The 282,657-nt window shown below is 33.8% G+C and overlaps 3 protein-coding genes and 2 long non-coding RNA genes across 14 annotated transcripts; 3 read left to right on the top strand and 2 right to left on the bottom strand.

Moving 5' to 3' along the window:
* Window positions 1-47,929: 47,929 nt before the first annotated feature.
* LOC146996942 (uncharacterized) lies at window positions 47,930-67,531 on the bottom strand. The gene is made up of 3 exons (XR_015041814.1): window positions 67,296-67,531; window positions 51,060-51,149; window positions 47,930-48,074 (listed from the first exon to the last, which is right to left on the bottom strand). It is a non-coding gene; the product is annotated as an uncharacterized LOC146996942 (long non-coding RNA).
* LOC118200682 (uncharacterized) lies at window positions 53,711-59,384 on the top strand. The gene is made up of 2 exons (XR_015041813.1): window positions 53,711-54,823; window positions 57,980-59,384. It is a non-coding gene; the product is annotated as an uncharacterized LOC118200682 (long non-coding RNA).
* Window positions 65,838-122,098, top strand: Blos4 (biogenesis of lysosome-related organelles complex 1 subunit 4). 3 transcript variants are annotated; one of them, XM_085819366.1, is made up of 6 exons: window positions 65,838-65,895; window positions 66,451-66,513; window positions 90,941-91,012; window positions 97,172-97,273; window positions 106,234-106,359; window positions 121,961-122,098. In XM_085819366.1, the coding sequence occupies exons 2-6, from the start codon at window positions 66,481-66,483 to the stop codon at window positions 122,069-122,071; spliced, it is 444 nt and encodes a 147-aa protein (XP_085675492.1). In that variant the 5' UTR covers window positions 65,838-65,895; window positions 66,451-66,480; the 3' UTR covers window positions 122,072-122,098. The 3 variants fall into 3 exon arrangements, with proteins under 3 accessions (XP_085675492.1, XP_085675491.1, XP_035219272.2); XM_085819365.1 differs by lacking the exons at window positions 65,838-65,895; window positions 66,451-66,513; window positions 121,961-122,098 and adding exons at window positions 90,019-90,484; window positions 119,107-119,297; XM_035363381.2 differs by lacking the exons at window positions 65,838-65,895; window positions 66,451-66,513 and adding an exon at window positions 90,050-90,484.
* Window positions 122,099-125,581: 3,483 nt separating this feature from the next.
* On the bottom strand, window positions 125,582-162,501 carry LOC118192413 (SAGA-associated factor 29-like). 3 transcript variants are annotated; one of them, XM_035363378.2, is made up of 5 exons: window positions 162,223-162,501; window positions 152,690-152,783; window positions 144,435-144,660; window positions 139,115-139,263; window positions 125,582-126,188 (listed from the first exon to the last, which is right to left on the bottom strand). In XM_035363378.2, exons 2-5 carry the CDS (start codon window positions 152,774-152,776, stop codon window positions 125,640-125,642), a joined length of 1,011 nt encoding a protein of 336 aa, XP_035219269.2. In that variant the 5' UTR covers window positions 152,777-152,783; window positions 162,223-162,501; the 3' UTR covers window positions 125,582-125,639. The 3 variants fall into 3 exon arrangements, with proteins under 3 accessions (XP_035219269.2, XP_035219264.2, XP_035219267.2); XM_035363373.2 differs by lacking the exon at window positions 162,223-162,501 and adding an exon at window positions 161,651-161,885; XM_035363376.2 differs by lacking the exon at window positions 162,223-162,501 and adding an exon at window positions 161,487-161,626.
* Window positions 162,174-192,047, top strand: LOC118192414 (uncharacterized). Of its 6 annotated transcripts, none has more exons than XM_085819363.1 (6): window positions 162,174-162,288; window positions 168,648-173,568; window positions 173,844-173,995; window positions 179,048-183,373; window positions 185,066-191,056; window positions 191,163-192,047. In XM_085819363.1, the coding sequence occupies exons 5-6, from the start codon at window positions 190,928-190,930 to the stop codon at window positions 191,754-191,756; spliced, it is 723 nt and encodes a 240-aa protein (XP_085675489.1). In that variant the 5' UTR covers window positions 162,174-162,288; window positions 168,648-173,568; window positions 173,844-173,995; window positions 179,048-183,373; window positions 185,066-190,927; the 3' UTR covers window positions 191,757-192,047. The 6 variants fall into 6 exon arrangements, with proteins under 6 accessions (XP_085675489.1, XP_085675490.1, XP_085675485.1 ...); XM_085819359.1 differs by lacking the exon at window positions 162,174-162,288 and adding an exon at window positions 162,383-162,521; XM_085819360.1 differs by lacking the exon at window positions 162,174-162,288 and adding an exon at window positions 162,383-162,521 and having other exon boundaries at window positions 173,844-177,622.
* The last annotated feature ends 90,610 nt before the right edge of the window (window positions 192,048-282,657 follow it).

The raw sequence follows: 282,657 nt of genomic DNA, 5'->3' as shown, positions 1-282,657 counted from the left end.
GTATGCGCAAAAGCGCCAAATGTAGCAAACGCGCCCATTTCTACAGCGCGCCAAATGTAGCGTTCGCGCTGATTTCAGATTGCGTAAGTTTATATAATTCTACATTTCTTAAGACGCCATTCAAATACTAGTTTAATTTTTAAATCCTTTTTTGATATCCTATGGATTTAACAATTTGGGAATTGCCAATGGCGAAAAGTCTGCAATAGAATTTTGAGTAAGGTGCAGAATTATTCACTGTTTGACGCGTTTTTAAGAATTGCACATACTCGGTATCCATGTGCACATCGATCTATTTTCACTTAAAAAAAAACATTCCAGAATTGCACAAAAAATGGCACTGCGCACACCCTTGACTTTATCTATGTACACATCGACCTATTTTCACTTAAAAAGTAATTAAAAAAAATTGACAAAAATCCAATTGTGTTTACCCTTTTAAAAAGCGCCAAACAAATAAGTGGGCGATTATGCACTTTACCGAGAATTTTTTCAAAAAAAAAAAAAAAAAAAAAAAAAAAGGCTATTCATTATAAAAAAATTATATTTGAACAACCAACAAGATGAAATTATGCTTTAGCGATAACTCGGTAGCGAAATAGCGATGCAGGCATCCATTCAGTTATGTTTAGCAGTTTTGATATATAAATTCTAATAACGATCTGAAATAGTTATTTACTCTTGCAGTCATGTTTAGCCCTTTTTATATAAATTATAATAATAAAAAAGTATTATATGAAATTAACCTTTCACCTAAATTAAAATATCAATCTTTAGATAGTTATTTACTATTATACTTCTTTTCTTGCGATAGGGTTGTCGCAATTATTTTTGGCAGCACTGGCATCAACGATAGTTTGGCGATTTTTAACTGCCCTCAAAACCGAATAGTACCAAGAAAATTAGTTATCTTTCGAAAGAGGGGGGAAGGAGGAAGATCATTTTTACCAGAAATTACTTTGATGTTGTATACAATTAATAAATTACCCAAAATGCGCAGCTAGCTTTAACGTTGTTTATTTTACAAATTATCAAAGCGTTCTTGTTTGTTTTTTACAGTTAGGGCATTCAGCAATATTTACATCCTCGTTTGCAGAAGCGTAGCTAGAGTTTCTAGCGCGCGGGGACAACTGAAGATATTGCGCCCCCTTCTGTGAGCCAAGAATGGGAAACATTTCATTCTAAAATTTCTTCATTACAATTTGGCTCCCTCTCGGGGATAGATGTCCTCCCTTGCACCACCCTAGCTACGCCACTGCTCTTTTGTAAGTTCTATTTCAAAATCATTCGTGTCTGATTTATTATTCCTACCATCATCTTCGTAATCGGCCTCAAGATGAATTTTCTTCAAACTTATTTCGTATAGTCTTTAAAAAGCACTCTTACTTTTCTTAGCACAGTATTGGGTTTTAACAGTTTCCTTTGCAGCAATCCAAGCAAGCGATTTTTTATGTCATCTTCACAGTCATTGCATGCAAAAATGTTCGCTGCAAATTGTTGCGTTTTTTCACATTAATAGAATCTTGTCTAAACATATGTATCCCTTTTTTTTTTCGCCAAAAGGGTATTGTCTTTTGCAAAGATATGAAATATAATATCCCTATCTTTCTTATTTCTATGAATTATATGGCACGTTGCTACAACGCAAGAGGGCATATTACATAAACAATACTTAGCAACAGTGGTCTCAAATTTACATTTCTCACGGGCCACTGCACAATTTGAAAGAAGCTGATGGGCAGCAATTACATTTTTTTAACAAACCAAAATTTGTTAATAAAAATAAGAACATTTTGCTAGATATTGATAAAAACATATGAATAAAAATAACGCAAAGAAAAATATCAAATTTATACTTATATTTTTCGGAAATCTGAAAGTTGGTATCCGCAAGAAATTTCTATTGGTCACAATTTGGAATTCAGACAAACAGCTAAAATTAAAATTTGACAGCTAAATATTTAAAGGTTTCAGACTGGCATTTATTCAAGTAATTGTAATATATTGAACTGCTAAGTAACTTACTTTTAATTTAAGCTAAAAAGATGTATAAGAAAGCTACCCCAAAAGAACAAAACTTGAGAATAAATGATGATAACCTCTTCTCTTTCTTTTATTTATTAGATTTTTCTATGACGCAAAACAGAAAAATTAATGTTTATATGTAATTTATTGTAAATATCTTTACTGCACCTGCCAGCTACACCCCCTCCTGACGTTTCGATTTTCATGAAGTTTGTAATCTTGGAGGGAAATTACCAAAAAATAGCATCTCAGATTGCAAATACTAATCGGCAGTCTGGTTCTTTTCGTAGACTGATTAATTTTCAACTACGGGGGAAAACTGTTCTCATGTAAATGTGCTCAAAAACAAAGAGAGTATTCTTATTGCAAAAATTCGTAACTTAAGATATTTATCTTTTGACAAGTACTAATAAAAGTTAATCAAATTTGTATCTTAAAATAATTGAGTACAATTTATATCACAGCGCAAATTAATTAGCTCTATTTCTAGATTTTCCGAAGAGTTACGTTCGTTTTTAGGTAATGAATATAACGTAAAACTGGACTCCAAACTATTAAAATCTTAAATATTTTAAATCAGTTTAGATAGCACTTAGGAAAAAGTAATTTTATTAAAAAAAAAAAAAAAAAACCGTTATTCAAATTTCAGTGTTGTGTGAATTATAAGTGTCATTTTGTGGCAGCTATGTCATTCTTTTTATTTTACCATCTGGGCACAGTCTGACGAAATCCTCTGGTAATCGGCGTGCTCCGTTTTCTAAAAATTTCTGTACTCCTTGTAAGGATTATGTTAATTTTATTAACAGTTAATTTTGAGTTAAACTTTCTTTCCTATCGCTACTTAATTTCAACTTACCACTTTCGGCCTGAACGTAGTTTTAGAATCACGTCTGAATGCTAATGAGGAAGAGCGGTATTTAACCGCGAAGTTCTACTGTCTTAGAGTGAGAGATACCAGATATTCTGGCTGCACGCGTCCGCCCTTTTAGGCTACTTTCTCGTAAGCTATGATTACGCTCGGCCGTACTTTAGGCCCTGGATAGCTTCGCAGTGAATTAGCGTTAAGGGGCCAACTCTGTTAGAATCTTAATAGCTTCAGCTATATCTCTTTAGTTAAGATTAGTTTAGTTTAATTCTTAGTTAAGTTCAAGCCCGAGTGTCGGCTTTATTGTACAACTCCAAGACGGAGTTCTCTTAAACCTTATTTGAATGATAAAGGGTCTTTTAACCCTTTCCAAGTTTACTTATTGTCTCACGAACTCAAGCGATTATTCGCTTACTAGTTCTTAAAATTCTTCACTTTTAACTGTAACTTAGAATTACACAGTAGGGAATCCTACATCCTTTATAATAATTGTATTGGTAGTTCTGGATATAGGTAACTATTGCTAGTAGGTCCTGAATGTTTCTAGCAATTCTCGCTATGTCGTATAAATATTATATGGCAGAATGATTCATTTTGACTTTCGTGAGAAGGAAGAGAGAGGAGAACGTGAAACGTTCTTCCTATTATCCGTACTATTAACGACTTTCTAAAGAAGTGGAAATTAGACGGATTCCGAATTTCTTGAAGCAAAAATTTATTAGAAATGGAAAGAGGTCCAAGTTGCAGCCAAACAGTGACATCCCAACAAGCAGAAATAAACAGAATGGTTGTTGTGTTCAGTGAAAACTCCAGACGTTGTATCAAGACCATTCTAAAGAAGAGGAAGACCACTTTAGATAACTTCTAAAAAATCTCCCCCTCCAAAAAAAAAAAAAAGAGGAGACTATGTAATATTGTAAATGTTTTTAATTAATGATTTTGAACTTTAGCCTTTTTTATTCTGAAAAGCGTTTAATATTCTCTGTCTCTCCTTTTTTTATTTTTAAACCAGTTTTTAGGATTCTGGAACATGCACGTAAACGAATTATTCTTGTAGTAATCTGTGGGAAACAGCAGAACCGGCGCTAGGTTTTTGACGCCGGTCTGTGAACTTCAAAATGACTTCAGTAATTTTTCTTTTCCTTTGTGTGCTTTAAAGGCGGGAAACAGGCAACACCCGTGTAGACGGATTGGTGAAGAGCTGTACATATATCGTTTTTAAATAGTTTAGTTTTTTAGTTAGTAATAGACAGATTACATATCTTACGTTTTTCCGAATGGGTTTTTCCGAATGGCAACAAACTCGAATGAAAAAGTGAAACAAAGCAAAATTGTGTGCCCTTTCAGGATAGTAAGTATTGTTATTATAAAAAGAAGTAAATATATACACATACATAAATAAAAAAATCTGATGTGTACACCACATGACTTCCTTGTACGGAATATTAAATTATATACCCTTTTTCCTGCATTTCATTTAAACTTATTTCCTCTAGTTTCATTAGAGATCTATTTCTCATATAATTAATTCAGTTCTCATTTCTCGGCAAGGCAAAAATACATAAAATCTCAAAATATCTTTATTAAAAATTGAAAAGCATAAAACATCAAATACAGTTAAAATAAAAAATAATAAAAACATAATTTTTACAATTAAAATTACAGTTTCCACGCAAAAACATGCATTTCGGCCAGAAGGCAATAAGGCAGATTTTTCGGTGCACAAAGCTAAAAGTTCCCTTTCGGTTCTACTTAACAAAAAGACACTGAAGATGCAGAAAGACTCAATTCGCTATTCTGCTAAGGAGACAGACTTATCAAGGGGAAGTTGCCCCCATACCTAACTCTTCAATTACCTAATTCGTGTTTCATCATCCATATAAGCAAAAGTAAAAGTAAAATTCAAAATCAAAAGTAAAACCAAATGTTGTGGATTAGAGTTAAAATTAATTAAATTAATAAAAAGTCAATCAAGAGTGGAAAACCAAATTTTGTTGAAACCAAAGTAAAAACTCTTTAGAAAAACAAAGTAATTTAGAAACTCTTGCCTACAGGAAACTTCCCCTACACAACCTTAGGAAACTTCCCTACACAAATTATGCATGTAAACCTAATATAAACTATATAAAACATTTAAAATAAAAATAATAAAAAGGCAAGTAAATAGCAAGTTTTAATTTAACTTACCTAGTTACATATTTGAATTTCTGAGCTGTACCAGCATTTGCTAAACAAGTTGAGTTGAGTAATTTGAACTGCTAACTGTAAAAATAGAGGTCTGGAATACAATGTAAAGCTGCTTGCTACCTGTGAGAGCTATTGTAAAAATCATGTGTAAATCCCAATAATGTAAAAAGTAAAATGCTTGTTAGTGTGCAAAAATGTTGCAAAGTATAAGTCATTGTTAAAAGTGTAAAAGCAAAAAAATGTAAAAAATTGCGCTGCTACTGTTTTTTTTTTTTTTTTTTTTTGTGTGTGTGTGTGTGTGTGTAAAAAAAAAAATTTGAAAAAAATTTAATTTAATTCGGATAAAGAATTTAATTGAATTGAATTAATTTAACTTGAATTAGAATGGAAAAAAAATTACGAATTGAAAAAGAGAATTATTGTAAGGAATTTTTTTGTACTAGACTGCATTACTTAAAACTGAAGTTACAAATTCAATCAAAACTTAACTAAATACTAGCCAAAAGTAAGGAAATTAGATAAAAATCTTCACTCAATTCGGGCTATAATTGAGACTTTTGAAAAGAGTTGGCCCTTCATTAGTAAAAGGAAAGAATCCAGTATTGATAAAATATGCAAATATTTACATACTTTTGGTGTGGCTTATTGAAACCAAAATAGGAAGTGCACAACTACATGTTATAGCAGCCCCACATACAAAATTTCAACGTTCTCAGACTAATTGTTTTTGTGGTATGCGAGATGTACGTACGTACAGACGCCAAGAAAAAAAAATCTCTTTTGAATCCATTTTAAATAAGTTTTATAATTCGTTTGGGGAAAAAAGGGTTCTTTATTAAGTCCTTACGTACAGAGGTCACGCAAAAAATCTTTAAATTGCATTCGCTATTGGTCAAAATAGATATTTTCGTTGAAATATGATACCCGGAATTTTTCGTGATTACAAATATTTCTTTACTTCGTACTTCCTTTACTTCGTACAAGGAGGTAAAAAGCAAATAAAAAATCTGACAGCTTTCAGATTTTTTATTCGTAATATACCTTCAATGGTATAAATATCTAAAAAAAAAGTAAAGCTATTTCTTAATGACTTGAAGATTTGTTTTCTTTCTTGGGGAATGAGTAAACACATGTTTACAGCAAACTAACTTGTTTTGAGAAACATCTTTCCTTCCTCCTAAACATCCTTTTGTTACTATGAAATTTTTGAAAGACGTCTTTGTTAACTTTCTTTTTAGCCCAAAGGGGCAATTTGCTAAGAAGGGCTATTAATTTCGTTTTGGCATTTTGCGTTGATTCACTATAAACGGGGAATCACTTTTTAAATCGTTGCCACCAAATATTAAAAAGAATTAAATAAGGAAGAATCTGCATAAGTGTATGTATGTTTCTCGTATTGTGATAAAATAACGGAACCTAGAGCCATCAAATTTTGTATAACACGTCTCTACCCGGAATTGGGCATCTGGCAGCCTAAATTAGGAATTTGGAATTTGTTTTGTTATCCATTTCATATTTATAAAGCATTTATGAATTTTTGATTAAGAAACTCAACGATTTCAAAGCGAGCAATGGCAACACTGTACGAAAAGAAAAAAAAAAAAAAAAAGAAAGAAAGAAAAAAGAAAAACACTTTTATCTCCAGCGCGCGAGACTGTGTATCAGAAATTTTAAACATATGCTCTTTTAAGTATTTTCTGATATTGCTGTTGAATTGAATTTTATGGTTAAGTGCCAAGGACATGATATTTAATAAACAAAAATAATACACAAAACGTTAAAAAAACGCCCCTATGGTAGCAATATGAAATCTGAAAGCATTCAAATTTTTTTTTAAAATAGTAATGAAGGTTTTAATAGAAATCTTCATTGTGAAATAACACTTGTCATTGTGCCTTATATGCTTGTAGGAAATGGTTATGCTTTTTAGTAATACTTCTTTATGTTTCTTGTTTTCTTGGTTACAGTTTAAAACTTATTGATCTCATCGATATACATTTCTTTAAAAAATACCAAAACGAAAAATTCTCATTTGCTTTCAATCATTAAAAAGGAGATTGTTCTTTATGGTTGAATTTCTTAAAACTGCTGCATTTGCTACGAATTTTCAAATAAAATAATAGCATATTATTAAAGAAGTGCAATAATAAATTTAAGTAGACTTGTGATTTTTACTTTCATTTGTTTCAGAATTCAACTGGACGTGTTAATAAATGATTTCAGTTACAGTAAGACCCCGCTTAACACGGGGGATACGTTCCATCAAAGTAGAGCGTAATGCGAAACAGCGCTAAACGAGGCTATCTTTACATGTAAATATTGGGGTTAGGGGAAGATGGCTAGGAAATTGGTTAGGTATTAAATTTAAAAAGTATGTTTTTTTAATAAAAATAAAACCAAACATTTATTTCTTAAAGCCCAAATTAATACCACATTATTATTTCTTACAAAAATAAAAACAAAATATAAATAACAAAGCGAATATTCTTAAAAAAAACAAATAAAATTCTCAGTCATATTTAGTTAGCCTTCCGCGTTTTCAGTATTCTGCCTTTTTGTGACAAAAGCATCTAATGTTGTTTGCCTTTTTCTTTTGCGTTGTTCTCTTAAAAGTTCTTCATAAACGGATAGAGCATCTCTAACACCACGCCTTACTTTTAAGCTCCTGTCAAAATTCGGATCATTTTCAATGAATTGATCCATTATTTCAGTTATGGTAGACAAACTCCTTTTTACAAACGTCATCGAAAGTTCTTTTTGCTCTTCTTCTGAATCACTGCTGTCAACATTTTTGTTTTCTTCTTGTTTAGTTAATTCCTTGAGCTCATCATTAGAAAGACTAGCCGCTGCTTCTTGAATTATTTCTTCGACATCTTCCACATTTACCCCTTCAAAATATGTCTGTACAATACCGCACCAAACAAGAAATACAAGTACACTCTTTCGGATATGTATTTGAAACCTATCGCTGCATAAAATTTCGGGGAATCCCCGTATGCTGCGAGCGATTTCGTGGAATCCCCGGGTTGAAATAAAAGAGCGCTAAACCAAAACAGCGTTAAGCGGGGTCTTACTGTACTAATTTAAAATCTTTCTGCCATTTGCAATTCAAAAATAGAAATATTTATTTTCGTGTGCAACTATCTTCGAAGATTTTTCGAAAGAAATCTGTCAATTTACGTTAGTCTGATTAAAGTTTTCTCTTATCAGCCACATTGTTTCAATAATTTTCTTCTGATAGTTGCAGCAGTTGCCACATATAGAAAAATATTAAAGATTATGTAAATAAAAGATTTCTTTGCGTCAATTGATGATTGATTATTATCCAGTTGTTTTGTATTTTCTAGAACAGCAGTGAATCTACACAGAATATGAATATTTATGAAGAGAAAAACAATTTTTTTCAAGTTTTGAAATATTTTTTAATACAAATATATGAATAAAAGGTGGCAAATGATATATGAGTTCTTTTCAATATTGCACTATTTAAAAAATATGCAGATTTAGGTGCATCTTTCTTCATTTTTGAACATTTATAGATAGGCAGTCATGTAATAGATGTGCGGATTTATTTATATAGCGTTCATATAAGAGAAATAAGTATCTACGACTTCGAATTTGAATTTTCGATTTGGGTGGAGCTTAGCAAATAAGATAAGTATTGCTGCAGAAGCTTTCAAATATCACTGCTGAAGGATTTATCAATATAGTGCAGGATATTTTATGGAAGTAATTTCATAACACGTAAAAATCACAGGATAATATTTTATGCTTCAGTGATAATGCATGAAGTATAGGAAAAGAAATTGTATTAATGCAATTCCAATTGCATATAAATTTCAATTTCATATTTTTTAAGGTATTTATAAATCAAATGCACCGAAATTTAAGTATCTAGATATCCAAAGTTGTTGAATGTTCTCAGATACTGTAGCTTTATTCTGTGATAACATTTACTGAATGCTTATTTATTTTCTGTGGGAAAAAATCATATTACTATTATGAAACCAAAATTTACAATTGTTTTTCTAATGATATATATTCAATCCTTAAATGAGGTGTTATAGAGCAGCTGTGCTTATCAAAAACATAATTTACAACTGTTTTTCAAGTGCTATATATTCAGTTTTTAGGAAAAGTGTTATAAAGCTGTTATGTATATCAAAGACTGAATTTAGAGTTGCTCTTCTGTTGATACTCGTATATTCGGTTCTTAGAAAAGATGTTATAGAGTAGTGGTATTTATTAAAACACAATTTACAGTTGTTCTTTTAGTGATATACATTCAGTCCTTTGTAAAGTTGTTATAAAGCAGTTCTTGCTGTTTACCAAAAACACAATTCCTAATTGGTTTTCTGGCGATGTATGTACATTCACTCCTTAGATAAGGTGTTATAGATTATCAAAAATGTGGTATACTTGTACGTTTGAAAATGTAGGAGGGATGCTTTTTAAAAAGGATGTTACAGGAGTGATTTAGAATACGTGTTACAGGAACAGTGATGTAATTATTAGTCTTTTGGTAGGAAAAATAAAGGTACACGATTCTGTTACTGAAGTCTATAAAAAGATATTTTAAATTACTGCTTGGAAAATTTGTAGACTAATTTTTTTCGATTTGCTTTAATCTTTCAATGAAGGACCTTTACTTTAGTTATGTACAAAATTTATTTAAAAAATATTAATAAGCAACGTGCATTATTACGACACAAATATGACTCAATTTCTTGGATATGGAATTATTTGGAATTTATTATCAGGTATGGATATAAATATCGACAGAGATACGCAGCATTCTGCTTCTGTTCGATTTTTAATAAGAGTTTTCTTTTTGTGCTTGTCACTCGCATACTTGCTCGCATTTATATATAGCATGTTAATTTTAACACTGCGTATCTTTCAAGTGAAATTTCACATGGTTTACGTGAGTTCCATTTTTTCAAGTTTATTATCATCAGTTTTATGGGTTTGTATGTACAAGCGGAAACAATTAATCTACAGTTGGTTAAAAGAAATTAATCATTTTAATTCAAGACTGTTTGCATCGAATTTTAATGAATCATCTGTTATTAATATTATTGTTATACTACTATGGATTTTTTGTTGTTATTTTTTACAGTAGGTGTTCTTGTATCCAACACTATAACCCAACAGCCAATCTGAAGAGAAGATGCTTCTTCAGATTGGCTGTTGGGTTATAGTGTCGGATTTGACACTTCAGGTTGCCTCATTCGTTTTGTATTCTGCAAGCTGTATTTTTTACAAATGCTGATTTATCCTTCTTTTACAAATTTAGTTCTTTGTTGTTTATATAAACATTGTGTCCATTTGTTATCCAAGTACGAAAAAAAGCTTAACTACATTTGAAAAGACTTATTGATTGATATTCAAACTTACTCCAAGCTAATAATAATAATCGAAAATTAAAACTCAGTATTTTCATACCCAGTACTTTTCATTTCTGTTATTTTCTTATTACAAATGTTTACCTTTCTTGCCTTTTTTATTGTTATTAACCCAAATTCAATGTCTGTTGTAATATTAGCTGAAAGTACATACGTCACAATTCTCTCTTCCGTTGGAATTATTTCAGTGATTGTTATTGCCTCTCAGATACCACTAAAGATGAAAGAAATAAGAATTCTTGAACTTAAATATGAGAAAGCTTTTAATAGTTCCAATCTAATATGTCGGAGTGACTTAGATATCATTAGCATTAATCTGAAAAAAGAACCAATTGTAATAACAGCTTGCGATGTAATGTATTTTACAAGAAGTTGCGTTGTTTCTGTACTTGGTGCGCTGTTTATCTATGGCTTGCAGTTTTTAAATTTGCAAAATTAAAAATTTCATACTATTCTGTAGTAATTAATTGTTATTAGCCAAAATGGGTGTTAGCCCAGACGGGCTGTTAGTCTCGAAACGCGCATTTTGCTTTGAATCACTGACTTTTCAGATTGCTGCCACCAAATATTATCGCCCTGTAATATATTTAAAGAAATTAAATAATGAAGAATCTGCATAAATTTATATATATATGTTTCCCCGCACTGTGTAAAAACAACGGTACCTACAGCAGCCATCAAATTTTGAATCGCGTAGTAACCCGAATATGAGCACCTGGTAGCCCGAATTTGGAATTTGTTTTATTGTCTATTTCATATTTTGTAAAACTGTACGGAATTTTTGATTAAAAACTCAAAGAAAACAGTGGCAACACTGTAAGGAATAAAACATTTTTATTCCATGCGCCCGAGACTGTCTATCGGGAATTCTAAACATATGCTGTTTAAAAATATTCAGATATTTTAAAACAGCATATCTTTAGGGCCGATGCTATTCGCACCACCGGTGCGATTATCCGCTTAAGCTATTCGCACCAACATTAACCACGCATGCGCATTGAGTTGTCAGATCCGTCAATAGAACCCAATCGAAAGGAACGGATTCTACGTACGCGAACTGTTCTAGTGAACCTTTTTTTAAAAAAAAGGCGGATTTCTACCTTGGCGTAGTTTATCATTTTTTAAACGTTGGCGACTTTCAAAAGTTTACAAAGGAAAATGGGTTCCTTTTTTTTATAAAAAGAAGGAGCACATTTCCTTTTATTAAAGTATATATAAAAAAGGGCAGATTTTTATGTTCGCAATGTTTATCCTTTTCCTGAACGGTTTGAATAGTTTAAATGACTGATTTGGTGGGGGGACAAAATCTTCTTTACAATTTTGTACTTCTTAGAATACATTTAGCTTTAAAGATATGTTTCGCAATCAAGACTTTAATTCATTCCTTTTTGAAAAATTTTGTCCGATAAAAGATACTAAGCCAGAGGATTTCTGTGTAGAAAATTTAGGCATGAAAAATTCATTATTCTGTGTGCCTGCTTATTTTTCTTTTATGGAAATACTTGGCATTTTCAGGACAAGAAAAGTGCTTCAAAGAACTTTGAAATATTACAAACACATTAATCAATTAAATTGAAATAAATAATGGGATGTAATTTAAAAGACAGAAATAATTTACTGTAAGAGATTTTGCTTTAAAAATTTGCACACACAAACGATTTATCTTATTTTGTATGGTTTTATTTCTTAAATAACTTTGATTTTGAAATATGGCATTTGAACGTATAAACCTGTGTGGATACTGAAAAAGTGATGAATATATAAGAATATTATCATTTTCAGAAAGTTTTCTTATTGAATAATAAATTCTGATAGTCCTATGCTATAAGAATAGAGTCTAAGTTTGCATAAAAATTCCTCTGTTAAACAAAAGAATTTAAGTAATCTCTGTACCCTTTTTGTCAATACACTAAAAATTTTTTTAACTAATTACTCGTCCTCGCTTGCAATTAGAACCATCATTAAATCCCTATTTTATCTAATCATTTCCTGAACATTCTCATGTATATAGATTGACCTCGTCTTTGTAACTGATAATTATTACTAGCAAATTATTCTCTTGCAGGTGAACTATTAACAACCCTTTCTATTGCTGAGTTAGGGTTAACAACCTTCGCTCTCACTACCGTCTGCCTTACGGAAATCGGCGTAAAACGGCTGGTACCTGGGCTGATTGTGCGCATGCGTGAACTTAGGTGGTGTGAATCAGGACTTAGAAGAGAAGGGCTAGCTCATAGCAGCTGAAGCAGAAAGTGAGAAGTGATGACGTAGTCATGATGACACTGAGCGCGCAGATGCAATTCACAGCTTGAAAATTAGGCGATTTTGAACCAGCGTTTGAAATGAGCTGTGTGTGAAAGATAGCTATAATTTGAAAGAGACAATGTTACTGCTTTATGCATTTTAGACTGAACCATTAAAAAATTTAATAATACTTACTCAATTTTAAAATAATAGATAAAATGTGCTACTCTTTTAACATAAAGTTCCGTGGGTTTTTTTCAATTTTTATTTGCAGGTTTTTTATTTAATGAGCGTTTATTTCTAATCATTTCTTTATCTGCATGTGAACTGAGAGAATTTTTATACTGCTTCTAAGATAACTATAATAGCAGCTATTTAAATTTACTCAAAAAACAATTTTACATTGGCATAGTTTTAAACATATATGACATATATGGCAACATTTCTGCTAACCTACGTTTGATTTTTTGCCTAATTGTAAATTTTACATTGTTATAATTCTATTCCGATTCAATATAATAACTTTTTAAAATAATTTTGTAATTTATACTTATATCTATATTACAATTAAATAAATGTATGTAAGATTGTTACCTTAATTTTGACAAAATAGCTTTACTCAGAGTACCTAAAACAGTTATTTAATTTTTCAAAAGTGTGAGTAAAGGAAGCAAGTCTTTTTATGCCAATTACTTTAATGTTTTATACTATTATATTTTATCTAGAATGCTAATTTAGCACAAAATCTAATCAATAATTAGTTACAAAGGATACAATAAGAATAACTTTAACAACTACTTAACAAAATTAGTTTGTTAAATACTTGTTATTCTTGTTGGTACTATTCATAATACCGAAGATATTATCGATTAACTCATAGAAGTCAGATGCTTTTTGATTTCCTGTGGGGTGGAGTATACCTTTTGCGGTACTTTTTGAAAATAATGTTTTCTCTGGAGCGACTTTTTGTCTCTCGTTTCCCTTGACCATTAAATAATTCGGTTTTAGTTTGTGACATAATTTGATTTCTTCTCAATCGCTATTTAAAACCTCTTTAATAATAACAAAATTTAAAACAGTTCCATCTTCTAAAACAAATCCTTTATCTAAAACGTGGTTTCTCAGTAATTTGAGGCAGAGCGCGAAATGAGACCTCTGATTAAAACAAACTGCACATTTTGAAAAGAACCGAGAACTTGGTCCAGTTTAGAGTCATAGCAGAGTTTTCAATCTATATGCATTTTGTCGAAACTGAGAACGCATATTTTTTCTACAGAATACAAATATTCGCCTCTTTCCTTCTTTAGAGTAAGAACATCACTTTGAATTCTTGAACTACACTAAAATTTAGCGCACCATTTCTTTAATTTGCTAATACTAGGTAAAGATATTCCAGTTTTTTCTTAATTTTTTTTTTCTTTCCAAAAATCATAGCTTTAAGATGACAGAGCTCTTATGACAATGCAACGTGAAATATCTTCACTAGTCCACCTGATTTTTTCCTTCTTTTTCAGTAATACATTAATCTGCGTCTTGATAAAAATAGGCTTTAGACATTTTTTCAAATTCTCCGATTTGTGCTTCCCCCCCCCCAAAAAAAATATTTCGCTATTTGAGATTTTAATTTCTGATACCAATTTCTGTCTAGATGTCGTCCACCTTCTTTGCCGCTGAACAAACATTATAAAATTTTTCTTTTCTCTATTTTTCAATACTTTAATACAATTTTCTAAGGATATTATTTTGTTCTTCAAATTATCAATGCATTCATGTTTATTCTTAAACTTAGGGCATTCAGGAATATCTATATTTTCATTTGTGAGTTTTATTTCAAAATCATTAAAATTTGATTTACGATTGTCATCATCAATTTCGATTTATTATTGTCATCATAATTTACTTTCGGCACAGCATTCCATTTCAACAGTTTCTTTTTGTGGCTATCCAAACAAGCGATTTTTCATATCATCTTCATAAACACTCCATAGAAAATGTTCGCTGCAGATTTTTCCGCTCTTCGCATTAATAGAATCTTGTCTTTGACATTTGTGTATCCATTCTTTCATCAAAAGCAAAACCTCATTTGGATCCTTTGGTCCCATGAAATAAAATATCTTATCCTTTCGTACTTCTGTAAGTGCTACGGCAAGTTACTACAGCGCAAAAAGCCATATTACGTAAATGGTACTTTACAATATAGAATTTAAAATAAAAACTGACTAAAATTACATATATATAAATTATTTTAAATAGATACATTATTAGAAAACAGATATATATATATGATTAAAATTAATTTGGGATATGTAACCTCTAGAAAATCGTCTCACAGCTGAATGAAACTACAGTTTTAAACGCGGGAAATCAGAACAGGTGGCATCACAGTGACGTCAGATTACTGCCTGTTAATTTTCCCCATTAGGCTCGCGTCGGCGAGGAATCGAACAAAGAAATGAGCTAGCCCTTTCTATTTATCCCTGGGTTTGAATAGCCTGTTAGCTATTCGCACAGTCGGTGCGATTAGCCACTGCGTATCTTTAGCTGTTTGCTTGTATACGGGTTCGTAATAGATTGAATGCACAAGTCTGATGAAAAGTTAATAAAATTTATTCTTATCACAGGAAATAAAACAAAATTCTGAAAATTTTCCTCACAGATATTCGTACAGTATCACAATAACCCACAGTAGTTATTTTAAACTACTAAAACGTGAAATGGAACATAATTCAAAGCGCAGAGAAAGCTAATCCGATCTCAAAATTAAAGCAGCTAAGTGAACAACAACTTAGTAAACAATTAAACTGAGATGTTTCTGTTCAACTATTTACAGCAAGCTTCGGTAATTTCTCTCTTCATCTCGATATTTATAGAAAGCAAAAGAGTAGAATTACGAGATATCTATTTATTAAATGTTAAATACGCATGCTCCTGTATTTTTACTTTTCCGGCGTAGTTTTCTCTTAAACTAAGCCTCGTGCAGCATTGCACGGGGATATAAAACAATTTTAATTATCATTCTACTAAAAATATGCAACTATACAAAATCCATAACAATATTTTTAGTACAATGTGGCGTTAACCTAAATGCTCTTGAAAAGTGTGTGTGTGTGTCTATAAATGAAAAAAATGTCCGTTAGGGCGTAATATAAAATCTGAAAGCTTTCAGGTGTTTTATATATATATGCGCAAAAAAATTTGAAAATATTCTACATTTCGGTGTTTCGAAATCTTACGAAAAGAAGATTACTTTTTGTACTCTATGAGAAATAAATTCGATGTCTGGTTACCGAGCAATACTTTGCTTACTATAAGAAACATAGAAAAGAAGAATATTTTAATTTTTCTCAACTGCATTTTTATATCTTTTTACTTCATTTTAATAATCTTCATTAAATTTCAGATTATTTTTATTATTGTTAGATCTAAATTTAGCCAAATAGTAATCGTTTGATATCTTTAAAATAATCGACAATTGATATTATTGTAACTAATACGAAAAAAGAGTTAATTGTGTTTGATTATTTGTTGTATCAAAAATACAGTTTATGAGTTAGCTTTGAATAAGTGGCAACGCCGGAGCTTTCTAAAGATAATTATAATTTTTTTTTGATTGCCCCTCGTGGATTTTCCAATTAAGTCCATCGCTGCATAATAAGTAAAACATCATTTTCCTTACACTTGGAGGTAAGTCAAAGGGTAACTCAACTGTGGTGTAATGTTTTTGATGTGGCGAGAAACTCGTTTAACATCGCAAAAGTGATAAATTCGTCCCCCTCTCAACAAGATCTTTATCCAACAATTCAGATGAACTTTATATGCTGACTCGCAGATAAGCTTTAAGGATTTAATCCTAGTATACGGTACACACAAGATTTGGCGACTTTTGGCGACATTATAATGAGCAATAAGCGCGTCATTTTGGTTTTAGAGAAAATTTTCATAATCGCGCCTAGGCCGTAAGTATACTATGATTTGATTATGGCATTATGATTTATGATTCTTATAAATAAATTCAAACATATATATGAATCGCAAGTACTGATTCAATATGTATATTAAAAAATCTTTAAAAACTGGTTATTTTGTATTAGATATGTATATTTATGCGCATCTTTTTTCGCACCCGCTGATGAGTATATTTACTCATTTGATGTGATATGTTAGTATTTGAATGGTCAATTCTACACAGAGTCGTAGCTAGGGTTTTCAGCGCCCAGGGACAACTGAAGATTTCTCGCTCCCTACTGCTTGCCAAGGATGGAAAACATTTAATTCTAAAATGTCGTAACATCAGTTTGGCGCCCCTTGGATTCTGCGCCTGGGGACAGATGCCCCCCTTGCCCCCCTCTAGCTACGCCCCTGATTCTACATTCATGCGTAGTTTTGGTCAATTCCTACTCTGGAGTTACCTTTCCGTCTTCTCTTAAAAAAGCATTCATGCCGAATTAAAGGAAGTGCTTTTAACTTCGTGAATTCTGCACATAAAAGTATAGAGTTTTTTAATTAATTAATATAAAGTAAATATAATACTTTATTAATTGTAAATTTAGCTGCATCTCTTCCAAGACTTTTCCTAAAGGCCAGTTGATTCTTTTAAGATTTTCTGATCCCACAAGTACAATATCTCCGACTTATCAGGATTTCCTACTAATCCTGAAAGGTACTCTTTTTGGAATCGCTTCCTGAAATGCTCTCTTACCCTTTGAACATAACGTAATCTTTTCCATCAATTATATCCAAATCAATTGTTTTGAGGTTGAAGGGTTTCGTACATCCTATACGAAGTGAGCAGGTGTTAATGGCAATTTCTCGTTTAGATCTTCATATACATATGTTAATGGTGTCTTCACAGTCACATAAGACTGTCTGCGTCTCTTCGAAATTTAAACAGGCTTTCTCAGGATTTCTTTTTAACAGAGCTTTCATTATGCGAACCATTCGCCCCAACCGTCCACTACACTACGGTATACTTGGAGGATTGCAGTTCAACTTGATTTTCCTCATTCCACATTCAGTTTGAATTGTTTCCCAATTCTAATTCGCTAAATGTTTTGAAGCTTCTACAAAATTAGTTTCGTTGTCGGTATACATGGTGGAAATTCTTCCTCATCGAGCAAAAATTCGACATAAGGCTTGCATAAATGCTTCAGTTGATAAGGAGCCGACAGACAAAGACAGACAAAGTAAACAGATGTCTTTTGTTGCACCCGCTAAGTCTTTCTGCACGGATGGGCGAAAAATCAAGCATAGGTGCGAAGGAAAGGTATATAGAAAGGGGGGCAATTTCGTATTTCAGAGGAGAGTAAAAAGGAACTTCGTATATTTTATACGAGTTCGAAAGGCCAGGAAGAAAAGATGGGACAAAATAAAGTAAAAAATAAATGGCCCAAAAGTAATGGAGAGGAAAAAAAAATTATTTATAATTAAAAAAGAAAAAGAAAAAAAAAGGGCCTATAGAAAGAAAAGGAAAGGAAGTAAGAGAATTTTGTTTGAAAAAAAAAAAACCCACGATTGTGTTCATGAGTGTAGTCAAAGTTGTTATCATTTACATTAAATAGAGTCTTCCAGGTGTGTGTAATGAGTGTGTTTTGTAAAGCTGAATAGATGTAAAGATGGGGGAAAATTAATAATAAAATAATAAAAATTGGGGGCCCAGTCACATAACAGTATAAGTCAAGTTTAGAAGCTAACTTTTGCTATAACAGGGAAACTAAAATTTAAAAATTTTTAAATTTAAACTTTTATTTTTTAACATGGAAACCAATATTAGCCTCTACCTTGAGACACAGTAACAGAAGACACATAAGATCAAGATACATATAATATCATGCAAAGTTATACATTAAACTAAGTAACATCATCTATTGCGGTTTCCAACATATTTATATACTCAGAAAACACCATCAGATAAAATCATAAATCCAAAACAAGGCGAGGACATATCAGCAAAAATAAATAAGTAAATAAATTACGGAGTTTTTTTTTTAATATTAATTAATTTTTTTTTAAAGTAAGCATTTTATTTATTTATTAAGTTAATGGTCATAATTTATTATATGTGTACTATTTTATCAATTTGAGGCACACTGTATTAATATATGCTTTTAATTTAAATAGATAGGAAATATGCAAAACTACAACTCTATACATTCATTGAGGCCCGAGATCGTGTTTTTCCCTCTCGCGAAATTCCTCAAAGGGGCCCCAATGGGTAGGGCTAACACTACTGATAAGGGCTACTGATAAGGATAGCGTCCCTACGAGATGGTTACCAAAAAAGAACCACATGATTTAGAGCAATTACTAAGTATTTAATGCCAGAACATAATAAAATGAGCATAATAATAATAATGATCATAACAAATAAATGAATTTAAAGGTACTTTAGTGACAGATATTTGATTTAGCTTAGAGAAAAGAAGTTCTACTTATCTGAACGCTCCGTCTTAGTGCTGCCAAAGATTGCAAGGAAGATAAGACCCCCAGGTACAGGAGAACTCCCGGCCTTGAGAACGAGACAATGCAGAGGATATTCGCGAAAATTTTCTTAAATAAATGAAGATTTTCCGGAAAACACCTTTGAAAATTCAGGAACTCTTCCAAGATCCTGCCTCCATCGTCACAGAACCGTTTTCTTCAAGACAGACAGACAGACAGACAAAGTAAACAGATGTCTTGTTTTGCACCCGCTAAGTCTTTCTGCACCGATGGGCGAAAAATCAAGCATAGGTGCGAAGGAAAGGTATATAGAAAGAGGGGCAATTTCGTATTTGAGGAGAGTAAAAAGGAACTTCGTACATTTTGTACGAGTTCAAAAGGCCAGAAAGAAAAGATGGGACAAAATAAAATTTAAATTAAATGGCCCAAAAATAATAGAGGGAAAAAAAAGGGCCTATAGAAAGAAAAGGAAAAGAAGTAGAAAATACCCTAAAATACGATTGTGTCCATGAGTGTAGTTAAGGAGTTCATCTTCAAAAATTTTCGTGTCTTTAAGAAGCAAACTTTAGCTAAGTTAAAAAAAAATAAATGAATGAATGAATGAATTCCTACATGGTAATGTGTATGCCGTTATCTTGAGACCTAACAAGAAAAGACATATATCATCACAGAGATGTACATAATATTTTAACTAAAGTAACATTAAATATTACCGTTCCCAAAAAATTCATGTATATTTCATAAAAACAGTAATTGACAAAATCATAAATCCATACACAGTGTGAGAGCATTTCAGCAAAAATAAATTACACAGTTTATTTTTCTTAAATATTAGTTAAATATAAAATTAATTTATTAATTTAACCGTTGTAATTTATTATAGTACAACTTTAACAAATTCCGTCACACTGTATTTTTATTTGTTCATAATTCTAAGTTTGAGACCTGAAAAAAAAAAAAAAAAAAAAAAGTCGGGGATCTTAGTTACAAAAATCACAATCTATACTCATCGATGGTCAAGAGATCCCCATTTTTTCCCTCTCAAGAAATTCCTAAGCACGAAGAGGGGGGCCTCCAAAGGGTGTGAATTGCTGATAAGAACGGATAAGGAATGTGGCGTCTCTACGGAATAGTTACGAAGAAAAGAACCACATGGCTACTATTACTAACTATTGTATAATGCTAGAATCTTATGAAAAATAATAAATAAAAAAATTTAATTGCACTCTAGTGATAGAGAAACATATATTGTATAGAGAACAGAATGTTACTTATCTGAATATTCCGTGTCAGGGCCTCTTTTAGATTTCTCGTGTTGATAGTAAACAGCTAACAAAACACCTGAAGTTTCGATGAAGCGAAGTTTCCTTTTCAATTTGATGAAAGAGACATTGCATAGGAAAGGTGCATTAAACTTTTTTAGAGAGTTGAAAATATTTACTGAAACAGTTATTTAAAAAATTTCGGAGCTATGTTTAGACACTGCCTCCAGCTTTCGTGATCGCAGCGCCTGTAAACAAACGCCGCCGAAAAACATTTTCTTCAATGCATCGTCTTCAAAGACGCAGACGTTACAGTCGGAGTTTTCGAGTAGACGGTGTTGTAAAGTACGGTAGAGTTTTCGAATTATTAAGTAGCGGTTCTCAACTTGTTTTGTATCATACATCCCTTTCAACACTGCCAGAAAATCATACCCTTTCTTGTTGCCCAAACTAAAAAAATACATACATACTTATTTAGATTTAGGTAATTTTTTAACGTGTTTTATCAAAGTAAGACACCCAAAATACAGAAAATGTTATTAAATGCCGAAACTTGAATAAAAGAGTTTCGTAACATTCATAAAGTAAAACTAAGTACTCAATAGCTAAATAAAAGTCTGACTGCATCCCCCCTCTCTGAAACTATGGAATTCTCTCCCTGGTTGAGAACCTCTATTATACAGAAATCGCAGTCCTATTAAGTTTAAAAGTGTTATCCACAACCTGATTGTACAAGAGCAAATGGGGCATATGGCTTCGCCTCTGCTTGTAGGGCGGCCTCAAAATTTTTATGTAATATTTAAATTCTGTAAGCTTGTATATTCAAATATACTTTTCAAAAATACGAAATTAGAAACTGGCACAAAATTTAAAATTTTGTATTTTAGTTTTTTATGTCTTTCAAAAATCGGACACAGGATTGTTGTTTTGCCCTTCCACTAGCGCCTGATATCGTTTAGCAAAGCCTTAATTTCAGACTAACTCTAACTAAACTTTGCAGCTAAATTCTGCTACTGTGTCACCACTAATATATTTAAAATTCATGACATCACGTAAAACTACTGTAGGCGAGTGATTATTAAACCGTGAGTGTTATTAAACTGTGTTATTAAACTGCGAGTGATTATGTAATAACATCATTTTAGTCTTGTCTTTTTTATTTAGTTAAATTAAAAAGATAAGACTAAAATAATAATTGAAGTTTGTAAAAAGAAACGGTAACAATTATTTAGGTTCTTCTCTTAACCCTAAGTCCTTTTTTTTTTCGAGAGGGGGGAAGAACACCTTGGTTTAAAATATAAACATTTATATTTTATAAAACAACTACGCCGCTACGCGGTCAGCCTTCGTCTGGCTTTTAAATGTACCGGAAAAGTGCCTAAAGGAAGCACCAAACATTAAATTTAAAAACTGCTCAGAATTTTACTCTGCAGAACAACTTTTATCTTAAAAATATATATATATAATTATCCTAATAAATAAATTAACCAACTTCCCGTTGCCTTCTCTCGACAGACGTCCGGTATCCAAGAAAGATATTAAATTAAAATACTGTACAGAATTATCGCCCTCATTTTTCCGAGTGGCAACAGTGCTGATATCAGCAACAATGGCAACAGTGATATATCTGCAACAATGACTGCATGCCATTGTTGCTGACATAATGAGAGATTATTATCAATTTCATCAAAAAAACATAAAGTTTAAAAAAAATCATTCGAATTTTGAAAACATTCGCTTCGAGGTGCACTGGATCTTGTCTAGATACACCATATGTACCAAATTTCGTAGCCCTGGGTCTATTAGCTTACGCGAAAGCACGGACGAAAGACACACAGACTCTTTCTTTTATTATATGTAGAGATTTGCAGAAAACTTTATATAACTCTTACTGATGACACTGATTACTTTGAAATGAATCGGAGGAAGAGGAGCCTCCATAAGAGGTAAACACTCTGTCACTAGTTTAATAAATCTGATTCTAATGTTGTACTGATCCTAACTACCTTAAATATTAATGTCTGGATCCGCGAAGACCATCAGTCGATTTACCGCACTGCCTTAATCTTTCAGTAAAGTAATTCCAGCACAGAAGATTTAAAATATTTTTTGTATTAGTTTGTCAGCCAAATCCGTGAAATAACAGGCGGAGAATTCCGCAGTTTGGAGGAATAACAGAAGTTAAGCTTAATATAAAACTTTAAGTATTAATAGGAAATTTACAAGACAAAACGTGCCTAAGAGCTTTGGCTTAGGTCCATACACACACACACACACACACACACACACATATATATATATATACACGTTGGTTTTCAAAAACTAAGGGAAAATTATAAAAATAACGATAACTCGTTCAAAAATAAGCCAATACGTATAAAATTTGAATATATTACTAAATAAGAATTGCTGAATAAAACTGCTGAATGCAAATTAGTGGCACTGAAGAGTTACAAGTGTATCTAGATGTTCCGACAATATATTTGCTATTTTTAAGAGATCTATTGAACTTGTACCATTATTGTTATTTACCCTAATACAGTACAAAGTCCGTAATCTATACTCGTGAGGACTTAGGCGATTCCGGATTAGGGGTTTTTCCGGATTATAGATCATGAATTTAAATCTGGTGAGATGGCATGCAGAAATTATACAATTAAAATATGAAACTGTAATTTATGAAATGAAGAGCAATTATGATGTAAAGGGTATCAAAATTTACAAAAAAAAAAGTTTAATATTTATTTATTTACTTTATTAAACATTTTTTTCAATGTAAGTTGTTTAAGTTGCTTTGTTTTATGTGCTAATACTTTCTCTTTAATTCTATAAACAGACATAATTTCTTGTTCAGTTACACTGTTCAAGTCCCGTAATTGCTGTGTCGAGAATACCGACTAACTTGTCAATCGAAATTTTTTCCTTTTCATTAACCTCTTTGTCACTTTCTTCACTATCAGAAGCGGTATATCTGAAGCGATATCGGAAGTGGTACATCGAAACATACTTCGCTTTGTAGATCCTTTGACAGCTTCAGAATTGGAAACTCTTTTTGACATAATGGAAAGTTCAAGCTTAATTTTTATAAAATTGCTCTAACAGTCTTCAAAAAAAAATAATAGGCCGGATTAAGAAGATAAAGGAACAGCGCAATCTGTAACATTAACTGAAATGCCTTCTCCACGAGGTGGCGTGAGTAGTGGTTGACAAGTTGTACATTTCTGTTTAAGTTCTGATTTAATAAAAAGGTTATTTTAATCTTCTCAAGTCTCCGTAATTAATTTCAGACCAAGTCATAATTCACTTTAAGTCTATTAGAAGTTTGGATATTAGTTTATGCTTCCACAGCAAGTCAAGCTCTATGAAGTATAAGAAGGTACTATTTACAAGGAAACTTGAAAATGTCATTGACTTCATACTCGAGTAAAATGTCAGTTAGAACTTTTTGTTTTTCGATTTATAATAATAATTTTCCCATGATTTTGCGATAAAAATACTTAACACGTTTTTTGGACAGGATCCGGTTAATCGGGAGTTAATTGTAATTTAAATTTGTATTATGTTAGGGGTTTTGCATAGAACAAAAATGCGTTATTATATTTTATTTCTAAAAGTCAGACTTATTTGTCAAATAGTACGGCTCTATCAGTGGCCAACCAGATAAGAACGTTAAACATAGCAAACAAAGTATTCTGCCATATTTGTAGAAAGGAAGCTAGATAAACGTGTATTTCCCATCTATAATGCAAATAAGAGTTACGTATCTGTACAAAAGGATAACGGAATGTTAGTAAATTGTAGAAAAGAATACGAGGTTATAAGGTACTTCCCCCGCCTTCTTAGCATGCCTTCGTGGTGTAATGGTCAGCACACTCAGCGCGTATTCGAGAGGTCCCAGGTTCGAGTTCAGGAGAGGGCATTGCTCATTTTTCACTTCTCCTATTTCAAAAATCCTAATGACTCGGCAAGGTCTTTTTTTGAAGAGTACTGCCAAAGAAACAGGCTATTTTGAAGCATGCTGTCTTCCGGCTGTCAGAACTTCGTGTGCCATAGAAGGGCGCTTCAAGTAGAATGAGTGTAGAACAGTGGGTTTAGAAGGACAAAAGAATAAAAGATGGCGATACTAAGAGCAGATGCTGTCTTCTGGTCTTATATAGTTTTCACCCGGGCGCCGAGAAACATCTAGTAAATTCAATTTCTCGAAATGACTGGAAGGCATATACGGTTAAAGTTACATCTAATGGCCGGGTACGGTTGCAGTTGCATACATATAACAGTTATTCAATTGCAGTACCCTTTACAGTTGTACAGGGACTGGACCGCCAAATGGTAGACCAGTTTGACGATTTCTCTCCAAATTTGGAGACAAAAATTAGTCGCCCAAACCATTACCCGCTAGCGGATATCTCGCCAGATAGCAAGATAGCCATTTACTCCATGTTAAATGGTTACAGCCGAAAACATCGCAGACGAAAACGTCGCGGAGAAAACAACACAAGGCGAAAACGCCGCGCCACAAAACATCGCGGGAGAATACATCGCAAAGAGAAAGCATCGCAGTTCTAAAGCATCGTGGTACAGTCGGTCACAAAAGTATTCGAACACCGGTACCCATTCAGAAAATTTACTTTTCCGTTGAGAAACAAAATTGTCTCCAGAGTCCATCTTGGTTCGATAGAAAAAAAAAACAAAAGGATGGCTCATGTCCAAAATTGGCTAGGTGCATGAAACAAAATACAACATGACCTATCTGGGTGAGATGGGAAACAAAATGGCTGCTTACGTGATCCATTATTGCGCTCATAGAAAACTCAAAGTGTGGCTGCGGCTCGTCTTGGTTCGCGAAGAGTGAAAACCCAAAACGGTCTGTAGTGTCTATCTTTGTTGGATGAGAAAACAAAAGGATGGCTCATGTCCAATTTATTTAGGTGTGGGAAAAAATATAACGTGACCTATCTGGATGAGATGTCTCCAGCGATCCAGTATAGACTTTTTCCCCATCTGCAATAGGTGACATCTATAAACAATTTTATTGAAATCTCCTCGAAATATAAGAAACAGCTAGCTCGTGAAATTGTAAGGTATTCCCAAAAAATTCCATTTCTTGAAGAAGGAAAAACATCCTAGATGCAGATGAGGTAGAGAGAGAAAAAGCATGTTGCACCATGGAGAGCCCGCACGCTTCTGAACAGAAAACGTGGAATGCTTTTATAGAAAAGAGTTGAAAGTGAAAGTAAAAGCCGATTGGAAATTTTTCACTTGGTTGCCGACTGGGAAAAAATTTTCAGAGCTCAGAAAAAAAATTCTGAGATGTAAAAAAAAAAAAGAAAAAAAAAAACTTTTTGTTAATTTTTATCATGTCTTCTAGACATGATAAAAATTAACCCTACCCCCTTTTTGTGTGGGAATGTTGTCTCACTGTTTCTAAAAATAGACCATGACACTCATTCTAGGAATTATATGTTTTAGAAAGGATGAATCATGGTCTTTGGGTTTCTCCATTCCAAAGTAAACAAAGTGAAGACATCAAATTAATAGAAAAAAGGAAGAGTTTTTTTTTTTTTTTTTTTTCTTTCAGTTCTGGAAATATTTTTCCCATTCAACAGCCAAGAAATATTTCAAGCCAATACAATTTCATTTTTACTTTCACTTTCAATTCATTTCTTATATCTATAAGAACATTTCATGTTTCTGTTCAGATCAGTGTGGGTTGTTCAAGACGCAGCAACTCTACTCCATCATACAACCAGGAAAAAAACAGCCCACTCAATCGCTGAAATGGATTAAAAATAAATTCTTTCATACATTTTTAAACCTCAAGAGTGTTAGCTGTCATGGAAAGAGCCTTTTTTTCCTCTGAGCTCTAAGAAAATGTTTCCCAGCAGACTCAATCGCTGAAATGGATTAAAAATAAATTCTTTCATACATTTTTAAACCTCAAGAGTGTTAGCTGTCATGGAAAGAGCCTTTTTTTCCCCTGAGCTCTAAGAGAATGTTTCCCAGCAGACTCAATCGCTGAAATGGATTAAAAATAAATTCTTTCATACATTTTTAAACCTCAAGAGTGTTAGCTGTCATGGAAAGAGCCTTTTTTTCCCTTGAGCTCTAAGAAAATGTTTCCCAGCAGACTCAATTGCTGAAATGGATTAAAAGTAAATTCTTTCATACATTTTTAAAGCTTAAGCGTGTTAGCTGTCATGGAAAGAGCCTTTTTTTCCCCTGAGCTCTAAGAAAATGTTTCCCAGCAGACTCAATCGCTGAAATGGATTAAAAATAAATTCTTTCATACATTTTTAAAGCTTAAGCGTGTTAGCTGTCATGGAAAGAGCCTTTTTTCCCCTGAGCTCTGAGAAAATGTTTCCCAGCAGACTCAATCGCTGAAATGGATTAAAAATAAATTCTTTCATACATTTTTAAACCTCAAGAGTGTTAGTTCTCATGGAAAGAGCCTTTTTTTCCCCTGAGCTCTAAGAAAATGTTTCCCAGTCCACTCAATCGCTGAAATGGATTAAAAACAAATTCTTTCATATATTTTTAAAGCTCAAGCGTGTTAGCTGTCATGGAAAGGGCCTTTTTTTTCCCCAGCCCACTCAATCGCTGAAATGGATTAAAAATAACTTTTTTCATACATTTTTAAAGCTCAAGCGTGTTAGCTGTCATAGAGCTGCAGATGAGGTAGAGAGAGAAAAAGCATGTTGCACCATGGAGAGCCCGCACGGTTCTGAACAGAAAACGTGGAATGCTTTTATAGAAAAGAGTTGAAAGTGAAAGTAAAAGCCGATTGGAAATTTTTCACTTGGTTGCCGAATGGGAAAAAATTTTCAGAGCTCAGAAAAAAAATTCTGAGATGTAAAAAAAAAAAAAAAAAAAACTTTTTGTTAATTTTTATCATGTCTTCTAGACATGATAAAAATTAACCCTACCCCCCTTTTGTGTGGGAATGTTGTCTCACTGTTTCTAAAAATAGACCATGACTCATTCTAGGAATTATATGTTTTAGAAAGGATGAGTCATGGTCTTTGGGTTTCTCCATTCCAAAGTAAACAAAGTGAAGACATCAAATTAATAGAAAAAAGGAAGAGTTTTTTTTTTTTTTTTTTTTTTTTTTTTTTTTTCAGCTCTGGAAATATTTTTCCCATTCAACAGCCAAGAAATATTTCCAGCCAATACAATTTCATTTTTACTTTCACTTTCAATTCATTTCTTATATCTATGAGAACATTTCATGTTTCTGTTCAGATCAGTGTGGGTTGTTCAAGATGCAGCAACTCTACTCCATCCCACAACCAGGAAAAAAAAAGATGTTCTTTCATGATGAATTCTTTTGGCTTTCCAAAACAATGATGACATGATGATTGTAATACATTTCTGTTCTCATGTCCCATGATTGAACTCAGAATTATTTCCAGAACTCTGAGAATTTTTCCTAGTCAGCTCGATGAACCAAATTTCGTATATTTATTTTTTAAGCCACTCGAGTTTCGACTTCCCATCCGTGTGTGCTGTGCATTCAACCTAGACACACATTCCCTGAGCTCTAAGAAAATGTTTCCCAGCCCACTCAATCGCTGAAATCAATTAAAAACAAATTCTTTCATACATTTTTAAAGCTCAAGCGTGTTAGCTGTCATGGAAAGAACCTTTTTATCCCTGAGCTCTAAGAAAATGTTTCCCAGCCCACTCAATCGCTGAAATGGATTAAAAATAAATTCGTTCCTATATTTTTAAAGCTCAAGCATGTTAGCTCTCATGAAAAGGGCCTTTTTTTCCCCAGCCCACTCAATAGCTGAAATGAATTAAAAACAAATTCTTTCATACATTTTTAAACCTCAAGAGTGTTAGTTCTCATGGAAAGAGCCTTTTTTTCCCCTGAGCTCTAAGAAAATGTTTCCCAGTCCACTCAATCGCTGAAATGGATTAAAAACAAATTCTTTCATATATTTTTAAAGCTCAAGCGTGTTAGCTGTCATGGAAAGGGCCTTTTTTTTACCCCACCCCACTCAATCGCTGAAATGGATTAAAAATAACTTCTTTCATACATTTTTAAAGCTCAAGAGTGTTAGCTGTCATAGAAACTGAAATTTATGTCATGGTTTGTGTCTCACACGTCGTCAACGGTATGGTTTGAAGTGAAAATTGAAAACCCGGTATGAAAAATCTCTTTAAGTTCACTTTAGAAGAAGCTGTGGGATAGAGAGATTTCGTCATGGAAAAATGTCTTTCAATGTGTTTCAATGTCCGTCATGGAAAAATGTCTTTCAATATCATGACATCTCCTTTCAAATAGGATTGAAGGATTTTTCTTAAACTATGTTGAAATCTTTTTGCATCCAAACCACGGATGGGAAATTCTGATTCATGGATGGATCATCCAATTTCGCTAGAACCTGATAAACGGTTGCTGATGAAATCCAAACGAGGGGTCCTAGCTTTTCAAATGGGAAACATTTTCCCCTAAACAGGAGAATGATTTCTATCCTGTGAGACATTAAAAAGTGGAAAGAAACTTGTGTTCACAGAAGCTCTTTCTAGAAGAATGTTCCTGGGTCCAGATGAGATAGAGAAAGAGAAAAAAAGCATGTTGCACCTTGGATAGCCCGCACGGTTCTGAACAGAAAACGTGGAATACTTTTATAGAAAAGCGATGAAAGTGAAAGTAAAAGCCAAATCGTCTTGGCTGGAAAATTTTCACTTGGTTGCCGAATGGGAAAAAATTTTCAGAGCTCAGAAAAAAAATTCTGAGATGTAAAAAAAAAAAAAAAAAAAAAACTTTTTGTTAATTTTTATCATGTCTTCTAGACATGATAAAAATTAACCCTACCTCCCTTTTGTGTGGGAATGTTGTCTCACAGTTTCTAAAAATAGACCATAACTCATTCTAGGAATTATATGTTTTAGAAAGGATGAGTCATAGTCTTTGGGTTTCTCCATTCCAAAGTAAACAAAGTGAAGACATCAAATTAATAGAAAAAAAGGAAGAGTTTTTTTTTTTCAGCTCTGGAAATATTTTTCCCATTCGACAGCCAAGAAATATTTCCAGCCAATACAATTTCATTTTTACTTTCACTTTCAGTTCATTTCTTATATCTATAAAACCATTTCATATTTCTGTTCAGATCAGTGTGGGTTGTTCAAGATGCAGTTCAAGAACTCTACTCCATCCCACAACCAGGAAAAAAAGATGTTCTTTCATGAGGAATTCTTTTGGCTTTCGAAAACAACGATGACATGATGATTGTAATATATTTCTGTTCTCATGTCCGATGCTTGAAATCAGAATTATTTCCAGAGATCTGAGAATTTTTTCTAGTCACTCGATGACCCAAATTTCGTATATTTATTTAAGCCACTCGAGTTTCGACTTCCCATCTGTGCGTGCTGTGCATTCAACCTGCAGACACATTCCCTGAGCTCTAAGAAAATTTTCCGAGCCCACTCAATCGCTGAAATGGATTAAAAATAAATTGTTTCATACATTTTTAAAGCTCAAGCGAGTTAGGTGTCATGGAAAGAGCCTTTTTTCCCCTGAGCTCTAAGAAAATTTTTCCCAGCCCCCTCAATCGCTGAAATGGATTAAAAATAAATTCGTTCATACATTTTTAAAGCTCAAAAGTGTTAGGTATCATGGAAAGAGCTTTTTTTTTCACATCCCACTCAATCGCTGAAATGGATTAAAAATAAATTGTTTCATACATTTTTAAAGCTCAAGCGTGTTAGGTGTCATGGAAAGAGCCTTGTTTCCCCAGAGCTCTAAGAAAATGTTTCCCAGCCCACTCAATCGCTGAAATGGATTAAAAATAAATTCGTTCCTATATTTTTAAAGCTCAAGAGTGTTAGGTGTAATGGAAAGAGCTTTTTCTTTTCACAGCCCACTCAATCACTGAAATCGATTAAAAACAAATTCTTTCATACATTTTTAAAGCTCAAGAGTGTTAGGTGTAATGGAAAGAGCTTTTTCTTTTCACAGCCCACTCAATCGCTGAAATCGATTAAAAACAAATTCTTTCATACATTTTTAAAGCTCAAGCGTGTTAGCTGTTATGGAAAGAGCCTTTTTTTCCCAAGCCCACTCAATCGTGTTAGCTGTTATGGAAAGAGCCTTTTTCCCCCCCAGCCCACTCAATCGCTGAAATGGATTAAAAATAAATTCTTTCATACATGTTTAAAGCTCAAGCGTGTTAGCTGTCATGGAAAGAGCCTTTTTTTCCCAGCCCACTCAATCGCTGAAACGGATCAAAAATAAATTCTTTCATACATTTGTTTAAACCTCAAGACTCTTAGCTGTCATGGAAACTGAAATTTATGTCACGGTTTGTGTGTCACACGTCGTCAACGGTATGATTTGAGGTGAAAATTGAAAACCCGGTATGAAAAATCTCTTTAACTTCACTTTAGAAGAAGGTGTGGGATAGAGAGATTTCGTCATGGGAAAATATCTTTCATGTCCGTCGATGAAATCCAAACGAGGGGTCCTAGCTTTTCAAATGGGAAACATTTTCCCCTAAACGGAGGAATGATTTCTATTCTGTGAGACGTCAAAAATTGGAAAAAAGCTTGTGTTCACAGAAGCTCTTTCTAGAAGAGTGGTCCTGGGTCCAGATGAGGTAGAGAGAGAAAAAGCATGCTGCACCTTGGAGAGCCCGCAGAGTTCTGAACAGAAAACGTAGAATACTTTTATAGAAAAGTGTTGAAAGTGAAAGTAAAAGGCCAATCGTCTTGGCTGGAGAATTTTCACTTGGTTGCCGGCTGGGAAAAATTTTGCAGAGCTCAGAAAAAAAAATTGAGATGTAAAAAAAAAAAAAAAAAAAAAAAAAACTTTTTGTTAATTTTTATCATGTCTTCTAGACATGATAAAAATTAACCCTACCCCATTTTGTGTGGGAATGTTGTCTCACTGTTTCTAAAAATAGACCATGACTCATTCTAGGAATTATATGTGTAAGAAAGGATGAGTCATGGTCTTTGGGTTTCTCCATTCCAAAGTAAACAAAGTGAAGACATCAAATTAATAGAAAAAAGGAAGGCTTTTTTTTTTTTTTTTTTTTTTTTTTTTTAGCTCTGGAAAATTTTTTCCCATTCGACAGCCAAGAAATATTTCCAGCCAATATGATTTCATTTTTACTTTCACTTTCAGTTAATTTCTTATATCTATAAAAACATTCCACATTTCTGTTCAGATCAGTGTCGGTTGTTGACGATGCAACATCTCTACCTCATCTCACAACCAGGAAGAAAAGATGTTGTTTCATGAGGAATTGTTTTGTCTTTCGAAAACCACGATGGCGTGATGATTGTAATATATTTCTGTTCTAATCCGTGGGGTTTGTGGAAAATACATTCTCGGTACGCAATCCCCCACCCAGGAAGAACAGAAAATGTTTTAAAAGGAATACTTTGGCCTGACTTTTGAAAAAAACAATGATCACAGGGCTGTTGGGATAAGATTGAGAACCCATGATGATGTTGTGCGATGGGGCTAATCTTTTTTACTTAAACGGATCTTCTTCTAAACATCCAAGGTATGATTGTTTCCCTAGATGAAAGAAAACAATACTTTTTTTCTTTTTTACAAGAAAAGTATCCTCAATAATGTTACTGAAAAGATTAAAGCGATATTTTGTCATAGAACTATTGGACCGCTCGTCTATAGTCATGTTGCACCTTGGACAGCCCGCACGGTTCTGAACAGAAAACGTGGAATACTTATATAGAAAAGAGTTGAAAGTGAAAGTAAATCGCGTTGGCTGGAAACATTTCTGTTGGCTGTCGACTGGGAAAAAAATTCTCAGAGCTCAGAAAAAAATTCTGAGATGAAAAAAAAAAATCTTTTTGTTAATTTTTATTATGTCTTCTAGACATGATAAAAATTAACTCTACCCCCTTTTGTCTGGGAATGTTGTCTCACCCTTTCTAAAAATAGACCATGTATACCAATATACTACAAACGGACTTGAACGCGTGTTCTCAGTATGTAGCTATACAAATTTGAAGGTAAAATTAAAAAAAAAGACATCTTTTTGGGGAAAAGGGAGTAAATTTGTATAGGAATATACTACAAACGGAATTTAAGGCCTGTTTTCAGTATATAGCTATACAAATTGGAAGGTAAAAAAAAATAAAAAAAAGACATCTTTTTTTTTCGGAGGAGGGAAGGCAGTGAATTTGTATAGGACTATACTACAAACGGACTTTAAAGCCTGTTTTCAGCATAGAGCTATACAAATTGGAAGGTAAAAAAAATAAAAAAAAAAAAAGACATCTTTTTTTTTTCGGGGCGGAAGGCAGTGAATTTGTATAGGAATTTACTACAAACGGACTTTAAAGCCTGTTTTCAGCATATAGCTATACAAATTGGAAGGTAAAAAAAATAAAAAAAAGACATCTTTTTTTTTTTCGGGGGGGAAGGCAGTGAATTTGTATAGGAATATACTACAAACGGACTTTAAAGCCTGTTTTCAGCATATAGCTATACAAATTGGAAGGTAAAAAAAATGAAAAAAAAACATCTTTTTTTTTTCGGGAAATTAAGTGAATTTGTATAGGAATATACTACAAACTGACTTTAATGCCTGTTTTCAGTATATAGCTATACAAATTGGAAGGTAAAAAAAATAAAAAAAAGATATCTTTTTTGAGGAAAAGGAGTGAATTTGTATAGAAATATACTACAAGAACATCAATAAAAGAACATCATGGGTCCAAGAATTGAAACTGAATGTCCAAAAACGAAATGTTAACGACTGGGAAGAAAATTTTCAAAGCTGAAAAAAGATTAAAAAAAAAAAAAAAAAAAAAAAACTTCCTTTTTCTTTCTTAATTTGATGTCTTCATTCTTTTGACCTTGTAGAAATAAAAAAAGTGAAGACATCAAATTAAGAAAAAAAAAGGAAGTTTTTTTTTTTTTTTTTTTTTTTTTTTTTTTTTTTTTTAAATGTGTTAAAATTTTTCCAGAGCTCTGAGAATTTTTCCCAGTCGGTTTCTAGAAGCAACTCGTTAATGTATTTAAACCACTTGCGTTTCAGTTTCAGATCAGTCTGTGCTGTGCACTCAACGTGGATACACGCTTCTCACTCTCCTGAGAAGAGCTTCTGTGAAGGTATGTGAACATTTTTTTCTTACTCTTTTGTATTTCATAGACTACAAATATTTATTGAGTCACCCATTTTATAGAAATGTATTCTTATTTCCTTTCAATACTTTGAGGTAGGGTAATATTTTCCCCCGTGCTACTGTTTTTGCTTTTCAAGGCTAGAAATGTTTTACTCAATAGCTGTTTTTATAGAATACATGCTATTATTTCGTATACTGATATATTTTGTGAAACTTTAACAAATCCTTTTCAACAAAGCAAGATCATGTGATCCACAGCTGGCTAGACCCGTCAGTGTAATCGGATCACGATTGTTCCATCCTATACTGATATATTTTGTGAAACTTTAACAAATTCCTTTCAAGAAGCCAAGATCTCGTGATCCACAGCTGGCTAGACACGTCAGTGTAATTGGATCACGATTGTTCCATCCTATACTGATATATTTTGTGAAACTTTAACAAATTCCTTTCAAGAAGCCAAGATCTCGTGATCCACAGCTGGCTAGACTCGTCAGTGTAATTGGATCACGATTGTTCCATCATATACTGATATATTTTGTGAAACTTTAACAAATTCCTTTCAAGAAGCCAAGATCTCGTGATCCACAGCTGGCTCCATTAGTCAGGAAAAACGGATCACGATTTTATCAATCGTATACTGATATATTTTGTGAAACTTTAACAAATCCCTTTCAACAGGGCAAGATCACGTGATCCATAGCTGGCTAGAGCAGTCAGGATCAATGGATCACGATGGTTCCCTCGTATACTGATATACTTTGTGAAACTTTAACAAGGCAAGATCTCGTGATCCACAGCTGGCTAGACTAGTCAGGATTAACGGATCACGATTTTATCAATCGTATACTGATATATTTTGTGAAACTTCTTTAACAAATCCTTTTCAAGAAGGCAAGATCTCGTGATCCACAGCTGGCTAGAGCAGTCAGTATAATCGGATCACGACTGTTCCCTCGTATACTGATATATTTTGTGAAATTTTAACAAATGACTTTCAAGAAGGCAAGATCTCGTGATCCAGAACTGACTCAATCAGTCAGGATTAACGGATCACGATTGTTCTATTGTATACTGATATATTTTGTGAAACTTCTTTAACAAATGATTTTCAAGAAGGCAAGATCTCGTGATCCACAGCTGACTAGACTTGTCAGAATTAACGGATCACGATTGTTCCATTGTATACTGATATATTTTGTGAAACTTCTTTAACAAATGACTTTCAAGAAGGCAAGATCTCGTGATCCACAGCTGACTAGACCCGTCAGAATTAACGGATCACGATAGTTCCATTGTATACTAATATATTTTGTGAAACTTTAACAAATCCTTTTCAAAAAAGGCAAGGTCTTGTGATCCACAGCTGACTCCATCAGTCAGGATAACGGATCACGATGGTTCCATCTTATACTGATATATATTTTGTGAAACGTTAACAAATGACTTTCAAGAAGGAAAGATCATGTGATTCAATAGAATTGTTCAATCGTATACTGGTATATTCTGATAAAACAACAGAATGATCCAATTTTGAATACGATCCCAATATGTTTTTATAAAATCCATTTCATATTTTGTTAAACGTGAACGACTGACTTTCAAGCTGGCCGTATGGGTGTTTTTTTTCGTGGTTTTTCCCCATGTGTAACGTGAATACGAGCCAGTTTCCCTTCCAAAGTCCTCCACGAAGGCATTTCTTAAGGCAAATAGCCCTCAAATGCTTTACCGTCCTCCGAATCGACTTGACCTCTCTCCAACTTCCACGGTGTCATTTGAACGATCGAGTCGGCTGTTGGAAAAAAATGTCTGACAGCTGAAAACAATATCTCCACACACCTTCACAAAACCTATTTCCAGGAGGAAGAAGCGTGTATTCAGCTCCAGTGCACAGCACAGACTGATTTAAAGCTGAAACGCGAGTGGTTTAAATAGATGAGAACCCTCTATAGAAATAATTTGAATATATCTGGTTTTGTGAATCAAGCCGACTGGGAAAAAAATTCTCATAGCTCAGAAAAAAAATTCTGAGATGTTAAAAAAAAAAAAAAAAAAAAAAAAAAACTTTTTGTTAATTTTTATCATGTCTTCTAGACATGATAAAAATTAACTCCCTTCTCTTTTTGTCTGGGAAAGTTGTCTCACTCTTTCTAAAAATAGACAATGACTCATTCTTTCTAAAGAATAGAATTCCAAGAAAAGATTGGATAAGTCATGGTCTATTTTTAGAAAGTGGGAGACAACATTCCCATACAAAAGGGGGGTGAGTTAATTTTTTATCATGTCTAGAAGACATGATAAAAATTAACAAAAAGTTTTTTTTTTTTTTTTTTTTTACATCTCATAATTTTTTTTCTGAGCTCTGAAAATATTTTCCCAGCCGAACTTATTTCGTTTTTCGACTTTCACTTTCAACTTTCTCTTTTCTATAAAAGTATTTCGAGTTTCTATTCAGAACACTGTGGGCTGTTGAAAAGGCAACACGTCTCCCTCTCTACATTAATTGGGAATCCAAGATGTTCTAAAGAAGAATTCTTTGAGAATCTCTTAACCTTTCTGAACTTTAGACGAGCTAGCTGGATGTTTCTTCATTTCTTTTTCAAGTATGGGTTCAAAGGATTCTTTTAAATAGTTGCAAGTAAGACGTTGTATTATTTTCTGTTGATCATGAATCTATTAAAAAATTTCAATGCCTAATTTTAGGGCTACCTATACCCGGCATGATTCATATGTTTTACTCTACGTTTTAGATAAGACCCTCTCTTAAAAACATGATTTTCCTATTCAAAGTTGAAATGAGTTTCCAAAAGCATGATCCTTTTAAAAAAACATGTATGTTTGTGTAGGTGTGGTGGGATGGTTAGCTTTCTTTCTTACGAGATAGTCATCTCCACGAGATGTGTTTTGGATATCATCTCCAGTCTGTCTCTTTACCCAATCTCATGATATTCTTTAAGAATTTCTTAGCCATTTGTCAAAGAAGGGGACTATAATTGAAGAATTTATGAATTTGGGAACATGTCACCATGGCAAATCTAAAATCTTGGCACTGGATACTGGAAAGCCCCGCTCTGATTATAATTCTGAGTTCTAGCATGGAACGTTTTTTAGATCAATAAGCTAAACTATTTTTCTAGTCTCATATTCTCTCGTGACTAGGGTTCTAGATTTGGGTAGAGAGAGACATGTTGCCTCATCAACAGCCCGCACTGTTCTGAACAGAAACGCGGAATGCTTTTATAGAAAAGTGAAGACTTGAAAGTGAAAGTCGAAAAACGAAATGGGATCGGCTAGGAAAAATTTCTCAGAGCTCAGAAAAAAAAATTTTGAGATGTAAAAAAAAAAAAAAAAAAAATCTTTTTGTTAATTTTTATCATGTCTTCTAGACATGATAAAAATTAACTCCCTTCTCTTTTTGTCTGGGAATGTTGTCTCCCACTTTCTAAAAATAGACCATGACTCATCCTTTCTAAATAATAGAATTCCAAGAAAAGATTGGGTTCTGGTCTATTTTTAGAAACGGTAAGACAACATTCCCAGATAAAAGGGGGATGAGTTAATTTTTATCATGTCTAGAAGACATGATAAAAATTAACAAAAAGTTTTTTTTTTTTTTTTTTTTTACATCTCAGAATTTTTTTCTGAGCTCTGAAAATATTTTCCCAGCCGATCTCATTTCGCTTTTCGACTTTCACTTTCAACTCTTCTCTTTTCTATAAAAGTATTTCGAGTTTCTGTTCAGAACACTGTGGGCTGTTGAAAAGGCAACACATCTCCCTCTCTACATTAATCGGGAATCCAAGATGTTCTAAAGAAGAATTCTTTGAGAATCTCTTAACCTTTCTGAACTTTAGACGAGCTAGCTGGATATTTCTTCATTTCTTTTTCAAGTATGGGTTCAAAGGATTCTTTTAAATAGTTGCAAGTAAGACGTTGTATTATTTTCTGTTGATCATGAATCTATTAAAAAATTTCAATGCCTAATTTTAGGGCTACCTATACCCGGCATGATTCATATGTTTTACTCTACGTTTTAGATAAGATCCTCTCTTAAAAACATGATTTTCCTATTCAAAGTTGAAATGAGTTTCCAAAAGCATGATCCTTTTAAAAAAACATGTGTGTTTGTGTGGGTGTGGTGGGATGGTTAGCTTTCTTTCTTACGAGATAGTCATCTCCACGAGATGTGTTTTGGATATCTTCTCCAGTCTGTCTCTTTACCCAATCTCATGATATTCTTTAAGAATTTCTTAGCCATTTGTCAAAGAAGGGGACTATAATTGAAGAATTTATGAATTTGGGAACATGTCACCATGGCAAATCTAAAATCTTGGCACTGGATACTGGAAAGCCCCGCTCTGACTATAATTCTGAGTTCTAGCATGGGACATTTTTTAGATCAATAAGCTAAACTATTTTTCTAGTCTCATATTCTCTCGTGACTAGGGTTCTAGATTTGGGTAGAGAGAGACATGTTGCCTCATCAACAGCCCGCACTGTTCTGAACAGAAACGCGGAATGCTTTTATAGAAAAGTGAAGACTTGAAAGTGAAAGTCGAAAAACGAAATGGGATCGGCTAGGAAAAATTTCTCAGAGCTCAGAAAAAAAAAATTTTGAGATGTAAAAAAAAAAAAAAAAAAAAAAAAAGAACAATCTTTTTGTTAAATTTTATCATGTCTTCTAGACATGATAAAAATTAACTCCCTTCTCTTTTTGTCTGGGAATGTTGTCTCCCACTTTCTAAAAATAGACCATGACTCATCCTTTCTAAATAATAGAATTCCAAGAAAAGATTGGGTTCTGGTCTATTTTTAGAAACGGTAAGACAACATTCCCAGATAAAAGGGGGATGAGTTAATTTTTATCATGTCTAGAAGACATGATAAAAATTAACAAAAAGTTTTTTTTTTTTTTTTTTTTTTTTTTACATCTCAGAATTTTTTTCTGAGCTCTGAAAATATTTTCCCAGCCGATCTCATTTCGCTTTTCGACTTTCACTTTCAACTCTTCTCTTTTCTATAAAAGTATTTCGAGTTTCTGTTCAGAACACTGTGGGCTGTTGAAAAGGCAACACATCTCCCTCTCTACATTAATCGGGAATCCAAGATGTTCTTAAGAAGAATTCTTTGAGAATCTCTTAACCTTTCTGAACTTTAGACGAGCTAGCTGGATGTTTCTTCATTTCTTTTTCAAGTATAGGTTCAAAGGATTCTTTTAAATAGTTGCAAGTAAGACGTTGTATTATTTTCTGTTGATCATGAATCTATTAAAAAATTTCAATGCCTAGTTTTAGGGCTATCTATACCCGGCATGATTCATATGTTTTACTCTACGTCTTAGATGAGACCCTCTCTTAAAAACATGATTTTCCTATTCAAAGTTGAAATGAGTTTCTAAAAGCATGATTCTTTTAAAAAAACATGTGTGTTTGTGTAGGTGTGGTGGGACGGTTAGATTTCTTCTCTTAGGAGATAGTCATCTCCACCCTCTCGTGGTCGCTGAAATCTCGTGATGGCTCAAGTGAAAAGGGTTCGTTTATTTTGACTCACAACCACGTTATATTTTTTTGGATATCTCCTCCAACGACTCGTGGAACTCTTTTCCCTGAAATCAGGTATGTTTAGCAGTGCACGCCCTCTGAAGTGAAGCTCGGAATACTTTGACAAATCCTGTCGAGTGGATTCTGAAACCATTTTTAAAGGATCTCAGAGACACACCCATGAAGACTATACCAACGTGTCGTTTTTCAGAAAGCATGAAGGTGGTTCATGGTGAGAGATTTGATGGTAAAATAGTTTTTTTCTTAGAAAGTTGAAAAAATGGATAGTAGTAAGACACAGTCTCTTTTTTCGAAATTGAGTAGGAGGGTCATTTTGAGATGAGCTGGAAAATATTTTCTGAGAGATTTGAAAAAAAATTTTTAAAAATAAAAAAATATATATATTATATAATATATATATTATATAATATATATTATAAATACTTTTTGTTCATTTTTATCATGTCTGAAGACATGATAAAAATGAACGACATCTCTCTTTTTTCTTTGAAACCTCTCTCAACCTATCTCGTCCTGTTTCTCAAGTAACATTCCTTTCCTGAAAAGCTAATTTCTTTAGAAACCTGAGACAACTCCTTTCCTGAAAAGTTAATTTCTTTAGACACGTAAGACAGCAGGTAGAGACATACTTCGAACCAAAAAGAGAGTAGAGATCCTTTTGAATAATGTCGAATAGACAAAAGACAGCTAGCCATTTCCGTTCTATGCTTTTTTTCCTAGGGACGATCCACGAAAGGGTCCTCTTTTGTTCACGACCCGTGGTTAACCCATGAATTAAACACGTAGGCTCGAAACTTTCTAACATCTCTACCTCCACGGTGCAGTTTGAAAGGAAGGTGACCCACCCATCACCCCAGCTATGAAATGAAACGTCAAAACAGTGCACACGTTCTAGAATAAGAACCCTTGTAGACATTTAGGGGCTCTACAGCACAGACTCAACAGAAACAAAACGATAAAAACTTTCATACATCCCAGAGAGTGGATGCTTAAAAATAAGGTGATGTCTCGTCGATCAAATCAGCTGTAAATAAATGTCTAAGAGCTGTGAAGAATGGATGGTCTACCTTCACAAAAGCTCTTTCTAGGAGGGAAAAGTGTGTATCCAAGCAGAATACAGAGCACAGACTGATGTTAAGTCGAAACTGGAGTGATTTCAATACACAAGTATGAATTCGTTCTAATAACCCTTTAGATAGGTCTCGTTTGACTCATCGAGTCGAGGGGGAAATCATTGACGTGTTGCCTTTCCAACAGCCCACGCCAGGGGGGGCCCAAGAGCGATGCGCAGTGCAGGGAGAAAGTTATGCCACATGCGCATGACGTCATGTGGGTGACAGCGTTAGTTCTTGGCGTTTGTTTACTTTCGTTGCATCAACAGTTTGATTTGATTTGTGTTGTTAATTTGCTATTATACCTAGGCGGAAGTGGCAAATTGTGCTATAGCGTTGTGTTAGAATTATACACGTTAATACGTTTTTTGGCGGAAAACACTCTTTTCAACCAGATAAAATAACTATTTTTTTAATGAATTTATGTAATTTTCATACATAAATGTGATGTAATTTTACATTTACTTTTCATTTTACTGCTATTTTACATTTAAATTGAAAAATTTCTCATTTTAAATCATTTTTTATCATAATCTTCATTTTGTGTATGAGACTTACATCGTAGTGAGATATTTAAACTCAGTGTCATGTTTACCAATACTGAGTACCTGAATGATTAGTTAATAAATTCGCGTATCCAACTTCATTCACATGTTTTGGTTACTTTCTTTACATCCCAAACGTAATTCTATGTATTGAAGCAGCGTCTGGGTTAAGCATTGCGAACTAAGTAAACTGATACATGCCTCACCGGTGAGGAAAGAACAATTTCTCGACCACACTATGATGCAAACATCGAATGAGTGAGTGACATATTTCCTTCAGTGTTATTTAACTGATGCATACAGGCATGTGTGATGTAATTTAATTGATATAACTTACACATGCTTGAACCTGAAGGAAAACAAATCTGTGTATAATGCCAGAATACAAATAGCGAAAGAGTAAGTAAGATATTCGGTTCAGTTTTATTTAACTGCTGCATATGTTTTAATTTTGATTCCATATAACTTGTTTTTAATTATAAGAGAAAAAAAAATAATTCAATATTGAACACATATTTCGAGTATAACAAAAGTATTTTAAGAAATAACCTGATAAAAATACATTAGTAATTAAAAATATTTAATTTGTGTACAGGCTGAATTGAAATTAAGATGTGGTGGTGTATTTAATTATGGCAAAGCACACTTGGGCTATCTGCATAATAGGTGTGATGCCTTCGTGGAGGACTTTCTCAGGGAAACTGGCTCGTATACACGTTACGCATGAGGAAAACCACGAAAACACCCATGCAGCCAGCCCGTTCGCGGGATTCGGACCGAACTACCAGTGTTCAGCGACTTTACCGCTCGGCCGCTGGTGGGCCGAAACTAAGATGTAGGGCAAGTTTATTATTATTATAATTGTGCGTATATGTGTAAGAAAATGTATTTTAATTGTTCCATTTTTAATGTATGGAAGGAAGAATAGGATGCCAATATCGAAGATTATTTACTATAGCAAATAATCACGTCAGGATAAATGTTATATAGAAATCTTGTTGAGTGTAAGGGATTATAAGAGTACTTTTAGATTATACTGAAAATATACGCACTTCTGCTAAAATCTGAAGTGAATCAGTATGAAGTGACTTTTCACTTTAAAAAGAATGAGATAAGTATACTATTTAAAAGTATAATGACGGATATTAAGAAATTTGTAGAATTTTATAGTATTTAAATATGAATTTGTTAAGTCAAATCTTTTTATATATATTTTTGCTTGAGATATGAAATTTAAACTGAAATCACGATCATATATTTCTCATGGAATGTAAAGTTCATTTGTATTAAACAAAAGTGCATGAGCAATGAAAATAAATAGAATAATACTTTTTGATTATGTTTTTTGTATTAAACAAAAGTGCATGAGCAATGAAAATAAATAGAATAATACTTTTTGATTATGTTTTTACCATGGTCTTAGCAGTTATGCCATCATGTGTTCTGTTCAACAAGATTTATTTAGTGCAAACAATACTACGAAAAAATATTGAAAAATACCTTGTTTTACAATATTTATTTTCCTTAATTAACTTAAATATCGTTTTTCATTTTCTAATGCTTTCCTTTACGAAAAGAATTTAATGTTTACAATTATTTTCAGCATTCGTACGAATTCTGTGCATAAAATAAACATTTTCTTTAACAAAATACTTAATCGGAAAGTATATACCCGGTATTTCCGGTGTATCTACCACATATAAAATGATCATTTTGCTTTAGTTTACATTTTTTCCATTACCAAAATCATGTAGCAGACGCGTCGGCCGATGCGTCTTGTCTCCCGGGTGACGTCACTACCAGCAACCAATGGCACGCTTTTTCCGTTCCTGGCCTAACCTTAGTATATTAAAGAACCTTGAGCCCACACTGTTCTGAACAGAAACGTAGAATGCTTTTATAGATAAGAATTGAAAGTGAAAGTAAAAAAACGAAATCAGATCGGCTGGGAAAATTTCTGAGCCGAGAAAAAATTCTGAGTCAGGAAAAAAAAAAAAAAAAAAAAAAAAAAACTCTTCCTTTTTCTTTATTAATTTGATGTCTTCACTTTTTGACTTTCTACAAGGTCAAAAGAGTGAAGACATCAAATTAATAAAGAAAAAGGAAAAGTTTTTTTTTTTTTTTTTTTTTTTTTTTTTCAATCTCATAATTTTTCCTGAGCTCTGAAAAATTTTTTCCCAGCCGATCCCATTTCGTTTTTTGACTTTCACTTTCAATTCTTCTCTTTTCTATAAAAGTATTCCGCGTTTTTGTTCATAACAGTGTGGGCTGTTGAAAAGGTAACACGTCTCCCTCTCTCTTTACCCAAATCTGGAACCCATGATGATCTTAAGAAGAATTCTTTAAGAATTTCTTACGATTCCTGAACCTTAGACAAGCTGAATGTTTCTTTTTCGTATTTCGAAGCTATTGATGGATCAAAGAAGAAGATTTCAATGGAATGACTTCATCGTTCTAGGATAGAATATTTTTTCGAAATCTCTTCCTACTTTCGTCTACACAGAAATGCTTTTCACGAAAGTTTGGTCCTCTTTTACATTTACTTTTTAAATAGTTGTTCAAAGGGATTTTCGTTCTGCTGATTCAGGTTTCCCGCGCTTCACGCTACCCATCCTCACCCATTTCTAAAGGAAGAGAAAATTAAAAGGGAAAGAAATAGCCTCCAGTGAACACAACTCCAACAACGACAGTTCATAGTTTTTTTTTCTGTCCTTCCAGAGATATCACCGGTGACCGATAGGTTGTTCAGCCACACGGGTGTCGTGAAAAAGCACACCATGCCTGTTTCCCTCCCAAAAATGTTTCTTCGGAAAAGGGAAAGTTTTTTTCCCACCCCTTTGGAGATTCCTTTTCCGCATCGATACCCAAACACATCGGCCAGAAAAATAAATTTTTTTAAGAACATTTCCATTCTTTAAACTCAATATAAGATACGTATTCAGTCTAATATTTTTAATAAATCACGCATACATGTATTTTACGAGCTTATCTATTATTTCTTACAATGCTTCGTTAATCTTACGTAAAGTAGCTTGGAAGAACCTTATTATTATTTCTTTCTTCTAACCTCTTACAACTATATTGTTTAAAGTTTCTAAGGAATTTCTAATACATTGTATATACAATTTAGCTAAAACCTGTGACAAGATGAATTTAATTCCCCCCCCCCCTCAAAACAATTTATATACAGTCAGTTTGAGTTAGCTGGATCCGTGTAAATAGTTAGATAATATTTATGTCACGTAAATTATTTGCTAACATAACATATTTTTCCTTCTTATCATGCTATTTCAACCATTTTGTTTAGCAATCAAATAAAAAGGATTTGACGAGACACAATATACTTAAAAGATTGATGAAATAACACTAAAATCTCATGTTGTTGGAATCATTTAAGAAATTTAGAGTTTACAGACTATTTCATCCAATGAAGGTAAAATATTAAAATGAATACGTATGTTTGTAATATATTTCAGAAACCTCATGTTCTTAAAAAAAAATTTATTTTTCTGGCCGATGGGTTTGGGTATCGATGCGGAAAAGGAATCTCCAAAGGGGTGGGAAAAAAACTTTCCCTTTTCCGAAGAAACATTTTTGGGAGGGAAACAGGCATGGTGTGCTTTTTCACGACACCCGTGTGGCTGAACAACCTATCGGTCACCGGTGATATCTCTGGAAGGACAGAAAAAAAAACTATGAACTGTCGTTGTTGGAGTTGTGTTCACTGGAGGCTATTTCTTTCCCTTTTAATTTTCTCTTCCTTTAGAAATGGGTGAGGATGGGTAGCGTGAAGCGCGGGAAACCTGAATCAGCAGAACGAAAATCCCTTTGAACAACTATTTAAAAAGTAAATGTAAAAGAGGACCAAACTTTCGTGAAAAGCATTTCTGTGTAGACGAAAGTAGGAAGAGATTTCGAAAAAATATTCTATCCTAGAACGATGAAGTCATTCCATTGAAATCTTCTTCTTTGATCCATCAATAGCTTCGAAATACGAAAAAGAAACATTCAGCTTGTCTAAGGTTCAGGAATCGTAAGAAATTCTTAAAGAATTCTTCTTAAGATCATCATGGGTTCCAGATTTGGGTAAAGAGAGAGGGAGACGTGTTACCTTTTCAACAGCCCACACTGTTATGAACAAAAACGCGGAATACTTTTATAGAAAAGAGAAGAATTGAAAGTGAAAGTCAAAAAACGAAATGGGATCGGCTGGGAAAAAATTTTTCAGAGCTCAGGAAAAATTATGAGATTGAAAAAAAAAAAAAAAAAAAAAAAAAAAAACTTTTCCTTTTTCTTTATTAATTTGATGTCTTCACTCTTTTGACCTTGTAGAAAGTCAAAAAGTGAAGACATCAAATTAATAAAGAAAAAGGAAGAGTTTTTTTTTTTTTTTGTGACTCAGAATTTTTTCTCGGCTCAGAAATTTTCCCAGCCGATCTGATTTCGTTTTTTTACTTTCACTTTCAATTCTTCTCTTATCTATAAAAGCATTCTACGTTTCTGTTCAGAACAGTCCCACATAGCACAGAAACATCCTTGGGATATCCCAAGGATGTTGCTCGCGGGATATGCGCACATCCTCAGGACATCCCGCGAACCTCCTAAACACCTCCTCCCGAGTGCTTAATGTCACATCCCGGGATATCCTTAGGACATCCTAACCAAGTCCCATCGACAGCGTGCGGGATGTTATTAGGATATGAACTCCTACTTACTACATCCTCAGGACATCCCACAAACCTCCTAAGCACTTCCCATTATATCCTAAAAACATCCTATCTATGTCCCATCGACAGCGTATGGGATGTTATTAGGATTTAAAGTCCTACTTACTACATCCTCAGGACATCCCGTAATATCCCAATTTCCTCCTAAACTCATCCTCCTGAGCGCTTAATGTCACATCCCAGTACATCCTATCTACGTCCCACCGACAGCGTATGGGATGTTATCAGGATTTGAAACACTAGTTACAATATCCCTTTAACCTCTTAAATACATACTCTCAACTACTTAGTGTCACATCCCAGTATATATACAGAGGAAAATTCCAGTGAAAGTATGTGAAGGTGTGATGATCTAAAACCTACTTTTTTTACAAAGATAGTCTCAAATTCTTCTCCTATGGTTACTATGGAAAAATCAGAAATGTTGAAAATATTTATACAACTTATTTTGTTTTTAAATCTGAATTTGTGAATATATTAAAACTGAGCAAGGAAATTAAAGTGAATTATTAATACAAAATATTAAAACTGAAAATTTTGCTTTTATTTTTAAGATATTAAAAATCTTTTGATCATTTTTAAACATCCAATAGCCCACAAATTGAATTATTCATAATTAAATTATTTTACAAAATCAGTTTCTAATTTCAGTTAATTTGTATTAAAAATTGAATAATAAAATTAGCCATTTAATAATCTTTATATAAATGAATCATCTTTCTTTAAAACATGTAAGGAATTTATAGTGTTTTGATGACATTGTTGGGAAATTGTTAAAAGGAATAAATTGTATTTTTAAAACTAAATCAATTCCTAGCCTCAGAATAAATAAATATGTTTTTGTAACATGAGAATGCTGCAGGCTTTTTTATATATTTAATATTTAGTTGTAAAAATTTGACATTATGTTAACAATTCTTTATATCATTCAAAAGGTAACTCAAGAAGCTCTTCTAAAATTCTATCTTTTGGCTCACACAATTAAAAAAAAAATCTGAAAGGCCTCAGATTTTAGCAGTCACTCAAAGAGGCTAAAAGTTTATGAATGCATAGATTATCAATACAGATGGGGCAGTGGAAATAGCAAAACATTTTATAAGATACTGACACCAGAAAGTTATATATCTTCTATATATTTGAAAAATGAAGAAATATATCATGTAATTATGTAGAAATATTAAAATGTTTTCAATTAGATATATCATGAATTAAATGCATTTTAAATCAATCAGATTAAAAATTAAAAAAAACATTGTTAAGAACTGTGTGTAATGCTTTTAAATAGCTTGGCTTGTTAGTCAATAATAGATTTTAAAGGTAAATATGTTAAATTTTGCCAAATGGCAAGACTTGAATGAAAAGCGAAACAAGTTTACGACTGACGATATGAAGTCACATTTCAAAACTAATAGCCCTTTTAGATTAAAAAAAAAAGTTCTGAATATAATTTGCAATGGTTCATTGGTATTATTTTACACAAAATTCAGTAAAATGAAATTTACCCATTGAAATCAGCACCAAATTAAACTTTGTAAATTCTAGCGCATGTTAAAGCTTGTCCCATCCAGAATTTTATTACTAACCATTCATTTCAGAGCAAAATAAAACAGTAATTGCCATTTATATGACAATCAATATCAAAAATTTAAATCTGCATTTTATGCAACATAGAAAAACTTCAAAAGATCTACTGTTTACCATGCAATTAAGGCATTTTATTCTGCAATAAACTCTACCAATTATTAATTCCATTAAGTATATTCAGTTTACTCTTTCTGCTCAATATATGCTATGTAAAATTTTTCATAAATTTATTAATTCATTTTATTTTGAGGTGAGCTTTTATTCAACTCTCAATGTCAACAAGAATGTTTAGTTCATTTTTTATTCGGTCTCAAAAGAGAAATCAAAATACGTGGATTTATGTACGTGTATTTATGAATCAAAATACATGAGAAATCACAGTGAGAAAAGCACTGCTACCTTAAACTGTGATTATATATAACAAATGCAGTGAATTATAGTTAAAAAATAGTGAAAATATTTATATTTCTGAACTATTTCATATCTAACATTTTCAGTTTCGCATATGTGGCAATTTAAGAACTTTTTTTACGTATACCAATTTTTTGAAATATCTGCAAATTTTTGTATCTTCAAGGAAAGCTTATTCTTTCACCTTTAGTATATAAGTAATGGTAATTTATTAGATAAAATTACTTAATGGGGAATACAGAAAAATATCTAACCACTTACCTTTGTGACTTCATCTGCAGAGAGACTAAAAACGTAGTTCAGCTAAATCTGCTATAATAAATGTTTATAATAATGCTAAATTATACAATATCTATTAATATGACAAATTTTTGTAAAGCTATTTATTTGGATGAAAAATAAACACATTCAGAAATTTATGGCACTATATTATGATTAACAGAGGAAAAACACTTTTCAAAATTCAAAATAGTTTTTATTAATCAAATTTATCACATTTTATTTGAATTCATGAAAAACAATCTTATATCCATGTATTCTTATGTAGTATATAAGAACTCTTGATAAATTGGATCTCTGTCATTGCTTTTCACAGCACCTAAAATAAAAAAACACTCACAATTACTATATGTGAATATAATTCATAATTAAATTTAAACAAATGACTATTAGAATGCAAATTAAAGGAAGCATTTAAAATATTTTAACATTTAGTACCTATAAACAGAGTAGCAATTATTTGATTTTTCGATTATAGTAAAATAAACATGGGGGATGCCTTTTAAAATTTTTTATGTCAGAAAATAAACTCAAACCACCAGCTGAACATATGAGCAGTTTTATCAATCAGCCACTGGTAGGTAACCTGGATACTGAATCAACATATAAAGTTGCCAAGATAAAGAGAGAAACAAAATTATGATAATCACATCTTACCTATTCATAAAACTATTTTAAATTTAATGTGTAGGCAAGTCCAAAAATAGTGAGAATGAATTTATTTTGCAACACAAAGTAAAGTCTTGCAGGAGCAAAAAAAACTTGTCTCATGAGATTGGCAAGTAAAACATAATTAAATGCATCTGGTAATATTTATCTGACAACACATAAGTAATTGTTAGCTACGTGCAGAAAATAAAATCTGATCAGGGGCGTAGCTAGAGGGGGGCAAGGGGGGGCATCTGTCCCCAGGCACAGAATCCAAGGGGTGCCAAACTGATGTTAGAACATTTTAGAATTAAATGTTTTCCATCCTTGGCAAGCAGTAGGGGGCACAAAATCTTCAGTTGTCCCTGAGCGCTGAAAACCCTAGCTATGACTCTGAATCTGATCATGTTAATGCAATTTTAAACTTTTGAACTTAACCGCAGAAATTTACCAAAGAAGTACTTGTAACAGTAGTAAATAAAGATGTGGCTAATCTTTACTGTATGGTACACCTTGGTTTCTGTCTGAAAAAAAATCGCAAAGTGGTATTGGTTGTTTGTGAAATGTGGAAGCCCATTGCGTCAAATAAGTTTTTCGGTAACCCTAATGTTGATAATGTTGGCGAAAGTAGCCTCTGTGAAAAAAAAAAAAAAAAAACTTTTTTTTTTGTCAATAAAAAGAAGTTATTTCTGCAAATATTGCCAATGTGTTGTGATAAATTTAGTTTTGGGCTACTTTTTTTAATAGTAAACATTTTTTACGCTCCCCGGTTTTTGGTTCTTACCATTCTTTTCAATTGCTGTGTTTGGTTGCACGGAAGTGGTATGGTCTTGTATTTTGAACATGCTATTTATTATTTTGGTGTGGGTACCATCGTTTGAGTATGTCTGAGGTGACTAAGAGATGAAAAATTTGCATAACATAAGCCTAAACATATGCATGTGAAAAAAAGGTATGTTAAAAAAATGACGTTTCATTTATTTTTTCGTCTCTGTGTTTTAATTTTTGTTAGAAGATTTGTTGTTTAATGTTTTTATGTTAGGAAATATGCATTTTTGGTAACTTATTCCTCTCTGTTTGTGTATTTTTGATTGTCTGTGTGTTAAGACAGTGGCAAATTTTTTCTGGTAACTATGATATTTTTAACTTTCTGATTTTCTTAAAGTGAAAATAGATCAATGTGTACGTGGACAAAGTTAAGGCAGTGCACAATGCCCAGTTTGTGCAGTTCTCTGTTTTAATAGGTCAATGTGTACATGGACACAGAGTTTGTGTATGTCTTTGACTTCTTATTTTGGTTTTGTGTAGCGGCCACCTTGAAATTGGTGCCGATCCTTTCAGGTGACGATCTTGATATAAAAAAAAGAAATGATTCGCCAAGGGTTACAGTAGAGTAAATTTTTACCAAAGATGTTCTACCATAATGACCATTTCAGTGGTTTAAACACTAGTGGGGCAGTATGCAGAGATGAAGATTTAAGTTTTGTTTACACAGCATGGTGGTTTAGGCACTCCAGCCATTACAGTGAACAAAATTATAATAAACACAGCCACAATAATTGTCTATAAATATTGATGTATAACACTGCATTAACTAATATATTTCTTATGCTAGTATATACAGAATCCTAAATCGAAGGGAAAATCAGAAGACTGTGAATGCATTTTCCTTTAACTGAAACATGGATTTGACCATACAAATCTCAGTCTTACGGGACATGCCACACTATGCAGATAGACAGTAAAAAGTGCTTGTGTTGTTTTTATTTGTTAGAGGTATGAAATAAATATACTTCTAGATTTTAATTTTTTCTTTTCTTATTTTACATTTGGATTACCTATCAAAAAGTACGGAATTTTGATATTATTACAATATCGGAGTTAAAATAACCATTATTGGACATGTTAAAGCAATGAAAATTTTAAATTAGGTTAAAAAGTAACCCTTAATGTGGCATATTTTTGAATTAAACTCTATTGACATTAAAAACAACAAAACGTCCCTCTTTATTAAGGACTTTAATTAACTAATTTTAAATACGGAGCTATGAATGAATTTTTTCCCTTGCATGTTATAATAACTGAAACAAAATTACTCTGATACAGTCAAAATTCCTAAATGCAAGTACATAAAATTTACTTTAGCAATTTAAAGAGATGAGACACACTGAACACATGAATAAATTTCTATCAAAGAATAATTTATTAAATTTGGCCCGTTCCATAGTAAACTTTAACCATTAGATTACATTATTACACCGTGTTATCAGTTTGAAAAGCAAGTCATATGCCAGATCTTGGATGTAAAAGAAATGCACAAAATAATATACAGGTTATTGAAAAATGATGTATACCAATGTTTATAGATATGATTAAATGTAACAGAAAAATTACTGTCACAACCACATTTTTAAATGAAATGTATTATTTTAACATTTTACAATATTTAAGGTATGGCATTAAATGCAACATTATGTGCCTGGACATAGGTTAGTAAATTTAAAAAAAAAATAAATAATCAAAGAATGAATGTCACGAAAAATTTCAAAAACAAGCAGAATTTAATTTAGAAGACCTTTAGACACTTATGATAAATAAATTTGAGAATTCTTCACCCAAAATTAAATTATAATTAACTAAAACCAGTTTGACTGACCTTCTACAAAATCCTTCAGCTGCAATTTTTTCTAGCTTGAAAACCAAATTCTTCTCCACATGGTAATAACATCTTAACCAGTTGAAATTCCTGCAGAAAGTTTGATAACACAGTAATAGAATTAATAGAATAGAAAAATTAACACAAAAGTATAGAACATCATTTAAACTTAACATTATTACAAATTTTGGTGCTTTCTGACTATCTGCAAAGCTGTGAAAATTGGCAAAATGGTTAGTTTATGGTTCATATCTACTGCTCTGTTCACAAGTAGTAATTCAAATAAGCACTTTATAAGAAACAAGAAATTTTAGGATGCACACACACAAAAATATATATATATTGGGTCAATATTCACATATTTTTCATCCAATGGAATACTATTCAGAAATAAAGATTAAATATAAAGCATGTAAATAGATGTGTGTGGTATGCATATTCATAGTTTGCTATTATCGTGTGCATACTCTTGCTATTTTAGCATAAGTTGAAGCTGTGAGGGCAGATGATAAGAAAATATCAGAATTTTTCATGTATAAGAAAAGATTGCCCTGACAATAGTATCTCAATTGTTTAGCACTGACATTTACATAGCGCATTAGAAATATATAGTAATATATGTATAATAAAAAGATAATTGCATATTATTAATTTATTTTTTTAAATGCCAAACTTTAACAATTCTTTCACATACAATTAAACAGAATTCTTTCACATGAACATCTAAAATCCATTCTTAACTAAAGAATAAATAATAAAACCATGTAAATTTCTTATCAAGCCCATCATTTCCGAAATGTCTACTTCTGAAAGTTCCCAGCATTTCTCAATATATTATTAAATTACTAAACTAAGCATCAATGATCGTCATGTTCGCTAATGTGGCAATATCTTTTACACTTCTTTGTTACCACAAGTAACAAGTAGGCTTCAATAAATCTTTAACTGTTACATGCTACTTTTGTCTAAAATTTGTACAAATAATAAAATTAAATGAGCTCTTTATAATATGCTCAAAGAAATAATTTTGTATGAAAATTTGTATGTTATATATTGGCTTGATTAATGATTCAGGAAATAATTCGGGTTTTCAAAGTGCTTCCAATGATTCAAATTTCAGCTTGTGTCAAAATAAAATCTATAACACAAAGATAAGCAAATTTTCTTATGAACAATGCATTTTAACATTATTCAATCACTGGCAATCACACAGTACTGATTGCTTCAATAAACATTACTGTAACTGTGTTATTTAAAAGACTGTAATGTTTTAATTATTTCCTTAATTAAAACATTAGTCTCTTCCTCCTTCTAACACCAAAAGAAAACCCAGATAAGAAATATAAAAATATCAGTAAAAATAAATTATATTATTGAATGACACTTTACATTAATTACACTTATGCATATATTATTTTATTATAAATTATTTCAAAATCAAAGAAGAGAAGGGGAAGAAACTTTAATATTGACATTTCTAAAATGATATAAACATTAATCATTTAGTACAGTTTGTTATTTCAGGCAAAAAGAATTCACTTTTCTGGATAGCATTTATGTTTCCATCTCACTTTCAATGAAACATCAAGAGAATTGCATATAATTTAAACACCAGTTTATTTTATTTATCAGACAGATTATGTCAACTCGAAAAAACCTATCAGTAAAATTCGGTAGTATTAATTCTGAATGTTAGGCAACTTGCAAGATTCAACAAAAATTATCAATACTTTTATTATAATGACAATACTACAGTAACATGAACATAAAATAAGCCAGCATATAATAATGGTGCATTGGTTTCTAAAACAATGGGCTCGATAAAAAAATACATGTATTATGGTAGCTATTCATATTCTTCAGCTTTCCTAATATTCTCATCTTCACTTTACATAACTAAAGTATCTAAAATACAATAAAAATGCAAACAATATTTATGAGAAAATGTTAAAAGCAATCATAAGCATTTGATTGAATGACCATATTTTGTCTTCCTGCAAGTCGAATTTTAGGGGATGTTTCCATAACCGGCACTTGGCGAAATTGCGGATTTGTTTACATCGGAAGTGAGCGTACGTGCGCCAGAATATGGTAACCCTGATAATTGTTGCAACCCACACAGGGAATTTTCCTGAAGGAGGAAAAGGGAAATTTTCTGTTTACTTTTCGAACATTACGGTAAGAGAAAATAAAGTTTGAAAGTCGCAAATCATTATTAGTTCATATTTTCGCAAAACGTTTATGGGGTTTGGGGAGTTAAAAAATGCAGCAAATTATTATTATTAACATAACAAAATGTTCCTTTTTTAGGTATTATATATGTTATAAATATTGCTATTGCCATGAAGACAAACTGGGCAAAGTTAAAATGATACCAACAACAACAGCATTTAATTTATTATAGCTTTTTTCTTACTTTTACTAGAATTCTAATGATAAAATGATTAGTGCATTTAAATACATATTAAATGAAAATATTAAAATAGATATGGAGATGCATTAAATATGATTTGGACTAATTTAATTATGTATTCTTACATATATAGCTATGCACATTTAATTTTTCTCAATAAAAATAATTAAGCTATCCTTATTATTTTTATATGTCTATACATTTTTTCACTCTGCACATAGCTACTTAGAAAGAAAGATATATGGGTAGGATATAAGAAGATAAAAATTATTAATCTTCCCTTCAAAGTCAAATGGATATAGCTGTAGTATATGATTTCAAAAAAAGTAAATCATTAGAATATTAAGCTGAAAATATAAGTCTGAAAGAAAGAGATTTTTCTTAAATTCAAACTGTGCACAAAACATTTCAGATGCATTCAAACTCTGAACTGGAACATGTTAATTTACTGTTGTGGAACTAATATGAAAACAATATTGTTGACAGTATAGTAGTGTACCACCAAAGAATTTATGCTGGGAGAAGAAGCAAAGCTTCGATGACACCACAAAGCCAAATGATAACTGGCTTAATTTTTACTCTTTTTATGCATAAAATGTCATAGTTGTTAGTATCTCATTAAAATGTATTTTCTAATAATATAATGATTTGCAAATGATGGAAATTTACTTGTCATTAAAACATTTTGTTCTAAACATGCTTCAGCTTATCAAAGAAGTTAAAGCTATTCCAACCTATCCCCCATATTAAAGTTTTTTTGATTAAATCAGGTTCATGTCTAATGCATCAAAAATATAAATAAACTTTCTTTAGTATTTGTCAAACATCAGTTCTCATGGCCTTAAATTGGATGCAAGATTTATTTCACAAAGTTATGTTTTCACTTATGGGGCAAAACTTTTGAATCTGTTACATTAGTCTTATTTTAAAGAATATATTGTATGTCATATGGCCATGAAGGCAACCTGGTTAAAGTAGAAATGAAATCAAACTTTCTAATTAATGTGATTTGAAGCCATTGTGTTATACTTCAAGGAATGTGTTATATGGTAAATATGTGTGCTCATGTTTTTCCTGGAAAGGGCATAACATTTTTTTACAGAAATAAGTTACCAACCTAAATCTATTGTCATGGCAATTAAATTTTTCTGAAAGAGCAGGATTATTTATAAGCCAAGTGCTAAACCTTTGTATTGTTACCCTGATCATGAAATTTTAAATGGTGATTTAATTTCTTTTTTCAGGTTGAACTGCCCTTCAATGAAAGCTTTTGCTCGATGTGTGGCCTGTAATAGCAATAAATGGGACTTTTGTGAACTGAAATCTGTTAGGCTTTCCAAAATCCAGAAAGGTAAAGTTTAACTTTTTATTTAAGCCTAATGTTCTTAAAATATATTAGAATATCCATAGTTGACATTTGATTATTGTTTAATAAAGACACCATAACAAAATAAGCTGATTGAATCACCAAATTTGTAACTTGTAACTTTTAAATATATCCAGACTGTCTGCTTTAATAAGGAAGTAACATACAGTGCATATATAATAGTGTTTTGATTTTCATTTATCATTTTATTCTGTTTTAAGTATGAGTTCAGCAATGCTCCAACATAAGGTATTCCAATTTATATGAGCTTTAAGTCGTACAGCTCCTTATTTTATTTTGCATATTTATACTTGTTGTTTTGAAATTGTCAATAATTCATAAAATGCTGATGAACAAAACATTACTATGCCTATATATAAGAATTAGCTTTAATGAAATAAGAAGCATCAAAGTATATGCTAATTGCCATAAAACGCCTCCTATGAAGGGACAGATAATTTACATCCATGCCTTGTTCGTTATTCGAACCCGGGTCCCTCAGTATTGTACTCAGGCTTCCCTAATCACTATACCATCCGGGCAGCTACGACTTTATTTTAATATGCTATTTTGTATTGATATGTAATATGAAAAATACATTTTTATTATGTATTTTTTAAAACAAGTGCTTTTTAGTCATTGGTTCTATTTAACTAGAATTCACATGTATTGTTTTATATGCAAAATAAATACGACCTAGACTGATTGGAATCTGACTTCAGAGCTTTCGCTCGTCGCATCTGTCACATAGCTTCAGAGCTATAACTGTGTTATATTTAATTTTTAGTACTTAAATATTAATTTGTTAAAGTTAAAAAGTAATAAAGCTGAAGAATGTCAATGTGATATATTTCTTAACAATAATGTGCAGTAGTCCCTCTTTAAAAATGGTTTTGATTATCTGCAGACAATAAAAATTGAGAAAGTTATGAAAATTAGATTATTTTGTTGAATTCAAATTGGCCAAATGATAAAGGTATACAGTCAAAAGTCGTTAATTCGGACACCCATAATCCGGAATGATCTATAATCCGGACCTCAAAGCTACAAACTTTCTGCGCATGCGTTGCGTTCATGCATGCGCACAGGCGTTTAAGAGTGCGCGTAAGACCTTTACGGCTGCGAATATGTTTGTGCACATGCGCGTTTAATGCGTAACGGAGGTATAAGCTAAGCTAAAATTATCTGATTCAGTTAATGTTGCACATTGCGTTGCTCCTTAATCTTTGAATTGGATCCTGCTTATTATTTTTTGCAGACTTTTAGAACAATTTCATAAAAGTACGCTTGAACTTTCGATTATGTCAAATAGAATTTCCGATATATATTTACTAATATGTAATTTATATCTACAAAGCGAAAGTATGTTCTGAAATTCGAAATCTGTTTATCAATTTCACGCCGCGGATTGGAAGTTGATCTGTCAGCACTATCCTTATCTTCAGGGCAGATGTTTTTATTTTATTTGGCTTATAATTCCTTACTAAGTATAGTATTTCATGTCTATGTACTCCGTCTTTGATATGATTTAAATCAAGTTCCTCGTCATTATAATTCGCTTTCGATAATGAAGAAAGTGACCCAGAGGTTATTGAAAACGAAAACATTTCCATTGACAAATTAGTCGGTATTCTCAACACAGCAATTATAGGACTTGAACAGCGGAACTTTGTAACTAAACGAGAAATTATGTCTGTTTAATAGAATTAAAGAGAAAGTGTTATCACATGAAACGAAGCAACTTACATTGAAATAAATGTTTAATAAAGTAAACAAATAAATATTAAGCTTTTTCTTTTTGTAAATTTTGATACCCTTTAGATCATAATTGTTCTTTATTTCATAAATTATGGTTTCATATTTTTAATTTTGTAATTTCTGCATGCCATCTTACCAGATTTAAACTGATGATCTATAATCCGGAATCGCCGAAGTCCCGACGAGTCCGGATTAACGACTTTTGACTGTACTTGCATATAAATCACTTCTGCATATGATTGAAGCTTTACAATATGTGCTTGTTAACTTCAGTTGTCTATAGTATTATTATTATGACAGTTTAACACTTGATATTTGCAGCACATTACCTCAGATTAGAACTATAGGATAAAATGTAGTTGAAAACTTTGGGAGGTTATAAATGAAATAAACACAGAAGAAATTAACTCAAGCCATTACTATTGTGAATGAATAACAGAGCAGTTAGAAAATTTATTATAATTCAGAATTAATGTTTAGTACTGGCAAAGAGAAAGTGAATAATGTATTAAGTTAGATAGTTTTCACAATAGAAATATTAACTTAAATAAAAAGAACAAAAGTATAAATTTTCCCTCATTAATTATTAATATTTTTATTATGTTTCATTATTAAACATGTTTATTACTTGTGTATCCTGCCAAATAGACTGGCTGCATGGAAGTTTTCATAATTTTCTCTATGTGTGACATGAATTTATGCATCCAAAATGCTAACCTTTGTATGCAACACTCACTCATTTCTAATGCTTTAAAGTCCCAATACTCGTTTAATTTAGCATTTGCAGTATCAGCGTTGTTACACTATGAGTATTACTAATATTTTAATTCAGTGCTGCTTTCTAATTACTTTCACATTTATTTTATTCAATAAATAAATTAACTAAAATATAAGGTACTTTTCCGTTTTGCCGGCGCAAACGATAAAGTCGCCAATAAGGGTACAACTGATGCCAAACGAAATATCTTCGCTGGTAACCTTTTAGGCTTCATTTTCAAAACATGTCGCATCCTTTTCTTATCAAATTGATTGTTTCGTTCAATACTGGCATACAATTACACAGAATTTTACAAGATAGTTAAATTTTATGCCCTAAGACCATTCGCGGTAATTAAATCAATTAGGATGCAATCACACCGCTCAACCGAGGGCGAAAATATAGAAAAGGCAAAATTAAGGGTTAAATTCATCAATTTTCCTTAAAGTGTGAAAATAATTCATTCTAAAATTTTTTTTAATATTTTTTATGTGTATTCTGTATGTTGTAGCCAATAAAGTCTGCTTGGCGAGATTTGCGCCGGCGAAACGGAAAAGTACCAAACATAAAATTTATTGTGAATCGATTTTGTAATTATTTATGTTTATAATTTTTATCCCTTCCAGCTGATTAGGTGTGCAGAAGCAGCAGACTTGTAAATGTGAAGGAGCTATTTGCTTAGTTATGCAGTAGAATTCACCACCCTGCGGCAAGCTTCATTAAAGCTGTGAACAGCCAAGCTAACCATCTTCAGGGCAAGTGGCTGCATCAAGCAAACCCAGTGACATTCCAAAGAGGAATGTCAGTCAAAATAAAAACTTAATACCTAAATCTCGGAAAATCAGACAATTAAGCCACAAATCTTGTGACCAATTTTTCAGTTGCTGTGCTTAGTGCGATAAAGTTATATGGCAATAAACTGAAAAGCTATGGCAGGTATTCTATTGTATCCTTTAATGAAATCAATTTAAAGCAAGCTTATCATATGATAAGCAAAATGATTGTATCATTGGATGGTAATGATTGCATTGCTGGGTATGCAGGCTATGGTTCTACAATGAGCCAAATGTAATATCTCAGTATGCTGTGACTATTAAAATTATAAATTATGTATTATTACTTCATATTGGTCATTATGTTCCAAAATAAATGCTCTTTTTATATAGAACTATATAAATGTAGAAAATCTGAGAAGTTAATTTTATATGGAAAGCCTTCGTGCAAAATTAATAGCATCTTGTTAATTTCATATATGTTTTGTGAAAGTAATTGCTGCTGAATCTAGAATTAATGCATTATCTGAGATTTGAGACAAAATTTGTCAAATTAGAAGATAGTGAAATAGATAAATAGGAAATGAAACATGAAATTTATATATTTAATATTGAAATAAATATCTCAGTAAAGTGGCTGTATGTAAAGTATAATGATGCAATTTTTATAATTTTTTACTAAAATGCTAAAATTATGTGCTATGAAAATTTTATTTTCATTAATATTTATAATTTTTTCCTCGCAAATTTTTATCCAAGGTGTATATGTTTTAGCTATTTTAGATTTTTCTGTTTTAATGTTAAAAATATCTTCTTTATCAGCATTACATTAAAATCCATCTCATAATCATTTGAAAATGAAGGAAATTTCATTCTTTTCAATAGTTTAAGAATATTTTCATAAAACATAATTATAGAAAAAAATGAACTGATACATTTTTAGTTATATATATGTAAAGAAAATTTTTTAGAAGGATCCTTTTTTCCATACCAGAAACATTTCATGAGCTGTAATATGTAATATTAGTTGGCCTAATATGTAAAAGGAATGTTTAATCAAATTATTTTTATTATGCTTTTATAAATATCACTATAATTTTAAGAGTTATTGAATTTAAAAGTGAAAGAAAAAGCTACAGTTATTTCAAGACTCTTTAATAAAACAATTCTTTATTCTTGTATTCTCGTATGAAAATTTTCTGTATATTTAACATAAAATTGTATGCATGTAAATAAATTTTTTAATTTATTATTATCATTCTGTTAGCTTCAATTTTTATTCTCAATAAATTTGATACATATATTTAATATTCAGCTAAGTTTTATTAACCATGACTGATAAGCTTCATCCTGTCAAAAAATTTAAAATTCCCTTTTTTTCTTGTAATTTTTTCATACACCTCTCATTTTCTGTTTAATTGTAAATATTGCATACTTATAATTTTATAAAGCATAACTTCCCTTCCCTGAAAAAGCACACAGATTCATTCTTAATTTAAAATTCAATTACAAGTCCAATGTGAAAATGAATTAGCCAATGGAACAAAATAACACATATGTCTTTAATAGAGGACAACATATCAATAATTCCCTTAGTTTCATTTATCCCATTAACTTCTTTACCTATTAAAAAAATTCTGATCCCCCCTCATGGGGGAATCAGAATTTCAGTGTAAAGTCATAAATACCACTAATGCACACATTTACATATATACATTTGCTTCCCCTTAATGTAGTATAAGTAATGTTACTCTTCATTGATAATGTTTATTTTTATTTTAACTTTGCCTGTATTATTCACTTTTAAAATAAGCACAAATTTCTATTCTGTTTTTTTGGTAGATTCACACATCTGCAATTTCCAGCTTCATTTATTAAAATATATTATGCATTTTACTCATTATTTACATTATTTATACATTATTACTGGTATTAATCTTATTATCTTTTATGGATTGTAAACTGACTCTGGATGAAGGAAATTTCCATTATTAAATATTTTCTATTAGCTTAAATAAAACATAAATACACACACGCAGAATGTTTGAAATAGGTTTTATGCTTAGTATATTGACTGATCTAAGGATGGAAAAGTTGTAGAAATAGAACATGTAATTTTGTAAAATCATTACATTTGTCAAAGTAAGAAATAGGGCAAATATGCAAAATTCTATCTGCAGTGCCAGACTTAATTATCGATGCTCAGGATGGAAATCTCACTTGGTCACCCTATATCGGAATGATCACCATACAAAATGTCAACACAAATATAAAATTAACATTTATTTAATTAAAATTAAATATTTGAATTGATTTGAAAAGCAAGTCTTAAGATTAAGGGGAAAAATTACATTTAGAAAACAAATTTATATTTAAAAATGCTTATTAATCAGCTATTTTTGATGATTTAAAAAATATTGTTAACTTTTCTAAAAATAAAAAAGCTATAACTGTTTTTAGTGAATTTTGACTTACGAAAGTTTGTTTATAGTTTTGTCAAAAATTCATTAACATATTTAGCTACCGTATGTTCAATGCAAAAAGACTGACAAGCCATTAAATCTTGGCACCTTGTTGATCGAAGATAGCTTTTAATCCACTTCAACTTCAAAAAGCTTCTCTAGCATGGAGCAACTGAAACATACACTGTCCCAAAGATATCTTTAGTGCCAATTATGAGTTAGGGATTGATTCTCCCAATACAGACCACATTTTAGCTTCATTTTTTTTTAAATATATACTTAAAAACTTAAGGTTCTTCGGAGGCCTCTCCTCTTAATCAGTGGCCTGGCTGTTCTGCTCCCCCTGGTACTCTTCTGCCTAGCCAGAATATGAAAAAGGTGCAATACCCTAGCCAAATTTTCCATTGCGGTAATAAAGGAGAAAATTCCTTGCATTCTCCCCCACTTCTAGTGCGACAAGGAGGGTAAGGATCAGTTGCTAAATCCTGACAGTGACATATTATAGGCTACCACATTTTACTTCAATCGCCAATAGGCAGGGAAATATACGTTGCCCTCGCCGAGTTTCGAACTCCTAACCTCGTGATTTCTAGGCGGGCGGGCTTCCGATTATACCATTAAAGACCGCTTTAAAGAGGAAAAAATACCTATAACTCTTCCTATTAATAATGATTAGTTTTTCTCAGACTTCGTTTGGCTTATTAAATTACGGCAAAGCACTCGAGGGCTATCTGCATTAAGGGAGGGATGCCTTCGTGGAGGACTTTTTAAGGGAAACTGGCTCGTATACACGTCACACATGGGGAAAACCACGAAAACACCCATGCAGCCAGCCCGTTTGCGGGATTCGAACCTCGGACCGAACTACCAGTGTTCAGCAACGTTACCGCTCGGCCGCTGGTGGGCCCCTTGTTTTCCAGTTAATTAATTTAATGTGGCTTCATGTTTTATAGTTTTACTAGCTTTTACCCACGGCTTCGCTCGCGTTAATGTCCTTAAATAAGTTTCAACTTCGCGTGAATTTTAAAAATACACTCTGCGTAAAATTTCAGTAAATACTGCCCTTCTTCTATACCTATAGACCGCGGATATTTTGTATTTACGTGGAGTGTATCGCCATGAAATCTAGTAAAACTGCTACGTATATTTTCTTAATGACTGAAAAATTTTTGTGAAAGATGACCCGAAACCCGTAAATCCTGAAGGATTTCAAATAATAAAATTAAACAAGGAAAAATTTATAAATGTTACGCTTTCACGCCTTAATTACTTAACGGATCATCATGAAATTTTCAAGAAATATTTTTGATATATTAGCAGTGGCGTAGCTAGGGTGAGGCTATCTGTCTCTGGGCCCAGCATCCAAGGGGCGCCTTATTGATGCTACGAAATTTTTGAATGAAATGTTTTCCATTTTTGGCACATAGAATGGGGCGCAAATGCTTCAGTTGTCCCCAGGCGCTGGAAACTCTAGCTATGCCCCTGTATATTAGAAAAGGTTATAAATAAAATGTTATTGTCTATAAAATGTTTGCGTAGCTTACCACGCAAACATTTTATAGACAAGCCAAGCACCTGTGCGCGCAGACAAACTTTTATATTGTTTAACATTTAATGTTTATACAACGGCAATCATTTTAACTATAAAACTTATTGTATAGTTTAAGTTTCAACTGATAAGTTACATTATATAGCCTATAACCTTTTCTCATTTTTCTTGAAAATTTCATGGTGATCGGTTAAGTAATTAAAAAGTGAAAGGGTAATAAACAAACGCACAAACAAACTCGCATTCGCATTTATAATATTAGTTAGGATTATATAATATTAAAAACAATTTTTTTTCGTTATGACATAATTACGAATAACCTTGCTTTGTTAAGTTCCCCCACTTTAAAGATAACCTCTCATATGCATCGCAAAATACAATTCATCTTTCTGTTATATATACAGGCTGACTCATCTTTAATAAAAATCAAACGAAATAAATCATATTTATATGGAGCAACAAGGCCAGAAATGGAAAAACAGATAAATCTGTATTTAGTACCAGTGCTCCTGGTAGGCACTTGGAGAGCTTTCTGATTCCAACCACAGAGTATATACCGTTTTACGAATTCAGAGTTTGCAGACATTCACTTCGTGTATCAAACAGCTGACGGCAATGGAGGAGCCACTGTAAGAATGTATGGGAAAAGGTGCCCAACCACATGTGTATCATAATATTAATGTTTGCACATTTGCATCAGAACCTGTTTCAATGAACATGGTCTCTTCAGGGTAAGAATATAGAATGTCAAATGGCAAAGATCAATCGAAACACCTGGTATATAGGAGGATGGGTCGCATGTTATGGAAGCTGTGTATATGCTTATACCAAAATTAAAATGCACAAACATATATGCAATTGTGGCTCCAACAGGAGTATCTAGAATCAATGGATATTATGCAGCTCACCTTGCCTTTCTTTAATTTTATCTGCAATGTGCCCAGTTATTGCGATGACAATCTGCGATGTATGGTATTTTTTTTGCGGTGGTTCTTAGAGACACCTTCATAATAGCACCCAGATATAATGGTGAATACACCTTTATAAAGATCGATCGCTGTTCGAAAAAATAGAATTCTTTGTAAGGGTGCCTTGGCATAAAGGCATGTGAACCTTACAAAAAATCAGTCTGTAATTTTGAAAAATGCAACCTCTGTAAGGATACGGACAATTTAAGGCAGGTCTCTTTATGCGAATGGGGTTTTCATTTGCATTGCAGATTAATTAATTAATGATGCAGTGGATGGAATTAATTTTCGGCACTTTTGTGAAAAACAAGGTATTTCTACGGAAACGCTTGTCACACATTTCTCAAAGGGTACATTTATACAAAGTCCAGTGAAGTGAATTTGCATAAAGGTGCCGAAGATTTATTTGATCCTTCGCTTAATTAATTAGTCAGAAGAGGCGTAGCTAGGGTTTTCGGCGCCCGGGGACAACCGAAGATTTTGCGCCCCTTTCTCTGTGTCAAGAACGGAAAACATTTCATTCTAAAATTTCGTAACATCAATTTCGCGCCCCCTGAATTCTGCGCCCGGGGATAGATGTCCTCCCTTGCCCCACCCTAGCTACTCCACTGCTAGTCAGTAATGAAAACAAAAATTGAACTTACATAAGTATGCACTTTTATGAAGAGTGCTTTTCTGAAGTTAGAAAATGATACTCATCAGGGACGCTCGTCTTCAAGGCAGGCGCATTTCTAACAATTTCTTTAGGTAACAAGGATTATCAAACAACAACGATTTGCACAGGTGTGCAAGTATCTTTATGATGCAGGGCCGTTCCAAGTGAAGGTGGAGAGCGTAAAAGTAAGCGGGCTTTGAAAATCAGGGGCGGCCGGACTTCCGCGATACCTAAATATTTCAAATTCATTGTAAATACTTGTCATATTATGTCAGTACTTGTTATACAATGTGTCATATGTAAGTACTTAGTGAGTATGAAATATAAATTTTATTAATCATTGAGCATTTTGTTTTAAATTTGGGGGCGGCAATCTCGAATGTACTCGGGCATCTAATGGCCTAGGAACGGCCCAGTTATGATGTACTCCTTATCAAACCATCTTGATTCAAGGCAAACTAGATATCTAGTTGGCTTGCTTGATTCTTTTAACAGAGCCCTTGTGATCTAGAATTTAGAAGCTGTATTTATAGATGATAAAGTCCAGTAAAGTGAATTTGCATAAAGGTGCCGAAGATTTATTTGATCCTTTGCTTAATTAATTAGTCAGTAATGAAAACAAAAATTGAACTTACATAAGGATGCACTTATGTAAGTTCACTTTTCCTCCTTTCTTATAAAGAGGTCTTCTAGATCTCAGCGCAGACTGTGGATTCAAATGAACTCACTGCTACTCAGTCCCATGTTGCGTGACACCGCTTCGCCATTTTTAATATGTAAGTGGATGACTGTTTACTGAGCCTATACCTACTACTACCCAAGATGGGAGAGTAAGATTTTTGTAGGCGAGATTTCACATGATTTCTGAAGATAATCCCATGACTCTGAGCCACTGTTTATGATTCCAACCCGAGTGGCTCCAGCCCATTACGTCATTCATGCATGTGAGTATTAAGTGAAATTTTGTAAAGCAATGGGTTGGGGCATGATGAACCTCTGTCGAAGCTCCCATATTCACATGAATTATTTAGCACGAATTCCTTTCTGAGGAAGACACAAAGCTAGATTTAGACTTGATAAGGCTCTAGGCTGTTTGAAATATAGGGCCCTTTATAAATCTGTTATACTATATTTTAATTTTAGGGGGGCGAAGAAAGTGGGGGCCCTAAGCTATATATAATAGTAGCTTATATGTGTAGCTTATACGTAAATCCTGCACTGGAAAGACACTTGAGACCAATGGGCATTAAATGGCTGTTGTTTCTGATCTAGGGCTTGCTGGAATAACTGCAAAAGTAGCTACTATTAAGCTACGAAATTGAAGGTGCCTTTGTAAATATTTGGCAATCCATGTGGAGTTAATGACGGGGATGCATTACAGAAATTAGCTGAAATTTCAAACATCGTTTTTAAAACCCTATTATGCGGCTACAAGTTTTGTTAGCTGGTCTTCTTACGTTTATTCAATCGGGCCAAAGCTCTATTTATACTGTTATTAATGTTTGATAAGCCAGTAATAATATTTGATTCACTGTGATAATACAGATAAGTAAACTGGAATCATTCTAGCTAATAAATGAAGCTTTTAAAAAAGTTACATTTTCATTAAAAAAAAGTTTTTTTAATCTTGAATTTAAATTTTCTTTCCGAAAATGTAATTTAGAATTGTAAATAGGCAGACAGAAGAGCATCATGGATGATTAATAACTGCTCGGCGCTAAATTCTCAAATGTACATAAATAAGTATATTTAGTATAATTGTTTGCAGCGAAATAACCTATACCATTCTGTTTGAAATAATTTACTGTATTTTATTTTAATCAAATTAGAAAGCAGTATTATTAATTATACATTCTGAACTGTAAAAACAAGACCTTAAATATAATCAAATGTAGATTGTGAATAAACATAAGAGTAGGAATATAAGAAAAATTATACTATATAACAATTTTATATTTGTTTATTGGCAATAAATAGCAGTTCTAATTTCAATAATTCTATTTACAAGACCTTGCAGAACTTCTTAATAAATTTTGCCAAAATTATTAACTTAACGATCCGAGTTCATCGTTCACTGCAACCGTAACTTTGGGCGCCAAATCGATCGCGCGCGGAAAGGATGTCTCGTGTACAAAGTAAGTGCTAATTTGTTATTAATGCAATTTAATATTATTATTTATATATATTATGATATAAATTAAATTAAATTTCATATATTGTCAGAGGATGCTAACGAGAATAAAGTAAATTCGTAGTTTAAAACGATTACTTAACTTATCCCTTACGATACTGAGAATTTTTTTTTGCTTTTACTGTATGTTTTAAGCGTTTTTAAGTATTTCTAGATTTATAAAAATAGTTTATGTATTTATAAAAGAGTAGGTTTCTTGATTGATTTTATGATAGATATTTCTTTTAGTTTTAAAGCATGAAACTATTTTGTAAAGCTGATTTCTGCAAATCGTATATTTGAAAACATTAAGTAGTTGTATTTAATGTAATTTAAGCAATTTCGTTTATTATTTCTTAAACTTTTGCCCAGCAAAAAAATATTATATATATATATATTTTATAATTTGCATTTCTGCTAAGCAGTTGTATTTAATGTAATTTAAACAATTTCATTTAATATTTCTTAAACTTGTGCTCAGCAAAAAAATATTATATTTTGTTTTTCTTATTATTTGCAGGTATCCTGATAGATATCTGAAGGAACAGCGATGAGTAGCCTTCAGGATGGCACCATAAATTCGGTAAGTTCGTTTTTTCTTGTTCTTTCCAGGTTTGGTAGGTCAGAGTTGTTTTCCCTGTCCGAGGGAAATCGGACAGGGAAAACAATTTTGGCCGCCATCTTGGATTTCAAAAACGCGCCTTAAGATGGCGGCCAAAAATAGCCAAGGGCCGGTTACGGAAAATTTCCCGAATCTTAAAATGATATGCAGTTTGAAAAGTGCTTAATCCTTTTATAAAATATTCAAAAAAGATTTTAAAAAGGTACCGTTCTGTTATCAGGACCGGGTTCAGAAATGTATTTATGTATGCTTGTATATTTGTGTGTCTACATGTACACATCTATGCACATACTTACGAACACAGGTTCATACATTTCCGATTCTGGTCCCAATAACAGAACAGTACCCCCCAAAAAACTTGAATTACAAACTAGATTCAGATAATGTTTCAACCATACATATTTTGGACAAAACAATGCAAACTCTTATTTTTATACAATTGTTCAAACTATTTAACATAAATTTATTGCTGCAATAAAATAATAAGCAATCTGATCACACATATTATTTTGAAACTGAATGCATAAACTAGACTAAAAAAAATTCAATCATAAACATTTGGACAGCAGGGCAAATTAGATATTTGAAAAGACAGCCAGCCATTGAGATACACGTAATTCACGACAGAATGGTAACAATTGAATTCATAAAGCTGTGAAACATTTAACTGTCAAAATAACATAAATAACATAAATTCGAAAAGCAAAAAAAAGTAAACATACAAGTATTGCAACTGAACTTACCTTTCATGCAACAAAAAATATCCATACAAGTTAACCTCATGGCGCAGCCATTTTGGATTTCGTTTCAAATCAGTAGAGCTGGAGCAAACCGCATGTATTCGTTACTGAGTAACGGGTACATCGGTTGACTCGAAGTACCGATTCGGTACTCACAAATTCATTTCGTTACTCGCATCTGTTCGTTACTCGCATCTGTCGTACGATGCGGTTTGTTCGAGTACGAATGATGCGGTTTCTATGCGAATACGAATGATACGGTTGCATCACAATGCGCTCATATTTTTCATAGATAATTTTGAATTTTTTTGGGCATCGGGCAAACTCTTGTTTACATTATGTGTTTTAGTTGAAATACTATTTAGTTGTTGATATTTAAGAAAATGAGCATTTTGATAGCGTGAAGCGTTATTTTGTATTTGCTTTTTACTATTGCTATTTATGTTTGTAATTTGAAAATTTAGATAATTCATCTTTTTTTTTTTTTTCCCCCTTGAGCGTGCCATAGTCAGATTTTATTGATTTGAAATATTTATATACTGCACTTAGGTATTGTTTATATAAGAATATGTAGCTTAATATAGGTTCTTTACTTCCTTGTATCAAATAAAATGGTAGTAATTATTGTAATCGAGAAAACGTTTGGGTATCATATTTTAACGGAAATATCCATTTTTGACGATTACGGAATCCATGTGAATTATTTTTTGGGCTGACGCCTGTACGTACGAACACAATGAAAGACTCTCTCTCTCTCTCTCTCTCTCTCTTTTTTTTTTTTTTTCAAAAAAACTTATTGTTAAATGTAATCCCATTTATTCTAAGCTGATACTTATGACTAATGATTCTGACTTTAAGTTGATACTTGAAAGGGATTTTTTTCGTGATGTGTAAGTACGTATATATGCATTTTGCATAACTCAAAAACGGTTAGTTATAGAACGTTGAAATTTTGTATATGGGTCCGTGATAACATCTAGATGTGCACCTCCCTTTTTATTGCAATCGGTAATACTACCAAACGTAAATATGTATATATATATCAAATAAATTATAATTAAATGTAAATTACACACACACACATACTTTGCTTGATATATATATATATATATATATATATATATAATAAAAGCCAAGTAAGGCGAAAATAAAAGCTTTGGCTTTTATTTTATTTAATTATTACTAAATAAGTTACTTGACTTTTATTTTCGCAATCATTGGTTGTAGTCAGGACTTAATTTTTAAAATTAGAAGTGCTGGAGCTCTATGGAAGGCAATCAGGAAAGATGAATAAATAAATAAATAAATAAAAATAAATAAAATAAGTATTACAATAATAAAATAATTAGCAACTAGAATATTAAATTATTATTATAATTCAATAAAAATTTAAAGACAAATGAAAATTTAATTAATGAATAACTAAGTAATGAAATAAAATACCAAACATCGTCTTGTTTGGGGGCTGTGGCTAAAATTGCAATTTAAGAACTAAGCCGAGCATAAGCTAAATTTAGGCTTTTGATGAGCAAATAATATACTGTTTACCAGAGTATAGATAGAAATTTGGTTATGTGACCCATTCTTCTAAAACGACGTTTCGTAGCTGCCTTCCATCACCAATTCCTTTTTTTTTTTTTTTTTTTTTTTTTTCGGTTTCGGTTTATTCGGTTACAGCAAAGCACACTACGGCTATTGCCTACGGGGAGGGAAGCCTTCGTGTAGGATTTTTTAAAGGGAACTGACTCATATGCAAGTTACACACGGGAATAACAATGAAAACGCCCGTGCAGCTAGCCGTTAGCCGGGAATTGAACCCCGGACCGAACTATTAGTGCTCAGCGAGTTTACCGCTCGAGCTCTGGTGGGCTCTTTTTTTCTTTTCATTCGCTGTTTAAAAAACGGGTGTTCACGATAAAGTAAGCACATGTTTACTTGAATTAAAATGGGTTAGACGATGTGACTCTTCCTACTTTAATCTCACTTAGCTTTTGATTTCTAATATTGATTCAATGTTTTCTGTAGACAAAGTATTCTGATTAGAATAATAGATTTCAAACATGTTTAAAAGGTGTGTATCTAAATATAATTAGGTTTTTATAACATAGGGCCCATTTTATTAGTTTCACATAGTTCTAAAGCAATTGAACCACAGCATCGTTGTTTTGAAAGAAAGTAAAAATGTGAGAAATGTATAATGAACATTAATATACAAGCTTTATTAAAAGTAGTCAGCCTTTGAAACGTGACCGTCTATGCTTTTAGAGGATTTTTGGAGCTCTGTGCATTTGCTCTGGCATCTTAAAAAAGTGATGTTCAATATCAACGTATGTTTATGCTCTCAAAAATACAGGTTTCTTTCAGAAAGCGACCTCTTAGAAGTCGTCAATAAATGATTCAGTATAAATATTTTCTAATAGACCATAGAATAAATTTATTTTAACGTCAATTTAAAAATGGCTGCTTGTACTAAGAGTTAAGAGCAATAAGACTCTAATTTTTCTTTCGCAATTAGCTATCATGCCAGCTGAATTGTTTTCTGCATAACCTTTATTGTGTATAATTGAAATATTTAGCTATGCATTCAACAAATATACAACAAATGTAAGACAAATCATTAAAAAAATTAAAATTTGGAACATTAATGATAATTTTTTTGTTATACATAAAATATTATTAATGAATGATGAATTTATATCATATTATATATAAATCAAAATTTAAACTCCTATTCATTTATAATAAATTGAAGAAAAGCTATAAAGTGAATTAATTTTTAAAAACAAAACGAAAATTAAAAAAAAAAAAAAAAAAATTTGTCATATACCTAGAATCTAAAAATGACGAACACTGAATTTTACGACTCATGTGTGTATGGGTGCACTTAATTACGGCAAGGCACACTATGGCTATCTGTCTAAGGGGGGATGCCTTCGTGGAGGACTTTCTAAGGGAAACTGTCTCGTATACACGTTACACATGGGGAAAACCACGAAAACACCCATGTAGTAGGACCGTTCGTGGGATTCGAACCTCAGACCGAACTAACAGTGTTCAGCGACTTTACCACTCGGCCGCTGGTGGGCCGTTTTACGACTCATATAATAATAAATGCATGTTCATATTGTAACAGAAATTTTGTTAGAAGTCTAGCATATGTATAGTTATTTGTGATCTTTTAAAACTGTCGTAACATAATGCATATTTATCATTATCGTGAATCAAAACAGTATGCTTTACATCCTTACAAATATACGTGATAGATTTTAATATTTATTTCTGAATATACTTACGTTTCCCAAAGACACGAAAGCAAGTCAAGCAGATTTTTGTTGTATTAAGCAGACTTAAGTTCTCTGTTAGCTAGTGTAACATAATTTCGGATGTTAGTGTAACATAATTTTGGATTCTATGAGCCTTCCAGAATTATTAGCAAAATAGTGGAAACGTCTTTACAAAGTGTTTTTATAAGGAAACAACAGATGTATACTGAGCAGTGATCAACTGATATATTTCTTAAATGATTTGGTTTAGTTGATTATGACAAAACACACTGGGGCTATGTGCCTAAAAGGAAAAATGCCTTCGTAGAGCACTTTCTTAGGAAAGCTGGCTCGTATGGTACGTGGTAAGCTGGCTTGTAAGCTGGTACGGGGAAAAAAACCACGAAACGCTTATGAAGCCAACCCGTTTGCCTGAGATCGAACTCAATACAAATCCCAAATAGATGAGAACCAATGAAAATAAATGAGATCGAACCAATACTTTCCCAAATACAAATATACTTTCTGTATTTGTATTTGGGAAAGTTTTATGGTCATTATGAAAAAGTGAAAATTTGATATGGATTCCGCATGACTTCCTTCTACGACTATTTAAATTATGCTTATTTTTTCTGCACTTCATTTAAACTTATTTCCTCGAATTATTCTAACTAAATTAAGCGATACCCAAAGGCAAGTTACAAATGGCATCAAACATTGCAAATTTTGAAACTAAATTTCCTGGTCAATCTTTGTCCTACAGGACTCAAACTTCTTGTATTTTTCTTTTTCATAACGAGTATAAAGGTTTTCCAAATATAAATATAGAAACCAGAAGACGACATTAAAAGTTAGATTTCATAATTTGCCCAAAACTAATTCTTTTTTAAATTTGACATTGACAAAATATGAATATTTTCGTCATTTAAAATACTTCTGTATTTTTGTTGCACCGTATTTAAACTTGCTTCCTCGAGTTATTGACATTAAATTACATTAATTCCATTATCTATCGGAAAATAATTATAGCAAATCATCTATTTACGACATCTCTAAGAGGTCACCTTTTAAGAGATCTCTATTTTTGGGAACATAAACAAACATTGGTAGTGAACATCATCTTTTTAAGACCACCACATGTAAAATCCTCTAAAAGCATGAATGGTTGCATTTAATAAGGACCCATTACTTTTAATAAGGAATGTAACATTAATCTTAATTATACATGTTTTTGATGTGTGTGCCAAAATAGTGATAACGTACTTCTGTTGCTTTAGAAATGTGTGAAATTAAAAAAATGGATACTATACAACAAAAATGTTATTATATTCAGATACACACCTTTTGAACACGTCTGAAATTCATTATTCTGCTCAACATAATTTGTCTGCATAAAATATTAAATAATATTAAAAAATCAAAAGCTAAGTCGAAGTAGAAACAGTCATCTCTTCTAAAACATTTTAATTGAAGTAAACAGACGTTCGAATTATCGTAAAGTAAACACCTATTTTTCAAACAGCGGATGAAACGGGAAAGAGGGAATTGGTGGGGGAAGGCAGCGAACGAAATAGCACTTTTTCGAGCTGGGGATTAAATGAGAAAGGACGAAACGATACTAAGCCAATAAGACAAGATCTGGTATTTTACTTTATTATTTAATTAGTCATCATAAATTTAAAAATTATTTTAATTTTTATTTGTTTTTACATTTTTATTAAATTGTACTTATAAGTATTTTATATTTCAGTTGCTAATTATTATGTTACTTTAATTATTCATTATTTAATCACTATTTTTTGTTATTTTAATTATTAAGTTTTTTAATAAGTAATTTTTTTGTTATTTTAATTACTAATTAATGTTATTATTGTAATATTTATTTCCTTTCTTTCTTTATTTTTATTTTATTTTTTCCTGACGGCCTTTCGTAGGCCCTTCTGACTTTAGAAACTAAGCCCTGACAGCAATAGAAAATTTAATAATGAATCATATCCAGTGCACCAAAAAATAATAGCCAAAATAAAGTGAATTATTTCTACCCAAAAAAAGGCGACGGAAAACTAGAATAGCTCACGTTATTCAATACAATGCGACGTTTCAAAGCCCTTTTTAGGGCCGTAGACCGATAAAATAGGCTCAGTATACGGATACCGATCGATTTTAGCGAAAGTAACGAGTAACGATACGATAGTAACGAGTACTGGTTCACCGAGTAACGAATACATACGGGTACACAATTTCTCGTTACTTCTACAGCACTACAAATCAGACAGATGTTTACGGATTTGCGGAAGAATACGAGGAACTAGTAGTTTGCCGGATACAATGTGCAATGACGCGAAAGAATATAGTTCTGTAGAACTTCCTACATTATTCCGTAATAAACAGTACTATTTCCTAATTTTTTCTTTATCTAATTAATTAATTAATAGGGAAATAGTTAAATAATGCCGAATTCATTTTTAATGAAATGTAAAATTTTGCATGTATGGGAAGACCACCTTCCATCCAATATTTCTGAGAATATAAGCAAATTTTGGAATCTGAGAGTATCAGTAAATAAATATATAGAATATCGCCTCTCAAACGACCACTTCTGAAAGTGACCAATAGTTCTGAGATTATAAATAAATATTGATATTAAGCATTATTTCTATAAGACGACCATTTCTATATAAGACCAAAGTTTCTAGAATCTTGGATAGTCATCAGAGATGTATCTTTACTGCGAAATTATCGCACGACTGTAATTCAATATCAATAACAGATCGCGCGATTGAAAAACATTTTCTGTCCTGTAATTAGAGGAAAAAAATTTTCCTTATGAGGTATTTCTCCCGCTCTCCTAGCGTGCCTTCGTGGTGTAATAGTTCTGCACGCTGGGCCGGTATTTCAGAGGTCCGTGGTTCGATTCACGGCGAAGGCGGTTGCTAATTTTTCATCTCTACGGCTTCCCAAAAAATCCTAATGTCTCTACAGTGGCGCCCGAACTAAAAAGGTGTGGGATGAGGTATATCCACACCCAGGATTTATTTATTGGATCCCCTTAAAAAAATGTCGGCCTTTAAAAAGAGAAGTAATATAAGGTATTTCTCCCGCTTTCCTAGCGTGTCTTCGGCCCACCAGCGGCCGAGCGGTAAAGTCGCTGAACCCTGGTAGTGCGATCCGAGGTTCGAATCCCGCGAACGGGCTGGCTGCATGGGTGTTTTCGTGGTTTTCCCCACGTGTAACGTGTATACGAGCCAGTTTCCCTTAGAAAGTCCTCCACGAAGACATCCCTCCCCATAGGCAGATAGCCCTAGTGTGCTTTGGCATAATTAAATACACCACCACCACACCTAGCGCGTCTTCGTGGTGTAGTGGTTCTGCACACTGGGCCGGTATTCCAGAGGTCCGTCCTTCGATTCCCGGCGAAGGCAGTTGCTAATTTTTCATGTTTCCTGCTTCCAAAAAAATACCTAATGTCTCTATACCCAAATTTAAAAAAAAATTCGTTTCCGTAATTAAATATATCTATATCTAATTTTACCTATATTTGTAGTAGGGTTTGTAATCTGTAAGTAATTATACATGTAATTTATACATTTTTTATAAAAAAAAATATATGTTATCTAGAATTTTGCAAATATTCTAGAAAATGCTAATCCATTAAAAAAAATCTTTTCCATGACTAAATAAATTTTTAAAAACGTCAGAAAAAATAGCAGTTAAAATTAATAACAAAATAACAAGAATAAATCATCAATCATATCAATATTTTTAATGTACAGCATTTAGAAACAACTTCGTAAAATACATATGAAAAATAAAATAATGTGCAAGTTTCAGATGTGCAATGTCAAAAAATTAAAACTGGTAAATTCGAGAACAAATATCCTCAAAATGTTTGACAACGAAAGTCCTCCGGACAATGCAGAATGAATGTCCTCAGGATGTGAAATTGATGAACTCCTCAGGACATCTGAGAATCAACATCTTCAGGACATCCTGTCATATCCCGGGACATAGGGACTTAAATAAGACATCCTCAGGATGTTAAATTACGATCTCCTCAGGACATCTGAGAATCAACATCCTTAGGACATCCTAAGTATGTCCCGGGATATTGCGACTTAAATAGGACATCCTGAGGATGTTTTGTGCTATGGGGGGTGTGGGCTGTTGGAAAGGCAACACGTCAATGTTTTCCCCCCTCGACTCGATGAGTCAAACGAGACATATCTAAAGGGTTATTAGAACGAATTCATACTTGTGTATTGAAATCACTCCAGTTTCGACTTAACATCAGTCTGTGCTGTGTATTCTGATTGGATACACATTTTTCCCTCCTAGAAAGAGCTTTTGTGAAGGTAGACCATCCATTCTTCACAGCTCTTAGACATTTATTTACAGCTGATTTGATCGACGAGACATCACCTTATTTTTAAGCATCCACTCTCTGGGATGTATGAAAGTTTTTATCGTTTTGTTTCTGTTGAGTCTGTGCTGTAGAGCCCCCAAATGTCTACAAGGGTTCTTATTCTAGAACGTGTGCACTGTTTTGACGTTTCATTTCATAGCTGGGGTGATGGGTGGGTCACCTTCCTTTCAAACTGCACCGTGGAGGTAGAGATGTTAGAAAGTTTCGAGCCTACGTGTTTAATTCATGGGTTAACCACGGGTCGTGAACAAAAGAGGACCCTTTCGTGGATCGTCCCTAGGAAAAAAAGCATAGAACGGAAATGGCTAGCCGTCTTTTGTCTATTCGACATTATTCAAAAGGATCTCTACTCTCTTTTTGGTTCGAAGTATGTCTCTACCTGCTGTCTTACGTGTCTAAAGAAATTAACTTTTCAGGAAAGGAGTCTCAGGTTTCTAAAGAAATTAGCTTTTCAGGAAAGGAATGTTACTTGAGAAACAGGACGAGATAGGTTGAGAGAGGTTTCAAAGAAAAAAGAGCGATGTCGTTCATTTTTATCATGTCTTCAGACATGATAAAAATGAACAAAAGTATTTATAATATATATTATATAATATATATATTATATAATATATATATTTTTTTATTTTTAAAATTTTTTTTTCAAATCTCTCAGAAAATATTTTCCAGCTCATCTCAAAATGACCCTCCTACTCAATTTCGAAAAAAGAGACTGTGTCTTACTACTCTCCATTTTTTCAACTTTCTAAGAAAAAAAACTATTTTACCATCTCATCTCTCACCATGAACCACCTTCATGCTTTCTGAAAAACGACACGTTGGTATAGTCTTCATGGGTGTTTCTCTGAGATCCTTTAAAAATGGTTTCAGAATCCACTCGACAGGATTTGTCAAAGTATTCCGAGCTTCACTTCAGAGGGCGTGCACTGCTAAACATACCTGATTTCAGGGAAAAGAGTTCCACGAGTCGTTGGAGGAGATATCCAAAAAAATATAACGTGGTTGTGAGTCAAAATAAACGAACCCTTTTCACTTGAGCCATCACGAGATTTCAGCGACCACGAGAGGGTGGAGATGACTATCTCGTAAGAGAAGAAATCTAACCGTCCCACCACACCTACACAAACACACATGTTTTTTTTTAAAGAATCATGCTTTTAGAAACTCATTTCAACTTTGAATAGGAAAATCGTGTTTTTAAGAGAGGGTCTTATCTAAAACGTAGAGTAAAACATATGAATCATGCCGGGTATAGATAGCCCTAAAACTAGGCATTGAAATTTTTTAATAGATTCATGATCAACAGAAAATAATACAAGGTCTTACTTGCAACTATTTAAAAGAATCCTTTGAACCTATACTTGAAAAAGAAATGAAGAAACATCCAGCTAGCTCGTCTAAAGTTCAGAAAGGTTAAGAGATTCTCAAAGAATTCTTCTTAAGAACATCTTGGATTCCCGATTAATGTAGAGAGGGAGATGTGTTGCCTTTTCAACAGCCCACAGTGTTCTGAACAGAAACTCGAAATACTTTTATAGAAAAGAGAAGAGTTGAAAGTGAAAGTCGAAAAGCGAAATGAGATCGGCTGGGAAAATATTTTCAGAGCTCAGAAAAAAATTCTGAGATGTAAAAAAAAAAAAAAAAAAAAAAAAAAAAAAAAAAAAAAAAAAAAAAAACTTTTTGTTAATTTTTATCATGTCTTCTAGACATGATAAAAATTAACTCATCCCCCTTTTATCTGGGAATGTTGTCTTACCGTTTCTAAAAATAGACCAGAACCCAATCTTTTCTTGGAATTCTATTATTTAGAAAGGATGAGTCATGGTCTATTTTTAGAAAGTGGGAGACAACATTCCCAGACAAAAAGAGAAGGGAGTTAATTTTTATCATGTCTAGAAGACATGATAAAAATTAACAAAAAGATTGTTTTTTTTTTTTTTTTTTTTTTTTTTAACATCTCAAAATTTTTTTTTTCTGAGCTCTGAGAAATTTTTCCTAGCCGATCCCATTTCGTTTTTCGACTTTCACTTTCAAGTCTTCACTTTTCTATAAAAGCATTCCGCGTTTCTGTTCAGAACAGTGCGGGCTGTTGATGAGGCAACATGTCTCTCTCTACCCAAATCTAGAACCCTAGTCACGAGAGAATATGAGACTAGAAAAATAGTTTAGCTTATTGATCTAAAAAATGTCCCATGCTAGAACTCAGAATTATAATCAGAGCGGGGCTTTCCAGTATCCAGTGCCAAGATTTTAGATTTGCCATGGTGACATGTTCCCAAATTCATAAATTCTTCAATTATAGTCCCCTTCTTTGACAAATGGCTAAGAAATTCTTAAAGAATATCATGAGATTGGGTAAAGAGACAGACTGGAGAAGATATCCAAAACACATCTCGTGGAGATGACTATCTCGTAAGAAAGAAAGCTAACCATCCCACCACACCTACACAAACACACATGTTTTTTTTAAAAGGATCATGCTTTTGGAAACTCATTTCAACTTTGAATAGGAAAATCATGTTTTTAAGAGAGGGTCTTATCTAAAACGTAGAGTAAAACATATGAATCATGCCGGGTATAGGTAGCCCTAAAATTAGGCATTGAAATTTTTTAATAGATTCATGATCAACAGAAAATAATACAACGTCTTACTTGCAACTATTTAAAAGAATCCTTTGAACCCATACTTGAAAAAGAAATGAAGAAATATCCAGCTAGCTCGTCTAAAGTTCAGAAAGGTTAAGAGATTCTCAAAGAATTCTTCTTTAGAACATCTTGGATTCCCAATTAATGTAGAGAGGGAGACGTGTTGCCTTTTCAACAGCCCACAGTGTTCTGAACAGAAACTCGAAATACTTTTATAGAAAAGAGAAGAGTTGAAAGTGAAAGTCGAAAAACGAAATGAGATCGGCTGGGAAAATATTTTCAGACCTCAGAAAAAAAATTATGAGATGTAAAAAAAAAATAAAAAAAAAAACTTTTTGTTAATTTTTATCATGTCTTCTAGACATGATAAAAAATTAACTCACCCCCCTTTTGTATGGGAATGTTGTCTCCCACTTTCTAAAAATAGACCATGACTCATCCAATCTTTTCTTGGAATTCTATTCTTTAGAAAGAATGAGTCATGGTCTATTTTTAGAAAGAGTGAGACAACATTCCCGGACAAAAAGAGAAGGGATTTAATTTTTATCATGTCTTCGACATGATAAAAATTAACAAAAAGATTTTTTTTTTTTTTTTTACATCTCAAAATTTTTTTTTCCTGAGCTCTGAGAAATTTTTCCTAGCCGATCCCATTTCGTTTTTCGACTTTCACTTTCAACTCTTCACTTTTCTATAAAAGCATTCCACGTTTCTGTTCAGAACAGTGCGCGCTGTTGATGAGGCAACATGTCTCTCTCTACCCAAATCTGGAACCCTAGTCACGAGAGAATATGAGACTAGAAAAATAGTTTAGCTTATTGATTTAAAAAATGTCCCATGCTAGAACTCAGAATTATAATCAGAGCGGGGTTTTCCAGTAGCCACTTCCAAGATTTTAGATTTGCCATGGGTGACATGTTACCAAATTCATAAATTCTTCAATTATAGTCCCCTTCTTTGACAAATGGCTAAGAAATTCTTAAAGAATATCATGAGATTGGGTAAAGAGAGAGACGTGTTGCCTCCTCCACAGCCCACACGGATCTGAAGTGAAACGCGGAATGCTTTTATAGATAACTGGGGAATTGAAACAAAGTCAAAAGCCAATCGAAAGTAAAATCCCAACAGAATTCCACAAGAATGAGTCATAGTCTATTTTTAGAAAGTGAGACAACATTCCCAGACAAAAAGAGAAGGGAGTTAATTTTTATCATGTCTAGAAGACATGATAAAAATTAACAAAAAGTTTTTTTTTTTTTTTTTTTTTTTTTTTTTTTTTTTTTTTTTACATCTCAGAAATTTTTTTCTGAGCTCTGAGAATTTTTTTCCCAGTCGGCTTTATTCACAAAACCAGATATATTCAAATTATTTCTATAGAGGGTTCTCATCTATTTAAACCACTCGCGTTTCAGCTTTAAATCAGTCTGTGCTGTGCACTGGAGCTGAATACACGCTTCTTCCTCCTGGAAATAGGTTTTGTGAAGGTGTGTGGAGATATTGTTTTCAGCTGTCAGACATTTTTTTCCAACAGCCGACTCGATCGTTCAAATGACACCGTGGAAGTTGGAGAGAGGTCAAGTCGATTCGGAGGACGGTAAAGCATTTGAGGGCTATTTGCCTTAAGAAATGCCTTCGTGGAGGACTTTGGAAGGGAAACTGGCTCGTATTCACGTTACACATGGGGAAAAACCACGAAAAAAAAACACCCATGCAGCCAGCTTGAAAGTCAGTCGTTCACGTTTAACAAAATATGAAATGGATTTTATAAAAACATATTGGGATCGTATTCAAAATTGGATCATTCTGTTGTTTTATCAGAATATACCAGTATACGATTGAACAATTCTATTGAATCACATGATCTTGCCTTCTTGAAAGTCATTTGTTAACGTTTCACAAAATATATATCAGTATAAGATGGAACCATCGTGATCCGTTATCCTGACTGATGGAGTCAGCTGTGGATCACAAGACCTTGCCTTTTTTGAAAAGGATTTGTTAAAGTTTCACAAAATATATTAGTATACAATGGAACTATCGTGATCCGTTAATTCTGACGGGTCTAGTCAGCTGTGGATCACGAGATCTTGCCTTTTTGAAAGTCATTTGTTAAAGAAGTTTCACAAAATATATCAGTATACAATGGAACAATCGTGATCCGTTAATTCTGACAAGTCTAGTCAGCTGTGGATCACGAGATCTTGCCTTCTTGAAAATCATTTGTTAAAGAAGTTTCACAAAATATATCAGTATACAATAGAACAATCGTGATCCGTTAATCCTGACTGATTGAGTCATTTCTGGATCACGAGATCTTGCCTTCTTGAAAGTCATTTGTTAAAATTTCACAAAATATATCAGTATACGAGGGAACAGTCGTGATCCGATTATACTGACTGCTCTAGCCAGCTGTGGATCACGAGATCTTGCCTTCTTGAAAAGGATTTGTTAAAGAAGTTTCACAAAATATATCAGTATACGATTGATAAAATCGTGATCCGTTAATCCTGACTAGTCTAGCCAGCTGTGGATCACGAGATCTTGCCTTGTTAAAGTTTCACAAAATATATCAGTATACGAGGGAACCATCGTGATCCATTGATCCTGACTGCTCTAGCCAGCTATGGATCACGTGATCTTGCCCTGTTGAAAGGGATTTGTTAAAGTTTCACAAAATATATCAGTATACGATTGATAAAATCGTGATCCGTTTTTCCTGACTAATGGAGTCAGCTGTGGATCATGAGATCTTGGCTTCTTGAAAGGAATTTGTTAAAGTTTCACAAAATATATCAGTATATGATGGAACAATCGTGATCCAATTACACTGACGAGTCTAGCCAGCTGTGGATCACGAGATCTTGGCTTCTTGAAAGGAATTTGTTAAAGTTTCACAAAATATATCAGTATAGGATGGAACAATCGTGATCCAATTACACTGACGTGTCTAGCCAGCTGTGGATCACGAGATCTTGGCTTCTTGAAAGGAATTTGTTAAAGTTTCACAAAATATATCAGTATATGATGGAACAATCGTGATCCGATTACACTGACGGGTCTAGCCAGCTGTGGATCACATGATCTTGCTTTGTTGAAAAGGATTTGTTAAAGTTTCACAAAATATATCAGTATACGAAATAATAGCATGTATTCTATAAAAACAGCTATTGAGTAAAACATTTCTAGCCTTGAAAAGCAAAAACAGTAGCACGGGGAAAAATATTACCCTACCTCAAAGTATTGAAAGGAAATAAGAATACATTTCTATAAAATGGGTGACTCAATAAATATTTGTAGTCTATGAAATACAAAAGAGTAAGAAAAAAATGTTCACATACCTTCACAGAAGCTCTTCCCAGGAGAGTGAGAAGCGTGTATCCACGTTGAGTGCACAGCACAGACTGATCTGAAACTGAAACGCAAGTGGTTTAAATACATTAACGAGTTGCTTCTAGAAACCGACTGGGAAAAATTCTCAGAGCTCTGGAAAAATTTTAACACATTAAAAAAAAAAAAAAAAAAAAAAAAAAAACCTTTTTTCTTTCTTAATTTGATGTCTTCACTTTTTTTATTTCTACAAGGTCAAAAGAATGAAGACATCAAATTAAGAAAGAAAAAGGAAGTATTCTTTTTTTTTTTTAATCTTTTTTCAGCTTTGAAAATTTTCTTCCCAGTCGTTAACATTTCGTTTTTGGACTTTCAGTTTCAATTCTTGGACCCATGATGTTCTTTTATTGATGTTCTTGTAGTATATTTCTATACAAATTTACTCCTTTTCCCCAAAAAAGATATCTTTTTTTTATTTTTTTACCTTCCAATTTGTATAGCTATATACTGAAAACAGGCATTAAAGTCAGTTTGTAGTATATTCCTATACAAATTCACTTAATTTCCCGAAAAAAAAAAGATGTCTTTTTTATTATTTTTTTTACCTTCCAATTTGTATAGCTATATGCTGAAAACAAGCTTTAAAGTCCGTTTGTAGTATATTCCTATAAAAATTCACTGCCTTCCCCCCCGAAAAAAAAAGATGTCTTTTTTTTTATTTTTTTTACCTTCCAATTTGTATAGCTATATGCTGAAAACAGGCTTTAAAGTCCGTTTGTAGTATATTCCTATAAAAATTCACTGCCTTCCCCCCCGAAAAAAAAAGATGTCTTTTTTTTTATTTTTTTTTACCTTCCAATTTGTATAGCTATATGCTGAAAACAGGCTTTAAAGTCCGTTTGTAGTATATTCCTATACAAATTCACTGCCTTCCCTCCTCCGAAAAAAAAAGATGTCTTTTTTTTATTTTTTTTTACCTTCCAATTTGTATAGCTATATACTGAAAACAGGCCTTAAATTCCGTTTGTAGTATATTCCTATACAAATTTACTCCCTTTTCCCCAAAAAGATGTCTTTTTTTTTAATTTTACCTTCAAATTTGTATAGCTACATACTGAGAACACGCGTTCAAGTCCGTTTGTAGTATATTGGTATACATGGTCTATTTTTAGAAAGGGTGAGACAACATTCCCAGACAAAAGGGGGTAGAGTTAATTTTTATCATGTCTAGAAGACATGATAAAAATTAACAAAAAGATTTTTTTTTTTTTTTCATCTCAGAATTTTTTTCTGAGCTCTGAGAATTTTTTCCCCAGTCGACAGCCAACAGAAATGTTTCCAGCCAACGCGATTTACTTTCACTTTCAACTCTTTTCTATATAAGTATTCCACGTTTTCTGTTCAGAACCGTGCGGGCTGTCCAAGGTGCAACATGACTATAGACGAGCGGTCCAATAGTTCTATGACAAAATATCGCTTTAATCTTTTCAGTAACATTATTGAGGATACTTTTCTTGTAAAAAAGAAAAAAAGTATTGTTTTCTTTCATCTAGGGCAACAATCATACCTTGGATGTTTAGAAGAAGATCCGTTTAAGTAAAAAAGATTAGCCCCATCGCACAACATCATCATGGGTTCTCAATCTTATCCCAACAGCCCTGTGATCATTGTTTTTTTCAAAAGTCAGGCAAAAAGTATTCCTTTTAAAACATTTTCTGTTCTTCCTGGGTGGGGGATTGCGTACCGAGAATGTATTTTCTACAAACCCCACGGATTAGAACAGAAATATATTACAATCATCACGCCATCGTGGTTTTCGAAAGACAAAACAATTCCTCATGGAACAACATATTTTCTTCCTGGTTGTGAGATGAGGTAGAGATGTTGCATCGTCAACAACCCACACTGATCTGAACAGAAATGTGGAATGTTTTTATAGATATAAGAAATTAAGTGAAAGTAAAAATGAAATCATATTGGCTGGAAATATTTCTTGGCTGTCGAATGGGAAAAATATTTCCAGAGCTGAAAAAAAAAAAAAAAAAAAACTCTTCCATTTTTCTATTAATTTGATGTCTTCACTTTGTTTACTTTGGAATGGAGAAACCCAAAGACTATGATTCATCCTTTCTAAAACATATAATTCCTAGAATGAGTTATGGTCTATTTTTAGAAACAGTGAGACAACATTCCCACACAAAAGGGAGGTAGGGTTAATTTTTATCATGTCTAGAAGACATGATAAAAATTAACAAAAATTTTTTTTTTTTTTTTTTTTTTTTTTTTTTTTTTTTTTTTTTTTACATCTCAGATTTTTTTTCAGAGCTCTGAAAATTTTTTCCCAGTCGGCAACCAAGTGAAAATTTTCCAGCCAAGACGATTTGGCTTTTACTTTCACTTTCATCGCTTTTCTATAAAAGTATTCCACGTTTTCTGTTCAGAACCGTGCGGGCTATCCAAGGTGCAACATGCTTTTTCTCTTTCTCTATCTCATCTGGACCCAGGAACATTCTTCTAGAAAGAGCTTCTGTGAACACAAGCTTTTTTCCAATTTTTGACGTCTCACAGAATAGAAATCATTCCTCCGTTTAGGGGAAAATGTTTCCCATTTGAAAAGCTAGGACCCCTCGTTTGGATTTCATCGACGGACATGAAAGATATTTTCCCATGACGAAATCTCTCTATCCCACACCTTCTTCTAAAGTGAGGTTAAAGAGATTTTTCATACCGGGTTTTCAATTTTCACCTCAAATCATACCGTTGACGACGTGTGACACACAAACCGTGACATAAATTTCAGTTTCCATGACAGCTAAGAGTCTTGAGGTTTAAAGAAATGTATGAAAGAATTTATTTTTGATCCGTTTCAGCGATTGAGTGGGCTGGGAAAAAGAGGCTCTTTCCATGACAGCTAACACGCTTGAGCTTTAAACATGTATGAAAGAATTTATTTTTAATCCATTTCAGCGATTGGGTGGGCTGTGAAAAGAAAAAGCTCTTTCCATGATACCTAACACTCTTGAGCTTTAAAAATGTATGAACGAATTTATTTTTAATCCATTTCAGCGATTGAGGGGGCTGGGAAACATTTTCTTAGAGCTCAGGGGAAAAAAGGCTCTTTCCATGACACCTAACACGCTTGAGCTTTAAAAATGTATGAAACAATTTATTTTTAATCCATTTCAGCGATTGAGTGGGCTCGGAAAATTTTCTTAGAGCTCAGGGAATGTGTCTGCAGGTTGAATGCACAGCACACACAGATGGGAAGTCGAAACTCGAGTGGCTTAAATAAATATACGAAATTTGGGTCATCGAGTGACTAGAAAAAATTCTCAGATCTCTGGAAATAATTCTGATTTCAAGCATCGGACATGAGAACAGAAATATATTACAATCATCATGTCATCGTTGTTTTCGAAAGCCAAAAGAATTCCTCATGAAAGAACATCTTTTTTTCCTGGTTGTGGGATGGAGTAGAGTTGCTGCATCTTGAACAACCCACACTGATCTGAACAGAAATATGAAATGGTTTTATAGATATAAGAAATGAACTGAAGGTGAAAGTAAAAATGAAATTGTATTGACTGGAAATATTTCTTGGCTGTCGAATGGGAAAAATATTTCCAGAGCTGAAAAAAAAAAAAAAACCTCTTCCTTTTTTTCTATTAATTTGATGTCTTCACTTTGTTTACTTTGGAATGGAGAAACCCAAAGACTATGACTCATCCTTTCTAAAACATATAATTCCTAGAATGAGTTATGGTCTATTTTTAGAAACAGTGAGACAACATTCCCACACAAAAGGGAGGTAGGGTTAGTTTTTATCATGTCTAGAAGACATGATAAAAATTAACAAAAAGTTTTTTTTTTTTTTTTTTACATCTCAGATTTTTTTTCTGAGCTCTGAAAATTTTTTCCCAGTCGGCAACCAAGTGAAAATTTTCCAGCCAAGACGATTTGGCTTTTACTTTCACTTTCATCGCTTTTCTATGAAAGTATTCCACGTTTTCTGTTCAGAACCGTGCGGGCTATCCAAGGTGCAACATGCTTTTTCTCTTTCTCTATCTCATCTGGACCCAGGAACATTCTTCTAGAAAGAGCTTCTGTGAACACAAGTTTCTTTCCACTTTTTAATGTCTCACAGAATAGAAATCATTCTTCTGTTTAGGGAAAAATGTTTCCCGTTTGAAAAGCTAGGACCCCTCGTTTGGATTTCATCAGCAACCGTTTATCAGGTTCTAGCGAAATTGGATGATCCATCCATGAATCAGAATTTCCCATCCGTGGTTTGGATGCAAAAAGATTTCAACATAGTTCAACATAGTTTTCAACATAGTTAAGAAAAATCCTTCAATCCTATTTGAAAGGAGATGTCATGATATTGAAAGACATTTTTGAATGACGGACATTGAAAGACATTGAAAGACATTTTTCCATGACGAAATCTCTCTATCCCACAGCTTCTTCTAAAGTGAACTTAAAGAGATTTTTCATACCGGGTTTTCAATTTTCACTTCAAACCATACCGTTGACGACGTGTGAGACACAAACCATGACATAAATTTCAGTTTCTATGACAGCTAACACTCTTGAGCTTTAAAAATGTATGAAAGAAGTTATTTTTAATCCATTTCAGCGATTGAGTGGGCTGGGGTAAAAAAAAAGGCCCTTTCCATGACAGCTAACACGCTTGAGCTTTAAAAATATATGAAAGAATTTGTTTTTAATCCATTTCAGCGATTGAGTGGACTGGGAAACATTTTCTTAGAGCTCAGGGGAAAAAAAGGCTCTTTCCATGAGAACTAACACTCTTGAGGTTTAAAAATGTATGAAAGAATTTGTTTTTAATTCATTTCAGCTATTGAGTGGGCTGGGGAAAAAAAGGCCCTTTTCATGAGAGCTAACATGCTTGAGCTTTAAAAATATAGGAACGAATTTATTTTTAATCCATTTCAGCGATTGAGTGGGCTGGGAAACATTTTCTTAGAGCTCAGGGATAAAAAGGTTCTTTCCATGACAGCTAACACGCTTGAGCTTTAAAAATGTATGAAAGAATTTGTTTTTAATTGATTTCAGCGATTGAGTGGGCTGGGAAACATTTTCTTAGAGCTCAGGGAATGTGTGTCTAGGTTGAATGCACAGCACACACGGATGGGAAGTCGAAACTCGAGTGGCTTAAAAAATAAATATACGAAATTTGGTTCATCGAGCTGACTAGGAAAAATTCTCAGAGTTCTGGAAATAATTCTGAGTTCAATCATGGGACATGAGAACAGAAATGTATTACAATCATCATGTCATCATTGTTTTGGAAAGCCAAAAGAATTCATCATGAAAGAACATCTTTTTTTTTCCTGGTTGTGGGATGGAGTAGAGTTGCTGCATCTTGAACAACCCACACTGATCTGAACAGAAACATGAAATGTTCTTATAGATATAAGAAATGAATTGAAAGTGAAAGTAAAAATGAAATCATATTGGCTGGAAATATTTCTTGGCTGTCGAATGGGAAAAATATTTCCAGAGCTGAAAAAAAAAAAAAAAAAAAATCTTCCTTTTTTCTATTAATTTGATGTCTTCACTTTGTTTACTTTGGAATGGAGAAACCGAAAGACCATGACTCATCCTTTCTAAAACATATAATTCCTAGAATGAGTCATGGTCTATTTTTAGAAACAGTGAGACAACATTCCCACACAAAAGGGGGGTAGGGTTAATTTTTATCATGTCTAGAAGACATGATAAAAATTAACAAAAAGTTTTTTTTTTTTTTTTTTTACATCTCAGAATTTTTTTTCTGAGCTCTGAAAATTTTTTCTCAGTCGGCAACCAAGTGAAAAATTTCCAATCGGCTTTTACTTTCACTTTCAACTCTTTTCTATAAAAGCATTCCACGTTTTCTGTTCAGAACCGTGCGGGCTCTCCATGGTGCAACATGCTTTTTCTCTCTCTACCTCAGCTGCATCTAGGATGTTTTTCCTTCTTCAAGAAGTGGAATTTTTTGGGAATACCTTACAATTTCACGAGCTAGCTGTTTCTTATATTTCGAGGAGATTTCAATAAAATTGTTTATAGATGTCACCTATTGCAGATGGGGAAAAAGTCTATACTGGATCGCTGGAGACATCTCATCCAGATAGGTCACGTTATATTTTTTCCCACACCTAAATAAATTGGACATGAGCCATCCTTTTATTTTCTCATCCAACAAAGATAGACACTACAGACCGTTTTGGGTTTTCACTCTTCGCGAACCAAGACGAGCCGCAGCCACACTTTGAGTTTTCTATGAGCGCAATAATGGATCAGGTGAGCAGCCATTTTGTTTCCCATCTCACCCAGATAGGTCATGTTGTATTTTGTTTCATGCACCTAGCCAATTTCGGACATTAGCCATCCTTTTGTTTTCTTTTTCTATCGAACCAAGATGGACTCTGGAGACAATTTTGTTTCTCAACGGAAAAGTAAATTTTCTGAATGGGTACCGGTGTTCGAATACTTTTGTGACCGACTGTACAAAACATCGTCGTCGAAAACAAAGCGGCTGAAAAACATCGCGGTTCAAAAACGTCGTCGAAAACATCGTGGCAAAAAACAAAGTATCCACAAACCATCGCACGACGACAACATCGCAAACATGCCCCCTTCAGACTTCAACAACTATACATGGACATTCGCGCAACGACCCGCGAGCACAAAGATGGAAAGAAGGACAATCCTTACTTTCACATTTTTTATTAATCAACAAATCCTTGCTGAGAAAACAAAAAAGAAACTTAAGCATAGAAAACTAACGCAACTTATAGCACTTAATAGAATTTTAAACCGACATAGTTAACTAACAAAGGCTATTAATAAATCATTTTTTGTAAAGTTTTCACTGGTAATTTTTCATGAAAAGTATAATCTATAAGTTGCATTTAGTTTTCTATGCTTAAGTCTCCTTCCCACCTTTTCAGCAAAAACCTATTAGTTAATAATAAAAAAAAAATGTGAAAGTAAAAACCATCCCCCTTCACATCCTGCGCCCACAAATCACTACGGGAACATCCACTTACAATCACCAAAACCTGAAAAAAGCACATCCGCGACGCAATCGCCACGCGACGATTTGCAGATATTCCACCCTTCACCACGACACCCTCGACGACGACGCCCCCAAACCGCGAAGCCCCTGGACCGCCCCACTTTCGACGACGATACTTTGTACCGCGATGCTTTCTCTTTGCGATGCCCCCCCACGATGCCCCGCAGCACGACGCCCCCGCCCTGCGCTGCCCCCCCCGCGACGCCCCCGTCCGCGATGCCCCTGCCGCGATGTTATCGACGGACACCATGTTAAATAGACTTGTTTCTGTTTTTTATTTTCCCGGCAAAGCATCATCTCTTTAGATTTTCATGTTACATTAACAGAATAAATACAATAATTTCATTAAAATTTTATATATGTACAAAATTCGTAACAATATTTTACTTAGCTGTATATTCTTTTCGCAAAGCATCTTTCTTTCCGTTACTTAGCTTTGCAATCTTTTAAAGCAAAGTGTAGTTCCTAATAGCAATTTAATACTTTTCGAAGCATTTGTGTACTTAATTTAATTAAGAGAACATTTATAACGCCAGTGTAATTATAATTTATAACGCCAATATAATAACAGATGTAGCATATTTATTTAACTTTTCTCCAATTTGCTCACTTGTACGTAGTCATTTGCGATAGCTATAGAATTTAAGAATAAAATTCTGTGAGAGCACATAGAAAACAAAATTGTATACCTTTTATCTTTTTATTAATATTTTAGAGAGAAAACTTTGATTTCACTAAATGCAGCATTATGGTGTTATTTTTATAAAAAAAAAAAAAAAAAAAAAAAAAAAAGAGTCTGATGCGGGCATCGCATGACTTTCTTGCACGGCCTATTAAATTATGCAAATTTTTTTGCTGCACTTCGTTTAAATTTATTTCCTCGAATTATTCTAATTTAATTAGCCGATCCCTGAAAGCAAGTTGAAAATGACATAAAAAATCGCAAATTTTGGAAATTAAATATCCTGGTCAAATTTTGTCTCAACGGGAATCAAACTTCCTAAATTTTTAATTTTTCATAACGAGTGTAAAACTTTCCCAAATATAAGTATAAAGAATGCGAGACCGCTTTTAAAGCTAGAATTCGCTATTTATCGAAAAATTATTTTTTTTAAAATTTGATACTATCAAAATAAGAATATTTTTTGTTGATTCGTTGTTTGAACGGACATGACGTAAAGAGAAAACACTAAAAACATTGTCGAAAGAAAGAGGAAAAATCTGCACTCGCTTAATAAGAGAGTTTATTTTAAACTTTTTCTTTTCTTCTTCTTTTTTTTTTTTTAAGTTTTTCTTTTTCTTATATTCAAAAGATAGCGAGACAATCGTGGCTTTACCAGACTTCTTAAAAAACAAACAAAAAAAAAAAAAAAAAAAAGTTTACTAAAGAAGACGTATCTGTGCTAATCTGTGGAAAGAGTACAGTGTACTCTCGATTATCCGGGTGCGGATTACCCGGTTTTCGGATTAACTATGCGTGGCTGCGCTCACGCACGCACACTTAAAGCTAAACGTGAGAGTGTGTAAAAAGCACGAACGTGTAAGCCCAAGTACATATAAATTGCGTCTTAGTTTCAACTATTCGTGTAGTTCGAAGCTCTGTAAAAGTAAAGAATGTTATGAAATTTTAGAAAAAGTTGATTGTATTGGATGCAGAGTAACAAAATTTTGGTCGAAAGTAAAACCAATAACACTGATTTGACATAGAAAGATTCTTCCTAATATAGAAATTGCAGATTTGTCTAGCTGTGAAGAAGTTGAGGCAATAACTGAAGTTGTATGCCAAAAATTGAAAATGTAAAATTCTTCGAAAATGTTGATCAGGAAAACATAGAGGAATAATTCTACAGGACCGGGCTTTTAATACTTAAGAAATGCGGATATCGTTTTAAATGTCACAAAAACATAATCAATAGTTTGGATTATTCGTGTTTTTCATTTATCCGTAACATGTTTTCGCGGCGTTAGCCCGGATAATCGAGAGCACACTCGTTGATAAGGAGCACGAAATGCAGAATTTTTATCACGATTTCGGTTCTGGTGACTTTCATTAGACGACTATTCATGCCTGTCTTCTGCATATCATGATACACTTTAAAGAAACAGGAAACCACTAACCGATTGCTGTATTAAGTTTTATAAAATTGTGTTAATCTTAGAAATACAATATTCGGAAGTCTATGGAACTCTCGACATTACGAAAAGACTTCTTTCCAAACGTGTGATGATATATAAGTAATTTGTTATAAGAAGAAGATGAGTCTCTTCACTCCGTTTTTTAATTTCAGTCTGCTTCGTTGTAAGTATGGCGGATGATGAACTTTCGCCGACAGAAGAGAGGCCAATCGTAGATGAGAAATCTCCAGATAAAGCTAAGCTTGATAATTTAATAACAAATTTGGCGCATGATTATTCTAAGTACTTAAAAGTTGACGTAACGGCTGAGGTAAATATATTGTTATGGTTAATGCATGCTTAAATTTAGTTATTTTCTGACAAATTCACCGTGATTAAATTGTAACATAATAAATGTTTATAATGCTAGTTATTTGATTCTGTTGTACTTTTCCATTATGCACTTGCCAGCCATTTTGGCGGCACTATTGCAATAATATGTACTTTTATTCTTGTTTACACCAGTAGACATACACACTTGGTCCTGAGATAATGCTATTGTTGGCTCTCGGCATATGTTTAGCTCCTCTTTCACAGGAACCAAAAAGCGTGGCAGGCGCATTACGGAAAAATACCGATTTTATTAATGGTAATACAGGCTGTAACACTATAATAGAAAGAGATGATTCCTCATTTTAATTTTTAATTCAACATGTCTGAATATTTCGTTCTGTGCTTTATTTAATTTGAGACCTCGAGTAGGTCCTAAAATTGCATTTTATTCTAGAAAGCTGTGTTAGAAGACGCAATAGAAGATGTCTTAACTCGTTTAGATGAATTTACATCTCTTGTTGATATGGTAAGTTTCTACTTTTCTGTGGTTGCATTTTTGTATATAATATTTGCAAGTGCAAAACCTAAAATTCCCTTTTTTTGTAAAAAAACACTCTTTTTTGTAAAAAATCATCGATTTTGTTATATTATAGAAAAGAACCAAATCTCGATTGTAAGAATTATTTTATGGGAACTGAATGCAAATAGTTTTAATAGTGAACAAGTTATGTCAGCAGTTGTAAAGATGCCAAAGCTCCACTAGAAAAGAATGTTCTTTCAGTGGGGAAAGGGCAGAATCACCCACTGCTTCGCGCGTTTTTAAAAATTGCACATACTCGGTATCCATATACCCATCGACCTATTTTCACTTAAAAAAAAATCCAAAAATTGCACAAACTTGCATTGCGCACTCTCTTCACTTTGTCCATGTACACATTGATATATTTTCATTTAAAAAGTCAAAGGAACACCCAATTCTACAATACAGGCAAACAAAAAATACATAATCTCAATAAACTGCATTTTAAACCAAACAATAAAATAAGATAAAAAAAGAAAAACATGTTATACATTTAAGCACTACAAAAAGCAAATATCGACTTACCCTATTTAAAAGTTCCTTCGTCTTTAGTCTGTGGTACACAAAATTCCTTAACAGCATCCAAAAACTTCCTAAAATTATCTGAACTCGAAACCGTATATTGGCATTGCCACATCTGAACCTTTCTTCCTACAAACCCGTGAAAATCCATCTAAATGGTTTTTACGTTCGACTAGATGCATATCCTTCCTACATACAGGACACTTATAATAGTAAACCTTCATTTACACACCAGTCAATTAACGCTCTTTCCCCCTTTCGTTCCAAATCGTACAGAAACTTCAAATTAATCTTACTACATTCAGCCATTCTACCGTCTAAACAATAAAACCAACACGCACCACAAAAGTGCTTACAAACATCCTTCGAGTCAAAATTTCCCAAAATCATGTACCTGATTATGTCACAATAGGGTTTCCATAACATTCAACTACTCAAGCTACCATAATTGAAACAACAACTTGGTGATAAATGAAACAACCACTTCAGCATAATACAAGAGGTACCTTAAAGTCTACTCTAACCAAATTTTGCTTTCCACCACATAGCAGTGTATGTGACATCCCATAGTTGAATGAGCAGCAGTGAGATATTCAAATTGCTCTAGCGTACAGCAGAGGGCTTGTATTTCTGTGTTACATGCACCTCAGATGTTTTCAGTTCTCTCTGTTATATTGATCAATTTAATTTATTAAAAAAAAGTTAATATTTGAAATTGCAAAGTATTTGTAGTCATTATTAATACTGTATTTCCTTGTGTATTTTCCCTCCTAGCTTTTTAGTGCCATGCTCTGAAAATTTTAAAAATATTCATGCTGTTTTCTTCTACCTCACTGCATTTTGAGAACAAATTCTGCTAAATTTAAAAATAGATTCATTCACGTAATGATTGTTTTCATCTTACTGAGAAGACAGACCCTCACGAATTAACTTCAGAGGTAATGCTGAAACATTGCCTTCTTACGGCTGAATTTTGTGCGAACCTGAATTAGAACTGGCCCATCACAGCAAAGTGAATATGAACCGACATTTATTCTTTAGTTTCCCTGAGTCAGCTGCATATTCACCTTCCCTAATTAGATATGCATGATTTGAGGCCTACAGAGTAGAAAAGATAACAATAAGAATGGGTGAGATTCAAGCTACAAGGAATTAGAAGTAAATACAGTACAAAGTCCGAAATCCGAGCTGGTCGGGACTTCGGCAATTCTGGATTTGGGACTTTTCCAGATGTTAGATCATCAGTTTAAATCTAGTAAGATGGCACGTAGAAATTGTAAAATTAAAAATATGAAATCATGATTTTTGAAATAATGAATTTATGATCTAATGGTATCAAAATTTCCCCTCTACAAAAAGCTTAATACACTTGTTATCATAAATTAAGGAAAAATCACGATTACTGAAAAAGTTACATGTAGAATTTTATGAAACTTACCCACAGTATACAACACATAGTAAGGTATCAAATAACATAAAAATAAATTATCAGACAATTATGGTAGTATAGAAATTAGCACATGTATAAAATGAACAAATCGATGGTGTCAGTTTGCTATAGGAAAAGTACCTTCAATAGGGAATATAGTCACCTCTATAAGCAATACAGCACATACAGTGATGCGTGATGCTTTCAATTATCCAGTCTATCAGTTCCATAGGAAGCAAGAGCCATTGCTCTTGCAAATGTTGTTGTTGCAAGCACGGCAAGAGTCTGAGGGGGCAGACTGAGAGCAGCTAGACGTCTCTCTAAATCATCTCAAATGTGCTCGATAAGATTCAAGTCCGGGGATTGAGCTGGCCATTCCATGCGCATAATTGTTTCCTGTTGAAGATAATCATATACAATGCAAGCCCTGTGTGGTCTTGCATTGTCGTCCTGTAACATGAAAGCATCACCTATTGCCCCGGCATATGGGCACACATAAGCATCAAGGATGTTATATAAATCTCTATAAATCTGAGCATTCATGGTTCCCCTTGGAAAAGCATGGAAGTCTGTGCGCCCACCCAAAGAGATGCCACCCCAAACACAGACACTGCCACTTCCGTGCCTATTATAGCTTTCTAGACTAAACCTGGACTCATCCGTAAAGAGAATAGCCTTCCACTGCTCAGGACATGTTGTCGTGGCCACTGCAAACGGTCCCTCCTATGGCGTGACGTGAGCGGCACACAAATGGTTGTTCGCCTCGTATACAGACCACTTTCGTGAAGTCAACTGCACAGTTGACGCTGACACCAACCTCCCGGTGGCTGCAGCAAGGGAGGATCTAAGAAAAGTTGGAGTAGCGGTTCTATTCCTGAATGCACATAATGTCAAATATCGGTCATCGGCGCTCATCGTAGCTGTTGGCCGTTCTTGGCTTAACCTCCTAGGTGCCGAATCTGTGATTTGAAATTGCCTCCAAAGTCTATGAACCACAGAAGGACTAACATTTAGCCATCTGGACACTTCTGTTTGACTTTATCCTGCCTCTAGTCTCCCAATGGCTCTCTATCGTAGTTCTACAGGCAAATGATGCCTGGAGGCCATTGTGACGAATTGGCTGTCTCAGATTCCTGATGTCACTATCACAGTGAAATATGTGGGCTTGGTCTCAAACATGGACTTTTATGCTCCTTGCAGATAACGTATTCCGAGTGTAGCGCCACTAATTTGCATATTGGAATTTTACTCAACTACTCTTGGCAACATATTCAAATTTTACATGGTTTGGCTTATTTTTTATGGAGTCATCGCTATTTCTGTGATTTTTCCTTAATTTATGATAACCAGTGTTTTTATTTGTTTACCTTATTAAACATTTCTTTTAATCTAAGTTGTTTAAGTTGCTTCATTTTTTGTGCTAACACTTTCTCTTTAATTCAGACAGACTGTTTTTTAGTTACATTGTTGAAGTCCTGTAACTGCTGTTTCGAGAAGTCTGACTAACTTGTCAATCGAAATTTTCTCGTTTTCAGTAACTTCTCTGTCATTTTATTCATTATCAGTAGCGGTATTTTCTGGATCTAGAACCATGCTACAGATTTTGCCATTCATTAATCGATTGATGATTGAGAAGCATTGTCATCACAATGAAAAACTTCTTTTATATCATCTTTATTTATTATTTCTTCTCCACATTTCTTTACAAAATCCGTTCATTGGAAAATTTCACCTTTGTTTTGCGATATCTAAAAACCTTTAAAATTAGTGGCTATCATCATAAAATTTAGCTATACTTCACTATACATATTTGGCTATGCATCGTGAGCTTGGCGACTAATAACAAATTGTTCCGTTGAATTTTATCGTGCATCTGTCTCGCACTGAGACAATTAAGCCTAAATTGTATTAGTTTAGTTACTTATTATGCTTATGTCTATTTCTTGCACATACTTAAGGCTTATCAGAATTTTGAATAAATAAATTCTCACATATACTTAAGTGACTTACATTATTGAAGGCCGGCGATAAATATATTGCCGCCTATTGGTCCTAAATTATGCGACTCAGTGCGGCCGTACGAGCCCCGGCGCTGGTTCTGGGTTTATGTGACTAGCAAATCAGTTATTCTTAATTCAAATAGCCCTAAATGTAATCTTTGGATCTATGAATATCATCAACAAAATCTATTTTTAGCATATGGAAAGAAATTTTTGGTAAATTTTTCCTCGTCAACATTTTTTAACGCATTTAACTTAAATCTGTAATCATCGCTAAATGTAATGTCAACATCAAAGGTTACCATACTCCTTTGTTATTCAACTACTAACATAAAAAAATTGTTTAGGCATCGCTACGCGAGTCATTACTCAAGTTGTCATGTTTGGATAAACATGCAGTGGTGAAAGGAAAGTATAATAACGATTCGCCAGGTTGACGTAAGATCAACGATGTATCTATGTGGAATGTTTCGGTTTGAGATATGTGCCAAGCAGATATGCAGCAACAGAATCAAATTACTGATCATACAAATTTATGCCAAAATAATTGTTTCTACAATAACAAGGTACTTTATTTACTGTCGAAGTGAAATTAAAAATCGGGACTCTCCAGATGTTTTGTTATGCATGGAGGGGGGTTAAATGTGCAGTGGCATAGTGAGGGGGGCAAGGGGGTGTATGATGCCCCGGGCGCCTCTCGCAGAGGTGCGGTCTGCAAACAAGATTTTCATTATATCACTGTGTGTTTTTTCGGGAAAAGGCGCCAAAAAGGTATTTTGCCCCGGGAGCCAGTTATGCTCTCTACGCCACTGTAAATGTGCATTTGTAAAGCCTAAGAGAAAGACGATGGTTTTGACGTCTGGATTTTATATCATTCTGGATAATGGACATCTGGATTTCGGACTTTGTACTGTATATCTTGTTAGATATTGGAATGTTAATATTACTACGTATTCTTATTGAATGCAGGTTTCTTTTAAAGAAATAATATTGTGATAATTAGCTGTAGTTTATCCATAACTGCTTTTAATTTGTTATGTTCTCTCTGTCACCTTTGAAAATTAAATGAATTACATAATTTTCCCCTTTTGAGTTTTGGATCATAAAATTAATTTAAAAAATTTTAAAAAAATTCTGAAAGGATTCAGATTTTAAATTATGTCCAAAGAAACCTTTTTTTTTTTAACATTTTGTGTGTTATCTTTATTTATTAAATATCATGTTCTACATACTCAAATCATAAAATTCAGTTCAACAGCAGTATCACAAAATGATTTTAAAATGAGCATATCTTTAGAATTTCCGATACACAGTCTCATGTACTAGAAATAAAAATGTTTTTTTTTATTCCCGTACAGTGTTGCCATTGCTCACTTTGAAATCATTGATTTTCTTAATCAAAAACTCATAAATGCTTTACAAAATATGAAGTAGATAATAAAACAAATTCCAAATTTGGGCTTCCAGATGCCCATATGTGGGTGGAGACACACATTATTCAAAATTTGATGGCTCTAGGCACCGTTGTTTTATCATAATGCGAGAAACATGCATACATTCATGCAGATTCTTCATTATTTAATTTCTTTAAATATAATACAGGGTGATAATATTTGGTGGCAACAATCTGAAAACTGATTCATTAAATATAGTTTTCAACACAAAATGACAGAATGAAATTAATAGCCCTTCAAGGCAAATTGCCCCTTTGGAATAAAAAGGGGGTATGTACTAAGAAATAGTGTAGTAGAAGAAATTAAAAGCTTACAAGAAATATTAGCATGTATAAATTTCTGAAAATATGCTTTATCATTGTGTAATTTTCAAAAGTCATGTCCTGATAACTTTACGTTTCAGACAGGAAACGGTGAAAGTTCGAGTGACCTTGTCTGGATTTGAACCACAGATCTTCTGGTTATTAGCTAGCTGTACATGCTACACTTACATTGAAGAGCATGCGTGAAGGAATCCAATAAATCCTTACAAGAATATAAATAATTTGATTCATGGCTATATAATGATAACATTAAATTAGACACATTATTTGTGGAAGCTTGTTTTACTTTCATAGGTTTGAAAAATTTAGTTGTAAAGTATTAATTTGTAAAATAAATTCATCTGGTTGCAAATTTATATTTTTATATATTTTTTCAGGTTCGAGATGATAGTACTTTGTGTTTAAATAGTACGCTTCCTGCAATTCATAAAAAGTATGAAGAGATGGAGAAAATATTTCAAAGAATTGATCGATTAGAGGTAATTTATATTTTTTCATTATATGCTTTTATCCATGGATGTAAGCAATATCAGTAAATTAAAATTATCAGTTCATGCTGCAGAATAAATATAAAATTTCTTTCATCATTAAATGGCAGTATTTCTGTGTTCATATTAATTCTTAGGAGCCCTGTTCACATGCAACGCTCCTTCGTATAGCTGCTGTTAACAGCAAGAGAAAACAATGACACAAAGGCATTTCATCTTTAGGACCTATTCAGAAGTCTGCCATCTTCCTTTCCTTTACCTGTAAGCCACTGTGAATAATCACATCACAAATGTGAATCAAATTGGCTGATTTCTAATACTGTTTACACTTTTTTAATGCTACAGCAAACAACATTAAATAGTATTATATTACTATTAATAGTATTATATTATTATATTACTATTAATAGTATTATTAAATAGTATTATATTATCATTAAATAGTAATTAGTATCGGTACATTGCTGTACCGATACTTCCCGTAAGGGTTCCAGTAAAGTTACGCTTTATTATAAATTTTTATTTAGCTCTTTCATGGTATTTATCACCGTAGTTAAAAGTTTGTCAACAATTTTTAAATTGCTTCCTGACAAAGTATCGAGTTCAAATTACCACATACGCTACTTGTTAATGACAATACAGTGCGGGGCTACTATATTTTCAAATTAATGTTGAAACAGTTTTTAAATTTTTAATGTTGAAACAATTATTTTTGTTTAACCCTTTCGGTCCTAATGGGCACATACCCTATTGGGTAAATAAAATCCACTTTTAAATGGGTTTTTTACATTGGCAGTGTTTTTAAGGAATTAGGGAATAAATACAGTCAAAAGTCGTTAATTCGGACACCCATAATCCGTAATGATCTATAATCCGGACCTCAAAGCTACAAACTTTCTGCGCATGCATCGCATTCACGCATGCGCACAGACTTTTAAGAGTGCACATAAGACTTTTATGGCTGCGAATATGTTTGTGTGCATGCACGTTTAATGTGTAACGGAGGTATAAGCTAAGCTAAAATTATCTAATTCAGTTAATGTTGCAGATTGCATTGTTCCTTAATCTTCGAATTGGATCTGGCTTATTATTTTTTGCAGACTGTTAGAGCAATTTCATAAAAGTAAGCTTGAACTTTCGATTATGTCAAATGGAATTTCCGATATATATTTACTAATATGTAATTTGTATCTACAAAGCGAAAGTATGTTTTGAAATCCGAAATCTGTTTATCAATTTTACGCTGCGGATTGGAAGTTGATCTGTCAGCCCTATACTTATCTTCAGGGCAGACGTTTTTATTTTATTTGGCTTATAATTCCTTACTAAGTGTAGTATTTCATTTCGATGTACTCCGTCTTTGATATGATTTAAATCAAGTTCCTCGTCATTATAATTTGCTTCCAATAGTGAAGAAAGTGACCCAAAGGTTATTGAAAACGAAAAAATTTTGATTGACAAATTAGTCGGTATTCTCAATACAGCAATTATAGGACTTCATCAGCAGAACTTTAGAACTAAACAAGAAATTATGTCTGTTTAATAGAATTAAAGAGAAAGTATTATCACATGAAACGAAGCAACTTAAACAACTTACATTGAAAGAAATGTTTAATAAAGTAAACAAATAAATATTAAGCTTTTTCTTTTTGTAAATTTTGATATCCTTTAGATCATAATTGTTCTTTATTTCATAAATTAAGGTTTCATATTTTTAATTTTGTAATTTCTGCATGCCATCTTACCAGATTTAAACTGATGATCTATAATCCGGAAAAATCGATAATCCGGAATCGCCGAAGTCCCGACGAGTCCAGATTAACGACTTTTGACTGTATATGACTAAAGAAACTTGGCAGAACTTTTAGATTGCAGATAGCACACTTATGTTTTTGAATACACCGATTACTCAAGTTTCCATTTGTCTATTTTTTTAAAATTTTACAGTAAGTACAATTATATTTAAGGCATACCTGGTATAAAATAGGATTTATTGTTCTTATTAAGTATTAATTTAACATTTTTAATGTGAAATTTAAGAAATTTTGAATAAATTCTTTTTGCGATATATATTGTCCCAAACGTATTTAACAGTGGGTTAATATATCCCACCAGTGATCAAATTACTACATGCTGATATACAGTTAAAAGTCGTTAATTCGGACACCCATAATCCGGATCTCAAAGCTGCAAACTTTCTGTGCATGCATCGCGTTGACTGTTCTGTTTATCAATTTCACGCTGCTCAGCAGTGGGCAGGGGGGACGCCGCGGCGTGCTATGAATTGGAAGTTGATCTGTCAGCACTATCCTTATCTTCAGGGCAGATTTTTTTATTTTATTTGGCATATAATTCCTTACTAAATGTAGTATTTCATCTTGATGTACTCCGTCTTTGATATGATTTAAATCAAATTCCTCATCATTATAATTCGCTTCTGATAGTGAAGAAAGTGACACAGAGGTTATTGAAAACGAAAAAATTTCGATTGACAAATTAGTCGGTATTTTCGATACAGCAATTATAGGACTTGAACAGCGGAACTTTGTAACTGAACAAGAAATTATATCTGTTTATAGAATTAAAGAGAAAGTATTATCACATAAAACGAAGCAAGTTAAACAACTTACATTGAAAGAAATGTTTAATAAAGTAAACAAATAAATATTAAGGTTTTTTTTTTTTTTTTTGTAAATTTTGATACCCTTTAGATCATAATCTTTTTTAGATCATAATTGTTTTTTATTTCATAAATTACGGTTTCATATTTTTAATTTTATAATTTCTACATGCCATCTTACCAGATTTAAACTGATGATCTATAATCCGGAAAAATCGATAATCCGGAATCGCCGAAGTCCCAACGAGTCCGGATAAACGACTTTTGATTGTATTATGTTTCTGTTTATAAAACGTATATGAAAATTTCTGTTGTATATGAAACATATATGAAAATTTCTGTTGTATATGAGCTAGTGCATGTGACAGAGTTTATGTTATGTAAGTATTCACATTATATATTGCCATAAATTTTAGTTTTGTTTTCTGAGAAAAGGTAAACACCCTAGACAATTGGAACAAATAGTCCCAGTTGACAATACGATTAGGACATATTGTCCCAGGAGATTTCGAGGAAACAGGAAAAGTTAAAAACTTTAAACTCATATTACACTTCTTTTAGTATGTCAACATTAAATTAAACTACTTTTCGTAGTTAAATTTTAATCATGCAAAAGTCTGGTTGAAAGGGTTAATAAGCAATTTGAAAAATCTCAGAATTTTATTGTATGCATCATTGGATAGAGTGGAAAAAAAAATCTGTAACTTGATTTCTTTAATTATCGTTGAAAATCACTTAAATTTTAAGACTTTTTGATGTTTATTATTCTAAAATTTTGCAACCAAAAACGTATCGGTTACAGAGTTTTGAAATTTTCAAAGATTATAAAACAAACTCTTCAAGCCGAATTTTTACATTTTAAATAAAGTATATAATAAAAAAAAGGGAACGAAGTATCGGTTCTTCTTGGACATAATTTGGAAACATTAGTTTTAAAGTTATGATCTGATTACATCACACTTTTTTATGTTACAATTAATTTTGTTTACTTATTTATTAATCTCAGTCCCTTAGCTGCAAAGAAATGTTTGCAAAGAAGTTTACTATAAACATTTTCTGTCATTTTTTAAATATTATTTCTATTCCCCCTTTTTTTATCTATAGATTTTGCATTTTACAATTCATTTAATTTTATTAATCCCCCCCCCAAAAAAGAAGTTTCAGTTTAAAATTATTTGCTATGAAATCTGTTGTGTCAGTTTTAAATGTTTCTTTTTCATAAATTTAAATACATGTTTTAAGCATATCATTTTAAAGACTTTTTTTTAAATTGAGATATATATAATATTTTATTCTTTTATGAGCTTTAAAATTCTAACATTCAAAAATGTATCTATTATAAAGATTTGAAATTTTTAGATATTATAGAACAAACTCGTCACCCCTCATTCAAATCAAGAATGATAAAAAGAAATATTAGTTACACAACTTTGTAGAGTTTATTTTAAAAGTAGAGGTGTTTTATAAGCTTTTATTTAACATGCTCGCTGTGTTTGTCACTATGTTAAAAAGTTCTGTATCAACTTCTTTTAAGTCTATTTTCTTTTATAAGTTATGGAGCTCAAATTTTTTGTACACTGTTATTGTGGATGAAAATGAAGCGATTTTCTGAAGTTTGTGTTAATTTTTAAAACTCAAGCGATTTTTCGCATATATCTTCATTTGAGGAATCAGCTAAAAAGTCATTACCTTTTTCTTAATTGCTGGATTCTTTTCAATTTAAACTAAATTATAAGTTATTTTCTTCCATTTATTTCATTAATTATTTTACAAGTTTTAAATAAAAGCTTGCGTGAAAAAACATTTTTAATTTTAAATTTCTCTCCTAGAATTATTTTTGCTCGTGCATGTAGTATGTGCTGCTTAGAGAAAGACCGTTTTTTTTTATCAGAGATGGCAGATTCACTGAAAGGAATTCATGTATTCCTTTATAAATGCAACATTAATATTACTAAAATTGGCGTACTTAGAGCAGTGATGTCATGTGCATTGTAGGTGATATTTTTGTCTCAGCATTTTGATTTGGAAAATATTTCTTATATAACCAGAAGCAGTTAAAACTTGTACATATTTCTTTATACACTTCTCTATCACGTTACAGTTCTATCTAATTCTTTTCTGAACACCTGCTACATCAGTGTGATAGTTTTGCTGACATACCAGCGAGTGGTTAACTGCACATCAACTATGTTGTTTATTAGAATTAAGTGAATCACGTAATGCAGTATGAGAAATTTCCCTAATTGCCCTCCTCCAGAGGGGTAAGAGCATTCTATGTCCAGTTCAACAGGAAATTAATGCTTGTTTGCCATGTGAATGGGACACGCTGGAAGAACAGGTTTTTGCCACCAGTTGATTCTGCTGTTGTGAACAACACTTGAATGGCATGCCATTTTGAATCTGTTCAAGGTTTCTATTAGCTAAACTTTTATAATTACTCATTTTAGTCCCATTTTTCATAAACTTCCATTTACTAAACTAAGATGATATTTACATTATTAAAGAAAGAAACCAAATATTTTTTAAACTATAATCTAATATATATCAAATGACAAAAAAATCTTATAATCAGATAAAGGCAGTCATGCTGCTCAAGGGCGTTAAACCAATTGTGATTGTATATTTTAAAAAGCTTTAATAACAGTTACTTGTGAGAGGGAAATTGGTGACATTTTTCAAAAAGATCATCAAACCATTGATATTTATTGTAACTTGGGAAACATTATCAACAAATCAAAAAATTAATATTAAGAGATAATATAATCAATATTTCTTTAGTAAGTAAATTATTATTATCTTACTTTGCAGCTAATGTGCAAGTATTAGAATAACTTGATTTCGAACTAAATGAATTTAAAATCATACTTTAAACATTATATATACTATATATGATACATTATCATTTTTGTTTCATGTACATTACAATCTGTTTCACTTAAAAAAAAAAAAAAAAAAAAAAAAAAAAAAAAAATTGCATAAATTTGGCATTGCACATCTGCTATGATCACTTTTAAAGTATTAAGTAAAGAATTTACATGATACTCACATATATATAATGCCATTTTCAAGAAATTAATTGATTCGATTAAACCTTATTTTATTCATTTAACACTTGCTTATGTCTTCTGTACATGAAAAAACTCTTCTTGCAGATTATTTTTACGTATCTTGCTCCTCATGTACTTGGCAAGATAAAAATCAAATTGATCATTACATTTGTGAGTTCCATGCACAGATCTTTTAGTTGAATTTGTATGAGTACCAGAGACAGTTGTCGCAATCAAACCCTAAATCATGCCTTTCAGCCATGATACAGACCAATGACATGCAAGTCAAATGGGGATTCTGTTTCCACCGCTTATACAAATAATATTAAAAAGCAGACAATGTATGACAGGAGAGAAATATCCCACAACTACAATAACTCATAAAGTCATAAATCTAGTCATAAAGAAAGATAAAGTTGCCAAAATAAAATCGGCATGAAACAGCAACCAAAAAAAAAAAAAAAAAAAAAAGTAAGTCTACTAAATTCAAATCATTACCTAACAATGAAACCACCAAATTTGGCTAGCTCCTATACTTCAATTTAGTGAAATCATTATAAATATTAACTGAATGTGTATAATGATTTCACTAAACAAGTAGAAAGTATGTTCATAAAATATATGTGTTCGAATAAAATATATTTAATCAGTGTTTTAATCAGAAAAAGAAAGCTTTGGCTGAATCTTGCACATTTTTGAAACCTATGTGTGTCATGTAGTATTAAACTCAAAAGAAATAATAATTTGAAGAATATATTTATTGAAATTAAAATTAATATATAGGCTCAGAGTTTTGAATTCTGTTGTTTGCATAGTAAGCAATAAATGTTGTATGAAAACAGTAGATATGTGCAAGTTTTCTCAATGTTATTGTACATGGAAGGATATAATAATGACTTGCTTAACCTTTGAAGCAGTCAATCTGTATATATATACGTTCAAAAGAATTTGTCATGGTAGTTTTAAATATACAGATGTGCATCATTGAAAGGAAGATAATCAAGGTGCAAGGATTATTTTAGAATTATAATAAAGAAAATATAATTTATTCATGATCTTCTGGAGGTTTAGGTTTATTAGGTTATGGCAAAACCTTTAATCTCATTAAGGTGGTTGTTAATATTTCCATATATCAAATTTATCCGAGTTACATTGGCATTAACACATTCGTTACCAGTGAAAATAGTTCCGCCCTTAGAAAACAGATTATAAAGTAGTGTTTTAATGATAAAAAATGTTACTTATATTTTATTAGAAAACCTAGGGGGGGGAGAGAAAATTTTCATGTTTAGTGTGGTATTTTTTCTGACACTGTAAAGTATCAGCAGTACATCAAATTCAATGTATCATCTGTGTGCCATCGATATTCTACAGCTTCTGACCATTACCCTAAGAAATTATTGACAAATTGCATAAAGCCATAGTTTAATAGAAATAAAATATATAATTTGAGCAATATGAAGTCACATTTATGAAAAAATATAGAAAATCTTTTCTAATAACAATACAGATATTGGCATTGTTGAATTATTCCTATTAATTCAAGCTGTTGAAGCAAAATAAAAATTATAACAAATATGCATGTATCTAACACATCAAATGCTCAACTGTGAAAATTTGTAATATAGAAAATTATATTTAATACTTGAACAATATAGTCGGAAAGCATGGAAAAATACACAAATTATAAACTTATTGAAAATGAAATCTCATTTGTGTAGGAAACAGTACTGCATCATTACACTATCATTTATGGTTTATTTTAAAGCAGTTTAAGCAATATCCTGCATTGTTTAGACAGTCACGGCACTCATACATGGTGTCTATGCATGCATAACCACTGGTAATTGTTGAGGTGCATTCTTGTTTTCTGTTTCAGAATTCGACATTTCTATAGTGTTCACCGCATTATCACTATTTCCTTCCGATTCACTTCCTTCAGAATCACACCCATAGCCTTTTCATCGTCTGTGCTTTTATAATTGGAAAGGTCACTCTTTTCTAATAATTCTAATATTTTGGCATCAGTCAATTTTTTTATTTACTTTTCTATTAAGGTTCTACCACACTTGTACCACTGCCATTTTTAAAAACATGCATAAAAGAATTGAGACACAAAATTTGAAAACCATGCATGTAAAAATGAAAAATAATGCTTCACTAATGGGCCTAAATAACCTCTTCAGTCAGCTTTTAGTGTCATCCTAAAAGTAAAGCATATAACTTATGAAAGTCAACTGACGTCTCAGAGTGGTGCCATTCTGATGCACCAGCATGTCAGCAGAAGTGAACATGTTAACCCTTTGCAAACAACAAAGGAAGCTCTGCTAATGTAACTACATGGACAGTACATTGTGTCCACAGTGGCATAAGAATTGTAAATTGCAATATCTGGACTTATCCACAGAAATAGTCTTTTTAAAAGCTCTTTTCATTATATGGGATTCCATAGCCACATGTTTTACTTTCTACTGGTAGAGCTCAATCATACTGCCATAGCATATTTTGATTTTTTTTTATGGGAAGTGGCACCTGAAGATATAGATAACAATAGTGAGCTGTAGTTAATTGTAATAAAAATTAATCCGATTAGATTGTAAGCATATAATAATAATAATAGTCAAACAGCACTTGATAGGGAAATATGAGAAGATGTATTAATATGTATATCTATTGAAAGAACAACTGTGCTGCTGCAGCACAAAAAAGAAGTAATAATAATAATAATAAAAAAAAAAAAAAAAACCTTCCTAGTATTCTGCGACTGTTGTCATAAAAGCATCAATTAAGTTTTCTCATTTTCAAACTGCTAAGTTCTTAAATTGGGAATTCTTAAATTGGGAAGAATATGAAGATCTTAAAATGTATTAGTATGTTGATATTTTATCTTATCATTTGTAAAGTTTCCTAAGATTTTAATGCATTTTTCTCATACAACATTTCATTGTTATAGCTTTGTATCAGTTCTTAATTTTAGTTCCCTTTTTTAAAAGTGTAAATGCTGTGTTCATTGCGATAGTTTGGTATTTAGTCCGATGAAATTGCATGCATATCTTTTAGATAGTTTGTCAGAATTCAGACATATCCTCAGCAGTGAGTTATTTGTCAATTACTGATGAAAGTCTTAACTCTTAAAAGAGTAAAGGTTCAATATATCTGTTTGTCATGCAGTTATTAAGTATCTAGTACTTATAATTAAGTTTAAGTATTTCAGTACTGAAAATTTTTTAAAAATAAAATGCAATTTTTTACATATGAAATATAATTGTGAATTATAATTACAGGAAATGGTGAATGCAATAAAACATAATTTGGATGTTATGGAAGAAAAGGTAACTGAAGCAGAAGAACAGTTAGATACTAGTTCAGTGAAAAAGCTTTTCAATAGTCTTCAGAAGCCTTTGTTTTCAGTAAGTAAATATAGCTGTATAGCAGATTTTTAACATGCTCTTTTGAAGAAATATATTATTTGATACTGATACCAAGTTGCTGTATGTTTCAATAAAATAATGAGGCATTTTGACAATCTAAAATATTTTGTAGTAGAAAGGCATTAACAAATTTTAAAATAAGGTGGTACTTATGTATTGGTGCAAACTATGTGCAGATTGGTAGAAGTTACTTATTGGTGCAAGTTGGCATTTAAAAAAGTTTTTTTTTTTTTTTTTTATTTCTAAAGATTATCAAACTATTGATATTTATTGTAATTGGCAAACATTATCAGGATGTGAAAAGAAAACCACTTCAACAATTTAAAGTATGAATTTTGATTATTAAATAAGTATTATATGATACATTAAAAAATCAAACACTTGTTAATGATTATTATTAAATAAAGTTTATAATTTATTGGATCACCTGAAAAGTTCTGCAATTTTTTTGATGATAAACACAGATTGAAGCAGTACAAAAACACAAAAAATTTCCATGCAACCACATAAGCACCATTTTGTTGTACAGTCAAAAGTCTTTAATCCGGACTCATCGGGATTTCGGCGATTCCGGATTGTAGATCATCGGTTTAAATCTGGTAAGATGGCATGCAGAAATTATAAAATTAAAAATATGAAACTGTAATTTATGAAATAAAGAGCAATTATGATCTAAAGGGTATCAAAATTTACAAAAAAAAGCTTAATATTTATTTTACTTTATTAAACATTTCTTTCAACGCGTATGCGTAAAGCGTGCATTACGCATAGTCAAAATTAGAAAATTCCATGCAACCACATAAGCACCATTTTGTTGTACAGTCAAAAATCTTTAATCCGGACTCATCGGGATTTCGGCGATTCCGGATTGTAGATCATCGGTTTAAATCTGGTAAGATGGCATGCAGAAATTATAAAATTAAAAATATGAAACTGTAATTTATGAAATAAAGAGCAATTATGATCTAAAGGGTATCAAAATTTACAAAAAAAAGCTTAATATTTATTTTACTTTATTAAACATTTCTTTCAACGCGTATGCGTTAGTCAAAATTAGTCAAAATTAGAAAATTGCAACCAGAAAACTATTTGATGTGTATTCGTGATATTTATAATGACGAGGAATTTGATTTAAATCATATCAGAGTACATTGAGATGAAATACTACATTTCCTAAGGAATTATAAGCTGAACAAAATAAAACCATCTGCCCTGAAGATAAGGATAGTGCTGACAGATCAACTTCCAGTACATTGCGCACCACGCTGTTCCCCCCCTCTGCAGAGCAGCGTGAAATTGATAAACATATTTCGGAATGGTTAGAGAATCAAAGGATATGCCTTTATCCATTTTTTTGCAGCAATTCCACTTTTTGTTTGATGGGCATCGAAACATGCTTTCGCTTTGTAGATCCTTTGGTAGCTCTAGAATCGGAAATTCTTTTTGACATAATCGAAAGTTCAAGCTTACTTTTATAAAATTGCTCTAACAGTCTGCAAAAAATAATAAGCCGGATTCAATTAGAAGATTAAGGAACAATGCAATCTGCAAAATTAACTAAAATAGATAATTAGATAATTTTATCTTAGCTTATACATTAAATGCGCATGCGTAAACATATTTTGCGCATACATAAAGGTATTATGCGCATGCGTTAACACATTATCCGTTGACGCATGCGCAGAAAGTTTGTAGCTTTGAGGTCCGTATTATAGATCATTCCAGATTAAAGACTTTTGACTGTATGACTTTTTTCAATCTCTCCATCAGCTGAAAAGTTTCTTTTTTAAAAAAGTCATTAGATTTATTCATGAAGAAGTTATTTAGGCTTTATTTGATACTCTGCAAAGAAATGAACTCTAGCCATTCAAAGAATTTTTAAATGACCTGAAGAGATTAAAATCTAAGGGGGCAAAATTTAGTGAATATAGGGGATGATACAAAACACCCTGCCATATTCAAGAAGTCTTTTACTGACATTCATTGAAATGGGGAGGGGGGCTCAAGCATCAGCATGATGAAAGACAACATCCCAACAATGGGACAGATTGCTTTACTTCAACTTCTGCTTTAACCGTCAAGTTATTTTGATGATTTGGGTACACAAATTGTCAAATTTTTTTATTGGAAAAATCAAATGTTTAGTACAAAATAAAATATACTTAAGTAGTTAAAAATTGATATTTTGAAGTACATGGGTAAAATTTTTAAAGTTTTGTAGCCACTGCATATTTGCTTGAGGCAGCTGCCACTCAACATGGCAGTTGTAAAATTCGCTTCTAGTGGAGCATTATTTTCTAAAAATGAAAAAAATTAATATTTTCTAAAAAATAAATAAATGAAAAAATAAATAAAAGTGAATACCTATTAGTAGTTCAGTAATTCAGTCTTGTGTGGTACAACTGGAAACACTTTTCCAAGCACAAACCAACTCCACAATCACTACACCAGAATCGTGTTTCCTTTCTTATGTTTTTCCCATTTTTATCCTATTTCGAACAACACACTTTGCACTGTCTTGTAGGCTCACATTTTACAGGAGTAGGAGGAATATGGGAAATAAAATGTCGTTCAGTAAGACGGGCAGGGTTATCTATTGTAGGTGGTCTGCCAACATTCTTTTGTCCAGAAGCTGCATCATCATATTTATGTGAAAGCTCTTCTACAACTTGGATTCGAAATTTTAAAAATGTAATACGTTTCTCAACTACATTTTTATAGAGCAAATATGAGTTCCAAAGTACCTTGTCTAGTAAATGTAAAAATATCTTTTTATAATATTTTTTCTGACGTTTTCGGATTGTTGGATGAAAGGATATTTCCTGATTACAGCGATCTACACCACTTATAGTTAGACTGTAGTCAGAAACAATCTTCGGCTTGAGTATATCTTCATTTTTTTTATTTTTGAGGCTGACCATGGAAGTATCATAAATACTGCTCACCAAACACATATCCTTCATCTTCGGTTGAAGAATCTAAATCATCTATATAACGTTTCAAAGAACTGGACGCCATTTTACAACAAAAAGATCCCGTGCACTTTGAACCAAAGAACTTATAACCTCTAACCTTTGAAATCTTCAGTCATCTATTGAATTATCTATTGAATTGAGCGCACATTAACTTTTCCCGAGATACAGTCGGGTTTGACAAAGAGATGAAGCCCAAATGAACGTCTCCCGATATATATTCGGGTATAACAATACGATGCACTCAAAAAAAAAAAAAAAAAAAAATTTACCCCGAGAAATACTCGGGCATGACATTTAAAAGGTTAAACCTAGCATATGTTGGTAAATAATGCATTTTTTACTTTAAAAGTGATTTAATTATGTTTTTCTTACGTTCTGGTTAAGGTTTTTATGCCTTTAGTTAATCTGTATGCAATAGTTGTAGAGCTATCAACAGTTTAAAAGTTGTTTAAGTGCTACTAAGCCTAATGGAACTGCTATCTGTTTACATTTGGAAATTCTTAATAGAGTAGTGAATTAAGTCGGTCTCTGCACCTTCAGTATCTTTTTGCCAAGTGGGACCAAATGTAAACTTTCAGTTTTATGCACCAAAGAATCTGTCTACTTGTCGGCTTGTAAAGTTGTTTGTTTTTGCGTAGAAACTCTAATTTTAATTCTAAAAAAAATTTTTTTTTCTAAAAAGTTAACTGTGTTTTGTGTATATTTTGTAATTGTATTTGCTGTGCTTTTTCTGTATTTTACAATTTTAAATGAAGATGTTTTGAGATTTATGTATTTTTGATTTGCTGCAAAATGAGAACTGAATTTATTGAATGAGAAATATATCTATAATGAAATTCGGGGAAATAAATTTACATGAAATGCAGTAAAAATATATATATATATATATATATATATATATATATATATATAATTTAATAGGCCGTACTAGGAAGTCATGGTGTCCACATAAGATTTTTTTGTAATGCTCTTAATTCAGTTGTTTCTGAATCAATATTGATCTTCATATCTATGAATAAAGATATTTATCCTAAATAATTTTTCTAGCTAAATGCAAAAACTAATAGTTAAATCTTTTAAATATTTTTTAAATTTTATCTTTGAACATTAAATTTCATCCAAAAAACTTTCCCAAGTTTAAATTTTTAGTAACAGCCATTAAATTCGTGCACAATTATTTCCAAACCTTGCACCTCAAATTATTGAGCGAAGATATACTGAAGATAACATATATAGATACATAATTTAATAATGAGATCATATAACATAAAAAAGGTGCATATGTTTAAAGAAAAGAGACAAATTTAGATTGTTTCTAACTTTTGATTAAAAGAAAGGGGATATATATATGTATCTTCTCACCAGGTTTAGCAAAAACATATCTCGAATTGTTTCTAACTTTTCATTAAAAGAAAGGGGAGATATATATCTTCTCACCAGGTTTAGTAAAAACATATCTCGGGTAGTTTGGAATTTAAGTTTTGTTGACTTCATTTTCACGATTATTAACTTAGTTCTTAATATTTAGAGTACTAAAGTTCAGTTTTTCACATTACTTAAAAAGTTTAAAATATGTAGAATTAAGATAATGATAAAATTTTATACTCAATGTGAATTTTAATGCTAATGCACTGCACTAGTTTCTTAGCTGTTACAAATTGAGCAAAAGTAATTCCACTTGCATTTAATTGTGAATACCAGAAAAATGATATATATCGAAATGTAATAAAAATACTTATGACCACACGGGAAAAAACATGGACATTTTAAAAACATAAAAATTCAAGCTTTCTGGGTAAATTGATTCCAAATTTGTTAAACTCAATTGTTAACAAGTTTTAAATTATTGAAGTTCAGTTTAATCAATAAATATGCAATTCAATGGTACTTATTTTTAGGGTAAAAGAATTTTTTAAAATTCAATCCATCATTTGTATGCAAATATGGAAAATATATGCAATACTTTTTCCAGAAAAGCAACTCAAATTTCGAATTTATACGTATCTTTGATAGAACAGTTCTTATATTAAGCCATATAGGAAAATTAATTAAATTGATCTTTTTCGAATAAATCAAAGGAAGGTTAAATGATATAAATATGTATAACTGTTGAGACAAAAAAGCATAAATGACATTTTTGAACTATATTAAGTATTTAATCAAAGAATGAAAAATTATACTAATTAAAACACAGAATTATAAAAGGTATTTGATTTACATAATGTGAATTTACAAATTTGATATACATAATGTGAATACCAATATTAATGTAGTATACTTCTTTCAAACACATTGTAAATTAAGCAGTTTTTCCCTAAGCTGTTAATAATAAATGCTAGAAATATGAAATATAAACAAATAAAATGCAGACAGAGTTATTTCATATCAGTTAACAATGGATAATATGATAAATATAAATTTTTTGTACAGTCAAAATTTAGATTTTTAGATAAATCACTGAAGTTTTGTTAAACTGAGCTGTTAATAAATTTTTTCTAATACTATTAATCAATAACTTTCCTATTAACCATTTATGGAGAAAGTCATTGAAATATTTTCCATAATGCAGTTAAATTCTGATCTATTTACTCTTTTCTCTGTTTTGACTGACTCTCCGCAGCTGTATGATGACCTTTGCAAAATACAAACATATAATTTTCTGGTTGAACTTTTTTAATATAGAACTGATGAGTCTAATGAATATTAAATTAGAGAGTTTTAACATGAAGAGATGCACTTTGCGGATTGCAAATTGAGTTTATTGTTGAAAACTCTCTCTTGTTTTCACCACTGAAAACAGTCATACAGTTTATTGATCGCAAAAGATTCCATAATGCAGAATTTATTTCCTTTCTGTAAGTGTCTTTGAAAACTCTAAATTCTCTTAAAGTTTCTTATTCATTTACATGGAACCCTTTGGAAAAATTTTCTGTTTCTTCTTCACAATATATTACATTGGGGTGAAAAAGGCTAAAATTTTAGGTTGAGTGCTGTAGTTTCTTTTATAATTTCCTCATATTCAGTGTCAGTATTTTGAGCATGAACAGACAGTAGTGTGCTTTTCATCCAAGGACCTTTTCATCCAGGATCATCTGTTTACTTCACAACACTGAATTTAGGAGATAGATTTCCTGCTTTTGCTTAGGCTCACATCTTTGAACTTCATGTTTTTTAACGCACTCTTTTGCTTCGGAGGCGTACTTTCCAGATTTCAATATTATTGATGCAAATAATTGCATATGCAGACAGATTAGACGAGCATATTAAGACGTCTGCTTCTGTTTTGCAACTCTAAAGATAGTTCCAATAATTCCTGTAGAGCATCATGTGTTAAGTCCAAGATTTAAAACAAATACATCCATCTCTAGAATTTTTGTTAAGCCTGAAAGTTTAAATCTTTTGTTTGAATCTCTTTTTACGTCTTTTGAATAACTAGAAAAATGCTCGTAAAATGCTAAATAATCATAGCATAAACTTGGAAGGTACCCAAAGAGTATTTAGAACTCAACCAATTAGTATGCGCAGCATACTTTTTGATCAATAATGATAAATATTTCATAATTTGTCCAAAAACATTTTTAAATAATTTATTCCACAACCAAGATTAGCAGCATCTCCAACATTAAATTCGAGTCTGTGGTTTAAAAAATGCCAAACAATAATATCTGAAAATATTATCCAATAATAACTTGCATAGACCAGGTTTCTTTTTTTCCAACCAGCATTACAAATATGCTATCACAAGTAACAGCCACCAAATTTTTCTAAAAAACATAGCGTTTATTTTTTGTCAGTTTAACTCGCTCAACAAACAATTCAAAATATTATTTGCAGTCGAGTTATTTAAACACTTTAAACATAAAAAATATGTTGACTGGATTTTCATACTAAAAAGTTGCCTGCAAATGCATGTTTTCTGAGCTAAGGATTCTTGCAGTTTTTCTAAAATACAGTCAAAAGTCGTTAATCCAGACTCGTCGGGACTTCTGCGATTCCGGATTATCGATTTTTCCGGATTATAGATCATCAGTTTAAATCTGGTAAGATGGCATGCAGAAATTACAAAATTAAAAATATGAAACCTTAATTTATGAAATAAAGAACAATTATGATCTAAAGGATATCAAAATTTACAAAAAGAAAAAGCTTAATATTTATTTGTTTACTTTATTAAACATTTCTTTCAATGTAAGTTGTTTAAGTTGCTTCGTTTCATGTGATAATACTTTCTCTTTAATTCTATTAAACAGACATAATTTCTTGTTTAGTTCTAAAGTTCCGCTGATGAAGTCCTACAATTGCTGCATTGAGAATACCGACTAATTTGTCAATCAAAATTTTTTCGTTTTCAATAACCTCTGGGTCACTTTCTTCACTATTGGAAGCGAATTATAATGACGAGGAACTTGATTTAAATCATATCAAAGATGGAGTACAACGAGATGAAATACTACATTTAGTAAGGAATTATAAGCCAAATAAAATAAAAACATCTGCCCTGAAGATAAGGATAGTGCTGACAGATCAACTTCCAATTCATTGTGCGCCGCCGCGTGAAATTGATAAACAGATTTCGTATTTCAAAACATACTTTCACTTTGTAGATCCTTTACATATTAGTAAATATATATCGAAAATTCCATTTGACATAATCGAAAGTTCAAGCTTACTTTTATAAAATTGCTCTAACAGTCTGCAAAAAATAATAAGCCGGATCCAATTTGAAGATTAAGGAACAATGCAATCTGCAACATTAACTGAATTATATAATTTTAGCTTAGCTTATACCGTCTGTTACACATTAAACGCGCATGTGCACACACATATTCGCAGCTGTAAAGGTCTTACGTGCACTCGTAAACGCCTATGCGCATGCGTGAACGCGACGCATGCGCAGAAAGTTTGTAGCTTTGAGGTCCGGATTATGGGTGTCCGAATTAACAACTTTTGACTGTATAATTAATTGTATTCATAATTAAGACACTTGAATGCAAAATCCTTTCCATTTTTAATCCATTCAATATTTGGATATCAAGTTTCTTATCAAATTAATAGAAAGGTTTGTTTGGTACTTACGTATTAACACAACCAGGCCAAAATTCGCATAAATCGCCAAATTTAGCGACCCTACTTACGGCAACCCTACGTTTTATACGTAGTTTTTCGTAAAGAAATTATTTTTCTTACTGGTTAGATTGAATGCCCTGAACTACTTTAATTACTTTTTTGGTTACTGTACCTAACAGAAGCGCCGTTACCCTCATGGAAAAAATTTGCAAAAATATCAAGGAAGGAAGCATCATTTATTCAGATTGCTGGAAAGGATACAATACAAGTGAGTTCGAAAATGCTGGATTTCTGCATGGAACTGTTAATCACAAATATAACTTTGTGGATCCCAACACGGGCGTTCACACACAACATATAGAGCGCATGTGGGGCTCAGCCAAATGGCGCAACAAAAAACAGAGAGGAACAGCCCGTCATCATCTTGACTCATACCTTATCAAATTTATATGGTGCCAAGCTCAAGCTGTTAATGGCGAAGACGGTTTTCAATCAGTGCTAAAAGCAATAGCCAAAAGATTTCCGCCAAAAAAATAATTCTGCAACTTATTCAAATTCGAAACCGGAAGGGTTTAATTGCTATTTTATATTTTAAAACAAAATAATATAAAAAACTGTATTAAAATTATCTGTATTTAATAAATGTACATTTTCTTTCTATTCATACTTTTTTACTCAAACTTACAAATCGCGCCAACCTGGTTGCGATAATACGTAAGTACCGTTTGTTTTTTCTTCTTTGTTATTTTTTACTTTTTCTGCTACTTTATAAGTTATATGCTCTTTAATCACAATTTTTTTCTTTGGTGATTTCTGCTGTTTAAATTTCGAATCACTATTTGGTCTAACACTAACACTGGTCCAGTTGTCAGCCAGAGAGTTCAAACCTTCAATAGCTTATAGTGGCACTTATTGACCCAATCAACATCCTATTTTTTATTTATTTTTTTTTTTTTCATCTTTGAACATTAACCGTTCTTTTTTTTTTTTTTTTCTCCTGTGAAAATTTAGTACCTTGTTGAATGGGCCGGCAGTTTGGCAAAATTTCTGCATTACCAATAATCTTTAATCATCATCATTTGCAATAGCTAAATTCGCGTTAATAATGTTTCGTACTCTAGCTTTCCGACTACATTCGGAAAAATTATTTATTTTATGTTTGGGTGTTATTTTATTATTTTCAATAACAAATATTTATGAAAATCCATTTCACATACATTATGTATCTCTTGAGAGAATTGTGCTAAAGTAAGTGCAAGTGAAACAAACAAAAAAGGTCTTCAGCAAAAATGTTTTTTGTTGCTCTTCTGAGAATTAAAGTGCTTCAGAAATAACAGTAAAAGAATCAGTCCACATTTCAATACAACTGTTTTATTAAGCAATGAAACCCACCTACATCATAAGATTTTGTGTAGTGTCTTCTTCAGTGAGCATAAGACAAAAATGTATTGAACTCTCCTCATGCCTTTACTTGAATAGTTTTGCATGTCTTTCGACTTTTCTTCCAAAATGCTTTTCCAAACATTTACAGTGTTAAGTGTCAAGTGCTGTGTCCTGACATGCATTAAGATTTTGTTTTGTTTTGCACTCTGAGCCACTTTAAATATGCTTCAAATAAGCTTGTTCAGCAAAGGTCATGCCATAATAATTTTATGAGATTTCTTTCACAATTTAAGGATTAACTATTAAAAAAAAAATCTAGAGGCTTTCAGATTTTATGTTATGCCTAAAGAGGTGTTTTTTAAGCGTTTTGTGTGTTACCTTTATTTATTAAATATCATGTTTTTCACACTTAAAACACATAAAATACAATTCAACAGCGATATCACAAAATATTTAAAAACAGCATATCTTTAGAATTTCTGATGGAGAGTCTCGTACACGCGCTAGAGATAGAAAAAAATTTTTTTTCCTGTACAATGTTCCGATTACTCGCTTTGAAATCGTTGAGTTTCTTAATCCAAAAACTCATAAATGCTTTACAAAATATGAAATATATAATAAAAGAAATTCCAAATTTCAAATTTGGGCTTTCAGATGCCCATATTTGGACAGAGACGTACATTATTTAAAATTAGATGGCTCTATATACCGTTGTTTTATCACAATGCAAGAAATATACATACATTCACGCAGATTCTTCATTATTTAATTTCTTTAAATATAATATAGGATAATAATATTTGGTGGCAACAATTTGAAAAGTGATTCCAACTTGTAAAGTTTTCGATGCGAAATGCTGAAATGAAATTAATAGCCCTTTGGGCTAATATGTAGAAACAATTTTTCTTGTTTCACACCTAAAAAGTTTTGAATATAATTGTATAATATGAAATAAAATTAATATAACATTTAAATTATTTTTGACTTAAGGATTAAGACCAAATATGCTTCAGATAAGGCTTGTTCGGCAAAAGTCGTCAATAATTTTAAGAGATTTTTTTTACAACTTAAGGATTAATTAATTAGTAAGTAGAAAAATTTTTTATTGTTCAACACCTAAGTTTTGAATATAATCATATGATACAAAACAAAATCAATATAAAATTTTAATTATTTATAACATGGGGATTCATTTAAATTTATTAAATATTAATTACAGAACAAAACAGTTCTATTTCAAAATCCAAGTTTCCAGTAATTTTTAGTAAATTAAGTATAATAATATTGACATTTATAGATAAGTATTAACACATAATTGCACAGGTTTGAACAGATTTAAATGATAGGAAAAGCACAAAATCTTAAGTTTATGTAAAACAATTTTTTTCACGTACTAAATGGATTAAAAATAATTTTTTTTTTTAAAGTGAAAATATTTTTTGAATAATATAGATTATATTTACAATCTAATAATAACATAACTTCTGATTTAAATTTTAATAAAACCATAAATGCAATATGAGTGCATTTGTATATGTGTTGCAGTGAAACACCGAAATTTGGAGAATGTCGACTTTCACTGGTGAATGTCAACATTCACATAGTCGCTTGGTGTATGTCCGAAATATTTTCCATATACTTTTATTTTTGACTTCCACTGGTAAATGTCGACATTCACCATGTGCTAATGGTGAATGTTGAACATATAAGAATATTATATTTTCTTCTCCGTAATTCAGTCGCAAAAAAATGCACTTGAGACTTAAAATAAGAACTTAAGAACATAAGAATTTAAAACACACAGTACATTCAAAATGAGAAAGGAAAATGAAGTTAAAAACTTACTAAATTATGTGTTTCAAATCTTATTTATTGCAACAACTTAAACTATTATAACACTTTTGAATTGCACAAGAGGCCCTTGCTTTTACAACTGCATTTATTTGTGAAACACTTCCTTTTGCAATGACAAGCGTGTACATATACTCCTCTCTTTTCGACCTACACCAGAGCATATCTGTGATTGTTGACATACACCGGTGAGGGTCCGAATGTTCAAGAATGTAATGCAATACTCGATCTTTCACCGACGTATTTGGTGAATGTTGACATTCTCCAATTTCGGTCTTTCACGGTAACATATGTAGCAAGTCTTTAAAATATTTTGTTTTCTTTCTTTTTTGGACTTTAAATCCTACTGTATTACTATATAAAACAGTTCTTCAGAAAAAGGATAATTTTGAAACAGTATAATATATGAACATTGGCTTCAGTTACTTGATATTGACATTTTACTCTGTCATGTGATTAAAAAGAAAGTTGTGTATACATAGCGCCTCCATATTTGCAAGTTCTGTGTTCTAAGGTTTATCACAGATATGTGAAACTACGAATAATAGTAAATATTATGCATAATACAAGATAATCATGCAAAATATATATAAATATGATCATGTTTAATTGATAAATTATACAATGAAGTATACTGTAGACTGCATTATGTTACATACTGTTTCCAAAATCTGATTTACATAAAGTAATATAAAATAAGCTACATATTTGTTTGTATGAATAGAAAGTAAAGGATTTTTGACAATTAATGTAATACTCCAAAAGTCCAGTGAGAAAAGGAAAAATAAATTTCCCGTAATGCACTTTCTTTACAATATAATACACCATTTCAAAGGGATCATAAAAAAAAAAAAAGCTTTACAGTGCAAAAATTAACTATAATCAAAGTACCGCTGAAATAAACACAGAGAATGCCAGACACAGTATGAGGGTGTGAAGGAAATTTTCAATGGGAATGTGTAGGTACTACAAAGAAGAGTTGCAGGGAATCATGGTTCGAGAGAGCTTTCTCTTTGACCATGACTCCCTACTGGTTTAATTACAGCCATCAAGCAAAATATGTATCGGGGTTAAAAACAGTCCTGAATCTGATTCCTGAGAAAATGAATGTAAACTTCTGTGTAAGTGATACTTTTCATCCTCTGTACTTGTTTACATTAGTGGAATTAAAACATTAAGATGATGGTATAGAACAAGCATGTGCAGTTTATCTCAGTATTTGACTCTTAAACTCACTATCACTTGATTAAGAACATTCTACTCGTGATTTTGTATTGTAGGGAAAAAATGTTTCTCAAGGTATTATTAAAATAAAACAATTTAAAATCAAAAGTTTTTTTTTTTATTATTATTTCTGAAATTGTAGTTCAGTTTTATAAAAAGAAACTGCCTGTTATTAGCATCTTGTTATGAATTTTAGAATATTTTAAATGTGCAGATTCTTTTTTAGATTCTAGCAGCATATTAGAGATGTCATTCAACAGATTTGCAACACTCTTCTTAGGGTAGGCAGTTAGCTTTGCATTCACATGTTAATGATATTTGGCATCTTGTAACATGTACCACTCTGTTGGACACTTTTAGCTAACTTCAGCCATAGAATGTATTTGCTGACTTTATTGTGGGGCACTTTGTATACATTAAAGTAGCTTTTGCATCCATTTATTTATGTTCATTGTCTCTTGTTTAGTTATGCACTTCCTGTTATATGTTCATAAGACTTTTTATTATTATTATTTCACCGGAGAATGCTTGTTATTTGGCAACCATATTATAGGACTTTAATATACACAGAAAAGCTTTTAAAGTCACCTTATTATTATTTTTAAGAAATGAAGTTTTTGCAGAATGAAGCCTTTTTTGTAAAGGAGATGATTTAATTATTATAATTAATAAAATATTGGCAAAAATATATACAGTCAAAAGTCGTTAATCCGGACTCGTCGGGACTTCGATTCCGGATTGTAGATCATCAGTTTAAATCTGGTAAGATGGCATGCAGAAATTACAAAATTAAAAATATGAAACCTTAATTTATGAAATAAAGAACAATTATGATCTAAAAGGTCTCAAAATTTACAAAAAGAAAAAGCTTAATATTTATTTGTTTACTTTATTAAACATTTCTTTCAATGTAAGTTGTTTAAGTTGCTTCATTTCATGTGACAATACTTTTTCTTTAATTCTATTAAACAGACATAATTTCTTGTTTAGTTACAAAGTTCCTCTGTTCAAGTCCTATAATTGCTAACTTGATTTAAATCATATCAAAGACGGAGTACATCAAAATGAAGTCCTACATTTAGTAAGGAATTATAAGCCAAATAAAATAAAAACATCTGCCCTGAAGATAAGGATAGTGCTGACAGATCAACTTCCAATTCATTGCGCGCCGCGGCGTTTCTCCCCCCCCTGCCGCAGAGCAGCGTGAAATTGATACGGATTTCAAAACATACTTTCGCTTTGTAGATCCTTTACATATTAGTAAATATGTATCGGAAATTCTATTTGACATAATTGAAAGTTCAAGCTTACTTTTATAAAATTGCTCTAACAGTCTGCGAAAAATAATAAGCCGCATCTAATTCGAAGATTAAGGAACAACGCAATCTGCAACATTAACTGAATTAGATAATTTTAGCGTAGCTTATACCGCCCGTTATACATTAAACGTGCATGCGTAAACGTATTATGCACATGCGCACATGCATATTCTCAGCCGTAAAGGTCTTACGCGCACGCGTAAACGCCTATGCGCATGCGTCAATGCGACGCATGCACAGAAAGTTTGTAGCTTTGAGGTCCGGATTATAGATCATTCCGTATTATGGGTGTCCGAATTAACGACTTTTTACTGTATATATATATGTTTCAAATTTTTATGGTGCTATTATTTTAGAATTTAACATAATAATAAGTCTTTTATGAACATTTCTTAAATAAATGCGCAGAATAATTTTAATCTTATTCCAGGAAAGATTAAGTAATATTTTAATTATGGGAAAATAAATTAAGTTTATAGTGGACTCATTTCTCCCATCTTTATGTATTGATATGTCTTTCCCACAGATGTTTACTTCTGGAATGCTGTTTTCATTAATAACGTTGCCACTGACTTCACAATGAATGGAAATAATATATATTCTAATGTAAACAATCAGAAATTTTAAGTCTGATCTGAATGAAAATTTATTAGAAAATAATTCTGTAGCAGAAATGTGAATGTATATGCCAGGAAATGCCCATGTTCACAATATATGATATGAGAATGTAACTGCCATGTCCATTGCTGTGAACTTGGACATTTTCTGGCAGTTATATAAAGTTTATTATTCAAGGTGAACTGTCATCATTTACATCAAAAATGTCTTTGTAATTCTCTGCCTAATTATATGTGATTAGAGAGAGGTCACTACTTCATGGGTTAGCTGTCCTGTAATCTGAGAGATTACACTACTGCTATTAGCAGAAGAATCATCTGAAAATAGACATGTATATTCTGAAGGCTGTGGTTAGTCCAGAACAACAACCAAGAGAGAGAAGATACACTGACAATGATAAATTACTATAAATATAAATAAAGTTAAAACTAACTGAGCCTTTTCATTATCAACTGTTAAGTGATGCATGTTGTCAGTTCTGTAATATCATATTCACGAATCATTTGCAAGTGGTTGAGGGTATGCCCCTGATTAAAGTGGCTATCATTGACTCCCAAAATTTCTTGGTTATACCTGAATTATGCCATGCCTGAAAATCATGGGCAGGCATGGAATGGTAGTATATCATTTATGTTGATTCCCCATTCCTGCCAAATTTTTGTTTAAAGTGTATTCTGAAAAATTAATCATTATTCAGCATATTTAAGTAATTTCATAAGTAACAGTCACAATAAATATGAAAAAAAGTAATTTTGTATTATAGAAGATTTTGGGTGATAGGAAACATATGATTTTATTTTTAAGAAATGATAATTTAATAAAATACACTTCCACAAAAAATCCAGCAAAAATTTTTGCTAAAAACAACATATACATGTTGAAAACTGTATTATAAATTATGTACAAAGACTACCTAAATAAATACAAGTGAGAAATAATTTATGTGCAAGTTATTTTGAATCTTGGCTTTTTTTATATAAACACATTAAACATGTTTCCCTCACATTTTTTAGGAAAGAACTCAAGAGTTAATAATAAAAAATTAATTTAAATACATTTGCTCATTGATCAATAATGTATATGCAATGAAGGCAGCTTATTATTTTTTGATGTGTAATGTTAACCTTTTTTTTTTTTTTTCAGAAGAAATCCGGTGAAACTAAAAAACAAATAAAGTATGAACCACCAGAAATTTTTAAAACTGAAGAGTTTTTTCCCAATTCATCTGCAGCTGAAGACATTTTAGAGACTTAGGGGCCAATCAATGAGGATTTTCTAAGAACGAATATGTGATACGTAATATATGTAAATTTCATTACATGTATTTATTCCAGATTTTTTTTAAGCTTGTAGGAAAAGGCTTCTTATATTTTCCAAATATTTTTATATTTAAGCATCACATGAAATTTTTCTTTTATGATTTTTAATTTAAATACTTGCAGTTTATTACTGATACTGAAGATTTGGAGGATCTAGTTTCACGATCAATCTTAAAGAACAGTACTTTTTTTTTTAGTTTGCACATGTCAGATAACACAGCACAACTACAAAAGTTTTAGGACTGAGTTCGTAAAAGTTAAGATGGGGGGGAAAACATTTACACTATTAACCTTCTATGCATTCTTTCTGATGCAACACATTTCTTGGTAATGGCAGAGCATTTGGATTGTTTAAAAAATCAAAGAATCGTTAAAAATTTCAGAATACCTGAAAAAAATCTTTACTTCGTCTGACACTTTTTTTTTTACAGTAGAAGTCCGATAATCCGGCACGTTCGGGACCGGCTCGGTGCCGGACTACCGAAAATTCCGGTATATTGGGCGGTAATTATAAGAACAATTAGGTTAATAATTAAACTAAAAATACAGTATGCAAATACATACAACAAAGTTTATTTTACATTTCATATAATGTATGTACACGTACTGTAAAACATATTTCACTTAGATTTTAAAAAGTCACGAATGTCTTTTTGTTTTCTTGACTTTTGGCGTTTAGTATAAAATTTATTTCTAATGATATGGAAATCAATAATTTCTGAAGCACTGTAGCTAGTACTAGCCTCGGCAAAAGAGATAAACTTATTTGGTGATTCTGCAGCTTCTGCCCAGCTGATTTTTTCCTTTTCTTCCGTTTCGGCATCTGAGTCATTTTCTTTAAGATTTTGAGTAGGCTGAGGGTTTACTACAATGTTGATAATGTCCTCATCGGTTAGTTCTTGTTTAACAGGCTCATTCTCGTCGATTAAATGCCACTCCTCTACCTCATCTTCAGGCAGGTTTTTCAAGGGATTGTCAGTACTTCTAACGTCAGTAACTCCAAAACTTCGGTCAGAGCGTCTTGATGGTTTTTCTTTCTCATCAGTCTGTAGAGTTAGGTCAGATGCAGGGTTTGCAGCTGGCCAAAGGTTTCTCCAGCATTTTTGGAGTGTTGTATTTTTTACCTGGTTCCAAGACTGTGCAATAGCATAGATGGCATCTTTTACTGTAAACTTTTTTTGAAAATCAGTCACGTCACAGTCGGCATTTAACAGGCCTTAAAATTTTGAATAATTTAAAATTTTGAATTTGAATTTTGAATTCAGGCATTTAAAATTTTGAATAACCCCTTGGTCCATGGGTTGAATCAAAGATGTTACGTTAGGTGGGAGCAGAGTAGCAACAATATTTCCAGAAACTAACTCATCTACTGGCAGATGGGCTTTGCAATTGTCCAAAAGAAGGATGGCTTTAGTATCTTCTGGTAGACCAAGGCTTTTGAAGGATTCCTTGACCTCAGGCACAAAGTGGTGAAAAAACCAGTCTTTAAAGAGGGCGGCAGTTATCCACGCATTTGATTGAGCATCGTATTGGACAGGCAAGTGTGTAACATTCTTAAAAGCCCTGGGTTTTGCAGATTTACCTATCACAAAAGGGGTCACTCGGTGGTTTCCAGACGCATTAGCACATAGCAAAACGGTTAATCTGTCTTTGTTTCTTTTTAAAACCCTTGGCTGCTTTTTCTCCTCCCCCAGCTAGTGTAGATAGATGTTGGTAAACATCGCCACAATAGCCCTGTTTCATCAGCATTGTAAATCTGTTCAGGTGTTAAATCATTATCAGTTGCGATTTTCTCAAACTCGTCTTTGTATTTTTCTGCAAAGTTTTGGTTTGCTGAAAGGGTTTCTCCAGTTACATCAAGTCTTCGAATTCCATGCCGAAACTTAAAGTTTCTGAGCCAACCATCAGAATAATTACATTCACTTTCAGCAACTCCTAAATCTTGGCCGAATTTCTTTGCCTTTTCAACAATCATTGGCCCTGTTACCGGCTTTCCTTCAGAACGTACTGCACTAAACCATTTGAACAATACACTATCTAGCTGTTCCAGTTTTGGTTTTTTTAATGTTTGTCTAGAAGCCAATTTTTCAGTTGTTACCGATTGAGAAGCAAACTTCATTAGTTCATCTTTTTGTTTTTTAATGTCATAAATAGTTGATGAGCCAATATTAAACTCATTCATTAAAACATTTCTATTCTCGCCTTTTTCTAGCCGTTTGATGATTTCTAGTTTCTGATTGAGAGTCAGTGTTACGTGTTTTCGTTTCTCTCCTTTTGAACTCGAAGGCTTAGGTTTTGAAAACATGGTCACTGTACAGTTAGAACAAAAATCACTTTTTTTATAAACAGTTTCAAAAGTTACGTTTACTGCGATGTGAAAGGACACAAAACAACAACGCACAAAAAAATGGCGAAGATGCTTCGTGATTGATTAACAGAGCTGCACTGCACCTGAATTTGTTGTGACAGCTGAGACTAGCCGGCCGCTAATTGTTTCTGAACAATACCGAGCGCTTCCGGATGATCTCGAACTACCCCGAAAACTTTCGAATAGCTCTCGAGCGGTTTTATTTGCTTTAAAGACACACTTTTGGAGAAAACCAAAATTTTTACAATTTTCCGGAGCGATGCCGGACTATCGGGCATTCCGGACTGTTGGATGCCGGACTAATGGACTTCTACTGTACTTCTTTTATGTTCATTTCTTTTGCTGCTTGCTTTTTTAGTAATTATGATATGGAGCTTGTTGGTTTGTTAACTAAAGGCATTTCAGAATGTTTAATTCTTGGTCTGAATTACTTTTAGAAATCAGATATTGAAACACTTTTTCATCCAGTGTTTGTTAATTTTCTGAAGTGCTTTCAAAATAAAATCTTTAAAGTTAAATCTGATTTTGGAGGGGGAAAAATAATCTGCAGGCATCAGATCTGATAAATGAGGGGGATAATTAAAACAGTTATATTTATTCACAGTGAGCTACTTGATGACAGTTATATGAAGCAAAGATTCAGTTACTGGATTTGACTAAAGTTGAACAAAAAATTTCACTCAAATTTCTTGCTATGAGCTACGGATATTTTAGTAAGCAAATTTAAGATGTGTTAGTAACTATTCCAAATATCATGTGGCAGGATCACTGCGACATGTTGAAAAAAATTCAGTCCTAAAATGCTGTAGATGTGCACAAAGCAAAATTTATGCTTTCATTTAATTTTCAATATTTAATTTCTGTTCATTTATAGTAATCTCGACATCTTTCAAGATATTATAAATGCTAAAATTAAATTATTTTAATGACTTCTATATTTATGTAAATTTTGAATGAAGGTATATTATCTTGTAAATATTGTACATTCAAATATATTTATTTTAATAATCATGATTGTATTTTATATAAAAAATTTAAGTCCATTAAGCTTTCTGTAAATAAATTACTAAATTGATGTAAAAGAGTTCAAGTTTTTAATCAAATAGTACAGATTAAAATATATATACATAATGGATTATTCAGATTCATCCATGTCATCATCTATATCATCATCATCATCATCATCATCATCATCATCCATGTCGTTATCTGTGTCACTGTATGAATCATCATCAGTACCATGATCTATGTTATCATCCATATCATTTTCTATATAATTTATCACATAATGCTGATGTATTTTTTTGGGTGGAGAATAACCACTTTTACAAGAGGTGTCTTCAAACAGAAGACTGTATGGTTCATGTGCTTTTTGGGGTGGTTCATGCACAACAGCTTTGTAGAAGCAGGTAGTCTGTGGATATAGAGCTAGCACAAGAGCTCCTGCTGGAAAAATAGCTTCAGGGTTTGTTTCAGGATTGGCCCTCATTAAAGGAAGAGGAATAACCCCAGTCCGATGGACAACATGCTCAGCTCTTGCCACTTTGTCAATATCATCGACTTTATATTCTTGTTTGATTTCATCATATCCAGTAACTTCAGCTAAAATCCAGTTATTTTCATTTTCTTCATTTTCTGAATTTTCAGGCGACACTGTCGCTAAAGCTGCAACCATATCACCAACCTGTAATATTAGAAGCAAGAATTATTATAATTTTTTTCACTAAGCAAATGACTCATTTTTACACCTTTAAAAAAATTTTTTTTTTTAAGATGTAGATTTTATATTAAAACACAGTTAACTTAAAGTTGTTAAAAGAAATGAAAGTACTTGGGGCATAAAACTTTTTTTTTTTTTTCCTTTTCTGTGCGTGCCCAATTAGTGAAACAAACAAACATTTGTAGTTTAATTCTGTTAAGTCATTGAGAAATTTTAATGGTTTTTCAAACTTATTTTAAAATGGGAAAAATGCTAGCAAGACTGCTTGTGAAATTTATGCTGTATATGGACAAAGTACTATTTCTGAAATACAATTTGAAGGTGGTTTTTAAGGTTGCAGAAATTTCAGCATCGAAGATGATGTCCAAATCCTTATTATACATTTCAGGAACCATCAGACAGACTAGACATTCTAAAAAGTACCATACATCATCATTTGAAGAAGACTGGGGTGTAAGCTGTTATGATATATGGGTAGTCAGTACTGTAAGGAGCAGAATATACTGTCTTGAATTTCGGCATGTGATTCTTTGCCGAAATGAAATAGAGATTTCTTCTTTGAGATGGCAGGTCACCGAGACCAGAAGTGTATACTATACCATTACTATACAATTATTGGGTATGAGAAGTGGATGCTCATGGGATGATCAAAATGAACCTCCTAGTAACATCGAGAATGTGGCTACATCCTAGAAAGTAATGCTTTGTTTGGTGGTGGGGCAATACAGGAATTGTGTGTTATGAATTGCCACCAAAATCGGACAATAAATTCAGAAAAATATTGTTGACTGGGTGTTGCTTTCCATCATGACAATGTTTGGCCTTAGGAGTATCATCTTAGGGCATGCACCACATGGCTGCTTGAATTTCCATGTTCATGAAAATTCCATGTTGTGTCTTCTTCAGTTCTGCCTTTGCATGCTATACAAATACCAGCATCATTAATGGAATAATGTATGACATGAGGGCAAAAGGAAAACTTTATTCCTCCTTTTCTCCTACAATGTGATGTAGTTGGCCAATTTTCCCTGTCTGTGTGCTGTCTCCACATCACATTTAAGTTGGAAGAAATCGGAATTCATTGTTTACCACTAAATTTATTGTAATCTATCATTACGTTTTAGGCATTACTATTATGCAGAGGTGAGTTTTCTGCTTTGAAGTTTACATTTAAGTTTACAGTTGTTTAGTTTTGTTTAAAGTTGGCTTATTTTAAATAAGTTTATTATTTCTGGGCTTCCTTCAAAATTCTGTACAATAATATATTAAGTTTTTTTTTTTTTTTTTTTTTTTTTTTTTTTAAGAAATTTGAACCATAACTGAAAAATTTCAATCTTGATTGTCTCTGAAAAATAAAAATTACTTTAAAATGGTACAATTTAATGTGCATGTGCAATAAATATAAAGGTAAAAATATAAGACATAATTAAACTACATAATGCAAGAAAGCTAGCTAGTTAATAGTTTATGATGTTAAAGGAACATTTTCTTTTCCCATAATCAGTTGTAAGCTAAAAATTAACAAGTTTAGTGTGTTGTTAGTATCTATTTTAACACACAAAAAATTTGCTGAGATTAAGTCTATAATTCAGTCAATGTGCGGTTGTGGTATCACTGGAGTTTCAAATCAGACAAACACTCCATACACTTGAATTGCAGTATTAACAAGAAATATTGTTAACAGAAAATATTCATGCCATATTTTATTTAGCATTTAGCAAAATTGATACTGGCACTAGAAACAGAATGAATAACATAATTTCCATGAAAGAGCAAAATGCATGGTAAACATCAGCAGCTGAGGAAGCTGAAAATCCTTATCAAAATGTGAACACCAAAAAAAATTTTATGGGCCATATTCATTTATTTGGTCAAGATATCTTTAAAAGGATTAGAAGTTTGAGGTTTAGTTGATTGCGGCAAAGCATACTGTGGTTATTTGCCTAAGGGAAGAAATGCCTTTATGGAGGACTTTCTAAGGGAAACTGGCTCATGTTACACAAGTGGAAAACCATGAAAACATCCATGCAGCGAGCCCATTTGCTTGGTATTGAACCCAGTTTGGAACTACCAACGTAAAGCAATTTTACCGCTCTGCTGCTGGTGGGTTTAAATGGAAATAAAAATGCACATATTTTAAAATTCAGATATAAAAATGCACATTGCACTTAAGTGCAAAGAAAAATATTTTTCTCTTCAATGAAACAAAATGCATTTTTACTTTCCTGATCGAAAATTTTTTTGTTTTGTCATCGCCTTGGACTGTATAGTAGATAGCGGAAGCTGATTATGAGTCTTAATGGCAGGATGAGGGTTTGAATCTTCTCTAAAGCCTTGTTATTTATGTATTATGTCTTCTCAAAAACATAATATCAGACCATCCCTAGTGGTGTACCTTGTACAATATTCTTGCTGATGAGATGGTTGTATGACCGACTGGTTCAGCTATTCTCAACAAATGGATGAAAAGTAAGTGTTCAGCCATTTGAAAAGAAGAGGAAAAGGAAACTTACCATTTATTTTGTCCATCATGTTTCATTATAATGAACTTATCTTTCTACTTTTCATTTCTTTAATTACTTCACTTGGCGTTTTCAATTTTGTTAATTTGTTATTTATTTATATCTTTTCATTTAATTTTTATGATATTTTAAATCATTATTCACTTATTATTACCTAAATTTATTAATATTTTTCTTTTTATATATAAATTATTTATTGCTCTTTTTTTATCCTATTTCTGATGGCAGTAGCACTAAGTTTTTATCTAAAAATCTTGCTATAGTATTAAAACATATTCAGATCTTTTTACATACAAGTGATAAAAGAAACAGATCTTTTTACATACAAGTGATAAAAGAAAAGACACTTAGTAAAAGAAGCAAATGGAAAATATCTAAAATTTTATAAGGCTAGACGATAAAAGGAATAAAATATAAAATTGATTAATAAATTACATACTTGTCTTTATAAAACGAATTAATTATATACTTGTCTTTATAAAACGAGCTGCCTCAGCAAAAGGCAGTGAAGTCGGCAACAAATGATGTGGGTCTACTTGAACATCCAGTGAAACTTCCAGTCTCCCAAATTAAAAGAGTCACACATCAGCACGTCATTGCACAGTGGCAACAGAGGTGGGAAACAGCAACCACGGGCAGACGAACATAAGAATTTTTTCCGAAAGTGGGGAAAGCACTCTGAGTCAACATTGGTTAATTATCCCACTACTTCACAGGCCATGGCCCTTTTGAATCTTATCTACATCGCTTCCACCTAAGTGAATCGGACACCTGTGGCTGTGGAGAAGTAGGTGACCCAGATCACTATCTCTTCTCTTGCTCCGACACTGCTCATCTTCATCAAAAGAAACCGAGCCAGCAATTTTGGTCCCAATGGGCAGAAAATTTGATTAAGAACAATATTGCCAGAGTAAAGCTGAAAAAACTTATTATGTACTGTGCAACAAAGAATTTGGCTGTAAGTGGGCACAACAGGGTAACCTAGCACTTGGCACCTTGCTCGATCAGAAATTAACCAATACCTATGCCTACCTTTTTCTCAGAGCATCATAAGTCTCTATGATTAGTAAAATTATGTAATGACACTCTGAAAAGCAGAAGCACAACAGTAAGCCTCATTACACAAAGTTTCATTAGTAGTATAAACACCTCCTTTAATGGTACCTGCATACATGCTGTTTTTTGTGTGTGTTCCAATTGTAACTGCTTTATAAACACAGTGCATCTATGTATAATCCTTGTTTCTTTTTGCTGTTTATTGTAACAACGGAATTCAATCTTTGCTTCAATTGTATTATGTTTATTACCTTGTTCAATTCTGATATCAAATCATAATTGCTTCATTCAACAGAGCAAGTAATTTTAATAGCACTTTCAATGCATTGTTCAATTGTGTTCTGTTAAGTTAGCCTGAAAGTGGTATAATATGTGATAAGTATTCTAAATGTCAAGTCATATATTTGTAATGCAGCCTCATGTATCTTAGATTGTAACTGTGCTTGTCAAGTCCTAAATTTAATCTCTATCTGAACACAGGACCATCAGTAATATCGCTTAGTCGGTGATTAGGACAAGACCCTGTAGCCTGTGAGGATTTTTGCATTGCTGTAAATAACCTTGTGAACTTCTTATTCTCCATATGTTTGTAGCAGTTTGTTCTGCTGGCTTTCCTGTGGAGGGGGCGCAGCAGCATTAGATCGCTTCTGCAAGGAGGACAATAATGCTGTGAGACAAATTCTTTAGCCGTAGGGTCAGCAGACCTCTTCTGCAGTGTAAAAGTAAAAGTACCATGGTTATAATGTCCCCCCCCCAAAAAAAATGTGTTCTGAAAAATGTGAAGTCAGTTACCTATGTAACAAAGTAACTTGAAGTAATGGATTCTAAGTGAACAATGTGTTTTTATAAGCTGATGACAACAATTTAATGATTTGGAGAATATTTTAGTAGATTGAACTCAAAATTCTTGTATTTCTAGATTGATTGTTGAGATATACTGTAAATAGATGGGAGACCATGTGCACTCTAGGATGATGAGACAAATGTTATAATGCCTTGTGTACTCCAGGATGATGAGACAAATGTGATATCGAGAAAATATTATATTGCTTATGGAAACCTAGTAGTACGATATACATATAGTACGTGCTTAAACTTTGCATATCTTTACCTAATCAACCATTCATAATATACTCTGGACTGCTATCTGTAATAACCTACCCCTCTCCACCAATTACTGAGAGACTGCAAACAGACTGTCACTTATTATTTGCATTTACTTATTTCCTGGAAGATTAAAAGGTGCAGATCTCTGTATTGATTTTAGCACCATTATTAATGTCACATCATCAGGGCAAAAGGTGACTATGTAAAAACTGTTTTACTGAAATGTATAAGCTGCTGTGTAATATTAACATAAACCAACATCTATGGAAATCATTTAAATGTATTATTCTGTAGGAAGGAAGCAAACTAAATTTTTTCAATATGATTTTGGAATAAGAATGACACAGTTATTTCTTCTATCATATATATATTCTCCATTATATTATCCAGAAATTTCCTGCGATTGAGTTATTCATATCCACAAGAAGTTTTTTTCAATACCATAAATAGCTTCAGTCACAAATTGAGTGTTATGAGAACTTTTACTTTGTTGAGAAACGCCTATAGAGGGCGCTGTACCCCGCCTGGCTCTTCAGTGTAGAATTGCTTAACTAATGAGTAAGAATGCTTGTAAGGGAGTTGCTGGCCCTAATAATTAACGGCACAATTAATACTACACTTTATTTCAGTAATCATGTAAATAAATTCTTTGTTGTTGTGTTCAAAACTGAGCCTTTCATCCCTTATTACTTATACGTATAAACTGAACCACCAAGATAGTTACAAGTTTTGGATTAGTAAAAATTCTATATGGTGCATCGTCAGCAAAGGAATTCCGTAACTATTAGGCCATTATATTTTGGATTACTAAATCATGCTCGGGAGGAAATAAAAGGTAGGTTCTCATTTTGTATTTATTTTTTATCCTTGGATGTATTTCTGTTGTACTGTATTAGGAAAATGGCAGCGTTAGAACTAGCAAAAGCTAAAAGAACAACAGTTTGAAAATTAACAACCCAGTTAATTAATGAAATTGATACTAAATTAAAGTCAGGAGAGGAGCTTGATGAGCAAGATTTAACCCCTTTGAGCCGGGTAGCGAAAACGCGCGCTTATAGCGGAGGCCGGCAGTGTCTTCCGCGAGTGTCTCTCCAGGGCCGGGGGCTTTTTTGTAAGCCTAAATCCATGAAATTTCCGAAGTATCAATGCATTGTTTAATAATGCTCTATAGAGTATTTAAACAGCTTATGCTTTATAAATATTTTTATATATATACTTTAATTACCTTATTTCTTGTCAAAATGCATATTTTACACATTTTATTTTAATTACTCACCATTTTATGACTTTTAACATTATACATCTGAAAACTAAATATATTACTTAAAATTCTCTTTTCGTATGAAAAATTTTAAAACAGGGATCTACACACAGTCCTACGTTACATTCCTTGAACTCGTAATAACTCATTTGCCGTTTTGGAGGATTTTTCCGGGAATGTGAACAAACGAAGCATCGTCGTCTCATTTTCTTATCAGTCTCTTCTGAACAAAGTTTTGGAAAATGTCTTTCGGTTAATCTTTCAGAATCAATATATGAAATATTTTGCATCATTTCTGCTATTTCATGCTCTGTTAAACATTTTCGACGCTTCGACATTGAAACGGTAAAAACAGAAAGAATTCACGTCTAACAAGATCTAATTATTTTCTAAAAACTGAACTGTAAACGGAAATACTCAACGCTTTAGCACGTATAAAACTTCTACTTACAATAAACAACTACCACGTGCGAATAAAGTGCGATTTAAAGAGATGTCATAAATCACGCCATTCGGAAACATTTAGTTCCCCGTTTGTTTATATAATCAAAAACACGTGTATGTGAGTCATGCTTCTCTCATTTCGAGTAGAAGGTCTAATGTACATGTATCTGAAACCATATGGACGTACAGTGCCATCTTGTGGCAGACATTATAGTTTGAAAAACGTTCCAAGGTTACTGGCACAAATACGTGACAGTCGGTAGAGAACGCAACAATGCTCTGGCACGCCTGCGTGTCGGCCGGTAGATAAGTGTGTTCGTTGCTGGCACGTATACATGATAGTCGGTGCGAAGGAGTTAAGAGATGATTACGAGCTCTTAATAGAAAGAAGTAATGAAGTGAAAGCTCTCAACAGTGAAATCGAAACTTCTATTGCAGTTGATCAAATGGAAAGAGAGGTTACGGTGAGTCAGGAATATAAAGCGAAATGCTTGAAATACTCAAGTAGAATATTACGTTACTTTGAAAGCAAAACTAAGATTGAGTCAGCTTCAAATGATCCGCATAATCAAAGTACGAATGTCTCTTTAAGTGAAAATTTAAGAAATCAATGTTCAGTTAAATTGCCAAAGTTAGTAATTGAAAAATTTTCCGGAGATCCGAAACATTAGCAAAGTTTTTGAAACGAAAGCATTTCTAAAGTTGAAAAATTCGCGTATCTTAAAACCTTTTTGACTGGTCAAGCTGCCAATGTTGTTTCAGGATTTGAATTATCTAACGATAATTATGACAACTGCGTAAAAATTCTGAAAGATAGGTTCGGGAAAAGAGATATCATTATAAATTCCTTTATGAATAAAATACTAAATTTGGAAGAAGTAAAAAATTCTTCTAATGTTTCAGCGTTACGCAGAATTTATGATGAGCTTGAGATCTCTATTCGAAATTTAGAAGCAATAAATGTTACATCAGGCTCTTTCGGCCATTTGTTAATGCCTATTTTGCAAAAGATCTTGCCTCACGATCTAATTTTAGAGTTTAACAGGCAAAGAAATGAAGGCGACGTTGACATTTCTAAATTCATTTTATTCTTAAAGAAGGAGGTCAAATGTCGCGAAAATACTTTATTGGCTTGCGGTGAAAAAAAAACGTTTACTAATAATTATAATCAGAAAGCTATAAATAAAAGACACAACATAAATACACCCACGGCTAGTGCATTTAACACTACAGTACAACGAGTATGCATCTTCTGTGAAACACATCACGATTCTTTTAAATGCTGTAAAGGGGTTACTGAGAAAATAAATATTCTCAAAGCGCATAATCGATGTTTTAAATGTTTTAAGAAATTTCATTTGAGTCGTTTTTGTAGAGATAAAAATGTATGTCTTAAATGTAATGGCAAAAATCATCATGAATCTATCTGTTTGAAAGGTAATGAGGAATCAAATTCCTGCAATTTATCTGAAAATGAATCAATTGCCATGAGTTCGAAAAAGGAACCTTTAGTGTCAAATGTTAATACTAACACTTTGGTTTCTCAGTGTAATATTTCTGTTTCAAAAAATATTTTACTACAAACATGTACTGGTTTAGCTTGCAACGAAAATGAAACTAAAGTTGTTTATATCCTTCTTGATCAAGGTAGCGAAAGGTCGTTTATTAAAGATACCTTAGCGAGATCTTTAAAATTAAAGCCTATTCGAAATGAAAAATTGTATGTTTTTTCGTTTGGAACTAAGAAACCAATAGTTGAGAATTATCCTGTGGTCGTAATTGAATTAAGGGATAGAAATCAAAAGAATAAAATAAAATAAAATTAGAATGACTAGTGACTAACACGATATCAGCTTGTCCCATAAAAGGTCCCAGACATAGCGCACTCGAAAAAATGAAGCGCTTAGGTTTACATTCAGCAGATTTAAGTGTAAATAACAATGAAGAATTGCAACATTTGAGAATATTAATTGCCGCCGACAGATTCTGGGATGTAGTACTTACAAGTCAGAAACGCATAAATAAACACATCCAAGCTGTAAATTTCATTTTTGGATGGCTGTTAGTGGGAAATAAAAAAAAAAAAATAAATAAACTAAAGGAAGGAAATGATTCAAAGCACTTTGCAGTAATGGTAGGGAATGCCTCGTTGTCAGATGATTTAAGCGTGTTTTGGCAACTCAATTCAATGGGAATAATAAGTGAAGGGCAAAATGAATTTAATCAAACTGATAACGATCTAATCAGCCGTTTTAAAAGAGATATAAGGTTTAAAAACAGGCGATACAAATGTAAATTATTGTGGAAATCTACTACGGAAGAATTGGGAAATAATTTTGATATCGCAAAAAAGCGGTTTGAATTTTTAAAGCAAAAATTACAGAAAACTCCAGAAATATTGCAGAAATATAGGGGAATTATCGAAGAGCAGTTAAGGGAAAATATAGTCGAAAAATGCCCTAATGAAATTAAACTTTCACAGTATTATATGCTGCACCATGCTGTAATTCGCGATTCTGAGACTACTAGTGTCCGTGTAGTTTTCGATGCTTCTTCGAAGATCGGAAACTTCAAATCCTTAAACGAATGTCTAGAAACCGGTCCAAATTTGAATCTGAATGTTTTTGACGTGATCCTGAAGTTTCGTGAACCTGAAATAGCATTTTGTGGGGACATAGAAAAGGCATTTTTAATGATTAGCATTGCAGAAGAAGATAGGGATTACTTAAGATTTCTTTGGTTTGGGAATGATAAGAAATCATGTTATATTATGCGCATGTGTCGGATTCCTTTCGGTAGAGCGGTTAGTCCCTTTCTGTTGGCTGCTACAATATCACATCAAAGGGTATAAAGAGAACCATCCCGAGAGTTTTAAAATGCTTAATTCTTCTATTTACGTTGATGACTTATTTTATGGAGGTAAAATTGTAGAAGATGCATACCGATTGTCTGTAGATGCTGTAAATATTTTTTGCGATGCGGGTATGAATTTGAGAAAACTGAAATCGAATTCAGATGAATTAAATACATTATGGAAGAAGTCAAATATTAAAGGGGAAGATGATTTCAATAAAGAAACAAAATTTTTGGGCATGATTTGGGATCCTAGTAACGATGTAATAAAATTAAACATGAAACCAGTTCAGGAGTCAATTGGAAATGGTGAAGGCGACACAAAAAGGCTGATATTTGCAACCATTTATAGTTCGGGTTAAGATCATTTTACACGACATTTGTCTTCTGGGTTTAGAATGGGATGCTGCGCTTCCCACAGATATCAAGAAAAGGTGGTTGAACTGGTGTGCAGAAATGGAATGTTTAAAAACTCCTGAATTCCCTAGAAAGTTCTTTCATAAAATTAATTACACGCAGCTGAGCGTTCATATATTTTGTGATGCGACACCTAGAGCTTTTGGAGCAGTGGCATATTTTAGATACACTGATGAAAATAAGGAAATTAAAACCAGTTTCATAATGGCAAAAGGCAGAATATCTCCCCTCAAATCTTTAACTCTCTCCAGATGTGAGCTAATGGGAGCTGTTGTAGCTGCTCGCTTAGCTAAGTATTTAAAACACGTTTTACCTATGTTAAGCAACAATATTATCTTTTGGAGTGACTCCCAAATAACGCTACATTGGATAAGGAAATCACCAAATGTCTGGAAGCCATTCGTTGGCAACCGTGTAGGCAATTTGCAACGCTAACCAGTGGTACCGTTGCAGTAGCAAAGAAAATCCTGCAGGTCTATTGTCTCGAGGGGAATGAGCTGAGACCATCATCTTCAGTCCATTGTGGCAAAACGGACCAAGTTGGCTTATCCAGCCTGAAAATTTGTGGCCTAAAAGACCGAGCATGGAAGAAAATGAGGAAGAGATATCCGTAGAAAAGAGAAAGATTCATAATGTCCTACAAGCTGTTATTAACAAGGACTCTGAGCAAAATTATTATTCATTGCTCAATTTAAATCAGTTTAGTAAATTAAACAAGGTATGCCGAATAACAGCGTGAATATATAGGTTCATCAACAATTCTAACCCTAGATCCGAAAGACTTTGTGGACCATTAACCGCTTCTGAAATAATGAATGCAGAAAAATATTGGATTAAAAACACGCAATTTCAATATTTCGAAAAGGAAATCCTCGGTTTATCTCAAGGAAAGTCAGTTGACAAAGGTTCCAATATTTACTCGTTGAATCCTGAGCTCGATGAAGACAGACTTCTACGGTTAAAAGGCAGAATACAATTTGCAGACTGTCTGGAATCTGCCAAGCATCCATGGATACTTCCCTCAAAGTGTTGATACGTCGATCTGTTAATTTTCAACACACATGAGATGGTATTTCATTCCGGAGTGGACTCAACTCTGACGCACCTGCGCGAAAAATTTTGGGTTGTCAAAGGCAGATAGCGAATTAAATCTTTGTTGAGCAGATGCGTGATTTGCAAAAGATACAGTGTTCGCCCTGGAGTTCAAGACGTAGCTCCACTTCCTCCAGATCGAATTCTTCAGTCGCCACCGTTCACTGTAACTGGATTGGAGTATGCTGGACCATTTTTCACTAAAGAGAGCAACAATAAAAATTACCTTTTAGTATTCACTTGTGCAGTAACGAGTGCTATTCATTTAGAACTGGTACCTTCGATGAGTACTTATTAGCCTTTAGAAGATTTATAGCGCAACGAGGATTGTGCTCAATTATATACAGTGACAATGCAAAATCATTCAAACGCGCAGACACTGAACTAAAAAAACTGTGGACTTGCATTTCTGATCCTTCTGTAAAGAATTTCTTCTCTTCTCACAATATTCATTGGAAATATATAATTGAAAGAGGAGCATGGTGGGGAGGATTTTGGGAAAGAATGATCAGAACGACCAAAACAAGTCTTAGAAAAATTGTTGGCCGTTCATCGTTCTCTCTCAATGAACTGGAAACAGTGTTCGTTAAGACTGAAGCCATGATCAATTCAAGGCCCATTACTTACTTATATAGTGAACCTACAGAACCCTCTCCACTCACTCTTGCACATTTTTTGATAGGTAGACGTTTACTATCCCTTCCTCCAACTAGAATAACTAAGGATGATTTATCAGGATCGAGAAAATCTATTGTGAAAAAATTCAATCATCAGCAGAATATATTAAATAATTTTTGGAAATGCTGGCGAAAGGGTTATTTATTAAATTTAAGATCTGCTAATATGTGTCAGCAAAATTCAAAGGCAACTGAATTCAAACCAAATGATATAGTGTTAATCTCTGAAGAATGCTAACTAAGAAATATGTGGTCTCTAAGTAGAATTATAGAGACTTTCCCTGGAAGGGACGACAAAGTTCGCTCATGTTCGATCAAAACTGTCAATGGACTAATAAGAAGGCCAATTCAACTGATTTGCAATTTAGAGCTCAATGACCGAGTCTAAAATTTAAAAATTTACAGTATGATATTCATAAGAATGAAACTTTATTTTTGTGTTCTTTTAATTGTTATGTGCTAATAGTATATTTATTCCTCTATTCTTTGTATTAATAGTTTATTCAAGAAAGCTTTGTATGGAAAACTTGTTTAGAAGATCACATGTAAAAATATGGTAATTACTTTATTGCAATGTGATTGATGTAAATCCAAATTATGGAAATTGGTAAGTATTGTTATAAACTCTATGTTTAGAGTTTAGGTGGGGAGTGTTGAGAAATGCCTATAGAGGGCGCTGTACCCCGCCTGGCTCTTCAGTGTAGAATTGCTTAACTAATGAGTAAGAATGCTTGTAAGGAAGTTCCCGGCCCTGATAATTAACGGCACAATTAATACTACACTTTATTTCAGTAATCATGTAAATAAATTCTTTGTTATTGTGTTCAAAACTGAGCCTTTCATCCCTTATTACGTACAAACTGAACCACCAAGATAGTTACAAGTTTTGGATTAGTAAAATACTTATAAAAACACAATAATAGATCACTTTCATTTTTTCTGAAGTTTTTTTATTTTGTATGATTCATTTTGATACACATCAGACTGTCAATGCATATAGTGAGAATAAAGGCCAATATTTTAATCAATCAGTTTTCATTTAATGTGAAAATTGATTTGAAATCAATGATTAAATTGAGAATGTTCTAATATATTCGAAGTAATTTTTCATTGTTTTAGAAGTCGAATTCATGACGATGATTAAAAAGTCTTTATCACCCACTTGGAGACCTTAAAACATGACTAAAGAATTAAAATGTTGCTATTATAGTAATAGTAGAAAATGAGACTTAAGTAAAAATTTCATATCCAGTTGGAGGCATAGCCATTTTTAATATTAAGAAAAATGAAACAAGATTCTTGAAATTTGAAATATTAAAACTCCGAGTGCCTTCTAAAGTAATTCTAAAATTTCCAGAGTCTAAAAAACTATAAGTAAAATTATATAAGCAGTATAAGAAAGAAAATTTGAAATTGTAAGTTAGAGCACATTTTATTCATCAATATTTCACAAATACTAACCTTTGCTATGTAATCAGGATCTGCAGGTATAGCTCCACATAGAGGTGGTGGTAATTCAGTTGATTTGCCAATCCACAGCGGCAAACTAATACCATTTTGTAAAATCTGTGACATTAATGCTGCTTTGCCTTTTGCTCTCATAGATTTTTCTAAATTTCAAAATAGTTTAGTCATGATTAAATTTCAAATAATGAGAACAAATTTTTAGTAAATTAACACTTTAAAAACAGTATAATTTAATTCTAAATAATAGATAATAATTCTAGATAAATAAAATGTAATTCTTCCACAGACTCATAAAATTTGTCTAATTTTTTCACATTCATAAAATTGAATTTGTGATGATATAATTTTGTTCATTGCAGTTAATTTGATATAAGTACTTGACTAGGAAAATCACAAATGATTTTTCAGTCATACTATGTACATTGAAGTTAGAAGAGCACAGAAATGCCATTACATCATAGAAGATGCTGAGAACATTTGAATTGCAAATCACTTGATAATCCAAACATATCTTTATTACTTGTTGATTACTTTATGGCATGGCACATCACAATGGGAACAATCTGCACCCCACAATTTTGATTGTGATGCATTACATTTTTAACAATGAATAGAAGCAGCCAAGCATGAGATGTCCTTTAGTTAGCAAGCACGTGCAGCAAAAAAAAAAAAAAAAAAAAAAGTGCATTTTGAGTCTTGACTACCGTATTTGACGGCATATGAGACGCACCCTTATTTAGATGGCCACACACAAGTAAAAAAAGTTTCAATAGTGTGCTTCATGTATAAGACGCAGATAACTTTTTTGAGACCAAATTTAGGAAAAAAAGTGCATCTTATATGCCGTCAAATACGGTATATGATAAATTGAGTAATGGTAGCAAAGCTCCCTGTACTTGGTATGAAATACAAAATATATATTGAAAATTATCAGTAGAATTGCAAGACTTCATTTGAGGAAAACTCCCATGGAGGTCTAAGTTAAAATTTGTGGTATCCAAGCAGAGGCAATGTCAGAGAAGAAATTCAAAACAGGAGATTAGATATATCGACTCAAAGTCTACAAAAGCAGAGCTGTTGGCAGGATGAATGTATTGTTCTAGTTGGAAAAGGATTGTGTATTTGATTAGAGATAATTGCATTTGAATGGCATTAATTGCATTTCAATACTTTGACCATAATAATTTTCAGCTTGCTTGAATCCTACATAGTGACAGGGCAAGAGTTTTTGCTTTCGGCTACTGTGGGAAAGTGATGCAAAGCAAAGGGAGTATGTTCTGATGATTTAAAATGAATAATTTAAAGGTCTATTATCAATTTTTTCCAATCGAGTTTAATTTGTTAATAAATTTCTTTCATACTTTTATATCTCACACACACGCACAGATATATGGAAATGCAAAGAAAAAACCTTAAAATTTATAGAATTTCGAAATTTACGTAAAAAGTAAAATCTTGTACTACTGCTTCTAAGACAGATATTTCAGAAAAGAAATATTATTTCTAGCAAGTGCTTGAAATATCCCTCATTCTCCGAGATTGTTACCATTCTTGGACATGCAATTTATTTTGAGCAAATTTTTGCAGTTGACGAAAACAGTATAATGTGGCAGTTAAGGGAAAAGGAATCACAGTTAAAATTTATGGTATTTACTCATGCATTTTCCTTCTAGCTTTTTAGTGAAAGATTCTGAAAATTTGTTAAACATTCATGCAATTTTCCCCTTTTTCAAGACATTCAGAAAGCAAGCACCCCTAATTTTAAAATAAATATGTTCACATAGTGGTTGTTTTCATCTTACTATGTGATTTGCTTACAGATTTTGGGTGTAACATTACCTCTTACCATATCTGAAGAATGGAATCAGCTGAAAACATGACTCAAATGCCTTTTTCTTGCAGATTAACTATAGCAAATATTCAATGGTATTATTCAACAGAGGCTATTAATCTTTTTCATCATTTCATTTTTTCTCACAGACAAGTTCTTAAACATAAAAAAAAAAAAAAAAAAAAAAAAAAAAAAAAAAAAAAAAACATTAAAGGGAAGTATACAAGCCTGTATATCAAAGGTGGCCAAACTTTGTCAGTAGGTGCAAATGTAGAATTTGGAGAAACAGAGATTCACAAGTAAGTTTATTAACAGCTGTAATTATTTATTTATATCATTATATCATTTATAAGCAATACAGCAGTTTTTAAACAGAAAGAATTGTTTCAAATAATTCATCAATGATACTGCATTTTATAATTAATGCAGTTACTTTAATTAATTATAATTTTATAAGTAAATATACACACATAATTCTTATTGCTCTTGCTCTATATTCTGTAAAGTATGTTTCTATGAAACAAACCTTTGTAAAATGTACTGCACATTCTTTATCAGGCAAAACACTGAGTATTCTCTTCTGTTTTCCAAATTTTTTTTTTCTGAATACCCTCATCAATTATTTTAATAAGAATATATTAAAAAGAAAGAAGCAATCTTATATAATGATATAAATAACTTTTCATTCTCAGAGAAGAATAATGCAGTGATATGTAAAACAGAAATAGTAACTCTAAAGAATTGAAATGAGACTCTGTGAATACAGAAACTGCAATTAAGAAATGAGATGAGACAGTGTGAACACAGAAACTGCAATTCAGAACTGAGATAAGACAGTGTGAATACAGAAACTGCAACTAAGAACTGAGATGAGACAGTATGAACACAGAAACTGCAATTCGATTGCATGGAAAATTACTTAAAACTAGATCTGCAAAAAATTACAAAGTTACATGAGAAATAGTGATAAATAGGCTAATCATATGTAATGTTTATACAGAGGTTCCCTAAGTGGACAAACTGTAGGTGTTGAATTCTGTAGGTGGGCTGAATGCTTTATCTGAAAACGATAATTTTTTTAGCAAAATATTTTAATGAAGCAGAAATAAATAAAATTTTAAATTTCACTCACAGAATATTTATCGAAATATACATAAACAATAATAATACAAAAGGAAAAAATTGAAATTTATACTTATTTTCTATTGTATTTATTTAAAAATTCTTATCTGTAAGAAATTTCTATTGATTACATTTTGTAACTCAAATGCACTGACAGCTAAATATTAAATTTTAGACTGACATTTTTTTTCAGGTAATTCCAATATGTTAAATTAATCAGTAAATAACTTACTTTTAATTTTAAATGGATATTTCAGAATAATGAAGCAGCACCAGCTATCAGCTGGCAAACTAAATTTACTGACTGTACTAATGTGATAAATACTTCCACATTTTGCTAATCACATGCCCTAATGACCAAGCATATAATGATTAACATGTAACTAATGTAACCCAGACATTAATATTATTTCAAAGCCTCCACTAAGATAAAAGTATGTATTAAAGTTGATCATAGTTTTCCTAGCATCAGCTATGTCATATACTGGTGGGTACTAAGAAGATTTCGGGAAACACTGTTGATCTTAGGGATGGTAAGTAAGTGTTGAGAAGTAACTGCACAGTACACACAAACTTGAAAAATTAGATTAATTTTGTAAACAAATCTATAAACATTCACCTGATTATAGATATGTATTTTTATAAGAATATGAAAGCAAATCAGTTGATTCTCCATTCACATTAATCCAAGCTATACAAATGTGCCCACCAACTGATCATAGAACTCTATTTAGAAGCATGTTAGGAAAGTTCGATTCCCATTTGAAGAAAGAAAAGAATGTTTCTAAGATTCCCTCCCATGTGAACATTGACAATGTTTCTTTATTATTTACTAGAAATATTCTCCTCCCCTTTTTGATTTTTTCTGCTCCATGTAACATTTAAATAAGTAAGACTGCAGCAAAATTTTACCAAAAAAATGAAATAAAACAATGCATCTCAGCAGAACTGACTACCTTTTTTTTTATATATGGATTAAGTTTTTTTTTTTTTTTTTTAAATCCATGTATAGAAGCATAACACAAGGAACAGCTTAATGTGGGTATACAGCATGTGTGTAAGTTCATTGTTTTTAGCAAGGAAACATGAAATGCAAGTTATAAGCTATCAGTTTAAAATTCTCAATATCCAAATATAAAACTAGCATGCTCTTTCAGTTTAATGCAAGTTTGTAAATTCAATATGCAGGCAACAACAAGAATCTAGACTCATTGCTATACTATTGCTATGTAAGACATATTTAGTCATTACCAATTTGTTTTCAAATTCTGTGATAAGGTTTAACATGTACAATAAATAGATAACTAAAAATTTCAAAACACATTCACTGCATACAAATAATTCATCACTGTTGCAAGAAAGAAGCACTGCACAAACTTAACCATTAAGGATATTTATATTGAAGAAGTACCTAAAAGCACTTAAAATGAGTAATAAAACTCTGTGACTGTGTTAGATATAAAATGTAACATATCATTTACAAGTTTTAAATTCCATTGGTATTTTCTGATTATCCCTGCCCTGCCCCCCCCAAAAAAAAAAAACCAACCACCTCCTGGCTGACTGATTTTCTAATGAAGCTAATATGCAAAAGGTAACAGCTAATTTGAAAATGATGGTTCATTAGTCCACAATAATATTAATAAAGCATGAAACATAATGTAATAAAGCACTTAACATTTGTATTTAATTTTTTTCTGTGTACACTGTAATTTATTTTCACTTAAAAAAATCAAAGAATTGCATAAATCTGGCATTGTGCACATTATCTTACTTCCCATGCATACAAAGATCTGTTTTTGCTTTTAAAAAATCACAGAATTGCGAAAATTTTGGCATTGTGGAGACTGTTATGCTCCTCATGTACAGAATGATTGGTTTTTGCTTTAAAATCACAGAGAATCGTGCAAAGTTCAGTCTATAAAATTGAGTCATTTAGGAAGTACAACTTCATGGAATGTGAACATTTTCAAACACCAATGGCAGACAAAATGCAATACTTCTGAAGAAAGGCAATGCTTTTTCATCAGCCCGCAAACTTCCACACTTCTATTAGAATTCCTCAAAAGGGGAAAAAAAAAAAAAAAAAGATGCATCGTTAAATTTGAAAGTGAACTGCCTTACTCGTCTGCTGCAGATATTTGAGTTGCCACATAAATACATTTTGCCAACATCATAGGTTGCCTATTTTGGCAATACAATGTGTAGCTTCATGAATAAATTTTAAAATATAACACACAGCATATACAAAACTTTTCTCACTAAGCATACACAAAATTTTTATCTCTCTCTCTCCCAAAAGCACTTTTGATTTCTATATTAAAATAAATGTAATATAAAACAAATATGTAAATAACTAACCACCCTTTTTTGAAGCAACTGTTAAAAACTGATATTTGTGCTGTTCCTGAATAAGTTCCAAAGCTTTCTTGACTAAACTGATTTCTCGCTGTATATCTTTTCGTGCTTTATCATGTTTGCTGCTCAATTTATGAGTTTGCAAAATTGCCTTTCTTGGATCTTCTTCAATCTCGTCATAAATCCTGCAGATAGAATTTATAGTTTCAGCATTTTTCCTTCTTTCTTCCTAAAAAATTTTAAATAATTTTTTTTTGAGGGGGAAGGAGGCATGCTCTATTAATTTTATAATTAAAAAAACTACAAGACATTTTACTATACGGTAATTAAATTAATCTGAATTAAATAGGAAGAAATAAAAAATCATAGTGATTAATTATTCTAATTGAAAAATGCTTTATTTATAAGCATACATAATCTATATAGTATTATACCATATGATATATGGAAAAACATTTCAGTGAAACAGCAGACGTGATATTTCTGAATTTTTCTTGTAATCCAAACACAACGTACTTAAATGGATAAGTAAATATAGTTGAATAAGCGAACACTGCAGTCAAGTCATAGATAAATGGGAAGCTAGAGGAAGGGAGTTTTCCCTTCTGATTTGTGGAGAAATGTGAGGGCCGTTTGTACAATTTTGAGTTTTAAATGTTATGTTATATAAAAAATAAAATATATGTTAATAGGTGGGTTATGAACATACATTTTTAGAGAAATTATAAATTTTTCTTAGGTTTAAAATACTGACAGAAAGAGGGGTATGAAACTTCTAAGCAGCTTATTAGAAAACAATTGCATACAGTTAACCAAACTGTATGCAATTGTTACTAAACAATAAAAATTTAACTTCTGTTACACTCTTCAAATTTGAATTTTATTTACATTTATTTCAAACTTTCCTATCAAGCAACTGTTTTAAAGTAACTGTATACTTTACAAAATATTTTATACGAATAATCTATGACAAATAGTGGGTTTGAATCCCAACAACAGGCAGGATGCATAAGGTATTTGTAGTCCTGCAAATGTTGCATGAATAGGTGACAGTTTTCCTTAGAAAGTCCTACACAAAGGCTCTTTTTAGCTATAAAGCTTCACTGGGCTGTCATATATCCATTATGATTTGTAATAATTATTTGAAAATGTAATTTTGACATTTTCAGTTATTATTTTCCCTCTGATACACTCCTTTCTAGAATTGAGTAGATGATGATTAACATTTTTTTTAGGTTCATTTAAAGAATTTAGCATAGATATTTCTATTTCAATTAAAAAGCACGAGTCACAAAAAGCTAATATATGCTGGAAACAATAATAAGTTTTTTCCAAACAGAATTTGTATGTATAAAAAAAATTTGAAATTTGGGTCTTTAGTGTGAGGCTGTAATATATTCAGAAAGATATACAAAAAAGCTTGATTCTAATAATGATTTACATGTTTTCTGAACACAGAAAAATTTCCTTCTTATAATTTCAGTTTTCATGGAAATTTTCTTAAATAGTCTTCTGAATATAAATTAATTTATAAATTTCTAATCTTATGAATATTTACACTGTTTTTGCTTTGATACTGAAAATAAACTTGTACATAAATTTCTGCCATAAGCCAATTCCTTATAAGTCATCCATCAATAAAGTATCATTCTTTAGCCCTCTACGAAGTTAAGAAAATTTTTAATTTCTTGCTTGACAGACAATGAGTTCAACAGGCTAAAAATAAACTAAATATTTTGAAAGAATTTACTTTACAGGTTGCTATTATGACGTTATATTCCTTTATAAGTTGCTATTATTTGCCGTTTTTAAATTTTGAATCTAATACTACTGAATAGAAGTTCTTTTGGTACTTATGTATTAACGCAACCAGGCCAAAATTCGCATAAATTGCCAAATTTGGCGACCCTACTTACGGCAACCCTACGTGTTATACGTAGTTTTGTAAAAAGAGCATGTGGAAACCATGTACACGTCGACTTATTTTTACTTAAAAAACATCCCAGAATTGCACAAAAATGGCATTGCGCACACTCTTGACTTTATCCATGTACACTGCTATTTTCTCATAAATTACAAAAATTTGCACGAAAATGCAGGAAAAGATTCAAAAAATTTTCCTGCATTTTCGTGCAAATTTTTGTAATTTATGAGAAAATAGCAGTGTACATGGATAAAGTCAAGAGTGTGCGCAATGCCCTTTTTGTGCAATTCTGGGATGTTTTATTAAGTAAAAATAAGTCGACGTGTACATGGTTATGGCAAATACGGTTTTCAATTAGTGCTAAAAGCAATAGCCAAAAGATTTCCGCCGAAAAAATAATTCTGCAACTTATTCAAATTTGAAACCGGAAGGGTTTAATTGCTATTTTATATTTTAAAACAAAATAATATAAAAAACTGTATTAAAAATTATCTGTAATTAATAAATGTACATTTTCTTTCTATTCATACTTTTTTACTCAAACTTACAAATCACGCCAACCTGGTTGCAATAATACGTAAGTACCGTTCTTTTCTATTTCACTTATTATGTAAGCATGAATACTAGTAACACTGAATTAGAACTGTTACATAACCAATCAAAACAAAACAAGAATTCAAGAATAAAGTGCATGGTGTGGCAGGTTCTTCATCTTTTAATTAAATCTTATACACAAGGCATGCTAAAGCCTAAATCAAATTATAAAGTTTAAAAAGTAGGAACTCAATCATTCCATCAAATATTTTTAATAGCTGATCATACCACACAATGCAGTTTGAATTCTGCAACAAAGAAGAATGAAACATAAATTGATGTTTCATTCTTCTATGTATGTATATTCTATGACTATGTAGAAATTGCTACATAGTCACATGTTCAGAAGAGGAGACATTAAATAAATCAAACAGATGGACTTGTAACATAGTCCTGTAGTAACTTATTCTTTTGGCAATATCAACAAATATTTCTCCACACAATCTCCACTTGGACTTTGACAAAAGTTTATCTAACTTAATAACATAAATCATATGCTTTTCCATAACATAAAAAAATTATAATCAGTCGAAAAGTTCAATTACAAAAAATAGGCTATACATAACCTGTAATGGTACTATTCGGTTTTGAGGGCCGTAAAAAATCGCCAACTATTGTTGATGCCAGTGCTGCCCAAAATAATTGTGGCAAACCTAACGTAAGAAAGGAAGTGTAATAGTAAATAACTAAGATTAATGTTTTAATTTAGATGAAAGATTAATTTCATATAATACTTTTTTATTATTATAATTTATATTAAAAAAGGCTAAACATGACTGAATGGAAGCATTAGAGAAAACTATTTCAGATCATTATTATAATTTATATAAAAATTGCTAAGCATAACGGAATGGATGCCTGCATCGCTATTTCACTACCGAGTTATTGCTAAAGCATAATTTCACCTCATTGGTTTAATTTTCATAGTAAAATCAAAAACACAAGACATAATTTACTATAATGAATGATGCATTTTCTTTGAAACAATTCTCGGTAAAGTGCAGAATTGCCCACTTATTTGTTTGCCGCTTTTTACAAGAGTAAAAACAATTGGATCTTTGACAATTTTCTTTTACTTTTTAAGTGAAAATAGGTCGATGTGTGCATAAATAAAATCAAGGGTGTGCGCAGTGCCATTTTTGTCCAATTCTGGGTTTTTTTTTTTTTTTTTTTTTTTAAGTAAAAATAGGTCGATGTGTACATGGATACCAAGTATGTGCAATTCTTAAAAATGTGTCAAGCAGTAAGTGATTCTGCACTTTACCCAAAATTCTATAGCACACTTTTCATCATGGGCAATTCCCAAATTGTTAAATCCATAGGATATCAAAAAAGGATTTAAAAATTAAACTAGTATTTGAATGGTGTCTTAAGAAATATAGAACTATCTAAACTTGCGCAATTTGAAATCAGCGCGTGAGCTAGATTTGGCGCTTTTGCGCATACATTTTCGTTACAATTTTTTTACGGTTCTCAAAACCGAATAGTACCCATGTAACAATTCGTTTATGTTATGACTAAAAAAAGGTAAGCAAATGGTTAAATGGTTCCTGAACTAAATTAATTTAACCAATGATATTCAATTTACTCATTGAGAAAAAGGAAAAGAAATAAAAAATATAATCACAAAATCATTAAAGTTCAAAATCTGTCTGAAATTCAGAGTTCAAGAGTATATAGGTAGTATTAGGCAATATGTTTCAAAGTCCTATTACCAGTTTTTATTTCAAAAGATTAGGCTTTTTTTTTTTTTTTTTTCTGTGTCTGTGAAGTTTCCAAAACAGTTTGTTTTTATGTCACCTTCAACTAAAACAGTATCTTGCACTTATTGAAATTTGGGATTCTTCAAGTAATGGCTGTTCTAATAAATATATCTGCTTCCACCAATACCACGACTATTTCAACAGCAATTCTTGACAAAGTTTTCTTTTAACCCTTTGACGGTGGTTTTTTATCAGTTTTTATCTCCCAGATAAGAGCTGCAAAATTCCATTTAAAATACATACAATTATCCTTTTAGTTCTCTAAATGTAAAACAAATGGCAGCACTAGTATTCATTCATGGAAATAATGTAAAATAAAAATTCTTTGCATGTCTAATTTTGAAGCAGTTTATTTATTTATTTATTTCTAATGCAATTTAAATCGTCTGAACAACAACTTTTGGTGTTAGAATGAATATTTTTATGTGAAAGTTTCCTTTTCTAAAAAAAATATTACTTGAATTCCTATATATTAATTAAGAATAGTTGAAATTAAAAGGTAGGACCAAATACGTCTCACCGTGCATGTAGGAATTGTGGCTACTAGATGGCAGCACCGTTCAAACATTTTTAAATTCAAGTATCATGTTTGTTTTATATGTTGATAATGCAAATTTATATTTTTTAATAAATTGCAATAATGTTAAAATTTGAAAAATATTTAGTATTTTGTCTGAAAGAAATGAAAATATAACTCTAACATGAAATGTCATTGAATACTGAATGGATATGTGAGTATGATTCACCATAGAAAATTATCCTAAGCAGAGGAAAGAGAGGTGAAATGTAAATAAACATAACAGCCTTCTAAATATCTTCCTTTTCAAACCTGTAGCAAATAAAGTACTGGAGCAAAAATCTTCTCTGTTTCAAATCTATTATGAAATCATTAAAAAATATCTAAAAAGTTGTACACAGAGCAATTTTTTAAAAATTATGTAATTTTTTTTGAAAAAATATTTTTTTATTTTGCAATACTTTCTAGATAATTATTCAAAAACGTTTTTTATATCTTACATTTTCATTTGGTTGCTAAAACCAGCACTTTAGATCAGCATGTTAAGAGAATTTACCCTGAGGCAAAGATGCCATTTTACTGCTCTTGTCGCGAGCAACTCAACGATTGTATAAATGCAATTTCTTAAAAGGTTAAGTTTTTACGGTTTGGCAACATTGTATCATTTTTTTTTTTATGTTTAGAAAAAATGAAGCAAAAATGCACCATGACTTTGCATTAAGATAGATTGCCTGTTTTATAGCGAATTAATTAAGATTGATTGCCTGTTTTACAGTGAATTAATTGGGTGGATTGCCCATATTACTTGATTATAAGTTTCTTTTAATGGAGTACCAACTGAATGAACAAAATTCAGGTAGAGTCTTGTAACAGCTCTAGATGTGCAGTGGGACAAGCAAGCAGTATCCCACCATGTCATGAATTACCTTAAAGGTTTACCCATTTCTTTTTCGATGAAATAACATTGTATTAGGGGCTAGTTATCTATGTGTAAAGTTATTTTTTACCAAAAAAATTTTTTTATGCACCGAACCTCAAAGGGTTAAAGAGTGTTTCTCTTGTTTCACTACCAATGATTCTTGCAAAAGTCAAAGGACATTTCAAATTGGTTTGTCCAATAATTAGGAAGTGCATTGGAGTTAAAGGTCATCGAACTCCATCATAAACATAGCTCAGAGGTCATGAATTAAGAACTGACTCTACTTTATTAAGTAATGTAGACATTTCTTCAAAGTGCAACAATACTTTTCCTACAATTTCTCTAATAGATCTAACAAGTTCCTTATAAAACCCTCCCCACCATGGGGCTCACTTGATTTTGATCTTCCACTGGGTTCATTCTTTGGCAATAAAATTCTTGAATTTATCATCTAAAACTCTGGAAAAATTCTCAACTTCTTTCTTTGTTCTCTTAAAAAGTCTTGCTATTATTGGAGTAATATTTTGCAGTTCCTTTTTCTGCAAAAAAATATACAAAGTGCAAGTAAAAAAGAATTCTGTTGACATATTTGACACAAGTAAATGAATAAAACAATATATGATTTTTGAGTATTTAGAATTCTTTATGAAGACCGGTCCAGCAAAATCAATTCCACAGATTGCAAATGAGATGATTCTTGGATTTTCTCTTTAGGTAAGAGTGTCGCTATTTGGTCTGCTGTCTTGGCTAAGTTTTCTGGCAAATCAAGTAATTTTTTAATGTCTTTTTGACTAACTAGCATTTTTAGGGATCCAGAAACAACATCTAATTTTTGCTAAAGTCATAGCAGCACATCCATGCATTACCTTCTTTTGTTCTTTGTGTACAATTAGCATTGTCAGTCTGGAATTTTTAGATAGGCTAACTGTATGCTTATTATCAAGGAAGATGTCAGAAAATTTCAATCTTCCTCTCAATCTCACAATTCACTTTTCATTATTGTAAAGGAGAAAACTGTACAAAGAGTAATTTTTATCAATTGAATTACCTTCTTTTAGAGCTTTGTACTCTTCGGTAAAAAAATTTCTTTTGCTCAGATCTTATCAAAAAATTTTCTGCTTCTTGCAACTCCTCAGTTATGAAAGTTCCTTGAATATGACTAGTCTTTCTTCATTTTGCATATTGTCCAAGCAGTGACTCTTAACATCTTCTCTAAGTTGGTATATTTGGATATGTCAAGGAAATCATCTGTACTTTTGACTGCACATTCAAGTTGATGTAAATCACTAGATTTTTTCCAGTATTCCAATTTGTCTTTGTCTATTATTTCTATACTTAATTTTGGTCAAAGTTCAGAAGAGAGTTGAAGCCATTGTGGTCCTTGCCTACAAACAGACTCGTTTATTATAACTTCAAGATTTTCATTCCCCGAGATACATGATCTGTACAGTTGTTGGCACCTGGGAAGTAATGAAAATCTTGAAATGAGCTCAGTTTTTTTTTTATTTCTCTGACATGATTTTTGATAAAGTGTTTGGAGGTTTCAGGCAGCTTTTGGATACAAAAATAAGTAATTGTTGGGTCTGTCCAAAAATAGCATGGAATTTTCAATTTCAATGCTTTCAAAATATTGTTGCCTAACCTGACTGATAATTGGGCCACCTTGGCAAAGTGAGAGATTTTAGTGGGGCTACCCTATTCTTTGAAACAATAAAGGCAGTTTTAATTTCTTTATCATTTATTCTGAAATATTAGCATGCGACTGTACAATAGGCTTTTATACTTGCATCCAAGAATAATGTAATTCAAGATTTTCTATATTAAAGTTCAAGAGCATGAAAAATCAACAAGCAATGAAAAATTCAGCCATTTGAGGCAGCTCCTCACACCATTTTCTGCACTGAGAGGACAAATCTGAGGCAGCAGTTCATCTCACTCTATTTGTGATGACTAAATCTTCTGTATTAAGCTTCATTCTAAAATTTCTCTATTAAAAATTTATAGGATTTTCATCTGGAACGCCTTGTTTTACCCACAAATCATGTAGTTGTTTTGAGTTAGTGTGTCATTTGTGAAGCTGCATGCTTGCATCTTTAAAAATCTGCATTAATTCAAGAGCCACAATTAATACTTCACTAATTGCCCATTGACTTTCAATCACATCATCTACATATATGTTCTCATTCAAAAGGTTAAACATTGCAGGATAAAGTTCATTACATTTTTATAGGTGATGTTTAATGCTGGCCGCTAATGGAAATGGACTGCTGTTTATTCCAAATAAAATTCTATTGAACTTATGTATGTCACGAGAAATGGTTTCATCAGTCAGAAATTTGGAGAACAAAAACCTGATTGTGCATTGATCTTTTTCATGTATGGGAATTTGTATAAACTGTGTATAGGTTTGCTTATATCTGTGGTGAAAGCTATTGGATTGTACCTGAATCTTAAATTTCAAATATTTTTGGGTATACATTTGGTTCAACGTGTAGAGTCATTAAAAAACATCCAAGAACAATACTTCTATATTAGACTTACTTCAAACTGCAGAAGAGTATTTTTTAGTTCTTTGCACATAGCTTCCGATTTTTCATCTTTCTTTACTGTTGCTGCTGCAGCCTGCATGCCTATTCTAAAAGAACATGTAAAATACACATATTAGGAACTGACTTATAAATTTATACAGTACAAAGTCCGTAATCTGGACTCGTCGGGACTTTGGCGATTCTGGATTAGGGGTTTTTCCGGATTATAGATCATCAATTTAAATCTAGTAAGATGACATGCAAAAATTATACAATTAAAAATATGAAACCATAATTTATGAAATAAAGAGCAACTATGATCTAAAGGGTATCAAAATTTACAAAAAAAAAAAAAAAAAAAAAAAAAAAATTACATTTATTTGTTTACTTTATTAAACATTTCTATCAATGTAAGTTGTTTAAGTTGCTTCATTTCTTGTGTTAATACTTTCTCTTTAATTCTATAAACAGACATAATTTCTTGTTCAGTTACAAAGTTCCACTGTTCAAGTCCTGTAATTGCTGTGTTGAGAATACCGACTAACTTGTCAATCAAAATTTTTTCATTTTCAATACCCTCTCTCTCACTTTCTTCACTATCGGAAGCAGTATTTTCTGGATCTAGAACCATACTAGAGATTTCGCCGTCTGTTGATTGATTGATGATTGGGGCATTGTTGTCGCAGTAAAAAAAACTTCTGTTATATCATCTTCATTTATTACTGCTTCTCCACATTTCTTTATAAAATCCAATAACTGGAAAATTTCACGTTTAGTTTGGGATGTCTGAAAACCTTCAAATTCGTGGCTATCATCTTCATCGTTCTCACCATGAAATACGGTAGCTGGCCATAAATTATGCCAAGCACTTTTTAACATATCTGGAGACACATCCTCCCAACACACATGCATAAAGCATACAAAAAAAAGTTCGTGGCTTTGAGGTCCGGATTATAGATCATTCCGGATAATGGACGTCTGGATTACGGACTTTGTACTGTATTTATGTTCATGAAATAGATGGGCCAACCTATTCTCGCACAGCTATTTCATGCTTGCATACGCACTGGTAAGCTTCTGAGATTGGCATGTACATCAAATCAATTTCAGTCCTTTGTTTTTATCTGAATTAGTGATAAAAACTCTTTCTTACAGATATGCAGTAACAAACTGCAAACACTCTATTTTATTTTCACTGATAATGGCATTTATTACTTTTAACATGAATACATTACATTAAAAAACTACTTTTAATAACAGCTAAAAAGTTATGTATTGCTTTTCTCGGCTAATCTTTGGAATATGGTAACAGGTAGTTTGGCGACATTTTGGTAAGGCGATAAAGGTTACTAGCTAGGACTTTAGCAGTGTACATGGATAAAGTCAAGAGTGTGCGCAATGCCATTTTTGTGCAATTCTGGGATGTTCTTTTAAGTGAAAATAGGTCGACGTGTACATGGATGATATCGTGTATGTGCAATTTTTAAAAACGCGGCAAGGAAGCTAGGACTTTAGCAGTGTACATGGATAAAGTGAAGAGTGTGCGCAAGGCCATTTTTGTGCAATTCTGGGATTTTTTTTAAGTGAAAATAGGTCGACGTGTACATGGATGATACCGTATATGTGCAATTCTTAAAAACGCGGCAAGCAGTGGGCGATTCTGCACTTTCTCCGAATCTCGCACATAATCTTCGTCATGATTAAGCACTTTTGTTCCATAAAAGTTCTAGTATAAGCGTAATTCGGCTATCAGATTGTTGGGGAAAATGTTGAGTAAAAGAAAAAACAAAAAAACATGCCTTTACTTTGTGAAAACAAAATGATGTCCAAAAAAAAAAAAAAAAAAACTAGCAGGTTGCTGTAGCAGGGTTAGTCACCAAATTTTCGCCAAAAAATAGCCAAGTTACCATAATCCAAAGATTAACTCTTTTTTCCTCTTCAATAAACTTTGCCTCAATAAAAAATTTAATTTATGTTTTCATGGTATGTCTAGTTTTCACTTTGTGCATAGAAAAATGCTTTTAACTTATTCTAAAATTCTGTAGGTGTCAGAGGAGTTCAGCAGTACCTCTTGTTCATTTGTATTTTCTATCTCCACAACAGTGGCGGCTCATAATAAGCACTGTGGAACAGCAGCACCTCCTATGTCCACTTATTATTATTTTTAATATTTAATATAGTGTGCCCTTTAGTCTTTAATTCTTTCTTTATACTTTTACAATACATAATCCTTAAGCTTAATGTCAGTAGCCATCCCCCACTTTGTGAAAAAGGTACGAAAGTTTTTGGAACTGCCCGCTTCACAGTTCCAGCAACGTGGTGTTTGGCTGTTCTGCGCATGCGCACACAGAAACCAGCACTTGCAGTGCCGAAATTCTGACATGTTGCATGACACCTGATTTCTTTTTACTCCACGCGTGTGGTATTCCTCCACAAGGTGGAATTTCATCATATGAACCATAAACAGAGTTCATGAAAATTTGCAACTTTTAAAAAATTACCTTACTGAAATTCAGTCAACATCAAATGCAAATCAAACTATTGCAAAAGCAACAGGAATTTTAAAATATCTAAATGATGATAATTTCAAGTTCTGGTTAGATTTTTTAACAGATACCTCATGTTGAAATAATATACAACTAAATGCAATCCAAAGAAATTAGCATGCTTAAAGTTTTCAAAACTGCTATTTTAAAATTAAGAAACTCAAAGTACTGTAAGAATTTTTCAAAGACACTGATGGCAGAAGCTAAGGAAATATGTGACTTTACAACTATGTATTGATATAATGCACAGATATTCTTCCACTAAACACTTAGCAGCCACTAAATAATTTAACAAGAAATGCTTAGTTTTAGGAATGAACATTCTACAGAAGAAATAGTATTGACCACTGAAGCATATCCAATGACTGGCAAAGAAAAGCTTGAAACTGAACTAAAAGTATTCTATGGTAGGTCTGATATCCATGAATACTGCAAATTAATGAAAGCTACTGAAATTTATCTTCGAAAATAATCTAGATGATGTTCTTAGTGAAATTACGAAACTGATAAAAATTCTCTTGAGAGTTCCCATTAATACATCAGAGGCAGAACGCTGCTTTTCAACATTGAAAACTTTTCTAAGAAGCACTAGGAATTCGGAAAGACTAAATGCACTTGCATTGCTTTCAATAAAGAAAAATTTCCTCGGTTGTCATCCAGAGATCAAGGAGAAAATTATTGATCTTTTTGCGCAAATTAGAACAAGAGGAATGGATTTCATTTTTAAATGACTAGACAAAGATTGAACTGTAATAATTTTGATTAAAGTAATTAAGAAATGTTTAATTTTTTCTTGTAAGATTTAATGAAGTTTCAAAATAAATTTTCTTTTTATATATGTTTGTTTCCTTTTACATAAAAAACAAAGGTTAAATTTTTTTGGAGCAGCACTGCCCACTAATTTTAGCCGCGAGCCGCCAATGCTCCACAACTTCGTAGAATAAAACTAAAAAAATAATCCTAAAATTTAACAGGAATAAACTACTGAAAACTAACTGAAATAAATTTATTGCAACAAAATAATATAAGAAATGACACTAATAACATATGTAGCACTGGTAGCCACAAATAATGCATTTCTTTATTACTGTGCATCAAATTTACAATTCAACAGAATGATAAAATAAATATGTACGTCAATATATTTTTTAAAATAATCCATATACTGCTTAGGATCATGATTTAAAAAGCATTAATGCAGTAAAATGATAGTTCAGAGGACAAGAAATGATAGAAAAATAACATTAATGACATAGAACTCCATTCAGGAGCAAAAAAGATAAATGATACATGTGGGAAAACAACTGCAAAAATGATAGAATGATGTTCCACTGTATTTTTTTTTAATTAAACAAATTAAATTTAATTTAGAAAAAGTTTATGTTTGTCCTTTTCATTGTAAACTTTCTTAATTTTTAAATTAAGAAAGTTTACAATTACTCTTTTTTTTTTTTTTTTCTTAATCTAAGAATGCAGAGCTGCTTTTCTGAAATAATGAAATCATTTTCAAGAAATCCTTGAAATAATAAAACTGCAAATGCTTAAAGAAAACTAAACATAATCTTTTTTTAAAATTATTTTGAAAAATAATAAATGTGATATTTTGATATTTACCAATACAACAAGAACAGATGAATCTCATCCGTCACCACAGAAAAATTACATAATAAAGATATTATTATATTAATTTTAAAAGTGGTTTAAAAATTCACACCTTTCTAAATCACATAAAAATTCTAAAATAAAACTGTAATCTGAATTGTTAACAACAGCCTACTATAATAAAAAACACAAGAGTTACTTTCATGTATTTATTTGTTTTACATTGAATGATTACTGACTACTCATCATTATGAAAATACCAACATAATCCATTGTATGTGCTGAAAAACCATCATGAAAATGTTAAAATTACCAGAAAAAGACATATCACATAGTTCTATAATATACACATAGCTCTTACTGTTTCGTGGATTTTAATAAAAACTCTTTATGAAAATAATATTCAAGGCTGATTCACATTTATGTTCACAAGACCCAAATGACCACAAGTGGATATTAGGGGTTTTGAGAAGATGCTATGCCCACGGCCCAGGCTCCGTTAATCGGGATTTCATAATTTCAAATAAAAAAATGCGGTAAAAGTTTACAATTGGGTGCCCCTTGTTTTTGGTGATTCATTTTTGATGCCACAAAGGCACAATTTCAAGATGGCCGCTACACAAAACCAAAATAAGAAGTCAAAGAATTGCACAAACTCCGTGTCCATGCACACATCGATCCGTTTTCACTTATAAAACTATCTGAATTGCAAAAACTAGGCATTGTGCACTGTCTTAAATATGTACATGTACACATCAATCTATTTTCATTAAAAAAAATCAGTAAGCTAAAACAAAGTTAAAACTATCATGGTAACCAAAAATGAGGTTTTATCTCCAAAATTAAAAAAAAAAAAAAAAAATTGTCCCAGGCTAAAATAAGTAACAATATATAATCAATTAAGGTTAAGCTTGGCAGAGGCGTAGTGCTGTTTTTCAGCGACTGGGGACAACTGAAGATTTTGCGCCCCTCTCTGTGTGCCACGAATGGAAAACAATTCATTTTAAAATTTCGTACCATCAATTTGGTGCCCCCTGGATGCTGCGCCCGGGGACAGATGTCCCCCTTTGCCTCACCCTAGCTACACCACTGAAGCTTGGTTCTTTTGATTATGGGATAGCACAAGAGGTCTAAGGGCGATACGCCACATAGAGGGCTCGTTACGCACAACTACAGTGGTGGCCAAAATTGTGGACACTTCTGGAAATTTTTATGTTTTTGAACTTTGCATGCTTATAGAAAATGTCACGTTTCGCAAAATGCAAACTTGTATATATCATTTTAAAGAGAATTTATTACTGAATTCAATACAAAACACAAAATTCAATTATTTGCAATACAAAAAAAGTTATATGTACTTTAATATAAATAAAAATCACAGTTATGAAGTGGTTTCTAATGTCTAGCTTTCCTGGCCAATCACTGTTCTTGTTCTGAGAACCAATCAAATGTTAGTAACTGCCAGTAAAAGCTGACATCATGTTTCCACTTGAAACAATTCCTTATTTTGCTTTGTTCTGTAGAAGGAGGACCTGTTTCTTATACACTGCAATTACAAGTAGGAATTCTTGTAAAAATTTTTAATATTTAGTTAAGAAGCAATGACATCAAATAAAAGATTAGATTGGACACCTAGAAAGAGATATAATATTATTGTGTTACGAGAAAGTAGTCTTTCCTATGCTGAAATTGCAAGACAGGTGGGTGGTTCAGTGACTACATCTGGAGTCCGAAAGTTTTGTTTACAATATCAAGAGACAAATTCAATAAAAAACAAAGAAGGAAAAGGCCGAAAAAGGTGCACCACATCTATTGATGACAGAAGAATAAAAAGACTATCTCCAAGATAGAAAAATGTCATCAGCGGCCATCAGAAGTGATCTGAATGATGGTGGTGTTTCTGTCAATTCAAGAACAATCAGGAGAAGATTAACAGATGTTGGACTGAGAGGTAGAATTCCACAAAAAAAGCCTTATCTTAATTTTCAGCAACGGAAAAAAAAAAAGACTACAGTGGGCAAAAGAACACATTAATTGGACAGATGATCAGTGGTCACAAGTTATATGGAGTGATGAAACTAAGATATCGTTATTTGGTAGTGATGGGTGAAAATATGCAAGACGTAGAATAGGAGAAGAGCTACATCCTGACTGCATTCAAGCAACTGTGAAGAACCCAGTTAGTGTTATGATTTGGTCATGCATGTCAGGAGATAGTATTGGTCGCCTTCATGTCATCAATGGGACACTGAATGCCAGAAAATACATTGACACTATTCTAGAACCAAAACTTCTACCTTCCATCAGAGATCTCTTTCCCAACAATGCTTCGTTTATTTTTCAGCAGGATTCTGCTCCTTGCCACACGGCCAAAATATCGAAAGAGTGGTTTTGTACAAAGAGCATTAAATTGTTGTCATGGCCAGGAAACAGTCCTGACCTCAATCCTATCGAAAATTTGTGGCACCGTTTGAAGACTCTAGTCCGAATGAGGCGCCCATCAAATAAAAGGAAACTAATTGAGGCTATAATTGTTTCCTGGCATCATGTAACAACGAAAGAAGAGCTTAAAACTCTTGTCAGCTCAATGAAACGTCGATGTGAAGCATCTGTAATAAAAATAAAGGGTACCCTACTCAGTACTGATAACTCACTGCAATCATCACTATCTAGTGTATATCAATAAGTTTGAATTTTGTGTTTTGTATTGAATTCAGGGAAGCACCTCCACAGAGAACCCGGTAAATGTAAACATCGCCAACTTTGGCGATAATAGTTCAAACCTGGTAACCCAGCAGATTTATCCTATTCGCTTGTTTGAAGTTTGCAACCATTCCTCTTGGGTTCATTTTGTTGAATTATCACTGTCGTTCGCATTTGCAGCTTTATATTATTCTTCTCTTATTTATTATTATTTTTTCTGAATTTGTTAGATGAATGATGAACGAATGGATAGAAATATTTTCGTAGATAGATGCCGGTTCTCGGTTCGGGATGAAAGGAAGAAAGTACGGCGGGAGGGGTGAATGTTAATTTGTAACACGGCTGTTCACGTTGTGTTCTTATTAACAGCTCTAAGAACCAGCAATTTAAATAACTAAGTAATGCTTTTATTTTTATTATTGGTTATTGTCATCTAAAATGAGAATAAATCAATTTCCTGGCTTAAATTTTAACAATATATTGTTAATGCTTTTCTAACAATAACATTTCAGAGGATGGCTGGTGTGACATAAATAGATGATTAAATTGAAATAAAAAATATTATTGATTATCTAAGATGACGGAATAGGTTGATGCATCACTATGGTCATCAAAATTAGCAAACCACTGCTGGTGTAAGGAATATATTGTTTTCTGTATTAACTGGAATTTAAGACAAATTTTTTTCGTTTATCACATTTAACCGGTTAATTTCAGTACATTAATACTAATTTATATTTTTCAAATGAATTTTTATTTCCATTATAAATGCTTTTTTATTGTCTTATACTTAATATATTCTTTTCTGTGCTAACTTGAATTTAATACAAATTTATTTAGTATATCACATTTAACCAGTTAGTTTTGCATATACATGCTTATTATCTGTGAATTTTTACTACCATATGCTAAATATATTGTTTTGTCTGCTAACTTGAATTTACATGCACTAAAAATCACGTTTACAAAATATCACGTTTACAGCTAGGCTCATCGCCGATGAAACACGAGCTTGGCGAGTAAAAATGCAATGGCACCAACGGGTTATCTGCGGATGAAAACCCGAATTCAGTAATAAATTCTCTTTAAAATGATAAATATACAAGTTTGCATTTTGTGAAAAGTAATGTGGTTTAATCCTAGTATCCGGTGCACACGGGATTTGGCGACTTTATGATGAGCAGTAAAAATGGGACATATACGATGAGTACTTAACGGGTCATTCAAAGAAAATATATAGTTAAACATAGTATACACTATGTATATAGTATATATACTATGTATATACACACTTAGTATATAGTATATATATAGATGTTCTTTGGATCATTTTTGGTGTTGGCGATAATTTTCAAAGTCGCGCCAAGGCTGCACCGTAAACTAGGATTTTACCCGTAACTTTTTCTATTAGCATACAAAGTTCAAAAACATAAAAATTTCCAAAAGTGTCCACAATTTTGGCCACCACTGTAGTATTCAGAACACACGGAAAACAAAACAAAACAAAACAAAAAAACTTCCTTCGTACAGCCCGTTTGCGAAGATTTCAATTCACATTGAACCATCAGCGTTTAGCAGTCTAACTACTGAGTAAGATTTACATTTTTGAATAGGAAAGTGCACCTGGATGTTGTATAGCTTATTTTTATTAAAAATACGGCTATTAATGGCATACGGCTTATATTATTTTATATCAGTAATCTTGGTTGCGTACAATGGATAATGCAGAATTTAATCCTAGATTTTATTTGAAATGCCCAGGAACAACATATTGAATAAAAAATAAAAGTTTAGCATTTTGAAGGAAAAAAACGAAACCAGTTGCTTGTATATACATCACATCACATCAACAAACAACCTTAACAAAATTCTTTTAAAACATGCAGTGACAGTTGAATTTTATTGAAATTTCACACTAAATAAAACAAGGTTCCTTGAACACAAAGCAAAACAACAAACCTTAACTATAAACAAACAAATCTCTAAATTCTTATTCACGCTTACACATCAAATACGATAATATATAATCAGAGCACGAAATTTAATGCTTCCACAAAAAAATACATAACTGCTTTTTTAAGCAGTTATGTATTTTTTTATAATTTATTAAAGGTTACAATAACCTTTCAGAGGATGGCTGGTGTGACATAAATAGATGATTAAATTCGAGAAAAAAACGAAACCAGTTGTTTGTATATACATCACATCACATCAACAAACAACCTTAACAAAATTCTTTTAAAACATGCAGTGACAGTTGAATTTTATTGAAATTTCACACTAAATAAAACAAGGTTCCTTGAACACAACGCAAAACAACAAACCTTAACTATAAACAAACAAATCTCTAAATTCTTATTCACGCTTACACATCAAATACGATAATATATAATCAGAGCACGAAATTTAATGCTTCCACAAAAAAATACTATTTTTTATAATTTATTAAAGGTTACAATAACCTTTCTTGGATTTTTATCCAAGTGCATTCTCTTTTTATTAAAGAATATAAAATATAACATTATTATATAGCTTTTCGCCTTCTCTGTTAATATGAACACACTCTATGAATTTTTCAAATGAGAAAATAATTAAATTAATGATTTTTGTAAACGAAAAACAATTTGACAAGCATATTTAACATTACGAACAAATGGCAACACGGTTTGTAAAAATTGACAAAATAAACATTTGCCTGGAGTTTGTGAGTTATGCAATTCAGTTTTGCCGTCAAAAAGGGGTTCTGAAGCAATAAAAAGATGTTAGTAAGCCGAAGATGTTTCGTGTCTTGATGATGGGGGTTGACCATGATGGTTTAGTCAGGCGTAGATCATCGTAGAGTATACGGCCTTAAAGGGCCTTAACTTCCATATAAGCTCGCAATCCGTAGGCAATCAAAAATAAAAATTTGATTAACGGAATGACATCGGTGCAATTTAATGCAGAAACTCCGGAGAGAAAACAGTAGCTAACTGACAGGTATCGCCATCAAATGTAGGTAGAAACATTTTGAGAAAAACATAAAAATAAATTAAAACAGAGAAAATATTCTTGATAAAATGTACTGTACAGTATCGAAAACATAAAAGCAAAATAAAAATATGCAGAACAAGAGAGTTTTAGTTGGAATTCGAACGCGCGACCTTGTGGTAGCCAGTCAGGTGCTCAAATCACTAGGCTAAAGGTGGTAACAGAAGTTAAAACATGAAGTATTCCAGTAGACTCTTTTTATTACTACTTAATCTTACCAACTTGTATTTAAGTTCTTCATGCCATTATTTATATCTAGATTAACTGTTTGCCCACTATTTTCTGCATTGCATGTAAGTAATTAAAATACTTCGAGTTTCATCCTGTAATGGATAATTATTGAAATGGATTACAAAATGGATTTCTTCCATATTTTATACTTGGTAAAAGTTTACAATTGGGTGTCCCTTGTTTATTGGCTTTTCTGTTTTTGGACGCCAAGATCGGCGCCAGGAAAGCGCAATTTCAAGATGGACACTACACAAAACCAAAATAAGAAGTCAAAGAATTGCACAAACTCTGTGTCCATGTACACATTGATCTTTTTTCACTTAAAAAAAATCCCAGAATTGCACAAACTAGGCATTGCACACTGCCTTACATAAATTTATTTTCATTTTAAAAAAATCAGGAAGCTAAAACAAAGTTAAAACTATCATAGTAACCAGAAATGAGATTTCATTGCCAAAATTTTAAAAACATTTGTCGCTAATCGAAGGGGCAGCCAATTCTACACTAGAACGTCATACTTCTTCCTAAAACTCTGACTTTAGAGTTCAATATTTTTTAACCAAACATGTTGCACATGTCATGAAAATATGTCAGTTGTATAACAAAAAATTATCTACTTCAAAAAGAAAACAAAAACTGCATTGTATTATGCCTATTGACGTGAAAATTTTTGTTTTCAGATTTAGAAGTCTTTCTTAATAGCACTGGTAAGACCAGTAAAAGTTTCGGAATTAGATTGTCAGGCTCTGCCTGCAAGCATTTTAATCAAACATAATTTCCTGAATAATCCCAAATTCATGATAAATAATGCACAAACTTGGTAATTTTTCAAGTGACTGCCAAAGGCCAAAGAGCATCACTATCCAGTTTAAAACCACAATGGTTGTATGCCTGTTATAGATTTTGTAAAGACAGAAGATTCGGCACAAATAAATGATGGAAGCATCCCATGTGACACCAAAATTAAATATTTGGAAGTCACATTAGATGAATATCAACTTTCAAAGCTCATATTGAAAATATTGGAGATAGAGCCCTCAAAGCTTTAATAAATCTTTATCCCATTATTGGCAGAAATTCTAACTCTCTATTAATATCAAAAGAACAGCGTACATACAACTTACCCACTCTATTATGCTTCACAATGAAAAGATTATATAAGATATGTATTGTTTTGTTTTAATTAAAAAATGAAAAAATAGATCAGATCACTTCATTGGAGTGGCCAAAATTAACTTGTACAATGAAACAAATTCAAAACAAATGTTAAAGATATAAATTTATATCTGATTATGGATTATAAATTCAGCCCCAAATAGGAATTATATGAGTTGTATCCGGAACTGAAGAAGTATTGATTCATGCTAATAATATGTGCTACTTTTCTGTTTTCTGGGTACAGAATACTTGATCCTGGTAGACCTTTTATGTTTATTGCATTTAATTCACCAGGTTTTATTTATGCTTTAGATTTTTTATTCAAGTTCTTCCAATGTTTTATCCAAGTTTTATTTATGTGATAGTTATTAAAAGTTTTGTTGTGGGTCACTAGGTTCAAGTATTCTGGTAGCGTAAAAAAGTACCTAACATGCATTTTGAAAAAGTGTGTAACTGTTTTGTAAGAGATTTTTTATCTTCTGTCATTTCCATGAGAGCATCAGATGACTCAAAACAGCATTATACACAGAAAAAATAAAAAAATTATAAAAGAAGCATTTTTAATTTTTGGTAATAAAATGTCAATTCTTCTCTTTAAGTTCAAAATGTGTAAATGAGCAAATGAATAAATTTATAAAACATCAAAGAAGATAGCATGATAATTTTTAAAGGGTTTATTGTATTTAATTAAAAAAAGAAGTTTGGAATCTTCACTATTTTATTAATTTTGTTTGTGAAGACTGTTACTGTTAATTTGAATTTTTGTGTACGAAACTCGATACAACACTTCCCATAGGAGTGTGAAACAAGCTGTCTTAGTTGAACCTAGAGCATTCTTAACATTATCTCCAGCATTCCTAGTACTGGGTTGAGTAGTAGTTTTCTCCATGTGTAATATGAATATGAGCTGCCCCTCAGAAAGTTCTCCATGAGGGCATCCTATCGGTTAAACAGATAGTCCTCGTGGCTTTGCCACATTCAAAATAACCAAACCTAATCTCCTAATACTGGGAGACTTCAGTCTTCATTAAATTATCGGAGCATGCAAGTATGTAAGGAGGTTGTATGTTTCATCCATAAAACTGTGTTTGCAGTTGTTCACAAGTGTTTAAAACATTTTTTAGTACTTTCTTATTATCTGGGCTTGCATGAAAAGTTTTTCAGTTCATTGCCAACTTTGTGAATTGTCTAAAAACATTTGTTTGGCTATCTTTACTGCTCATAGGAATTATTCTGTTGATAAATAATAATAAAAAGACACATTTTATATGAAACGAATTTTTTTTTGAAAACAAAAGGAAAGTCTGTATAATTAGTATTTACATTTTTACTGCTCAAATATTGCTAAACAAAATGACCGTTAAGTATCAAGAATGTAAATCCACATCCACTCAGATACATATATAAATGAAAAATTATGTATTGTGTCAAAAAATGGGCAGCTCTAACAAACGGTGAAATCAGGGTTACAGATCCATTTCTCTAAATGATTTGTTTCACTGTTTTTGAAACCAGTGAATGGTAAAATCCTAGTATACGGTATAATCTTGGCGTGATTTTGAAAATTGTCCCCAACACTTACAATTTTGACAAATCCTGTGTGTACCGTATATTAGGATTAAATCTTAATGAACTTTGTTTTTATATCCAAGTAAGCTCACGTTTTTATGCTCCAGTAGGTTCTTTATGTTAACTAAAAAGTTATTGTTTTTACAAATTATGAAAGTTGTCATCTGTACTAAAGATATGATATAAGTAAGATATATCATAAAGTGATTGTAAAAACCAGCTTTTATATTCCATCTCTAAAAAGTTAAAATTTCTTACATTTTTATGTGAATATTCCAAACTTTGTCTTCTGGCTTGCAGTAGCTTAAAATTAATCAGTTATGTTTATTTGAAATGACATTTATACTGTTAATTTAATTTCTTAATGTTCCATAACTGTACCATGTTTGTACATAATCTAATAATTTCCTTGTTCTTGATTAGCAAGCCACCTTAGATAGTGTAGTGGTTAGCGGAGACTGACTGATTGCCATTTTTTAACTGGGTTTAGATTTAATCCCCGATCAGATATAGGTATTTATGTTTAAAGTGTCTCTGCGGCAGGGAGGTATTTAAAATATGTTAAGATAGAAATTATCTTGGGAAGTCTGTAAATTAGCAGATGTGCTAGATGCTTGAATTTCATCTTTCTAGGCATTTGTATGAACACTTGTTACAAGGCAGGTAGATTTTCATTACTGCAATACAAAGTCTGAGGTATGGAATCGTTGGGACTTCGGCATTTCTGATTTCCGGAAATCCTGCTATCAGTTCTTACTAACATCATTAGATGGTGCTGTGTTTGTTTACTCTTTCAAACAGTTTAGAACTCTCCAGAACAGTGTAGCGTTTTTACAGCAGAATTTAAGAGTGTTTTCTGTTTTTCGCAAATGTTTCAAACATGCTGAAAAATTTGATCAAAATGGATGGGCAGTTTCTGAAAAAAAAAAAAAAAAAAAAAAAAAAGACGTAACTTATAATAAAGCAAGTATCACTTTTGACTAAAATCATTACTTGAGATTTTGGGGAAAAGATACCCTTATTATTCTAAATCAGGGGTGTCAAAATGGCAGCTTGCGTGTGTCCACCAAAGCAATATTATGCAATCTGTGAATTATGTATTATATAATACTCCAATTATGTATTTATTGCAAATACAGTATTACAAAGATTTTAAGACATTAGTTATTTGAAGTTTGAGTTTATATTAGTATTTTCATTTTCATTAAAAACAAATGTGCCAGAAAATCTATAAATAAATTTACAATGTTGTAAAGATTTCAAGATATGAATTTTGTTAACTTTGACAAGTTTCTACTTGTCAAAAAATAAATAAGGTCAGTTACAAGCATTTGCACAAGAATAATCGTTTTGTTTGAGAATACATGAACAGCCTTTTTTCAGAGTTGAAAATTGATAATAAAAGAACTTGATTGGCATCTACAATCCATGATAAAGATAAATTTCAGTAATTTCTCTCCAAGGTTACAAACTATATTAGAATCTAATACCAAGAAGTACCAAGGTGTAATAAGAAATAAAGAGTTTATAAGTATTTGCTTACAAAAATATGTATTTAAATTTATGTGCTAAAGAAAAATTTAATAAATAAGGGAAACAAATTAGTTCATTATTTATTCTCAAGTTTTTTCCCACTTAGAGTTGTTTCTCTGAAAACTTTGAAATTTTTCTTAATTGTGTTTGTTTAATTTTAAGTAAATTATTTACTGATTAATTAAACATGTTAGAGTTATTTAAATGAAATGCAAGTCTCAGAATTTAATATTTATCTGTCAGTATGTTTGAATTATAAAATGTAACCAACAGATATCTCTGGCAAGTACCAAACTTTAGATTTCAAATACAAGATAAAGATAAATTTGAATTTTTCCCCCTTTATGATATTATTATTATTGTTTATGTCACATTTTCATAAATATTTAGCAAGCAAAATTAATTTTTTTAATATTTTTTATTTTGTTAATAACATTTGTTCATTTTGTAAAAAAAATAAAATAAAATTCTGGTCCTAAGTTGTTTCCATATATATTGCATGCTCTGCATGCAATATCTGTTTAAATACCACTACCCTAAATGAAGCCTAGAAAACCTTTAAGTACTTCAGTGCGCACAGACAGGAAAGATGTTAGTCACTCTGTCTGCCATACCAAAGGGCCCGAGTTCGAATCCCTGAGATTCGAACTCAGCTTGGATGAAGAAGATCCAAAAGGCTTGGATGCAAAATTGTCCCCTCATCGGAGGTAACAGTGGCGTACCTGTTAGGTGCCTCCACAATAAAGTGACTGTTTCTGGCCTTAATAATGACTAACACCTGCAATGGCTAGTGCTCACCATTATATATATAAAACAAAAGTCAAGTACTTTAGTTTATTTTAAAAGAAACTAACTTCTAACCTTGGTCAGCAGACTGAAAGCAGGATATAAGCAAGGCTGTAGGAGGGGTATTCCCTATGAGCACTTATCCATTAAATTGTAGCTTATTATCTATGAAACAGAAATTGATGTTTCTGCAAAGATTATTTTAAAAGTAGTTTAATGAATACAGATTTTGATTTATTTAGTGTAAAATACAAAGAGTATCTTCAACTGGAATTCATTATTAAAATGAAAAGCAATTTTCACACTTGTTTAAATTTTTTTTGAAATTTTCATGTTTTATTAACACGTTGACTGCCACAGCACTTTTCGGATTCCTGTCCAAGAAGCAAAATTGATTTAATAATATTATATTATTAAAAATACTAATTATAATCAGTAACAATCATTAAAAATTTTACAGAAATTTTTTTTTGTAGAAAAAGGTTCCTACGAATTATCTCATAGTCGGCTTTTGTTAGACAAAGTTCTTCACAGAAGCCCACTACGAGTTGATTCATACAGACATGCTTCGACTTGTCACCTCGGTACAGCTAAAACAAGTGATAAGCAAGTAAGTAACTAGTAGTGGCTCAAGTCAAAAGTGGCAAGTCAAGAAACTAGGAGATAACTCATATTGGGCATCCTGATGAAGAGCGTTAATACGAGTTATCTCGTGTTGGGCAGTCAACGTGTTAAATAAGTGCTCTGCAATAATTATTCTTTTTTGAAAAAAGCAAATGTTAATTTCCTCTTTTCCCCCTCTTTCCTAATCAGGCCTATGCATCTTATCCCATGTCATTGTGAAGTGATATCTGTGACATCTGTCAAAGTGGTCTTTTGTCACATCTGCCATTACCGTTTGAGGTGCTATTGCATATAATACCCAGTCACCATTAATCATCCTGTGCATCACCCTGAGTGAGCAACTTCACATGGATGACCTACTGTGGTCTTTTGTAATATCCATACTGCTAGGCTTGCCAGGTGCTTGTATGCAATAGACATCACTTCGGACTTTCTTCTCAGCATAGCCATCCTGATTGCCTGATCTCTGTCGCATTTTCTTCATATGGGACATGGTCAGTCACTGCAAAATATGTCTGACCTAGCTGTGCAGTTATAACGAATTTGGTGAGACATCCCTCAGGACAGCATTAGATGTTCATATGAAACTGTGCCAGATAACATCAGTGCTTGCACAGCCCTATGAAATATTAATCTGTAACAGTTGAAATGATCTTACTGCAACGAATGATGTTACTGACTTGTTAGATTTTTACATTTAATAAAGCAGTATTTTAGTGACTAAAAAAAAATAATTTTTGAGAACATGGTTAGATGTTCTACCTTCTAAAATGTATATTTTGATGTTTGCTTATACCAGATGAATAAAAACATTAAATCAAATGAATTTAATGCTGTTGACTGTCCAAATGAATATATTATAGTTTCTTAAGATTACAAAAAAAAAAAAAAAAAAAAAAAAAAAAAAAATGTTTCTTCCGAGTCTTATTCACATATATTTTAATTAATAAGAAGGATACTTTATCTTTTTATACCATGTATTGGATGTAATTTCTTTTGAAAAAATTTACTATATGTATGTTTTAGCACTTATTTGTTTATTACTGTACTTGATGATTTTTCTAAGGCTTTTCTTTCATATGGTACTTTTTGATTATTCACAACTCCACTAAAAAGTTATAAAAAAGTACTGATGAGGTAGCACACTATGTTGTGAAAAAGTATTTATATGGGAACCAGATATGCACATGTGTGTTTGAGTATGTACGGATTTGTATTTTTGAAATTCAGTCATCATTTTTATTAGTACAGTACAGAGTCTGTAATCCGGATCTCAAAGCCACAAATTTACACATGCTCGTTTGTTGCGTGCATCCACTACGTATGCGCGTAAAGCCAGTAAAGCGTTTACACATGCGCGCTTCCGATAGTGAAGTGACAGAGAATTTTAAGTGACAGAGAATGAAAACAAAATGTTATTGTTATTGAAAATGAAAAAAATTTGATTGACAAGTTAGTCAGCATTCTCGACACAGCAATTACAGGATTTGAACAGTGGAACTTTGTAACTGAACAAGAAATTATGTCTGTTTATAGAAGAGAGAATTAAAGAGAACGTATTAGCACTAAAAACGGAGCATTTTAAACAACTTACATTGAAAGAAATGTTTAATAAAGTATAAATATCAAGCTCTTTTTTTTTTTAGTAAATTTTGATACCCTTTAGATCATAATTGCTCTTTATTTCATAAATTACGGTTTCATATTTTTAACTGTATAATTTCTGCATGCCATCTTACCAGATTTAGATGCTCTATAATCCGGAAAAACCCCTCATCCGGAATCACCCAAGTCCCGACGAGTCCGGATTACGAACTTTGTACTGTATTTCTTTTTACGTTGAATGCATTTCTTTTTATTGTAATAACTCACAGTGACCATGTGGAATTTGATGATTGATGAAAAAGATAGCTTTGAATTTAATGTAAAGTTTCACATTCTGTGAAGCTGTACTTCTTAAACAATTGAATTTTATGGTAATACAATGTGAAAATTTTAAGCAGTCTTTGAATGTAGTTTGGAAACTGGCTTGAAGCTAGTCCTATCTTATTTACAGCAGCTATTTCCTTTATTTATTGTTCAACAAGGAAATAGACATAAGTAAAATTCTAGAAAGAACAACAGGGAACCTCTAAGATGTGTGTATGTCTTTTGTAGGGAAAAAAATATTTAAAAAAAAAAAAAAAGAAGGTGGCACTGGATGCATCGTTGAAATGGATATAATGATACTCAAACAAACACTTTTGTCTAAAATTTACAAGCAATCACTGTGCAGATAATCAAAAAGTACCATATGTTTAATTTTTATATTTATTAATCTTGTGGCAATGGCCATTAATAATTTTATGACATATTAATGATTGAAATGTTCATTATCTGATTGCGAGATCTACTTATCCAAGTTAAATGGCAACTGAAGCCTGTAAATATTCTTCTGTACTTAAGTTGCTAAAAACTATGACTTCATAAAGCATTTGCTAATTCACAAGCAGTCATTGTTTCCTTTGTGATGTGTACAAAAAAAAATTTATTTCATATTTTCCATTTTCATCTTCATTCTTATTATCAATGTATAAATCATCATCTTATGTAGTCGACTTGCTTTTATCTTGATTATTTTTTTAAATTTCACTTTGGTTTCCTTCTCACAGAATTATTTTTATCACTATTTCTGTTTTCTTTTAATTCATATTTTTTCATTTATTGAATATAAATTTACATCAAATGCAGATCTCAGAACACTTTTTTCCCTTGCATTTCTGTTGTATAATTTTTGCCATTTTTTTTTCGGGCCAGTGGTGTACTAATTGCTTCTGTTGCACTATGGGAGAATAATTAAGGAACAATTTGAAAATCTTTCCCTACATCTCTTTTTCTAATTTGGAATCTTTTTGTAAGGTTAATTTTTTTTTAGTGAGGTTCAATTTATTCTATCTATTGTTCCATTTCAGTGTGGTGATAAAGGAACCCTATAATTCAAAGTAATTCCTTTGTTTTCATATCAACTAATAAATTGTTCTTAATTGTTGCATCTAAATTTTAATATATTTTATATTCCATGTAGCTTCAAATTCTACTACAAATTTTTTTTCTGCATTAACCATTTCATATTTACAGTTTATTAAATATACCATCAAAACTGTATATAGTCATTGACAAAAGTTATAAATATTTCTTCTTATCCCGTGTTGCTAGGTCATTTGGTTCACACACATCAGTATGAATTATTTCTAAGGATCACTTAGTTTTCATTCTTGCAGAATTAAAAGGCATTCTTGTTTTTGTTGCTTGCAAGCATTTATCCCTGACAGAATCATTCTTTTGACAATGATCGGAAATCTTCACACCATCAAGTATGAAATCATCAAAACAGCATAAGTTTCTTCCTATCATTCTAACCATGATGCCCTAGTTTCTTATGCCAGTATGGCTTCAGACACCTTCCCTTAAATTCAGTCACTTGCATTCTTAAATTTTTTGTCAAGAATTTTGTTATACAAATTATTTTCAGTTCTATATCTGTCTAAAACCATTCCACCATCTTTTTTTACTTCTACTTTATTATCCAAAATTCATCACTACTATTATATTAGTTATAACACATACTAACAGTAAGTTCTTACTTAGCTGTCGAACATACTATAAGATATCATTTAAAATATTTTAATTAGCTTCCAAAGTTCTTATTTTGATGAGATATTTCAGCTAAAATGTTTCTGATGGTATAATTTTTTGAATCGAGTAATAGTTTTTCATTATTGACTTTGTATGATGAGGAACCTGAATTAACTAGCTGCCCTGTTTATATCATTATTATTTGCTTTATTAATTCTTAGAAATAATGCATGTTGACTATTAGTACTAACATGACTTCATCTTCATAGAAAAACGTGTCTTGTATCATTATGAATATTTTTCTTACATATTTTGCAAAACTGTTTTGAGAATTTTTGTTATTAGAATAAGCCAAATGTCTATTTTTGTTACATTTAAAATACCTCTTCTCAGTTGATTTGGCTTTATTACAAAAACAAGTTGTCCACATACATTTTAACTATTAAACATCTTTATCATGAATTGTGGTGGAATTTGTTTAGATATTATCTGCTACAATTAATCTAACTGTTAAATTTGTTAATGTTTTGTCACCAGTTAGCACTGATGTATAAGCATTAGTGAAATATTTATATTTAACTGGTTAAGTTACCAAAATTCCACAAATTATAATTTTTCCATCAATTTATTTTTTTACTATATTTAACATATATGCCAAGTTTTTCATTTTACTAATAGGGTAAGTTGCATCCATTTTTCTTCATGTTTAATATTGGAAAAAAATCTATGACTAATACCATTTTTATTTATAGCTATATATTAATTTTTTTAATTATATTAACAATTCTTCATAAATTACTTTTTTGTAAACCATTTTTCATTTAAATAATGTGAATATCTGACTACTATAGTAAAAATTATAACATATAAAAAAATATCTTTCCTCTTTATGTATAAGTTCACATAAACATTCATCACAGAATGCTTTATTTCTTTTCTGTGTAGAAGTTTTTGGAAAAAGGAGTTCCTGAGGGCTTCCTTTAAATTAACGTAATAGAGTTGCAGGGAAAACAGGGCTGTGATATTTAAAAGACAAACATAATGCAATTACAGATTTGCAACTGCGTTTCTAGCTACATAAAGACTCAGCAACAGAAGGCTTGTACATAACAAGAATATTGACATCTGTTGCCATCCATTTAAAAATAATTATATAAATAAAAATTGTCCTTTAACATCTTAAAAAATATATAAGGCTTCACTCTAATGATTGACCTTACATTTGTGAACGTTTGTGTGTAATAAAGCTTTTCAACAAAAACAAGTAGTTGAACATTTAAGGATTCATAATGAGAAATGACCTCATGTATGTGAAGATTGTAACAAAGGTTTTCGTCAAAAAAGTGCCATCTCATTGTCTTCTAAGAAATCATGCTGCATAGTGGCCATGCATAGTTTGTGAAGTGTGCAACAACGCTATTTAAAGAAAACATTTTCTTGATCATCAGATAAAGAGGCGTACTACTGAATAATGATTTTTAAGACTCCAATTATGGTAACAAATACAGACATATATAGTTATATACTTCATTAATGTTAATTTTTCTTCAAAAGCATGTTGCATGATATGCATTTTATATTAATGTGTTTTAATGTATATTATTAAAAAGAAACAAAGATAGAAATATTTATGGTGGCTTAAAATTTTTATTAACCTACTGTAAAAAATCAAATTATCTGCTGGCCAAAAATTGTGGGTGCAATCAAATTGTTGACAAAACTATAATATTTTCATAAAATTTGAATGACTGAAATTTCTTTGTTTTACAGGTTATGAAATCCAGTGTTTAAGTGAAATCTTCAGATGCCCCGTTGCTCCTATGTTACTGAAAGAATCTGTAATCGTCATGAATGTTTACAACTTCATAAGAAATATTGTCCTTTCAATTGTGGTATTTGCAAGAATGGTTTTACTCAGAAAAGTAATTTTAAAGTTCATTTAAGGCTTCAAGTTGCTGAGCGTTGCATTTGCCAAATTTGTAACACAACTTTTCAGTTAAAAGGATTTGTAGTTGAACATTTTAGGATTCATACTAAAAATTGACCTTATGTTTATGAAATGTGTGTGAAAGGTTTTAAGGGAAATTGCCATCTTGAGAGACATTTAAAGATTCATACCAATAAATAGTTAACTGAATGCACTATTTATGGTAAAAATTTGAACATAAAATTGAGTGCAGTACTATTGTTATTGTCATGTGTATCAGTAATGTTGAGTTTTCTTCAAAATCATTTCTTCAAAATCATAGTCCTCCATGATATATCATATTGATTATGAAATATTTTTATTTTGCAAATCCGAAATATAAATTTTTGTTAATATGTAATGGACAAAATGCAAAAAAAAAAAAATAACTCTATATATATTTATATGTTTTGATGTTTCATGTGTACATTTTATGTGCATGTGCTTTTTTATATCATTATAAAAAAGAGGTAAAAACAGAAATACTTCTGACTTCATGTTTTGTTAAGACATCATAAGAAATTTTTAGTTTTGCAGAATTTGAGGTCTTCCTTAGATACTTATGTGTTATTTCAACTCTTTAGTTTATTGCAGTTTTGTGAATTTTACAGAAGAAAAGAACAATCACTTTTATTGTAAAAAATTATACATTACATACATACATGTGATTATACACATATTCTACATTTCAACTACCTATACCAAAAGACAATCAGTAAACTTAATTATAAATCAGTTTTTGTGTGTTCATTGTGATGGAAATTTCACAGTGATTGCTTTGAGACAGAATTCGAAGCATTGTTTGTTTAGCGATTTTGCTATGAAATAATATAGTCCTGCAGAAATTTCAGAAAAATTCCACAAGCATAAATTTTAAAATTGATTTAAGACCAAAAATTATCATAATTTTTGTATTAAAGCTGTTTGAACTTTGCATACTACAAAAAGAATGCATATAAAAATGGTGACATTGAGAACTGAATATTTGTCGTGTGTGTGGTTGCCTGAGTAATTCTTATTCTTGTGGCTATAAGAGTTTAGTATATTCTGAAGCTTTGGCAATTTCTGCTAAGGTGGTTGCAATAATACATGCAAACATATATGCCCTTCCAAAAATATATGCAGGCATTACAAAAATGTGACTTGAGTAATAATAATAATGAATAATAAATAAATTTGATTACCAGCAAAACTGGTACTTTTTCTGACAGAAAAAATGTGCTATATAGGTAAAAAGGTAGTTCTGAAAAATGTGCTATTTAGGTGGAAAAAAAGAAAAAAGATTGTCCTCTGAGAGCTGCTATCAGAAGTAATGAGCCTAATCGTTATTCATTGCTAGATTTACTTAAGTGCAGAAAATGACTCTACATAGTGTTTTGCACTGTTAATGTCCTTATTTGACTTGTCAGACATTGTGTAAATGCTGTCTCTCCTCATTACCTTACAAGAAATTTGGCAACAAATTGTACAGACAAGCATTCCCAAACTGTTACACAGTTACAGAAGCGTTGCCTGACTGCTAATTTGATATATGTTATTATATGGGAGGTTGTATGCATTAGTTGTCTTATGTAGTGAAATTTTATCTTTTCCATAGCAAGAGGTGTATGACTTTTTTTTTCCCCCATTATGAATAGTGCTATATTAAATGCATGGGTTCCAGGTGAGGTATCAACAAAATCTTTTTTATCCCATATGAACTCTTACTTATTTTAATTTCATCTAATAATTATTTAAATATTTAATAAATATCTTTGACATCAGGATCTTTATATTCTTCAGGAACAGCACAAATATTAAAAAAGTTTTCAAATGTAGGTTAAAGTCATTTAGTCTTTTTTAAAGTCATGTTTAAAAAAGAAGTGGAGGTGAATACTATGTGTTTTATATGCAGCATTGTGCAATGTGAGGTATGCTAGGGCAAGGCAAAAGAAGTTCTAGTGCCTTCTGTATACTATTTATATTGTAAACATAGTTTCAAAGGTAATTATTTTTACAACTAATCTGTAAAACTATAAGCTTCTGATTATTTCCTGCGAACTTCATGAAAAAAGTAAAATCAAGCTTTTAACAAATTTAACTATCTCTGTGTATACCATTGGTGCTTCATGACTTGATGCTGAATATTATTTTATTTGGATTGACGCATTTTATTAGATTTAATACAGGCTAGAAAGGGATGTGCATAATTAACACATCTTAAGCAGGTGTACACATCTTAAACTCTCACCATACAATGGATGATTTTTTTTTTATTAAATTACTTCAAAATTACTTCTGCTTTGTGGCAAAACCATTGCCAGTTAAAGGATTAAAAAAATAAAAACGATTTCTCAAAAATAAAAAAAATAATAATATTTTAAAGTGGGATATCTTTTAAAGCACTTTTCTTTTGTGCCAAAGTACACTGCAGAACACACACAACATATTGTCTAAGTTTTTTTTTTTTTTTTTTTTTTTTAAATTTTATTTCCATGATTGGTTCTAATGTATGCTTACTTATGTCTATGGGAAATTGTAATTTGTTGCTTTTTTCTAATGCCAGATCTTGATGGTAGGGGTGTCGTACCTTTTTTACCCTAAAAGCACATTTTAGAATATCTGTTGGACGGCAGGCACCATTTACTTTTTCAAGGTAAATTTATAGTTGGATGGAGTTAATAATACATGCACATTAAAAAAAAAGCTCGGTCGCATTTCACTTTGTGCTAATATCTGTGTTGGACGCAAATTCTATTTCATTAAAAATGAGAAAACTTTCACATAGAATTTTATTGAAAACTTAAGCATTTTTATTGTGATTGCACAGCAGTGAGCACATGTCAGCTGGTGCCATGGTGCATAAGGTTGGGAGCCCCTGGTATATAGTGTTAATGGATGCTTGCATGACACAAGTATGTTATTCTATCAGCAAAAATAAACTGGCACATCACAGCTCAGCTGGTGCAAATAAGTTTCTGTCTGCTACAGGGCAGTAGATCTCCCTCAAAATTGAAGCCAGACGTGTGCAAGAGGGAGAAAACTATAAACCCCTAGATCTGTTGTGTGTGTGTCTAATTGTTCGGATAGCACTGTACTGCCTGTCTGCAATGGTGTCATGAGCATCGCAATTGCACTGAACAGGACTGGACTTGCATAATAATCTCAGATAAGAATAACTTCAGTCTGCCATCAGTTTGTAGATGCCAACTGATGAAAGAAGTACTGCTTATCATCCAAAAAATATCCAGGAAAAGGACCAGTATCTGAGATGCAGTATCATGGTATGGGCCAACATCATGAAAAATAACCGCCTGCCCCTATGTGTGCCTGCAACTGGGTCTGTGACTGGCTAACAATACATTAATGTAATTTTACTGCCTCACATTTACCTTTTCATTAGTGCTTTCAGTGACAAATTTATTTTAGTATAGTGTTTACATTATATATGCTATATTACCAGAATATTTTTGGTATTTATTCCTGATTGCCCAAAATATTCTTCCAAGACTGATGGATTGTCTACTGATGAACATTTTTCTTCAGAATCAGAACAAACCAAATTCGAGCTTGAAATTCGTGGTTGGCACTACAATCATCATCGGTAAGTTCATTCTTGCAGGAATTAAACTATTAATATACAGTTCTTCATCATCACATTCTATTCCATCCTGGTCCAGTTTTAAGAATTTATAGTAAAAAAAAAATAATAATAATTTTCTCACCAAAAATTCACCGATAACAATAATCCACTGATAATTTGTAGAATTCATTTTATTATCTTCTGCACTTTAATAACAATATGCCCAAAACGAGTGTATTCATTTCCTGCTTTTGTGGATGAATAATTTGGTATCCAGAGAAGGAATGTTGATAGGACATTTGGAAAGTCAATTTAGAACATTATACATTTGAATGGCCTTGGATATGCTTGCTGTCTTTCTAAATAATTTAAATGGCAGTATTTTGTAGAATATGAAGGCTAATGTTATTGTAAGTTGTAATAGAAATCCAACTACTAAATTTGTTTTTAAAAAATTTTTAAACTCTCTTTTCTGATGAGTTCCATTTCCAAGCAAATCTGAATTGTCAGTTTTTATTCAAAATGCTATAATAATGGAATCGAACTAATAATTGTTTAATTCGAGAGCTAGTTTTTCATAGTTTAGTTTTCACACAATCGGTATGTAAATTTATAGGTAGTAGAAAAATTAGTAACATTTATTACATTGAATCTGATAATATTTGAATTTCATTATATTTTATTTCCTTATTACTATCTATGCTTAATTGGAAGATTAGTGTTTTCATTGGAAATATGAATTAATAAAATATTTTGTTAAATTGATTTATACCACATTTAAATATACATTTATTTGAATCAAACATTTAAATTTCTTTCAATTTCAGTTTGCATTTTAACATGACTTCCCATTACATCAGAATTTGTCACATTTTAGTGCAGGAAAAATGTTACTGCTAGCTTTCTTTTATTCGCTAGAACTTTTTTATTTTTCTATTTTTTAATTAAATTTTGGTTTGAAGCAATTAATTGCTTTTAATGTGTAACAAAGCTTTAAACAGATATATGATTTAAATGTTCATTTAAAGATTGGTAGCAAGGAATAACTGTTCTGCAGAATTATTATTGTAGTTATGTGCTTCAGTAATATTCATTATTCTTCAAAAACATAAGATTTGATATTGAGTTATATTAATTATGAAATTTTATCTTTTATTTTACGGATCAAAATATATTTTAAAGTGTATTTTTGAATTCTCTGAATTATTTTACTTTAAAATCTTTATGCTGATACAGATTTTTCTTTTGTGTATGCATTTTATAATCATGTATTTTTAATATTCATTGTAAGGAAAAAAATAGGGAAAATATGTTTTGAAATTTTACTAACCCAGTGTAAGAAAATTTGTCACTTACTGATAAAAACATTGTGCTTAAAATTATTATATTATAAAGTTGCAGTCTATTCGTAAAATATTAATTCTTCTAATTTTCTTTATTTTGTAGATTACCAAGTTCAAAGAGAAGTCTTCAGATGTTCCTTTTGCTCATATGTTACGGAAATGAGCTATGATTTTGAAGAACATGTGCTACTTCATAAGAAATTTCCTCCTTTCATTTGTGGTATTTGCAAAAAAACTTGTACTCTGAAAAGTAATCTTAAAAGACATTTAAGGTTTCACTTTGGTGAACGACCTTATGTTTGCAAAATTTGTAATAAATCTTTTCAGCAAAAACAACATGTAGCTGTACATTTAAGGATTCATACTGGAGAACGACCATATGTTTGTAAGATGTGTAACAAAGGTTTTACTCAAAAACATACTCTTGACTACCATCTGAGAATACATGCTGGAGAGCGGCCGTATGTTTGTGAGGTGTGTAACAAAGGTTTTAGGACAAAAAACCATCTTGATGGGCATTTAAAGAATCATGCCCAGGAATAACTACGTTAATACAATTTTTATGGTAAAAATTGCAAACATAATATTGGAGTGCAATGCTATTATTGTGGTCATGTGCATTAGTAATGTTGATTTTTCTTCACGACTGTGATGTTATGTGTGATACTATATTAATTGTGACATATGTTTTATTTTGCAAGATGGGAAGGATGACTTTGTGTAGTGTTTTACACCCCCCTAGTGTCTTCACCATGTTTTCAGACAATATGTAGGTACTATGTTGCCCACTGCACAGCAGTGGTTTTGGCAGCAAATTGTTGCAACTATATATTTCAAAATTTTTATAACATGTATTGCCAGATATATATAACTAATTTGATGTATGTTACTTTATGGCAGCTTGTGTTTTTGTCTGTCTTTTGTGACAAATTTTATCATTTCTCTAGTATAGGATATATGACATTGTTTGTGCTACTGTTATTTATAATAATGTTACAAATAAATCAAATCTAGTCTGTTTTGAAGCATTTGTTTTGTTCACTATGTGTAGTGAAGTTTGAATGGATTTTTTTTTTCCCCATGAAAAAGCATTAAGATTTAACAGTAGACTAACATTTTCATAAGAATGTTGTTATCTTTCCTGATAAATGCTATCAGAATGATAGATATCCAATTTTATCTTGAAATGACAACTGCATTGTGTTACTTTTAATGCTTCGCCCCTTTTTTTATATATAATATGAACTTGTGTTGATGGATGATATCATTTACATAACTTGACATATTTTTATTGCCAATTTTATAATGCAAGTTATCTGCGATTGGAGATTTTTTTCTTATGAATTTTGGTGCAACAGTTAATGTGGATTAATATAATTAATTTTTGTTTCCCAAATATTGTGAAAGAGTAAAGTTTATTTATGTGCTTTCTTTGTTTCTAGCTTAAATTACCTTTTTTGCCTTACTGTCCTAAACTGTACTTTTATTACTTTCCATTTTTTATTGCTTTTATTTTCTCATTATTATTAATGCTGTAGAGGATTTTATTTTCATTTTCTGTTTTCTCTTGATTAATAAGGAGTGTCTTTTTTTTTTTTTTTTTTTTTTTTTTTTAAGGGAAAAATAGTTTGTTTCAGCAGAACTTTCCTCCTTCACTGATGTATTAAATACAGTCAAAAGTCTTTAATCCGGACTCGTCGGGACTTCGGCGATTCCGGATTATCGATTTTTCCGGATTATAGATCATCAGTTTAAATCTGGTAAGATGGCATGCAGAAATTATAAAATTAAAAATATGAAACCGTAATTTATAAAATAATGAGCAATTATGATCTAAAGCGTATCAAAATTTACCAAAAAAGAAGCCTAATATTTATTTGTTTACTTTATTAAACATTTCTTTTAACGCGCGGATGCGTAAAGCATACCTTACGCATAGCCGAAATTAGAAAATTGCAACCAGAAAACTATTTGATTTGTATTCGTGATATTTATAATGACGAGGAATTTGATTTAAATCATATCAAAGACGGAGTACATCGAAATTAAATACTACATTTAGTAAGGAATTATAAGCCGAATAAAATAAAAACATCTGCCCTGAAGATAACGATAGTGTTGACAAATCAACTTCCAGTTCATTGCGCGCCGCGACGTTACCCCCCCCCCCCCGCGCAGAGCAGCGTGAAATTGATAAACAGATTTCGGAACGGTTAGATAAACAAAGAATATGCCTTTATCCATTTCTTGTAGCAATTCGTTTTTTGTTTGATGGACATCGAAACATACTTTCGTTTTCTAGATCCTTTGGGAGCTCCAGCATCGGAAATTCTATTTGACATAATCGAAAGTTCAAGCTTACTTTAGAAAATTGCTCTTACAGTCTGCAAAAAATAATAAGCCGGATCCAATTCGAAGATTAAGGAACAACGCAATCATCAACATTAACTGAAATAGATAATTAGATAATTTTAGCTTATAAATTATATAATTTAGCGTCCGTTATACATTAAACGCGCACGCGAAAACGTATTCTGCATTTGCGCAGACGCACATGCGCAGTCGTAAATGTCTTGGGAGCACGAGTAAAACGCCTATGCTCATGCGTCAATGCGGCGCATGCGCAGAAAGATTTTAGCTTTGAGGTCCGGATTATAGATCATTCCGGATTATGGGTGTCCGAATTAACGACTTTTGACTGTATTTATTTATTAATTTTTCACATTATATATATTATAAAATGTGTCATAAGTATTGTTAAATATATTTTAAAATTATAGCCTTTGTGTAGCCTTTTCTCTTTTGTTTTTATATTATTTAAAATTATGAATTTAAGAAGCATATTTGGAAGTAATTGGTATGGGTATTAACAACCTAAAGGAGGGTTGTTTGGAGAAAAATGAAGCAAAAAATTTGAAAAATGTCGTTAGTATGTGCTATTAAATTTGAATACATTTTCATGCTAAACAAATCGAAATTTTTAAAAGTTGCATGTCCCTATGAATCTAGAATGTTTGCCTTTAAAATTCCTAAATACATGTTTATGTGAAGAAATGAAGAATTAACTTTCTAACAAAATTCAGGTTTGGAATTGTGTTATAGTATATTGAGATTCTAATTATTTAATTTCTGTTTGACCTTGTTGGATGTTATTACATTTATAGTGTTTGTAAAATATGTATATTCGGTATATAGTTTTAATAAATCAGGTATCAAGGGAAATAGTTGGCAGATGTTTTACTTATCATGATGGATACGTAGAAATGTTTTATGTAAATTAAGATATTGTTAAAGTTCCTATGAATCTGGAATGTTTGCCTTTAAAATTCCTAAATACATGTTTATGTGAAGAAATGAAGAATTAACTTTATAAAGAAAACTTCAATAGAGAAATAGATGTGAAAGTTTATTCTCAGTGATTCCTTGCTGTGTGTTATGAAAGCTGTTTCACATCAATTCGAGAGTAGGTTAACTTATTTTACCTTTCTAGTTGAGAGTTCTATGTCACTTTAACAGTTCAAAGGAAGTTTTTGAGATATTTTATTTATTTATTTTTTAAACCCTCCTTCTTGCTTTCATTAGATAGAAAAAATAGATTATAGATAGAAATCTAAAATATAGTGGATAGAAAGTTCCACTTCGGGAAAATATGTTTTAGTATTGTCCAGAAGTCATCCAATAAAATAAATGCATAATTATGTCTTGAATAATTCTTATCTTTATTAAATAATTGTAGAATTGTGCATATGGTATTAATAAATATTAAAATATTGATTATTGATTGAAATATTAAAATATTGAATATTGATTGTGCATATGATATTATAAAAATATAAAATATATATATCATAAATACATATAAATGTATGATATTAATAAATATAAATATGTAAATTAATATCGTGCATTCTGCGTATGATATTAATTTGCAATAAAATGATGTCAAAGCATTTTTATTTTGTTTTATTTATTTATTTACTGTTTAGCTTCCAATTTTAAGCAGCTTATTTTAAATGTATGATTTTTATGATCTATATCTTTAATTTCTGTGGGAATAACTTAGCTGGCCATTTGTAAAAAAATTTGAGGAACATAAATAGCTAATTCTTATAATAAATAATGAAACTACAGTTGCAATGTCAGATATTTTATTTAATGTGGTATTCTTATAAGGTATTTCTCCCACTTTCATAGTGTGCCTTCGTGGTGTAGTGGTTCTGCACGCTGGGCCGGTATTCCAGAGGTCCGTGGTTCGATTCCCGGCGAAGGCGGCTGCATATTTTTCATCTTTCCTGCTTCCAATAAACCTAATGTCTCTACAAGTGGCGCCCGAACTAAAAGGGTTGTGGATGATGATTCTCCGCACCCAGGATTTGGCGACTAGGTCCCCTAAAACCCTAGTCGCCCTTTAAAAAGGGGAGTATATAAGGTATTTCTCCCCCTTTTGTAGCGTGCCTTCGTGGTGTAGTGGTTCTGCACACTGGGCCGGTATTCCAGAGTTCCGTGGTTCGATTCCCGGCGAAGGCGGCTGCATATTTTTCATCTTTCCTGCTTCCAATTAACCTAATGTCTCTACGTTGCCACTAACAGATGTGAAAATATTCTTTCCATTGTAAATTATAAATCATTAAAATTTGAAAGAGTCCACTTGGTTGGTAATTGATCATGGAATTCTGGTGTCACCTTTTCCTTTTTTCATGTTGCACTGAAAATTTTTCTCAATATTTATAATCTTAGTATATTTTACATTTAGAGAGTAGCTTTCACTTCGAGTAATTTTCTCTGGCTGATATTATTTATAATACATCCAAGTGATAATTTTTATGAAAGTTTAAAAAAATTTTTCCAATTAATAAAGATTATTCTTAATATATTAGTATGTCAGTTAGACTAGTTCTTTTAATATATTAATTTTATTAGCACCTGACATATTAGTCTCAAACCTCTCTTTTTTTGTCTGCATCATTTTTATGTTCTTATCATTTTTCAAATAAAAGGATCTTGCCACCAAATGTTATCTCCATGAATTATTTTTAAGGAAATAACATACCGAATATTCAAAACGTTATGGCAACACTTAACACCATATTGGGAATTTTAAAATATACCCTGCTTTTGAATATTTTAGGATTTTGCTGTTGAATTTTGCAAGACATATTGAAGAAAATGATGTTTAATAAATAATATTAAAAAGACAAGGAAAAGTTGTGTAAATCACCTCATTAAAAAAATGGAGCTTTGATATGATAAAAGACCAAAAAAATTAATTTCAACAATATTTAATGCCGTATTTGGAATTTCAAACATGTGCTGCTTTTAAAAGTCATGTGATTTTGCTATTTAAGTTTATGTGGCATAATTGTAAAGAAAGTGATGTTTAGTAATAAAGTAAAAAAAAGTTATCTAGGCCAATTTGTTAAGAAAACTGAATATTGATATGATAAACTGAGAAAAGTAGAAAAATGTATGGCAATACTTAACACTCTGTTATTAAGAATGTGATGTTTAATAATAAAGTTAAAAAGTTGTGATATCAGGAGTTTATTTGTAAGATATGAGCTCAGTGGGAGCATAAAAAACCTTAACAAACCCTCTGGCACGACTTTTTCGAAATTCGAATCCTTTCATATTTCTTCTATTTAAAACTTTTTTCCCTTAGGTGTATTAAAACTTCATACAGCTTCTAAAAACTCTTTCTTATCCTGTCAATAAAGGAATTTGAAAACTGCCTGTATGAATACATTTTTAAAATTATTTGCTATAAGTGCATGGTTCTTCTTCTCGATTAAAAAATATGGTCTTTTATTTTGGAAATCAAAATTATATTTTAAAAATATAGTTTTTAATTATTTAGATCTTTCTTTATGTTAATTATTTATAGATCTTTATTTTAGTTAATATGACACATTTTTGTTTTATGCATGCATTTTATATTCATGTGTTTCGGTACTGATTATAAGAAAGAAACAGAAGTAGAAATATATACGGTGTCTTAGTTTTTTTGACTAGTCTGAGAAAGCCAGTTATCTAAAAATCAAAAATTGTGGGTGTAATTAAATTATTGACAAAATTGTGATATTTTTGAAAAATATTAATTATTGAAATTTTCTTTATTTTGTAGATCACCAAATTTCAATTAAGGATGAAGTCTTGAAGTGTCCCTTTTGCTCATATGTTGCGGGAAAGAACTGTGATCTTCATGAACATTTGCTGCGTCATAAAAAATATCCTCCTTTCATTTGTGATATTTGCAAAAAAGCTTTTACTCAGAAAAATAATCTTAAAGTTCATTTAAAGCTTCATTATGAACAGCGGCATCATGTTTGCAATATGTGTTACAAAACTTTTAACCGGAAACAACATTTAATTGAACATTTTAGGATTCATACTGGAGAGCGGCCTTATGTGTGTGAAGTGTGTAAGAAAGCTTTTAATAGACAACACTGTCTTGATAGACATTTTAATATGCATATTAGTGAATAATTATATCAATGCACTGTGTGTGCTAAAAGTTATAAAACATAAAATTGGACTGCGAAACTCATATTATGGTCATATTCCTCAGTAATACTGATTTTTCTTTAGAACCATCCATTATGATTCTTATCATATTATATGGATTACAAAATGCTGTTTTTTCTTTTGCTTGTCATATATATTTTTTTAGATGCAGTTTTGAATTATTCTTGGGATTCTTGTCTATTGCATATGTCTGTGTAGTAGCTTGATATTTCATGCATATATCACAAGAGAGTAACAAAAATAAAAGTACAGTAATACCTCCTGTAAAGGATACCACTATTTAAGGGACAAGTCTGTTGATCCTGGTTCTTTAAATAGAGACCTTAATATATTACCTCATATAACAAAGCTTTTACAGTATTTAAACATATGATCTAATATATTATTTGCTATTATTTTTTAAATAATAAAAATAACGATTACATTAGGTACTGAAACATACCAACTAGTTTCCGCTAACACCAACTTGAAGTTGAAATCGTTAATGTCTTTTAGATATACGCGTGTAAATTATCTCTAGACCTAAAGAAAACTGTATAAAAGACGAGGACCTGAAAAAACAACATCGCTATGAAAAATCGCTTTCGTCCCCTGCGAAATGTTTACTGCGCATCAATTACGCGTGTGCAAAAAAACAACCATTACAGGTAAAGAAGGCTTCACGCTTGGCGCTGGCGTTTAAATAGATGGGTTCGCTGGTGTACTTCGGAGCGGTAGGGTGTGTTTTTCGACTCGCTCCTCGTGCCATATTGGATTTCAATCTTTTTCAATGTGATATTGCGATGTCTATTCGACTATATGACTTAGTGACTGTTTAATTTGGCGCGTATTTGTGCTAATTCTGTGTGCTTATCATGGAGGGAAAGGAATTACCCTGGATTATCTCTGACTCTGATGTTAAATCGATAGCTTTCCGAAATCAACTTCTTACTCTTACGGATGACCTGTTAAAATATGAAAGTCTTAGTCTAGACGATTATTGGCAAGACCTCATTGTTAAGGCTACTTACTTGGTTACGGACTTTCTGAATGCTAAGATACTTATGGACAGAATTCAAAGGATTATTAGACGTGACGCGGATTCTCTAGCGACCTATACCAAACTTCTTAAAGACGAGGATGTGATCAAGAAACTGCGTACCGACTTTGAAAAAAACCAAATCTTTTAGTGAAGGAATCTGAAGCATTATCAAGGTAAGTGCGATTCATATTGCGCTCTGAATCCTTCTTATGCAAATTTAACCTTTGAAGAAATACTTGTTTTAAAACATATGAGTAAAATTCCTTGTGTTACTGATGAAGTAAATACTATCTGTAATATGTCAACTGTTAATAATGCAGATACTGATACCTCTAATATAAATGTTGATATTTCTAATGTTTATGATAACAGTAAACCTAAATCCCGTCGGGCTTCTAAAAAAATTTCCAAAGACTCAGGATAACGAAGATAATGAAGGATTTATCCTTCCAAAAAAATACTGCCCGACCCAGTAAAATTAGCAAGTGCAATGTTGAAATTCCTCTTAAGAATAAATTTGAACAGTTATTTGTAAATAGTTCTGATAATGATGTGCAAATCATAGATGATACCATGGATACTAATAATTCTGATACTGCTCTTAATGTGGCTAAGCCAAAACCCAGACCAATAATGGTTAAACCCGATATCAAATTCGGTGATTGCATGAAAATCTTAAAAAGTGAAGCTAAATGTGAATTTGCGGGTAAGGTCAATGAGGACTTCCTAGAGATCTTTCCCAACTCTGGAGATGACCATAGAATCATTACTAATTATTTATACTTGAAAAAAGTTGACCATTATGTGATACTAACGAAACTTGACAGACCAGTTAAAATTGTCTTTCGTGGCTTGCCCACTGACTGCACAACTGAAGAAATTTCTGACGAGTTAACCATGCTACGATTTAAAGTGAGACGAGTTGCTCGTATACATCGCATCAAAAAGCGGGGTCCCCATGCCCTCATTCCAAGTTCAGGTGGAGAACACCCCTGGGGGGGAAATTTATGATATTGCCAAATTCTTAGATTTTTATATCTCTGTTAAAAATTATAATGTAAATGGAAGTGTTGTGCAGTGTCATAACTGCGAACACTTCCATCACTCTTCGGATACCTGCAAGCTATAGTCCAGGTGTGTTAAATGCGCTGGGCCTTATAAAACAGCTAATTGTTCCAAGAAAAAAGATTAGAAGTTGTTCGTTGCTGCAACTGCAATCAAACAAATGGACACCGCGAACTTTCGCGGGTGTCCTAAATTTCCTGCACCCTATGTAAACAATAAGCCTTCTGAAAATGTTCAAACTAATGCTTATGTAAACCCTAACTCCAATGGAAATCATGTTAAGGAAACTCCTCAGGTAGTTAAAAGTAAAGCCTATTCTGATGTTGTAAAAAATTTGCATACTAGTAATGCAAGCTCCAGCCATGCTACAAGCACTAATGATTCTAATATAAGCAAGTCTGATGACTTTAGTTTCAGTGCATTTCTTGAAATCATTAAACTCCTCGGGGAATTAGGTAAAATGTTCGAATAAACTGTTTATTGTTTTCTCTATATTCGAAGATATATTTGGCGCTGTGCACAACAAATAATTACATGTACTCTTGATGTTACTTATTTTACTGTGTTGCACCATTCATTAAATACCCTGCTCATCTGTATTTACATTTTTTTTTTTTTTTTTTGGTTACATCTTTGGTACCTGCATGTCAACCCAATCTCCACCTATTAACTATTCTTACTGCCTAGTATATAATCATGTATTATGTTTTTAATTTGTATATCCTGTATTATTTTCTGCTATTATTCTAAGGATTCAGAGTGCTATTTGACTCGTACTACCTAATATATTTTATTTTAGCACTTGCTGTCTAGCTTGACGGTTCTTCGCAGCTTTTCCCATTCGAATAATACACGAGCAATTATTTAGATATCCCATCAATCAGTGAACATATCTTTTCAGAAATTAACTTATTATATAAAAAAATTACATGCATCTTTTTTTGGCTATTTTTTGCACTTAGCATTCGAAATTTCTAACCTTTCTACAAGGGGTAGGGCTTTTGCCCAGGTACCCAGATGATATGATACCGTCCCACTGGAGTGCATTTTTAGAAATAAGGTAGAGAAATAAATAGAAATACTCTTTGTTAGTAATCTTTTAGAGTTTCTTAGGCAAGTTTATACTCAGTTAAAGATAGTTTTTTGACAAATTCTTCATCTTGACTCTCGATAAGATATTTTTTGCTTATTCTCCTTCGAATATCAGTCAGCAACGTACGTTAAGGGCAATACAGCGTGTGACTCTCAAAGTTAGTCATGAAAGAAGCTCCACCGCCAGGATCTGCTTACTTCTTATTTAGTCGAGCATTAGAACTCAAATAACATGGGAATTCTTATCGAGAAAAGAAACACGAAAGGTCTTAATGTTGAGGAAAATAAAAATACTAACTTCTCTACAAAATGAAGACGAGAAAGTTGAATATTTACTTAAAATTCAGGTGAAAGCGCATTGAAAAATACAATCGGAAATTCTGAGCGCGATCACGTGACAAAGAATAATGATAATGATTGGCTTAATGCGCCACGTAGCGCGTAAAATGAGGATTTTCCAGCTTTAAATTCACAAACAAGATTTCTAGCTTTCTCAGACCAAAATTTAGACGAAAACAGACTGGAGACCGATAATGACCCCAACCCTACACCGTATGCTTAACCCAAAAACTATGCCGTTAAAATACCACCGTTAGTCATAACTAAAACCAACGTTTACTGGAAGGAATTGCTTAAAGAGTTAGAAGATAATTTAAAAACTAAAAAGTTAGAAAGCAAAATTGAGTGTTAAAACTTTTAAATCACATTTAATTCAGTTGAAGACTATAGAAAAACACAGGACAAACTAGAAACGGAAAAAATTCTCTTTCACACGTTCATGCTTAATTCAGATAAATGTGTCAAAGCAATCGTCGAGGGACTCATCTTAGACCTTAAGCAGACGAAGTAAAGGAGGAACTTCAGTTACAAAACATCCCGGTACTAAAGTGCCGTCAGTTACAAAGGACGAGAGACGGAATCGCCATTATATTTTATACTGAACCCCCTCTGGACATAGGAAGGAAAGAAAATATTCGACATACATCACATTATGATATGAAAGCTTCCGTTAAACCATATAAAGGCTGATACGGCCCGACACAGTGTTTTAACTGTCAGCGGTACGGGCATACTCAACTGGCCTGTCATAATGCGCCAAGACGTGTTCGCTGTTTAAATGAACAATCTTTCGAAAGCCCGAATAAGAATAAAAAGGAATTTAATGCCCAGTGTGCGCTTGCTTGCAGCAAGAACTATCCCAAAAGACCAGGGAATACCGATTTTGATTTTAAACAACACGAAAATTATCCCAAACGCTACGCAAGAAATAGAAAAGTGAAAAAATTCACATCATTGACGACCAAGCAGCTGAAATAACCACTCCTACGCTGCCGCTTCGGCTAAGAAAACCATAAGAAGCAATTTTAATAAACCTAAGAGCTAGGGTGGGGCAAGGAGAGACAGCTGTCCCCGGGTGCAGCATCCAGGGGGCGCTAAATTGATGTTATGAAATTTTAGAATGAAATGTTTTCCATTCTTGGTACACAAGTAGTAACCCACGGTACTCAGGAGCTCAAAGGATGCCGCCATGACGTAATAGAACAATGGATGACGCAACGGGGGCGTGGCCTCCGCCATCTTGGATTTCCCCAGAAGTGATGACACCGGCGCCATCTTGGATCACGTTACAGCCGGAAGTGACGTAGATGGAAGGAATGACATCACCCAAGTTTCGTTTTGATTTTGTGGCAACTACCCTATTTTTCAAAGTTTTTATTTTTTGTGGCATCGACACTATTTTTTTAGGTTTTGTGGCAACGAACTCTTACACCACGTGCTTGGAATGACATCATCAGTTTAGGCGTGCTTTTACAAAATGGCATCGGGAGGATGACATCACCTATTCCTGTTTGGGCATGTTATTTTTCAAAATGGCGTCTGCCTTATTACATCTTTATGTGCTTCCGCTTAGGCGAACGAATACATTTTTCTGTGGACCAGTCAGATTCTCTGAATAATGGACCAACCGAATCTTAGCCAATCAGCATTCAGATGAAATAAAGAGTTCCTACCTGATATAGAGTTGTCACGAAAAACGTTTAGCATTTCTTTCCCTGCTCTCGCCTTGAGTGTACGCACATTTTTTGCTTGGACGATCCTTGTTATTTTCTTCATCGGACTTTTATCTGTTTCTTCTCCGCTTCGAATATAGATCAGCTAGGAAACAACAACGCTGCAGAGGGAAGTTACTTTTCGAAAACATACTATTTTTTAGAGTGTTAATCTTTTAAAAATTTATTTGTGAAAGTGCAATGTGAGCTTAATTTGCCTTTTATTTTTCAGATGGAAAATCTAATGGAGAAGGAATCCATGCCTTTGAATGATAAAGTGTTGAGCCATGATGTTCCAAGAGAATCAGATAGCTCTTGTGCCAAAAGAAAAGCAGAAGAAACATCCCATTTCGAGAAAAAAGTACGTATTTACGAAAAGCTTATAAACTTTTTTTATTTTATGTTACCTCATTTTTATGTATGTTCTTTTATCTGCCAATCGACTTACCATTTTTTTTCCTTTTCAGCGCAAAGGACTCTTTACCGAAGAGGCTATTCCAAAGAAACTCACTCACATGGGAAACAATGTCTTTGTGGGACCCAGCATTTACAAGGGAAAAGTGACTGTGCACATCCGAGAGTATGCCAAATATGGTAAAGCTTACTATCCGACAAGACGAGGAGTAAACTTTGAGCCATGGTGTTTGAATGTTCTCGTAACCATCATGACAGTGGAGGAACCAGACCTGCTCACACTCAATCTGGAGTTACCCAAGAACTTTGTAGTTACATATAAAGATGACCACTTCACTTTGATTCAACTCTGCCCTGGAGGAGAGGAAAAAAGTAGCCTCAGCATTACGACTACGCAGTGGGAAGAACTGCTAACAAACTTTAACCGTATCAGTGACATTGTCACCAACCTCGTTTATCAAAGCATGAACTTTTGTGAAGCTTATGAAAGCGTATCCGATGAACCTATTAGTGAGAAAACTCTTCCAGAATCCTTCGATCTTTCTATGGGAAAAGCATGCCTTCAAACTATTCTAAAAACATCGCTTGAAGAGCTCCTTCAGCAGCAAGGAGAACTAAAACATCCCAAGCTAATAAATAGACTGTGAAGAACTCGCTGTTCATAAAACAGAAACTGGGAATTCACTTGCAGTGAGATTACATCCTATAGACATTGCCAGACAATTTTATGGAAATATTTGGGGTGAAGAACCCTATTTAATGTTATTGAAATCTGCTCACTATATCACCAAGGACTTTTTAAAATCTGTATGTTTAACTGATGTATTAAACGAAGTAAGAGAAACTTTTTGTCCAACAAACTTAGAACAGTATGGTGCCTTTGGTACTGAATATTATGAATATTTGTAAAAATAGATCCTCAATAAAATGTTATTTTATTTTACAATGGCCTCATTCTTTGATTCAGACAATCTTTAAATGAAAAAAAAAAGGTATAGTATTATTGTATTTGCTACATATAGTTTTTATTTAGTACGAACTTATCGATTAGACAGAATATAAATATGGTTGTTCGTAAACATATATATCATTACTTGTTCAACCTTTAAGTTGTTATGTTCATTTTCTTTCTTGTTTATGTCATATTTATAAAATCTTTATATAGGAGAGTTATTATTTTCCTGTTAAACATATATAAATGAATATTAATGCACGTTTTGATCATAATAATTGTTGCAATGAACTCAGTTCTAGCTCAGACCTATCGGGATCCTCAGGTCCCCGCGAGTTTCGGGGGTGTTGCTGCTTTACATCGTGCTTTAAAAGGTCGCGTGAAAACAAAAGACATACAGAAATGGTTGCAAACCAAAGATTCTTATACTTTACACAAACCCGCGCGACACAAATTTCCCAGAAACAGAGTCATCGTCGGAGGCTTAAACGAGCAATTTCAATCTGATTTAGTAGATATGCAATCGTTAGCCTCATTTAATAATGGGTACAAATATTTACTGACTTGTATAGATATCCTTTCTAAATATGCCTGGGCTATTCCTCTCAAAGATAAAACATCGGTGTCTATCAAATCTGCTTTCGGAACGTATACCCGAATCTTTGCAAACAGATGCCGGGAAAGAGTTCACCAATAAGCAAGTTCAAGATTTTTTGAAAAAGAAAAACATTCCCTTTTTTACGACACATAATGCAACCAAAGCTTCTGTCGTGGAAAGATTTAATCGCACCCTTAAAACTAAAATGTGGAAATACTTTACTGAAATGAATACACGAAAATATATTGATGTTATACATCAATTGATATCCAGTTATAACAAACAATACATGGCATCGAAGTATTAAGACGGAACACTCATCGGTTACATTTTAAAATCAAGAAAAAATTTGGAAAACATTGTACGATCAGAAATCAGTAAAAAAACATGTTCCTACCGATTTAAAGATTGGAGACACGGTGCGCATCAGCCGAGCAAAAATGCTGTTCGAGAAAGCATATGAACAAAACTGGACAAGAGAAATTTTTACAATCTATAAAATTATTCGGAGGACTCCTGTCGTCTACAAACTGAAAGATTTAGCAGGAGAAGTCATACAAGAGACCTTTTACAAACAAGAACTTCAAAAGGTTTCCGACTCTGGTTATTACCCCGTAGAAAAAGTTTTGAAAAAGAGGAAACGTCGAGGGAAAGTGGAATATTTTGTGAAATTTCAGGGGTACCCCGAAAGCTTCAATGCTTGGGTAGAAGATGTTAGGATGCTATAAAAGGCCTGTACATTCTGCTTACCTCTCATTTGAAGAAACATGTCTTTCTTTATCACACTGATCAGCGACAGCTCCATGCGCTTTTTCCCAGACAACAAAATATCGCAATTTACCACTCAGCTTCCTACGCCGATTGATTTAAATAATCAGTGGGAATTATCTCTTGTGGACTTTATTTACCCTCACACGTGGTATAACGTCCGAAAAGACAACAATTTATTTGGATTTGATTTAGGAGATGGAAAACTGGAAGGGAGAAGAGTTCCTCCAGGATGTTATGAAACGATACCAGATTTATTAAAAGCCATGAAAATGCCCTCCCATAAAAATAAGATTGAATTCAGCTATCATTCTGTCACGAAAAAAGTGACCATTAAGACGGACGAAAAATGCAGTGTCATTCCTCATGAAGGATTAGCTGAACTTTTAGGATTCGAGCCTGGTGTTTACAAAGGATTGGAGCAAAAGTCCTTTTGTAGCCGATCCAAAAGCCTCTTTTCATGTCATGTATGTATATTGTGATCTCGTAGAGCTTCAAATCATTGGAGATGTACAAGCTCCGTTGCTAAAAATTGTCACGGTGGAAGGAAATGATGGGAATATCATAAACGCTCATTATCCCAGACCCTTTTACCTGCCAGTCATTCGTCAGCAGTTTCAGACTATACATATTGACATAAGACTTCACTCTGGAGATTTAGTGCCGTTCGAAAGAGGCAAAGTATTTCTTGTATTGCATTTTCGCCTCAGACAAATTCTATAAAAGAAGCATCCATTTGAAAATCCATTTCATTTGAATTGTGTATGCAAGAATAGAAGCATCAAAATGAGAGTGCCTTATACGTGTTGTACGAAAAAAATTTGAATATTATTATGTAGCTCAAACTGGAAATGGGCTACCTTACTATCAAGGAACCATTTTACAGAAAGGTTATGGGATTGGTGGATTTTTTGCAAAACTGTTTCGCAGTGCCATGCCTTTTTTGATGAGGGGGGCAAAGACAGTGGGAAAAGAAGCTTTACGGACTGGAACACAGATTGCGAACGACGTATTGTCGGGCGAAAATTTTAATGTGTCCCTCAAAACCAGATCTAAAGAAGCTGGAAATAAATTAGCGAGGAAAGCAGTTCAGAAAGCAGACGAGATGATCGGTCATGGAAGTTTAAAAGGAAGCGCAAAACCCCCAAACGCTTCATTTCGTCTAAAGCCAGGAAGGTGCAACGACGTGATATTTTTGACTCGTAATGGCTTTTCTGTTAAAAGATTCTCCAGAATGCGCAAAATACGAATTGGATTTATTTTCGTTACCTCCCACTCAAACAGTAATAGAAAAAGGTCAGTGGGTTGAATTTCATCCATTAGCCAATGTGTCGGAAGGAAGTCCTGTTGAATTCAATGTTTCTGGAAGCGGAGACGAATACTTTGACTTATCACAGACACAACTCTATGTGAAGGTGAAAATTTTAAAACGTGATGGCAAGCCTATCACCGCTGAAAGTAAAGTAGGACCTGTCAATCTGTTTTTACATTCCATGTTTTCACAAGTGGATATTAGTTTAAATGAAAGACTCGTTTCTACCAGTAATAACACTTATCCCTACAGAGCCATGATAGAAAAATTACTGAATCATGGATTTGATACGAAAACTTCGCAACTTTCATCAGAATTGTTTTTTAAAGATACAGCAGGACGTATGAATGTTTTTGATACTCAAGATACTCAGCCGAACGAAGGATTCAACCACCGAGCAGAATTGTTTAAACTGAGTGCCTCAGTCGATATGATTGGCCGGTTGCATTTGGATATGTTTCATCAAAAAAGACTTTTGTTGAATATGGTGGATATGAAGATTAACCCCCCGAGCGTTAAGGGTTTTTTCAGGAAACGACGTAAAAATAATCGTGTTTTCTTACCAGGACTGTCGCAAAAGTGGCAAGCATTTTTACTCAAACTGCTTCAAAAGCGGGCCCCCCTTACCATGTGGATATAATTAAGCTAATTCTCCTCACCGTTGAATTCAGCGAGTGAAATTAGTTTTTCTCCCTATGGTATCTTCGTCACAAGACTGGTTGCTAAAATAGTATTTTATCTCCTATTTGGCTACTTTATAATTTGCACACTAACACATATGCTGTATATTACTCGTACCTTAAATCAAGATGTGTGCCGAATACAGAAAGTTAGTCAATATACATCAGTAAGAGAAACTACGTAAAATGCTTTAAATTTTCAGTTTCTTTAAGGAATTGCTTCGATAATGGTGAAAAATTAATCTTGCATTTTTTTATCCTTATTTTCTGAGGAAATACTTTTTAATATACAAAGGGAATTTGTGAGAATTTTTTTCTCTCGTGTTCCAATTTTTCGAATACAAATTATTCGCAACTTATTTTAGTATTATGTTTATATTTAATTTTCAAATATTATAAGTTTATTCCAGTTTAAAGTGTTAGATTTAAATAATTCTTTAGATTGCATCATAAATTTATTAGTAGTTAGTTATTTATGACACCGTTTTGACTTGTGAGAAACAAATAAGGTATTGTAATCGCGAAACATTTCGATTTTCATATTTCAAAGGAAATTTCCATTTTGAATAGCTCCATCATGACGTTTACACGTACGTATGTCGCATAACTTAACATAAAATGATGAAATTTTATATTTGGGACTTATGACTAGTTTTAGCGCGACGTATGTCTGTACGTATGTATGCATGTATATCGCATAATTCAAAAACGGTTAACCGTAGAATGTTGAAAGTTTCTGTATGGGGCATCTGTATAACATCTAATTGTGCACCTCCCTTTTTATTGCTTTCGGCAGTGCCAAAGGGGCATTTTGAAATGGAAGATCATATCTCATTTTCAAACGAAATAGGTTTAAATGAAGTTTAGCAAAATTTGCGTTTCATTTATTTGTCGTACAAGGAAGTCATGTGGTGTCCGCATCAGATTTTTTAAGATGTTTCAAAATAAATAAATATATGGTTTGAATATCAAATGATCTCAAATGTATCAGCTTTATTTGTTTGTAGATATTCTAAAAGGAAGTCAAGAAATAATCTAAATAGCATACCTTGAGAAGAAACACATTAAATACATTTTCTTTTCAAGGAAAGTTGAAATTTTAAAGAATAACTGATTAAATTTTCTTTAAATCCTTTTATAAAATATTATATATAAAACCAGTTACGGTTTTCAGAAAGACAATTTAAGGAGGAAAATATTGTTTTAGAATGCATATCGCATAATATTTCCACCTTAAATTGTTTTTCTGAAAAATATTTGTGTAATATTCATTCTAAAGTAATATTTTTACTCATAAATTTGGTATGCTTAAATTTATGTTATCTACCTGTATATAATATAAGCAGTCAGTTCAACCACAATGTAACAATGATACAAGCTCTGTGTAAAGATCAATTTCTATCATCTATGTCCATCTGTTCTATAATCTATTTCTAACTCTATAATCAGCCAAAGTGTTATAATTATCCTTTTGAATATTGGAACGGGTAAAATATATCAATATGAAATATGCGATCAAGTAAAATTATCTCATTGCTGTTACAGGAGGATGTTGTGTGTAAAACGTTCTTTAAAAGGTGGCAAAAAAACATAAGTGTTTTAGGTTTTGTTTTATTTATTTGATTGCGGCAAAACAAGTATTCGTAAGTATTATCTGTCTAATGAAGGCATGCTTTCGTGGAGAACTGCTTAAGGAAAACTAGCTGGCACTGACGTTAACACATAAGGAAAACCATGAAAGCCTCCATGGAGTCAGCCTGTTCGCCAAAACTAGACACTGGCTCGAAGTACTAGTGTTCAGAGATATTACCGCTGTACTATGTTAGAATATTAAATCTATGTCATCTTTAAGTTATTTAACAGATACTATGTAACAACAAATTATTAAATTCTCAATGACTTGATTCAAGTAATTTTCTATAAAACTGGGCCTTCTGATGGCCGATTGGATAAGCCCAAAGAATTTGAGTTTTCGACCTGGGCCAGAATCATGGCACCTGGCTTCATTTGTGGATTTCTCCATAGGGAGTACAAATGTGAGGTAGGTTTCCTTACAGAATCCTTCACGAAAGCATTACGCTCTTTAGGCAGATAACCTTAGTATTTTTCATCGATTACAGTTAAATCAAATGAGCTTCCGATAAAGTGCGATGTAAAAGTAGGACCGAGGAAGTACGACAGTCCTCTATATACATATATCGTTCTGAGGAAGTACGATATACATACACAGAGAAAGTATGACATAAAAAAAGGCAGTAAATACATTTGAAGTGTTGAAACTTTTTTTGAAGGAGAATAAAATGCAAACAATATTTTTCTTCTAGACACACTTTCCAAACTGGGATAAATCAGAGTGCAGAATGTACTTAAAACAAATTAGCTTGAATAATTTTATCAAAAAACTTATTCATGAATGAGAAATCATAAACACAATTTTTGTTATTTTTTACGTTGTAGAGACGTTAGGTATTTTGGAAGCAGAAAAAATGAAAAATAAGCAATGCCGGGAAGCGAACCATGGACCTTTCAATTATGCCCTGAGCGTGCAGACTACCACACCACGAAGGCATACCAAGAAGGTGGGATTTGGCAACTGGGTTTTTAGGTCGCCAAATTCAGGGGGAGGAGAATCGTCATCCAACACCCTTTTAGTTCGGGCGCCACTGTAGAGAAATTAGGTAATTTTTGGAAAGCAGGAGTGATGAAAAATATGCAACGCCTTTGCCGGGAATCGAACCCCGGACCTCTCAATTACGCGCTGAGCGTGCAGACCACCACACCACGAAGGCGGGAGAAATACCTTATAATGTAATGAAATTTATAAGTATTAAAAATTTTAATACAGCTAAATTAAAACTGTATATAAAATTAACTGCCATAATTCGATTCTTCGGTTATCGCCGTTTCAATTATGCAATTTTAATGTAATAACATAATTACAAAATATTTTTGCCGGTTTTTCAGCCGCCTTCTAAAAAAAGGAGCATATGATATGACGTGATTTTCTTCACTGCTTAGTTGTTCGATATATTGCTCATTAGCTGTTTATTTATCTGATGTCTCACTATATATGTTATTAAATTAAGCAAAACTTTATGTATAATGCAACTTAATATTTGCCTCTAGCAGTTCTGTTACAGATCGGACATACGTACATATTATTTATCTCATCGGTATATCATATACCTGGGAGTCTAAATTCCCTTTTCTCATTACTTAAAATCTGATAAAATTATTACCTTTAAGCTGAGGTAATCTGGAATACCTTGTCACGCAATGAAATTTCCCTTAAATTGTGCATTTTACATCCATTCGGTCTTCTTTTTTAAGTCCAAAAGTGCAGGTTGGCTCTGAAGGACTATTAATTTCGTTTTGGCATTTTGCTAAGAGGCTGAATCACTTTTGAAATCGTTGCCACCATGTATTATCGCCCTTTCTTATATTTAAAGAAATTAAACAATGAAGAATCTCAATAAATGTAGGTATGTTTCTCGCATTGTGATAAAACAACGGTACCTAGAGCCACCCAAATTTGAATAACATAATTTTCCATAGAATATGGGCACGTGGAAGCCCTAATTTGAATTTGAAATTTATTTTATTATCGATTTCAGATTTTGTAACCCTTCAACGAATTTTTGATTAAAAAAACGAAACGATTTCAAAGCGAGCAATAGCAACACTGTACGGGAAAAAAAATTATCTCCAGCGCGAGGCTCTGTATCGGAAATTCTAAAGATATGTAATTTGAGATATTGCTGTTGAACTGAATTTTATAGTTTGAGTACGTTTTCCCCTGTATAATATGCTAGTTTCTCTCAGAATGTCCTCCACGAAGGCATCCTTCCTCATAGGCAGGTAGCCCTCGCAGCTTTGCGTTATTTAAATAACTGAATCGATCATGATTTTGATCCTTCCAAGGACGTTTTGAGTTTACCTGTTTCATGGCTTTACATATTACTATTATTAATGAATTCCTCTCATGTTATCCAAAAATTATGTTATCCAAAAATATATTAACAACTCAGATTATTCGAGAATCTTTTTCTATCCGAATACCCAGTAAAACACCTTTTTTATGCATGAAAACTATTATGTGAGCTTTAGTATGGAAGAAGAAAGATACTAGGATGCTGAAACAATGAAATTTTTATTAATTACATAAGAATAAACTGGCGGTTCTAGCTTCATTAATCGTTCGCATTATGCTATTTGTAATTATTCAACTTAGAGTGGATCACTTAGTTTTAAAAAACAAGTGATTTATGCATTTACAATTACCAGACAAGGCATTTTTTAAAGCATAAAGATAATTAAATGTATTTTAAAAATTGAGTTTGTAATCAAGCTTCGCTATCTAGGAATAAGATATAGCGCTGCAGTTAAGTTATATTCTTTCTTAAAAAATATTTCTTTTGTTCACCTATTAAAAATAACAATCAGCAGCGTGTGTTTTTGAAAATATTTCTAAATGCAACATAAATACAAGGCAGATTTCTTTAGGGAATCCTTTACGAAGACATTTTACCACTTAGGTGGAAAACGTTTTGCTAAATTAAACTCTAAATTTACAAAGGCGATTTTATGAGAAAACAGAAGGAGGACTCTACATTGGACTAATAATTAGCAAGTTGCTCATCAGGGAAAAATAATGGCAATCTTGGATAAAATAAAAATCAGAACGATATTATTGCAAATTCTTCAATAAAGCATCTAACATATAGCAAATTAAAAATTTAAAAAAGCGTTCTTTATTTTGTGAGTTTATTTGTGAAACTATTTCAGAAATAACTTCATTTTATCTTGTAATATTGGGAAATGTTTTCAGCTGTCATTATCTGTCACAAATTAAATACTTTGGATTCATTTTAAGCTGTTTAAAATATTATTTGTGTTCGTGCTTAGGGTGAAGAAATGTTTGTGTGCTGTGTTCATTCATAAGTATATGTATTTCGCCAGGATTTTGATTTTGCACTTCCCAGTTTTTATCAAATAACATAAAATTAGCATTTCATGGGGGGAAAAAACAACATATTTTGTTTATCTTTAATTTAAACAGCAAAGGGATTAGAATTTTTGTTACTTTGCAAAAAGTACTTAGTAAAAAGATGGATTTCGAATTTGAAATGTTTTTGCTATTTGGTTAGTAAATTAATTAATATAATGTAGTATACTACTTAGTTAACTATGTTTTTATTGGGAACCGTTTAAGGACATATTATAACAGTGGAAATTATTTTTGCTCTTTTTGAAGTTCCTCTATACATTATAAAATTAACCAATTGATCAAAATTTGCATTATACAATAAAATAAGTACTGTAACACAACAACAACGATAAATAGCCTTCTTATATAACAGCCCCAATTAAAATTGCTAGCTAACTAAAAACAACGAACGTGGAGACATTTCTATTATGTAGTAAAGTAAGCTTTAAAATATTTTGGAAGAACTGGTCATAAATTATGTGAAAGAAAGTGAATCCAATTTTCATTTAAAAAATTTTTCTTATAATGTGTCAGCTTATTTTAAGCCATTTTATCTAGTAATAACAACATGATATTGTTTCAGATTAAAAATAATGAATGCTATATCATCCATATTTCGAAATGGGCTTATTTAGTTATGCTGTTATAACTACTAATAACTGTTGAAACATTTCCACAGCAACATAATTTTGATCTGCTATGCAAGTTTATTTATGTGCTTATTTTTTTAAATAAATATTGAATAGCCGAATGTAAAAGAAAGCATTAATAAAATCTTTAAATGCCTGCCTTTGAGTCTGAGTTCGAACACAGCATATTTAAAACGAGAGACTATTACAAGACTTTGCTAGGATCCTGCTAGCCGCGCAAGACGCTTTGTTAGAAGGAAACAACTGATTGAAAGCATGTGTTCAAATATCACATCTGTCATTTATCTGTCGAAGAAAAGGTAGGACTTTTGTTTGAGTATGTTTCAAAGCTTGTTTTTCCGTTCCCTAAGTACGCCAATCCCCAGGGGTGTAATTAGTCTTTTACGACAAATCTGAACTACTGCAGTTCTTAGAATATACTTATGATGACATTACTGAATGATCTGAAAGCCATCTGCTACTCTGAACTATTTTGTACTTTCTTTAAAAATGCAGAAGGTTATAAGCACAGGTTTTTTGCGCATCTACAGTTATTGTTTTCTAATTACTGTCATGTAACATAAATGCAAAAGCATTTAATATTTATTTAGTCTTTCACAAAATATGTCAAAACAAATTTCTCTTAAGTCATCTGTTTATGGCTGAAGTTGCTATCTGTATTTCTTTAATTTATGCTATGGAAGTTAAAAATACAGCGATCAATAAAAAATATAAAAATTCTGCACATGTGAAAATAAAATTATGGTAAAATGCTTGAACACCATCTCCAAAACAAGAGACTAAATTAAAAAAAAAATCATGTTTGAGCTAAAATATTAATGTCTTGCAAAATCTTTTCTAACATACGTGACAATTTTCTATAGAGGGACAAGCTTTTTTTTACTGCTTAGACCTAGAGTACTATTTTTTTACTTCTTACTAAACAATCATAGATCCTTTCCCAGATTTTACTAATCAAGTCTTGCTGGCCTAAGATGTAATACTTTGATAAAGAAATTCTAAAAAGTTTAGCTTTTTTTATTTCAGTAATTCTGAATACTTATAAAAATTCGGAATACTACAAATTTTATTAAAACTCATCCTATGATTCAAAAAGGTGCTTCAGACCGCTGACGAAGTTTTTAAATTAAAAAGAAACTGTATTTCATATGGTAATGAAGTTAAAATATCATTGCACCTGCTTAGACAATATTCAATCTAAGAATGCTACTATTTTAGAGAATTCTATGCATTTCAAATAAAAAATAGCACAAATAATTATTATATATTCAGATTATACACGACTACTGCGTCATTCGCCAACAACATACATTCAAAAAACAATAAAAATTTTTTAAAAAAATCTGACAGGTTTCAGATTTTAAATTACGCCGAAAAGGACATTTCTTTAACCTTTTGTGTGGTACCTTTATTTATTAAATATCATGTTCTTTGCACTTAAACCATAAAATTCAGTTCAAATGCAATGTCGATAATTAATCTTAAAATGAGCATATATTTAGAATTGTCGGTAGACAATTCCGCGCGCTGGAGATAAAAGGTTTCCACTCCCGTAGAATGTTGCTTTTGCTTGCTTTGAAATCGTTGAGTTTGTTACTCAAAAATTGGTTAAAGTTTCACAAAATATGAAATAGATAATAAAACAAATTCCAAATTTCAAATTTGGTCTTCCACATGCCCATATTCGTAGGATGATTATGTCATTCAAACTTGGATGGCCTTTTTCAAACTTTTTTTTTATCACAATGCGAGAAATATACATACATTTACGCAGATTTTCATTATTTAATTACTTCAAATGTAATGCGGGACTAATAACATTTGGTGGCAACTGTCTGAAAAGGGATTCGCCGTTTCTAGTGATTCAACGCAAAATCGCAAAAACGAAAACTGTATTAGTATTTAAAACAATAGTGTCTCACGGACTATTGTTTTAAATACTAATACGTCCCTTTGGACTAATAAATAAAAATATGAAAGGTTTCAGATTTTAAACTACGTCCAAAGGAGCGTTTTTAACGTTTTGTGTGTTACCTCATTAAATATCATGTTCTACGTACTCAAACCATAAAGTTCAGTTCAACAGCAATATCTCAAAATTATTTTTAAATGACCGTATCTTAGAGTCTTTCGCGCTGGAGATAAAAATAGGATTTTTTTTCGTACGGTGTTGACATTACTTGCTTTGAAATCGTATAGTTTTTTAATCAAAAATTCGTTGACGTGTTATAAAATATGAAATCGATAATAAAACAAATTTCAAATTCAAATAGGGCTTCCACATGCCCATATTGTATGGAAGATTACGTTATTTAAATTTTGATAGCTCTAGGTACCGTTGTTTTATCACAATGCGAGAAATATGCGTACATTCATGCAGATTCTTCAATATTTAATTTCTTTAAGTATAATACAGAGCGATAATATTTAGTGGCAACAATTTGAAAAGTAATTCCCCGTTTATAGTTTTCAATGAAAAATGCCAAAGCGAAATTAAAAGTCCTTCAGGGCAAATTGCTCCTTTGAACTAAAAATAAAGTAAGTAAATATAAAAAAATAAATTTTCGTGCTTCTTTTCTTAATAGTATTTCGTTTTATTTATTTACTGCAGTTTTTTTTTTTTTTTTTTTTTAACTGAAATTTGTTACTTTTAGAAAAGTTGCGGGTTATATTTCGGACATTCAGTTGTTAGGCTGTAGGTTGGTTATTTTAATAATTTATATAGCAAAATACAGAAATTTTAACACACCTTTGCCTTTCTGCTTGTAGTTATTTTGCGTTGAACAATGTAATTACAATTATGTAAGAAAATCAAACTCATTGAATTTTTTCTAATAAAAATCGCATTGAAATCAATGTACATAAAAAGATTTTTAATATTTGAAATGAATTTGAACAGAACTTCATCAAACCAGTATAAGCCACGAATATTGTTCCAAAATGAATAAATAATTCGCCATTATTATTCTTACTATCAAATTAGATTATGCTTCATAAACCCGTTCAAAATACGCTTATTATAAATTACTGTTGGTGGCTAATTTTTATTTGAATTATTGCTTAATTATGTTATTCTTTACATGTAATTATATATAATTCATATTAAATGCAGTATTAAATTAAATGCAGTAATTAAATGCGCTATTCGTTTCGCTCGAATAATTAAAACTTATAACTTGCGGTTTTAATTATGTATCTATATATCCATAAGTAAATTTGTTTAAATATTTCCTAATGCTATTTTTTAATTGAATTCACGAGCATTTCGCATATTTCTGAACATTCAATTTAAAAACTAAAGGATATTTTATGAAAATGTTATCTGTTTAAAGAGAGTATTGAAAAAACATGCTTACATGCTACTTTTTTATTTCGCGAAGAATGTCCACGTTTGTTTGTTGTTTATAAACCACTACATGATCAAGCGTTTTCTTGGCGATTAAACATATCGGTCTAAAACGAAAAAGAGCAACCCTCTTTGCCTTCTACTGAGAACTGTCATTTAGAGATCTCCAGGGTTCCAGAAATAAGGGGGGCAGGAGACATCTGCACGGCCGCTTTAAGGCGGTCATAACGCTTTCGAGGTCTTCACCACTGACCGCCTAGAACCGTCAGTAACGCTTTCGAACACTTTTCCAGTGACCGCCTAGAAGCGTCCGTAACGCTTTCGAGGTAGGCCGTCTTGACCGCCTAAACCCGGTCATAACGCTCAGAGGGTTAAACTCATACGCAGCAAACCCGAATTTTGTTTACTGGGAGATGGTGAATTTAAAGTCGTACTCGAACATGCTTCTTTGTTTGTAAGAAAAGGGAGAGTTAGCCCTGGTGTTGTGCTAGGACATGCAAAAAGCCTAGAAAAATCAACAGCCAAATATCCCATTCAAAGAGTACTATGCAAAGCCTATTCCATTCCCACTGGAAATATGACTTTTATTCAAGATAACATTTTCATAGGCCAAATGCCTAATCGTATTGTGGTGACTTGCGTCGATAATGATGCCTTCAATGGAAACTATAAAAGTCTCCTTTCGAATTCAAGCATTATAATATGAACTTTATCGGCATTTATGTAGATGGTCAACCGGTACCTCATAATCCTCTTCAACCTAATTTTGAGAAAAACCATTTTATACGAGCTTATCAGAATTTATTTACAAATGCAGACGACCGAGGACTTTACCTTTCAAGATCAGAATTTTCAAAGGGATATTCCTTATTTCGCTTCGATTTGTCACCTGATCTTTGTGATGGCTCTCATTTAAATCTGATTCGACACAGCAACTTAAGATTAGAAATAAAATTTCACAGTCCTTTAGAACAAACTGTTACCTTATTAGTGTATGCTGAATTTGAAAATTTGATAGAAATCAATAAAGCTCGAAATATTCTGTATGATTTTGGAAACTGATGAATTCATCACAAATTCATCAAATCTTATCTCGAGATCCTATTTCTTCGAGATATTATGCGGGTATTTTCCCATCTGACAAAATACCTGTGATTCAAAATTTTCCCTGTGCACTGGTGCTGAATACGGACAAACATGATGAAAAAGGAACTCATTGGCTAGCTGTCTACCTTGCAGATCAACAGACTCTTGAATTTTTTGACTCTTATGGACTCCCTCCTGAAGTATATGGAGAAGATATCGCATCTTTTGTCAAGAAATATCGTCATGTTCGCTGGAACAAGATTTCGCTTCAAAGTTTAACTTCTAATGTATGTGGAAAATATTGTATTTATTTTATTATTAAACGATGTCGAGGACTCTATATGGAACTCATTGTATCACCGTTAACCGGAAAGAATTATGATTTCCGAATATTTCAATCTGTCAAGAAAAGATATGGTGTAAACATGATTTTTAAAAAATAAAGTTGTTTTAATTTGAAAAATTGTGTCTTGTATTTCTTTTGTGTTGTTTCTACATATATTTAAACAAAACTCGTGTAACAACAATTTAGATAACAAATTTTGTGGTATAAAAGGGCTCTCCATACACAGTGTGTTAAACATCACGAACATGGAAAGACAAAAAATTGTTGTTGTTATTTTAGTTTTGTGGATTTTTTTAAGTATGGCCCTCCTAATTTGGACTCATCTCCAATGGACATCTAAACAAGATTTCAACTGTTTTCAAAATAAAACAACACTTGACATTTATAAAATTTATCAAAAGATTGATTCAATAGGTTTTATCAAGTGCCACGAGTTTTCCAATTTTTATTTAAATCACACACATTGCGGAGAAACAATTTGTGAATGCGTTCAAAGCTCTTTAAATGTTTTCAAAAATCACTGTTTGGAATTTACGAAAAATATTGTGGATTCAAGGAGCGAATGTCTTCTGATTGCCAATATACTTAAGGGCTGTTTAGAGATTTTCTGTAAAGTATAAAAGTCAATATTTTCTTGTTCCTGTAATTTACAAAAATGGAACTGCCCAAGTTAGTACACCCTTCGACTTGTCTTCTAAGCGGACCCACAGGTTCGGGAAAAACATTTTTTGTGAAGAAATTGATAGATCATAAAATGTTCCATCCTATGCTAACTCATATTATTTATTGCTACGGCAGTTATCAACCTCTTTTTAATTCCATGAAAAATGTTAATTTTGAAGAAGGATTACCATCTAACCTGCAGACTCTCCAAAATGCTTTAATTATTATAGACGATTTAATGTCTGAACTAGCAAGCGATACCCGTTTAAGCAAACTTTTTACAAAAGGAAGTCATCACCGAAACCTTTCAGTCATTTTTAAAACGCAAAATTTTTTTCACTAAGGCAAAGAGATGAGAAATATTCATTTAAATTCCCATTACCTTGTCTTATACAAAAATCCTCGAGATAAAAGTCAAATTCTGCATTTAGCTAAACAAATGTTCCTCGAAAAAGTAAAGGCCTTTCAAGAAATTTTTCAGGATGCTACTTCAAATCCTTTCAGTTACTTGTTGATTGATTTACGACCTGAAACAAGTGAAACGTTTCGCCTTCGCACAGGCATCTTTCCTGGAGATAAATGCTATGTTTATCAGCCTCGTTAATTCATTTCAGTTTGAGACGTCGAATGGCTAACATGTCTTCTCCCATCGTGATCGATTTCGAAGGCTTTCAATGGATGCCTCATTGCTACGTTGTTAAAGAATTAGCCTTGTATTCTGTGCATGAAGGATATCACGGTTGCTGGTCATTTTTACCTCCTCAACCTTGGAAAACATTATCACGGCCTCAACAAAAATGTTTTGCCTGGATAACCAGAAATCGTCATCACATGAACTGGAGTGAGGGTGTATTACCTTATACTCACCTTCGTATTATTTTGAAATATCTGTCATCTGTTTACTCTGTCATATACGTGAAAGGGTTAGAAAAGAAATTATTTTTAGAAAATTTATTAGGTAGAGACATCATAAGTTTAGATTGTCCTAAGATAGAAAATTTAAAAAAGAAAAGTTCTTTAATATGTTCGATTCATGCAAATGGATTTAATTGCTGTGCTTTAACCAAAGCAGCTGGATTTGCGACCTATATAAAAGAAAGTGTGCAGTAAGAAGAGTTCATTTGTCATCAGAATGTCTCATCAGAAGGATGTGGATTATTTAAAATTGTTAGGAAAATGTCGGACAAAAGCACCTCTACTGAAAAAGTGCCCAAATCATCTCATCAAATCAGTTTGTGAATGCGTTTTAAATCTTCTAAAAGGAAACGTACCCATCACAAAACGCGTCAAAAATCGACTAACCCCATTCAAAAGAACTTTAAGAAAGCTAGCGGACAAAAAAGTATTTCTTTTTAAGAAAAGGCGTCTTTTGGTTCAAAAAGGTGACGGTTTCCTATCTTTCCTGATTCCTGCAGCAGTCAGTGTCTTATCCTTCCTTATCCATGGAACACAGTAAGAAATTTGCGCTGGTACCCCTGGATCGTATGCACCAGTTTGAAGATGAACATTTGAGTGATTTAGATACCCAAAATCAAAACATCTTAAAAAAGAAAATGGACGATGAAGAAAAGTCTAAATTGTACATCCAAGTTCTGCAAAAGTATGTTACATTTCCTCATGTGAACACTTCCGAAGAACAACCGCCTGAACAACGTTCTGAGAAAGATATAGAAAAAGAAATTATGCAAACAGTTCCTGTGAAGCAGAAAAGAACGGCACAGAAAATAATAGATTTTCTAAAAGAGCATCAGATTTCCTGGACACAGAATAAAGAACTCATTCTGGATGATCATGTGTTTTCTGGCTCTGACATTGTTCAGTTGATAAACTTTCTGTTGAGAAATAGAACTCAAAAACCTTTTGCCTTTGAACAGTTTAAAAATGTACTGAATGTTAACAACTTTCCTCAAGACTTTGTCAAAAACAAACATTTAATGAATGTAAAAACTATGTATTCTAGACCTAAAAGAAAATCCTCTTCGCAGCTGTGGCTAAAATTGTAATGACATGTGTAATACTTTGAGATATGAATAAAAGTTAATTTCTGATTATTTGTGTTATGTTTTTCTTTCTAATTAAACTAACATATAATAATAATTTTTGAAAAAATATAACAATTTTCTTAAAATAATAAAAACTTACTTTTCATGCCATTCTTTGAAAAAAGATAAAACACCATAATTTTCAAACTTCTGTTTATTTTTTATCTAAATAAATTTTTACACGCAAATACTGTGCATAACATCTTTTTACATACAAACATTTTTTGTACATACCATACATTTTTACAAAAGTCGTTTTCAAAACCCATATGGTAAGGTGGTCAAGTCCTGTTGGATCACCCTTTTATCCAACATAATTCTGTACAGTTTTGTTTCCGGTTTATTCACCACCTTTCTTCTCTTCGCTTCTCGGGTGATTTTGCAGGGGTTGTGGAGAGAGATGATCTCACTTCGGTCGAGGCTGCAGACCAGACTTTTAATGGCTTCAAAATTCAGCAACTGGGAATTCCGGAAGTTCAATGAAAATCCTCGGAATTTGCAGCAGGTTTTCCCAGTGGCCGTCTAGTATGCGTAGTTTTTCGGTCCTCCTGAAAAAATAAAACATCATGAGAAAAAAAGAGATAATAGAAAAAACATTAAACATTTTTTGGTACATATTAAATAAGGAACTTTTTAAAGGTGTTTACCTGACACGAAGGTTTTGATAACATCTCCATCCAGTTCGTCGGTAAATTCTCCTAAGAAGTTTCCTAAGGGGGGATCGTTGCAACCATTCGAGGCATAGATGATGGAATCTGTGTCGTGATTCAGGACATCTCGACGCAGCTTCTCCATTTCACTATACAGCTTGAGACGAGCCCAAGCTGTCGTAAAAGTTGCTAGAAAAATGTTGGTCGAGGCATCCTGCGGTACAAACTCCTTTGAAGATTCCCAGCAAATGGCAGCCACCTCAGGCGTGGGAAGAAAGACATCCTTGATCTGAAAATAAAAGAAGAATCATAAGTTAACAGTTCAAAATAGTTATGAGTTAACAGTTTGAAACACACTAAGCTTATAGATGGATAAAATCGATAAGAAAACTTACTTTTTTAGTAGTATCCGCCAACATCTTATTAAAGTCTGGCACCGTATGTACGTAGGTCAGTTGGGCTTTGTTGACGTTCATGCCCCATCTGAAACAAAAATTCAACATAAATCACAAAGAATTAAAAATATTTATAAAAATTAAGTACAAAAAGAAATCATCTTACCTGCCCCAGAAACTGTTCAGGGCCAACTTGGCAACTTGTCGACGCCCAGGGTTCTTGGAAATCTTTACAGCGTCCAACTTGACGCCCTCTCTTTCTTCATACTGGCGAATGTACTTCAGTCTGGCTTCTTCCATCACACACTCCGAAGGCCAACCGCTATTTTCCTGTTTGATCTTCAGAAAGAGATCAATGTAGGAACGAAACAGGGAAGTAGACGATTCTTTGAAATGATAGACTTCGTAGATCTAGAAAATAAAGAATAAATTTCAGTTATGACAAAAGATTTTAAATAAATTTGGGTTATGACAAATAATTTAAATAATCTTTGAATACTTACATGTGTGACGCGGTAACCTTTCTTTATCGCCAGCTTGACTTCTTCCGATACTCACGTTCCGATAAGAGCTCTTTCATCGTCTGTGTGGGTACAGGAAGACTGAGACTGTAGAAAGGCACAAGTCCGACACAGGGGGAACATGAGCTTCTTCCTACACCGATAGGGCAGTACCGGGAGATAGAGGTTCCGAGGAGGAATCACATGGCACTGGATAAGTCCAAAGTAATTTTCTATATCTCCAAAGCTTTCCGTAATGATTGTTGGATGTCCTACAGGGTAGACGCAATATTTGTTCACCTGTGAAATAAAACATACATAAAAATCAGAAAAAACACATCATCCATGAAAAGGTTTTAAAATAATTAAAAAAGTACGAACCCATGGATAGAGGGATGTGAAATCCACATATTTAGCGTCTCCCTCGTGGAACAATTTGAGGGCATTGGTCCGTCCTCCGAAATATGAGTCTCGAGATTAAGCCGGTCCCTCAGATGGTGTTGCTCCAGGAAAGCTTGGAGATCCGGATTTTCCTCTTTTTCTCTCTGAAACTCATGCTCCCACATTTCTATGACGTGGAAACCCTGGGTGCGAAGCTTTCGTGTGGTCTCTTCCGTTTTCTCTTGCGTTTTGTCATGGAAACCCCTTTTAGTGGATGAATGACATCACCGTCATAACAGGAACTACACCCGTGGAAGAAACAGCCCTAAAATAATAGAAATATATTAATAGTGTTCCACATGTAAATTAACATTAAAAGTGTAAAATCATTAAAAAAGAATCACATAGAAAAAGAAATCGTTATATTTTCTTACCTGAAACTGATAGACGGTTTGAGTTGCTTGGCAGAAACCGTCTACCGAGATTCCGGCGATTCTGTGCTCTCCGGAACCATTCAACGCATTTTGAATGGCAATGCCTTCCGAAGCAGCAACAAAGTCCAACCACCGGATCGAATCAGGGCTGTAATTCGTGGAGTTGACGTAGCCGTGTGTGGGTACCATGGCAATCGTGTTAGGCTGAATGTGGCCACTCCGATACGTTGCCATACACGCTGACGCAATAGTCACGTATCTGAAAAGAAAAAAAGAACAATTTCATGAGCATGATTAGTCTATAAGAACATAACTGTAAACATGATCATTACGGTATAAAAGAATTAAGAAAATAACTTACTGGAATGGATCCACATTCGCCACATCCAAAAACTGGGCTCGAAACTCCAGACAACAGCGGCGAAGAATATCCACGTCCGATCTATGAATATAAAAAGAAAATGTTAAATATACGAAACATAAAATATAAAATTAAAGCAAGAAAAAAGGAAAAAACATGCCTGCAATAGGCCAGCATCTCGTCTTGAAAACTGAACACATCCCCCTTGTGTTCCTCATGCCAGGACAGAAATGCTTGTCGGGCTGAAGTGCTCATGGTATCCGGGCTGTAGTACCGGGCTTCAGGCAGCGGTCCGACATAACTCTGATTTTCTCGCGAGTTAAAGAGATGCGGGAAGTAACCCTTTTTTAATTCGGTGAGACCGAAGCATCCCGGTAACTTGGCCAACGCCATCGGTAAAACGTTTAACGAGTCTATGACCCGAATGTTGAGACTGGGGTGTCTTACACTCATGATCATAGACCCGTTAGGGATCACCTCCGGCGCTGTGCCTTGCTCCAGGAGCCAGGCCATCACGAACTGCCCATCGAACCTGTAAGTAAAAAAAAATATTATGAATGATATTGAAAGCATAGTCATAATTAAAGCATGCAAACTATGGTATTTTTAACTTACCCTTTCATGTTGTGTGCCACGGCGGTGAAGCCCTTGTGCTCTGTAGAGAACAGCCAAACGCAGAAATCTTGGCATGCTTCGTAACCCGGGAACACCTTTTCAGTGCCGTCGGCATACTGAGCCACCCCGAAATTTACGAGATGCTCCCCCGAAGACTGGTCCGTTTCAAAGTAAAATGAAGATGAACTTGTCATCAGACTTCTTCGGAGCAACACGACGCAAATAACAGCGGTGCTCAGCAGCTACGACAAACTGGCCGCAAGACGGACATTTGGTGGTACCGCACTTATGCAGATTTTTAGGGCAATCCCGCCTCCGGATCACTTGGCAGCAGTCCCTGCACTGGTATACCTGTAACGACAATAATTTTTTTAACATAACAATTTTGAGAAAATTATATGGTAAATAATTTGTTCATTAAGATATATTTTCAAAACACTTACTCTATCGCAAAGTGAAAACTCTTGGTTTCCAGTGAGGGCTTTGTGTGCTGCATAACAGGCATCGGATCGGCAGAGACGGTCACAGTCCGAGTCCGGGCATCGTTGGGGCTGGTCTGGAGCGCAGTCCATCCTCAAACATATGGGACAAGCATTGACACATCGATGTTCTTCTACACGCTGGTAGGGCTTCTCGCATGCTGTGCAGTAGTATTTGCTACCAAAAAAACCCTTTCAGGGATTTAATCACATCATAATGTCCATCGTGAAGCCATAAATTGATCCGTTGTGCCCTCTCTCTTCCTTTGTACACCACCTAAGATACAGCAAGACAAAAAAAAAAAAAAAAAAAAAAAAAACTCTTGAATTCCAAAAAATCAAAGTAAAACCAGTTTTTTAACATTTAATTGCATACATAAAACGATCTAAAAATTCCTAATGCATTTAACATCGAAAGTAATTACATGCATATATGTTAAAGTAAAACAAAAAAAATTTTCATCGTGAATTAATTTTTTATAATTTAAAATTTTAACATCTTAATGAATTGTGTGCATGCATAAAATGAATCTAAAAATAAAAAATTCTTCATGCATTTTTTTTTTTACAAGTCATATTTTTAACATCGAAGTGAACCGCATACATGCATGCATTTATACATAAAATTTAACTCAATCTAAAAAATTCGCCATGCATTCAGTTTTACAAGTTAAAGTTTTAACATTTAAATGATCAGAAATATATGCCTAAATGTTAACGTTTTGCAAATTATATTTTTAACATAGAAACAAATTGCCTTTGTGCATACATGTAAATAAAATCTAAAAAGTTAAAGTATTCTAAAAATAAAAATTTTTAAAAGTGAAAGTTTTAACGAATTGCATACATAAAATAAGAAATTAATCTAACAATTTTAAGTAAACTAAAATCTCACTATGCATTTAATTTTTACAAGGTATATTTTTTAACATCGAAGCGAACTGCATACATTCATGGATTCCATGCGTGAATATGCATAAAATATAATCTTAAAATTTAGAGCAAGTCAAAAATTCACCATGCGTTCAATTTTGACAATCCGTTAAAAAATATAAACAAATTTGACAATCCGTTAAAAAATATAATAAATTTTTTTTAACATGGAAATGAAAAATGCATCATGCAGAAATTTTTCTCTAAAAATCATTCAAAAATCGGACATTTTAGAAATCAGTTTTTAACTGCTATATTTTTTAACATGTATACGAATGATATGTATGCATAAAAGTTAATCTTAAAATTTAAAGTTCACTGTGCATTTTGTCAAATTATATTTTTAACATGGAAACAAATTGCCTACATGTATAAACTATAATGTGCGCATCTCAAATTTTAAAACTACTCATTACCAAAATAAATTTTACAGTTTGTCACATAAAAAAGAAATGAAATCAAATTACGATTTTAAAATAAATATGTAGAAAAAGTTTAGGTAATTTAAGGCTAATATTTATAAGCAGAAATATCTTGAGTAAATCAAATTACGATTTTCAAATAAATATGTAGAAAAAGTTTAGGTAATTTAAGGCTAATATTTATAAGCAGAAATATCTTGAGTAAATCAAATTACGATTTTCAAATAAATATGTAGAAAAAGTTTAGGTAATTTAAGGCTAATATTTATAAGCAGAAATATCTTGAGAAAAACTGACTTACCTGATTCAAATTTTCCGATGAGAAGACTGCAATTTGAGTATCCAGGTGCTCTTCAAATCTGGCAATTTCGGTAAATGTGCAGGGACCTAGAGGCACATTTGCGGCCACATGGAGTTCCTTGGTCCTGTTCACAAGAGCTGGTCGACTGCGATTTCTCATGGCATTGATGGCACTCGTATCTTTTTTCAAATGTGCTAAGGCATACACAATCGCCTTAGCACAGCACAGTCCTTCCTTGTCGTATGGAATGGACAAAATAGATTTTTTATTCAGTCTGTCCATGGAGATGTTTATGACTCTTCGATTTCGTCCAGCACCAACAGGACGTCTGATGGTGATCACGTCCACCGAGAATCCTGCGTCCAGCTCTATTTTGTCTTTGGACTGCAGTACTTTCATGACTGCAGCCAAAATTTTTTTCGACTCTGAGTGTCGAAACTGCCATCATGGAAGTACTGATGGATTTGTCCAACCCTTCTGCCTGGATACAGAACCGGATGAGGTCGGAAGGCTCCAAATCTGCAGTTGTCCGGCGAATAAGCTGCTCGAATAGTTCCCGGACGGTGTCGGGAATCCGGACCATCGGGATTCCTTGTGTATCCTGAGGCAGCCGTTCCATTTCCACACTGGCTCGGAAGGTGATCTCCTCGGCCTTGTACTTATGGTTCCTACGACGAGACTTTTCTGTCAGCACAATCGCCTCATCGATCTGAAAAGTAAAAGGAAAAATTAAGTTTTCGGTCACAATCAGTCATTTTCAAAAAAGACATTATTTTAATAAATCATGCAAAAAAGAAAAATACACACCGAATGTTCGTCGGAACCAGCCATATACATAGGACCCCGAGCTGATGATGAAGAAGTCTACAAACAAATACATTCGTTTTTAGTACTGAGAAAAAATATACTAACAGAAATTAAAAGCAATTAAACGAAAATTTACTTCAAAATTTTAGTACTAAGAAAAAATATTCTAACAGGCTCATAACGAAAATTTACCTCAAATCCGAAACCCACATGGTAATACAGGGGCAAAACCATAGGATTTTCCATAAAGATTTGATCAACTTCATCTATTAACTAGGAAAGAAAATACATTCAAAATGAAAGACGTAATAATAAAATAAAAATAGCAAATAAAATATTAAATAGAAAAATAAATTCAGAATAACAGCTTAAAATTTTATGTAAAATATTATAAGCTTACATCATCGTCCGAGTCACGGAAAGGAAAGTCGGGATCTTCAAACAGCACCTAGCAATTAAAAAATAAAATAAATAACACATTCAAAAAGAAATAAAATTCGTTTTCAAAAAATAGTAATTCAAAAGCAGGTACAAGCGAAAAATACTTACATTGGATGCAGATGCAGATCGTTTGGAAGACATCGTGTTCAATATAAATGAAATGGCGCAAGGTCAAAATAACTAAATCACACAGTCGATGTTCACTGAGCAACAGCTAAAGTAGAAATGATGAAAATGACTGACTGACTGTTTGTTTATTGCCAGAATGCAGCACATGGCCGCTTGTCCGGCTCCATAAAATTGCCATGAAGGCACGTCGCAGTAGTACAATCTTCAGTTAAGAGAGGTAGGTGGTAAAAAGGGGGGCCAACATCGCAGAGCCAAGCAAGGAGACGATCATGGACAGACGGGAAGTGTGTAAGTCATCAGTGTGAAATAAACAAAATACATAAACAAAGTACAAAAATTTTATTATTAAAGATACAATCAGAATGTAAAAATACTATGTACAAGATGCATTACAATTATATACAATTCTTAATTATGTCGGAAAATTAGAGTCGTGGGTGAGGTGAGCCGCGAGAGGTCTCAATTCTTCGTCATCAGAAAGGATGATATAATTGAAAGTATCAAATATTGCAAGATGGTCACAGATCAGCGCTTTATTGAAAAATTGTGAGTTCAGCTTGTGTAGGTGTTCTTTAATTGAATGCAGTTGAAAGTCGTGATGCAACGTAACGTTACTGACGTACATGTGTGCATTAGTCATTTGTCTGAGCACTTTATTCTGTATAATTTGTAACTGTTTAATTTCATTATCCTTTGCAGTGGTCCATGCGGGCGACGCATAAGTTAAAATAGGCCTGATCATAGTAATATACAGAAGTCTTTTCCTGCGAAGATCAAGGCTTGAGTATTTGCCAAGTAAAGGCCTGAGGCAGTTAACAATGCTGTATGCTTTTCTTTTAAGGTTTTTAATATGATTCTTCCAGGTGAGTTGTCTGTTAAATACGACTCCTAGGTAAGTGGCCTCTTCAACATGCGGAACAGTTTCCCCAAACAGTTTAATATTTTCATTCATTTGTGCAAGTCTGCGTTTCTTTCTAATCATTAATAAATGATGAAATGATGAAAATCGTGAAAGCGAATTTATACGTAGCTTAGGTAAGAAACAAGCACACTGATTGGTTGAAATTGGATAGAAAATATTAGTGAGAATCTGATTGGTCGTTCAGATTGTATTTGTTCGCCATCGCGGATGTAGAAAAGTGCAAAGCGGTAGGCATGCTCGAACTCGAACAGATGACGTTTTCCCCCCAGCCTAGTAACGTCAGGGTTGTTTTCACATGGACAAGGTCACCTAGACAACGAGATAAGATGAAGTTTAACTGAAGAAACGGTGGCTCTGTGTTATCGCGCAGGACTTCCGTCCCAGAGGTGGCAGGTTCGAATCTGAGCCGTGCGGTTCTTTTTAAAACAATGACGTAAAATGAATTTATTAAAAATTACTATGTTAAATTAAAAATTAATTAAAAGAAATTAATAATTAAAAATATTAAATCATTAAAAAATAAGGACGAATTAAATAAATTGTCATTCCAAACACGTGGTGTAAGAGTTCGTTGCCACAAAAAATAAAAAAATAATCGTTGCCACACAATAAAAACGAAACTTCCAAAAAACTTAAATTCTGAAATTTCCATTCACTCCTACTTCCACTTTCAAACAAACACTTCCACTTCAAACACAAACCACTCAACTCCACTCGACAACATGGCGGAACTTCCGGTCACGTGATCCAAGCCGCGCCCCTTTTCTGTGACGTCACTTCCGTAGCACGAGTACGGTGGCTTACTACTTACACAGAAAGGGGCGCAAAATCTTCAGGTATCAGGTGTCCCCGGGCGCTGAAAACCCTGGCTACGTTTCTGCTAAAAGCAATCATAAAGAAACTTAAGAAAACGGAATCCAAGATTTTTATGCATTAATTAAAAATCCTTACAAACTCTACCTACAATATAAATCGCCTACTAAACAAAATGGACAAATTAAGCTTAGCACTTAAGATGTTCGACCGAAACAATCATGTATAGTCACACTTAACAGAAGATTGCAACTCCTACAACGCATATTAATGATGCCAAATTTATGTTTTTTTAACTGAAATGGCATCAAAAACAACTTACGGAATTCAAAACTATATACACAAGCACAGTTTGGATATCGTAATGCTCAACTAGACGCACTTGCGTACAACTGATTCACTTATCAAGCTCGTCTGTTTTATAAGCTCACCAATAACCTAAATAGATCCTTCCACTATGTGGTCTGCAGTCATTGACATCAGTGTGCTTTCTTCCTGGTTTGGAACGTCAACAAGAAAGCACTCGCCACTTTCACGCATAACCCTCCAGATTTCCACTTTTGCGGATGTACCCTGCCAGGGTTGTTTTTTCGCCGCGCGAGCACTCTCGTAAAATTCGACTATATTATTGCATTTATTTCATCTACTTGTTATTTTTTAATTATTTATTCTTCGATTGAATATATTATTGCATTGAATATTTCTTATCATTCATTATTGTGACATTTATTGTTTATTATCATTTATTCTTCAAATTCGGCAAAGAGAAGTGAAAGTATTTAAGGTTGTCCTTCGTTCGACTACCCGTTTTTACATAATTTGGCGTTTTATTAGACCGTTAAAATAAAGAAGTACTACAGGATGCCTGTTGAAGTTTTACAGCGCCATCGTCAACAATGCCTACTTTATATGTTCTTGTAGAACGGTGTTTGATACACCTAGGTGCCTTAGGCTGACGCCTTACTCTAAATCGAACATAGCGGAAAGTTTCGAAATGTTTTAGAAAGTAACTTATTTGAGATATAGTAGATTTTTTTTTAATTTAAATTTTGGAAAGATTCACGCACTATAAATTCTAGCCTCAAAGCTGTCTAGCTGAATCTATGTCAACAAGGTAATTTTGAATCAATAGCCCTTAAGTGGTGAACAAATACAGTGGATGGACAAAAATATGGAAACACCTTGTGAAATGCATGTTTGAAAAGAAAGATTGATTTTAACGAAATATGTAGGTGGCGCTGGCGTTTTTGACTACTGACGCCACCTATACAACTTCGTAAATGTGCTAAACAGTTCAGTTGTTATCGGAGTACTGTTATGTGAGGTTGTCATTGCATTATGTCAGAGTTAACAGACTTCGAACGTGGGCAAATTGTTGGAGCACGTATGGTAGGTGCTTCCGTAAGCAAGGTAGCGGAGGTGTTTAGTGTTTTAAGAGGTACTGTATCGAAGATTTATTCCACATATTTGAAAAGCGGAAAAACATCATCTGCTAAATCACAGCGCGGACGAAAGTGTGTCCTGAGTGATCGTGACAGACGATTATTAAGGGCAATTGTGACGAAAAATAAGACCACAGCTGCAAAAGTTACTGCTGAAATGAATGTTGTGTTACCGAATCCTGTGAGTACCAAAACAATTAGAAGAAAGCTTCATAAACAGGGAATTGCTGGCCGTGCCAGGGGCGTAGCTAGAGGGGGGCAAGGGGGGCATCTCTCCCCGGGCGCAGAATCCAAGGGGCGCCAAACTGATGTTACGACATTTTTTAATTAAATGTTTTCCATCCTTGGCAAGCAGTAGGGGGCGCGAAATCTTCAGTTGTCCCTGGGCGCTGAAAACCCTAGCTACGACTCTGGGCCGTGCTGCAATTGAGAAGCCACTCATCAGTGCTGCTAATGCCCGTAACAGGAAAAGGTGGTGTTTAAGTCATAAAGCCTGGACTATAGAGCAGTGAAAGCGAGTAATATGGTCTGACGAGTCTTCTTTCACATTGTTTCCCACTTCTGGCCGAGTTTACGTCTGGAGAACGCCATCTCAAGCCTATAATACAGACTGCTTGTTGCCAAGAGTGAAACATGGCGGGGGTTCTGTTATGGTTTGGGCGGACATATCGTGCTTCTCTGCTAGCCCCATGATAACTGTGTCAGGGCACATGACTGCCAAGACTTATGTGAACATTTTGGCCGATCAAGTTCATCCCATGGTACAAACTTTGTTCCCCGATGGTGATGGTGTCTTCCAAGACGACAAAGCCCCTGTTCACACAGCTCACATTGTCCAGGACTGGTTTTCTGAGCACGAGGATGAGTTGTCCCATCTCCTCTGGCCACCACAGTCACCAGACCTGAATATTATCGAACCTTTGTGGTCTACATTGGAACGGAAAGTGCGTTCTCGTTATCCACCGCCAACATCGTTATCTGAAGTTGCCACCGTTTTGCAGGAAGAATGGTATAATATTCCCTTGGCAAACATACAGGAACTGTATTTATCCATTCCGAGAAGACTGCAAGCTGTTTTAGATGCCAACGGATATCCTACACCATATTAAGCAAAGAAACATGTTTTTTTTAAAGGTGTTTCCATATTTTTGTCCAACCCCTGTACGTACAGTATACACAAGATATAAATAAAAACAAGAGGATACAGAACAGCATGACAAAGTACGTATAAAAATCAGACTTCTATGATTACATTGGGATTGAGAATGGACATTGGCCTTTTTTTTATTAGTATCGTTCCTATAATCGTAATTATAGATTCGGAGGTACTTATAGTACTTAAATGAATAAAAAACTGTCTGGCCGGGTGGAGTAAAAACTTCTCAGTGGAACTATGCCTAGTTCCACATGAATTGCATTGTTTCTAATATAGTACAGTGCGTTTGTAATTTGCCGTAGAACAACATTCTGGGCAGTTTGCAATTTTCACGTAGAGTTTTAAATGAATACGCCCATCCTGGACATGTGCAACAGAGCATGAGACGCAAAATTGATTTATAAATGAGTAACTTATTATCCATAGATAGAACGCTGTTTCAAGCAATTAAGGGGTTAAGTTAAGCTTTGCAAATCCGAAACTTCCGAATAATAGAGTGTATATGTAGGGACCATGTGAGATAATTTGTGAGGATCACCCCAAAATAAGTGACTTGCTTAGCCCAAGGTAGTGAGGTTCCATAAAACTGCAGGTTTTGTTAAACTTTTCTCTTCTTAGTGAAGACTATAGCAATTGTTTTTCAACGTTGATCTGAATTTCGCATTTCAGTGGTCAAGCCTCTAGTGCATGTATGTGATATTGAATATGTTGGATGACTGGGCTAAGAAATGCATTTTGAGCAAAGATCGTTGTGTCGTCAGCATACATTGCTAGTGTAGTGTTGGGTGTGGGGGTATATCGTTCACATAAATATTGAAAAACGTACGCCCTAGTAGTGACTCCTGGGGGACGCCAGCTCAAATCAAACGTTTAGTGGAGTAAGTGTTAGAAAGGTGAACAACAAAGTGTCTGCCTTTTAGGTATGATTTAATTATGTGTGTAATGTAATCTGGAAAGCCTATATCGTGGATTTTGTGCATTAGTGCATCCATCTAGACACTGTCGAAAGCTTTGGCTATGTGCTGGAATAACCTTCCTCCCGTATACTTCCTGTAGGGAATTCCTTCAGAGATGTGTCGTTCCACAACACGATAAAGTTGATAGGATGTAGACAACGACTTCTGAAAGCTACATTGTTGTGGGATCAGTATATTGTTTGCTTCCAGATGATTACGTACTCTTTTGACAATAACTGCTTCCATAAGCTTACTTATGCAAAGTAGACGAATGGGTTTGTACAAGCCCAGGTTCAGATGCAAGTTTATTTAGTCAGAGAACAGGGCTGATTTCTACTCGTGAAAAATGTATTGCCATCAAAGTATAGTATTGAAAATGTTGGCCAGCTTGAATATTAACTTGAGTGGTATCATCTTCATCATCTTGTTGTTGATTTGGATTACCGAGGTTATTGTTGTTCTTTAAATTCTTAACACAGTCAATAACTTCCAATGATCGGACTGGAACAATGGTGTTAGTGAGTGGGTTTCTTGTGTAATTGTTATGATAGTCAGGTATAACTTGCTCTGTTGTTGTATCGTGCATGTTGTTTATGCAAAACTGAGATTCCGGATGCGAAGCTAAGAGTTCTGTTTTCTCAGTTTCTGTGTCTTTTGACTGGTGTGATGTCCAGCGCAGAAACATTCAATGGATCAATGGCATTTCTCAGCAGGAAGAAATCTCTAGTTCCTGAAGACCCTGTGGCGTTCCGACAGATACTTCAACTTCTATTCATGAGATGGCGCCAAGTGTAATATCCAGTTCTTAATCGGAGCAGCAAAGCGACGTCATTACTCACTCAGACTTCTCGTGAGACGACTGTACGCGACGGTAGCATGAACTGTGTTCCGAGCTCTGCGTTGATCTCTGCAATGCAATTTAAATTGTAATTTAGTACTTAATATATGCTTTTGTTATAGGAGATTGTCTACTCTTATTTTCTTTAATTATATCATGCATTAAGCACACGAGCACGAAAAGTGGTGACCTTTTGACTGAGCACGCTACTGACAATGGATTTTCAACGACCCTAAGCCACGTGCATCCAAGGCAAGCAGCAAAGCGACGTCATTACTCACTCAGACTTCTCGTGAGACGACTGTACGCGACGGTAGCATGAACTGTGTTCCGAGCTCTGCGAGAACTGACTAAAAATAAAAACGAATATGGACATTAAACGTATGCTACAACGTAGCCCTTCAATTATTTCTAGAAGTGTTGATATATATTGCTTGTGTTTTTTTTTCAAAGTCGTGCATATCATCGCAAGGAGCTTCAGCAAATCATCAATGTGATCTGTTCCGTTCCGCTGACTTCGCCAGTCGTGCAATAATTCTTCGATCATTCAACTTTTGTGACAAGTGTGATACAATAGTGATTTTCGCTAAATGTGCTACATCAGTAATTTTTCTGCAACGTGCTACGGCAGAATTCTTCCCTCAGTGTTCGAAAGTAGTGAATTTCTTTCCCACGTGCTACAGGAGTGATTTCCTTTTTCCTTCGATAATGTGCCTCAGCTGTGTGAAGTGGTGATTTTGTGTGTGCGCAATGCAAAATGAACGCATCATTTTTTTTCTCAAATAGGGATTTCTTTTCAAATGCATTTCGGTAAAATATTATTTGTGTGTGTAATTGCTGACCCTGCATTATTTGTGTATGTATCGTTATGTAAATTTTTTCTGCATGGTTAAAATATTTATTGTTATCATGGCAAAATATCAATAGTGTATCCTCTTGCTACAATATTTGTGCCGTTAAGTGTTTATTAATTAAAGTGAAAATTATCTATCAGTATGCCCGACGATATTCCACCAGAGCCACAAATCACACGCGTTGCGGTGAAGCCACCGCCTTTCTGGAAAAATAATCCTTCATTGTGGTTCGCTCAGATCGAAGCACAATTTTCTATCGCTCGCATTATTGAGGATTCTACAAAATTCAACCATGTAGTTGCAGCAATTGAGTCTGATATTCTGAATTCAGTGCATGACTTAATTCTCAAACCACCTGATTGTGATAAATACTCCAAACTGAAACAGCGGCTCATTGAAATCTATTCAGAAAGTGAATCTTGAAAAATACGTACTTTACTACAAGGACTTGAACTTGGAGATCAGCGACCTTCATACTTGCTGTCACGAATGCGTGATCTGGCAGGAAGCCATTTTAGTGACGACTTGTTGAAGTCACTATGGCTTTCGCGTCTCCCTAATAACATACAAATAATTCTTGCTGCTTTCAATGAAGATCTAACCCGTTTAGCAGAAATGGCTGACAAAATTAATGAACTTGTTACTCCAGCTTATGTCAGTGCTGCTAATGCTGCACCTTCCAGTTCATCCCTCGAACAACAAGTGGTTGAATTGACCAAAAAAGTATCTGAACTATATACAAGTCTTCATGCTTCACGGAGATACAATCGATCAAATCAGGGCCCACGTAATAAATTTCGGGCCCAAAGCAGGAGTCGATCTTGTCACAATACTCGAACGCAGTACAAAGAACCCACAAGTGGCATATGTTTTTATCATATGAATTTTGGCGCTCAAGCTCGCAAGTGTGCCCCTCCATGCACTTTTGAACAAGCGGGAAACTAAATGGGCGGTCTTCTGCTGGCCAACAGAATGTCCGCCACATCGACAGAATAGTACTGGCTGATCGTTCAACTCAGTTATGTTTTCTAGTAGATACTGGAGCTGACATATCAGTGCTCCCGAGAACTAAAACAAATGCTCACCCACTTAATAAACTTGTACTGTAGGCAGCCAATGGTACCCAAATTGCAACCTACGGCACCAAACTCTTGACACTTGATTTAAACTTGCGCCGGACATTCAACTGACCTTTTATTATTGCGGATGTAACTCAAGCAATTATTGGTGTCGACTTCTTGACACATTTCCACCTTCTAGTGGATGTCAAGAATAATTGCTTAATTGATGCTACAACTCAGCTGACATCACAGGGCCAAGCTTCTCACATATCGAACGTACCTACCAACATAAGTGTTGTATCGGGCAGCACACTGTTTCATCGATTATTAGCAGAATTCCCTGACATTTTAAACCCATCCAAATCAGGTCAGCATACTCATCAGCCAGAAGTGTATCATCACATTGAAACACATGGCCCACCTGTATTTTCCAAGCCTCGTCGTCTTTCTCCAGAGATGCTAGAAGCTGCTCGCAAAGAATTTGAATTCATGCTAGCACAGGGAACCATTCGCCCATCTAAAAGTCCATGGGCCAGTCCACTTCACATGGCTAAAAAGTCTAATGGTGACTGGCGGCCTTGTGGAGATTATCGTCGACTTAATGCCGTCACAGTCCCTGACAGATATCCAGTCCCACATATCCAAGACTGTACCCATCTTTTTCATGGAACAAACATATTTTCTACCCTCGATCTTGCCAGAGCATATCATCAGATCCCAGTGCATGCTGAAGATGTGCCCAAGACCGCAGTGACTACCATTTGGTCTCTTTGAGTACCATTTGGTCTCTTTGAGTACCATTTGGTCTCTTTGAGTATTTATATATGCCATTTGGCCTTCGCAATGCTGACCAAACATTTCAGCGTTTCATACACCAAGTACTGTCTGGCCTCGATTTCTGCACCCCATATTTTGATGATATCCTGGTTGCATCTACAGATGCGGAAGAACATTTTCAACATCTGCGTCAGATTTTCACTCGCCTTAAAGATCATGGATAAAACTAAATTTATCCAAATGTGTACTTGGTCAACCCTCAGTTTCCTTTCTTGGATGTCTTATCACCCAGAATGGAGTCAAACCTTTACCTGAAAGAGTCAAAGCAATTAACGACCTATCTCAGCCCAAAACCATCTCTGAACTGAAGCGTTTTCTAGCAATGTTAAATTTCTACCGACGCTTTCTGCCAAATGCCGCAAAAACACAAGCCTGCCTACATGAGTTTCTGAAGAATAGCAGAAAAAACGATCAACGAGCTGTCCCTTGGACTGAATCTGCATCTGCAGCATTTGTGCAATGCAAACACGATCTGACAAATGCAGCCACACTTTCTTATCACTCACTTAGTGATCAGCTCTCTATAATGGTAGATGCATCTGACACGGCCATAGGAGCAGTGCTTCAAGCCCATACCACTAAAGGACTTTCCCCAATGGCATTCTTCTCCAGAAAACTTACTACTACAGAAAGGAAATACAGCACATATGACAGGGAGCTACTTGCTGTGTACTGTGCTGTTAAATACTTCCGGCACAACTTCATCATTTTCACCGATCATCGACCATTAACCTTCGCTTTTAGAAAAAACTCTGACTCATGTTCTCCTCGTCAGCTTCGACATCTGGATTTCATCGCCCAGTTTAGTACAGTCGGTCACAAAAGTATTCGAACACCGGTACCCTATCAGAAAATGACAAGATGGCGTTTTTTTTCTCTTTCTCTCTGTGTGTCGTGTTATTCCATCCTAGGTTTTCTTCTCCCCCCATCTTGGAAAAAACTGGAAAAAATTGGTTACGATCTCTTTTTGAATGGGGAGATGCCATTTTGAGAAAAAGCTGACGAACCTATCTTGGAGAATGAACATGACCGCTCTACACACCCTTTTACTCTCTCTCTCTCTCTTTTTGAATTGGGAAGCCATTTTGGGAAAAAGCAGACGACCCTATCTTGGAGAATGGAAATCAACGCCTCTCCCTCTCTCTTTGAAATGGGAAGCCATTTTGGGACCCTCTATTCTTGGGGAGGGAGAAAACTGAAGTCTGCATTTCGCTGTGTCTGAATCCGGAAAGCCCTTTTGGGAAAAGCGGACCCTCTTCTTCTGATCTTGGAGAACTGGAAATGAACTCTCTACACGATCTCTCTTTGAATTCAGAAGGTATTTTGGGACCTTCTAATGTTGGAAAACTGAAATGAACGCTCTACACCTTCTCTCTCTCTCTTTCTCTGAAATGGGTAGCCATTTGAAAACTCCCTAACTTTGGAAAAAACAGAAATGAACGCTCTACACCATCTCTCTTTGAAAATGGGGGGGGGTGTCATTTTGAGACCTCCCTCCCCTAAACTTTAAAAAAAAACTGAAATGAATGCTCTACACTTTCTCTCTTTGGACATGGGTAACCCTTTGGGGACCCTCTCCTCTTGGTAGAAAAAAAAAAGAACTGAAGTGAAGGCTCTACACAATCTCTCTTGGAATGGGATCCATATTTCGGGAAACGTGGATCACCTCATGCTGGAAAACTGAAGTGAACCACCAAGATTGGACTCTATATAATATTTTTTTTTAATTGACATCATGACCCTCCTCCCATTTGTTATTAAAAAAATTGTTTTTTTTTTGTTTTGGTTTTTATCCCATTTCCGATGTGATTTCAGAAATGCAATTCCATAACAGTTCAATTTCATTCGAGGTTAAATGATCTAAACAGTCTTTGACCCACCCATCCGTATGATTATTTTCTTCTCCTTCCTGTTGCACCAAATTTTGTATGTCCATATAATCATTCCATACGGGAAGGGCTGGATCCTCACAAGGCTGTCTTGAAACACTTGGAGTCTCTTTGGGATGAGTGGAGGGATCTAGGATGTCTGGACCCGGCTGCGATTCTACCTCCATGATTTCTGGACCCGTTGGAACTTGTTTACCCGGCTGAAATTCTACCTCCATGATTTCTGGACCCGTTGGAACTTGTGAACCCGGCTGTGATTCTGCCTCCATGATTTCTGGACCTGTTGGAACTTGTGGACCCGGCTGACATTCTACCTCTACGATGTCGGGACTTTTTGAAGCTTGTGGACCCGTCTGACATTCTACCTCTGCGATGTCGGGACAGGTTGGAGGAGAAGAAGAAGAAGAAGAGGATACTGGAAGAGGTTCTGTCTGTGAGGAGTCCGAAAGAGGTTGCCTGTTTGAACAAGTCGGGGAAGAAGAAGAAGAAGAAGAAGCTTCTGGATTCTGAAGCGGATCTTGCACGCCAGGTAGGTTCCGGTAAGTCGACCGTTTTTTAAGAGGTAATTTTTTTTCTTCCTCCTCATCTTCAATTGTGATGACTTCAATTTCATTCCGTTGCCGGGTCGATTTTGTTTCGGGAAATAACGGTTTGGTCCAGCTCCTCTTATCATCTAAGGAAGGGATGGGTAAAGGTGGCGGAGGGTTTTCTTCTTCTTTTTCTTGAAACATCATCGGCGATTGGAAAGAAATCTCCTCTTTCAATTGTTTCCAAAGCGAGTACGAGCACCGATCGACGAGAAAGAGACTCTTCTGGGTTGTGACGATGAGATATTGCGTTTTCGGGGGAACGACATAGTTTTGAAAAGGTCTTAGAATATATTTCTTATATTTCATCCTGTCGCTGACTTTAAAACTTCTTTCCTTCAGATTGGGGGACGATGATTCGTAATAGGCGAGAGGAGCGGCTGTGGTTTGAACAATATGAACTTCGTCCTCAGTCGTCGTTCTCACTCCAAACGTAAAATATCGTTTCGTTAGAAAAATATTCTTCCACCGAAAACTCGTGCGCGGATCTGTATATCGCCGGTCTGTTTGAATGGGCCGTCTCAAAGCTCGATCCATCCGATTCCAAGAGAAGGGAGATTCCTCTTTCGTTTGTTGCGATTCGAATAAATTTCTGTATATATTCTGAACGAGCAGGTTGGAGGATTCGACATCTTGGTTGAAAGAAACGATAGCTTGATGAGGTGGTAAATGCGGAATCAATGTCGCACAATGACACGCGAAAAAAATTTTCAAGTTGGAGATTTGCTTTAGCGTCTTCAAATCCTCCCCGTTCGAAATCAGTTGAGTTGGAAAAACGTCTAATAGCGACATGGCTCCCAATGGAAAAGAAATGATCTCGCCCAGTACTCTCGTCTTTTTATATATCTATATAGACACACACAGACACACATAGAGGCTCTATGACGTCCGTTTTATTTGTTTTTTTTTTGTTTCTCTCTCTCTTCTTTCCAAGAAATCTTATCTCCATGACCTCTTTTTCTTTTCTTAAAAAGATGAATGTGTGTGGGAATGAGGAAGTGAAAGTAATAATTTAATAAACAAAAAATTATCCAACCATGACCTTCTTTTTTTTTCAAAGTCAACCTTTCCAATCCAAGGACGTCCAGAGATAGAGGAAGCAGGGAGAGAGGAGGAGGAGGGAAGGGAAGGTCACACTCTCTTTCTCTCTATAAATAAAAGGGGAGAGCCCCAAAGTCGTATTTTTGTCCAAGTGGATCATGAGGAGGCATCCCCAGCTCACTACGTGTATTCCTTTCAAATATAAATATGTTGATCTTTCCTTTTATGTCATCCAAGGAGTCGTTTACCTGAAAGCCTCCAATTTTTCAAAATGTGCGGGTTATTATACCGTGGGGAGTTATCAAAAGATGCGGGACGAATTTTTATCCGACGAAAACGTGTTGATGGCTCGTGACATTCCACCTTTGGATGCACAAATTTTGTTAATGAAACGAGCCAAATATTTTTACACGTCCCACTTTCTAACCGTCTCGCAAATGAATAGGATTATGGATCGTCTTGAGAAGACAAAAGGGATTCTCGTTCATTTTAGTGAATGGTTGCACAAATGTTTGCACGAACCTCTCTCGATCGAGAAGACTGGGAAGAATACCTATTATATTCTTCTCGAGGACTCTCCTTCTTCGTCTCATCTTAGAGAGGCTACGACTTTTGAAAAAATCCTCGAGCAAGAAAAAATAGAATGGTGGAACAACTACCCCATCCCTCTCCCCGAGCATCAAGAGGAGCCTGTTCAGAAGAAAAAGAAAAAAACCTTTCCAAAAGCCTATCCTCATACTCCTCGATAATGATGGGGATGAGGAGAAGCCTGTTCAGATTCCTCTCAGTTTGTCAAAACCCGTCGAGGATGAAAAACCTCTCCCTTCCTCAAAACCCCTTGAGGAAGAGAGACCCCTCGAGAAGGAGAAATCTCTCCCATTGTCAAACCTCCTCGAAGATGAAACACCTCTCCATTTATCAAGACCCCTCGAGAAGGAGGGACCTCTTCCTTTATCAAACCCCCTCGAAGATGAAAAACCTCTCCATTTATCAAGACCCCTCGAAAATGAGGGACCTCTCGATTTGTCAAAACCCCTCGAGGATAAGGGAACCAAAACTTCTCTCTCTTTCGAAAAGGAGGGACTTCTCAATTTGTCAAGACCCCTCAAGAATAAGGGAACCGAAAATCCTCTCCCTTTCTCAAGACTTCTCGAGGAGGAGGAGGAGAGACCGCTCCATGTCTCAAGACAGGACCCCCCTCTATCTCTTGAGGATCCGAGGGAAACGATTCCTATTGAAAAACCATCTATCGACGATCCCCAGAAAAGGTCTTCGGAGGAGATTAGACTTCCATGTAGAAAACGAATCTGCCACAATCATCATCATCATCATAATAATAATAATAATAATATACCCCCTTCTCAACAACACAATCCTACAACATTTGCAGATAAATGCATTCAAACCAATCCCTTTATAGTAACCCTTTTGATTGGAGAACCCGTGCATTAGCCTCGAAAAATAAAATGAGATTCTGGCCTGTTTCTATGACCAGAATGTTAAGCCAATAGATAGGTCTAGCTCAGAATTTTTCTTTTTAAAAGAAAATAAATAAATAATCCAAAGACTATTCGTAAATATAAATGGTAAAGTCTCGAGTCGGCTGGAAAAAAATTTTCAGAGCTGAGAAAAATTCTACAACTCAAAAAAAAAAAAAAAAAAAAAACTTTTTGTTAATTTTTACCATGTCTTAGACATGATAAAAATTAACGACCCCCCTTCCCTTTTCGTCTGGGAATGTTGTCTCACTCTTTTGAAAAACAAATCGTGATTCATTCATGGAATGATTGCCATTAGAGAAATGATGAGTCATGGTCTATTTTTAGAAAGGGTGAGACATCCTTCCCAGACAAAAAGGGAGGGTCATTAATTTTTATCATGTCTAAGACATGATAAAAATTAACCAAAAGTTTTTTTTTTTTTTTTTTTCATTAGAGAATTTTTATCTCAGCTCTGAGAAATTTTTTTTTCTCCCAGCCGATTCGAGACTTTACCACTTTATTAAGAATGATTTCTCCCTGATCTATCATTTCAAAATTCCAAGTTTCGCTTCAGAACCATCTGTGCTGTTGAAGAAGTAACATGATATATGTATTTTTTTTAATGAGTTCCGTCAAGATTGAATTGTGCAGGATCGACCTTGCGAATTTTTTCTCTGTGTCTTTAAATAATAATGATACCGAACCGCTTTTTGTAGAGCGCAATGGAAAAAACCTTTTGTATGGTTAGGACAATTCATGTGTTCGATCCCATTGTATTTGAGAATCTCTTGCGTCGATCCCGAAATGCAATAAATGGATCTTTGCAACCATTTCTCTAAAAACTGCCGTTTCATTTCTCCTCGCACCCAAATCATGGAAAAAGGTTCCGTCAACATCGTTAACACCCATGGAAAATAACTGTACGGAATTTCTCCTTCGTACCACGACAAGCCGTGATAATAATCACTCGCCCACACAGCGGTTCGTTTTTCTTTCTCGGTGAGCATTTGCCATGGAAACGGGGGTTTAAAAAAATACCCCTCGAGAAGTACCGTCCAATGTGATGTAAGCCAATTCTTTCACAATAAAGGCTCCTTGAGAATCGTAGAAACCTTCAAAGTCGAGCACGAGTTCCATGTGTTTTATTTCTTTTTCTTTCCAAGGTGACCTTTATTATTATGATGATGGATGTGTATTGAGATACGCACGATATTATTCAAAAAACAAATATATATACGAATGTGACCTTTCCCAGAATTCATACGACCTGTCACGTGCAACCTTCTCTCTCTCTATATATAAAAGAGGAGACGGCGAGAGAACGCTATCCATTTTTTCCTTCAGGACACACAGCGAGAGAGAGAGAATTTTGTTTTCTTTTTTTCCTCAATTGAAGAAGATGGACATTTTGAGTGCCAAACCTCTCAAATATTCCTACATTGTTCTGGACATGGAATACTTTCACTGTTATGATCCAAAGACGGGAGATATATGTTTCATCTTGAAAGAACTGGGCTACATCACTTGCGATTTAACCTTATGCGGATCCATGATTTTTCTCCCTCCTGTCCATTACGATGACTTATCGTCCCGCAATCAAGCTGTGGTCAACCAGACTACAAATAACCGACACGGCCTGCAATGGACCGAGGGTCGTCTTTCCTACGAGCATCTTCCTACGATCCTGAAAATACTGACCGAAAATGTGGAGGTGATCTACGTCAATGGATACGATAAAGCCAAATTTTTCAGGAAGCTCAGCCAGCGATTCGTTTACGAGTTTTACATCCCAGGGAAAACCGAGTGGCGGAACAAGTCGAAATGCACGCGACACCAATATTTCCAAAAGATGATTCATTGTGCCGAGAACAAGGTGAGAAATTTTCGATACCATTTGATGGAGGGTAGATACGTTTTTCGGAAATTACATTGTTACCCCTCCGAAAGCAAAGCTGTCGAAGACGAAGAGGAGGCGGAAGAATCTCCCCAGGAGAACTCGTGCGACGATGAGGAGGAGGAGGAGGAGGAGGATGAACTTTCTAATAATAATAATAATAATAATAAATGTGTAAGTTGGGATGCTTTAGAGACCCAAGAATATTGGTCTCAACCCTTATCTCACCTAGACCTGAAAGAGGATCCTCAAGTGTACTCTTTGTGGTCCTCTTCTAAAATTTGGTCTTGGAGAGAACCCTTGAATGTTCATGAATGAAATGGTATGTAAATCCCTAGAGAAAAAAAAATAGAAAAAAAAGTTCTTTTTTTTGTAATATGTTGATTTCTTTCCAATCCCATTTCTTTTCCATAACTCCACCCCAATCGACGAGAAGAAGAAGAATTTTCCAAGTTACACAAGACGAATCTTCCAAGTTACACAAGACGTAGAAAGATTTCACAAGGATTTATAAATTACACGCTCCCACATGATATATGTATAGAGAGAAAAAGACCCTCTGTTCTCTAGCCAATACGTCAAGACTTCCCTAAACCAAGAGAGATCATGAGTACCGAGGAAACCTTAGCAGAGCAAGTGGAAAGACTTTCAAAGAGATTAGAAGAGTTAAGACGGGATAGATTTACAGTTCCGCCGACTAAAGAGGAAACTATCATCGATTTCAACAAACCGCTGTACTTTCATCCTCTACCCCAAAGAATGAGACGAGTGGACTCGCCGTTGAACAGTTCCAATGAGAAACAAAATGTCACTTATTTGAATAGCCAATTTCAACACATGAATATTTCATAAGTATTTTTTGTCTTTTTTTTCCTAAAGCGTAGGGAGATCGGATCAGTAGTTTTTCCCTTTTCATCGTCGAAAAAGATTGGGAGGAAAAACCTTTCTCAGCTCTCTCAGAAAAATTTAGGCCTTTAAAAAAAAAAAAAAAAAAAAAAACTTTTTGTTAATTTTTATCATGTCTTAGACATGATAAAAGTTAACTCTACCCCCCTTTTGTCTGGGAATGTTGTCTCACACTTTCTAAAAATAGACCATCACTCCTCCTTTCCTAAAGAATAGAATTTCAAGAATGGGAAAAAATTTTTGTTAATTTTTATCATGTCTTAGACATGATAAAAGTTAACTCTACCCCCGCTTTGTCTGGGAATGTTGTCTCACACTTTCTAAAAATAGACCATCACTCCTCCTTTCCTAAAGAATAGAATTCCAAGAATGGGATCTGGTCTATTTTTAGAAACGGTGAGACCCTATTCCCAGACAAAAGGCGGGTAGAGTTAATTTTTATCATGTCTAAAGTTCAGGGTCCATCCATCTTCTTATGTGAAACGATGACCCTGACGAGATCGAGGTAAACAAGTCCTGTGAGTTGTTTTGTAATCTTGACGCGATCCAAGAAAGAATTTTTATTTTTTTTTTGAAATAGGCGGGGGGTGGGGAGAGAAAATGTTCTCACGACCCTCAGATATCTTTTCATAAATATATTTTTTATCAAAGTGTTTCTTTCATTCCGATCCTTTTAAGAGGTTGGAATGACCCTGACATTTAGATGGGGTCGCGATCCCGACACATGTCGCGCGAGTATAAAAGTGTGTGTCCTCCGCAAGATTTCTTCAGAGAACAGAAGAAGACGTGAACTGAGCTGGTAAGTCCCTTTGGTCCTATGAATATGGTTATCTATAAAATCGATTTGATTCTTAGTTTTTTTTTAATAATTATAATAATCATAACTTCATTTAAAAAGACCTTTGAAACTTTGAAACTTCTTAACCCTTTGAAAAGAAAAATGTCTCTTTCAAGACGACGACTCTAAAACGTTTTATTGTTTTTTTCCCCCTTTCTAGATCTTCCCTGTTATACATATATACCTTTTCGATTCTTTTTTTTGCTCCTGTTTGTGGGAGACATCACCGTATTCATCGCCATGGCGTGTTCAGAAAGCTTTATCGTGCTCGATCTAGAGGGTTTCCAGTCCTACAACCACAAGAAGGGTGAATTTACCTACGTTTTAAAAGAATTGGGCTATGCGACAAAAGATTTTTTGACCGTGGGATCGTTGACATTTGCTCCTCCTCACCCCTTCCACCAACTGAGTGAAAAAAACCAAAAGACGAATGCCTGGCTGACGAGAAACCGGCACGGACTTCGTTGGAACGAGGGTCATATTCCCTACAACCATTTAGGACGCATTCTCCAATCACTCACTCACAGCTTCTCCACGATTTATGTGGTGGGATGCCAGAAAGCTAAATTCTTTGCTAAAGCCTTGGATTATCAAAAACCCGTGACGGAAATTTATGTGCCAGATGGAATCATTTGGAAGTATCGGGAAAAATGTGCCCGACATCATCAAAGGATGAAATATTTCCATTGTGCCGAAAACAAAGTGCGCAACTATCGATGGCATATTACGGAAGGAGATTTTCATATCAATCACGTCTATCCAGACGGAACGGAGAAAGAGGAGAGGATTCAGGAGGAAGCAGACAATCCTCTGCAAGCTTTTGATAAGGCCTACGATCAGTTAGAGAAGGATCCGTCCCCAAAAGCGTACGATAACCTCATCCAGAAATGGGATAATCTATCCTGTTTCCAAGTGATGGAACATCCGGATGAGCATACGCCTTTAAATTTGATGGGCTCTTCTACTTCGTCAACTTCCTCCAATAACTCGAGGAAGACGGAGGGTTGGGGAGACATACCTGAAAATATTCCCCATTACGATCCAGCAGCCTGTTGGGACGAACCTTCCAAAGAATCTCATGAGACCCCCAAAATATCTTCAGAGGATCCAAAGACAAAATCCACTGAGTGTTGGGACAATGAACGGACGACTCATGATCCAAAATCCACTAAGACTATGTCCACTGAGTGTTGGGACAATGAACAGACGACTCATGCTCCAAAATCTATTGAGACTATGTCCACTGAATGTTGGGACAATGAACGGACGACCCATGCTCCAAAATCGACTGACACTATGTCCACTGAGTGTTGGGACGATGAAACCGAAAAGACGACAGAGAATTGGGATGACCGTTCTCAAAAGTATTTGAATTGATATATACATAAACTCAGGAGAAAAAAAATAAAGAAAAGATTTTTAGAAATAAGTAGGGAAAGGTTCTCCGCTTTCCCTATATTTATGGAAATGGACTGAAAAGAGAGAGAGAGACGAATCAGGAGACCAAAAAAAAAATGGGTCTTGGAAGGAATGAGTGCAAATGCATTCGATTCCTTCCGAGACCCATTTTTTTGGGTCCCTCTCTCATCCAATCTTGGAAAAGAACTTTGTCCTATTTTTCTAGGTCCATTCAAAAAGAAATGAATCTATCCATAAATTTTCTTAAAAGAAAAAAAGCAAAAAGATCCATTACCTCTTGACGGTCCAAAGTCGAGAATCTTGGAAAAAGTTATCCACTCTCTCCATCCAGTCAAGCTTCTCTGTAGAAAATCTAGTAGGTGCATCTGCATTCTTGAACACCCGGCAGTTATTATTGGACGCGAAACGTCGAATGCTGAAATAGTTAACAGTGAGCCCATTCTTAAAGAAACGGGGATGTTTTATTCATCCAGTCGAGTGCGGAAAAATTTCTGAGAGCCGGAGAAAAATTTCTCTGGCTGAAAAAAAAAAAAAAAAAAAAAAAAAAAAAAACCCACCTTTTAGTCTGAAAATTGATGTCTTCAATTTTCAAATTTTCAGACTAAAAAGGGGGGTAATTTATTTTTCAGAAACTTTTCCCAGCCGACTCGATGTGAATAAAACTTTACTGTTTGTTAAGAATGTTATTTAATGGATCGATTTCAACCTATCGAGTTTCGCTTGAGTTCCGGCCGTGCTGTGGGCCCACCTGGATACAAGTTTTTCCCTTTTGGAATAGAATAAAACTTTACTGTTTTTTAAGAATGTTATTTAATGGATCGATTTCAACCTATCGAGTTTCGCTTGAGGTTTAGATGTGAATAAAACTTTACTGTTTTTTAAGAATGCTATTTAATGGATCGATTTCAACCTATCGAGTTTCGGCCGTGCTGTGGGCAAACCTGGATACAAGTTTTCCCCTTTTGGAATAGAATTTCCGTCAAGGTAGGCTACTTTTCCTCTTTTTGCATTTTTCATGTCATTTCATTTGTATTACAATATACTGAAAACGGGCGTTCGAACTGATTTCTAGGCTATTTCTATACAAATGGAGCTCGATCCAAGAAAGAAATGATGTCTTTTTTTTTATTTTGTGGACTGCCAATTTGTATTGGAATATACTGAAAACGGGTGTTTGAGTCGATTTTCAGTATATTTCAATACAAATAGAGCTCGATCCAAGAAAGAAATGATGTCTTTTTTTTTATTTTGTGCACTGCCAATTTGTATTAGAATATACTGAAAAAGGGTGTTTGAGTCGGTTTTCAGTATATTTCAATACAAATAGAGCTCGATCCAAGAAAAAAATGATGTCTTTTTTTTATTTTGAGGACTGCCAATTTGTATTGGAATATACTTAAAACGGGTGTTTGAGTCGGTTTTCAGTATATTTCAATACAAATAGACCTGGATCCAAGAAAAAAATGATGTCTTTTTTTTATTTTGTGGACAGCCAATTTTGTATTGGAATATACTGAAAACGGGCGTTCACGTTGGTTTCCAGTATATTCCAATACAAATGGAGCTGGATCCAAGAAAAAAATGATGTCTTTTTTTTATGTTGTGGACTGCCCTATTTTGTATTGGAATATACTGAAAACGGGCGTTCACGTCGGTTTTCAGTATATTTCAATACAAATGGAGCTCGATCCAAGAATGAAATGATGTCTTTTTTTTATGTTGTGGACAACCAATTTTGTATTGGAATATACTGAAAACGGGCATTCACGTCGGTTTTCAGTATATTTCAATACAAATGGAGCTGGATCCAAGAAAAAAATTATGTCTTTTTTTTATGTTGTGGACAGCCAATTTTGTGTTGGAATATACTGAAAACGGGCGTTCACGTTGGTTTTCAGTATATTACAATACATGTGGAGCTGGATCCAAGAAAAAAATGATGTGTTTTTTTTATTTTGTGGACAGCCAATTTTGTATTGGAATATACTGAAAACGGGCGTTCACGTTGGTTTTCAGTATATACCAATACAAATGGAGCTGGATCCAAGAAAAAAATGATGTCTTTTTTTATGTTGTGGACTGCCCTATTTTGTATTGGAATATACTGAAAACGGGCGTTCACGTCGGTTTTCAGTATATTACAATACAAGTCGAGCTCGATCCAAGAAAAAAATGATGTCTTTTTTTTATTTTGTGGACAGCCAATTTTGTATTGGAATATACTGAAAACGGGCGTTCACGTCGGTTTTCAGTATATTACAATACAAATGGAGCTCCATCCAAGAAAAAAATGATGCCTTTTTTTTTTTTTTGTGGAGAGCCAATTTTGTATTGGAATATACTGAAAACGGGCGTTCACGTCGGTTTTCAGTATATTTCAATACAAATGGAGCTCCATCCAAGAAAAAAATGATGTCTTTTTTTTATGTTGCGGACTGCCTTATTTTGTATTGGAATATACTGAAAACGGGCGTTCGAGTTGGTTTTCAGTATATTCCAATACAAATGGAGCTCGATCCAAGAAAAAAATGATGTCTTTTTTTTTTTGTGGACAGCCAATTTTGTATTGGAATATACTGAAAACGGGCGTTCACGTCGGTTTTCAGTATATTACAATACAAGTGGAGCTCGATCCAAGAAAAAAATGATGTCTTTTTTTATTTTGTGGACTGCCAATTTTGTATTGGAATATACTGAAAACGGGCGTTCACGTCGGTTTTCAGTATATTTCAATACAAATGGAGCTCCATCCAAGAAAAAAATGATGTCTTTTTTTTATGTTGTGGACTGCCCTATTTTGTATTAGAATATACTGAAAACGGGCGTTCACGTCGGTTTTCAGTATATTACAATACAAGTGGAGCTCGATCCAAGAAAAAAATGATGTCTTTTTTTTATTTTGTGGACTGCCAATTTTGTGTTGGAATATACTGAAAACGGGCGTTCACGTCGGTTTTCAGTATATTTCAATACAAATGGAGCTCCATCCAAGAAAAAAATGATGTCTTTTTTTATGTTGTGGACTGCCCTATTTTGTTTTAGAATATACTGAAAACGGGCGTTCACGTTGGTTTTCAGTATATTCTAATACAAGTGGAGCTCCATCCAAGAAAAAAATGATGTCTTTTTTTATGTTGTGGACTGCCCTATTTTGTATTGGAATATACTGAAAACGGGCGTTCACGTCGGTTTTCAGTATATTCCAATACAAATGGAGCTCGATCCAAGAAAAAAATGATGTCTTTTTTTTATTTTGTGGACTGCCAATTTTGTATTGGAATATACTGAAAACGGGCGTTCACGTCGGTTTTCAGTATATTTCAATACAAATGGAGCTCCATCCAAGAAAAAAATGATGTCTTTTTTTTATGTTGTGGACTGCCCTATTTTGTATTAGAATATACTGAAAACGGGCGTTCACGTTGGTTTTCAGTATATTCTAATACAAGTGGAGCTCCATCCAAGAAAAAAATGATGTCTTTTTTTTATGTTGTGGACTGCCCTATTTTGTATTGGAATATACTGAAAACGGGCGTTCGAGTCGGTTTTCAGTATATTCAAATACAAATGGAGCTCTATCCAAGAAAAAAATGATGTCTTTTTTTATGTTGTGGACAATCAATTTTGTATTGGAATATACTGAAAACGGGCGTTCGAGTCCTTTTTCCGACTATTTCTACACACAGTCCACTATATTAAAATGACGTCATGGTTGAGTCCAAACAGAGTCGTCCCCGGACAGAGTCGTCTCTGGACAAAGTCGTCCCCGGACAATTTTATACCGAATTTGTATAGAGATATACTTAAAATGGGCTTGGAGTGGAGGGCGCTTTCTAGTATATTCCTATATACATTCGGTTGCATTCAGAAACAAAAAGAATGTCTTTTTGAATGGACAAAAATCTTTTTGTTAATTTTTATCATGTGTTCTGACATGATAAAAATTAACTCATCCCCCTTTTGTCTGGGTATGTTGTCTTACCATTTCTAAAAATAGACCAGAACCCAGTCTTTTCTTGGAATTCTATTCTTTAAAAGGATGAGTCATGGTCTATTTTTAGAAAGTGGGAGACAACATTGCAAGACAAAAGGGGGGGTGAGTTAATTTTTATCATGTCTAGAAGACATGATAAAAATTAACAAAAAGTTTTTTTTTTTTTTTTTTTTTTTTCTTACATCTCAGAATTTTTTTCTGAGCTCTGAAAAATTTTTCCTAGCCGATCCCATTTCGTTTTTCGACTTTCACTTTCAACTCCTCACTTTTCCTATCCACTGTCGTTGGAATTGTGTTCACTGGAGGCTATTTCTTTTTTTGCAATCTCGCTTTTAGTTTTTTCTGAGATTCTTTAGAAATGGCTATACGAATTTCACCATCTATATAGAGATGATGTCCAAACAAAGTCGTCCCCGGACCATCTTGATGACCGAATATGTATAGAAATAGTCTGAAAATCTGCTTGAGGGCCGGTTTCTGGACGATTCATCTACAAATTCGGCCGCATCCAGAAAAACAAAAATACATAATTTCTTTTTGGGTGGACAGGAGATGATAAATTTCTTTTCTCTCTCTCCCAAGATTGGAGGAGAGAGTGGCCCAAAAAAATGGGTTTTGGAAGGAATCGAATGCATTTTGAAATGCACTCATTCCTTCCAAAACCCATTTTTTTGGTCTCCTGATTCAACTCTCCAGTCTATGGAATAGGGAAAGCGGAGAACGTTTCCCCTTCTTTAAGCGACTGGAGACAATATCGCATCATCATCATCATCACCACCATCATCCTCTTTCTGATACTTTTCAACGAAGGCTTGATGTCTCTGGATGATTTTGGAGAGATGATGGATCCCGAAATGAGTGATGAAAAAGAGAGGACTCTTTTTTCTTTCTTGTTCGTCTTGCACAGTCTCTCGGAGGGTGATATACGTTTCCCCGTCCTCCTCAATTTTCGTTAGAGGTCTCATGAATATTTTACACATCCAAGGGAAGAGCGACTTGTTATGCAGGGATTTCGAAGCGACGAAGGCCGCTTCATTCGAAGTGAGGACAATCTGGTTCGGTTGACCCCATTCTTTGGAGTAGTTGTCCAAATCGCCTAGTCGAAGAAAATGGTGTCGATTAGGAAAAAGACTTGGAGAACACTCGTCGTATGCGAGACGTTCGTAGGCAAGAGAGTCAAGATATCTTTCGCATTCCAGTACAGGAATCCTAGATCCACATACGCGTGCACGTAATAGTCATCGTTATATTCCAGTTTGAGAAGCATGGCTTTTGTATTTTTTTTTCCGTTCTCAAGGCGAAACACTCGTCTGATATGAACAAGAGCTCGCTGGCGATCCGTTTATATAGACTCCTCAGAGAGAGAGAGGGAGAGGGGAGGAGGAACAAGGTTGATGAATTCTAAAATAAAAAAAAAATGATAAAACATGAGTGTTTGTGAAGGTCATAGAGAGATGATTATAGAGTTGTTTATAGAATTCCAAATAGAATAGAAATAAAGAATAGAATTCCAAGAAAAGACTGGGTTCTGGTCTATTTTTAGAAACGGTAAGACAACATACCCAGACAAAAAGGGGATGAGTTAATTTTTATCATGTCTAGAAGACATGATAAAAATTAACAAAAAGTTTTTTGTCCATTCAAAAAGACATTCTTTTTGTTTCTGAATGCAACCGAATGTATATAGGAATATACTAGAAAGCGCCCTCCCCTCCAAGCCCATTTTAAGTATATCTCTATACAAATTCGGTATAAAATTGTCCGGGGACGACTTTGTCCGGAGACGACTCTGTCCGGGGACGACTCTGTTTGGACTCAACCATGACGTCATTTTAATATAGTGGAATGTGTGTAGAAATAGTCGGAAAAAGGACTCGAACGCCCGTTTTCAGTATATTCCAATACAAAATTGATTGTCCACAACATAAAAAAAGACATAATTTTTTTCTTGGATAGAGCGCCATTTGTATTTGAATATACTGAAAACCGACTCGAACGCCCGTTTTCAGTATATTCCAATACAAAATAGGGCAGTCCACAACATAAAAAAAAGACATCATTTTTTTCTTGGATGGAGCTCCACTTGTATTAGAATATACTGAAAACCAACGTGAACGCCCGTTTTCAGTATATTCTAATACAAAATAGGGCAGTCCACAACATAAAAGAAAGACATCATTTTTTTCTTGGATGGAGCTCCATTTGTATTGAAATATACTGAAAACCGACGTGAACGCCCGTTTTCAGTATATTCCAATACAAAATTGGCAGTCCACAAAATAAAAAAAACACATCATTTATTTCTTGGATCGAGCTCCATTTGTATTGAAATATACTGAAAACCGACGTGAACGCCCGTTTTCAGTATATTCCAATACAAAATAGGGCAGTCCACAAAATAAAAAAAAGACATCATTTTTTTCTTGGATCGAGCTCCACTTGTATTGGAATATACTGAAAACAAACTCGAACGCCCATTTTCAGTATATTCCAATACAAAATAGGGCAGTCGACAACATAAAAAAAAGACATAATTTTTTTCTTGGCTGGAGCTCCATTTGTATTGAAATATACTGAAAACCGACGTGAACGCCCGTTTTCAGTATATTCCAATACAAAATGGGCTGTCCACAAAATAAAAAAAAGACATCATTTTTTTCTTGGATGGAGCTCCACTTGTATTGTAATATACTGAAAACCGACGTGAACGCCCGTTTTCAGTATATTCCAATACAAAATGGGCTGTCCACAAAATAAAAAAAAGACATCATTTTTTTCTTGGATCGAGCTCCATTTGTATTGTAATATACTGAAAACCGACGTGAACGCCCGTTTTCAGTATATTCTAATACAAAATAGGGCAGTCCACAAAATAAAAAAAAGACATCATTTTTTTCTTGGATGGAGCTCCACTTGTATTGTAATATACTGAAAACCGACGTGAACGCCCGTTTTCAGTATATTCCAATACAAAATTGGCTGTCCACAAAATAAAAAAAAGACATCATTTTTTTCTTGGATGGAGCTCCACTTGTATTGTAATATACTGAAAACCGACGTGAACGCCCGTTTTCAGTATATTCCAATACAAAATGGGCTGTCCACAAAATAAAAAAAAGACATCATTTTTTTCTTGGATCGAGCTCCATTTGTATTGTAATATACTGAAAACCGACGTGAACGCCCGTTTTCAGTATATTCTAATACAAAATAGGGCAGTCCACAAAATAAAAAAAAGACATCATTTTTTTCTTGGATGGAGCTCCACTTGTATTGTAATATACTGAAAACCGACGTGAACGCCCGTTTTCAGTATATTCCAATACAAAATTGGCAGTCCACATAATAAAAAAAAGACATCATTTTTTTCTTGGATCCAGCTCCACTTGTATTGTAATATACTGAAAACCGACGTGAACGCCCGTTTTCAGTATATTCCAATACAAAATTGGCTGTCCACAAAATAAAAAAAAAGACATCATTTTTTTCTTGGATCGAGCTCAATATGTATTGGAATATACTGAAAACCAACTCGAACGCCCGTTTTCAGTATATTCCAATACAAAATAGGGCAGTCCACAACATAAAAAAAGACATCATTTTTTTCTTGGATGGAGCTCCACTTGTATTGGAATATACTGAAAACCAACTCAAACGCCCGTTTTCAGTATATTCCAATAGAAAATAGGGCAGTCCACAACATAAAAAAAAGGCATCATTTTTTTCTTGGCTGGAGCTCCATTTGTATTGAAATATACTGAAAACCGACGTGAACGCCCGTTTTCAGTATATTCCAATACAAAATTGGCTGTCCACAAAATAAAAAAAAGACATCATTTTTTTCTTGGATGGAGTTCCACTTGTATTGTAATATACTGAAAACCGACGTGAACGCCCGTTTTCAGTATATTCCAATACAAAATTGGCTGTCCACAAAATAAAAAAAAGACATCATTTCTTTCTTGGATCGAGCTCCACTTGTATTGTAATATACTGAAAACCGACGTGAACGCCCGTTTTCAGTATATTCTAATACAAAATAGGGCAGTCGACAACATAAAAAAAAGACATCATTTTTTTCTTGGATGGAGGTCCATTTGAATTGAAATATACTGAAAACCGACGTGAACGCCCGTTTTCAGTATATTCCAATACAAAATTTGCAGTCCACAAAATAAGAAAAAGACATCATTTTTTTCTTGGATCGAGCTCCACTTGTATTGTAATATACTGCAAACCGACGTGAACGCCCGTTTTCAGTATATTCCAATACAAAATTGGCTGTCCACAAAATAAAAAAAAGACATCATTTTTTTCTTGGATCGAGCTCAATTTGTATTGGAATATACTGAAAACCAACTTGAACGCCCGTTTTCAGTATATTCCAATACAAAATAGGGCAGTCCATAACATAAAAAAAAGACATCATTTTTTTCTTGGATGGAGCTCCATTTGTATTGAAATATACTGAAAACCGACGTGAACGCCCGTTTTCAGTATATTCCAATACAAAATTGGCTGTATACAAAATAAAAAAAAGACATCATTTTTTTCTTGCATGGAGCTCCACTTGTATTGTAATATACTGAAAACCGACGTGAACGCCCGTTTTCAGTATATTCCAAGACAAAATTGGCTGTCCACAAAATAAAAAAAAGACATCATTTTTTTCTTGGATCGAGCTCCACTTGTATTGTAATATACTGAAAACCGAAGTGAACGCCCGTTTTCAGTATATTCCAATACAAAATTGGCTGTCCACAAAATAAAAAAAAAGACATCATTTTTTTCTTGGATCGAGCTCCACTTGTAATATACTGAAAACCGACGTGAACGCCCGTTTTCAGTATATTCCAATACAAAATAGGGCAGTCCACAACAAAAAAGAAACACAGCATTTTTTTCTTGGATGCAGCTCCATTTGTATTGGAATATACTGAAAACCAACGTGAACGCCCGTTTTCAGTATATTCTATAACAAAATAGGGCAGTCCACAACATAAAAAAAAGACATCATTTTTTTCTTGGATGGAGCTCCATTTGTATTGAAATATAGTGAAAACCGACGTGAACGCCCGTTTTCAGTATATTCCAATACAAAATTGGCAGTCCACAAAATAAAAAAAAGACATCATTTTTTTCTTGGATGGAGCTCCATTTGTATTGAAATATACTGAAAACCGAACGCCCGTTTTCAGTATATTCCAATACAAAATTGGCTGTATACAAAATAAAAAAAAGACATCATTTTTTTCTTGGATGGAGCTCCACTTGTATTGTAATATACTGAAAACCAACGTGAACGCCCGTTTTCAGTATATTCCAATACAAAATTGGCTGTCCACAAAATAAAAAAAAGACATCATTTTTTTCTTGGATCCAGCTCCATTTGTATTGAAATATACTGAAAACCGACGTGAATGCCCGTTTTCAGTATATTCCAATACAAAATTGGTTGTCCACAAAATAAAAAAAAGACATCATTTCATTCTTGGATCGAGCTCTATTTATATTGAAATATACTGAAAACCGACTCAAACACCCGTTTTCAGTATATTCCAATACAAATTGGCAGTCCACAAAATAAAAAAAAAAGATATCATTTCTTTCTTGGATCGAGCTCTATTTGTATTGAAATATACTGAAAACCGACTCAAACATCCGTTTTCAGTATATTCCAATACAAATTGGCATTTCACAAAATAAAAAAAAAAGACATCATTTCTTTCTTGGATCGAGCTCTATTTGTATTGAAATATACTGAAAATGGACTCAAACACCCGTTTTCAGTATATTCCGATACAAATTGGCAGTCCACAAAATAAAAAAAAAGACATCATTTCTTTCTTGGATCGAGCTCCATTTGTATAGAAATAGCCTAGAAATCAGTTCGAACGCCCGTTTTCAGTATATTGTAATACAAATGAAATGACATGAAAAATGCAAAAAGAGGAAAAGTAGCCTACCTTGACGGAAATTCTATTCCAAAAGGGGAAAACTTGTATCCAGGTTTGCCCACAGCACGGCCGAAACTCGATAGGTTGAAATCGATCCATTAAATAGCATTCTTAAAAAACAGTAAAGTTTTATTCACATCTAAAACTCAAGCGAAACTCGATAGGTTGAAATCGATCCATTAAATAACATTCTTAAAAAACAGTAAAGTTTTATTCTATTCCAAAAGGGAAAAACTTGTATCCAGGTGGGCCCACAGCACGGCCGGAACTCAAGCGAAACTCGATAGGTTGAAATCGATCCATTAAATAACATTCTTAACAAACAGTAAAGTTTTATTCACATCGAGTCGGCTGGGAAAAGTTTCTGAAAAATAAATTACCCCCCTTTTTAGTCTGAAAATTTGAAAATTCATGTCTTCAATTTTTGAAAAATTGAAGACATCAATTTTCAGACTAAAAGGGGGGTATTTTTTTTTTTTTTTTTTCAGCCAGAGAAATTTTTCTCCGGCTCTCAGAAATTTTTCCGCACTCGACTGGATGAATAAAACATCCCCGTTTCTTTAAGAATGGGCTCACTGTTAACTATTTCAGCATTCGACGTTTCGCGTCCAATAATAACTGCCGGGTGTTCAAGAATGCAGATGCACCTACTAGATTTTCTACAGAGAAGCTTGACTGGATGGAGAGTGGATGACTTTTTCCAAGATTCTCGACTTTGGACCGTCAAGAGATAAAGGATCTTTTTGTTTTTTTTTCTTTTAAGAAAATTTATGGATAGATTCATTTCTTTTTGAATGGACCTAGAAAAATAGGACAAAGTTCTTTTCCAAGATTGGATGAGAGAGGGACCCAAAAAAAATGGGTCTCGGAAGGAATCGAATGCATTTGCACTCATTCCTTCCAAGACCCATTTTTTTTGGTCTCCTGATTCGTCTCTCTCTCTTCTCAGTCCATTTGCATAAATATAGGGAAAGCGGAGAACCTTTCCCTACTTATTTCTAAAATTCTTTTCTTTATTTTTTTCTCTCCTGAGTTTATGTATATATCAATTCAAATACTTTTGAGAACGGTCATCCCAATTCTCTGTCGTCTTTTCGGTTTCATCGTCCCAACACTCAGTGGACATAGTCTCAGTCGATTTTGGAGCATAAGTCGTCCGTTCATTGTCCCAACATTCAGTGGACATAGTCTCAATAGATTTTGGAGCATGAGTCGTCTGTTCATTGTCCAACACTCAGTGGACACAGTCTTAGTGGATTTTGGATCATGAGTCGTCCGTTCATTGTCCCAACACTCAGTGGATTTTGTCTTTGGATCCTCTGAAGATATTTTGGGGGTCTCATGAGATTCTTTGGAAGGTTCGTCCCAACAGGCTGCTGGATCGTAATGGGGAATATTTTCAGGTATGTCTCCCGAACCCTCCGTCTTCCTCGAGTTATTGGAGGAAGTTGACGAAGTAGAAGAGCCCATCAAGTTTAAAGGCGTATGCTCATCCGGATGTTCCATCACTTGAAAACAGGACAGATTATCCCATTTCTGGATGAGGTTATCGCACGCTTTTGGGAACGGATCCTTCTCTAACTGATCGTAGGCCTTATCAAAAGCTTGCAGAGGATTGTCTGCTTCCTCCTGAATCCTCTCCTCTTTCTCCGTTCCGTCTGGATAGACGTGATTGATATGAAAATCTCCTTCCGTAATATGCCATCGATAGTTGCGCACTTTGTTTTCGGCACAATGGAAATATTTCATCCTTTGCTGATGTCGGGCACATTTTTCCCGATACTTCCAAATGATTCCATCTGGCACATAAATTTCCGTCACGGGTTTTTGATAATCCAAGGCTTTAGCAAAGAATTTAGCTTTCTGGCATCCCACCACATAAATCGTGGAGAAGCTGTGAGTGAGCGATTGGAGAATGCGTCCTAAATGGTTGTAGGGAATATGACCCTCGTTCCAACGAAGTCCGTGCCGGTTTCTCGTCAGCCAGGCATTCGTCTTTTGGTTTTTTTCACTCAGTTGGTGGAAGGGGTGAGGAGGAGCAAACGTCAACGATCCCACGGTCAAAAAATCTTTTGTCGCATAGCCCAATTCTTTTAAAACGTAGGTAAATTCACCCTTCTTGTGGTTGTAGGACTGGAAACCCTCTAGATCGAACACGATAAAGTTTTCTGAACACGCCATGGCGATGAATACGGTGATGTCTCCCACAAACAGAAGCAAAAAAAGAATCGAAAAGGTATATATGTATAACAGGGAAAATATAGAAAGGGGGGGAAACAATAAAACGTTTTAGAGTCGTCGTCTTGAAAGAGACATTTTTCTTTTCAAAGGGTTAAGAAGTTTCAAAGTTTCAAAGGTCTTTTTAAATGAAGTTATGATTATTATAATTATTAAAAAAAACTAAGAATCAAATCGATTTTATAGATAACCATATTCATAGGACCAAAGGGACTTACCAGCTCAGTTCACGTCTTCTTCTGTTCTCTGAAGAAATCTTGCGGAGGACACACACTTTTATACTCGCGCGACATCTGTCGGGATCGCGACCCCATCTAAATGTCAGGGTCATTCCAACCTCTTAAAAGGATCGGAATGAAAGAAACACTTTGATAAAAAATATATTTATGAAAAGATATCTGAGGGTCGTGAGAACATTTTCTCTCCCCACCAACCGCCTATTTCAAAAAAAAAAAAAATAAAAATTCTTTCTTGGATCGCGTCAAGATTACAAAACAACTCACAGGACTTGTTTATCTCGATCTCGTCAGGGTCATCGTTTCACATAAGAAGATGGATGGACCCTGAACTTTAGACATGATAAAAATTAACTCTACCCGCCTTTTGTCTGGGAATAGGGTCTCACCGTTTCTAAAAATAGACCAGATCCCATTCTTGGAATTCTATTCTTTAGGAAAGGAGGAGTGATGGTCTATTTTTAGAAAGTGTGAGACAACATTCCCAGACAAAAGGGGGGGTAGAGTTAATTTTTATCATGTCTAAGACATGATAAAAATTAACAAAAAGTTTTTTTTTTTTTTTTTTTTTAAAGGCCTAAATTTTTCTGAGAGAGCTGAGAAAGATTTTTCCTCCCAATCTTTTTCGATGATGAAAAGGAAAAAAACTACTGATCCGATCTCCCTACGCTTTAGGAAAAAAAAACAAAAAAATACTTATGAAATATTCATGTGTTGAAATTGGCTATTCAAATAAGTGACATTTTGTTTCTCATTGGAACTGTTCAACGGCGAGTCCACTCGTCTCATTCTTTGGGGTAGAGGATGAAAGTACAGCGGTTTGTTGAAATCGATGATAGTTTCCTCTTTAGTCGGCGGAACTGTAAATCTATCCCGTCTTAACTCTTCTAATCTCTTTGAAAGTCTTTCCACTTGCTCTGCTAAGGTTTCCTCGGTACTCATGATCTCTCTTAGTTTAGGGAAGTCTTGACGTATTGGCTAGAGAACAGAGGGTCTTTTTCTCTCTATACATATATCACGTGGGAGCGTGTAATTTATAAATCCTTGTGAAATCATTCTACGTCTTGTGTAACTTGGAAGATTCGTCTTGTGTAACTTGGAAAATTCTTCTTCTTCTCGTCGATTGGGGTGGAGTTATGGAAAAGAAATGGGATTGGAAAGAAATCAACATATTACAAAAAAAAAAGAACTTTTTTTTCTATTTTTTTTTCTCTAGGGATTTACATACCATTTCATTCATGAACATTCAAGGGTTCTCTCCAAGACCAAATTTTAGAAGAGGACCACAAAGAGTACACTTGAGGATCCTCTTTCAGGTCTAGGTGAGATAAGGGTTGAGACCAATATTCTTGGGTCTCTAAAGCATCCCAACTTAGACATTTATTATTATTATTATTATTATTAGAAAGTTCATGCTCCTCCTCCTCCTCCTCCTAATCGTCGCACGAGTTCTCCTGGGGAGATTCTTCCGCCTCCTCTTCGTCTTCGACAGCTTTGCTCTCGGAGGGGTAACAATGTAATTTCCGGAAAACGTAACTACCCTCCATCAAATGGTATCGAAAATTTCTCACCTTGTTCTCGGCACAATGAATCATCTTTTGGAAATATTGGTGTCGCGTGCATTTCGACTTGTTCCGCCACTCGGTTTTCCCTGGGATGTAAAACTCGTAAACGGATCGCTGGCTGAGCTTGCTGAAAAATTCGGCTTTATTGTATCCATTGACGTAGATCACCTCCACATTTTCGGTCAGTATTTTCAGGATCGTAGGAAGATGCTCGTAGGAAAGACGACCCTCGGTCCATTGCAGGCCGTGTCGGTTATTTGTAGTCTGGTTGACCACAGCTTGATTGCGGGACGATAAGTCATCGTAATGGACAGGAGGGAGAAAAATCATGGATCCGCATAAGTTTAAATCGCAAGTGATGTAGCCCAGTTCTTTCAAGATGAAACATATATCTCCCGTCTTTGGATCATAATTCGTCGTATGAATTCTGGGAAAGGTCACATTCGTATATATATTTGTTTTTTGAATAATATCGTGCGTATCTCAATACACATCCATCATCATAATAATAAAGGTCACCTTGGAAAGAAAAAGAAATAAAAAACATGGAACTCGTGCTCGACTTTGAAGGTTTCTACGATTCTCAAGGAGCCTTTATTGTGAAAGAATTGGCTTACGTCACATTGGACGGTACTTCTCGAGGGGTATTTTTTTTAAACCCCCGTTTCCATGGCAAATGCTCACCGAGAAAGAAAAACGAACCGCTGTGTGGGCGAGTGATTATTATCACGGCTTGTCGTGGTACGAAGGAGAAATTCCGTACAGTTATTTTCCATGGGTGTTAACGATGTTGACGGAACCTTTTTCCATGATTTGGGTGCGAGGAGAAATGAAACGGCAGTTTTTAGAGAAACGGTTGCAAAGATCCATTTATTGCATTTCGGGATCGACGCAAGAGATTCTCAAATACAATGGGATCGAACACATGAATTGTCCTAACCATACAAAAGGTTTTTTCCATTGCGCTCTACAAAAAGCGGTTCGGTATCATTATTATTTAAAGACACAGAGAAAAAATTCGCAAGGTCGATCCTGCACAATTCAATCTTGACAGAACTCATTAAAAAATACACATATCATGTTACTTCTTCAACAGCACAGATGGTTCTGAAGCGAAACTTGGAATTTTGAAATAATAGATCAGGGAGAAATCATTCTTAATAAAATGGTAAAGTCTCGAATCGGCTGGGAGAAAAAAAAATTTCTCAGAGCTGAGATAAAAATTCTCTAATGAAAAAAAAAAAAAAAAAAAAAAAAAAAAAAAAAAAAAAAAACTTTTGGTTAATTTTTATCATGTCTTTGACTTGATAAAAATTAATGACCCTCCCTTTTTGTCTGGGAAGGATGTCTCACCCTTTCTAAAAATAGACCATGACTCATCCTTTCTCTAATGGCAATCATTCCATGAATGAATCACGATTTGTTTTTCAAAAGAGTGAGACAACATTCCCAGACGAAAAGGGAAGGGGGGTCGTTAATTTTTATCATGTCTAAGACATGATAAAATTAACAAAAAGTTTTTTTTTTTTTTCTTGAGTTGTAGAATTTTTCTCAGCTCTGAAAATTTTTTTCCAGCCGACTCGAGACTTTACCATTTATATTTACGAATAGTCTTTGGATTATTTATTTATTTTCTTTTAAAAAGAAAAATTCTGAGCTAGACCTATCTATTGGCTTAACATTCTGGTCATAGAAACAGGCCAGAATCTCATTTTTTTTTTCGAGGCTAATGCACGGGTTCTCCAATCAAAAGGGTTACTATAAAGGGATTGGTTTGAATGCATTTATCTGCAAATGTTGTAGGATTCTGTTGTTGAGAAGGGGGTATATTATTATTATTATTATGATGATGATGATGATTGTGGCAGATTCGTTTTCTACATGGAAGTCTAATCTCCTCCGAAGACCTTTTCTGGGGATCGTCGATAGATGGTTTTACAATAGGAATCGTTTCCCTCGGATCCTCAAGAGATAGAGGGGGGTCCTGTCTTGAGACATGGAGCGGTCTCTCCTCCTCCTCCTCGAGAAGTCTTGAGAAAGGGAGAGGATTTTCGGTTCCCTTATTCTTGAGGGGTCTTGACAAATTGAGAGGTCCCTCCTTTTCGAAAGAGAGAGAAGTTTTGGTTCCCTTATCCTCGAGGGGTTTTGACAAATCGAGAGGTCCCTCATTTTCGAGGGGTCTTGATAAATGGAGAGGTTTTTCATCTTCGAGGGGGTTTGATAAAGGAAGAGGTCCCTCCTTCTCGAGGGGTCTTGATAAATGGAGAGGTTTTTCACCTTCGAGGAGGTTTGACAATGGGAGAGATTTCTCCTGCTCGAGGGGTCTCTCTTCCTCAAGGGGTTTTGAGGAAGGGAGAGGTTTTTCATCTTCGACGGGTTTTGACAAACTGAGAGGAATCTGAACAGGCTTCTCCTCATCCCCATCATTATCGAGGAGTATGAGGATAGGCTTTTGGAAAGGTTTTTTCTTTTTCTTCTGAACAGGCTCCTCTTGATGCTCGGGGAGAGGGATGGGGTAGTTGTTCCACCATTCTATTTTTTCTTGCTCGAGGATTTTTTCAAAAGTCGTAGCCTCTCTAAGATGAGACGAAGAAGGAGAGTCCTCGAGAAGAATATAATAGGTATTCTTCCCAGTCTTCTCGATCGAGAGAGGTTCGTGCAAACATTTGTGCAACCATTCACTAAAATGAACGAGAATCCCTTTTGTCTTCTCAAGACGATCCATAATCCTATTCATTTGCGAGACGGTTAGAAAGTGGGACGTGTAAAAATATTTGGCTCGTTTCATTAACAAAATTTGTGCATCCAAAGGTGGAATGTCACGAGCCATCAACACGTTTTCGTCGGATAAAAATTCGTCCCGCATCTTTTGATAACTCCCCACGGTATAATAACCCGCACATTTTGAAAAATCGGAGGCTTTCAGGTAAACGACTCCTTGGATGATATAAAAGGAAAGATCAACATATTTATATTTGAAAGGAATACACGTAGTGAGCTGGGGGTGCCTCCTCATGATCCACTTGGACAAAAATACGACTTTGGGGCTCTCCCCTTTTATTTATAGAGAGAAAGAGAGTGTGACCTTCCCTTCCCTCCTCCTCTCTCCCTGCTTCATCTATCTCTGGACGTCCTTGGATTGGAAAGGTTGACTTTGAAAAAAAGAAGGTCAGGGTTGGATAATTTTTTGTTTATTAAATTATTACTTTCACTTCCTCATTCCCACACACATTCATCTTTTTAAGAAAAGAAAAAGAGGTCATGGAGATAAGATTTCTTGGAAAGAAGAGAGAGAGAAACAAAAAAAAAACAAATAAAACGGACGTCATAGAGCCTCTATGTGTGTCTGTGTGTGTCTATATAGATATATAAAAAGACGAGAGTACTGGGCGAGATCATTTCTTTTCCATTGGGAGCCATGTCGCTATTAGACGTTTTTCCAACTCAACGGATTTCGAACGGGGAGGATTTGAAGACGCTAAAGCAAATCTCCAACTTGAAAATTTTTTGGCGTGTCATTGTGCGACATTTATTCCGCATTTACCACCTCATCAAGCGATCGTTTCTTTCAACCAAGATGTCGAATCCTCCAACCTGTTCGTTCAGAATATATACAGAAATTTATTCGAATTGAAACAAACGAAAGAGGAATCTCCCTTCTCTTGGAATCGGATGGATCGAGCTTTGAGACGGCCCATTCAAACAGACCGGCGATATACAGATCCGCGCACGAGTTTTCGGTGGAAGAATATTTTTCTCACGAAACGATATTTTACGTTTGGAGTGAGAACGACGGCTGAGGACGAAGTTCATATTGTTCAAACCACAGCCGCTCCTCTCGCCTATTACGAATCATCGTCCCCCAATCTGAAGGAAAGAAGTTTTAAAGTCAGCGACAGGATGAAATATAAGAAATATATTCTAAGACCTTTTCAAAACTATGTCGTTCCCCCGAAAACGCAATATCTCATCGTCACAACCCAGAAGAGTCTCTTTCTCGTCGATCGGTGCTCGTACTCGCTTTGGAAACAATTGAAAGAGGAGATTTCTTTCCAATCGCCGATGATGTTTCAAGAAAAAGAAGAAGAAAACCCTCCGCCACCTTTACCCATCCCTTCCTTAGATGATAAGAGGAGCTGGACCAAACCGTTATTTCCCGAAACAAAATCGACCCGGCAACGGAATGAAATTGAAGTCATCACAATTGAAGATGAGGAGGAAGAAAAAAAATTACCTCTTAAAAAAACGGTCGACTTACCGGAACCTACCTGGCGTGCAAGATCCGCTTCAGAATCCAGAAGCTTCTTCTTCTTCTTCTTCTTCCCCGACTTGTTCAAACAGGCAACCTCTTTCGGACTCCTCACAGACAGAACCTCTTCCAGTATCCTCTTCTTCTTCTTCTTCTCCTCCGAACTGTCCCGACATCGTAGAGGTAGAATGTCAGACGGGTCCACAAGCTTCAAAAAGTCCCGACATCGTAGAGGTAGAATGTCAGCCGGGTCCACAAGTTCCAACAGGTCCAGAAATCATGGAGGCAGAATCACAGCCGGGTTCACAAGTTCCAACGGGTCCAGAAATCATGGAGGTAGAATTTCAGCCGGGTAAACAAGTTCCAACGGGTCCAGAAATCATGGAGGTAGAATCGCAGCCGGGTCCAGACATCCTAGATCCCTCCACTCATCCCAAAGAGACTCCAAGTGTTTCAAGACAGCCTTGTGAGGATCCAGCCCTTCCCGTATGGAATGATTATATGGACATACAAAATTTGGTGCGACAGGAAGGAGAAGAAAATAATCATACGGATGGGTGGGTCAAAGACTGTTTAGATCATTTAACCTCGAATGAAATCGAACTGTTATGGAATTGCATTTCTGAAATCACATCGGAAATGGGATAAAAACCAAAACAAAAAAAACAATTTTTTTAATAACAAATGGGAGGAGGGTCATGATGTCAATTAAAAAAATATTATATAGAGTCCAATCTTGGTGGTTCACTTCAGTTTTCCAGCATGAGGTGATCCACGTTTCCCGAAATATGGATCCCATTCCAAGAGAGATTGTGTAGAGCCTTCACTTCAGTTCTTTTTTTTTCTACCAAGAGGAGAGGGTCCCCAAAGGGTTACCCATGTCCAAAGAGAGAAAGTGTAGAGCATTCATTTCAGTTTTTTTTTCAAGTTTAGGGGAGGGAGGTCTCAAAATGACACCCCCCATTTTCAAAGAGAGATGGTGTAGAGCGTTCATTTCTGTTTTTTTCCAAAGTTAGGGAGTTTTCAAATGGCTACCCATTTCAGAGAAAGAGAGAGAGAGAGAAGGTGTAGAGCGTTCATTTCAGTTTTCCAACATTAGAAGGTCCCAAAATACCTTCTGAATTCAAAGAGAGATCGTGTAGAGCGTTCATTTCCAGTTCTCCAAGATCAGAAGAAGAGGGTCCGCTTTTCCCAAAAGGGCTTTCCGCATTCAGACACAGCGAAATGCAGACTTCAGTTTTCTCCCTCCCCAAGAATAGAGGGTCCCAAAATGGCTTCCCATTTCAAAGAGAGAGGGAGAGGCGTTCATTTCCATTCTCCAAGATAGGGTCGTCTGCGTTTTCCCAAAATGGCTTCCCACTTCAAAAAGAGAGAGAGAGAGAGAGAGTAAAAGGGTGTGTAGAGCGGTCATGTTCATTCTCCAAGATAGGTTCGTCAGCTTTTTCTCAAAATGGCATCTCCCCATTCAAAAAGAGATCGTAACCAATTTTTTCCAGTTTTTTCCAAGATGGGGGGGAGAAGAAAACCTAGGATGGAATAACACGACACACAGAGAGAAAGAGAAAAAAAAACGCCATCTTGTCATTTTCTGATAGGGTACCGGTGTTCGAATACTTTTGTGACCGACTGTCTGATTATACTGGGAGAACCATAAAATCGGAAAAGCGATGGGTTTCACAGTTTACGAGGCAATCGAAGACAGACTGGGAAAGAGAGATCCTTTTTTTTTAGCTGAGAAGCAGATTGCCCTGGAGATCTGTGACTCTGACCATATAATTTCTCCATAGACTCTTTGAACGGTATTCAGGAGACATCCTCTATGAGGAAAAAAAAATCTCCCCTTACCCTTCTAAATCGACTGGAAAGAGAATGAGGTGGAAGAGATCCATCCACGAGAGATCATACTCTTGAACGTCAGACAAATATGAAGTCGAATAGCTTAAACAAAAAATGCTTGAAAAGTCATCGAGTCTCGAAAATCTAGGCCTCTCTCTCTCTGAAGGAAATGAGAAAATGGGAATCTGCGTTTTTCTTCCTCAACGGCTGACATTCATCTGAAGTGACACTCGAAATGTTTAAATAGATAAACGAGAATCCATTCTTAAAAAAATGACGCTGTGTCGTCAATTGGAGAATCGAGTCGGCTGGGAAAATATTTTGAGAGTCAGGAAAAAAAATTTTCTAACTTAAAAAAAAAAAAAAAAAACCCTTTTGTTAATTTTTATCATGTCTAAAGACATGATAAAAATTAACTACCTTCCCCTTTTGTCTGGGAATGTTGTCTCACCGTTTCTAAATATAGACCATCACTCATCCTTTCTAAAAAGAATAAAATTCCAAGAATGGGTTCTGGTCTATTTTTAGAAAAGGAGAGACAACATTCCCAGACAAAAGGAGGGTAGAGTTAATTTTTATCATGTCTATAAGACATGATAAAAATTAACCAAAAGTTTTTTTTTTCTTTTTTTTTTTTTTTTTAGAGTTAGAGAATTTTTTTTTCCCGGCTCTCAAAATTTTTTCCCAACCGACTCGATTCTCCATTGACAAGACAGCGCCATTTTTTTTAAGAATAAACTCTCGCTTATCTATTTAAGCATTCCCAGTTTGGCTTTAGATGAGTGTCAGCCGTTGAAGAAGAAGTATCCTGTCAGTTGGGAGAGACATATTTTGAGGAGTCAACATGTTGTGTGGACCGTTGAGATCGATTTTTCTCTTCCCATTGTGTGGACATTGTTGAGCGTTTTGTGAAGCTTTGAAAGAATGGAGGGGTTTTGATGGAGAATATTTCTTTTTATTGAAATTTTAAAAAAAGATTTAAGATTGACATTTTATAACAGGTTTTACATGGAAAGAAGGTTTTTCTTCTAGTTTGACGACTTCTTTTTCTTGGGAGATGTTTCTATTGGAAAGATGGAAGGAAAGACGATTCCCACATTGAAGAAGTTTCATGAGAAACTCGTACGGATCTTGGTTCTCTTCTCGAGCCGATATATCATACGGAATCCGGGACATGTTCTGCAATCGCTCCAGTTCCTCCTCGTATTTTTGCTTGCTCGCCAATTTCATGCGGGGACGAAACTGGTCCAGAATATACAATCCCTGGGGTTGAGTCACTCGAGAAAAAGCGACATATTGCTGAAATCGATTAAAAGGTCCGTGCATGTAAATTGCGATCGACGGAAAGGTGGCTCCTTGGGCTTTATGAGCCGTAATCGCTTCGGCTAACATCAAAGGAAACTGTTCGCGATAAAATGCGAGTGTTTTCGTCGAACAGGTGTCAATACGAATGGAGACGCGATCGATAGGAGCTAGACTATTCGAAAATTGCAGCCAGACACGCGTCACAACTCCGTCTTCATCCTGGTCTATTTGGTGTAGTGTTCCAATCGCTCCATTCATCCATCCTTTGGATCTGTCGAGCGTTTTAGTCAATTGATATCGCGCTCCTCTTTGTAAATGGAGGACGGATTCGAGATTCGCCATCTGAGATCGATGTAAATGTTGACTCCGTTTCATCATCCTCTTCCGCAATTTTTCGCTCTCGGAATAAATCACGTCTCGAGCCAGACACGAACAGTACGTCCCTCGGGATTGGAGACGTTTCATATTATATTTCTCTGCATCCTTGCTCGAAAAACAGAGAATAATAGCTTCGCGAGGAATTTCGTCGAAACTGCGAACGCGGGACTGGAAAAATGCCACATCGTCCGGTTCTAAAAAGTGATTTCTCGTTAAACGATCGAGTCTCTCCTCGTAATCCAGAGAGAATCGCATACATTCGACTAGTTCATAGTAGAGCGTGGATTGAGGCGTCCACCACCCTTCAGAATAAAAAATGGGCGTGTCGCGATTCGGTTGGAGCTGCTGCAAATCTCCGAATTTAATCATATGCACATTCCCAAACGGTTTATCCGGCACATGTCACAATTGTCGAAGTTGCTGGTCGAGGCGCGAAAATAAATTGGATCCGATTGTGGAAACGTCATCCAAAATCACCATCCGTAAAGGAGCATACAGGGGTCTGTAATAGTCTAAAGTCTCTTGGGTCAGAGGTCGAACAAAAGTCCCGTTCATTTGAAGACGCAGGGCATGATGCAACGTATCTCCCGTAATGTAAACCGCTCCTTGAGCACTGAGTGCGAGTTTGAGAACCGAGCACGCTTCGCTAAAAAGAGGCGTTCGAATCAGAGTTTGGTATAAAGCTTGGATCAGGAAAGATTTACCCGTTCCGGCAGATCCTTGCACAATAATATCCAGAGGCCAGAGGAGGGGGACGTTTCGATTCAGGTAACGCGTAATAGGTGTACAAACGGACGAGAACGTAGATTAGGAAATTGTATTGCTCTTTATTACATTGTCGAATACATTTTTGATAGTCTTCTTCGGACCACATATCCTTATACTGCAAATTCGTATAGCTTTCCCACTGCTTGGGAGGAAGATGTTTCTTTCGCGGTCGGGAGTTCTTTTTAAGAACAGCATAACGTTCCCTTTGAAGTATTCGTTCTCGCTCTCGATTAGCTGAATTGCTTCGCCAGCGTCGTTTCTGTTCACGCATTCTTTCCCTAAGACGTTCTCTACTGGATAGGCTCATCGTGACACCACTCAAAAAGGTGAAGTGTGTGTATAGAAAATCACTTCCTTTAATTTATATACATATACTTTTTGAGGAGGGGGGGATGTGAAATGACCTCGTCTCGAAACGAACCAATAGCACTTCGAGAAGACTTGGAACGAGATAGGTTTCTTAGAAAGAGAAAGAGCGACACAAAAAAAATATATAAAAAATCAGAATGATTTATCCGTCGACCTCTGGGCTAAAAGTAAACAAACAAAATTTGAAAAGGTCAAGGTGAACTCACTGAATTCATCTTAGAAATCAGATAGGAAAAAAAAATGAGGGTACCCATGTTTCCTCTTCAACAACATAGACTCATCTAAAACGAAACTCGGAATGCGTACACAAATAAACAAGAATCCATTCTTAAATAAAAAATGGGGACGTCTTGTCGATCGAGTCGGCTGGAAAAAATTTCTGTTACTCTGAAAAAAAAAAAAAAAAAAAACTTTTGGTTAATTTTTATCATGTTTTCTAGACATGATAAAAATTAATGAACCCCCTTTTTGTCTGGGAAGGATGTCTCACTCTTTCTAAAAATAGACCATCACTCACCCTTTCTAATAGCAACAATTCCAAGAATGAGTCATGGTTTGTTTTTTCGAATGGGTGAGACATCCTTCCCAGACAAAAAGAGGGGACAGTTAATTTTTATCATGTCTATAAGACATGATAAAAATTAACCAAAAGTTTTTTTTTTTCAAAGCTTTGAGAATTTTTTTCTAGCCGACTTGGATGGACAAGACATCTCCGGATTCTTTCTGGAATGGACTCTATGATCTATTTAAACATTTCGAGTTCCGAGTTTCGCTTCAGTTCAGTGTGAGCCGTTCAAGAAGAAGAAACCATCCTGTGAGTGGAGAGAGAGAACTATTCCTTTTCCATTCACCCGTTGTGTTGAACCGTTCAGATATTTGCTTTTATTAATATTTTTTTTCCTAACCCACCCGTCTTTAAACAATGGAATAGTTTGAAAGGATCAACCCATTTTATAGATATCAACCTAATACCCTCATCTCAACGGGTCTCGAGTGGGAGGAAGGAAGGAGCAGGCGACGAGAACTAAGCATGTCTGTTTATCGAGTAGACGCATCGGGGAAAGAACGATACCCGACCGACCCCCAACATCCTCACTACGAATTATACGTTACGGATCCTGAAGGAAATCCTATCTTGGCTCGAGACGAAAACGGTCATGAGTATTACGCGGTAGATTTAAACGGAAACCAATACATTTTAGCTCCTCGACGGTATGCCCGAACGGCTTTTGGACGAGAATACTACCCGAAATTTCAAAATGGGGACGAGTATTCGCTTTATACGTTTGTTTTATTCCCTTATGCCAAAGACGAATCGGGGCATGAAATGTATCCTAAAAAGGCGGATGGAGTCGAATATTGTTTAACGGCCGGCGATCGAATTCGTTATGCTCGCGATGCTTGGGGAAACGAGTTTTATCCTCGAAGAGCGGATCAGCAAACGGAATACCTCTGTGAAGAAGTGGGGTATGCGAAAAGAGCCGACGGATCCGAAACGTATCCTAAATTTTATATCTACAGTTCTGGTTAAGATCTCTCTCTCTCTCTATCGAAAGAGAAGAAAATAATAAAGAGTGTGTTACTGCAATGGAGCATTCTGACGCGGAACCTGTTTCGTATTCCATTTGGTGTGTGAAATGCCGAACAAAGACCGATACGGTCGACGTCCACTATCGCATGTCGAAAAATCGACGGCCGATGGTCACGGGAAAATGTCAGGCGTGTGGAACCAAGAAACAACAGTTTATTACAAATGCTTCCGTTCCACCTGGAATTCAGTTCCTGGATGAGGAGGAAGAAAAAGGAAAATGTTCCGAGTAAGAAGAAACAAGTATATTCAAATCAAAAATTGGAAAAAGATGGATCTTACTATTATCTGCTCTCCTAAAGCGGGTGGTTCTCCTTTACAGTTTGGCATACAGACGGATTCGCATAATCCGATTCCAAGATTCGTGAATTTTCCTCAACCGGCAACTCCACCCTTAGATACTTCTTCTTTGAATGAGTTTTCTAGCATTCTGAAAGAATATCTAAACGTCGTGAGAGAATTGATTCTTCCCCTGCAACGAAATGTTGAAGAAAAGAGCTCTGAATGTGGAAGCAAGGACACGGATCCAAAGCCAAATTCGGAGGGTTGAAAGGGATAGGTGAAAGTCCATTATTAAAAAAAAAGAAACAATGGTCATATCATGTCTTGTCGATCGAGTCGGCTAGAAAAAATTCTCTAGATAAGATTCAAAAAAAAAAAAAAAAAACTTTTGGCTAATTTTTATCATGTCTTAAGACATGATAAAAATTAACTCTCTCTTCTTTTTTGTCTGGGAAGGATGTCTCACCATTTCTAAAAATAGACCATCACTCACCCTTTCTCAAGGCAATTATTCCAAGAATGAGTCATGATCTATTTTTAGAAACGGTGAGACAACCTTCCTTGACAAAAAGGAGGGACAGTTAAATTTTTATCATGTCTAGGAGACATGATAAAAATTAACCAAAAGTTTTTTTTTTTTTTTTTTTCAGAGCTCTGAGAATTTTTTTCCCAGTCAACTCGATGATCCAAACAACAAGACATCCAAAATTGTTTCTAGAAGAAACTCTCACTTCTCTATTTAAACCCCTCGCGTTTCCAACTTCAGATCCGTGTGTGCTGTGCACTCAACCTAGATACGCGCTTCTCCTCCCTCCTGGAAAGAGCCCTTTTTTTTCTGAGCTCTTAGCATTTTTTCTCAGCTTCATTTCCATTCTCCAGGTTTCTGTCTCCTCCTTTCCGTTAACACTGCAAAATTTCTAAATTTCTCATCACTCGGAGCTTGGAAATCTGTCATCAAAAAAACATGACATAGCTCTGCTTTCAAGAAGTCGGTTTAGATTCGTCAGGATCATGGCTGATTTTCCATGACGGCTCTCCAACCTCAATATTAGAGTTTGAAAGGAATAAGGTAAAAAAGTTCGTCCTAGATATCCAACGAAACGTAAAAAGAGCGACGAGGATCTAAAAAAGCAAACGACCCTTTCCAGAAGGGGGAGGGAGCAATGGATATTCAGGTGAGTCCACAGCATGGACTGCACGAAAATGAAACGACTTCCGCAGATAACAGAATGTTCGAAATGTCTCCCGTCGATCAAGTCAGCTGGTAAAACTTTTCTAAGAGCTGAGAAAAATGTTCGCATACCTTCACAGAAATTCTTTCCAGGAGGGAGAAGTGTGTATCCAGGTCGAATTCACAGCACAGACTGAACTGAAGTTGGAAACACGAGTGGTTTAAATAGAGAAGGGAGAGTTCCTTCTAGAAACAATTTGGATCTGTCTTGTTTGGATCATCGAGTCGGCTGGGAAAAAATTCTCAGAGCTTTGGAAAAAATTTCTGAGTGAAAAAAAAAAAAAAAAAAAAACTTTTTGTTAATTTTTATCATGTCTTCTAGACATGATAAAAATTAACTCTCTCTTCTTTTTGTCTGGGAAGGATGTCTCACCGTTTCGAAAAACAAACCGTGACTCATTCTTGGAATAATTGCCATGAGAAGGATGAGTTTTGGTTTCGTTTTCGAAACGGTGAGACATCCTTCCTTGACAAAAAGAGGGGACAGTTAATTTTTATCATGTCTATAAGACATGATAAAAATTAACAAAAAGTTTTTTTTTTTTTTTTTTTTTTTTCAACTCAGAAATTTTTTCAGAGCTCTGAAAATTTTTTTCTCCCCCCCAACCAACTCAATGCACTAGACGATGAGTTTTTAAGAATGGACGTTTTGTTATTTATGCAGATATTCCGAGTTTCGCGTCAGGTAAATGCGCGCTCACCTTAGAGTGGATTTTTTTCAAACAGGTCTAGAGATTGGATAACCCATCAAGAATTCTTCGACAGGTTTTGGGAAAAAGAAATCGTCAAGAAGTGAGTATTGATTTTGATATTTTCTTTTCAACCTTGGGTCAGTTTCTAGTACATTCCTAGACTAATTCCATTGTATTTAAAAAAAATAATGTCAGCACGGACTGATCTGACCCGAAACGCTTACCCATCCAGTTGGCTGCTGGAGGGAGGGAAAAAAAAAGAAATTTGTTGTGAAGGATATGTCAATTCTTTTCTAAAAATAGATTTCTAAGAAAAGAATGCACCTTTGTTGGAAATCTATTTTTAGAAACATGTCTAGACAACATGTTGACAAGAAAAAAAATTCTTTTTTTTTCCCTGAGAGCAAATGATTTTTTTCTTTCCACCCACTTTTCTTATTCTTTGGGAGGAAGGAAGAACCCTTCCCCCCGCCTTTTTTCCACTAGTATTTATATAAATCCGAGTTTTTCTGTCTACAGGGTTCATTCTCGTTCTTCCTTCTCAACCGAGCAAAACTAAAATGTCGACCGATGCTGTTGCAGTTCTACCTACCCTGGTGGAAATCACGCCCGTCTGTCATCTCGAAGTAGCTGATCAATGGGAACCTCTCTCCCGTTTCGAAGAATGGTTTCGGGACCCGGAGCGTATGGAACAAATCGTCCAAGAAACCATGTGCTATTTATCCTGTTACGATGGAAAAATCCTGCATTATTTTTCGTCCATCGAAGTTTTCAAGCATTTTGCTTTCCAATCGATGATGGAGGCAGGAACCTTTCGCTTACACGCTTATCTGCGATGGGAAAATGTGATCGCCGTCGATGCTGGAACCTTTTTAAAACTGTTTTACGTTTCACCCGAGTGGGTTCATATTCTTCAAACCGGAGAAGCTTCTATCCGTCTTTATGGATGGGAAATGGAATCAGAAGCCGACGGGTATCGTATGATTCCCTATCGACTGCGAGCTCGCTCCGTGTACATTATTCACGGACCTCTTTACTACCAACTCCAATTTCATGACAACACGGTGTTTGCTGTAGACGCCCTCTCCAGGAAGAAAATGGAGTCTTTACGAGCGTTGCATCCTGAACAGCATTTCCAATTCCCTGCTCGCGAGGAAGAGAGGAGAAGGAAAAGATCCAGAAGGAGGAGACACCTAAAGAGGTACTAAAAAGAAGTCGGAAGGTAGAAGCATATTTTTTTTTCATTAACGGAAAAAAAAACTGTGGATCATTCTTTGTATATTTCTTGGAAAAAAAAGAAAAGACTAATAGTCATAATAGAGGGAGTTAGGAGGGACCCTATCTATATATAGCTCTCTATATAAATCGGAAGCGTCAACAGGACGGTCCACCCAAAACAATCTACCTTATCTTTCTCAGAGCAGAGTGGAAGAAAGGCCAAGATGCGTGGACTCATTGGAAGCAAAAAAATTCGAGTGGTTTAAATAGATAAGTGAGAAAAGATTTTGAGAGGTGTTGTTTTATGGATGGAGCTGGCTGGGAAAAAAAATTGGCAAAGCTCAGAGAAAAATTTCCTGAATTGAAAAAAAAAAAAAAAAAAAAAAGACATGATAAAAATTAACCAAAAGTTTTTTTTTTTTTTTTTTTTTTTTAATAACACGAAATTTTTTTCCACAGCGCTGAGAAATTTTTCCCAGTCGACTCACTCATCCAAACAAGACATCTAAAATTGTTTCTAGAAGGAGCTCTCATTTTTTTCTATTTAAGAAACTCGAGTTTCGGCTTCCCATCAGTCTGTACTGTGCATTCAACCTGGATACCCATTTTTTGGAGATAGGGGGGAAACTTTCGCAGTTTTTTTTTCCTGAAACTATCTATGGATCAGAGAATCTCACACATATCCTCCTCCGTGGATCGAAATGGACTGACCGCCATATCTGTTTTAGATAATAGTTTTGAATTTTCCACCTCCTCCCCAAGATTAGACTATCTCAATATTTTTTTAAAAGAAAAACGAAATTATTTTTTATGATTATTCTTCAATTTTTAGTTTCCCCCCACACTCTTTAAGAAGAATAAAAACATAAAGCACATTGAAACAGTTCCGATAAATTTTGAAACTGAAAATCCATCACCTTGTTCTCCACGGGACTAAAATAAGTTTCCCCGGTCTGAGAATCTTCTTGGATTTGAAGAGGTTCTCTCATCACACTCTGAAGCCAGGTCGAAAAGAGGAGAGCGTCTGGACCCAAATCGTTGAGCAGTCTTTCCAAGGAATCGAAGGTGATAAAAGGGGTATAGCGGAGAATCCGGCTGGGGCGGTCTGACGTATCGATCCAGAGATCCGTCGTTAAGGATCGGTAAGGGCAAAAAGGGGCTCGAGGGATCCATTGCTGAATAGTCCGTTGACTTTTCGAACTCATTCAAGTCCCTTGCTGGGAAAGGCAAGTCACGAGTTCCGATCCTCGAAAATAGAGCGTGCCCGACCCCAAGTAAAACGTGAGGGGAATTGTCTTGGCGAAACGGAAACGAATCGCGAGGGAAAAAGACTCTCGCCGTAACCACTCCATGGCGTTTGGTTTTCTCTCTCTTTCTCCTGAGGACGAGATGGAAAAAAAAAAGAAAAGACAACTTTTCTCTCGGTTTCTTTTATATATAGGAAGAGAGAGGGGAAGGAGTGTTCTCGAAAATACTCATGGGAAATTTCCTCTTCTTCTTCTTTTTGGGGTAGGTGGGAGGAACTTATTTTTTTTTTTTGGCGGAGAGAATGCGTCGGATGACATCCCTAGACATTTAAAAAAAAGAATAGATAGAATGGATTCTTCAAGTGGGAAATGCGGAGTGGTTAAGGGATCGTATTCCATTTTTTTACTTTTCTAAATAACAAATAGAATCGGGTGGATTCCATTTATCTCCTTCTAAAAATATAGCAACACTTGATCCTTCCCGTCCTTTTTCATTTCCTGTTGACGTGTTAGGTACTTTAGAGCCTCTTCGATTTTAATTAAGTAACCCCGATAGACCATCCGATCATCAATACTCCCGATATTGCGTTCGAGAACCATTCTATAAGCAGCTTGAGATTGGAAGGGAGAATAATTATCAAAGTAGGTATTACGGCGTAAATGTTTAGGATGTTCGACTATAAAAAATATTGTGTTTAAATGCATTGATCTAATCCCGTAAATTCTAGTTTGATTAAGGGATACTGAGCCACGTCCGAGGGTTGGTAGGCGAATCGGTAGCCGGACTCTTCTTCAAATTCCTGATACGCGACTCTGAACCATTTGAATCGAGGGTCGTCATCTTTCTTGAAGCGTCTTTTATCCATTTGTCCATGCGGGAAATCCCATTCATCTTCATAAGCTAATTTAGCCTTGTACCGATCATAATCGTCTTGTAAATTGGGATGGAGAGTCGGATAAATATGGTTTTCAAATTCATCTTGAAGCACCGATATTTTTTCCAAATCGAAGGGTGGTTCGATACGTTTATTTTTTAAAAGCTGAATTAAATAATTTTGAAAACAGTATGGCATTTTTCGATGAATCATCACCACCTGTCCTGATGAGGTCTTTACCACTAAACCATATGAAGTAGAGTATTTGTTTCTCTGGATCATCTGAAAAAAGGAAAAAGAGAGAAAAATTCCTTGATTACCTATCCACTCAATGAATACATTTATGAACAGCAAATTTCACTAATTGTTGGAGCGCTAACATGGCCATAAATCGATGACAAGATTTCGATCGACAAGATGGACATTGCTGTGGCTGACGATGTTGAGGTTTGTAAATAACAGTCCATAAAAACTTGAGATGTACCTTTTGATGAATTTTTTCTCGAGTGGGTTCATTCGCCACGTAGAGTTTTTCAATATGAAGTCGTTCCAGATCCGCATTCAATTGCCGAATAAATTCCTTCGTATGTGTTTTCAGGTCTCTGGCTATAAACCGGACGCAGTTCGTAAGAGTATATCCATCAGAGGTGACAGCCAACACACCAACAATTTTTTGGTGGAGCTTGGTCTGTGAGGACTTCTTCTTTCTAGAGCGCTGATGAGTGGATGACGAGGGAGGAGAAGACAGTATTTCCAAAGAATGAGTTGGAGAAGGAGAAGACTTTTTCGGTACTCTAAAAACGGGTGAAAATGGTCCATAAAAAGTGGGTTCCGTATCTGGAATATCCTCAAAGGGATCTTCTTCACATGAAATGACTAAGTTATCCGTTGCCATGTGTTCGCTATCTTTTTACGAAATAGAATGAACTCCGATTTCTTTTTCAACCATTTATATACTAAGAGAGGAGGAGGGGGGAAATAAAAGTAGGTAGAGGTATCGAGACATCGTAAATATTTTTGATTGAGAGCTGGGAGAAAAAATTCTTTAACCTTATAACCTTAAAAAAAAAAAAAAAAAAAAAAAAAAAAAAAAAAAAAAAAAAAAAGAAATTTTTGTTAATTTTTATCATGTCTTTTAGACATGATAAAAACTAACTCTACCCTCCTTTTCGTTTTGAATGATGTCAATATGTTGTCTAGACATGTTTGTAAACAATAGACTTCAAGGAAAGTATGATTCATTCTTAGAAATCTATTTTTAGGAAAGGTGAGACATCCTTCAAAACAAAAAGGAGGGTAGAGTTAATTTTTATCATGTCTAAAGACATGATAAAAATTAACAAAAAGTTTTTTTTTTTTTTAAGCCTTTAGAATTTTTTTCACCTGATTCGATTGACAAGAAATCCCAGTTTTTTTAAGAATGGAATTTCTCTTCTATATATATCAGCATTTCAATTTTTGATTCAGATCCCTCTGTGCTGTTGAAAAAGCCTGCACTTCAACTCTCCTGGAAACAGTTTAAGCCATGTCTTCTCTCAAGATTCTCTTTAGATCCAGCAAAGATGTGGATTGAGTCTCGTGAAAACAGTTCATTGTTCAAGAAATTCATGGAAAGATGGGGAGGTCTTTTTAAATGTATTATTTCTTTTTATTAACTCTTTTCTTATGTTTACGACCTTGACAACTTGTTGCTTTCTCAACTTCAGGTTCTTTGGTCGGCTGTCTAAAATCAGCTCTTACCTCAGTGGACGATGCATCAAATTCCATTGTACTGAATTCTCCATTTCCCGAAAAGACTTCTTTCAACATGTGAATGGCTTCTTTGGTCAATTCTAATGTTTTATATATCGTTTTATTCTTTTCATTTTCTCTACGTTGGAGGATAGCGGGAGTTAAAAAAGGATTTTGACAACAGGGTTCAAATTCTTTCGTTTTGTCTTTGCGATCATGACGATGTATTTCTATAATCTTGTCATCCGTATCATCGGGGTTTATCCATATTTCCAAATCTAACTCTTTACCTTCAGAATTTTTGGGAGATAGATGAATAAGTACAGGATCCATCGCCATGGTTAAATTATTACTTCTTCCTTTTTTATTACTCTTCTCCCTCTTCATTTTTTTTTCAAAGTTTTTTTTATATAATCCACTCTTCAAGTCCCATATTCAACGAATATATTTCTGGCTTTCTTTAAAAGCTTGCAATAGCCACTGAAATCGGTATCGTATCAAGTAGGCCAGAGCTCCAAAGTAAAATAATAGAATTAAACAGACGACATAATAATGAATCTTCAATACGTTGCCCAGTAAAGCGAAAAGAATTGTAGGACCTGCCGTTACCAGTAGTAAATGAATGGCGAACGTTTGTTTCTTCGACCATCCTTCCTCTTTGGGGCTTTCGTCTTCCTTTTCAAACCGACTCAATTCTTGGTCCGTTTGAAAATTTTTCTCGATTCGTTTGAAATGAGATGTCATTCTTGACCTCTCGAAATTTTAGGAACACTTGTTCCATGTACAATGACATAATCGTACGCTGTGTTGCCTCGCAAGATTCGTTTTGTGAACCGTAAAACCGACTGATTCTCTGGACAATAAATCGGTCGGAATTCTACAGATTGGTCGGTCATACATTCTCGTTTTCCCGTTAACCTATGCTTTTCGTCTATGTGTGTATATTCCAAAACACAGGGGGAAGATAGATCGCCCAGAACTCGATGCACGTAGGGTCCACATTCACAGACGTGTCGTTCGGCGTCCCATCCTAGTCCGGCGTCCCATCCGAGTGGAAGAAAGGCCAAGATGCGTGGACTCATTGGAAGCAAAAAAATTCGAGTGGTTTAAATAGATAAGTGAGAAAAGATTTTGAGAGGTGTTTTATGGATGGAGCTGGCTGGGAAAAAAAATTGGCAAAGCTCAGAGAAAAATTTCCTGAATTGAAAAAAAAAAAAAAAAAAAACTTTTTGTTAATTTTTATCATGTCTTATAGACATGATAAAAATTAACTCTCTCTTCTTTTTGTCTGGGAATGATGTCTCACCGTTTCGAAAAATAGACCATCACTCATCATCCTTTCTAAAATAATAGAATTTCAAGAATGGGATATGTTCTATTTTTCGAAACGGTGAGACATTATTCCCAGACAAAAAGAAGAGAGAGTTAATTTTTATCATGTCTATAAGACATAATAAAAATTAACCAAAATTTTTTTTTTTTTTTTTTTTTTTTTTTTTTTTCATAAAACGAAATTTTTTTCCACAGCGCTGAGAAATTTTTCCCAGTCGACTCACTCATCCAAACAAGACATCTAAAATTGTTTCTAGAAGGAGCTCTCATTTTTTTCTATTTAAGAAACTCGAGTTTCGGCTTCCCATCAGTCTGTACTGTGCATTCAACCTGGATACCCATTTTTTGGAGATAGGGGGAAACTTTCGCAGTTTTTTTTTCCTGAAACTCTCTATGGATCAGAGAATCTCACACATATCCTCCTCCGTGGATCGAAATGGACTGACCGCCATATCTGTTTTAGATAATAATTTTGAATTTTCCACCTCCTCCCCAAGATTAGACTATCTCAATATTTTTTTAAAAGAAAAACGAAATTATTTTTTATGATTATTCTACAATTTTTAGTTTCCCCCCACACTCTTTAAGAAGAATAAAAACATAAAGCACATTGAAACAGTTCCGATAAATTTTGAAACTGAAAATCCATCACCTTGTTCTCCACGGGACTAAAATAAGTTTCCCCGGTCTGAGAATCTTCTTGGATTTAAAGAGGTTCTCTCATCACACTCTGAAGCCAGGTCGAAAAGAGGAGAGCGTTTGGACCCAAATCGTTGAGCAGTCTTTCCAGGGAATCGAAGGTGATAAAAGGGGTATAGCGGAGAATCCGGCTGGGGCGGTCCGACGTATCGATCCAGAGATCCGTCGTTAAGGATCGGTAAGGGCAAAAAGGGGCTCGAGAGATCCATTGCTGAATAGTCCGTTGACTTTTCGAACTCATTCAAGTCCCTTGCTGGGAAAGGCAAGTCACGAGTTCCGATCCTCGAAAATAGAGCGTGCCCGACCCCAAGTAAAACGTGAGGGGAATTGTCTTGGCGAAACGGAAACGAATCGCGAGGGAAAAAGACTCTCGCCGTAACCACTCCATGGCGTTTGGTTTTCTCTCTCTTTCTCCTGAGGACGAGATGGAAAAAAAAAGAAAAGACAACTTTTCTCTCGGTTTCTTTTATATATAGGAAGAGAGAGGGGAAGGAGTGTTCTCGAAAATACTCATGGGAAATTTCCTCTTCTTCTTCTTTTTGGGGTAGGTGGGAGGAACTTATTTTTTTTTTTTTGGCGGAGAGAATGCGTCGGATGACATCCCTAGACATTTAAAAAAAAGAATAGATAGAATGGATTCTTCAAGTGGGAAATGCGGGGTGGTTAAGGGATCTTATTTTAAAGAATATTATTACCATTCTTCGAGGGTGAGACGTCTTACCATTAAGTCAGGTAATCCGAGATGATGAGCATTCCTTTTGACATGCCTCATATGTTTTCTAATAGTTATGTAACATAAATTTTCCAGGCTAAGAATACGTGGTTCAACAGCATAATTGAGTAACCGCATATTTTCCTCTTCCAATTTTCCATTTTTTCGCCAGCGTTCTAAAACGGTTTTGGGATCGCAACACCGGACATTTGCACCAGCAAGCAACAACATATCCACGATGAGTTTGCATCGTAATTGACAGGCATAGTGTAAAGGGGTAAAACCAAAAACATCATGTTTATTCATGTCGCATCCAAGAAGAATCAGTTGCCGAACGATATCATCCATTGAGAACAAAATAGCGAAATGTAAAGCATTTCTTTTCGTTAATCTGCGTTCATAAAAAACGGGTGGTTCCGCGTTTATTATTAATTTTGTGAATATCCATTGATGAAAACTGTTAGAAAAACTCATATTGAATTCAACTCTATTAAATTTACGCGTAGCTTCTTTGATAGATAGGTAGGAGATATCCTTAAATTCTTCACTGGACGGGGTTCTTGAGAAGAGAGGGTAGAACCATGTTGGAGAGCACACACTCATTCTAAAAGGAAACACGGACTGAACTAAAGCGAAACTCGGAATGCTTAAATAGATGAGCGATAGTCCGTTCTTAAAAAATTGGATGGTTTTGTCCATCGAGTTGGCTGGGAAAAATTTCTGAAAGCCAAGAAAAAAAATTTCTAAACCTTTAAAAAAAAAAAAAAAAAAAAAAAAAAAAAAACTTTTGGTTAATTTTTATCATGTCTTAAGACATGATAAAAATTAACTGTCTCTTCTTTTTGTCTGAGAATGATGTCTCATCCTTTCGAATATGTTTCTAAAAATAAATTTCCAAGAAAGAAATGAGTCATGTTCTATTTTTAGAAGCATATCGAGACAACAGGTTATCAACATCATTTGAAAAAGAGGGTATAGTTAATTTTTATCATGTCTAAAAACATGATAAAAATTAACAAAAAGTTTTTTTTTTTTTTTTTTTTTTTTGAGGTTAAAATTTTTCTGAGAGAAATATTTTTCCCAACGACTTATCTTTTTTACTCCAACCTACTTTCATTACCCCCTCTCACTCTTTCTCTATATAAACGATTGCAGAAGGAATCGCGGCTCATTTTCTTGAGCAGATAGGTCGAAAACAGATGGCTACGGGAGACTTAATCATGACGTGTGAAGACGATAATGAACCCTGTTTGGACTTGCAACCTTCTTCGCCTTTATATGAATGTGTTTCTTCGGAGAATGAGTATATCACGTCGTGGTCTGATATATCGCCAACTCCTTCTCCTCCACCTGTCCGCCGTAGGATCAAAAAGAAGAAACCTAATCCAATTCGTGATACTCCTTCTCTGAATTTCAATCCGCCGTTATCACCCATTTCGTCTCCTTCCTCTCATTATTCAGAAATAATGGACCAATCCTCTCCACCACACATGCGTTCTACAATCGAAGAAGATCTTCCCTCCTCATCTCATTCTACTTCTTCTACTAAAAAAAAGAAATATCGAACTGAAATTCATCCGAGTGTCATAGGTGTGCTGGCCATCACGTCTGATGGATACACTCTGACAAACAGTGTCCGGTTTGCCTCTAGAGACATGAAAACGTATCGACCGCATACCAAATGGATTCAGCAATTGAATGAGGATCTGCGAAAACTTCATATTCAAAGACTGTATGTCGCGAATGAACATTGTCGAAAAAAAATTTATCAATTGCTCCGTGTTGAATCTGTATGGACAGTAAGCTATAAACCTTCTCGTCGTCCGCAGCAATGTGGGTATTTTGGAACGAAATATTGTCATCGATTTATGGCTATGATCGCCCTGCAACAAATAGTGAAATATGGTGTCAATAAATATATTCATTGAAGAACCAAATGAAGTGTCTTTTTTTTTTATAGATGATGATTAGTATTTTGTCCAACCTCCTCTGTGTTCTATGACAGATGCAATTCGTCGAGGCATGGACGCGATTAATGTTTCAAAATAAGTTTCTTCCAAACTATAAAAAGCATCGCGGACCAAGTCCCATAATTCCAATCGGTTTCGAGCTACCCGATTCGCTAATCGACGTTCTAATTCCGCCCAAACATTTTCGACGGGATTCAAATCGGCTCCTTTAGGAGGCCAGTCTTCGACCATAGGAATTTCATGTTCTCGAATCCATTGTGTGACGCGTAAACTCGTATGGATCGGAGAGAGATCGTGCATGAACAAGAGACGGTGTTCGGTGATCAAAGGGTTTAAAGAAACATCGGGAGGTTGACTATGATCGAGAAGCACCGGCTCTAAAATATTAGAGAGGTAATAGTCGGCATTTAAATGCTGGATCCCAATTCGACGGATTTGGTTGGGAAATTTTCCGCTCATGCACATCCAGACACTGAGATTAAAACGACCGGAACGTTGACGGCCTTCTAACGCAGAAGAAAAATAACGTTCGTCTTGATAACGCAGGACCTGTCGAGGCCGCCATACGCGAATAGGACCGTACCCGATCGAACTGAATACTTTCTCATCGGAAAATATAATCCGGGACCAATCATCGACCGTCCATTCCGCACGCTGAGAAGCAAAGTCGTAGCGTCGTTGACGATGAATCTCCCGCAAATAATCTTTTCGGACGGGGATGCGCGACACTAATCCTTTTTCTTTTAATCGTCGACGAACCGTTTGAGCGGTGCAAGGCACTTGTAATCGACGACCACTATCCGTAGCGGGTAAAAAGGGATCACCCGTCGACATTTCAAAAATACGTTGATCCATTTCTTGGGTCGTGGCTCGAGGTCGGCCGGATTTGTGTTTGGTTTGATAGTTCTCCTCATTTTCCGAGGAGCGGGAGATCCAATATTGAACTGTGGAAGGAGCGACATTCAAGTGTCGAGCAATTTGACGAACCGTTTGCCCTCTTTCATAATACGAACGACGAATTTCCCGTCTTATTTCAATAGGTGTATACGGCATGATAAGAATAAGAATAATACAAGTAGGATCTTGGTTACCATGTTCCTTGATTTCATTTCAACGTGTCACGGTCCCGATAAAATCGTAGCAGGTGTCAATGGTCAATTGCAGTGCACGGAATGTGATCAAATTCAAGATGCGTATGCTTTTATTTTACAAGCGTCCTTTCCTGATGACAGTGATCCCTTCTTATCGGCTCGTCTAGCTCGAGAATATGCGAATTGGACGGGAGATTTGAACGTACCCTGCACATTTCCTCTCATAGGGATTCCTGGTATTTTACCGATCCGTAATGTTTCCGTCACGTTACGTATTTTATTAAACGGGATTCGATTATTACAATGCGTGAATGCCCCTTTTCGATCCCACGCCGAACCTTTTGAATCATATGAATCGCTCGAACGGTTCATGATCGAATACATGGACGAATACGCCCAGCATATTGAAAAAATCGCCAACGAAGAGAATCACTCCCAAGTCGATAAAGCGGCTCTGCACGCTCTTTTCACCAATATGAAATCGCTCATGGAAAATGTCCATCAAGACGAGGACCAACCTTTCAATTTCTTAAGTTATTATCACAAAGTCCTAGCTCACTACGTAAAAATATGTGACGGCGACGATGATTCGTTCCTTCTACCTCCTACTTCCAAGGATGTTGAAAAGGATCCCGCTTATCAATTATGTTTGGAAATGAAAGCCTCGAATCAAATTCGGGCTCGTTATTCTCCTTACACGACCCTATTTGATCTTGTGCACGTCATGATTTATTGCAATTTATGCCGGAACGAACTCAACGTGGTGGCGAATTTCGTGTTTGAGTTTGGAGTTCGCATTTGTCGTCGCCCCTTCTTCTTCAAAGAATCGTTCTTGACCCAGCAATTGCGAAAACTGGTCACTTCTCAAATTACGTACCATCGGAATACAGAATTCTACTACCTCCTTCGAGAGATTCAACAAGGCGGCACGTGCGATGCCTTATCACTAGAATTTATTAAAAAAATGAGTCGAATCGAAACCTTTTTAGCGAAAGTGTTCCTAGGAAAAGCGGATGATCGAATAAAGCAGTTTGCGTTCAAACAAAATTTTCCCTACGTCCTGTTTGTTCCGAAAGAAGACGAAGAGACGACGAAAAAAGCCACCCAAATTGATGAGTACCTCGGATATCTTTTCGGGACCGGGTTTATTATTTCAAAGCTCAAAGGTAAAGGATTAGTGAAAGGTTCGATCGCGACGGGTAAGAAATTTTACCGTCTTGTACAGAAAGTGGCCTTGAAAATACGCGAATTTGAAAAATCCGACGAAGAAATTTTCTGGACGATGGAAATGGTGAAACTGTTCTTATGTTCCGACGGGTATATGGAAAAAGAATTGAGAATGTTACTCAATGTAGCGACGAAGGAATCTCAAGTTCCCTCTCGTCAAGAAATATGTCAAGGAGGAGGAAGAAGAAGAAACGAAGACGGCGAAGAGATGGATATGTCATAATCAAGTAAATCATTGGGAAAAAATGGCAGACGCAGAGGAAGAAATCTGTGGAATTTGCCTGAAGGCCTTCAAAGAAACGAAACGCCATAAAGTCTACAATCTCGATTGTGAGCATTCCTTTCATATTAAATGTATAAAGAAATGGATTCGAGAGTATGGTAAAAAGAAATGCCCAACCTGTCGGACTCGTATCAGCCAGGATGATATGCTCTATTTTACCAGCGGAACATTGCAAATGGAACATTTAAGAATAGATTCGGATGAAGAGGAGGAGGAGGAAGAACCAGAGGTGGAAGAACCGCCAAGGCAACGACGAAGACGAAGACCCGAAGAAGAATTAGTCGATCTGGGAGGCCATGGTCTCATTTTTTCAGGGCCTAGTACCAGTCAGACGAGACCCAGAAGACAGAGAAGAGAAGATTTAGTGGGAGATTATGCTTATATGGATACACCTAGACAAAGTTCACCTACCTCAGATGATGAAGAATGGGAAGTCAACCCTTATTTTGGTCGACCGAATGCATTTTGGAGAGAAATGAGACGACAAAGACGAAGTAGAAGGAATTAGATGATTCTTAAAATAAAAATAAATACAGTACGTAAAAATGGAAAAGTAAGACTCCCGACTGGTGTATAATATTTTGTTATCAACAGATCCATCTCCTATACATTGTTATATCAACAGATCTATTTCCAAATGGAAAAGTAAAACCGATCGACTGTTGAAAAATATTTCTCAAAAAAATTTGATAGTAAAAAAAAAAAAAAAAAAAAAAAAAAAAAAAAAAAAAAAAAAAAAAAAAAACTTTTTGTTAATTTTTATCATGTCTTTTAGACATGATAAAAATTAACTGTACCTTCTTTTTTATTTTCAATGATGTCACCTTTTCTAAAAATAGATTTCTAAGAATGAATCATGCTTTTCTTGGAAATTTATACTTAGAAACATGTCTAGACAACATGTTGACATCATTCCAAACAAAAAGGAGGGTAGAGTTAATTTTTATCATGTCTAAGACATGATAAAAATTAACAAAAAGTTGTTTTTTTTTTTTTTTTTTTTTTTTTTTTTTTAAATACCACATTAGATTTTTTTGAGAAATATTTTCCACCAGTCGGTCGGTTTTACTTTCTTTTTTTGGAGATGTTGATAACGATATATAAGTCGATATATAAGTTTCACTCACTGGGTTCTGATTCATTCGTTTTCGCCTTTGCTTTCACGAGATATCGAGACCGCTTCAGCATTTCGAAGGAAGCCCCTTTGATGTTATACTGTTTCTTCAATCGTCGCTTTAGATTAAATAAATACTGGTAATGATTTTTTCCAAATAGTTTGGATGGAGGAGCATTGAAAAGAAACTGGAATAACTTTATCTGATTTGGATCCTTATAGACTTCTAAAGATTTAGACGCAAACGCTTTTCGTTTCTCTGGATCATCGTTTAGATAGCCCAAGATGTGAATCATCCTCAATTCCGTTTCTAAAAGTAATAAGACTATCAGCGACAGTTCATCTGTTTCATAATTGGAGAGACAGTGATTACGGATTTGATTCATCTGCTCTGCTGTAAAAAGTTGGTGTTTTCGACGACGAGGTTTCTTGACCACCACCTCATCTGCAGAAGGTAAGAACCATTTCCGTCGAATAGCATTTAAAGCATTTGAAATATATTTCGCGGAACGTTGTTTTTGATCGATAATATATTGGTGATATTCTTGAAGTGTTTCGGTATGATTTAGATCTTTATGCATTTGTAAACACCAAGTTTCATATTGATTTTCACAAATAGAGTAGACTAATTTACTAGTTTTTGAGGGAGACATGATGCTTTTTTTATTTTTGGTATAATGAAGAACTCTTACTTATTTATAATTTTTTTAATAGGTTTTTGAATCAAAAAAAATATTTATAATAAGAAGAAACAGTAGAAACAAAATGGCCGAATGTTGTCCAATTTGCTTAGACGAACTCATTGCCGAAGATGTAGAAACCATTTCTACTTTAACGTGTCAACATCAGTTCCACACGAAATGTATTGACATTTGGAGAGAAAAAGCATTGACGTGTCCTGTCTGCCGAGAACCGTTTGAAGATGCCCTGCAGAAATTTATTTCTATGTTTCTCCCTTTGCGACGTTCTTTTTTATATGATGTAATTTACGATTATGAAAACCGCATCAGGTTTTCAGACGATGAGGCTGATTTAGATGATTTACTCATGTATGAATTATTGGGACCTTGGGAAACTTCTGAGGAGGAAGAGGAGGAAGAAACAGAATCAATCGAACCTGAGGAAGAAAACCAGAGTGAGGAAACTAATTGAGACTGGAAAAAGGAATCGAGACCATAGATGGGTTTGAGTAAATTAGCCGATGACGGATGTAGGGATCGGACTCGAACCGATGGAATGGATTGGGACTGATATTCATCCCATTTCTTTAATCCCATTCGAAGATTTAAAGCCAATGACTTTTTCATATATTCGGAAAGAAGGAATCGCCAGGTTTTGGGACGATACTTTCCAACAATCTCGAGAGCGTTTAACATGCTGAGATAGCATTCTTGAGCTGTACGACACAGTTTCAAATGAAAGACAACATTCATTTCATTCTCGACTTGCTTCCACCATCTCCCAGTTTGATATTTCCTTGGGTACAGCACTTCATTGTGTGGATATATTTCAGCCTCATCTTCGATCCACGGTTTCATGGTACTGGAAGGAAGGTCGTAGGGATCGCCTAAATGATAATTCAGTAACTGACAATTAGATAAATTGAGATGAAGATGGCTCGTGAAAACAATGAGACGATCGGTATAGGCTGGTTTGACCACCGAGTCTCCAAAATTCGGTTCGATCCAGATGAGAAGATCGCAATGCGTGCCGTCGCATTCGTAAGACGGATCTAACCCGCTGACGAACCAATCGTTGGAATCGTCGAGAAGAATATGAACCGTTTTATGATGTCGAACAAAAAGGGTTTCCAAATGATAGGATAAGAGGGAAGGATGCCTTCCTAAATTACCTAATACAACGGTCACGGGTGCGTCTTGACATTTCTAGAAAAGATCTTGAATGGAACCCATGCTGGTTGTTCCGCAGACTTGATTCCCGAGACGAGTCAGAAAAGATCCCATGCTTCTTTATTTTTTTAACGCAGCTCGCATATATTCTTGATCTTTCTGGAATTCTGATTCAGGATAAGGTGGCTTTTGAAGACTGGCATTCACTTCATTATGAAATTGAAACCAGACGTGGGCAAAGTGTTCGCCTAAAAACCGTTCTTTATACGTTTTGAGTTTGGATAAGTAATGATACACACAAATCCCGCATCGGAGAGTTCTATATAAAGATTCTGTCCCAAAGTCTCTCCAAAGAGTTTTCGCGAGACGAATATCCTCGTCCTGCTCGTCCTGAACTGAAAACGCTTCGGCCATCCAATGTAAAAGCCGCCAGTAATAAGGACCAAAGACCAACGTGTTGTGGTAATTGATGTGATGAAAATAATCTTCGGCTGAAAAAGGTTGTGGGGATATGGAAATGCCGATCCGGGTCATCAAGTCTCGAATCGCCTGACTTTTCCCCTGGAGTAATTCAATCACCGCTTCGTCTAAAAAGAAAAAGTATTCGCTTTTCCATCGAATACGGTACAGGAGCGTTAAGACGCAGTACGTAGTCAATTTAAAGAGTTGAATCCAACTGTATTCGCCTACCCAAGCTCCAGGTCGTAGAAACTTCCGTCCCCATTTATCTTGGTTCATTAAATTGGCCATGAATAATAAATAGGTGACGACGACTTCATCTAATCGTTGTTGGGGCTCTTCTTCTCGGAAAGCGGTCGTAAAGTGGGTGACGTCAATACCCGGAGGAGGAGGTGGAGAAGAAGGGGTTTTGAAGTGTAAAAGTTCATGAATTTTATGAGCCACGAACGGTGAAACACGAGCCTGGCTTTCTTGGAGTTCGTTCGAAACGATCAGTTCATCTTCTAAATAAGTTCGTTTTAAACGTTTAAAGGTTTGAGCATCCATTCTCTTTACTTAAACCACCATTGACGAAAACGGCAATACCAATCTCCCACGTCTTTATTTTGCACCAAACTGCCGAGCAATTCCCCGAAAGTTGTAAAAATCGTCAGCTTGCGAATGTATCCAAAAGCCAGAAAGAGAAAAATGAGTCCATTGATGAGGATGAAAAGGAGAAAGAACCAGCTTTGTGTTAAAATGAGACAAAACAGGATCACGAAGGACGTATACGCTCCAGCGACTAAAAGCGTTCCTAATGTTAAGGAATCCATTTGTTTTGTTTTCTTCTTCTTCTCTATTCTTGACCTAATGTCTCGTAATAAAGGGTCCGATACGTAATATTCTGGTAAGCATTATAAACGGGATGGTGGATAAAGAGAAATAATAAAATCCATAAGAGGATCGATACCATATTTTTGTTTTCTTTGTTCTGAGTCAGAAGAGAAGAGATAATAATAAAGTAACTCATATTAATTAAAAAAATGGTTCGAAGGGATAAACCCAAATCTGATAAAGCGGAACGAAAATTGCTTCGAATGGAAGCAGCTCCTCCTAATCATGTAGGAGACCCAGTCGTTGACAACCCCCTTAACAATCACCCTCCAAGCAATCCATCTAACCATCCTCCTCCAATCCATGACAATCCTCCTAATAATGATAATGTAGGCAATATTCCCATGGACGTGGATGAGGAAATAATTCGTCGGCATAGGCGAGATCTCCTGAATTACGAAGAATACTACCCCGATCGAATGAAATCAGATAAGCGCTATGCCAAATTGGCTGACGGAAATGAGATTTATGCTAAGAATCGACAAGGAGATGAATTTTATATGCTAGATCCCGATGGAAATATTGTGTTTGCAAAACAAATCTCTCTCATCACCAGTAAAATAACCCCTGTCTATGCCGTCGATCATCTGAACCGTTCTATTTTACCCGTCGACGCCCAAAACCGTCCCGTGTATGGATTTGATAGTGATGGGGAACCCATGTTTCCCATGGAAAACGGAAAAATGGTGTATCTGTTCTACGGAGGAAAAGAATGGTATCCGGAAAATCCTCAGACCAAAGAACAAATCTATGCTTTAGACGAGCACCATCGACCCTATTTTGCCAAAGACGAGCATCAAAAGCCTTACTATGCTCGAAAACTCGATGTCAATCAATTCCCTATCGAATATGCCCCTCTCGATTCCAACGGTCAACGGATCTATATTCCCTTAGAGAACAATAAATTCCAATACCCGTTTAATCTCGTCACAAAACGACCGCTGTTTGAACTCTCTCCGGATCAGGACGAAATGTATTTCCGAAACAATGCGCTAGGCGAATATTATCCCGTCAACGAATTCAACGATGAAATTTACGCTCGAGATCGTTTGCACAATGAAATGCCGGCTAGGAACATGGATGGAACCCCTTATTACGCTAAGAGAGCGAGTGGGGACGAATACTATCCCAAGCAACTCAACGGTCTCGAAACGTATATTCGAATTGGAAATAGGGACGAACCGGCCTTAGATGCTTTAGGAGGAGGCATTTATGCGAAAGATGAAAACTTGGACGAATATTATCCGAGAATTTACCATGACGACAATGACGAATAAAGCAAAACGATTACCAAAGGATCTTCGATGGCAAAAGATGAGTATTATGCAGTCGACAATCTTGGAAATCAGCGATATAGAAAGGATCGAAGGGAATTTGAAACATATATTACCACTGACGATCCCAGTCTACTGTATGCCCTAGACAAATATAAAGTTCCCCATTATGCTAAAAAAAAAACAAAAAAAAAAACAAAACAAAAAAAAAAAAAAAAAAACTTTTTGTTAATTTTTATCATGTCTTCTAGACATGATAAAAATTAACTATCTACTCTTTTTGTCTAGGAATGATGTCTCACCCTTTCGAAAATTAGACCATGACTCACCCTTTCTAAAAATAAAATTCCAAGAAATAAATGAGTCATGGTGTATTTTTAGAAACATGGTGAGACATCATTGAAAACAAAAGGGGGTAAATTTTTATCATGTCTAGAAGACATGATAAAAATTAACAAAAAGTTTTTTTTTTTTTTTTTTCTTTTTTTTTTTTTTTTTTGTATACAAAAATTTTTCTTAGCTCAGAGAAATTTTTTCCAGCCGACTGGATTCACAAGTCATCACCATTTTTTTAGGAATGAACTCTTCCTTATCTATTTAAGCATTTCGAGTTTCGCTTCAAATGTGTACGTGCTGTTGAAGAGGGACCCACCTGGATCCTAGTTGACTCATTCATGGGGAAGAAAAAAAAAAGTATTCTATAACGTGTTGGATAATGTTGGAGGTAAGTCTCTTTCTTTTTCATTTTTTTCTAAAGATTTATGAATGACAAACGGAAAGGTTTCTTTCTTGTACTCTTGAAGGCGATGAAAATAAAACAAAGCTTCTTGGAAAGCACAATATTTGGTCCGACCTATATGTTTCGGACAAAACGATGAATATTCATAGTTCATCGGTATGGGCGCGGTATGAAACGCCTCCTTGTTCTTGGAGACGAAATTGAAATAAATAGGACGGGCCAGTATCTGGTACAAAACATTAATTTTCCAATAATGAGGGCAGTAAATGTTTTTATATCCTGCCGTTAGAGCTACGAGAAACGGTTTTAATTGATCGTACGGCAAATGACCCTCATTCCATGAAAAGCCATGCGTTATATCCGCTAACGGTAAATGAACACTCGATACACTTTGTTTGGCGGAATAGGATAATTCAGACCACGGTATGGGTGGTTCCACGTAGATAATGCCTTGGGAACGATCATGGGTGATATAAGCCACTTCTTTAATAATATAGTCGGAAAAGTCATCATTATAAGAAAGATTAAGTTCTTTGGCGAGAGGATCACCATTCAATTCGAAACCTTCGAAATTGAGAACGATATAGGATTCCATGTTTTATTTTTATCGGTCATCTTGTTTCAGGAGAACATTGAATCTAAAATCCTCTACGGTTATCACATGAAAATCTCTCAATTTGCCTTTTAGATAGGTGGCTCCAACTAAGTGGATGGATTGAGTTCCATATTTTTTTTTTTTAATTGTTGGAAACAAATCCGCTCTGATACTTGTACTGCAATAGGTCCTAGACGTATCTTATCCTTGCGAGTGAACAGAGTTATATATTCTATACCCACTCGATGTTGACGAAACTTTTGTAGAAATTGTATTAAGGACCAAGATTGAAGACCCAAGGTCGATTTTAAATCTCTTTCCAAATTAAACGTGGCAGTATGGGAAATAAGAACAATATATCGAAAGGAGGGACCTATTTGTCGATTGAACCGTTCGGTGATTCGCCATGGAAGAAAGGTCGAATGATTCATTTTTTTTTTTTCAATTTAATTTAATTTTTTTTTCTTCTTCTTCGGTTCGAAGGATTAAACAAGCATGGCAGAGTATTACGATATTTCTGTTTTGAAAACTATTCAATTACCGATTGATCGACTCATCCGATTCGTGATTGGGCAAAATCCTCAACTTGAAAACTATCAAGCGACGTACCGGTTTCTGAATTTATTTTTTGAGATTACGCCACGACTCGTTCGAGATTTTCAATCACAGGCCGTTGCTCATATCCGTCACGTGTTAGATAATATGTCGCAATATGGACACCTATATCTTTTAATCGATCAGCAGCCCCTGTTTAATGCCCTGGAATGGAATGATGAAGAATTTATTTTATCGAATGAAGAAGTCTTAGACCCTATTCGCAAAATGGCCAGTCAGTTTTTTCCTAAAGATTCTGCTCATTATCTTGTCACTTCCATCTATCTCTTATATTTTTACGCACTACTCGCAAATCCGAAATATACTTGGATCACAATGGATTATTTAATGCACGGCAATAAATATCATCAATATTTATTAGCTAAACATGCTCATGAAGAAAAGTAAAAATAAAATCATTAGACGAGAAATTTATTTTTGAAAAGATAAAGCAATATAATGGAATTTTATCCGAATCGATATGGTAGCGAATATTACAAATATCGAAAAAAAGATCCAGTCTTTGTGAAAAGTGAATATGGTCATGAAAGGTATGCCATTCACTCCCAAAAGGGGGAAATCTATCCCGACAAAGGTGATCCTTTCGCTAAAACCCGAGACGGCCTTCCATATTACGCCAAAGATCGGAAAGGAAATGAAAAATATCCTCTACAACGTAAAAAATCCCTCGTTATTCAAATTCAAAACGAATTCGTTCTGGCCAAATACGCGGACAGAAAAGAACGATACCCGGTGGATTTCCGAGGGAACGAATATTATTTAGTGAAAAATGAAGAACCTTACGTCCTGAAAGATGCCCAAGGTGAAATCTACTTTGCTAAAACATGTAGTGGAAAAGTCCTCATTCCCTGGAATTATTTTGAACAGTACAAGTATCTTCTCTCAGAACATTATAAACGCACATGCGATGCTGCAGGAAACTGCGTTTATCAATCCACGGTACCCGTTGAAGAAATTCTTAAAAAGTTGTTTCCATGCCTCTGTTTGTGCTTAGCTGAAATACCTACAATGGCTTTTATTCTAGCAGCTACGTTAATGTCAATACCAGGACTGTAAGAACAACGTTCTTATATATAGTCAGTGAGAAGAGAAAGAATGACTCGAAGCTGGCTGAGAAAAAATTCTATTAAAAAAAAAAAAAAAAAAAAAAAAAAAAAAAACTTTTTGTTAATTTTTATCATGTCTTTAGACATAATAAAAATTAACTCTACCCCCCTTTTTTCTTTTTGTTGTGAATGATGTCTCACGCTTTCTAAAACTAGATTTCTAAACAAAAGAATGAGTCATATCGTTCTTGGAAATTTATTTTAGAAACATGTTGACACCTGATTCAAACCAAAATAGGGGTGAGGGGTGGTAAAGTTAATTTTTATCATGTCTAAAGACATGATAAAAATTAACAAAAAGTTTTTTTTTTTTTTTTTTTTTTTTTTTTTTTTAAATCTTTAGAATTTTTTCTCAGCTGTTAAGAAATTTTTCCAACCCGACTCGATCGACTGGAGATCACCATGTTTTAAGAATGGACTCTCACTTATATATTTCAGCATTGCGAGTTTCACTTCACATGATTCTGTGTTTTTGAAGAAGAAACATCTTGAAATCTGGCTTTCTTCAGTCAACTTTTGTTTTTTCCAAGTCATTACACAATGAAATGTTGGGAACCTACCTCATGCATATGTAAAAAGGTTAGTAATTCTTGTCTTTTTTCAGATTTTTGATGATAACATTATCGTAATAAATAACT

Source organism: Stegodyphus dumicola, chromosome 6, assembly GCF_044657685.1.
Source record: "Stegodyphus dumicola isolate Sdum_Otavi_A_Nest chromosome 6, ASM4465768v1".
NCBI lineage: Eukaryota > Metazoa > Arthropoda > Arachnida > Araneae > Eresidae > Stegodyphus > Stegodyphus dumicola.
This window is presented reverse-complemented; position numbering and strand designations above follow the sequence as displayed.

What these genes read in the sequence shown, in the direction of transcription:
- Blos4 (XM_035363381.2), top strand. Translation starts at nt 90,344, where the DNA reads ATGGCGGATGATGAACTTTCGCCGACAGAAGAGAGGCCAATCGTAGAT. An exon ending in AAGTTGACGTAACGGCTGAG is followed by an intron (nt 90,485 to 90,940) that starts GTAAATATATTG and finishes ATTTTATTCTAG; the next exon opens with AAAGCTGTGTTAGAAGACGC. An exon ending in TTCAGAAGCCTTTGTTTTCA is followed by an intron (nt 106,360 to 121,960) that starts GTAAGTAAATAT and finishes TTTTTTTTTCAG; the next exon opens with AAGAAATCCGGTGAAACTAA.
- LOC118192413 (XM_035363373.2), bottom strand. Translation starts at nt 161,676, where the DNA reads ATGTCACACCAGCCATCCTCTGAAAG. An exon ending in ATACTCTTCTGCAGTTTGAA is followed by an intron (nt 144,661 to 152,689) that starts GTAAGTCTAATA and finishes AAAATTTTTTAG; the next exon opens with GAAGAAAGAAGGAAAAATGC. An exon ending in ATCCTGATTACATAGCAAAG is followed by an intron (nt 126,189 to 139,114) that starts GTTAGTATTTGT and finishes CTAATATTACAG; the next exon opens with GTTGGTGATATGGTTGCAGC.
- LOC118192414 (XM_085819363.1), top strand. Translation starts at nt 190,928, where the DNA reads ATGGAAAATCTAATGGAGAAGGAATCCATGCCTTTGAATGATAAAGTG. An exon ending in CATCCCATTTCGAGAAAAAA is followed by an intron (nt 191,057 to 191,162) that starts GTACGTATTTAC and finishes TTTCCTTTTCAG; the next exon opens with CGCAAAGGACTCTTTACCGA.